This window comes from Harpegnathos saltator, unplaced genomic scaffold (genome assembly GCF_003227715.2).
Source record: "Harpegnathos saltator strain DR-91 unplaced genomic scaffold, Hsal_v8.6 scaffold41, whole genome shotgun sequence".
NCBI lineage: Eukaryota > Metazoa > Arthropoda > Insecta > Hymenoptera > Formicidae > Harpegnathos > Harpegnathos saltator.
This window is the reverse complement of record NW_020230217.1, coordinates 447,595-735,952: the sequence shown is the minus strand read 5'-3', so window position 1 is coordinate 735,952 and position 288,358 is coordinate 447,595. Positions and strand designations below refer to the sequence as shown.

The 288,358-nt window shown below is 45.4% G+C and overlaps 14 protein-coding genes across 22 annotated transcripts in view; 12 read left to right on the top strand and 2 right to left on the bottom strand.

Annotated features, from left to right (window-relative positions):
- Positions 1-31,759, top strand: part of zfh2 (Zn finger homeodomain 2) — a 413,801-nt gene extending 382,042 nt beyond the window's left edge. For 3 of the 4 annotated variants that reach the window (XM_025301293.1, XM_025301292.1, XM_025301294.1), the window contains one exon: positions 30,600-31,759. In XM_025301293.1, the coding sequence (XP_025157078.1) occupies positions 30,600-31,342 (743 nt within the window). In that variant the 3' untranslated portion in view covers positions 31,343-31,759. The remainder of the gene's footprint in view (positions 1-30,599) is intronic. The other variant, XM_025301295.1, reaches the window with a different exon arrangement.
- A 50,495-nt stretch (positions 31,760-82,254) lies between these two features.
- Positions 82,255-131,463, top strand: LOC105190018 (methyltransferase-like protein 9). The gene is made up of 4 exons (XM_011152487.3): positions 82,255-82,657; positions 99,682-99,893; positions 123,997-124,209; positions 128,663-131,463. The coding sequence occupies exons 1-4, from the start codon at positions 82,454-82,456 to the stop codon at positions 129,108-129,110; spliced, it is 1,077 nt and encodes a 358-aa protein (XP_011150789.1). The 5' UTR covers positions 82,255-82,453; the 3' UTR covers positions 129,111-131,463.
- Positions 131,464-133,718: 2,255 nt separating this feature from the next.
- On the bottom strand, positions 133,719-137,314 carry LOC105190020 (uncharacterized). 4 transcript variants are annotated; one of them, XM_011152489.3, is made up of 7 exons: positions 137,036-137,314; positions 136,204-136,446; positions 135,734-136,118; positions 135,050-135,440; positions 134,835-134,957; positions 134,481-134,613; positions 133,719-133,922 (listed from the first exon to the last, which is right to left on the bottom strand). In XM_011152489.3, the coding sequence occupies exons 2-7, from the start codon at positions 136,443-136,445 to the stop codon at positions 133,874-133,876; spliced, it is 1,323 nt and encodes a 440-aa protein (XP_011150791.1). In that variant the 5' UTR covers position 136,446; positions 137,036-137,314; the 3' UTR covers positions 133,719-133,873. The 4 variants fall into 4 exon arrangements, with proteins under 4 accessions (XP_011150791.1, XP_011150795.3, XP_011150792.1 ...); XM_011152493.3 differs by having other exon boundaries at positions 133,719-134,431; positions 134,503-134,613; XM_011152490.3 differs by having other exon boundaries at positions 137,042-137,314.
- A 1,456-nt stretch (positions 137,315-138,770) lies between these two features.
- LOC105190017 (putative protein tag-52) lies at positions 138,771-141,334 on the bottom strand. The gene is made up of 9 exons (XM_011152486.3): positions 141,197-141,334; positions 140,949-141,116; positions 140,750-140,880; positions 140,456-140,677; positions 140,160-140,346; positions 139,617-140,029; positions 139,399-139,536; positions 139,032-139,286; positions 138,771-138,948 (listed from the first exon to the last, which is right to left on the bottom strand). Exons 2-9 carry the CDS (start codon positions 141,043-141,045, stop codon positions 138,799-138,801), a joined length of 1,593 nt encoding a protein of 530 aa, XP_011150788.1. The 5' UTR covers positions 141,046-141,116; positions 141,197-141,334; the 3' UTR covers positions 138,771-138,798.
- Positions 141,335-141,610: 276 nt separating this feature from the next.
- LOC105190030 (membralin) lies at positions 141,611-282,017 on the top strand. Of its 2 annotated transcripts, none has more exons than XM_025301314.1 (13): positions 141,611-141,719; positions 142,299-142,754; positions 142,969-143,204; positions 143,307-143,532; positions 143,724-143,859; positions 144,176-144,410; positions 144,687-144,777; positions 149,730-149,787; positions 189,958-190,041; positions 207,949-208,081; positions 268,279-268,378; positions 276,430-276,847; positions 279,847-282,017. In XM_025301314.1, exons 2-13 carry the CDS (start codon positions 142,491-142,493, stop codon positions 280,020-280,022), a joined length of 2,157 nt encoding a protein of 718 aa, XP_025157099.1. In that variant the 5' UTR covers positions 141,611-141,719; positions 142,299-142,490; the 3' UTR covers positions 280,023-282,017. The 2 variants fall into 2 exon arrangements, with proteins under 2 accessions (XP_025157099.1, XP_025157100.1); XM_025301315.1 differs by lacking the exon at positions 141,611-141,719 and adding an exon at positions 141,766-141,856.
- Positions 152,493-154,596, top strand: LOC109504494 (cytochrome P450 9e2-like). The gene has a single exon (XM_019844580.2). It carries the CDS (start codon positions 152,508-152,510, stop codon positions 154,116-154,118), a length of 1,611 nt encoding a protein of 536 aa, XP_019700139.2. The 5' UTR covers positions 152,493-152,507; the 3' UTR covers positions 154,119-154,596.
- Positions 155,902-157,733, top strand: LOC105190029 (cytochrome P450 9e2-like). The gene has a single exon (XM_019844579.2). It carries the CDS (start codon positions 156,040-156,042, stop codon positions 157,672-157,674), a length of 1,635 nt encoding a protein of 544 aa, XP_019700138.1. The 5' UTR covers positions 155,902-156,039; the 3' UTR covers positions 157,675-157,733.
- LOC105190009 (cytochrome P450 9e2-like) lies at positions 162,246-164,141 on the top strand. Its single transcript, XM_011152478.3, has one exon. The coding sequence runs from the start codon at positions 162,294-162,296 to the stop codon at positions 163,854-163,856; it is 1,563 nt and encodes a 520-aa protein (XP_011150780.2). The 5' UTR covers positions 162,246-162,293; the 3' UTR covers positions 163,857-164,141.
- On the top strand, positions 165,397-175,794 carry LOC105190012 (cytochrome P450 9e2-like). Of its 2 annotated transcripts, XM_025301317.1 has the most exons (2): positions 165,397-166,499; positions 174,550-175,794. In XM_025301317.1, exons 1-2 carry the CDS (start codon positions 165,783-165,785, stop codon positions 175,477-175,479), a joined length of 1,647 nt encoding a protein of 548 aa, XP_025157102.1. In that variant the 5' UTR covers positions 165,397-165,782; the 3' UTR covers positions 175,480-175,794. The 2 variants fall into 2 exon arrangements, with proteins under 2 accessions (XP_025157102.1, XP_011150784.3); XM_011152482.3 differs by lacking the exon at positions 165,397-166,499 and having other exon boundaries at positions 173,747-175,792.
- LOC105190028 (cytochrome P450 9e2-like) lies at positions 168,231-170,413 on the top strand. The gene is made up of 2 exons (XM_019844582.2): positions 168,231-168,918; positions 168,991-170,413. Exons 1-2 carry the CDS (start codon positions 168,429-168,431, stop codon positions 170,088-170,090), a joined length of 1,590 nt encoding a protein of 529 aa, XP_019700141.2. The 5' UTR covers positions 168,231-168,428; the 3' UTR covers positions 170,091-170,413.
- On the top strand, positions 171,195-173,125 carry LOC105190011 (cytochrome P450 9e2-like). Its single transcript, XM_011152481.3, has one exon. The coding sequence runs from the start codon at positions 171,254-171,256 to the stop codon at positions 172,811-172,813; it is 1,560 nt and encodes a 519-aa protein (XP_011150783.2). The 5' UTR covers positions 171,195-171,253; the 3' UTR covers positions 172,814-173,125.
- On the top strand, positions 176,696-178,328 carry LOC105190013 (cytochrome P450 9e2-like). Its single transcript, XM_011152483.3, has one exon. It carries the CDS (start codon positions 176,724-176,726, stop codon positions 178,278-178,280), a length of 1,557 nt encoding a protein of 518 aa, XP_011150785.1. The 5' UTR covers positions 176,696-176,723; the 3' UTR covers positions 178,281-178,328.
- Positions 179,603-181,609, top strand: LOC112589147 (cytochrome P450 9e2-like). Its single transcript, XM_025301319.1, has one exon. It carries the CDS (start codon positions 179,618-179,620, stop codon positions 181,244-181,246), a length of 1,629 nt encoding a protein of 542 aa, XP_025157104.1. The 5' UTR covers positions 179,603-179,617; the 3' UTR covers positions 181,247-181,609.
- On the top strand, positions 182,605-185,613 carry LOC105190015 (cytochrome P450 9e2-like). The gene has a single exon (XM_011152485.3). It carries the CDS (start codon positions 182,647-182,649, stop codon positions 184,207-184,209), a length of 1,563 nt encoding a protein of 520 aa, XP_011150787.1. The 5' UTR covers positions 182,605-182,646; the 3' UTR covers positions 184,210-185,613.
- Positions 282,018-288,358: the final 6,341 nt, after the last annotated feature.

Below are 288,358 nucleotides of genomic sequence, written 5' to 3'. Positions count from 1 at the left end.
AAACCGCACCCGCCGTGCGACCGCAAGCTCCGGCGGATCTGAAACAGAAAGAAAGTTTCCCGTTTAGTTGTGCGAATAGATGTCCAAGCATCGAGAATATTAAGACTCGAGGCTGGCCATTTCTCTTCTGAACTGATCGAGATGCAAAGTGGTAGTTACCCTTAAGACCACAGGCCACTGCCGCTGCAAAATGATCGTAGCACTGTGATTGCACACGCGAATATAACGCGCCACGCGTGATGCGATAATTCTCTCGCGCACTTTGAACGAACCGGAAAAATCGGGAGTCGCGCGCGACGCGTCCCGATTCGTTTACCTTGGCGTCGAAGGGCACTATGATCGCTCGGCAATTATGTACACGCATATACGTATGTTGTTGTCCCCAAGGCCACGTGACCTTCCGCCGACGGGACGCGCTCAAAAGTCACGTGATCTACTCGTCAATTTCGCCTTCTCGGTATCGTGCTATTAATATTACGCGTTATTTTATAGTTCTTGACACCTCTTTGACGTTCAAGTCGTCAAACTACACAACTTGCGTGATGTCGCTGGCGATAACCGGCCAAGTAATCAAATTCGTCGAGGCTGAAATAGTCAATCTTGGTGTCACGAAAAGCACACGACGATGTTGAGACGAGGGGCCTTTTTTTAAGAGAAAGATTAACCAATTTATTGTAATTTATATCGTGATTTTCTCGATTTTATTACGCGTTATTTTATGTTATTTGATCAACGCCCAGGATATATACGAGCTGTCAGCGAAGTAGACGAATACTCGCGTCGAGCTCGAAATAGCTGATCGGTACCGCGGAGAAAGGCCCGCAACAATGAGATGACGCGTCTTTGACGAGAAGAAAGATTAATTTAATTTTCCCCGCATCGCGCGATACCGACATATTGCACATCCTTCTATAATATTTAATCAACCCCGGAATACACACACACACACACACACACACACACACATGAACCGTCAAAATGTTCACAACTCGCGCGATGACAATCGCTCGCGGTAACCGTACGAGTAAGCGAGCGAGCAACGACTGGCACCGAGGTAGAAATAGCGTTCGCGAGAAGCGCGTGCAACAATGAGATAACATGTCCGTTTGGAGAAAAAGGATCCCATTTGATACGTGACCGCGCGGATGCGGTCGCAGATCTAATAAACTCGCCGCTCTCGTCGCATAATCGTCGCGCCTTTCGCCCGTTAGCGCCACGAAAATTCCGTAACGGTATTCCTACGACTTATGGCTGTACACGCTATCCGAGAGAGAGAGAGAGAGAGAGAGAGAGAGAGAGAGAGAGAGAGAGAGAGAGAGAGAGAGAGAGAGAGAGAGAGAGAGAGAGGCGGCTGTTCGCGCTCGCGGCTTCGCGCGATGTTTCAAATAACTCTCGCGCGCCCTTGACAGGCATCCAATTATACGGGCGTCGTCATTATCGCCCGGTCACGGTATCCCATCGTGTGGGAGTCGGGTTCTTCGGCAAACCGGCGGGAACAGGGTGGAAAAGGGGTGACGGTCGGGCCGGGGATGGTGTCAAGGAGAAGGGAAGTCCGATAATGAGACGTCCTCGCTTTGAAGTCCGTGCCGATCGCTCGCTGCGAATCGAAGAACCGCCGATGCCGGGGGGTGAGATGCTCGACGGCAGTCGCGGATGGCGGCTGATGAGCAGAAGGAGCAGGAGGAGGGCGGGAAAGACGCAGTCACACTTTCCGGGGAATCACGGATCCCGCCGTTCGTTTCTTCGTTCGTTCGTTCGTTCGTTCGTTCGTTCGTTCGTTCGTTCGTTTTGTCGTTCGGCTACACGGCGATTCGAACGAGTGACGTATCGACTAAACAATGTGCCACGTTCGAGAAGACACGGCGCCGAGCGTGAAAACGACATCCGATCGAAACGACCCGCCCGCCGTCATGCCTCGTCCTTCGTCCACCTCCTCCTCGCGACCGGGTCCTCCTCGCCGCTCTTCCGTGACTATCGCGACCGTTCTGTCCCGGCAGCTCGACGTGTACCGAAATGTCACGGCGAGGCACGCCGGCCCCGAGAGTTCGTCGGCCGTTCTTGGATTAAATCGTCCCGAATAAACGTCTCGGACGAGGAACATTGTTAACACGCTCAACACGCGCAGCCGAGCCGGGAAAGGGAACTGGGCCGCCGAGAGGAATAAACTGCCGTATTTTTTACTTATATTTCCGCGCGTCGCCCTCTGCCTCGAGCCCAGGAGAATGTCTCAAGCTGGGAATTAGAAATCTCTCCTTCGGACTCACAAGTCGATAAAGAGTCCACTCGAAATCGACGATCCGTTCGACTTGACTCGAACGCGACACCGATTAGACACCGACTAGATCGTCATCTTCAATCGACATCTTCCAGTTATTAAGGGGGAATTACATGCGGATCAGGCCGTTTCCAAGGCTATTTTTACGAATTTTTTTAACGGAAACAGTAAGATCAATGGACTTGAAGTTTTCACAGTGTATTCATTAATGTTCAAAGTATAAAATAAATTTGTTGCTATCTATATGGAAAGCACACATACAACTTTAAACGCGTTTATCTGGAAACATCATTTTCTTAAACTGTCAACACAACTTTACGCAAAAACTACGGAACCGAATAACTTGAAATTTTTACACAATATACGGTAGATATGTAGTTTTCGTCCCTACCTCGTCGAACACAATTATATTTTATTCTATTCATTTTTTTAAACATGATTACAAATTGAAAAAGTTTCATTTTGATACCTTTTTTTTTATACAGTCATTTTTCCAAATTTGGCTTCACTGCTTTTATTTCAATACGGGCTATAATGGCAACCGTATATTTAAAAAATCTTTCTCAGTTTTTGGTTTCAGAGTAGAGAGAGAGAGAGAGAGAGAGAGAGAAGCCCGGAATTATGTCGACAGCAAATATAGAGTTTGCAAACTGCATTTTTATCTGTACAATCGACAATCGACATATTACAAATTGGATCGGTTCTTGTGATTCAATAAAATTTATTTTATACTTTAAACATTAATGAATACAACGTGAAAATTTCAAGTCCATTGATCTTACCGTTTCTGTTAAAAAAAATTCGTAAAAATAACCTTAAAAACGGCCTTCCGCATGTAATTCCCCCCTCCCCCCCTTAAGCGGATACTCAGATGTCGATACGATGGCGACCAAGCGCTATATGGAATTAATTGAATAAATATTTCTTTGCCAAATCATAAATAAATATATTCGAGCAACACTGATTTCTGAGAATCGCGATTGAATCAAGTAAATATCTATCTTGCTGCACTATATTGCAAAAGAAAGTTACATCATATGGCCCATCATTCGCAAATTCGCAAAGGGGGTTATTTTCCCGCGAATAAAATGCACAATAATAATAACAAAGAATCGAATCGTCCTCGAGTCGAACGATCCGAAGAAGCAGCTGCATTGTCGACCCGACCATCGCCAGCTCGTGAAACTGAGACGCGTCTCTCGCATCGTCGCGGTTCGAGCGAGCGGCGCGAAGGAAGCCGCGATTTTTCCGCCGACGATCGCGAGCGTGTGTTAACAACGGCGGATCCTTGTAGACGCCTCGGACAAAAACGCGTAACGAACAGCTCCGGCCGTCGTCCCACGCGTCGTCCTCCGCGCGAGAAGGAATAGCTTCCTCTCCGGCGCGATATACGCGAGAGGGGATTCCCTTCTCCTGCCCCCTACGGCTTTCGACGACGGTGCTGCGCGATTCTTTTATTCGCGTGATACGCGATTCGATATACCGAGGTTCGCCTGCACACACGACCATCGCACCGTGCGCAAGGTCATGGGTCATCCCTGACCCTGCCACTTTTCGACCCCTCTGGAAAAAAAAAGTCTGTAATGATCCCTCGTGACATAAAGCAATTTTTTTCGTCGCCTCCCACTTGCGCCCGGCCTGCACCCGCAAATGACATGCCCCCGCAACGCGAAGAGGAATAAAGGGGCATATAATCGAAGCGCGTACATAGAACCCCACGACGACGACTCGACAAGGACGCCGGCCAGGGGGTGAGAGAGGAAGCGGACGACGGGAACTCGCCTCCCCCGCGAGCCATTTCTTCGCTATATGTTGCGTCGATAATAAGAATTCCTCGAATAAACGCACGCGGACGGCGAGCCGTCCGCTGCAGTGGCGCACAATGTCTGCAAGCGCACAAGCGACAGATTGGCGAGGTTCTTCTAATTGGGAGAAACACCCCCTCGAGGAAATCGCCGCCACACACGTGCTGCTTCCCGCTGCCGCGGCCTCTCGCAGTACGCAGCAACGATGTCGTGTGAGAAGAGCGATTATTCTAAGCGCACGGCGAAGCCGATAATCGGCAATGGCAGCAACGACCCGATCGACGACGCTCGAAGGGGGTGCGAAATAATTGAGGCGGTGAGGTCGGGAGCTTCGCTCGGCTTCGCGGCCGAGCGAGGAAACGACCGCAAAGTCCCGCGACGAAAAACAATCAGAAAGTGCCGCTGAAATATTAACATTTATTATCCGCCGGCCGAGCAACGCTGCTGGCCCGAGGGGGCCGCGGGGGAGGGGGGGCGGGAATAACGAGCGGTCAGCTCGTGGAAGCCGGCGGCGGAAAAGTTTCGCTCGCTCGGCCGCGAACAGCGGAATGATCGAGCCGCGCTCGCGCTACGTGGTCATTTTGCAAAATGACAGTCGTCCGCGGCTGCGGGAGCGGATAAGAGAGCGAAATAAAGAAATAACGCGAAAAGTTTCCGCGCGCGCGCCCCCTCTTGCGAGATGCGCGACCTGTCATCGACTCGCCGTCGCGCCAACCTTTAGTTTCACCTCGTCATTATGTATAACGGAGTCACACAAGTTTATCCGTGCGCTTGCTCGCTCGCTCGAGGGGGGACTCGCGCCATGAGAAATGATAGATTTACTCGATACCTACGCGGGGAGGCGGCGGGGAGGAGCGGCGAGGGAACCTGCTTTCGCCGAAAATGCTCGCTCAGATGAGCGTCTTGAAGCAATTCGCCGCAAGCGATAATGAGAAATTTTGTTGTCCACGTGTTGATTGATGTCCGTCGATGACTCGTCGCTCGATTTGGCGAACTCGATCTCGCGTTTCGCCATTAGCCTCGTGAATACCTGACGATTTGGACAGCAGAGGGTGCATCCGCCCTTTTTGTCTTTTCAACCAAGGACAGTCGCGATTTTTTAACGAGGATGGATATCGAATCGCTCGACAGAGTCGAGTTCGTTCATACGTATGTATCATTGTATTCGGTCTGAAGAAGAAGGGTAACGAGATGTAGGTGAGATATTTCTCGGATCTCGAAATTGTATAAAACAACGAGATAATAAGAGCCAGTTGCAGCTCTTATTTTTGCATATATTTACGATAAATTACACATAAAGATAACTATCGGTTAAGTTTTAAACGGCTTAAATCACTCAGAGACTAACTAATGGGTACCTTCCTGTAGAATTTACTGTAAATATATGCAAACAAGACCTGCAATTGGCTCTCATTATCCTCCCGTCGTCTTATGTAATTTCGATTTTAATCAAAGAGCCCTGTAAATCACTTCATTCGACTCGCCAGATCGCTCAATGACGCAAACGCGGCGGATCCACGGCGAGAAAATGCGCGCACGAAATTCCCGGCGACAACACAACAACACGCACAGCGCGCGCACCGCGTGTGAGAAGCAGCCCGCGACCGGAGAAGCATGTCCGCTTTCCACCCCACGTGAAACCGTCGCCCTCGTCCACCCCGACTCTTCTCGCTCTCCGCTCTCGCCTATCACGCATGGTTATTAACGTAAAAAAAGGGCGAGCATTAACGCCACCCTCCCGGCCTGCTGCCCCTCCTCGACGCCATAAATATAAAAAAAACCCTCGCCCCTGAGAGATACCCTCTATCATCCGTGTCTGAATGCGGCGCGTGAAAAACACGATTCGAAACCGACATATGGAGTCCCGCCGGCCCGACGGCACTGACGAATGTTCGTTAGAGGAAAAAGAAAGAAAAGCGTATTGATTTTGGCGCGGTGTATTTAATGTTGCATAACGCTGCCCTGCGCGAGCGCTGCAGAAATTGCCGTCGGTGGTCCAGATGCGAGCGACGCTGTTATGAAAAGCACGCCCTGTCCCGGATAAGGGTCGCCTTCCGAGCCGCGGTCATTAGAAATTTTTTATAATACATATTGTAATGAAGAAAATTCCGTTACAACTCGAATGAATTTTCCTCGGTAATGTTACTTTCATCCTAACTTTTGAAAATAGCTCGAATTGGATTCACGGTAGATTCATGAAGAGCGCGCGCCTTGGACAAGAGTCTCAAGCCAGTCATTGAAAATTTTTTATCCCGTATAAAGTCCCGTAGAAAGTCGAAAGTCTCTCTACGAAGCGAGCCATTGCCCTAACTCGATCGCGACGGCGAAAGGAAGAAACGACCGCGAATAATAAAGCTCGAACCGGCGTCCGCAGAAATTCGACGCGGACGCGCGACACGTCGACTTATTGGCGATATACATGTGCTGCCGCGATCGCATCAGTAATAAAACAATGAACGTTTCGCAGCAAGCAAACGCGAAGTAACGGCGGCGGATATCCACGTAGTAGCTTCACTCTGGCAGCGCGACGCGCAGGAGAGACTCGGACGGATGGACGGACGGACGGACGGACGGACGGACGGACGGATGGATGGATGGATGGATGGAAGGATGGATGGAAAAATCGCCCTTTCCACGTACTTGTACGTGTGTTGCCAGGGGCGGTAATAAAAAATAAGCAAGATATACAGCGGCGTAGCCGGTCGTGCCTTCGGGGGCATAACTCCGCTAATGTACCCCACTGAAACCTATTCTCGGCTCCGCTCTTTTCGTCCCCACCCCGCCGCCCGTCGCCCTCCCCACGGTTGCCGTCACGACCCTTAGACCATCTCGCTGTTAACGCGGCGGAGAGGGCGGCCCTTCGCATTAAGATCTACGCGCCACGAGACGCGATATCCGTAAACTTCCTGCCGCGAGTGAGATCGCGCGCCGAGCTATCTCACATGAGCTCGCTCGCTCGCTTGCGAAACGCCCACGACCTACGCGCCGATAGATAGATTCGTATTACGGTCGATCGCGTCCGTGCTCGATAAGGCGAACACGTATTCGTGCTCGCGCGAAATCCTTCGAGAGAGTCGTCGGCTGATAATTAACGGGCTCGCCAACAGCATCGCAAACAGTCATTGAAAATTTTTTATCATGTATAAGGTGAACGTTCCAATGGCCGGATACGTGCCGCTTATCCGACCGCTTTGAAAAAACATATTTACTATTTATTTTAACAATAATGAATGAAAGTAATAATTAATGTAAAAAGAACTTCAATACTTGACGATTAGTTGGAGAAAGATATACCCAATTTGATACTTTTGTATTAAAATAAAAATTAATTAAATAGGTATGCATCTATGGTTTGGCAAAATAATGGTCAATCGTTAATAAATTCATTAAGAGATAGCGTCTATATTTATATTATTTCTCGTTAGCACATACTAATTTTCTAATTGCGGTCAGACACTGGGACAAATTATATCCGAATATTGGGCCATAACCTATTTCAACTGTTCGGTCACTGGTACGTTAATGCACTTCATTACTTGTATAAATATTTCATTAATAATATATATATATATATATATATATTAGTTTAAATAATTTTTTCTACTTAGGGGGATCTTAAGTTTCCGAATAAATGCAAATATTTACATCAAAGCTATTCTTAATATTATATATTGTATTTTTTGTGACGACCTACGCTTAAACGTCCGGTTAATGAGACATTTACCTTAATGTAATGTCGACAGTCTCGCTACGAATCGAGCCATTTCCATAATCCGATCGCGACGGTAAGAGAAAGAAACGATCGCACGAGCGCGAATGATAAAGCTCAAACTGGCCTCTGCAGAAATTCGACGCGTACGCACGAAAAATTGATGAAAATGATTGATGAAAAATTTTCAATGACAGTTTGAGTGATTATTTTTCTCCCTGCATCTCCGCGGACACAAACAAATTAAGTCTGAAAATAAATAATTAGAGACTCGAGTATCTGATTAAGCCTAGAATGTGGGGGGACTGATGAGAGCCAAGCCGTTGATATCGCGCGAACATCAATTGTCAACGTGAATCTGTTGGTCACTTTGAAATTATTTTCAGTCTGCTTCGAATTAAGTCCTCTGTCTCACGTTATAACGCAAAAGAATCATGGGTTAAAAATATGACGCCAAATACGTAGACAGCTGATTCCGCTGATATCTCCGCTAAATATCTCAAACTCAGGTTTAAGTCACCGAGAGAAAAAGGACACGAGACGAGTAAACGCAATTCGTGATGCGAATGTTGGTCAGCTCGGCTCTCCGCGTGGGTTACATATTTCACTCGTTGCACGCTGTTGGTTACAATTTACGCGTTAAAATTAATGAGACGTTGTATCACTGGCGGTCGCTGGCGACCACAGCGTGGCAATGAAGGCGTTACGTGTTCTCGATCGGATTCGCCTCGCGGACGCTTCCTACGACGCGGATGCGAATTCGGAGCGCAGTGACTCTTGATTCGCGCGGCGCCCGAACTCTGGAGCCCTTTTTCCCCGAGCGACGGCGAGGCATTAATTGCGGGAGTGTGTAACGCGCGCGGTGCAGGGGGAAGAACGGCGACGGCGTCGTTGGCGGTGCCGCGCGCGAGGGCTGCGGAAAGAAGCGGCCGCCGCGGAGTCATAAACGTGAGTTATGTCAGCAGTTAGATAGTTGAATCTCAGTATTCCGTGGCGCGCTTTCGGTCCGTTAATATCTTCATTACTAAATCATCCTTCCGCCCCCTCCGCCCCCTGGCCCCGTGCTTTCTTCTCTACTCGCGCGTACGTACACGCACACACGCGCGCGAGCGCCTACGTAGAACGCGTGTAAGTAGACCGAACGGCAATTTCTGGATACGGTCCTAAGTACCGCCATTTTCATCCGCGGCACATCTCTCTTTTATACTATCGCCCGATAAGGTCAATGGCAGTGCGCGAACTGCCGCGGCTTGAGATCTCCCCCCGCGAGATTCCACGGCGAGCTGCCGTCGTGAGCTCGCGTGCACACGGGGGAGAAAGGGGGGAGAGACTTTTTATCGATTGGAATTATTTCTCGCGATTGCAAATTCGCTTCTCCGACGGAAGTTCAAACGAAAGAAAGAAACGCCAGGCGTTTTCTCGGTTCACGTTCGTTGTCCCGTTAAGGGGGGCTTCTCATTCGCGGGTTCAAAAAATGATCAATTTTTGTGAATTTTTGTTTAGAAAACTATTATATATAGAAAGATACGGGTGTTTGTATATATTTATACAACTATTGTACTGTAGAAATATAGTTTTTATTAAAAAAAGAATATACGTATTTATTATAAAAAATGGCACCCAAAATTAGATCCACCAAAAAAACATGCTCTTGCTACGGAAGTAATGCAGCTCCTAAATATTATTTGAAATTAAAAGAACAACCAATTTTCATTATCTAGATGAGTCTCGCTAAGGAGTAGACTAGAACGAAGTTGATTGAATAAAATTTGCGATTGAATAAAAATGGCGTCAATTCCAAAAAGCAATTCGTTTTTTCGGAATAATTTTCTGTATATTTTTACTTATAAACAATCGAATTTTTGTTACGAAAGCTTTATTCTAGTCTATTCCTAACGCAAAAGTATTAGGAATAAGTGAAACAAAAAAAAGTGGCTATCTTTATTAGTTTTTCAGTTATCAGTTCCGTAAGGTCGAAAAACATAGTTTCGAAAAAAACGCGTTTGAAAGTTTAGATATATTTAAACAACGGCCGTGCGTGCTAACGTATTTCAGCTCATAGCTCCGTTAAAACTATGAATTTCAGAAAATCCTTTTACAGGGGTATTCTACACACAAGTAGGAACACAAATAAGAAATTAAAAAAATTGATTTTTTTGAACCCGCCAATGAGAAATCTCCCTTAATTCAACCGATCTTTTTTTCTAGATACGTATGTGTGTGTGCGCATGCGCGCGCACGTGTCCGTGTGGCGTCGGTAATAATAACGTGCGATTAATTTTCTTCCGCGACGCGCTGACGCGAGGCTTACGTGGCTCGACTGCATCGCGTGATAAACCCGGGTCGCGTCGCCTGAGACGATCTGATTAAGCGCCGAGTGTATGTGTGACACGCGTTTTTACGTCGCCGTTAAGACAAACCGCGCACGTAGCGCTTGAGAATTTTGGCGATCCAGCGTGACTCACTCGTGCGAGCCTCTCTCTCTCTCTCTCTCTCTCTCTCTCTCTCTCTCTCTCTCTCTCCCTCTCTCTCTCTTGCGCGAACGATACAAGCGAAAAGCCATGACGAACGGACGTGCCACGGCAAGGCGAATGACAAGAGAGGAGCGGCGCATTTGAATCGAAAGGACTCTTCTTTTCCACCTCTCTCTCTCTCTCTCTCTCTCTCTCTCTCTCTCTCTCTTTCTTCCCGTCTGTCTCTCTACTTTACTCTCCTTTCCTGCCTCCGTCAATGCGCTTTCCCCGTTCCCTCTCGTTTTCTCCAGCAGCTACTGTTGCAAATGCGCTTTCTACCAGGAATTAAACCGACGACCTTAAATTAAACCGTTCGTACGAGCGGGTCGTAGGGTCTGACACTCACGATAATTCACGTCGACCCACGTTGACGGTTGAGCCGTGTCGCATACAAATGGCGAAAATTCGTATGGTCGTTACCTCCGTGTAAAACGAGCGAAAAAAAGAACGCCGCGGCATCACGGACTCGCCAACGAAAATAAAGAGATAGCGGCGTGGCGGCGGCGGCGGCGGCGGCGGCGGCGGCGGCGCGGCGGTGGCGAGCGGGCGGGGATGTCGTGTGCAATGAATACGGTGCACGCCTGAGAACGAGCGAACGATGAAGAAACGTGGTGGACGGCGGCGATGCGCCCGGCCGTAACCGGCCGGTTTGCTCTCTCGCCGCGAGAGCTTCTCAATCTTTGTTTCGCGCAAGCGCGGTTAATTATTGCGGAACATCACGAGATCGCGGGCCGGCCATGCGGAAGGATAATCATCACATCGGGGCGCAGTTGACTTATCATCATCGATTCATTCTCGTTACCGATTCGGCGGACGACTCGACTTCGTCGAAGCTGCCGGAGACAGCTCGCGTATTCGCCTGACTGAAAAGCGTCGAGACTTGCTCGACTGTCGTTGTTTCCACTCGCGAGACGTTTGAAGACGAGATGTAAAGGACAGAGCTTTCTTTTCCTTCCACCTTTGTGCGACTTTCTTCGACAGAAGCGAAATCGAACGAGGCAGCCTTCGCGGCACCCAGCGGAGCGTTCAGTCTACACGCGCAAGTCTGTGGCTTTCGTGGTTGAAAATTAATAACGCGAGGCCCATGTTACGCTTACTTTATATCGCGCGATTTGCAAGCCCACCGCGAAGACGATGTTGACAGCGAGAAATCAAGTTAAATTGGACAACGAACTGAGCCGGCGATGGGGACGGTCGGTCGGAGATGACTTGCAGACTTCTGTGAAGGGGCAACGACGAGCTGGGGAGAAGCGACGACGCTCGAGAACGAGCTATTGTGACGAAATCACACCTGCATTTTACAACAAAGTCTCCTTCTCGTTCCCTCTAACCCGTAAATCCTGCGATAACTACTCGATAATCGCGAGCGTAAAGAGGAGTTACGTCGCGTTTAAAGTCCGAGGCGAGACGCACGCGCGGAGCTCACCGAAGTGTCGCCGGAGGAGGGAGGCGGAGGGCGAGGACGAGGAGGCGCGATTAAATTACTAACGGCAGTAAAACGAGAGAGAACGAGGCAAGTTTCAATTAAAACCGAGCCGAGTTCAGGCGGAGACTAAGCCGCACGTCGGCCGGTGTAACGTACAACGCACCGACCGAGGCGCGCGCGCGCGCTTTGAGTTGCAAATGGGAGGAACATCGCGCGCAGGCGAACGGCAGGACGACGAGCGCAAATTGAAAGCCACGGCGAGTCCTTTAAAAGTTATCGCGAAGGGGACCGCCGGGATCTCTCTCCCGTCGGCGTCGGTCGAAGGAGCAGAAAAGATCGCGTTAACGACGTGCTCGACAATTAACCCCGGCCGGAAGAGGGGAAGTGGAGGACTTTCCGGCGCGGTACGGCACAAGCAAGCTGGGACAATTAATTAATGCCGGCTCGCTCGCTTAATTCGGGGCGCAAACGAGTTGGATCCTCGGCTTACCGAGCGCACGGCTCCTGGCGCAACCTGTTGCTGTGGCACGACAGAGAGGAGGCGAGAGGAGAGAGAGAGAGAGAGAGGACGGAGCGGTCTCGGGGTGGCAGAGGATGCCTCCTCGGTGGCGTTCGACTCGACCGGGGGCGGTGGTGATGCTGCGAGCTGGCAATTAAGCCATCAACCCTTAATGAATGAACTCGCTCGAGCCGAGCCACCGACCCTGCCAACCCCATTAGCTAACTAACCCCGAGTTATTTGCATGTCTGACGGCGAGGGTGAGCGCCGAGATTCGCCGGGACAATTACGAGTGACTTTATGGTCAGGTGCTTAAAGGCTTAAAGCTGACGGGCTCTTAAGCGACGTTTGCCGCGCAAATGCTGCGAGGGAGATCCGTCGCGACGGCGCGACGGGAGGAAAAGCACCACGGCGAGATTACGTCGCACGCGTCGCCCGATTATTACGCGAGAGCGGGAGGGGGGGGGGGAGGGGACGATCTCTCGGCTCGCTCTCGTATCCTCTTGGTATCTTCCGAAGAATACGTTGATTATTGCGCTTTATTGTTACGCTCTCCGTCCGGGCGAAATCCCCGATTCCACAGATTCGCGTGAGATAAATTCAAGTCGCGCGAGATCTCGCTCGACGCACGCGAGGAATGACGCGCGCCGGTTATACGAGGATGATCATTAACGGAAGCGAGGGCAGCAGGAGGAGGGGACGACGGGCTCTTCCGGGCGAAGTTAAGGAGCGTTTAATTAGAGCAAGTTGCAGCACCCGTCCTCTCTCGTTCCGGCCAATTTCACATGGGCGGACGCACCCCTCGTGCGCGCGCGCGGTCACGACGACGAACGATTTGGCGTCTCTCAAGGCGTGAAAAGCGATGAGATAGTCAAGCTCCTTGACCACGTGTGGGTTGTCTTATCGGCGAAATGGATCTCAGGACACACGCCGAACAAATTCCACCTTCGGTGGTTGCACGACGGCGGGGCGGTGCGGGACGGCGCGGGGCGGTGCGCGATGCGATGCGATGCGATGCGATGCGATGCGATGCGATGCGATGCGATGCGATGCGTGCACACACCTGCGAACAATCGAGAATGCGCATCGCGAAATTTATGCCCCGGGGGAACCGAAATAAACGTAAGCAACGCTGCCATTTTATGTTAACGTTCGCGCGTCCGAGCATCGCTGTAAACAAGCTTTAAGAGCATCGAATATGCAACGGCGGTTTCGACGAGTTTTATAACCGGCAGACGTGAAGCTGCTTTACAGCGCGCACGCACACACTCACACAGGTGCAAGCACAGACGTGTGTGTGTGCGCGCGATTCTCTTTAAATTAGTTAAAAAGTCGACAGCGTACTCGACGGCGTGAATATCACGACCAATTCGATATATCGGTGTTACTCAGGTTGTTTCCTCCGCGATGATGTACAGGGCGGTCCACGTAAAACTCAACAATTGGACTGTCGAAGAATTCGAAGGAATATTGTGGTAAAAATTGTGTCGAGGTTACATTTTGCTTCTGCGATATCATCAAACTGGATCATACCGATATGAATTATTATGAAAATAATGGGCAACGGAGAAACAATATCAAATACAGCGACAAAATATTCGTGCAACTACAAAGTTGTGTAGTGAAAAATCAAGCGTCGCATTTTTAAACAAATATACAGTAATTTCGATCATATTTCTCTATCGTGCAAGATTGTAAAAATTTTGTTGTAATATTTACTGCAATAATTTCCCCGTGTACAACGTGATATCTTTGACACGAGTGAATGCCTAAAAAAATGACGCGAGTCATCGTGACTACTAAAGTTTACCCTTTTGAAACTGCAAAGTTACACCTGTTCTACGCCTTTCGAGGGGAATGAATGAGAGGAAGTTAGCGAACATTAAGTACAGGAATCGAATCAGTAAAAGGCGTGTTTCATCGAAAATCAGTGTCTACAAAGAAGTAAGTCTTTTTTTTTACATAGATTTAGAAATCCTTGACGAGTTCTACAAAATTCAACTAAAACGATAAAACTTGATCGCGTAATTCTCGGAATATAAAGTATCGCCAAGAGCGCCAAGAGATGTGGGTCATCCGATATGCACAGAATATTTTGACATAAATGTTTACTTTCGACGAAAATATTTATTCCCGCTCGGGACGAAATCCTAGGGACGAACGCGCGAATTTCGAAAAACCGACGCCGCGATTGTCGTGCGAACGGCTCGGCAGCCCGCGAATTCCGGATGGGTTTGATCGAAAGGCGAATCTCTCTTCCTCTCCCTCTCTCTCTCTCTCTCTCTCTCTCTCTCTCTCTTTCTCTGTTTCTCTCTACCTATCTCTCTCCGGAGAGGGGCAGAGCGAGTGTGTTTTGTACCTGCGCGATACGGTGGGATCGCGTGTCGAGACGCACTTTGTCCTCCTAACTCCTTATGCCTTATCCAGTCCTTAGCGCGGAAACGCTAATTCGTTGATTATCCTAATGACTGTCAGGGAGTCAGCGGGAAAGAAGCAAAACCACGCGCGCCGTGGAGAACCTCGCTCTTGATTTATTCCGCGCGGAGTCTTTGAAGTCCGCGCGGCGCCGCGCGGACTTCTCGTTACGCGTCGCGTTTAGCCGGCCGATCGTCATTGTTCCATCGATAAAACCACCGTCGCCGCCCTCTCATCCTCTCTTCCCTCCTACTCCTCTTGGCGCGACCTTCGATTAATTCACATAGAACGCGTAACCGCCGCGCCGTCGCGCGACATGTAACTAATGCGATTTGCGGGCGAGCCGCTTCGCGAGATTAATTGGCCAGCGAGGTGTATTTTCGAAGACGCGCGCACCGCGAAGGTGTCTAATTAACGCCAAGGTCTCGTTTCGCCGTGTGCATGTGTCTCGTTGACCGTGCCAATTTGGATCGTTAGGCGGCCGCAGATGAGGCGCGCTACGTAATTCTCGTGTGATATTGGCCGGTCCTATTAACCGTAAGAAATTACGCCCGGGGATATTTTCGCCCGGCGTACTCTCGCGCTCGCTTGTTTTTCAGTCACTTCTGATGACACCGCTAATTACTCGGCTTGTTGCGCAACAACTGCGCGACGCACGACAGTGTCGTGTCGTGCCGATCGATGTGTCGCGCGTGTACTAGTGAGACGTACAACTGCGCGACCCGCCGCCCGGACTGGATGGAGATCGAGGTGAATCCTTACGTCTCGGCCGATGTAAAGTAAGATGAATCTTTTTCGAAGATTAATCCTCCGCTCGCCTCCGGCTCCGGGCGCCTCCAACGCGAGCTCCGACGATTCTGACGAACAAGATTGCGCGCGCGTTTCGCCGTAAGGTTTCTTAATCCGACCTGACGGGTCTAATGACCCAGTTTTTAGCCTCATCATCCGCGCTACCAATGCAAGTGACAAATTTACTTGAGATTATTAAACATGTCGTTCTGTACCGCACAAGTCACTTATCAATCAATGTATATATATATTTATGAGCGTTCGCACGTTCCTTTGCCAATTTTTCGTACAATTCGTACAATTCGATACAATTTTCCGTATTGATCAAAAGTCGATCGATATGCGAGAATTTATACACTCTCTTAGAAGTTTCTTGACACAATAACGTCATTGTTGTTGTTACTTTCGTCACTCGAGGCAAACGTCAATATGCAAACTACAGTGAAATAAATAATCCGGTGTTATATAAACGCAAAATTAAGTCAATAATCATTGTCGTTAACGTACGGGCTTAATTTATCTATTGAAACATTGATAAAACATTTCACCCGCAATGAGAGAAAGAAAGAGGGGAGGGGGGGGGAGATTGTGCTCTAATGACTCCGCCAAATATTAATGAAATGTCACGCACAGAGCGCACCATCAATTTCGTTCGTGCGACGCGCTTGCGATTAATTTAAGATCGCTCGGCCGATGAACAGACCCGACGTGGAATCTAAATTATTCTCGTTCGGCGGTCGACCGCGATAGGGTTTCTTAATCGTCCGCGAGTACAGTACTAATGTCCTACTTTCGCACCCTCCGCGCTCGCGCTCGTAATTACTTTCACCCCGTGCCGTACCCGTTGCCGTCGTAACACGCGACGATTAATGCGACGTAAACAACGTAAAAAGATCGCCGGGTCAAAGAGGACAAACTCGTCCGAAAATTTTTGCATCGCTCACGGACAAACATTAGATCGCGGCCAAGGAGAAAGACGGAGAATAGCGAGAGAAGGAGAGGGACAGAGAGAGAGAGAGAGAGAGAGAGAGAGAGAGAGAGAGAGAGAGAGAGAGAGAGAGAGAGAGTGAAAAAAAGGAGGGAGAGAGAAAGAGAGATGTCGATACGCACGCCTCGTTATATTTTCTTTTGCGACGATAATAAGGGACGATAATAAACGCCGAGGTCTTGGATATTAAAATCTCTCTCCTCAGAAGTCCTCGAGTGCCTCTACTCGGGAACGGGTGGAAGTGGTGCTTCTGGTATTGTTTGCAGGGCCGGCTTGAATCCTCCTAATTAGAAAATTCTCGTCGCAACCCCGCCGTCGCGTGCGCCTTCTTTCTCCGGTGAACCTTTTTATTATACGAGGGCGTAACAAGGGCCGAGGGTGCCTCAGTAATTATTATTCAAATATTTTCCTTTGCCCGAGCCCGCCGCATTAATATTTACAATGCCTCCCCGTCGGCCATCCCTCCGGCTAAGGGTGCCGATCGAGGAAAGAGTTCGCGGTTCGAGCAGACGTTTCTCGTCCATTTCCTACCGTCGAATCTCGAAAGGGGCGATTCGGGAAAAATTATGCCGATTCGAATGACCTTTCGGCGAATTCGTAAGCAAGTATGAAAAGTCGTAGCGGTACTCGAAATGCCCTATTCGCTCTGAAATCATCGCGCAGCCTGAAAAGGAGATTCAGAAGCGACCATGAAATTCTCTCTCTCTCTCTCTCTCTCTCTCTCTCTCTCTCTCTCTCTCTCTCTCTCTCTCTCTCTCTCTCTCTCTCTCTCTCGGAGGCTTGGAGAGAACTTGCGACATTTTTACTCCAACGCGCCACGCCAACGCGTTTATTTACATTTGTATATATTCACGCAAATTTCGACTCAGCCGACTCAAGCGGTATTTCTGCGAAATTGTCAAAGAAGAATCAGAGATCTTAGCGTGAAGGATCCTCGTAGAAATTGATAGAAGCGAGACTCAGCGATGAGATTCTGTGCGAGGCCAATGATGCGATGTTCAATTCGTCGTGACGCTCCGCGCCAGCCGCGATGCGTTTATTTGCGCGAATCGATATCGGCCCTGAAGATCGCGGAGATAACAGGGGGGCCGCGGTAGGTTACCCTCGACTGAATTATTTCTGCGGGACTGACGTAAAATCAATTAAGACGTCGTACCTTGTCATTTCGATGCCTGGGAAACGCTTCACTCAAGGTCAATCTCCTTGCGCGACGGAAAGAGAATCGCCGAGCGGCTTTCCCGATGCGGAGTACATACCCGGGGCGAGTGCATTAAAGTTGTATCACGTTGCGACGTCCGCGCGTATAAGTTAGGTTCGCGAGGTGCGCGCATGCATAAGTGAAGCGGCGTATACGCCGCCGAGGAGGTATGATTCCGGCCGCGTCTGACGCGCGTAACAAGCCGCGCGAGCTGCTATACTTTACCGTTAGACGAACCTAACCCCGTCCGCAATTTTCTCCTCTCTCTCTCTCTCTCTCTCTCTCTCTCTCTCTCTCTCTCTCTCTCTCTCTCTCTCTCTCTCTCTCTTTCTCTCTCTCTCTCTCGCTCTCTCGCTCACTCGGGTGGAGGAGAAACGAACCCCCTCGTGCTTCCTAACGATGTGCCAACAAAACGCGGATAAAGAGGCGAAGGAACGGCGCGCGGAACGTAGGTAAGCAGATTGAGGAAAAGCCGGGCGAGAGCGTTACATGCGAAGACGGAATAAAAAGGGGTCGGCTGGGAAGAGCAAATACGCGGAGCTTTGACGAGGTGAGGTGAGGTGAGGTGAGGTGAGACGAGACGAGACGAGACGAGAGGAGAGGAGACGCGACGAGCGCGGGCTGAAAATCGCCGGCCGTAGCGTCGCGTGAGGATGTTTCCTTGCCGGTGAACCGAAATAGAGAGAGAGACAGAGAGAGAGGGGGAAGGGGGGAAGGGGTTTCATCCCTCCTTAATTATCCGGCTGACAATTATTTTTAACGACTTGGCGATATCTTAACGAGACCTAATCCGCCGACGTGGCGTCTGTTAAGGAGGCAGAGGCGCGGAAGGAGAGGGAGGGCGCGCTATAAGAGGGGTGTCTGCTTACCTCTCCTTTTTAATCCCTCGCTGAAATCTCTCTTATTACTGCCGTGCCGTAACGCTCTCTCTCGCCGACCGGGGTTACCCTTCTCCGGAAACAGAAGGACCTGTTCTTTTTCCTGACTCGACTGCGTAACGGCGACACGGATCCGCGCGGCGCAATTAGAGAGAGGGCGAATAATAATAATCTTCGATCCGCTCCCGGTCTTACGTACGAACGCTTCAGCGGACTTGTTTCTTTCCTCGTCCTTTTTCTTGGCCCCTACGGCCCGACTGTGCAAAGTCGAGCATGACCCTGCGGGAGAGCAAATGTTTGCGGAATCGCGCTGCCGAATAAACACTACGCAGGATCGTTCCGGGACGAACACGCTGATTTTTAGTTTTTGCGTTTCTCAGAAATATTGTCGAAGAAATCGCCTTGATCGACGGCGCCTTGTTTACACGGCGAGGATCTTGCGGCGAAAGTTACCGCACGTTTTTCGAACCGGCGGCTTCGCGGCATCTTTGCTGAAAAATCTGGAACACCTTGTGCTTTCCCAAAATGCTCAATGAAATATTAGGTCGGTGCAAAAATGATTACGGTTTTTACGTATCGTAAGACACATATACGCATAAAGACACATGTATCAATTAAGAATTATATTTATTAATCAAAATAACGACTGTTGGCCTGCACACATTTCTCCCAACAGGAAACAAGTTTGTTTATTCCTACAAAATAGAATTCTGGGAAAGATAACAGAAGAGAAATGGAGAAGATAATGGACGGATAATGAACGGTAATTAGAAAAATCGGCGTCAAGCTTAAAATGATAAAAAGCGCAATTATTTTTGCACCAACCTAATAATTACATCCGTAAGAACGAAAAGAAGCACGGTATCCTCGGTTTATGATGTGCCGTCTACATCTTGGGAAATTGTAAAAACATCAATCTAAAGATAAAAAAGACCTACTAAGAATACATCGGAATGTACCATTTAAAGCTGCATAGAATTTACACGAAGACAAGCTATATATGTACGTAGAATCTTCTCCGTGTAGCAGTCTGATTGATCGCTTCGCCTCCCATTCCTCCAAAGATCGTACGGATCCCGCGATCGCGTCGAATGTCCTTTTACCCGCTTCTTGATAAATATCAAACTGCACTTTCTCTTCTCATGAGCAACACCGATTGAAATAATCGAGAACGCACGCGAGTTTCGAGCCCGGTGCAGACGACAGGAGAAGTCTATTAGAGTTGACGAGGCCGCGATCACGTGAGAGCGCGTCCACTCCCATTTTCGATCCCCATTACCGTACGGTAATCGTCTAATAATTGAAGTGAGGTAATTACCGCGCGATAGACCACTTCCCACGTCCGGCGCGCCTGGCTCATTAAGTCGTCGCTTAATGATAGTCGCGATCGGTCAGCCCGTGCCCGCTATGGTCACGGCAAGATGCGCAGTCATAACACTCGCGGTGTATTAGCGTTGCGATCCTGTTTCATCATTTATCCGCCGAAGGACCCGGTGGATTCGCGCGTCCTTCCGCCGTCAAGCGTAGCCCGACCACGCGCCGCCGCGCCGCGCGTTCGTCGTCTCGCATTCGCTCGCTTCCCGTACACCACGAGAACAGCACCGATGCCGGGCCGCACTTTTGTGACTCCGGACGTTTTTGGTTATCGGATGGTTCGATAAGTTCGTGGAAAATTTTACGAAAAATTCCCGATAGCCGATACCCCGCAGCTAGGCATGACACTTTATTTACCTCTCTCCACTTTCTTATGACCTCTTCACTGAAAAAAGCGGTCGAGATACATTTATTGGATAAAGTTACGCCCGACTTGATAAAAGCACCGATTTTAGCACTTAACTTTTCGCAAAAATAAGAATATATTACAAGTTTGTTTCTGACGGGGATTTTGGTTTCTGTGCTAGAATGCTCGCGCACGATAATACGCGTTTATAGCTTCATCAAAGCATCGATCTTGCCTCGTGTGCGTCGTCAGCCTGACTTAAATGTAAAATATATATATATATGTATTTTTTATAGACTCCTGTGTTTCTTACAATCTGTTCTCTAGAACACTGAATAATTCGTTGAACAAAAGAATTCGTTGGTTCCAAAGATTTGTGGAAAAAGATGGATCCAACTTCTCTCGGTAAGACTCTCACAGTTTGAAGATTTCGGGGAATTTCAATGCCCCCACTTGGATTCCATAATACAAAATACACACGGAGAAAACTGTTTGGTTGAACGAGTCCACGTTCCGATGAAATACGAACGATTCGGAAATTCCGACTGGGAATATCGGAATTCTGTTTGAGCTGACGAGAAACCTTGGCGATTTAGACCGGATTCCCATAACTTCGGCCAGATAATTCCTCCGTACCTCGTTCATATTTCACACCAGAAAATGGCTTCATTCGACCTCACTCATTTTCTGCCGTGCACGCACACACGCTCCACGTTGGGAATTTAAAAACGTCCGAGTTCGAAGGCCAAAGCAACGAGAATGCCGAGAGCTGCGCAACACGCGGCATTGGTGCTCCCGCCTTACGCTCACGGGAGAGACGGCGCGACGGCGGGATTTCTTTCTCGCTTCTCGTCCTTCTCCTTCCGCCGGCTCATCCATCCGCCGGAGTGACGAAATCCTAACGAGATCCCCGCTCTCGTCGCTGCGGGCCACGGAATAAATCCTGCCCGCGCTCGCGCGTTATTACGCCAGGGTCAACGATGGCCACAACGCCGCCGATGCGTATTTATAGAGATAAATACCAAAGTGCTACCGGATACACCGCTGCCTCGAGCCCACTTGTCACACTAAGGATTACTCGTGTTCCCACTGTGAGCCTAGCCTGCGACGCTTTGGGCAGGGGCGGATTAGAGGGAACAAACTCGGACTTGGACGGCGAGAGCGGATTCTCTCTCACGACGCGCCGTCCGAGCGTCTTCGAGCGCGAGCTGGCGCGCAAAGACGGCCCTCAGGCTTCGCCCGAGACTAACGTGGATCTTCGAAGAGATCGTCGCGCGTAATTAACAACAATAACCTGCCGAAAAGACAGCACCGGCGCGGTAGTATCGCGCGGCAGTCACGCGACAACAGAACCCTCAGAGCTCGCGAGACAGCGCGACATCGATAGCCGAACGACAGACGTGGTAACGTCTTCCCCGGATGAGCGATGATCGATCGATCGATCGATCGAGATCGATCGATTGGAAATCAGCGCGCATCTCTCCGTGCGCGACGTAGTGTGTACGCGCGCGCCTCGCATCTCCGCAAATCCGCCCCTGTCTCTTTGGGGGGCACCGGTACCCTTCATGCCGGCTCTCCCCGCCGCGGCTCTCTGCATTTAAATAATTAAAGATCCGCCGGGACGGATGGACGCACGGACTCGTCGTGTATTAATGGGATAATCGAGCGTTCAACGTCGACCGAGAAGCACCGGCTACGTGGCGAAGGGGCAGAGCGGCGGGACGAGAGGGAGAGAGATCGGTGCTGGTGGAGGTGGTGGACGGGTGATAATGATTTTATAGTCAGCTGAACTGTCCGGGGGAGGGGGGTGAGAGACAATTGACTCGATAATACGGGTCTTCCTGCCTGGCACCCGTTGATACCGACGGCGAATCAAGTGCGAACACCCGACCGAGAGAGTGAGAGAGTGAGAGAGAGAGAGAGAGAGAGAGAGAGAGAGAGAGAGAGAGAGAGAGAGAGAGAGAGAGAGAGAGAGAGAGCGCGCGCGAAAGAGAAAGGACAAGGATAAATGTTCCGTTCGCTAATGACCCTGGTGCCTCTTTAGGGACGGCTCCTCGACTTAGGCTACCGGTCGAAGACCTCTCCACCTCTCCGTCAGACACCGAGAAATCAAGTACCTGACAGCGGACTCCACCTTCTGGCTTCCGATGCATCCTCGTCGCGTTTAGAGGCTCGATATTGCGAGTGACTCGTCACCTGCGCGGGCGTTCCAGGCCCTCGAAGGGCCCCGTTGGAACGCCCGCCGATCTGGATACCACAGACGAGAGCAAAGACTCGCGTATGCTTGGCAGGAAAGGAGAACGCGCAGGGAGCGGGGGTGGGGGGGACGACCGTGACGGTAGAAATCACGAAACCGAGCCCGGGCGAACGAGGACGGGATTGCCGTTGGCGGCGGAAGGATACGGCGGGGGGAAGTTTGCAAAAACGGGCGCTACGTCCACGAATCGAAAGAGCTTACGCTTCCTGAGTAAATTGTTCTTCAATTATCCTTCGCCTCATCTCTCTGTCGTCTCGCGCAGTCGATCTGTCCGGCCGCGACGACTGACGGCGTCGTGAAATTCTCCGCGGAGTGGCGATTAGGCGAATTAACAGCCGTCGTTTAAAACAGCCAAAGTCCTTTGCGAAATCCCCCTCGCATTTTTCCGCGCTCTGAATGACAGACACGAGTATGTCGCGCGCGAAAACGCAGCTGCCTCTTCATTCATGGATCAAGGATCTCTCATCTCATGCGTGCGTCTCCCAGATGAACCTCGTCTGTCCAGCTCGGGGAGCGATACGCGATCGATTGCAACGTTATATACGCCTTCTCCAGCCGGCGCTTTAATTACTCATCGGCGCGGAACGCGCGCGTGTCCTCCGTACAAGGCTCGTCGAGCGGACGTCGTTCCGTCGCACGGGAGAGCCGAATTTGCCGCGGCGAAGGCAAAAATCGACTCTCGGCCATCCCGTGGCGGCGAGGAAGAGATTTGCAGCAAAAAGGAGGACAGAGAGCCGGCGGCGGCGGAGCGGCGCGGGGAGGCGTCCGCTTTCGCGTGCGGAGGGCCCAGGCGCAAAAATAGCCCCGAGACACGTCAATAATTAATTAGCGAAATTTATCGATACGCCGGCGCCGTTATCTTGTCCGATACGCGTACCAAGCGATTCCGTGGCCGAGCCGCGAGATAAGCCGTCGTCAATTCACTCGGGCGCTGCCTCGTTCGCGTGGAAATTACGACTTCCTCGTGATCCCCGACATCCAACATTTTCTGCCGGCGCGGGCGGGAGGGAGGGAGGGAGGGAAGGGGGATACTTACATATCGGACATCGTCCAGGTATTAAAGTGTGCCGGACGGGGCAGGTGACTCGGCACGGCCGAGTCGATATTTAGTGTCGCGAGGGCCTGGGAGGGCCGCGACGCGCCGCTTTGTCTACGCTCTCTCGCTCACGTTATTCGTCCAGCGCCCCCAAGTGCGCCACGCTCCGCTGAGCCAAGTGCGTTATTTTTACTCGCGCACGCGTGTAATTGGCCGGGGCTTCCTTCGCGCTGTTCTCCCTCCCTCCTCCCTCCCCCGATCGCCTGGTACGATCGCGCCATTTGGTACGTTAAGCGTACGTTTAGCGCGTTCAGAGAATGCTTCGGCAATTTACGCGCCCGCGCATGCAAAAATAACACGCGCGTTATCCCGAAATTATCCCCTCCGCGCGTTCCTCGCCGTGTTTCGAGTGCACGTCGGTTGACGTGCCGTGTTTGAGCGCACTTCGAAGTCGAAGCTGCGTCAAAGGAGTCTGGATCGATCATGTCGCTTTCGGCCGGCCGACGCGTGCGAAAAATGACGAGGCGGGATTGGAGTCGCGCGAACGTGTGAATCCTGCGGATCCATCGGGATGAACTTCCGGCCGGCCGAACGGCACAGGAGAGAGGCTCTCTCTCTCTCTCTCTCTCTCTCTCTCTCTCTCTCTCTCGCGAGGAGGGAGCGCGACGACACCTTGCCGAACAACGGCGCGATCTAATCGCGTAAGCGCGGAACGTATATAGCGTAGCTCGCGCCGCGCTAAATGAGTTAAACAAATACTGCGGAGTGAGGTATTGGCATTGCGCACGCCACTTCTCGGAAACACACCTCCTCTCGTCGCTTAATTACAAGAGCGGCTATCGCGCGCGCTTCTCCGAATATGGCCACAGCGGCGGCGGGGCAGCACGACGCGGCCGTAGCTTACCCGCTCGAGGCCGTCACTTTAATCGGGATTGACCCGTTTTTAACGAAGCCCCCATTCGAACCCCGCGCTCGACCGAGCAACAGCCATTGATCCTGCGCTGCATCCCGGGACACGATTTCAGTCCGTGTCCAAGCAGGTCCCGTATTCGGGGTCCGACACCGGGCCTTGACGTCTTAAGCGGGGTGGGGCACGGCCATCGGGCGAGATAACGAAATTAGCCCGGTCGCTAATTTATTTCCTAATTCCCGCGCGAGCGGAGGTGTGAAACAGTCGTTCCGGGCCATGGTATCCACGATAACGGGTCTGGATGAGGAATAAAAAGAGGAGAAGATTCCTCCTCGTACGTGGTCGCTCGACGGTGGGCGCGCGAGCGAGCGAGCAAGAGAGACACCGAGGGAAGAGAGGAGACCGTGAGAGGCAGAGGGCGGGACGGGTGCACGCGGAGAAAGCACGAAAGAGTTGGAGAAACGGAGAAAGAGCGAGAGCGAGAGAGAGAGAGAGCGAAGAGAGAGAGAGAGAGAGAGAGAGAGAGAGAGAGAGAGAGCGAAGAGAGGAGATAATGCGAAGGCAGGAATGCACGCCCACGTTCACGACATGTTTTCCTATGTACGTGTGCGGTGGTCACCACGTGAGAACGCGCTAGCAGGCACACGTGGAATGCACCGTTGTGCATACTTCGCGTAACGGGCAGTTATGGACTCCACTGATACTCTCCGTGGCACTGACTTCCCCGGAGATCGCACTCCGCGCGGTCATGAATTCGCCCGGACTGGCCGCGCGCGGCACTGATGGATCGACCGCGAGCATACACCGGCTCTCTCTTTCTCTCTCTCTCTCTCTCTCTCTCTCTCTCTCTCTCTCTCTCTCTCTCTCACGCGAGAGAGAGAGCCGGAGCCATTTAAAATTCCACGTTAATCTGGATCATCGTTTAATCGGCGATTAAGCGTGCCGAGCGAATTCCGACGCAAAGTGGCGAGCGTCGCGCGATTTGTATATTCGCTGTACGGCACGTATGGGAAAAGCGATCGTCTTTATTACTTTAAGCGACATGAAATATCGCGCGTTCCGCCGCGGTGATATCGTATCGGCCTCCGGGATGCATTCCGAAGCTTGATCGCGGTTTTAGCGAGACCTGTCTCTCTCTCTCTCTCTCTCTCTCTCCCTCCCTCTCTCTCTCTCTCTCTCTCTCTCTCTCTCTCTCTCTCTTTCTCTCGCTCCTGCGCGTCACGACGCGTCAGCTCCTCTTAGCGCGAATGAGATAATGATAAGAGGACACTCGCTCGACGACACCGACATATTTGCCATTCATTACCCGCGTAAGCAGATCTAAATGAGCGAGGGCGACTCGCGGGACTCGCCAGCCCTCCGACAAGTGCATGTCGATAAATCAAAGGTATACTTTCGCGAGCAGGAATTTCTTCCTTGCCTCTTCTGTGTAATCGAAATGTCTCTGAATACCTAAACTTCATTCGAATATGTTGGAAATATGTTTGGACGAAAATGTTTGAAAATATCCGGAAATATCCGGCGCGGCGCCTTTCGCGCGACAGCTTTCGTCGCGTCATAATTTCGTCGGTTCGGTTGAACGATCTCCGCGCCGAGACCGCCGAGAGAGCCTCGCGACGAGCTCGCGAAACGGTTCCGGCATAGTCGATTCTCCCCACGATCGCGAAGTGACCGTCATTCGACGGCGACGTGCTACTTCGAACGGCCACGGCGACGCGTATGACGAATTGCGTTTTTCCGCGCGCGCCTCCCGAACAGCCGTTAAAATTCCTGAACGCGCTAACTAACGACGTTCTCTCGATTATTCTGCTCGCCGGTCCTCGACTGCGAGTTTACGGCCGGCGGGATATATACAGAGCTATACCTACTTACCAACGACGACCACGGTATTGGGTCTGACACGGAAACTCGCTCGTAAATTCCCGCCGAACAAATTTCCAGCATGTGTCGCGGCAATCTCGGTATCAGCGGTTCTCACACCTGGAGCATCCCTCTCGGCGAGAGACTTCTCGGAGACCTGCAACGAGCGAGTGAGACGATCGATTTAGCGCGAGGCGCATCCAAATGGCCCATTATCGGTATGACAGACACAACAATTTGCCAGACAATAATTCTAGAGCCAATAATAATAGACGCGCGTGCTCGTCGGCGCATGAATCGCCCGATCGTTCGACCGAACTGATCGCGCGCGCGCGCGCGCGAACTATCTCAGCTATAAAGACACGAGGGAAATTAATATATCGCAGCGCAAACTGCTATATGCGCATTATTATACTCGCCCGCGAGCACGCGCTCGCTCTCCACTGATGACCACGGCCGGGGCAATTCCGAGCGCTAAGGATTAAAGTGTAACCGCGGCGTAACCGAAATGAAGTAATGAGAGGCCGAGTCGCGCGCGAGCGCGATGACGATCACTGCGGACTTGGGAGCGGCCGGCAATCAGAATCCCGCGCACTCGTACGCGGTCACACATTTGAACGAAAACACACATTGGGACGGCACCGAAGCACTACTATCTCAATCCGTACGCAAATGAGCCTCTCCGTGAGAGGACGAGACAAAAGTGATGATGCGCTCGCGCGCGTGTAGCGGCACGCGATTTCTCCACGGACTTCGACGCGCGGCTTCGATCGCGCTAGTCCTCCGTCCCGGACGGGACGGTTTTTCGTTTTCCGTCGGGACTCAAAACACAGCCAACGGGAGAATTTCCCGCACGGGGTAGCATAAGTTAGTGGAATCGACGTGACAAGTCAAAATTTGCTCAGAGTCCGCTCTGAGAAGCAGAAAAATTCCGTCTCCTTTCAGCGAAACGCCTTCGATTCATGCATCATCACGTCGATTCGACCGATCTGTTTTTTCCTCAGGTAACTAAGGCTTTCCGGAAAGGTCCTCCATCCCGAGAGAAAGAGAGAGAGAGAGAGAGAGAGGGGGAGGGGGAAGAGGGAGAAAGAATCCGACGATTTTATTGCGCATACGCATGTGCGAAGCACACACAACGCAGCTCTCTTGGCTCTGTCGAGGATGTCGGAGGTACCGGAGGACGGAAGGGAGGGCAAATCAAAGCCACTCAAAGAAATAACCAGTGCTCATTAAGAGTAATAATCCCTCTCCTCAACCGTTTCGATTGTTTCAAGGGTGTCACACGGATCGTCCGGCTGCGACGCTGCGCGTTGCTTAACGATCTTCTTTATTATATTATATCTTCGCTCGGACTCTCTCTCTCTCTCTCTCTCTCTCTCACGCGCGCGGCGGAGGGCCGACGGCGACCTTGGAAGGAAGAAGTCTATCGGCTAAAGAGATCATATCGTTGAGCAAGTCCCGTTTCTTCCGACCGAGTTATACCGCACAAAGTTACGCTTCACGCGACGATAGAGCGATGATAAAAAAGCATAACAATGCTCAATGAACTTGCTCGAACTCGAAACGTGACCTTGTGTTCCGGGACGCACACTTTTCGAACCGTGCAAACTTTCGATGCGCGAACGATCGGCAATCGAAGATATCCGATTTATACGAGAAACCGGCGAATTACCACGGCGAATGTCCACATTTCGATTCTCGACAGAAAATCCATATCTGAAGTAAGAATGGGCCTGGAGAAATCGTGGGGGAAGGAAATTCTAACGAGATGTCGCGGAAACGTTGACGGGTGCGCAAAAATGCGCGTGTAACCGACGACGTTGCGATGAACGGCGACCAAGTCACTTTGCGCAAAGTTAGTCCGGCGGAGTTTCACGAGGAGGAGACAGTTTGCGCAGCGCTGAGACCGCGGGATAAATAAAAAATGGTGGCACCACGCTCGTCCGCGTGGATTAAGTTAAACTTGAGCAATGGGCCGTCATTTTTGCCCTTCGCTCAAACCGTCGCGCGCGATATTCTAATTCCACAATAATGCCCGTCCGCGTCGGCACGGAGCGGCGCGGGGCGTTATTTGCGACGCGGGCGCGCGGCGATCATTATTCAGCCGATTATATCAGACAAGAAGAGCGGACGCGCTGCCTGCGCGCCGATACCGCGAAGCGGACGCGAGCGTGCTCGAGACGCGGGCACCGTCGTCGTAATGAATTTGCCGCATTCCCGCGAACGCGCCACGGAGGCCGTAAGGGGAGCAGAAGAGCGACCAGAACTATACACCGTGGCCAATGTTGTTGCGCTAATCCCCCATTTATCCGTAACACTTTTCTCCCTTCTTTACTACACGACCGTGCCTCCTCGTTCCGAGAAGGGCCCTTTCGATGGCGGAACATAAAAACGCGGATTATTTGCTCGCCCGATCGAGGTAAACCATAATCCACGCGAGCGCGAAATACGCGAGAGAGCGAAGGAGTGCGAGGAAACGGCGGAGCTGTGAGGAAGAGACAGAGAGGTGAAAGAGAGAGAGAGAGAGAGAGAGAGAGAGAGCGGGGGGGGGGGGGCGAGAAGAGAAAGAGAGAGAAAGAGAAGTGTTAGTCAAACAGTGGATTGCCGTGCGTGTCAGGGGTTCTCATTAGACGACAAAGAGGGAACGCAGTCGTTGCCGCGAACCGGGCCCCGCGCTCTCCCCCCGACCCCGCTGTCTAATAACTATCAATTCCACGCCGACGTCGAGAGGACGAGCCGCAAGAACGAGGGAGAAAGAGATAGAGAGAGAGGGCGGGAGAGGAAGAGAGAGAAAGAGAGAGAGAGAGAGAGAGAACAACAGCCGAGCTGCGCTCTCCTCACCGAGGCTTCCTCGCGCCCCACCAGCTCTGATAATTACAGCCGAGCGTCCAGTGAATGAGCAGGGGTATCATTAACACTTCCTGCCTCGTAACGACTCCTCATCTGATACACGATACGCGCGATATAGTCGTGCGCGTCACTGCGTAAACCTGTCAACCCACCTAATCGACGGCGAAACGACCGCCTGCGCTCGCTCGCTCGCGCGCGCGCGCGCGAGCGCGCGTCCTCTTCCCCGGTCCACCTAGCGGCCGTCGATTGCATCACGGATCCCGATTAGACGCCGCGCCGCGCCGCGCTGGTCAGACTAGTCCATTCGATTTTCCATCGACCGCCTACCTGGTAGGCGATTTTTTCATCGATTGAAAAAAGAAGGCAGAGCGAGCGAGCGAGCGAGCGGCTTCTCCTCCCCCCCCTCCCCTCCCTCCTGTGCCGCGCCTCTCCAGCGTGGCGCGTGATCCTGAAATTAGAATTAATCATTCGCCGAGGCGTCAGGAGGAGCCTCACGATACACGGACTTTGGTATCGAGTCCTGCGGCTTCTCCCTCCTCCCCATCTCCCCCCCCCTCTCTCTCTCTCTCTCTCTCTCTCTCTCTCTCTCTCTCTGTCTTTCTCTCTCTTTCTCGAGAGACGGCCGCAGGAATTATCCCGTCAATGCGCATCGGCCCGCAGGCCAGCTCTAATAACTACCAATTTACCTGTCTCGCTCGGGCAAAAACAGGTTCCGCATAAATTCTCCCCCGGTTACGTCGGGGGTGCTATTATGACAACTAAGTTGGCACAAATCAATTACGCACGAATGTGCCATCTAGCCGCGCCATCTCGCCCCCGCCGGAGTCGGGTGAATTTGGAATGTGTGTGGATGTTAAATTGTACATCGTATCGCGGTGCTCATCGTCAATTCGTAAACCAGTTCGAGAGCAGACCACTGCCGTGGTTGCGAACGGCTGTTCCGTGCTAACTCGCGCTTGTTCTCGACCAGTGACTATAAATCTAGTTGAACAGCAATGCAAACAAACCCAAATTTTCGATGCGATAGAATCGCCGAAGCAAATGGCGCTCTGTCGATATCGAAACGAAAGCGACGTAAGGACTTTACGGCGCGACTCGCGCGATGCCAACTGGACCCTTCGAGTGGGTCCTGAGGAGCTCGACGATTCCGCTCCTTACGAGGCAAGCGACAGCGCTTCTCAGACAGACCTTGAGTATAAAAATGCACTCCTAGGCGCGTTCCTTTCAGCCGAACTAGGTGGCACCTTTTGCCGTTAGAACGAAACAAGTGTCGAAAACAGTCGAGCTGGAAAGAGCGAGCCGCTAAAATAAGCTTCAGCGCGGCGAGATAGTGTTGAACTTTCGGCCGCTCTCGTTCTTGCATCTCTCGCAGAGTAACAGTAATGAAACTGCGCGATATGTCGTCCGAACGGCTCTGCCTCCCGAGAGCCATGACGAATTCTAACTCGAATCCACGACGCTTTGCTTTCAGTAGCGGCTGCGGGCTTGAGCGCTGGCCTACTCGGAAGCGGTCTGATGCCGCTGCACGTGGAGGGTGGCTCGCAGGTGCAAGTGCCGCGGTCCCTGATGCAGGCGTTCCTACAGCAAGACCCGAACCACCCCGGCCTGGAGACGGTCCGTCTGCCGAGCCCGGCGCAGTGCGGCGCCGACGAGAGCGGGCCGCAGCAGCACTGCCGCGAGGTGGAAACCGAGCTGTGCCTGGTGTGCCGCCGTTGCAGCAGGGCGTACCCGCAGGAGTCGTCGCTGCTGGCGCACCAGCGCTCCTGCTACCTGGGCAATCAGCAACGTCGCGGCGCCCTGCGCCTCGTGCAGGCCCGCTACGCCTGCTCGCTGTGCGAGCCCGGCGTGCCGACGCGCACCTACGCCAGCGTGAGCGAGTGGCGTCGCCACGCCGAGACGCTGCAGCATCGCGCGCGTCTCGAGGCCGTCCAAGAGCGCCAGCAGCAGCAGCAGCAGCAGCAACAACAGCAATTCGCCAGCATGGACGGCGGCGCGCAATCCGGCGAGGAGACGAACCCGCTGACCGACGAGATGGAGGACGTCGTCAATCAGATCACCCTGCTGGCGGCGCGCGCCGCCGCCGAGAGCACCACCGGCCATCAGCCTCAGGCCGGCGGCGGCGGCGAGAAGACCAGCCAAGACAACAACAACAGTCCCGACGTCAAGCGGCAGAAGCTGGTGCAGGAAGTCGCCGCCCTCGCAGGGGCGCGTTAGGCACAGCCCGAGGATCGCCGAGTGCTCAGGGCTTGGTCGGTGTGTTCTGTCGTCTTACTCGGGCGAGACAAGGGCCGAGACGGCACAGGCGAGCGGGTGCTGGAGCAGGAGCCGCTGACGAAGCAGAGGACGAAGCGGAACGAGCGTGGAAGATACAGGGAGAAGGTGGAAGAGGGAGGCTGCACGACGACGGAGAGACCAGCGGCCGACGAATGTCGCTTGGAGGAGATCGGACTCGAGGACCTCGCAATGGACGAGCAATGTTCCTAACCGGCGATGAACGGGGGAGCACGGGTGTACACCTCGGTGGAGGGAGATCGTCGGGTGCACACGTCGGGTTCTCCACCGCGGACTTTTCGGGGCCAGCACACCCCGTCGCCGGGTTTGTGCATTTACCCCGCGGCGGTGGAGAGGGGACGGGGGAGAGGTGGGGGTGGTGGAGCAGGTGGAGGAAGAGGAGGAGAAGGAGGGGGAGGAAAAGAAGGAGAAGAAGGAGGAGGAGGAAGAGGAGGAGGAGGAGGAGGAGGAGGAGAAGGAAGGCGCGAATTGCGCGAACGGTGGACCACGATCGCGAGAGACCACAATCAGAGAATGCGCGTTTTGATCACATCGTCCATCCTCTCTTTCTCTCTCTCTCTCTCTCTCTCTCTCTCTCTCTCTCTCTCTCTCTCTCTTTCTTTCTTCCTTTCTTTCTCACTCTCCCTCGGTCCCTCACACTCTCGCTCTCACTCGCTGTCAAATGTCGTCGTTTGCGCACCGCCACTGCCGCGTTACCAGTTAAACGAACCACCCCCCTTCCCCGTCGCCGCCTCTTCCCAGCCCTTCCGGGCCCCCGCCCCCGATTCGCCTATTATTTTTGTAACGCGAATCCCGCGCACGGCGCGCGCCGTGAAGAGAGTTGCGCGCTCTCCAAAGTTCCTCTCGTAGCACGAAAGAAAGAAGGGAAGGAGGCAGGCGAAGGGAGAAAGAGAAGAAGGGGTAATAAATAAATAATAAAGGGTGAGGTGAGGGAGAGAGGCGAAAAAAGACAGTGAGACTCGATGAAGACGAGCGTAGGGACAAGTGATGGAATCGTCCCGGGAGGGGGGAGCTCGAACGAGCGCGCGTTCGGAAAATCCTCCTTTCCCAGCCAGCCGAAGAAGAACAACCGGTTGTCGCTCGGTCGGTCGGTCGGGCCGATCATTTGGCATAGTGCATGTCTGGGAGCGATGCGCGCGGTACGTTGACAGGGGAGGGAGGGAAAGACGGCGAGTTCCGGAGGGAAAGTGCGTCGACGACGCGGAACGACGAGCGCGTCGAGGTGGGCTAACTTAAACGTTCCTATGTAAAGTAATAATAAAGATTTAAAACAGAGTTACTACAAAGGCGGAGGAGACGCAAACAGAAGGGAGAGAGAGAGAGAAAGAAAAAAAAAAAGAAAAACGGATACGCAAGGTGGAAGCAAGCGGACACACGCTGACTAGGCGCGGCGCAGTAGGGTAGTTGTGATGCGCGGCGCGCGAAACTGAAAACGCCGCCATCGTTACGAATACGTACGTACATATTCATATATATATATATATACATACATACATACATCTATATATATATATACATATATATAGATATCTGACTGTCTCTCTCTATCACTCTCTTTCTCGTTTTGACGCGCGTGTGCACGTGGCTCTCCACGTGGATCTGTGTGTATGCGTGCGCGTACGTGCGTGTGTGTCTCTGTTTTGTGCGCGTGCATGTGCGTGTGCGTTGTGTGTGTGTGTGTATACTGCGTGGTGTGCGCGCGTGTATGTGTGTGTGTACTGGGTGTGTGTGGGTATGTGTGTGCGCGCGCGCGCGCGTGTGTCGAAAGGGCGGATCGTTCAGCGACTTTGACGGCGATCGTGGAGTAAAAGAGACAGAAGCGAAGAGGGACATTATCTTTGTATTTGTCACAAACGAGATGAAGATGTCCGCGACTTGCGCGGAAACGACGAGCAGTGACGGAAAATTTAAGAACCGTATACACACACACACACACACATACACACACACACACACACACACGTACGCACGCACGCACGCACGCACGCACGCACGCACACGCACACATTCCATACACACACATGCACGCAACACACATACAATTTCTCTGTCACTTTTTCACTCACACGCACACATACATCGTACACGTATACACGCTTATGTACCGGGCACAAGACTCCGCAGCCGGGAGATGTTGGAGACGTGCGTTTTCTTTCATGTTTCTTCTTCTTCGTTTTTTGTTCTCGTTGTAAGAGCGCGTCCTTCATTTCCCGCGATTCGACCGAAGAAGAAGAAGGAGAAGAAGAGAATGACAACGTAATGAGACTAAGCGGACTAAGAAGGGAGATACGCGCGACGCGCGGTGCATGGAAGCGGCGATTAACCCCCGTCGGCCGTCGGCGACACGACTCGCGTGCGCGAACGAGCAAGCAAGACCCAGAAACACATGGTTCCTATATTTAATAAATTATATTTAATAACGCTAAACAAATGACCTAGTAATAATATTAATGATAATAATAATATTAATATTAATAATAATGATGATATAGAGTAATAATACTACTAAAGTAAGGTAATGGAGGTAATAATAATGTAACGATAGTAATAACGATAGGCATTTAGAGAGCTGTCGGTAGCTGTAACGTGATTATCGCTAGCAATGCTCGACGAGTTCGAAACGCAACCGATCGGCAACACATCGACACTCGAGCGTAGAAGGGGGCAAGGGGGAAAGGGGCGACCCGGTACTATCAAAGGGACAGTATCCGACCTCCGTGTTCTCCGACCTTTCTCTTCTCCGTCTCGCCGCGGGAGAGAACGCGGACATGAAAGAAGCGCGCGGAGGGCGAAATTTTTGGACTCGCGATTAGAGCCGGAGAGATCCGCGAGAGAAAGATCCGCCAGAGAAAAGAAAGAAACACACGAACGTTCAGCCGATCGCTCGGCTCGCGCCGCGTCCCGGAGAAGGAGGTTTTCGAGACACGACGACGATTCTTTTCTTACATCGACTCGGGCCGCAGGTTGCTGAAGGTAGGCGAAAGAAAGATCCGACCTCTCGATCGGCGACAGCAAGGGGAAAATCGCGTGTAAAATCGAGAACGACAAAGAATTCACTATTAGGTAAGTTACAAATAAATAACGACTAAACCGTAGAGTATAAGGGGGAAAGGGGGAGGACATGCGTGTCGCCGGGGACGATGCGTAGGCACACGAAGGCACACACACATTTTTCTCACACGCATAGGGATATATATATATATATATATATATACACATGTGAAAAGAAGTATATATATATAAATAAATGAATAAAAGGTGAATAAATAAGAGGAATATATATATATATATATTTAAATAGATAAATATATATATACATATACATATACATATATACATATATATATATGTATGTATATATATGATATGACGTACTAGAATCCTCACGAATACTACGAATCCGGAACGGTGACGTGTCTACACGCGTACGTACGTCGTGTTCCTCGCTCTGGTAGCGCTCTGGGTAGCGCGCACGAAGAGACGAAAGTTCGCGCATGTAGTAAGACGGGGCGTATGCGGAAAATGAGGGATGCCGGAAGTGCCACCGGAAGTTGCGAAATAGAGGAACGATGAAGGACAAGCGAAACGGAAAACCGAAGACGCGCGGCGTTTTACGCGCCACGTTTCGTCGAGTTTTGCGCGAATCTCATTAGGCTAAACGAAACAAAAGAAAAAAGGGACGAGGAAAAAATATCTGGGTATACCGAGAAACGAAGGAGAATGATAAGGAGCGGAGTTGATGGGAGAAAGAGCACCGATGAATAGGCGCGTTTGTCTCCGGGATTTCACGGGAGCTCGAGAGGGCGGGGAGGGTGCGCGGGGGGAGGGGTCTGAGACTCGGGGGTGTTTAACACGTGGTCGTTGAGATCAAACGAACGAAGTAATAACTATTTCTAAGGTACTAAGTAACTCGAGGTTCCTGTCTGCAAAAGATGCTTTTTCTAACGTAACGTTGGTAACGACGATTATTAATATTATATTTGAATTATTATTATTATTATGATTATAGATTACGATATTATATTTACATGTATGTGGTCATGTATTGATTATTATCTATATAAACGTTACAGCGTTGAACTAGCGTACATTTAACACACGTACACGTTTCAACAAACACGCGAGTACACGCACACACAAACGCAAGTAAATAAATCAACACACATACACATACACCCAGCCACACACTAGGAGAAACACAGTTAACCGAATTGCTAATATCGAAATTTTCAGCCGATCGTCTTTCCGACCGGCACGATCCTCTTTTACAGGACATGTGCCGGGCAAACAAACAAAAAAAAAAAGAAAGAAAAAAAGGAAAACGAAACGAAATCTCTTTTCGTGTAAAAAACCAATACCTCGCAGAATAAGACAATTAAAAAACGGGTGCGACCGATCTCGTGCGATTTAATTAAGGCGATCGTCGCGGACTCGCACGCGTTCGACGGCTGCAAATCCGTGCCGATCTTCGGGATCACCGCAAACAATACAAAACCCCATCACTACCACGAGTACGATGTTCCGAAAGTCGAAGGAAAAAGAAAAGGAGATGAAAGCGCGACGACCCAAGCCGGGGGTCTCTAAGATTGCGAGAGGAAGAGAGAGAAAAGTGAAATTCGCATTTTTCTTCACCGCGATTTTCTACACGCGTGTACCGTGTCTTCAACGCACAAGAGGTCGCGATCTTAGTTTTTCGAATCCGCTCGCGAGAAAGAAAAAGAGATAGAGAGAGAGAGGGGGGGGGGAGAGAGAGAGAGAGAGAGAGAGAGAGAGAAGGGGAAGGAGAGAGAGGGAGAGAGAGATGAGAAAAAGGCGATCCGTTGTCGTCAATAAGGATCGTACAATATGCGTTGACACGAATCATCAAGCACATGCAATTCGACACACACACACACACACACAGACACATACATGCAAAGCACACACACAGCACACAACATGCGCGCGCGCGCGCGACTCTAAAATCGAATTTTATGTATGAACTCGGAGAGTTACACGTCGCATACGAGCGTGACTCTCAAAACGCGGCTACGTACGTGCGCGTGTACGCAAAACCGGCGCGTCGGTTTTGGCGTTTTGAGTTTCGAGTACGGGAGATTGCGTGATAGAGTAACCGAACCTCGCTACTAGCTGTTCCTAAAAAAAAAAAAACAAGAATGAATGAGTGATAAGCGTGCGCGGATTATGTAACGGAGTGAGATGAGCTAACGATTATGAGAACGAGATGAGGAAACGATTGCTACTATACATATATTACTGCGTTGCGGAGAATTAAAAAGAAAAAAAGAAACAGAGCGAGAGAGAGAGAGAAAGAAGAGGAGGAAGAAGAGAAAGAGGAAGAAGAAGAAGAAGGAGAAGAAGAAGAAGAAGAAGAAGAAGAAGGAGAAGAAGAAAGAGAAGAAGACGAAAAGAAGATGAAGAAGCACGACCGACGCCGCCGACGCCGCTTTCCGTCGATACGCGCGAACGCGCCGCCCTAGGCATGAAATAAGCAGAGACGACGCGCGCGATCGATGCTATTACAATCGTCTCTTTCTCTCTCTTTTTTCTTTCTTTTTTTCTCTTTCTCTCTTTCTCTCTCTCTCTCTCTCTCTCTCTCTTTCTCTCTCTCTCTCTCTCTCCCTCTTTCCCCGCGGGAGCTTGACACGAAACTCGCGCTCGATGATCAACATCGGAAAGCAAGAGTTCGGACGCGGTTTTTCGCACCATGTGAGGAGCGGGAGAACAGAGAGACAGAGAGAGAGAGAGAGAGAGAGAGAGAGAGAGAGAGAGAGAGAGAGAGAGAGAGAGAAAGAGAGAGAGGAGGGGGAGAGAGAGGGAGAGAGAGGGAGGGAGATCGGTCGGGACCGTTTCGCGAGCTTACTACTGCTGCACTCCGCACATCCCCGATGACGTTCGCGATGGAGGAGAGTAGTCATACGGTCGACGTGTGTTGCAAACCGGCGACGGAACGAATAACCGTATCGCGTGAAGGGAGCCGTACAACGACGGAAAAGGCCACGGCGACGTCCGAGTTTTTCATTTTTGTAATGTCGTTGAGTTTCTACGAGAAAGAAATATGCGTTGAACGTGTCTATTTATTATTAACTCTATTTGATCAATCTATATTGCTATTGTGGCTCTATTATTGCGATTATTGCGATTATCATTATTATCAATTATTATTATTGCTATTATTATTATTATTATTATCATCGTCATTATTATTATTATCATTATCATTATTATTATTATTATTATTATCGCAATATTACGTTATTCTCGTCCTTATTATTGTCATTATTATTACGTCGATTATTGCCGAATGACTTGCGAATCTGTTCGAGCGACACTTGATTGACTATTAATTAATAATGGATACTAATTGATAACGATAGCGACTAATTCTTGTGAGAGATTGCCACGTGTATATCTATATGTACTCACTATGGGGGCACCGTGAGCCTCGCGTGGGCCCGCACACCCACCGACGGCGCGGGGCACCCGAAACGCCGGCCCGGGCAACCCCGATGATGTTGGCGCCGCGCATCGGCTCGGCACGCGATCTAACGCGAGAGAGAGAAAGAGAGAGGTCGACCGGAAGCGCCTCACAGAGAGGCTCAGGTCGCGTGAGCGGGATGGTGGTTGAGCTATATAAATACGACACGTACGGATCGAGAGCGCCTCTCTTTTCGCGCCTCTCGCCGGGCCCTTTTTATAAAACGCGGAGGCGCGAAGAGAGATCGGCGACGCGCGAGCGCGACGTCTCGCGGAGAGCATCCGAAACGCGCACCAACAACATGAGTTTCGGCGCGATGACACGGCGGAGAGACAGCGAACGTAACGTGTGCGTTCTACCGGCCTGCCTGCCTGCCTGCCTACCTACCTGCCTACTTGCCTGCCTACTTGTTTATCTACCTATGAAACGCGAAAGGAAAGAAATAGAGTTTCACGTCGAGCGAGAAGAGAAATAAAGTTTCATCGCGGCGGACACGCATACATATACACACACACTCACACACACACCTACACGCGTATACACTTTTATCCCCCCCCCTCCACCCTCTCCCATTGCGTTTCATTGTACACCGCAAGTACTTAAGTACTCGGTGTCTCGCACCTTTGATTCCTGAGTCACAGTCGGCAGGGTTCACGCGGACTTGTTTCATTGAACCGCTCCGTTTCACGTGCTACGCGAGTTTGCCGCGCAGCAAAGGGTAACGATCTAGCACGATCGATGATCGCGAGCTGGCCGGCAGGAGGGTGGGAGGGTGAGAGGGTGCCGCAACAACAGGACGGAGCCGCCACGAGTTCGCGTTCTCTCGCCCGCGGTCACCGCTCTCCGTCATTTGCGCGCGCGCCTGCGTACAGACTTATTATATATCCGTTCACGGTGCCATACACACTGTATAACACGCGTAACACGCGCCTTGTTCGCACGCGCGTCTAGATTTTGTAAAGGCGAGCGGCGGCAGGGGAGGTGGTGGAGGCGAGGGAGGAGAACCGCTGACGTGCATGCGCGTGAAATACGTATTTTATCGGTGGCATACGCGTGTGTGCATACACACACACACACACACATATGGCACACGCACGTAACACACACGCGTACACACATACACACACATACATGCGACACGATTACAACGATAAGAACACAACTGTACCTGTATACGCACGAGGAAGGGGGATATACAGTGACACGCGTGACGTACACTCGTATACACGCGTAGTGCGTTTGCGAAGTCTCGGCAGGACGAGCAGAAATGGAAAGAAGAGAAGGAGGAGGAGGAGGAGGAGAGACGAGAAGGCGGCGGCGAAGTCGCAATCGGAGGCGCCAACATCGTGCGGAAAAAACGGGCACGGTGCAATCATGTTCCTATTAGGTTTCATATCTAAGCGAGTAATTAATTATACCAGTAAATATAATGATGATGATGAAGGATACAATGATATTATATGTTATTAGATATACATAGGCGTATGTGTGCACACATACACATACGCATGTGTATACATATACACGCGCAACACCCGACTCTGTAGACGTAGTTTCTGCGTTACCGCAGACTCACCCGAACCCTCTCCACCACCAACAACCAGAGACAAAGTAGCATCGTGATTCTGCGTAATGACTGTTACACAGTTATTGTAATAATTGCACGCGCGTAAGAGCGCGGTTTCACGAATACGAGCTCACCGATCTTCTTTATCTCATCCTCCCCCTCCTTACCTTTCTATCCACCCGCCTATCTAACCATCAGTCTCTCTCGGCCGTTGACATTGGCCCGGTTTAATTGCGAGGGGGAGGACTCGCTCGCGTTTGAATGAGGCGGAAACCCTCTTGGAGCCTTTAAAGTCTGCAGTTTCCGCGCAGACTGCGAGCAGTCTGATCGATACGTCGGAGATAGCAGCGTCGTCGAAAGCACATTACCTTCACGTCAAGGAGAGTCGTTTAGGGGCCGAGCTGGGATGGCGAATGACGGGTCGACGAGGGAAGAGAGCCGAAGAAGATCACGGAGGAAATAATACTTACTTGGCTCGTAACGCCTTGTCCAGGACCAACAACACGCCTTCCAGCTTAGGTTCATGTTCGCTTCAGCGGGTTTTGCTCGGAGGGTTCATCACCTGCAACATATCCAGAAACTTCGTTAGATTAGGTTAGGTTTTCTCGCGGCCCGCTCTCGGTTGGACGTGTTACTTTTGCCACATGAGATTCGCCGAGGGGTCCTCCACGCAGAGGACTCTGAAGCACGTTGCTGAAGCAACGCGAGTAAGTGTACGCGATGCCTTCCAGTTGGTTAATATTCAAAAAGCCACTGTGACTGGGTGAGTGTGAGAAACTAGTGTGGACTAGACAGGTGCGAGTCAGCGCGGAGAGGCAAGAGAGATGGGACGGGCGAGTTGTTTGGCAAAAATGCGCGAGGCGCGAGGTCGCAGTCGACAATTTGATCAGCACTCGGCCGCAAACATTGTCGCGCGACCTGTCAATCGCCGCATTGCCATTCCATCACGCTGGATTTCATTTTATTTCCGGCTCGCGAGGCACCCCATTTCCGGACGGTGAGTATTAGTTCGGCCGCAATTTGCATAGAGACGCGAAACACGCTCGCTTGAGAAGCCAATGTCGCGTGATAAACTCGCTTATCGGCAGCACCGACGACGGCGACTTGGCCGTCGTATTTTCAATCACCGTTGCTCGCGCCGTAAATTACCCGGCCGATTATCCCTGCCTGTCCTATATCGCGCACCAGCACGGAGGATTATAATAGCAATAATAATAACATTAATAATAAAAAGGAAAGACGACATTAACAACAACGACCGCGACAATAGCAACGATGATATTGGTTATACACCACTGAGTATAATATTTTAAAAGTATTATATAACAATGTTTAAATCACGATAACGAATAATGATAATGAAAGAGATGACGAGACAATGAAATAAAAGTTTAATTATTGCGAGTGATAATAATCATGATAAGAACGTCAGGCGACTGTGAAAATCAGCCGTTCGTTGTACCGCGATCGAATGACGTATATGTATAATTTGAGTTATTACCGATCTGCCGTATCTCCGAATGTATCCTTATCACCTGCCGCCGTGCCTCCCCCCCCTCCCTGTACTATCAAGCCGACGAGCTCATTTGATTTTTCGACAGCTCCCAACGACGAGAACTCAACTCGACTAAATCTCTCAATCTCGACATAGGTCATTAAACGCTAATTTGTCAGAAGATCGGTACTCCCGTGTATGTGCGAATATATTTACGCATTATTGTTTCCTTGAGCTGTTCGAGGACGAGGCAACGTTGGTTACGTACGAGTTGCGTCGAGTTCGTCCGCTCATTGCGGGGAAACTGACTCGGTGGTCCCGTCGTTGTGCTTTTCTCGGCGAGCTGGAAAGATTCTCTCGTCCCGACGGGATATGATTACTGTAATTACGGTAAGTATGAACTTCTCGGCGAACTTAACAAACTTCTCTCTATATCCTTTACATGCCGCATACGGGCAATATATTTTAAGGACGACACGCTCTGTCCGGGGAGAGTCCCATCGCGATCAGACGCGCAGGTACGTACATACATGATAGCTGTAGAAAAAATTAGCACGACAGAAATCACGACTACTGTGTATGAAAAAGTCGCTTATCGGAGGGAGGAGGAATAAATATGGGTCGAGTCGGTCAGTCGGAAGTCAAAGATAATACAGCTCCGCGACCCAGCGAGAAATTCGAGCCAATTCAAAGAGCACGCCCAGCGATACACACGTGCTTGCCTGTGCGTGTGACGTAACAGGACGGCGGTGTTCGCGGATACCCCGTGTCACGGGAAGATTACGACGGAAGTAGAAGGAAGGAGGGAAATAGAGGAGAGAGAGAGAGAGAGGGAGAGAGAGAGAGAGAGGGAGGGAGGAAGGGAGGGAAAGAGAGAGAGAGAGAGAGAGAGAGAGAGAGAGAGAGAGAGAGAGAGAGAGAGAGAGAGAGAGAGAGAGAGAGAGAGAGAGAGAGCCGCCCGGCTCTCGCCCGTCTCTCGCGTTCGAGGAGTGTTTGCTCGTGAGATGGAACGCAAATTAGGTTTGGACGGGGATCGAAGCCCTCCGTCGTATCGAAATAAAGGCGGCACGTAAAATATACGCCACCCCCCCCCCGCCGGAGCCCCACCCGTAACCTTTCGGCGAACGAGGGATGAGGGCTATACCGACACTCGCCTCTCTAAGCTCGTAGACTCTGTCAAGTTCTCCTTCGCCGTGGAAGAACGGCGGAAAAGAGCACGCCTTCCCTCGCGGTGTCATTTCGTATGCTAACCCTGATCTGCGTCTGTCTTACCTCGAAATTGCCGCGGAGCATCGTCGATCTCGCGCACGATGGATGCGGTAAGGGACTCAGGAGGTGCGAGGGAAAAAGGCCGTTCGTGGAACGACTCGTTAATTAAATAGCGATGATACGCGCAATATCGGCAGTGTCGCACACCGAGGGAAAGATTGGTGAACGTGTAAAAGATTTATAAACGAGCTAGCCGCGTTTCGATTGAAGGCAACGGGACTTTTAGTTCTTAAGAATCCGGTTCTTGATTGGAGGAAGCCAGATTTTCTACTATTTTCTTTAATTGAAAAGGAACATTCATCGTCGCGTTATTTTAATTTTTTTTTCTCCGTGTGGCATAATAGAAAAATAAAATGTCTTAACATCGATTATTCGTGGTATCTTAATTGTTTAATTAATAATGGAAGAAGAGAGAGAGCTAAGATTTGAAAAGTTCTGCTAACTAGACGCAATATTCACAAAATAACTAAATTCGATTCTAAGAATCAGAAATTCTGTTTTTGCAGCCAAGACGCGCCCGGCTTCATCACATTCAACTAATTTTTTTCCTCGCGTAACACAACAGACAAATAAAATGCCTCAACATCGGGGATCGGGGAAATTCATGAGTGGTATTTTAATTTTTTAATTTAATATTTTAATCATGAGGAGAGAGAGAGAGAGAGAGAGATTCTTCTTTCTCTTCAAGATTTGAAAGAATCAACTTTATAGACATGATATTCACAATGTAACTAAACTCGACTTTAAGAACCAAAAATTCCATTTCTTTCAACCAAAACACGTTCGGTTCGTCCATTGTCATGATCATTCAACTAATCTTTTTTTTCCGTACAATGTCGCAATATGGGCTCCATTCTGCGTCTAGTACAGATGTGTGTATGTGTGCGTGTGTGTGTTGTGTGCGCATTATATTTATTATATATGAAGAATACGTTACACCCGTATAATAACGAAGAAATAATAGATACTCAATAATATATCGGTTTCCTAAGTGTGTAGTTAGTAATAACTTATTCATGAGAGGCTCCGTGCGTAAGGGTCGTGTGCGTAAGCAGCAGGGCACGAAGAGAGGAACAGGGAGAGAGGGAAGGGGCAGGGAAGAGAAAACGAGCGCGTTATGTTAATTCTGAAAACCTCAGGGTATTAACGTCGTTTCGACGCGGCGCTCTTTCCGTCATAACTCGTTGCACAATTGCATCGCGTTTAACTCAAGTGATCCGTCGCGATGGCGACGTGCCGGGGAGGGGGGACGACTAGGCTATCTCTATAATAAATTTAACGACACGCCGCGCGCGTATAAAAACATTTCTCCATTATACGGTACACGAGCTCTACGAGGTAGCAGGTGTTAACGTTATTGCCCATTACAAAGTATTGCCCGCCTCGCCCCTCCGTGGTCTCTCTCTCTCTCTCTCTCTCTCTCTCTCGCGCGCGCGCGAGCGCGTTCGAAAAGATTTGCATAAGACGCCTAGACGACTCATTCCGCGCGCGTTATCGCGCTATTGTCGCATTATGCATTCTAGAGGATACAGCTCGCGGAACCTGCATAATTTGCGCGCGTAAGGAGACATCCTCCGCGATATCTCACTTAGAGCCGCACCTGGTCGAGGAAACGGTGTCCACGGTGAACGAAGCGAATCCGTCGTCTCTCGTAATTGAAGCGTTGCGTGGAATCCAGCGATACGCGCGATACTGGCTTGTCGAGCGGATCGAACGGGAAGTTCGCGGAAAAGCTAGTCCAGCGCGAATCCAACTGCTTCACCGGCGTACAAAACATTTCTTCGAGGCTTTGTGAACGAGGAATATCCAAAAGTGCGCGTCACCGCGGGACAATTCAACGACACGGTCCGTGCGCGTTGATGGGACGAGAATCGAACGTCCGGAAGAGAGAGAGAGAGAGAGGACGCGCGTTGCTTTTCGACAGCACGGCGCCGGAATTACGCCGGCGAGGATCCCGAGGAGAAAAGCCGCGGAAAGGCAGTCCGCTTGACGGACGGAAATGCAGAAATAAATTCGCCCGTACAGTTCCGCCGCCATCCTATCCATTTTCACGGAATCGCATCGAATACACATCCGCCATTACGTGCCGCGCGCTATCTGGTTACTCGCGCAGCAGTCTGCATGTATGAAACAATTTGTGTAGAACTCGATACAGCTCCGGCTCGTGTATGTGTGTGTGTGTGTGTGTGTGTGTATGTATGATCCTCTTAAAAACCTAGCGGGAGGATGCTGGGTCGCGGGACGAGAAGGATATAAGAAGGAAGCGGTGATATCGAAGCGAATCTTCGTTGTCATATTAATAATCGGACTGGTATCGTCCTCGAGTACTCACAGAGACGCTTGTTCTCACGCTCGGGAAATATTCGCCGATTCATTGCGCTTTTATCTGCGCCGCCACCGCCGCGACCGCTCGTTCTATTACGCTCGCTATATTACATCGGCATTGTCGTAAATCGATAGATAGTTCTAAGCTTGTTAACGCTGCTAGTCCTGGTAGAGCACGTCACGTATTTAAAGCTTATGCCGCGGCGCGATATTAAGACGCGCTGGCCGGAATCATTATGGCGCGTAATTTTGTCAGGCTTATCTTTTCCGTGGCGACATGGCGAGAGACGCGACCGTAGTCGCGCACGGTATTATATAGCTTCAACTCGTGTCTTTGTTTTCTCAACTTACGTGGGAGTTGTTGTTTTCATCTCGTATGAAAAATACCGAAAATACCGAGGACTCGCGTGCCAACTTTATTGCAAATTACACGGAAAAGATTTACGCGTCTTGAAACAGAATAAATACAAAATCACACACAAGAGGCGGAAATCGAGCATTCGATTTCAATGAGAGATTAATGCGTAAACTCGACGCGTCATTCGGAATTATTCCTTGATCTTGTGCGATTTATCCTCCCCGCAAAAAGGGCACGACGACAAGCTTTGTTTCACGCGTCTTTGCTTCTCCAACCCACTTCCTTTTTTTCCGCGTTGTATCGAAAATACCGAAGAATTATGGACCCACCGCAACGGCACATCTCGAATAGCCAATTGTGTGAAAAATTGCGAAAATAAATATAAAAATTATACGACACAGGGGATTCAATTTCAACGATACACCAAAGCTGAAAGTGCTTGCACCAAAATCGCGTCAGATATTAGCGCTCTCTGCTGAACCGGTTCACGCGCGGGCATAGTCCGTACCGCGTCTCTTTCGAGTCGCGCCACCCGGTACATGAGAAACGTACATCTTCACGCGCCGCGGCACATGAGATGGCTATACCTATATACACGCTTACCAGGAGGCCGTATCTTCTCGTTAGCCGCGCGATGAAGCTACCCGCTCGGTAGAGTCACGTTTTTAATTTCTACCGGGCCGGCCTTAGTTCATTTTCACACCCCCACAGCGAGAGGCAACGGCTTGGCCGGCCAGCCGTCTAATAAGTAAATAATAACTCGTTCCGCCACATAACTCCTGTTAGCGGGGTAGTCGCCGGCTGGGGCTTCTCTCTCTCTCTCTCTCTCTCTCTCTCTCTCCCTCTCTCTCCCTCTCTCTCCCTCTCTCTCCCTCTCTCTCTCTCTCTCTCTCCCTCTCTCTCCCTCTCTCTCTCTCATGTGTCCGGGCGTGTTACTCGTTTCGTACGTAATTAATACGGATTCCCGCGCGACACCGCGCGACGAGCTTGATTCACGACGGCGCTGCTTGCGCCGGCCCGGCGAAATGGAATGAAACGGCCTTATGACGACATGTCAGGGCCGAAATCGCGCGGCACACGCAAGGAGACTCGCGAAGGTGAAGGAAACAAGGTCGAGCAGAGATTGGTTGCGAACGCGAGATCCTTTTCCGAGCAGCTTGCTCGTCGCGGTACCTAATATCTCGGCGATATGAACGTTTATCGTGTTATCCGCCGATTAATAATTCCAAAATAGATTCCCGCCAGGATAATAGCGAGCGCAGCTCGATCTAACGTACATACGCGCGCGTGTACACTTTAGATAACGGGGCGGATGTATCTGCAGGAGGAAATAAAACATAGAAGGACGAGGCTTGGCAAAAGTATCTTCTCTCGTGCGCGAATATATAGACCTGTGCCGCGAGGTGGAAAGAGAGAGAGAGAGGGAGAGAGAGAGAGAGAGGGAGGGGGGTGAAAGCGCGAGACGGTGGGGGCACGAGGGAGGGTGGATGGGCCAACCTCCTTAGGATGCATGTGTTTGCCTTTAATACATTTTTCGACGATGTTGACCGAGGCGTATCTCCAACCCGTCCACGTGTGCGCGCATATGTATATGGAGCCGACGACCTACAGGGTGCTGTTAAAATATTCACCTTGTCAGAGGTGGTCCGCAAAATGTGGCTGGCAATTTCCGCGGTGCCAAATTCAAAGTGCCCGGAAATGAGAATGAGAGGGAGGGACGAGTCTCCCGGCGGACCGCGCCGGCTCGCTCAACCCCGTAAGAGGCATCTTTGCTCTAATATGCATTGCGACCGGCAATCCAGGCGGGCTGAAGAACGTCTCCGCCTTGTTTCCGAGTCTCGTCCTCGATTTCTTCGATTGCGAGTCCCGAGCAATAAAAACTCAAACTCGGCGATCGGATATAGACCGTAGCTCCGCTTCTCCCAATAAGCGCGAAGAGGCGAAGAGAAGACGCGTTACGATACAACGGACATAAAATAAACATAAACGCTCGATATTCGCTTCCTCTCTTCTCCCTTTCCTCACTTCTTCCAGCCCAGGATTTATTAATGCGCGAATCAAGCTGCATCAAATCTGCTGTTTGAAGAAGCGTCCCGCGCGATAAATACACAGCGGCGATAACACGAGAATACGTCGGATAATGCGACGTGTTTTCTCACCTCTATCGCTACAATGGCCGAGCAATCTCCGGTGTGATTTCACGTGACGCGCATTCCGCCACGCGGAGCCTCGCGGTTCGCACCTCCAAAAGAGTTGGATTCAAAGAGCCTCGCCTCGCCGGTGCTATTTCCGCGAAAATCATTCGTGAGGGATCTCCTTATCTCACTATGCAAGAAGAAAAGAGAGGAAGGGGATAGAAATTGACAATTCCTCTGGTCTCAACCTGCGCGAGAGCGCCTCCTCTCCCCTCTCGCGCCCTTCTCACCCTCCCTCGGGGTTCGTAAAGGTCTGAAAAGATGAGAAGCACGAGAAAGCAGTGAAGAGGCGAGGGAGGCGCGACGAGTGTCCTAGCGTAGATAGAAGAGGAGCGAAAGCTCGCGAAAGCTACACCGGAGAGTAAAGGAGGAACGCCGCGGCGACGGCGGCGGCGGCGGGGGGGGGACGGGGGAAGGAGGAGGCAGAGAGGACGAGGAGTGAAACCTAGAAGGGAGAAGAAGCAAAAGCAGAGAGAAGAAGAAGAAGAAGAAGAAGAAGAAGAAGAAGAAGAGGGCGAAGGCGAAGGCGAAGGCGAAGACGACGAAGAAGCGCCCGCGTACAGTGTTTGTCCAGGAGGAACCGAAAGAGTAGCGAGTGTGTTCGTAGGAAACGAAGGCAAGGGCGAACGCGAAAGGGTGGCCACCCCTCTCACCGCCACCCACGTAGGTGGTGACTGTGTTGCAGAAGAGCCCGGGAGGTGGGATGGCTCCGAGGCAGTCCTCTCTTAGAGCATTTCAATATATGGCGAGGGCCTTTGAGGTTGCGGGGTTCCGAAGGGGCAGCGGGGCGAACGGAGGCATCCACCTCCGCGGGGGCCGGGGGTGGGGTGGGGTGAGAGGCGCTATTGATTCTTCTTTTAATCTCGTCGCGACCCATCCCTCGCGCCGACGTTAGGGGGAAGCGAGCGAAGGCGAAAGAAGGACCTAAGGGGCGGCAGGGGGCCCACCGCCCTCGCTCGCGGAGGACGAAGGGCCGCCGGGGGTGAACCTTACTTATTTGAATGTGTCGTCGCACGAGACAAAAACGACGGCGAATCCTCGGAATCGATGTGGCGTGGCACCACCACTAACTCCACGCCGACGCCGTCATCGACACTTGGCGGAATCGCGGAAACTCCGGCCCGGAAACTTCATCGACGTGCTTATGTATGTGTGTGTGTGTGTGACGCGCGAAGAGATGCGCAAGTGTATGAAGCGTGTGTGCGTGTATGTGTGCGTGTGCATGTGTCTATTTGGAGAGAAAGAGAGAGAAAGAGAGAGGGAGGGTAGTAGGAGGGAGACGGCGAGAGAACGGGCTCGCCTCTGAGATGATATTTATGTGTCTATTGATTGAGTGCCGGCGCACACCGAACACTGCCCGCAGCCATTCCGAATCTCGCGGAGGCGAGGTGAAGCTTGTCAAAACGCATCAAACGTGTATTAGCCAGGGTACTGATAAACGCTCGCCGCGTATTGACTGGACGCGAATCACTCGAGACGACGAGCGAACTTTTCAGCACTTCGTCCTCGAATGCGTTCCTCGCGATGGCTCTGCGTCTTCGCCGCTCCTCTGCCGCGATCGGTCGCTTTCCGGTATCGCCGTTATCAAGAGGTTACGGCGGCACGCTGAGGAACAAGATCGCGATAGCCGTCCGGATTTTCACGAGCGTGACGGCACGCCGCTGCTAGCAACAGATCCTTAAAGGGTGGGCGTGTCGCACGTGCCAACGGCGCATTAAAAGTCCATAAGTATGGGCCGCATGCAGCGTATAAAAATTCAGGAAACGCAATAAGCGCAACGAAATAAAGTCGCGCAGTTTCTTCCGTTATCCGTTATACGTCACCTCCCCGCCGTCTCACCCCCGCATTCCGCCCACCCCCCTGTTGCGGCACTCCCAACACTGCGAGCGCACCCACCCTTCTGCACTTCCCCCCCACCCCACCCCACCCCTCCTCCTCCCTAGCGATAGTGTGCCAGGAAGATTTTGCACCCTTAATAGAAACAGAGAGGAGAGCGAGCGAGCGAGACGGCGAGTGAAAGAGAGAGAGAGAGAGAGAGAGAGGGAGACAGAGAGAGAGAGAGAGAGAGGGGGGGAGGGGGAGAAAACGCGACAGCGACAAGACCGGGCGATGCGAGGCGGGAAGGAGGAACAGGGCGGGGGGATGGAAACGGAGGATGGAAAAATCAGCCCCGCGAGCGGAGCAGTCAGGGAGCAACGACTGAAACGACTACGGCGGAAGACGTCGGGGGTAGTCACCCTATTTTTTTAGCCTGCTTGGGGTAAGATATTGATTTTTTTATTTTATAATTAGGGGCTCGCACCCCTTGGCTGCCAGAAAAACACGTCACCCTGCGAGGCGGCTACGAGCTACGAAGGCGCCCCTCCTCGACGGCACCCTCGCGCCCGAGCGAATGCGCGAATACGCACGTCGTCGTCGTCGTCGAGATGCTCACGCACACCAGGGCACGATCGAAAGCCGATTCCACGCGGTCGCAGTTCACGCGACGACCTCTCTCGAAAACAACGTGCTTCCACATGGGCACGCTCGCGTGTCCGTGTGTCTCTCATCAGCATCGCTCGCTCGCCCCGCGCGATCCCACACGTTTCGCGGTCGTTCGGATGGATCCGTCCTCCCGATGTCTCGAGCCGACCGAACGCGGGGAATAATCGCGGCAGGACGCGCGAAATATAACGCCACGTCACGGACGCTCTCGCGCTACGCCGATGACCTCGCGGGAAGATACGGCACGTATCGAGCTAAATTGAAATCGCGGCCCGCGCCGGCTCCCCGGCGCGGCGGCACACGCGGCGTCGCCCGCGACTCCTCCGAGGAACTACAAACGGGCCTGAGAGACGCGGTAACATTGATGAAACATCGATGACTACTCGACGACTGGAAACACACGCCGCGTACGAGTCGTCGTGTGTCTCGGATTTCATCAGCGTCTCGGTGTCTCGCGACGTGAGAATTAAACGAAACGCAAGGTGCTCCGATCGGAGAAGCGACTGTCCTCGGTGGAATGAAGAGAGCGAGGGCGAGAATATACCGGCTGAAATCCGACGAGCGAGCACGGCAGTATGAGAATGCGCGAGCGGACATTTCGCGGGGCGCGAATGTAACAGCATCGATTGAGCGCCGGCCTCGGCCGCACTCACGGCGTTTCAGATTGAAATCACGTTTGGGGGCATCCTGAGACACACGCGCACCCCATCCGCCCGTGTAACCGTCACTTCCGATTCCCTTCAAAAAATCAAAGGCACCCCGTAAGCGCCGCGCGGCGCTCCAGAAAGGGAGGAATGAGGGGTGGAGGGAAAGCAGGGGGAAAAGAAAGAAGGAGAGTTCGCTAGAAATCACAGCGCGCGGCAGGCCTCTTTCCGGCTCCTTCTTTCTCTCTATCCTTCTCTCTCTCACTCTCACTCTCTCTCTCTCTCTCTCTCTCTCTCTCTCTCTCTCTTTCTCCCTCTCCATCTCTCTTCCTCCCGCAGGCTCGTTCGTTTCTCCATACGAGATTCCAGGATTCGTAGAATTTCCAGCGAGAGGGTGGCATAGGTCGCCGGGTAGGTGGCAGGGCTCGTCGGCGATGGCGATGGGGTGAGCTCACTCGCGAGGCTGGAGGCCGCCGACGAGGTATGGGAGATTGCAGCAACCCTGCAAAGTACAAAGAGGCGGCATAGGCGGCCCCTCGCCCCCGCCGTCCCCGTCCTGCGCCCCTTTCGCTCCTCCGGCCACCGCCGAGAGTCTCCTCGCTCGCGCGCCCTCCGTTTCTTCCTCTCGCTCCCACTTTTTACATCGACCCCGCCGAGTTCTCCCCGCCGCTCTCCTCGTCATTCCTCGTCGGCGCGGAGGTGACAATTCCTCATCTGCCTCCGCTCACACCTCCGGCTTGATTCCTTTGCAACCTTCCCGCACCCCGCTCCATGCAAACGCCCACGCGCACTCGCGCGTTCACGTACACACACACACACACACACACACACACACGCATATACATGCGAACCGACACACACGCGGGCATGCGGCGCGCGGGGGTGGGTAACCCCACACCTACACGAGCATACATAACGAGTCGGCTTGTCACACACAGAGTATAATATGCAAAGACCCGCCCCCAGGTTGCTATGGAAACTCGGGAGCTGGTGCGAGAGGTGCCCGGCGCAGGGAGGAGAGGTCGGAGCGCGGCGAACGTGGAGTAGGATGAGGAGGATGAGAGGAGCGCAGAGGGGCCTGGAGGGAACGGAGGGTGGAAGCAGACACTCTTGGAAATTTGTATAACTACCCCCAGGGGCGGCCAGAGGCGGCGGGCGGCGGGGCGGCGAGGGGCCGGGAGGCAGAGGGTGGCTGAGTGTAGAGCAGGCGGGGGCACACACATCGATCCGGGGAACCACCCCGCGCTCCCAGGGCTCCTTCGTCATCTCTCAGAGCTACTGCCACCCGTCCACCACCTTGCGCTCGCTCGCTCCAACCTCCTTCTCCTCCTCCTCTTAGCTTCCTCCCGCCACCCCCGTCGCGCCCCCCCTCCCGCCACCCTCTCTTTCACGGGCAACTTTCTGCGTGCCTGCAATGCTCCGGTGCCGAGTGTTTATGTCGTCATCGTCGGGCGTTAAAACCGCCGGCTCGCGCGTCAAGTTCGATGTACCCCCCCCCCGCCGCCGCGGATGAAGGTGGGTGGATGGGCAGCGCATTATCCTCGATCTTGTTCCTCGGATGCAAATTAGACGAACCGGTCGCGGCTTTTCGCCGCGGAGGTCATTCGTTCGGTCGCGCCCGCAGGCTCCTCGGACTCCTCGGGGTCGTCCTTGCGACGAGATCGTGCGATAATGAGGCTCTCTCGGTAACGTTACTTCGTATTTTGCCGTCGTTTTCACGTGACATTCGCTACTGCGTGTGTGCGGTGATAAAAACTCACCGTACGTACACCTGTGCGCCTCCGCACTGTGCGATGGATATTAATGTGAAAATCGCCGCGCGGCGCGGCGCGCGCGTTTAAAGCGAGACTCGCCTGATTTCGCATTGTGCCGAAAGAAAGCCATTTGTTAAGAGGCGGCGGTATCGAACGGAGGAGATGAGACCGTATTCTTAACGGGAATATCTCGATATCGTAGGAGTTTATTTGCCGGGTGTGATAAATCCACATGGTGTATGAGCTCGTAATAACTCTGCCACAGAGATAGATCGCCGCCATATCTCAGCAATTGTAACGGAGCCATGCATTATTTAACGCAAACATTATGCAACAGGATTCTAGTTACAATCGGTAATTGTAGTCCAAGCGAGATAGTCTTCGATCATGCGAGCCCGGGGCAGCCCCGGGGCAAGAAATTCTTCTTTATTGAATTGCTTTTGCTGCTCTCGCGAAAATAGGCGTATAAATCACGCCATATGAGAGCGTGAAAACGATCCGCGGGTGCTTCCATTTCGTCTCGCGGGCGTCACTCGCGTACGATGTCTCTCGATGGCGAGACGATCCTTTAAACATCGGAAAAAGCTGTTGTTGTTGTTGTTGTTGTTATTGTTGTAGGCAAAAATGCCGCAAACTCGCCCGCGATTTAGTAACACGCACGCTTCTTCTCTCCCCTGTCCCCCCGTCCCCCCCCCCCTCCGTCGAGAGATAACGGCGAAAAATTCTCACTGGAGGAGACCCGGCCGAGTGGCCGCAAAACAGCGAGGGATCCACCGGCAGAAGGAATCCCCATCGATCGTACTGAAATTAATTTGCCTGACCTAGAAATCTCGCGCACGCGGCGCGGCGCGGCCACGAAACAGAACTATCAAACGGACCCATCGGCTCCAGGAAGTCCGACAGTGCCTAACACGACTTCGAGGAACAGGGGTACCGCCGCGATCCCGACCTCTCTCATAATCCGCACGCCGAGCGGATACTCTGCGCCCGCGCGTTATCCGCGACGGAGCGGATCGCTCGCGGCGAATCCTGACCGCGAATATATACGCCAGGGCGATTCTAATCGAATTAACTGAACTTTCACCCGACGACTCCCCCGCTCCCCGGTCCGACGACCGGTCCCCGGCAATTACGACGGTGGCCGTGTATTTCCCGTCCGCGCTTCACCCGCTCGCGAGTGCAGTTTTTCAGGGTCGCACGCCTCCGTCCATCTCCGGCCGTCCCGCGTTTTTCGCGCGTGGACGAATATAACGCGCCCGCTCGTTTGCTCACTCGCTCGAATTTTTCCGTACGAGCGCACGGAATTCCGCATTTACCGTCGCGTTCATCTCCAGCGGTTATTTCGACGCTCAACTCGAGTTCGAGTCTCGCGCCGAATATGTGCCGAATTAAACCATTAATGCCGGCTGGGACAAAATTTTCGCGTTGATTTCAATGTTATGAATTTTTATGAAAATGCTCGGAAATTGTAATCCAAAGTACGTAATCCAAAGTACGGTATTAGAGGTTTTCGAGATCGTTCTTTCCGAATCCGCTGCGAGAATCATAAAAAATGAGTGTTTGTATTGATTTGTAACGGTTTTTTTCCAAAAAATGCAATTTTTTCTCGTAAATTTTTTTTTAAATCATGGATTTCATCTTGATAAAAATGTTAAATATTACTGAAAAGTACTCCAATCGTGTCCTCGAGACCTGTAATTTCAAAAATACATATCTGGACGTAAAATTTTCTGTACTTTTCAAATCTGTAATAAAAAATATGTTTTGCACTAAAAAATCAACGTTAGGCGCCGTTAGACTCCAAAAATACATCCCAAATTTGGGGCCTACCACGTGAAAGAACGCGATCAATAGGACAAATTTTATTTTGGATAATTTTTCATAAAAATGCGCTCATAACGAGTTATTCGACCGAGTTCCCAAGGATCCGGCGATATCTATGATGATACATGCATATGGTCGCTATATTAAAATTACTAAATTGCAAAAAATTTCAGAACTACATATATTTTAAGTACAAGTCTCGAGGACACGATTGGAGTACTTTTCAGTAATATTTAACATCTTTATCAAGATGAAATCCATGATTTAAAAAAAAATTGACGAGAAAAAATCACATTTTTTTGGAAAAAAAACGTTACATATCAATACAATCTCATTTTTTTATGATTCTTGCAATGGATTCGGAAAGAGCGACCTCGAAAACTGCTAGTAATGTACTTTGGATTAAAATTTCCGAGCATTTTCATAAAAATTCATAACATTGAAATCAACGCGAAATTTCTGTCCCAGCCGGCATTAATGGGTTAATGCAATTTCGCGCGTCGCGTATATCGGTTCTTTGCGTCGGTTATGCGTCTCATTTGTCACCTGACGCGGGTGATTTCTTATGACAATTATTCACATTTGCATAACGATGCACTTTACCTTATCGATAGATAGTATTTGAATAAAACCGAAGGAAATGAGGAAACGTTTTTTTTACCTTAAGAGGCAAAGTAGAGGTGGTCGTCGTGTTAATCGTTTAAAGGTGAAGTGTAATAAATCAAGCGATAGCATTCTACAGTAGAGAAGTTTAACTTTGATGATATTGTTTGAACGGTTAGACTCCTCGGTTTTGGGAAATTTCAAGTAACAACGTGTCATTTGATTTCTCTTACACTACCAAATCTGTGAAGTGTAGCCCGCTTTCACAGGTCTTTTATATTCTCATTCGATTCGCTGCGAGTAGTCTGTTTTAATTGCGCAAGTATCGCCTAAATCATACATCTATGCACCGATATATGAGAGCGGAGGTGAGAGACGCGCGGAGTGCAAACACGCGGCTCTTACTAGCCTTCCGCCTCAACGCTTGATAAATGCACTTGTTGCGTGTTTGACGCGATGGAAGAACATTGGGCGCGCAGCGCGGCCAAGTCAACGAGGCTAATCTCGATCGCGGCAAATTCTAAACAATTAAGTCCCCAAGTGGCGAAGAGCAGATGGAGGAGAGGATATCGGGAGAAGAATGAGGCAGGAGGCAAAAAATAAGGGAGAGAGAGACGGAGAAAAAGACGCAGCGGAGGAGATCGCGTTGCCGCGCAGCGCGCAAGTATCGCAACGGCCATGGCCGAGCGCGGTTATAATCATCATAACGATAATTACGTAGGTAAATGCGGGTACGGGCGAGGGGGCGGCAGGGAAGGAGGCAAGAGGAGGCAGAGAGAGAGAGAGAGAGAGAGAGAGAGAGACGAGGACGGGATCCGATTCGGCCGTCGCCGCCGACCAGATGCCTCATTCGATCCTTCGCTAATTATCGTCGTAAGCATCGAGTTAATTGCTACACTCGCGCTCGCCTCTCTTCTCCCCTCGGTCCGGCGGTTGTTCGATCGGCCCGGTTTTTTCATCCCTCTGCTCGTCCTCTCTTGCTCGCTCTCCTTGCTCTCCCGCGCGTATGGATGCTCCGCCGATGACCTTTCTCCTTTTCTCTTTTTCGAAGCGAGCCGCACACCGTGAAAGTGTAACGTGGGACATCATGTATCTCAGCTTCCAGAAGTAGGGGCTCTGATCGCGCGAAAGAGGAATGCTTTCTTCTGGAGGAAAACGCGGGAGAGAGAGAGAGAGAGAGAGAGAGAGAGAGAGAGAGAGAAAGAGAGAGAGAGAGAAAGACTTGATCGTTCTCAGACTGTTTCCCGCACAATTCTCTATGATCGCGAGATTCTCCACAAAGTTTGCAAGACTATCGATGCCGTTTGCAACGAAGGAATGATCAGAATGACGTTTAAGATAATGTGCATTGAGAAAAGAGATATATCTAAAAGATGAAAAATATTTATTATTTGATGAGTGCTAATAACACATATTTACTTAAATTCAAATTATTTTGTCTACATGGAATAAACGATAGCTCTCATGAGGAGCTATTCTTTGAGAAGATGTGTATCTTCTTATTCGAAAGCAATTTACTCTTGACGTAAAAATATGTATATTAGCACAAATTAATACGTCATTAGCATCCTCTGTGAATAAATGTTTCTCGTCCCTATTTCTCATTTTTCTTTTTTGCAGTGTAAGTAGGTGTTTTCCAGATTATACTCCGTCGACATAAGCAGCAGTTAATAAATGTTGCGATGGACATTTAAATTCATATATTCTTTTGTGTACTTCAACGATATTAAATAAGATTTCGTTCGTTTCGGTTCATCGCTTCTTGATCGGTTGAGACGTTTCAATTTCCTTCACCGATCGATTCACGACAGCCCAAAGTATTCCGTCGTTTCATCCTAAAGAGCCCCGCGCTCAAAGGGTTAATCGTCGTAATCGACGACTCGGAGGATCGTTCGTACGATTCGTGCGAAGACCGACGATTTTACAGACCGAGGTCGACGCGTGCGACGAGATTGTCGCTGAAAAAACTAGAGTGTGACGCGATCTGCGTGCCCTCCGTGCACAGCTCCCAAAACATTCCGGAATTTCTCCAATTTCTCGTGTTGGCATGCGGCTGCGCGTTTTTAAGGAACAAATTGAATTCTGGCCCGATGCCAACGTAATTCCTGCGCATATCATGTTTACGAAATTCAGAAACGCAGACGGCGAACGTATTTTCTCTGAAAGCTCCTCGTCCTTGGATACGCGCCGGGTACGATATCAAAGCCGTTGCTCCGACACGCCGCGCACGAGCGAAATCAAGTGACGGCGGAGGCCGCGATACGCTGTGCGTATCTCGCTTCGCGCGTCCGACGGATCTCCGCGTAAATAGATTATAAACATGACGACGACGACGACGTTAGCGTCGTGCGAGCAATCATCCGTTCCGTGCAATCATCCGTTCGAGGAGCCGCGACGGAGCTCTCGCGCTCTCGTGGTCGCCTCGTGAGTAACGAGCGCGAGCTGCAATTCCAGAGCGACTCGGGACGACCCAAATCCCCGAGACATCCATCCGGATGACGGCGTACCTGCGTGATCTCTAATTCGAGGTCGCGCGGGGCGCGAATCCAAATGGGCCGAAACGAGCGGAGCGCGCGCGGTGGCGCGCAAAAATGCACGGCGCGGGGGAAGATTACAATGTTACCGTACGGTAGAACGTGGAATTGCAGAATCGCGGGACTGGAAGGAGAGAAGCTCGAGGAGGCAGAGGCGCGCGCTCGGGCAGCAGGGGAGAGCGCGGAATGGGGAAGACGGAGACGAAGACGAGCTCGTAGAGGTGCGAGATGGAGGGAACGGGAGAGACGGAGACAGAGACAGAGGCAGAGAGAGAGAGAAAGAGAGAGAGAGAGATAGCGAGGGGGCGAAGAGGGGGCAGAAAGAGAGTACAAGAGCGTACGTGGTGTGTGCGTGGCGTGGGTGGAGACTGCCCCACGAAGCCCTACGGGCAGAATTATCATACCCACACATACGCTCGCGCGCACACGTACACACTCACGCAGCAGCAGCAGCAGCAGCAGCAGCAGCACACACACACACACACACACGTGCAGAGCGGAGCGCGCGGGGCCTGATCTAATCACACTCCCATATACATAAAATAACCGCTCTACAGGGCCCTATGGGGCACACACTGTGGCCGGACACGGCCGGGGTGGTGAGGGCACACAAGCGAGACTGGGATAGCGAGAGACGGAGAGCGAGAGAGGCGGATTGTTTTCAGCTGAGACTCGAGTATAAATTGGCCAATTATTCGGAAATAAGGTAATTATATAAGAAGGGAGTGATCTCTCCGATCGCGCGCGGACTCTCGAGAGGAGAGAAGGAGATGAGGGTTGGCGCGGCGCGGCGAGAAGAGAAGGCTCTTCGGGGATGGGAGCAGGGGGAGACTGCAGGCAGGGTAAGGTGGGTGGGTGGGTGGGAGGGAGGGAGGGAGGAGGGAGGAATCGAAGAGAGAAATCAAAGGCGATTATCTGCCTATGAGGTAGGAATCGTCGGGGCTGGCGTCGGTTCGCTCGCCTGCTCGCTCGCTCTAAGAATTGTTCGCCGTTGGGCCCGACGTCGTTGCCGGCGGTGCAAAAGCGCTCGTCCCGGGCAGATGTTTTTTCTAAATGGAGACGAATTAGCCGATAAATAACGATCGATCGATCGTGCCTGCGACGCCGTGCCATGCCGCGCCGCGCGCGCGCGGCAGAGAGAGGAGAGCGCGCGCGGGAGAGGGCCGGCCTACCGAAAAAGCGCGCGGGGCCGAGCGAGGCTTTCGAGCCGACAGGTGTCGGATGATCCCTCGTGGATGGACCCGGCCTTTCGCGAGCTGAATTTGCGCAGGACTTCGTGTGGCGAACGCTGTGGATCCGTACCGTTCGAAGGACATGTGGCGAGAGGTCAACGGCTTTGCGACTGGGACGCGCTCGATCATTATTACAGAATTTAATATCTCCGGCCTCCTGAAGGAAGAGCTCTCCCCGCGATTCTTCCTTTTACTTGATCACTCGATAAGTCGCTGCGAGTTGTGATGGATGATTATAAGAACGGCCGGGAAAGCACTACGTGTGACGCGCGCGTCGGAGAGGATGTTGCGACGACGAATTGCGTAACAGTTGTACAAAACGAAGTGCAAATAACGCAAATATATAGATAGAAAAAAATATGCAACACATGTCCCGAGAAGGTTGAGTAAATTAGCTTTTAACGCTGTGACAAGCGGACGGAATCTGATGCAGTTTCATATTTAGAATTTCTAACATTTTTAATAATGTTTACGGTGAGACTAAGTCCGAAAATATTTTCTTTCATTACAAATCTATACGTGGTAACATCACGCGTGTATTAAACGTTCAGACGTGAACATTTTGTAATTACATACACGAGAAATATTGGCGCCAAAAATTTGCGCTTATTAGAGGGCTGATAACAGTAACAAAAAAGAGCGGCTACAAGCGGCTAAAATCAACGAAAAATGCACTGTCTCGAATATGTCAAGCGTACAGCTTTATCATTGGCGAATTCGCTAAATGATAATAAAAACGGCGCGTACAGCGCGAACACGAGCGATCGCAGAAAAAGAGAGAAAGGAGTGAGGTGGAGAGTTGCGAGGGAACGAAAAAGGAGGGAAGAGAGAGAGAGAGAGAGAGAGAGAGAGAGAGAGAGAGAACACATTATCCCAATTACACGTACGAGCGCTAATCGCCGTCGTGAGCCCATATAGGGGCGCCCCCGCCGGGACATTAACATTCCGAAAAACCGGTGATTCTCGCCGACGGTACCGTCGACTCCGAGAGGAGAGGCCTCTATAACTACGAGATACACTCCAACTCCCCTCTCACTCTCTCTCTCTCTCTCTCTCTCTCTCTCTCTCTCTCTCTCTCTCTCTGTCTCTCTCTCTCTGTCTCTCTCTCACTCTGTATATACGAGCGCTAGTTGCCGGCATAAGAGCTGCTCAGCTGGCTATTAAGGGCTGCGTGGTGGCCCGAGGCCGGAATTAGCATACCCTCGAACCGAACTCCACCTCCGCACCGATATCTCGGCTGCACGAGGAGGAATATAACTTAAGTTCAAGCGGATATTATGCCACCATTCTTCCCTCCCCGTAATCTGGCCCCCTTAACCATATAGGTAGATGCATCGGCTGGACCGTAAGAGTCGATAGAGGGGGCGGTGGGGGCGACGGGAGTGAGATGGGAGAAGGGAGAGCCCGGGGAGAACTGGGAGAGAATCGAAGGGAACCTGCGGGAAGGTGTACCGCGGAGGTCGTCTTCGTTATCGGCAGCGATCTCTTTTAATTGTAATTATATGCAGTCCAGTGCGCGCGCGCCCGCGCGATAAGTATCGAAGGCAGGAATAAGACCCCAATGGGTCCCGGGTATCAGTCCCACCCAAGCGCGTGCCGTTGACGCCCAGGAACCAGCGCGGACCGTCGCGGTTAAGCAGCGCGCCGCGGCGAACGCGAAATCCGCTCGCCACCGACGCGACCGACGCTCTGTACAGGGCGTGCGTTATTCCGAGGAAGAAAAATTACGGCGAACTTTAGAAACAGAAGCCGAAGAGTCATGGTGCCGAGACAGCGACATGTCAAAATGCAGTTTTGCCGAAATATCGGGAGCATGCCCGAAGACTCATAACACCGAAACGCAAAGGTGAATCCAGAATTATTAGATTGGTGCAAAAGTAATTGCGGTTTTACCGTGTCGAGTATAAAAACGCATACATTAAATAAAATTATATTTCTTAATTAAAATAAAGATCGTTGCCTGCACATATTTCTCCCAATAGGAAACAAGTTTGTTTATTCCTACAAGGTAGAATTATGGAAAAGATAACTTTCTAGAAAAAACGGCGCCAAAGTAAAATGATGAAAAACCGCAATTGTTTCTGGACCAACTTAATATTTACAAGATATGCAATATTTCCGAAAAGCCATTACATGGAAATATTTGTGGGACGGGATGTCGGGAAATATAGCTGTATGTACCCTTAAAAAAATATTGAACGTATAGTTTGATCGCGTTTGAAAATGTATCTAAGATAAATAAATCGCAGATTTCACATAACAGTTATCGTGTTTTGTACACCACGATAATTTCATATATCTTTAACTATAATTGTATAAATACGTTTAATTTCGCCTTCCGTCTTTGTCTTTCATTTTTATTTTAATCTTTTTCTCAATAATACATGAGCCAATGATATAAAGTTTCCCACAGGCGAGTTGTCATTCAACCTATCCCACACGTTCACCAGTGCATGACATTTTATTATCCATTTGTAGCGCATTCGCGTTAAGGGCTCTCCATAATTCGGAAAGATTGCATTTCGAGATATCGTCTCGGTATTGAAATTTCGGTATTATAACTTTCCGGGAAATTATCGCAGTTTCCGAATTTCGAGATTTTGAATTGTCGGGACAATGCATGTCCCACCGCTGTGTGACTTGCGTTTTCGAACGGGACGGATATTGATCTCGCGATCGAATTTGATTTCAGCGTTGTTTTAGTTATGTTTGATTTACAGAGACACTTGGAGGGACAGAGATACACGCGGCACACGCGAGAGAGTAGTATTTTGGTGGAATTCTCGTTAAAAAAAGGAGAAAAAACAAACATGCATCAAGCGGAGAGTTCACGAAAGAACCTCTTTGGTGTTATTCGAGAGTAACCCTGTATTTATCGCGGCCTGTATTCATTGAATTTGAAGAATTAAGAAGGAGTAAGCTCTCTCGGCAAAACTCGCAATTTCTGGCAGATGCGACAGGATAACATTGATTTTCATTTCTGGGAATTATACGAGAGAGAGAGAGAGAGAGAGAGAGAGAGAGAGAGAGAGAGAGAGAGAGAGAGAGAGAGAGAGAGAAACCGCCGACGCGAGGATAACAATTTAGCGACGCTAGCGCTGTATAAGGTCGATTTTTAGCGAGTAGGCGATTCGATTCCGCGCCGCGGGCGACGAATTTCCGGCGCATCTAATCTCGGGAATATTAAATTATAGCCGTTTTAAGGCGCCATTGTACAGGCTGGCGTTCATTTTTATAACTCCGTTTCCAGGATCGGTACACAGTCCATCTGCAATCTGCTCTGCGATCTTCGCACAAGTTCGCGACCCGTCATTAAACAGGCGAATCCGAAAGGCGGCACTTTTAATAGCAAACCTCCCTTGAAAAAGAAACCTTGCTCTCGCGCGTCGAGACGCAAATTGATAGATTCGCGACTTCCCGGAATACGATTTGGGCGAAAACCATAGCTTTCAATTGCCAGAGTTTATCATCGCCGATTAGAGAAATATCTTCCTGCCCTTCCTCCCGCCCCCCCCCCTCCCCCTCTTACATGTGCTCGCGATCGGAGAGGTTTAACGGCGGAATTCCGTTCTTCCCGTTCTGCTTCCCTCACGACGTTGCTCGATCGCACGTCAAGATAATTGCACCGTGCGGCCGCGTAAGAATCGATAAACATTGCAGGGCGCAAAACGCGGCGCGTTCTGCTTTGACATTTTACTGCCGCGCCCTCAGGTATTTCCTGCTCGCCCAGAAAATTCTTTTACGGCACCTTTTCCGCGAGGTAGGAAACCGGATACGATTAATCCGGGCCCAGCGGGCCCCGATGATATTATGGCTGATAATTGGTCGTTCAGGGATCTCTCGAGAGCTGGGCAGAAGGGAGCAGGGTGGTGGATGTGGAGGAGGAGGAGAAGGTGGAGAAAGAGAAGGAGGAGGTGGAGGAAGGGAGAGAAAAAGGAGGGAGGCAACTAGCGAGATAACAGCGGCGCAACTTCGCTCGGCCAACCCATAACTAAGCTGCGCCTTATTTAAGGCATTATAAGGGCTCTAATTAATACAATGTGGGGGTAGGCGAGATTTTTTTACGAGGCCGCGGGGTTTTATCGCCAATTAAGTGTGCCACGGATAGAGAGAAAGAGAGAAAGGGGGAGAAGGGGGAAGGCGAGAGAGGAACGCGCGCAAGCCGGTCAGGAACTATATCGCAAAATGAGAGTGAAAAAACGGAAGTATAAAAGCAACGTCCGAGAGGGAGAGAGACGGACGACGCGAATACAAAGGCCCAGAGCCTAGCACGCTCTTGGCATTCCAGGTGACTTGAGCCGCGCGCGCGTCAGACGCCGGCTTTCGTCGGCTCTTATCCCAGCCGCGCGTTTAACCCCAAATGAGGCGATCTAATTACAAGTCTGCGTACGGCTTTCGAGCCATTACGAGATATTGTCGTTATCGAAGGAACTCGTGATTACGCGGTCTTCAGTTGCTTCGAACGTTAAATACACGATACGATAACGAGGGCCATCGTTTCTATATCATTGTTTCCACCGCGAGGACGACGAGGAAGAAAGGAGAATCCCTCCCATTCAACAAATCGCTCCGTGCGTTGCGAAATTAAAAGTGGCTTCAACGCGGCAAAGTGCAGTGGCGGAAGCTGAGAGAGAGAGAGAGAGAGAGAGAGAGAGAGAGAGAGAGAGAGAGAGAGACAGGGGCGGGGGAGAGGGAGAGAGAGAGCGTCGCGGTCCGCTCGGCTGTGCTTTCCACGCGTAAAGGATAAAACGATCTCTCGCCAGGCGGATTTTCAGTAATGGAGTTACCGATATTACATTTTCGATTAAAACGGAGGCATAAAATGCGAAGCGCGAGCACACGGAAGTGTATCGGGGAATATACGAGGCACCGCGCGCGGCTCCATTACAGCGTGCTACGCGGTAATATTACATGAATTCAATGGGTACGCCTGCAGAGAGATATCGACGTCGGGGGCGCGCAGCGGTTTTATTTTACATGCCATTTCGCGACGCGATCGCGACCTGCCTGCCTGCCTGCTCTCTCCCCCCCCCTCCCGCCCCCAACCCGTCCGTTCGTCTGCCTGTCCGTCCTAGAACGCGCGCGCGCGCGCGTCCCGCGCGACTGAAATAAATAAACGGTGCCGCGAAAGAGCCGTTTCAAAGGCGAGCCATATCGATTCCGCGTCGCGTCCAAAAAGAAACACATCCGGCGGAATTTAATCCACTTTCCGTCGCTGCGCCTCCCTCCCTCCCTCCTTGCCGCTCTATCCAGCCCGCTCCGCCGCGACCGGCGTTGCATCGCTACGCTTCTCTAATCGAAGCCTCGCCGATTCCATCGTGGAATTGATTTCCTTCTCATCTGAATATCATTTTCCCCGGGACGACCGCGCGCGCGTGCGCGCTGCGGATAATCACGGAGTTATGCCGTAACACCTCGGAGGCATCTCTCGCTGCTCCACACGCTGTACAGCACGTGCATTGTGCGCGCGCGGCCACGGAGGGAACATTCAACCTGCCTGCAACGCGAATTAGCGTGCGGCTTATACTACACACGTGCAACACGCGCGCCTCCGTCGCCGTCTGCCGCGCTTGCAGACGCGTTCGCTGCTGCGATCGCGGCCCAAAAACCTTGCAACCGCTCACTCCAACGCTACATGTACGAATGTACATCCGTGATGGGTAGAATGCGAATTGTATGAAAAAGAAAGGTGCCCGAGCCGCGGTGCGATACCGGGTGTACGATCGTGAAATTAACGCGGATAACGATGTTTCGGGACGTCCGCGTGACAAATAATTTCGTGAAATCAACGCGAATACAATCGCGAAATTGATACGATTAATAGCATGTCGAGAGAAGTCAGAGAGTGTTTGTACGACAGAGATGACCTCGCGATGATCGACGCGGACGTGACAGCAGAGTCGCGAGATTGACGCGAAGAACAATATGTCGAGATTGGGGATTGGAGCAGATTCGACGGAATTTGCAGGATTAATGTGGCGGCAAAATTTCCACTCGGCGGTGTGCATGTCGACACGCTTACAAGTGCAACAGCGATCCGTGGCCGAGTGGCGAGAGGGCGAGGGAAAGAACGAAGAGCAGGCGAAGGGAAGAGTGGCTGAGGGGGAGAGAACTTGCCGATCATTTCAATAGTTACCGGTCGAAGTACATTCTCGTCGAGACACGAGAAACCTTTCTCCCCAACCCTCGCTGCCCGGCATCGCGAATTTATTCACGTTACGGGGATACGTATAAGAAGGTAAGAAGAGAAAAAATGCGTTGGAAAATATAATATCCCGCCGCTCCGGCGGCGGCCACTCGCGAGCGTCCACGAGAGATATTCCCAAATAAAGTCGGCGAGTACTCGTTGAAAAGGAGCCAAAGGACAAACAGATTATCGCGAGACGATCGTCGTGGCGAGGAGAATTCCGAGGAAATACCGGACTCGCGCTCTAACGTCGACAAACGGCACGATAGCTTCCGGTATACTCGCGAGCCACGCTGAAAGAGTGAGACCAAAAATCGCCTGTTTCTTCACCCTTGAAATCCGACTTGAATTTGGTGCTAAACGATAGTTATATATAAGACATTGATCCCCTGAAAATTTCAGATTGAGCCCACTCTTTATCTTCAAGATATGAGGGGCTAAAGTTCGCATTGTGCATCAACGTTCTTATCAACTGTTCTGACCCATTTCAGATGGTACTTGATTAGCGTGAGTCTCTGTATCTCTCACGATTTGGGGTGCTTGATCAGCGTGAGTCCCCCCCATGCCTCTCATGATTCGGTGACTTCGGTAACCGACTGCCGCATGATAACTTCGCAAGGAATCGTTCACAGTAGGCATTGAGAAGAACTAGCACGCGATCAATCTTGCAAGAACCAAGACGCCATCATGTTCAACTGATGATCAATTTTACAATAAATTATTTAAGCAATTATACTGAAAGAAATTGTTTTCACACTCTTTTCTTCACCAATAATCATTACTCTTGATCAAATCTTACATCCAGTAGTCGGTTTTGAGCCATTGTAGTTTGCTTAGGCATGGTCAGAGCCGGGATAAAACTTTGGGCTGTTCATTGATTGTTTTTTTGTTGCTTTTTTAATAACACTTGCAATCTCAGGCCTGTATGGAACATTATTAAAGTGTGATTTTCTCTGTTGAATGAGATGGCACCATTACTTCCTGCCGAAAATCATTTTTGCAATAAATTGTTTGAGCAATTCAGTTATGGACAAATTATTTTGACAATATTTTCTCGTCAATAATTATTATTCTCGGTTACATCGTATAGTCACTTTCATGCAATCCACTTTAGGTTACCTATGGGAATTAACGGATTAAGAGAATATGACCCATATACGCGCACGCACGCACACACACACACACACACACACACACACACACACACACACACACACACACACACACACACACACACACATGTACGTATGTACATTTATATGTAAGATTTTATTCTTCATGATCATATATCGCGTTCTTATTTTCTGCATATAAATCTTATTGAAGCAGTGGATAAGGCACTTGATGCGAACTTTGACCCATCATATCTTGGAGATAAAGAATGGGCTCAATCTGAAACTTTCGGAGGATTAATGTTTTGAATATAACTGTCGTTTAGCACCAAATTCAAATCGGATTTGAAGGCTGAGGAAACAGGCGATTTTTGGCCTGTATTTGATCTCACTCTTTGCGCTGCACTTTGATTCCGCTCCGAAGGCGACGCAAACCGATCGCAAGTTCCGAGCGAGGTGTACTTGAAAAGCGTAATTGCATCGGGCCGTCCTTTCGATAAATTAAGGGGAACTCGTTTGCAACATGATTCTCACACATCTTTCGCTCTGGAATGGTCACATTTGTGTGATAATCAGTTGTGACTGCAACTGATGTGACGAGTCACGGTGTAAACATGAGCCCTTCATTACACTCTTATCTGATGACGAGAAAATAATAAGGACAGTTATATTTTTCTCAAATCCTCCATTCAAAATTTCACGTCCACCGCCTCACGTATTGTCATTTCGACTCTTCCCGTAAGTCGATTATCGCGCAAACTCTTGACCAGTGACTCGCAATTGTGACCACTTGATGCGCTCCCAAGCAGCTCGGAGAAATATGTGCGAGGACCATTTCGCGAACGAGTATTGCAGACACATCATGTGAGTACGCAAACAGACCGACTCAACGATTCCAAGACGAAGCGCACGAGCGAGTTTAACTGACAGCCCGTTCGCGGGATCTCGCTTGCGCATCTTCGAGGGGTACACGAGGCAACGAGCGCGGAGTGCCGCACCGGCTGAACTCGCGGGGCTGCCACCCGAAGGCGGTGCATCGAGGGAGAACGACATTGTCCTTCGAAAATATATCCCCGACGGCATTTTTAAGACGACCGTAAAACATCGTCGTAGTTACGGCCATCTAACCGCACATATTGTCCGCCGGGCGCGGGCGCGCTTAAGGCACTCCGGCGGGCCTTATCCATCCACGACGGCCGATGGAGGAGAGTGCATAAATAACCGGGCAATCGTGGGTGACGAGTTTTCGCGTCGCGTACGACGATCTTAAATCTCTCCGCGCTCCGGAGTGACGCCTCGTAATACCGGGGTTGCTCGTCCGTACGTCCCGTACGTGTGGTACGTCGCGCTCAGGCCCGCCTCGGCGGGCCCCGTTCGAACGACGCGAAACGGCGAGCACATCGGCGTTACGGTCCCGCATTGGCAGGCGTTTGAAATACACTCGACTGAATTATGAACCGTAAAAACACGGCGGCGGCGGCGGCGGCGGCGGCGGCGGCGGCGGCGACGGTGGTGGCGGTGGCGGCGATGAACGCAGCGCTGTGCCCAAGACGATGGGACTCAACCGGGGCTTTAACCCAGGACGGACCTCGCTAACCGTATTCACCCTCGCGAAGGGTTATTACCAGTGCGCGCGCGCGAGGCTGTCCGGTGTGGTCTGCGGTTCGGAACGGACCGCGAGCGGGATGGCTGCCTGCCTGCCTGCCTGCCTGCCTGCTTGCCTGCCTGCCTGCCTGCCTGCCTACGAAGCGAAATCCGCGCGAAGGAACGAGAGAACGAGAAGGGACGAGGAGGGTCGGTGATACACGACGGGGCCTCCTTTGCTCTCGCGCGGATCTGAGCGAAGGTGGCCGCAGGTCTCGTTAATGCCCCGTCTCGTTTCGAAAATCAACGCCGTCGTTCTCGCGAGACGCGCCGATCACGCGCTCGAGTCGGAGCCTCGCGCGCATTCTACGACACGTTGACTCGTGAGAGCCTCTCAGATGGCGGAAGATGTGCTTTTGCAATCGATAGGCCGATGGTTGGGGAAGAGTTGGTGAGAATTTTTCCGTGTGGGAGGTATTTACGTTTGTTGTTACGCCGAGAAAGTACGATACGTGGGTAGAGAGGTCACTCGTAATTTCTTGCGTGAGTTTTAGAAATCATCCGTCTTCCGATGGGAGAATTCTTCCATTGGACCGGACGGATGCGCTCTGAAACTCGCACGAGAGATTACGGGGAAACTTCCTGTCCACGAGTGTGTTATTCCAGCTTGACCGGCGAGGATATACGTCGTGTCATTCGAAATGCTTGAAGACAGCGAATATATAGGAAACTGTTTCACTTATTTATTACTGTTACAAAAAAATATCTCAATTTTATGAGAGTGACAAATTTTTATGTCTCAAAAATACTCGAAAGAGTTATTAATTAATCGATGTATAAATTGGGATTTTCCTTACAAAAATTTATTACTGGTTGTAATAAATTAACCAGTTATAATAAGTAATTTTATCATTCGTGTGTGTGTGTGTGTGCGAGTTTGTTACTCATTATCAGTGAACGCAAAATTATTTATTATCACTGGCCGATTTATTACAGCCAGTAATAAATTTCTGTTAGGGTTTGGTGTGAATATATCCTAGTATCATGAATTATTCCAGACAAATGTTGTCCGTGCAAAAAAACAATTACAGTTACAGGATTCCGGAAAATTGCGTAAAAATAATCACACTAGTAATTTCACCAGTAATTTCGATTCATGCGAGCTTACATGCTAAACGTCGCAAAGAATAAGTATCTGATGAGTCGAGTATCGTGATGCAATTACGTCCCTTAGTGACATCGAAAAGTTACTTTTCACCCCGAGGAGGACACAATCAAAGTTCTTCGCAACGAGTCACACGTCCACGACACGAAAACGATATTCTGCCGCGGTAGGTCCTGCTGCCAATTTCTTAGAGCAGAACTCGCAAGATGTCCCTCTCCTCGCGTCCCGATCGAAAAACAGTAACGCGTCCGTCCGCGCATAGTCTTCAATTAGTGTGCGACAATAGTCAGTAATATTCATCGATGTTGAAGCAGCGAGCCGGCCGCGCGCTGCCACGAGCATTGTTTCGCGCGGCTTCAAAGGGCGACCCGTCTACGCGCCTCTCTGCCGCTGTTTCCGGCAGAGAGGTCCACCTGTCTTCGAGCCAGGAAAGGACACCTGCCGTTTCTCAGACAACCCCCGCGGACACTCTCTCTCTCTCTCTCTCTCTCTCTCTCTCTCTCTCCCTCTCCCTCTCTCTCTCTCTTGCCAGGGCGGAACGAGCGAGCGCGTCTATGCGCGCAACGTCTGTGCCGCCCGTCGAACCCTTCGTGCGACGATGACGACGGCGATAAAAATTTCATCGCGTCCTCCCTCGCGTTTTCCTCGCCATCGCCGCGATGCACTACGGCGGTGGGAGAAAAAAAAATCGCGTGCCGCTAATCAGCTCGGCTGTCGCGAGTTCATTAATTAAGTGCCGTTGCGTTTCGCTAACCGCCGGGCGAATTTATGGGGCGAATAGTCGTTCGATAACTGCAGCGGCCGCGGCGCTTCGACGATGCGTTTCAGTTCGATCGGAGACAGCTAATATCGAGAAACGCAGGAAGAAGGGTGGATGGGCCGAAGAACGAACCTCGCGAGTGTTTAGCAGAAATATGCTGAGTTGAATACGTAAATAAGTACACGACCTACACTTTCGATATGACGATATCTAAGCGTAAAAATTCGTGCTTCTTTTAAAATAAGCACATAAAGTACGTTGTTGCCTCTTTTCCGCAGTGCTAATTGGTTACTTCGAAATCTTGATTCCGATACAAGTCATTGCTTACTTTGATTTGCGGTTATCGCGAGCGGCTGTCATCCGGAGCAGAGGTTACGCATTTTGACAGTTTCAGAGAACATTAACATTCTTTCGCGTGAGACAACATTGTCGTGTCGCTCTAGTAAAGTGTTGTTCTAGTAAAATGAAAAATATGTGAAAATTAGTCGAGCTGTATTTAAATCAACAACAGCGTGAGCGCTGGAGTTTCTCGAGCCCCATGACATCGTTATTGGCGCACACGCCCATCAGGATTTCAATCACAAAGGGCGACTGCCCGAAAGAAAATTCACCGTGCAGAATGTAGATAACAGTAAAAACACTCGCAATCAGGCAGCCAGCGTAAAAAAGGAGATCACGTCCCGAAGGTTAAGTAGCAATCAGGACGACCTCCTCGGCTTCCCCGAAGACTGGAATCACGGAGTGCGCTACTCGCTGTGGCGCGTCGGAAAGCGAACCGTGTCAAGTACGTATACTTCGTAGCAAAGGTGTGGTGACCAGAAGAAGGAACAAAAGAAGAAGGAGCCGAGAAGAGGAGGTGGAAGAAGAAGAAGAAGAAGAAGAAGAAGAAGAAGAAGAAGGAGAAGAAGCAGAAAGAACAGGAGAGAGAGAAGGAGAGCAGAGGGAGCAGAGGAGGAAACGAGCGGCAAAACCGAGGAGACGACGCGACTCGACACGGTGCGGTGCGACGCGGTGCGACGCGCGGACACGCGGTGCGGGGGGGACGGAGAGGAAGAAAAGGAGATGGACATTAGCGTAATGACGTCCAGAGAGTGAGGCGTAATGACACCAGGGTCATCGGGCGATACTGCAGCGGATCATTCGCCGAGGTCGTGATGACGAGGTCGTTCCCTCCACCCGAGCCACCTCCACCGTCGCCTCACCTCCTTCTCTCCCGGCCATTTCTTCTCCTACCGCCTCCCCCGCCCCGATCGCGCCCTCAGCGCATCCCCCCTTTCTCTCTCCTTCTCACCACCCTCGTTCTCTCTCTCTCTCTCTCTCTCACCCTCTCTCTCTCTCTCTCTCTCTCTCTCTCTCTCTCTCTCTCTCACTCTCTCTCTCTCTCTCTCTCTGTTTGTCTCCCCCCCCTCTCTCTCTCTCTCTCTCTCTGTCTGTCTCCATCTCTTCCTCTCTCGCTCCTGCTTTCTCTCCTCCTCGGTCTCTCTCCCTCCCGCCCCTCTCCTCCGACTCCTCTTTTCCTCTTCGTATTCGCAAATACGATCCCGCGGAATGAGCCGGCTCGGGCCCGAGTTGCCCGCCAATAATAATTCTTACCGGATTCAATTTGAATAATGCCGCGTGCGGTTTCCATCGGCATGCCCGAGCACGCCTTATTATCTCACGTACCAACTCGCCTACTCGATATCCATCGATGGTACACCAACCGACTCACCCCACCTCGCCGGTCACCATTATATTTTTCCCTCCCTGCTCCGTTCGTCCTCCTTCCCACCCTTCGGCCCCCGCCACCCCGTGACCGAAGATCTCCGCTTCGATTTTCTTCGCGTTTCTCACAGAGCGCTGCTACTCGGCTAGTTCGCGCCCGAACCGGTCGTTACGATTTCAGAATTCATCCCGATGCTTTTATTTATTACTACTACGCTTTCGCGTCGTCATTATCGTTGTTTTCCCCATTGTCGTCGGCCGATCGCGCCTTCGTCCCTGCGACTCGTGGGAAATCACCTCGCGTTACCCTCGTCTAATAACGCTTAACAAGAGTCTGTCTTGCTTATTAATTGCAACGCGCGCGACTGGCACGCAAAATTCGCGAAACCAGAAACTTTCCGTCCGTTGTTCACTGCGATTTCATCATATCGTGCACGCAAATCATCGTTGTCGCACGGCACCAGCAACTAGCATGTATTTCCAGACTCGGCGTCCTCTCGCGCGCGTTATATCTAGTAAGATATGCGCCTCGTCATGGTCCGTGCCGAGGACTCGGTCTTCTTCGGGCTCGCATAAGGGGCGCGAAATGCCGGCCAGCTGACGACAGATCGGCGAGAAAAAGTCGATCCATCGATTGAACGCGTCAAGAAGGCAACATAAATTATTGCTCGCCTTCTTGCCCCGGCTTCGGATTCCGCAAAGCGACCGTGAACGCGGAAAAACGTTAAGTACAACAATAAGCGTCGCCGATGTACGCAAACACGCGACTGTTATTTATCGACTCACTCTCCATTCGTTACGGGCTACCCCCCTGCCCCCCGGCGTAAAATTCGAATAATCGCGAGGTAACAAAATGTGTGTCGCGCGAGTAATAATTATTCGCCCGTCACGCATTTTTTTGCCGCCATTCTCGTTCGCAAATTGCTTTCGCGTTGGAATTTCGGTCCCGTTCATTTTTCACCCGGAAATAAGATCGCCCGAGTCGCATCGCGCGACTGCGAATAACGAAAGATAAATGAATAGCCCGGGATAGCAGATATGCGCTCCGCGGTCTATGTAAACGATACCACTCTTTGCCGAATCGTGTGTCTTTTAAGAGCACCGTTCGCCGAGTAATAACGCAAACGTAATTCCCCTTCATTTTACAAGATGCCTAATGGCGCACTCGTAGCGCGACCTGAAACATTAAAAGCGTAAAACCTCTCGTCCTCGTCGCAGCGGCAACGGTTTCGTACCAGTGACTTCAGTAAAATGTCAACCTCGACTTTCCCCCGCACATCAGTATAATGTCCTTTCAACCCCTTTTAAAACCCCTAAGAACTAACAGTTACCGGGTAAGAGGCGGTTTTCTTCTCCGGCCTCATCGGCCCCGATACTCTCGTGAGAAAGAGGACCGCACGTGACGGGCATATGAAGAAAAAAAGCGGCCGTGTCGAAGCGTCTTTCATCTTGTGCCATTAATTGAACTCGAGACATTCGCGAAAAACACGCGGTGGAACGTCATTCTCATTTTCTCGATCGATGATGAACTCTGTCAATCCAGCACCTTCAAACCACGCGACTTAATGAAGTTGTGTGCAACAGACAAACGCAGCGGTTCGCTAGCCCCCGCCTGCCTCCGTATTTTTTCATCGTATGTCTGAGGAATATTAATTTGATATAGTTAATGAGGCTCATTCATCCCATCGATTAAAGCCGCAGCTGCCAAGTGCGATAACGCTGCTTCTGCGCCGATGGAGCGGATAATGATATCTACAAATCGTGCCTGACGCGATAAACAAATCAGACTCGACGTCGACTTAACGTTATACCAGATGCTTCCACTCAAACGGAGAATCCCGCACGCCATCCACTCGGTTATTGATTACCTGTCGCAGGAATCAAACGAGGGATCGACCGGACTGGCGGTTTGAAAGGAAGATCATTGTAGCACATGCGTCCCACTGGGGTGCTTTTTATTGAACCCATTACAAAGGTTTCCCAAAAGTTTTCACTGCCGCGCCCCTGTCCTCCCCCTCCCTCCCCTCCTCCCTACAGCCTGCTTCGCCCACAAAGCGCGTCGTGCGCTTGTCGAGCAATCTCCGACGCAATCGTAGCAATGACGACGGGCCAAAAGTTAATCTAACGTCGGAGGACTCGAATTATTAGAGAAAAAAAGGAGACGCGTTTATGGCGATTAATTGAAAGAAAGCAGAGGAGAATTAAAAATCTGAAAAAGAATATATAATAAAGCGAAGGAAGATGGTGTACATATGGTATAACGGATATAAAGATGTAGAAAAGATGATAGATAAATAAGATATAATTAAGGAATTCATTTAAAACGCAAAAATTGGGTACACAAAAATTAGATAGGAAAACAGTAAAATAAGATGATTTAAGAAGATAAAAGAAATAATAGCGTACTGAAATATTAATTTAAAATTTTTTAAATTATACCATATATGGTATATGTAAAACATATGTAGAAGAGGATAATGTAAAGGAAATGAGTGTGAGGAAAGAATAGATGGATGAATGAGGATAAGGCCATATTGTAAACCAAGTCCCTTCTTAACTGCGTATTAGCTGAAGAATACAAATATATACATATATTAAAAAGAAACGCGTTTAGTAAATAAACGATGAAGGAATTTTCAATGATCCTCGATGATTCATTCGGTAAACGTACTTCTCTCATCGTTCGAATTTTTCGACATCACTGAATTTCCTCTGCGAAATAAATTGTCGAGAAAGTCCTTGACGATTTGCTAAGCAAACGCATTCAGCTGGTAATTCGAGGCTGCCGACGTCACCGAATTTCGTTTCACTAGCTAAATGACCGCGAGAAATTCGGTATTGCGCGATAATCTACTCGGCACTTTTCGCTTTGACCTGCGGGAGAACCGGCAGAATGTCGTTTTCGCAACTGCAAGGCGCGCTTAAACAATACTTAATGTCGCGACGAGGACTCGGTGTTAGGACGCGCGAGATATCGCTCGCGCGCTCTCTGACAAATGAATCCAGCCGAACTTTTCCGCTCCTCAAAGCACACCTTACGCCGTTCCGCCGAAGGCCCCGGGTGGTAATTTACAAAGTTAAAAGCCCTGGCGAGTTGGCGCTCGCGCGAACACGCGATAAACCTCGACTATTTCGCAATCACGAGGCGTGAGTTGTAAAAAAATGCAATCCGCACACGTTCTTCCACGTTCCTCGCGGCAGCCCTCCCCCTTCCCCCCCCCGCCCCGTTTGCCCCGGTCGTTTGCGATTCAATACAACACAAAAGTCGGCCCTGAGAGAGTCGCCGAAACGAAAAGGACAAAACGACCTGAGCGCACGTAGCGCAGCCCTCCTCTCTTACCCGGGAGGGAGCCGCAACGCGGTAAATCGAGAAGCCGCGCCTGTGGAAGTTAGTCCCGGGCGCGGACGAGCGGAGAGGACTCATGATTCAGTTAGGAGTTTGAGGTTTGAGGTCTGGCCGTCATTATGTCGCCTGCCGCCGTAGTCGGCGGCCGCCCGACGAAGAAGAGGCGAGAGACCGGCGGTGGTGCAGCCCCACCGAGCGGGAGGACGAGGTGGAGAGACAAGGGGGCGAAGGTGGAGGTAGAAAGAGCCTCCAGGACGAGAAGGAGGTGGTGATGGCGGCGGCGGCGGCGGCGGCGGTGGAGACGGTGGCGGAACGAGAGGGCAGTTGGAGAAGGTGGAGAACGCGAAGAGAAGAGAAGAAGTAGGAGAAGGACGAGGAGACGACGACGACGACGACGACGACGACGACGATGACGAGGAGGAGGGCAAAAGCGAGGAAGGAGGAGGACAAAAACGAGGCATTAGCGCTGCCCGTGCTACCGTGTGTTCTACGGTCCGCCCGACCGCCCGCTGATGCCCATTTCTACTTACCAAATTAGCATTATTACCGCGGCACGGACGCGCAAAAATGCAATCAATGTGTATATCCTTCGCGTTCCGTGCCGAGGGGGTACGTGTGTATGCATGCACATAATCCAAAAAGGAAGATGCCGACCCCTCCCCTCCGCCGCCCACCCGCTGGCCGATCCGCGTCGGCGCAGCGCGGCGCACCCGCCGAGCGCGCGCGGACCGGTGTTAACGACCCTGATTTCTGCGCTTCGCCGAAGACGTACGAGTTGTTGCGCCGCACCGCGCGCTACTCTCTTTAGCGGTGCGACGCTACGCGACGCGCGATTTCTCGCTGCGTACCATTCGGCAGATTCGTAACGAGTATCGAGATTATCGCGGAGAACATCGCGGGATCATCAAACGGCGCTGCTGCCCTTTGGAGCCCGAGCAGCGACGATGCGTCGACGATGTCTGCTCGAATCTACGGAGGTGCGAATTGAGGCGAATTGCATGTCGATACCGGGACGCGTGGATCTGTGGATCGACGACTTGCGCCTTCCCGGACCTGGTCTTGATCCGGAGGCAAGTCGCCGCAAGACGTCTAGTCTCTTTTCATTGGATGAATATTCACGCAGAGATGGTAGATCAGATTATCAGTAGAATATCATCAAGCAGAATTTCATCAACCGGAATAACACGAGTGATGGTCGACGTCACATGTACTTGCTTCATCGATTTCTTGTTTATAATTTGTAATCCTTGATCTTTAATATTGTGCTATTGTTAATTGTGCTTGATACGGCCTTTAACGCAATAATGCTTTTCGATAAAACAGTCTTCTTAGATCTTTTCAGACTTTTTACCTTTAGACATTTTCTATTATTAGGGGTACCGGAAAGTGTCTTTTCGTTTTCATTGTAAAACTTTGCATGAAAATAAGTTCGATCTTAATGAAAGTTGATATACACAATAAAGAAACGTTGTTAACTAACTTGGAATTTAAATTAATTTTGAGTTAAAATTAAGAACCCGTACTATAACCACGGAAACTGAAGGCTTTGGAGTACGAAAAGATTTTCCGGTACCCCTAATAGATCAAACAAATTACGAATTGTCTATAGGTGTATTCAACTATGGACATTCTTAGTCTCTCGGTCTTAGGGTATAAATATCCGAACTTTCAATATGGAATTTTCGGTCGTGTCAACAGAGATATCATTCCTTCACCGAGTTTTCACCTGGACTCATTCGATGAATTGCTTTTTTCTGTTAATTACTACGTAAATATAACACGACCTATTCATGCAAACTTCATGTCACTTATTTCCATTTCTCTAAGGGAATCGGAAGGCGAAGAATCAGCGACTCCGACGCAATCTCATTAACGGCCCTATCAATAATGTACCAATTACAGCTGCGAACGGCTAATGTCCCTCGCTTCCATCGACCAACAAAGACACTCATGCCCGAGGAAAAAGGAATTGATAGAACGATGCTGCCCGATAATGAACGCAGAACGTTCAGATCGCAGACGACCGAACCTCTGGACTCTCACAAACCAAATTCGGCTCCGCGAAGCAGAGATTCGGTTTCCTCCGAGCGAAACGCGTTCGGTCCGTTGATTGTCGCGCTGACCTAGCCAACCTGTCCGCTTCGCGCGGGATGACCTCTCACCCTAACGATTAACACCACGAGATTCCTTCGCACCAAGGAGACCATCAAGACTGCCCCCTCGCCTGCACAAGCTCTCCGCGAATGAACATTAGCATAAAGGAATACGCGTACTACAAGCGGCGAGGATGAACCACTTGCATGCCGCTGGGGTCGCATGTTCCGCACATGCCGGACAGTTGTCCCCGCCGGTTAGCCCCGCCGAACTACCTGGCGGGCTCGTTAACGTCCAGCTCCACATTGGCGGACGACGTCGGCGGACACGCGGCGACACGCGTGTACACACGCGTCCCGCGGCGTAATTAACGCGCGTCCTCCGAAGTGGCCGCCGTTCATGGCGGGGTGGCATGTACCGCGCGTTACACGCGTTACAACGCGGTCGTCAAGGAGGCTGTAGAGGAGGACGGCTGACTCGGAACACGGCCGTGGACGCTCCTTCCTTCGCGTGTCCCCGCTCGCGCGCATGTGCGTGTTACATGCCGTGTGTGCATACACACGCGGCCGCGTGTGTGACAGGCACGGACAGGGGGCGAGGGCTCGACTTTGGGAGCCTCCAGGCATGTAAGACGTATAGGCTACCCGTCTTACGCATCCCGCCGCACACGGAGCATACATCACTCTGCACGCGTGAACTCCACGCGCGTCTCCGCCGAGCCGCCAAGCCGTGGCCGGGCCGCTTAGAAGGCGCCTCTCGCCGCCAAGGCGTTGCTTTCTTTCCCTTCTCTCTCTCTCTCTCTCTCTCTCTCTTTCTTTCTCCCCCCTCCCCTCTCTCTTCCTCTTCGTTGCTCGCGTGCACGCGTGCGTCGGTAATTATCATCACGAGGGATAAGAAGAACGAGTCTCTCTCTCTCTCTCTCTCTCTCTCTCTCTCTCTCTCTCTCTCTCTCTCTCGCGGCCGCTACGGAGAGAGAAACAGCGGGAATCGGTGTGTGGATCTCTTTTCGGTGCCTCTTCCCCTGTAATCAGCAGCGGAGCCTGGACGACCAGTGGATGGAAGGGCGCGAGATGCGAATCGCGAAACGAGAAACAAAGAGGCTGCGCTTTTCGGATGAACCGATGCTCCCGATCGGAGAGACGCTTGTGCGAGTATCTTTGATTGATTTCGAAAGGCGGTTCGTCTATTTTGTTCACCCTACCTTAGTCTGTCCAGCTAACAGTGAGCACAAGTCACCGCGTTCAAGTTATTCCGAGAAGCATTAACGTTACAAACAAATGTTAACGTTAAAAGTAAATTTATTCTAAGAGGCGGCTCGTCTGTCTTTCTTACTCCCTATCTTGATTCGCCTTTCTTTTTTGTGGAAAATAGCGAAAACAAGTAACGAGTATCTGCGTTGCTCCGAAAAAACATTTGTGTTACAAAGAAATATCAGCGTTAAAAATAAATTGATACCAAGAGGCGACTTGCGTCAAACTTTCTTATCCTATCTCCGTCTGTCTCGGTCTCGCTTTCGATCATAAGTGAAAGTATTAATTAGTTAAAGAAACCCTTCTCGTTTATCCCATTCCCTCGCGTTTATCGCGTGCTCGTGATGCAAGCGCGCGAAGTGTGAGCGCGAAATAGTTTCAGATGATAGTGAAAATATCTGAGGTCCCTTCATGGATCACTTGACTCGAAGTGCGCCGTATCATTACGGAGTGATGTAATACTCTCCGCGTGCGCGTTAGGGTAATAATCGCTCCTTAATTGCTATATCGTGCAGCAATTTCCCGTATATTCAGGCACAAGTTATTCTATTCCCGATGCATTAGCGTCTGAAACTTTTTTCTTTCTACGTGAGATCTCGGAGCTCGCGGTGTTACAACGCGGCGTGTGATCGCGCGCGGATTGCATTAGAGATAATAAGTGTGAGCTCACGCTTAATAATTTACAATAATTAAGAAATATCACGATACTAAATAGCAGTCTCAAGCACACAGAGAGGAACCACACTGGAGGTGTTATCGTGAGGGACGTGGGATCGTGAGAGAGAGAGAGAGAGAGAGAGAGAGAGAGAGAGGGGGGGAGAGAGAGAGGAAACGAGATTCGTTGATTTATGTGCGCATCTCACGACAAGCATGACGTGTAAGACCGCGCGCACCTCTCGATCATCCTGCGATTGTTACCACGAATTAACGCAACCGAACGTCAAACTCCACCTCTCAAGGGTGCGAGATAAGGTCGCGATCCCATCGAGACAGAGAGAGAGAGAGAGAGAGAGAGAGAGAGAGAGAGAGAGAGAGAGTGAGAGTGAGAGAGAGAGAGAGAGAGAGAAAGAGAGAGAGAGAGAGAGAGAGAGAGAGAGAGAGAGAGAGAGAGAGAGAGAGAGAGAGAGAGAGAGAGAGAGATAGCCGAGAACACTCTCAGGGCCGGGAGTGCGCACGAGTCGTCCGAGAGCCTGCTTTTAACCGTCAAATTATCGTCGCGTCACTCCGCTATCGTTACCGGCGCATAATTAAATTATTTCCTGATGCCCACCTGGAATTCAAGCCGTTTTACCGCTTTCGGAGTACCGTGCCCCACGACGTCGTCGTCGGCTCCGTGTTTACGCACCGCGTACGTGAGCGCACACGAGCGAGACGCGAGTCCGAACCGCGTAATTACGGCCCACGATAAGTCATCGAGCGCGTACGAGCGCACTTACTCACACGTACGCGCTCGCTTTAATGACGGCTTGCACCTCTACGTCCGGGTCTAATTAGCGTTTTCCACACGCGTATCGTTAATTATGCGCGCGGCCCGCTTTTGAAAATGGAAAAGATATCCTCATTATCTTAAATATCGGCTCTTTTTCTTCCCCTTCCTTCCGCTCTTTCTCTCTCTCTCTCTCTCTCTCTCTCTCTCTCTCTCTCTCTCGCTTTCTGCGACAAAATCTGGATTTGCCCGGATAAATGGAACAAAACGCCCGTGCCCATACCTCCTCGACACTCACTTCCCTTTTACCCCTCACCCCTGCCGCTCCTTCCTCTCCCTCTCTCACCACCCCCTCTCACCGCCCCGCTATTTTTCTGCTCACCGGCGCTTGTAGAACGATAAATTTTCAACGCTGAAGGAAGACTTTAGACGCCTGAGGGGCACGTTTTGCGCCGCTTTGTCCTTTCGGCTCCTCTTTGCCTCCCTCATCGTGTTCCTTCCCCTAGCACACCCCGTCCTCCCGCCGCTCTTCCTTATTCCTTCTTTCTCTCTCACTCTCTCTCGGCATCTTTCTCTTTTGCTATCTTACGTGACGTACCTGTCGCCTTGTCTCAGTTGCTCCTTTTCAAATGCTCCAGCTTTCTCCTTTTCTCTCTCTCTCTCTCTCTCTTTCTCTCTCTTTCTTTCTCGGTGCATCTTCCTCTTCTGTCTCGCTTTTGGCCTCGTCCGCTCTTACTTCTGCGCTTCTCCGTTTCTTCCCTGCAAATTTACAATGCCCTCGCTTGTAATAAGCGGTTGCGCGCTTCGTTCATGATTATGAGCTCACTTCAGGTACCGAGGGGACTTATCGAGTTAGGGCCCTTCCGAAGGAAGCAGGACGTAGGTAAGAATGTCCGCGAGATGCCTCGAGATGAGACTTCGCGGAAGTGTGACTTTGATTCGCCGCTTACTAATGCGATTTCTATTTTACGCGCGCGCGCGTACACGGAAATTTCTAATATGCGGGCGGAATCGTCGCGAGCAGTGACAACGGCCTTTCGAAACTTCGAGAAAACAACTTAATAGCCCGGTCTGTTAACGTGATACTCCAATTCCCGATTGTCTAGCGCGCACTGGAATCTCCAGTGTCACCTCGATCGGAAAATCGTGACGTAGAGATGCGCTACAAAGCGACGAGATTGCGGTGTTTTCTCTCGCGACTACATGCGCCGCACACTTAGACACTCGAAATCGCTAGCCACGTCCGAATGAGTCCTCTAGCTTTGGTATCCTCGGCAAGGTCAGAAGACGAATAAATAAATACATCCCTCGAATCGGACGTACACACGCGTGCAGTTTCATCGTATTGTGCGTGGCCAGGCATTCGTGCACGCACAGTTTTCTTAAATTCGCGACAATATCATCTCAGACGTTCTCCGGAAACGATCATTGTTAATTGTCACCCAAGACATCAACCATGACAATTCACGGTGAGCCGGTTGATCCGACGTGAAAAATATATCCTGCCAGAGATGAACGTTAAGCGCATATCTTTATTCTTTAATTTTTTACGCTTGTTACGGAACACATGCGTCTGTTCGCGGAATAAAGGAAGAGAGAGAGAGAGAGAGAGAGAGAGAGAGAGAGAGAGAGAGAGAGCACCTCCCCCGCGCGACGTATCATTGTCAAATTTAAGAAAGCCATTATGTACCTCTCCCCGCACTCCTCTGCGCGCTTTCTCTCGCCCGGTACGCGTTACGAGGTACCAAGGAGAACCGGGAGCGGGTGGTAGGGTGTCAGCGGCGGTGAAAAATTCGCCAATTAAAAAAATCTCATTTCTCCCGGTAACGAGGGGTGGCGCGCAATTAATGTCAGACGCGAAAATGATTTATGGCGTGTGGAGGGGGAGGACGTGGCCCGTGGGCGGCAGCCGAGCTTATCATAAATTAATGAATTATCAGGGCGCGCGTGAGTACGAAGGAGAGCGGGAGGAAAAAGAAAGAAGGAGAGAGAGAGAGAGAGAGAGAGAGAGAGAGAGAGAGAGAGAGAGAGAGAGGGAGAGAGAGAAGGTAAGAACGAGAGAGCAAATCGCGCGCGATGCGTCAATGTGGCATCTAAAATATTCATCCGGTGCGCACCGGTGCGCCGAGAACTCTCCCTGCGCCATATTTATCCCGCCTAAAAGTTTTATGCCCATCCACGTAACTTCCTCCGGGGGAGGACGTTGGCCGATAAAAAATATTGAAAATATGTAAGCCGCACTTGTGCGATAGTTTTGGAGTGAGGTGTGCGTCTCTGTGTATGTGTGTGTGTGTGTATATTTTGTTAAAATATCTTGCCTTGACCAATTAATATTTTATCGCGTTTCGTGGTGGATAAAGTATCTCGATGCAGAAGAGAATCGAGTTGGCGCAACAAAGGATTATGTTGGCCATGCCCTTTGTTGCAAATTGTATCGTAAAATTATATTATAAAACATTTAGTTTAGGACATCGTCACTTTTCCTCCGAGTTTTATTAAGATCGGAAAAATATCGCAGTTAAAAAATAAAAAAAATTGATTCAAGAGAAGCCAAATAACTCGAGTGTCTCGAAATTTTTTGTTAATATTTAAATAACGTTTCGTTGGAGTAATGTTTTTTGTAGCTGTGTAATATATTGTTGTGCGTTGCAAAAATAATTTTTTGTTAATGAAATAATTAAAATCAAAGATATATCGTTGGGCAAGGTAACATCGCAGATGTATTGTATAATATATATATATATATATATACGAATCAATATGCTAATTGTAAAAAGTCAATGGAAAATTTGTTATTAAATGATGGTCAAGAGATCGGCTTGCGCATCGAGCGTCGAACATGGATTATCAAACGCATAAAGAAAGCATTAGAATCGTCCATCGTACGAGTGTGTTGGACCATCATACACCAATGGCCGCTTTCTACACTCATGCACGTTCACACGACCTGATATCTTACGGCAACTTAGCCTAATTCTTGACATCATGCATCCGTTACCGTAAACGAGCATAGCGCTCAATCACAGAATCATGACCTGCATTCGCGTAATTATCGGCGTAATAATTCGATGCTTGTAAGAGCAAACAAGAGATACGTGACGACTTGTCCTGCCCCTCCCCCGCACCGCGACTCTCGTCGTAACGATCGAGGTTGAACACGCTGATGACGATGTTCGACGCCACCCCGAATCGCTCGCTTCCTTTCATTCACGCATACGCTTGTACTCGACAATGTACTCATAAAGATACTCACATTGAAGCATCATAATACCGGCAAATTGAGGCAGCGACAGCCGTTTGACCGCCAACGGCCACCATATTGCGATTCGAAAGATCGTGAAGTGAGCTGCAAGCGTGCTTCAATAATCGCGGGACACTCGTCGGTAACACTTACCGACACCGCCGGCGAGCTTGAGTCGCCGCGGCGCGGCGTCAGTATCGCAATATGGCCACGTGTTGAGTGAAGTGTTTACGCGGACGAGGCGTACGGTGTTCGGCCGTGTAGCAGCGAACGGCGACGCGATCGCGATCGGCCGACTCACCCGTCGTGATTCATGCGACGGGAAAGCACGCCACGTGTTCAACGATGCGCGCCTAGTGCCGACCGAGCGTTCGTTCGTTGGGCGCGCTATTCGCGGCAAGCATGGCGGGTGCGGCGGACGAGCCCATCACCAGGTGCACCTACGGCTGTCAAGACACCTGCAATGTCACCAACAATGTCGGGGACCGTCGCGACGGCGCCGGGAATCCTTCCGTGCAGAGCTACCGGCCGCACGGCAGCCTCGCCAGGGTGTTGTACGACAAGCGAAAGGCTGACGAGTGGCTGGCGGCCTACGACAAGCGCAGGGTGAGTGGGATGTTCGACAGGTCGTTTTCATGCACGCTGGAGTCGTCAGGGAATGCGGTGTATGCGTGTGTGTGTGTGCGCGTGCGTGCGTGCGTGCGTCGTGTATGAGTGTGTGGGAGAGAGAGAGAGAGAGAGAGAAAGAGAGCTGTCGAACGCGCGGCACCGGCTAAATTGTGTGATAAATCGTCGCAGAGCACGCGGTGCATCCACGTCCGGCGGCTCTACGTGGGTCACGTTGGCGTCACGACAAGTGCGTCGATACCATTGTCCATGCGGTCCGCTCTGCTGCAATAGCTCGCGGACTATGCTTATCTCCCGCCGTGCGCATGACGTCGCTTTCCGTGCCGCCGCTTGGGGTCACGTCAGTGGCCTCAGGGCCGTAGCGTGACGTAATGTTACATTGTAATTTTCGAAATGTTTCAATATGTTTGTTTTGTGACCGGGTTGGTACCGTGTCCATTGTGTCCATTTTTTTCTCGACGTCTTATAAACATTCCAGTCTTCACTTCTTCGGGCAGGCGGACAAGCTGAAAGATTTAGCCCAAACTGTTGAAACATGTTTAATCAGTCAGAGCCTCGTTCGATTTAATTGCTGATACAAATTTCACCTGCAATCACGGTGCGTCAAAAATACGTAAATACGTTTAAAATTATAGATGTCTTTTGATGTTATAATTGTCGGTGTTACTTAATTACACGAATAATCAAAATAATTATACGCTGTTATATTGTTCTTTATTTTTTTTTATGTTTGTGAAGGACAATTTTGATGTCTTCGATCGAAGGATATTTCCGTCGGATTAATTTGAAGTTAAGGAATTTCGTCTCAAAGGCTGTCGATGAAATTCACAGTAAATCACTACGCGGTTTTTTGTACTCCGAGACGGCCTCGGCTCGTTACGCTCCTCGAAATCTGTCGTGCCACCGAGAATAATTCAACTCACGACTACACACCGGTTCTCGGCTTGCACTTGTGCATGCCTAGTTCCCTGCCGATTATCCTTAATTTATGCGGCCGTAAATTAATTACGATTTCCCAGAAACCTCCCACCGTCAATTTTACGACAGCCCACGGGTGTTCTCTCTCTCTCTCTCTCTCTCTCTCTCTCTCTCTCTCTCTCTCTCTCTCTCTCTCTCTCTCTCTCTCTCTCTCTCTCTCTCTTCTCGGGCGCTAACAAAGATTTTTTCCGAGAAACGAGGTTCTGAAATCTCCGCGAGTCCGGGTTCTCCTCTCGCGGGCCACCAGGGGTAATTGGGCAACCAAGGGGAGGAAACTGACGGTGCACGGGGAGAGAGGGCGAGGGCAAGAGGGGAGAAGGGCAGTAATAATTAGTACAATTACCGCACAAGGCCAACCACTGACTACCCCCACTCCCGAGCGCCAAGACGTAGCTGCTCAAGAGTCAAGACCGCGCTCGGTAATTACGGGGATAATTACGTCCTCGATATTCCTGAAACATCCTCGGGACCGCTTCGGGCACTGTCCACGTCCTCCCTCTCTCTCTCTCTTTCTCTCTCTCTCTCTCTCTCTCTCTCTCTCTCTCTCTCTCTCTCTCTCTCCTGCCGCGCTTTGCCAGCCTATTTATAATTGCGACGGAGAAGTCGCCACGCCAATTTAACTCGCGGCGGTCACGATCATCGCGCGGCGCTTCACGACGATCGAGGCGAAGAGAAAAATACGCGCGACTCGCAATCTACGTCGATCTACGATGTGAGTATAATGGCAGACATGTATACAGGAAACAGGCCGACTGGTGAATTGCCTGCATGTTCCTCTCCCCCCCCCCCCCGCGGGAAACCTCTATAACGCGGGGAGAGATCAATTTCGAGGCTCGTTAAGAACGGCAGGAATGCACCGGACAGGAATCGAGGATCGAACGTGTGACTTTTTCTGAAGGTAAACATCGGCGAGTTTATTCCCGAGAGCTGCCGAGCTGTCGTTCTTCTCTCCAACAGCTACTCTCTGAATATTTTATTCTCTGAGAACACAACTTTCGAGAGAAAGAGAGGGAGAGTTTTATTCTCTCGTAATAATTTTCTAGAATTTCTTCTCTCTCTGTCTCTCTCTCTCTCTCTGCGCGCGCCGTTCTCCGGAGTCTCTCCCCCGCGTCCTCTCTCTCCTCCTCTCTTTCTCCAAAGTGTTTTGCACTATGCGCGAAACCTCATACCTGCGTCACTCTGCCGACGAATTCAACACGCAGAACCATTTCCATTCGAAATCTAACGCTTTGTCGTAACTTAACAGTCGAGTATATCGCGTACGTTAGATGAGATCAGTCTGTAAACTAATTATATTTATTAATAATATTAGCAGCTGTTATCATTTTTACATGCAGGTTATCATTTTTCGCGACGTGTAAAATTTTGCGGAACATCTAGGAGAGCTTGAATCTATCTCCCAAAGGTCTTCTCGAAAATATTGTTATTCTCCGGAGCGTGCAACGGGTTAGCCTGAAATTAACAAAACAACTTTAGCATCCCGAAATCCTGTTTTGAAAAGATTACCGATTGAATCTCGATAAATTCTACGATAAATTCTCCGAGACCTCGAGCCGTCTTCGGAGGAAACGCGCACGGATCACCTCGCGACATAACCGATAATCTTCGGAATGAAATTCGGACGTCAGAGTTGCCTCGTTAATTTCGTTCTAACTCGCTCACTCTCGGAGAAATTTCCGGGAAATTGCTTCCGAGAGAAAGAGCGGGGTTGAAACTCCGACGTCATACATGTCGAAACTTCGCGCGATTCACCCGTTGCGTGTGAGCCCACATTCGAAATGGCGTTCCCCGATCAGGCTGATCCTCCGCAAATCAATCTGGGCAAGCCAGTCGCGTCTCAGCCGCCGGGCGATAAGGGAAAAGAAACAACAACGGCTTTTATCTCCGCAAGAGCACCGCCGTGCCCTGCGCACCCCTCCCACCCTCGAGAGACGTGGAGCGAATCGATCTCGACTCCGACTGCGGCGCGTATACTCGGGCAGGTGTTCACGGGAGGAGGGAAGAATCCCATTCGGTCGCGTGAAACGAGAAATTTGAATTTCGAGCGGCGGCGGCGGCAGCGGCGGACGGATAGGTAAGAGCGGTCGAGGGGTAGCGGCGACGACGGGGGTTGTATGCCCCGCGAGGTTTCTCCCCACGAAAACGACGCGAGACATCACTCGGTCCTCCCCTTTCACACCGCCGCCGTCATGTTAGGAGCGACTCCGCGCTCTCTAATGTCCCTTAGCAAAGTCTAAAAACTTTACTCCGAGCCCTGAGTGGTGTTGATGGCGGCGGCGGTGGCGGCGGAGGCGGAGGCGGAGACGGTGGGTCCGCTGGTGTTTCAAGCTTTTAAAAAGGACGACACGGCCTCCCGACGTCCGCATGTTGGCGGATCAGGAGCGGCCGGGGCAACGGAGGTGGATGTTGCGCGGCGCGCTGCTTTGAAATATTAAGTGACTGATGGATGAGGCTCCTGAGGAGGGAGGAGGGAGGCGAGGGATCAGGAAGAAGGACGCGGGCGATGAGTATATCTCGTCCTTGCTCCCTCGTAGTTCCCCCTCGCTTGTTCCGCCCCACCCTCCGGCCGATCCTTGCTTGGCTCCTTTCCTTCTTTTTTCCCCTCTCTGTCCCTCACGACTTTTTAGCCGCGCTCGCGTGCCCCGTTTCTCGGGAATTTTAAGTATGTCGTACAGCGCGATCACACAGCGCGCCGATCAATGCCGTTTTCTGAGTCACCATGAGCCGCGCGCGCGCGTGTTCTCTCGCGGAGCGCAATTATAACGGTATACCGGGTCCGGCGCGTAGCGCGACGCGCTCGTGAGAAACAAAAAGGGGAAGAGAACAGGCAGAAACGATCGCTCGCGCGGAGGCAACGAAATCGATCGACGTTCCCTCGCCGCGCCGCGCGCGATACCGATCGTCACGCGGCGCGTCGTCGCGGGCGACACTGTGATCTCGCCACGTTCATCGGCACCGCCGATCAATGTTATTATTACATTATTGTTGCCTGCGCCGATTCTCACGCGCGCAAATCAGTGTATTTTCGGCGTCGTTATATTTCGCTTAACATTGTCTGCCTCCCCCCCCCCTCCCTACCTCTTCCTCTCAACTAATCCCGGCGGCGCATGTTAATCCGTCGCGCTCGGATCCGCGCGAGTCCGGCCTTCCGGCATCGAGATCGATCGATCGATACGGCGCGGCCGATCTCTCGCGATTCCGTAACAATCAATCCCCGTCGCGGGGCTAACGTCGGCTCGCTAACACCAGTAATTCCAAACACTCGTCGCGATCGGGATCCGCACGCACCCTCGGGCGGATTTATGACACACGTGCTTACGCCGCGCGCACTTGCGGGGCAACGTGCCGATGAGGAGGAGGAGGAGGAGGAGGAGGAGGAGGAAGAGGAGGAGGAGGACTAGCCGAGCGCGGAAGTGGTCTCGCGAGCGCGAGCGCGAAACAATCTGTTACATGATTACAATTCGTATAACAGTTAACGTACACGACGTTGCCCGTGCCGGCGCGATGCACACGAGGCTATCGATCTCGGCCGCGATGTAAATACTGACGTTAAACTGTCCTATCGATCGCGCGATCGCGCACGCATCGTCGCCGCTAAACGGCCGTGCGAATTACACCCCCGACGCTCAGCCCTATGATATTCATTACGCGGCATTTTCGCGCAGAAGGAGTCGCGGCTAGATGCGCTATCGCGGCCGAGATGGCGGCGCGGGATTGTTTGGGGAACCGCCTCGTGCGCATTTATGACCGCCGTGAAAACCTCGAGTCTTTGCATCCCTCTCTCTCTCTTTCTCTCATACACACACACACACACACATACACACATTCTCTCTCCTTCTCTCTCTTTCTGTCTCTTTCTGTCTCGCTTTCTCTTTTTCCGCTCTTTCTTTTCTCCTCTCGCAGGTCTTCCTCCTTCCCCGCCCTGCCCGATCCGGCAGATCACGAAGGTGGATCTCGTCGTCGTCGGCGTCGTCGTCGTCGTCGTCGTCGTCGTCGTCGTCGCGATAAGTCCGGATGGCCGGCGGATCTCCGCTTATCGCGCCGCATAATCGCGCGTGGCTTACGCGCGCGGACCGGTTACGTCAGGAAACTGATTTCTCCGGCGGTGGTGTGCGCTCTCGAGCCTAATCCCGTCATCGCGGGGTGACTGGAAGTCGCCTCTCCCGCGGTCGAGCCGCGCGAGCGCGTCTCGTCGTTAGTGGGATCGATCTCGTGCGTCGTCAATGGCGGGCGACACGTCGCGGAGCAATGCTGGAGAACGCGACCGGTGCTACTTTTCGTCACATCTTGCGAATTTCGCGCTTGAAGCGTGACGTTCGATAGATCGTTTTATTCTGCTGGAATCCTCGTGTTTTCCTGACCGATTCTCCCCCAGTAGTTTTTCGGGCGACTCTTGCAGTCTTTGAGTTAGAATTTTCTCGTGCACGTCGAAGGGTAGGTTAATACGTAAAAAATGTGAGACCCACGTCGCGTTATTTGTAGCGGCTTCCCGGATAGTGAGAGTTAATTGAGAACGCCGCGATATCTAGATGGAAGAGTTCCGAAAATCTAGACTCTGCAATTTGCACACGGCGAATTGCGGTTGCCATATTTTTTCCTTTTTCCTTCTACGTGTTCGCAGAACACACACACACACATACACACAAAATAAGCAGCACCGGTTACGGCGTGGAAATAATAGTCGCACGCGGCATAAAATGCGTGAGCGCGAGATACGCTTTGTGCGCCGCGCCGAAAGTTCATGCGAAGAGTAGCCGGCCGGATTCTAAAAGCGTCGACTTTTAAAATCGCGTGGGATGGGCCTTCAAAAGTGGAACGAAGGGAAGTGAGAAAGAGAAGGAGAAGAGATCTCGTTAGCCCCGTTTCCTCGAACTTTTTATTTCGTCCTATTTTTTTATGAGGGCATTTTTTTATAGTTACTCACGCAGTCGTATCCCGAAACGACACGGTGGTGGTGGAGGGTGAGGCGAGCGAGAAAGATAACGTGGCACGAGGGGGCACACGGCGCTATTTAAACGTGTCGTTGGTAAATATTCAAGAGAGAATGTACACGTCGTCGTCCGCGGTTTTATTCGTCATCGAGAGACGCGAGTACGTGACGGAAGTGCGAAAAACGAGTCGTCTCGTCGTCGCTGAAATCGGGAAAGGAGAGGGAGGCTGGGACGTCGGGGGACGACGATAGCCGAGCATTATAATTTGCAAGTTATTTCGCGCGCGGCTATAATACGGATCGGATAACGAAGTTGCGAAAGACAGAGAGAGAGAGAGAGAGAGAGAGAGAGAGAGAGAGAGAGAGAGAGGGAGAGAAAGGAAAGGAGAGAGAGAGATCGTTATCGGCTCGTTCTCGAAATGCTCCTTAGGGGCACGACACGACACGACGCGACACCACGCGCGTCCAGGGTCGTATTCGCGACGAGGAGCGCCCTCGTGATGAAACTCCGAGGAGTTTCACGCATGATGGAACTCTCGGCGCGAAAGCCACGAAAAAAATGACAATCTGACGGATCTCATTATCCGCTCGTAAGTGCTCGCACTAGTGCGTGCGATCTGATGGCGATTCAGCGATTTAATCGAGTCGCATATTCCTGTACACATCGTATAACTGTTCTCTTCGTATCTCGAACGATGCGAAAAAATTCTCATTAGAGACTCATAGTTGATTAATCGCACACGGGAGAAAAAATAACGGGACGAAAAAAGAACCAAGCGAAAAGTCGCTGGTGGAAAATGATGCATTTCCGTTATCGCGGTCGAGTGAATTCGTCTGAACTGTCGACATCGGCATAACGACACGACTTTTTCGTGCGGTATTAATGATCGAGGCATGCGGAGGAATTAAGGTAAATGTCTCAGTAACGGGACGTAAACGTAGGTTGTCACAAAAAATACAATATATAATATTAAGAATAGTTGCATTTATTCGAAAATTTAAGATTCTTTTAAGCTTTAAGATTTCTTTAAGAGAAGAATGATTTAAACCAATATATATATATATATTATTAATGCAATATTTATACAAATAATGAAGCGCATTAATGTACCAATGACCGGACAGTTGAAATAGGTTATGGCCCAATGTAGGGATATATTTGTCCCAGTATCTGACCGCATTAGATTTAGAATTAGAAAATTAGTATATGTTAACGGAAAATAATATAAATATAGATACTATCTCTTAATGAGTTTATTAACGATTATTTTGTCCATTATTTTGTCAAACCATAGGTGCATACTTATTTAATTAATTTTTATTTTAACACAAAAGTATCAAATTGGGTAGATTTTTTTCCAACTATCGTCAAATATTGAAGTTGTCTTTTACAATAATTATTACTTTCATTCATTATTAAAATAAATAATAAATATTTTTTTCAAAGTGGTCGAATACTGGGATGTGTCCGACCATTGAGACGTTTATCTTACTTCTCGCCGGATCCGTACGCTCATTGCGTCTGCAGGATCCCGCGTCTCATTTGTCGGAAAATTAAATGAGGAAATGCGCGGGAAAAACGAGGCGACAATTCCGCGCGCGCTGACAATCCGATTTAATCCGATTAAAATTTCATATTACACCCGCACGCTTCGCCGCCCTCGCCGGCGGTGAACGCGGAGATGCACCCGCCGTTGATTATCCGCCGCGATCATCCCCCGTCTTCATCCCGCGGGCGCTTCACGGGACTCTCTCTCTCTTTCCCTCTCTCTCTTTTTGGCGCAAACGAACTGATATTCTAGGCGCGGCCGGCCTCGTTAGTCGATCGTCGATCTCGATGGAAACTCCTCACGGTTAGTTACACCCCGCCGTTGCTTTCCCAATCGAGACACTCGCGGCGCTCCCTTCGTGTGATCTCTGCGAAAGGGGTACGGAAAATCCGGCTGGAAGACACTCTCTCTTTCTCTCTGCCTTTCTATCTTTTCCTCTCTCGGAGATGTTGCGCGTCGCCGCTCTCCCACGGCGCCGATATAACGCCGCCTGTCGACTTGCCGCCGCCGCCCTGGCAGCAATAACATAATGGCGCGGCAAGAGAATGCGTTTGACTCGCGATCCAACACGCCTGAGGAATCCGGGGAGCTCGGCGCAGCCGAGCGGCCAAACATCTCCAGTATTTCTCGCGGAAAGCATAAACCGCTCGACGGCGTTGTTTATCGTTTGCAGTTTGCGCCGGGTTTACGCGTGCTTCGCACCGCTGCGGCCCTCTCTCTCTCTCTCCCTTTCTCTCTTTCTTTCTCGATCGTCCTCCGGACGCGGGATAGGGATTTCGAGAAAAAGAAAGGGAACGCGAACGCCGTTGGACTACTGGCAATTCTCCATATCGTCGGACACGGTAGCGCGTTTAGATGCAGCTGCACAGAGCGCGACTGGCCGCGCGCTGATTCCACCCCTCAGCGCAAATGCTTTTCGGCTATTATTCCAAGTGCGCGTTCCGTGTTGTTTGTTTCTTCTCCCTTTTTGCGCCAGCGAGCTCTCACTCAGCATTCGTGTGTACCAATGCGTTTATGCGAGGATAATGTACTTTTGCCTGAGCGGCGGTAGGGATGACCCCCTTATGAAATTAACGCGTCAACACGGCGATCGTCTCGCCGATCTCCGCCGATTATTTTAATGCTCCACTAGAGTTACGTGAGGGATGCGTATTGGGGAAAACTGGTAAATGACCGGATATTTATGAATCTTTTATTCTTATCAGCGTCTATTTGAGCTGTATGTAAAGAGTATTTTTGTAGCGTGTTATTTAAGTGGATAGGGCGCTTAACTTGTTACATCATTCATATGATAAATATCCAAATATTTATCGAATTTTTATTCTCATCACGGTTTCTATTTGAACTGTGTAAACACAGTATCTTCTTTTAATGTATCATTTGATAGATCGATAATCATAGTTATCATATATTGTATATAATATATACTCAAAGTTATCATATATTATTGCTTAAAATACAAAAGCTTCGTCCCTAAAGTCCTTCAAATGTGTTTCGCGTTTAAATGTTCGATCATTTATGACTGTGCTTGATATTTAATTCGTTGCACGTGCATCCGATCTGTTTCATGTGTGTCATGCGTAAATAAAACGTGTGACGCGGGTGTAGACAACGTGTTAACATTTTGAATCATTTTTCAGTAATGTATCACGGCTATCGAAGCAAACGAAAGATAAATCGCGAGAAAGCGTTTACGTAAGCAAACGCGTTGCAATTTCACGTCCGCCGAGTGAGCCGCTAAAAATTAAGGGCCAGCCGGGGGGTTGGGGGTTTGTCGGCGCATTATATCGCGCGACCGAAGTTGCGACGCACCAAGGCAATCCGGTAAACACACATCGATCCGGTAAACACATGTCGCGAAGCATGGTCCGGCCATCCGGACGATGGCTTGGCGTTACAGTCCGTACTTCCACGTTTACGTTTCGCCAAGTTTTCCCATGCATCGTTCCGCGCCGGCATAAAGCGACGCATAACTATCGCGGACGGAGTGCGCCGAACGTAACTCCGCGATGATCAACAAACTCCGCGCCGATCTCAAATCATAGAGCGAGACTTCCTTCTCGCCATTGTTACAGGGCGAACGATATAATCGCGTAACAGAAACACGCTACCCTGTTATTTTGTATTTGAAACTGCGCGAAATCGCGCTCGCTCTCGCATTCCTGACGGACGCGTTTCACGGTGCAATGTTCTTCCATACCGCATCGAGATTTGTTGCCCATCGCAGGGAGAGGACTTTTGAAACCTCCAATAGCGATTCTTTCGTTAATTCGGTCAATTATTTGTCTCTGTTGAACTCGAGACTGAAATACTCACACGTGTTAATGAGCAAAAAATTCTTTACAGACAGCATAAGTCACTTCATTCCGCAATGAAAAATAGTAGGGGAGAAGGTGGTATTATGATCCTCGTAGGTATTATGTCTGTTCTCAATATCTCCGTTATTAGGTAGCGAATTCCAGTTATTACTTATGGAATCATTTGTTTAGCAGTTTGCCGTTAGCGCAGTGACGTTAATTTATCAATACACAATAGCTAGAATTTTTTTTTACAATGCATTTTTGCTTTCGAGCATTTCGAAATGTTTTTCAGGGTACATTTTAGCATTTAATTAGACATGTATCCTCATTATTTTTAAACTTGAGCGTATTATCACACGAATATATGTACAATTAAATATTTTGTTTGTTACTTGACATTTTATTGCTGTACATTTTTCAAGTTATGCAAAATTGAATGAAATAGCATGACATTTTGTTAATGTGGCTCCATAAGAATACTGATAAATATTCTCTCCCTTTTTCCAGGTTTCTATATCAAAATAATTATTTGATAAGTCGATTCTAATTTATAGTCTACTGTTGCATGTCATGTTTGCACTACACCGCTCTCTTTCTGGCAGATTGTATTTCCTAGCAAGTGAGTCAACATCCACATTAAAAATTCACAGTTAAGTTCATTATTATTCTCTTTCTAAGAGTTTAATTTGAATGAATAACAATTTTGTAACTAAACATTTTGTATTATTTTAAACAAAATTAATTTTTTGTATCGGTTTCAGTGGGAGGGCCATATTACCACCCCATTTTTTCGCCGACCCATTATATTATGTTGCCACATTTTTATAAATAACATCCTAAATAATAAACATTACATAAATTTGAGTTTATAATCGATTAAACAACATTGTGACAAATAATTATTCAATAATCATTCAGTTCTCACTTTAAAATATTGATTATTGACGAAGTTATTGTACAAAATGTGAATGGAGGGCCATAATACCACCTTCTCCTTTACATATATAAATAATAAACACTCAAAAAAATATTTCGCTCGTCCAGCTAGAATTTCAAACGTTACAGTTAAAATTTTTCGCTGATTTATATATCTGCTAGGAAATTGTCTGCGGTACACAGAATTTACAATAACATTCTAGCAATATCTGCAGGAAAATTTAGGTCCCGTAGCTAAATATGAATCATTGCGTTAAATGAAAATAATAATAATAATTATTATTATTATTATTATAATTATTTAACTGGGTGTCACAAAGAGATTTTCTTACTTTGACAGTCGGTCATAAATTTTGTCTCTGTCATTTATATTGGTTAGATACAAAACATACGCAATATCGTAGTGCTTGCTCATTTAGCCATTTCAGCTAATTTCTCATACCTAGATAATTTTCGCTATGACTACAAGATCGTTTTTCTCAGTGAATGCTCTACACAAAATCCAGCTGCGAGAAGCATCGCTTCTCGCAGCTGGATTTTGTGTAGAGAATGCTGCGGTTATCATCGCGGCTGTCGCGCGGCCAGCCGAAAATCGTCCTTCGCCCCGAGCGACCCCGGTGATCTGTGAACGCGCCGATGCGTATCTCTGCGAGGATTCCGAGAGGTCGAGGGCGTCAGAGCTCTCGGCGTTATTTCGCCGTTCGTCGCGGTGTACGCGCGACGTTGATTTAGATGGCTGCGATTTCCGAGTCGGCTACTTGTTGTCGGTGCCGAGAGGCGATTGCTGCTGCGTGCTGCACAGCTACACGGAAGGCGCACGGGGAGTCGATTGTCTCTCCTTCTGTCTGCGTTTCTCCCTAGCCTTCTGGATCCTTCCTTCCTTCCTAACCTCCCTTTCCCTTCTCTACCTTCTTGCCCTTGCCTCCCCTGCGCCCCAGCGCGCCGCGCAGAAAGTCGCCACTAATGACACGAAGAGGAATGCTGTCCGGCAGCAGCAGCAGCGCGCGCGCGCGCGCGCGCGACCACGTCAGTAGCCATTTGTAATGGCCCGGGGAAAAAGTCGGAATCAAAGTGTGATGACGTGGGGTGAGCGCGTCGTCAGCTACCTGCAATTAGCGACACACGCTGGCAGCCATAATTAAAATTGCACGAGCGCGCGAGCGGTCGCTTTACACCGAGCGCGCCACTCGCCTATTACCACGGAGAGAACGGCGCTCCCCTTCTTCGCACCTCCACGCATCGCCGAGCTTCTTCTTTGTTTCGGGCATTACCTACGCGAGATGATGGCACTTTTTGCGCGCCGAGAGGCGAGCGGAATTGAAGCAGAAAGAGTTTAACTCTCGTCGTGACCGCGCGCCGGCCAGATGTATCTTCCCGCGCAGTGCCGTTACGCGTTAATCGGAAATCAAATTTCGCGAACGACAACCGCAAAGTCGCGAGTTTAATCGCGCCTCGTTCGTTTTCTCCACTGGTCGATCTCCACGAGACGTGAAACGAACGGAGTCTTTATCGGAAACACAATTACGGCCGTCGATCGCGACATCGACGTAGGAAAATCTGGCATCTGAAAACGGAGCATTCCGCGAGAGGAAACTCTAATTAGCGGTAAAGGAAAGGTTTTACGGTTTTTACCTCGGATTTTTCCTCATCGCGTCTTCTTCGGATATATTCGGCTTTATATCAGCTTGAAATTAATCTCGAAAGGATTTGCTACGTCCATTTATCGTTAGTTGTCAATGTATTATAAGTGTTGTTCACAAAGTAAGTACGTTCGAATCGAGGCGAGTCCCGAGTCAAAATACCGTAACTTTCGTTTTACCGCAAATTAATACACCCCGAATTACACCTTTCTTCCACCAAATATTTTTAACGCGAATGCTCCAATTAGCAGCAAGTAACTTTATCGTAAAAACAAATTAAATAATATAGTTTTTGAGCTAAGTACACAAATTGATTTCGTTGGAAAGATTGTATATTTGGCGTTTTAATTACGCCGTATTTTTATAATTTATGAAAAAACTTTAATACACTTTTAATATTTTCTCAGAAATGGCTAAAGTGGCCGTCTAATAATGGCATGAAAGTTTATTTTTATATATTTTCCTTAGCAGAGTTTCCTTTTAAAAAGAAGTTGAAGAACAGCTGCACAAGCCAGACAATCAGACTTTTGCTTACAATGTTGCAGCATTTACTGTAATTCTCGATTTTGTTCGAGCCTTGTAAGCGACATCAAAAAACGATAATTTCAGAACAAGTGAAATCATCTAAATTTTAGAGGATTTTACTCTTATATGTGGTCTCAAGAGGATCCCTCCAAAATTAAGAGGAATATTTTAAATATTATAAATACATTATTCTTAAAGTTAGAGGAATTATATGTTATATATATAATGCAAATCTTATTGATTTTAATATAAATTTCCTCTTATACACAGATTATTTAATCTTTTTTTAAGAAGATTATTATTTATTCTTACTTTAATTTTATGCAAATAATATGCAATATGCATAAATACTCTAAGTGGCATTTAATGTAGTGCAACGCAATATGATAAATGTATATACTTACGCTGAAATGGGCCAGTATGTCTTTAAGTTGATTTTCTTCAAAAGTTCTTGAACTTTGTTTATGATGAAACAACCGGGAGAAACAACATAAACTGAATAACGATCTCTTCTTTTTTCCTCTGCTCTAGACGTCGTCGACAAGATAAATGTGGCGACGATCGTCATATGCACAGAGTGAATGTCTCTATGCGAGTAGATGGAGGAGAAAAAACGTCGACAAGCGTTTCTCTTGATATAAGAGGAAAATTAATTGGTATCAGAGGAAATCTCTTGAAATAAAAGGAAAACAGAATAATATCTAATAAATTTTAGATGAATGGTTCCCTTTAATCTCACTTTATCGAAAGAGGAATCCTTTTTCTATAAAAGAGACTATGGGAAAAATCACTTTACAAGTAGAATACTTTTTTTGGATGTATTAGCCGATCTATTAAGGAAATCGGTTGCAACTGTCAGAAATCGGGACACTGTCGCTAATTGGGACGTTCACCTCGTGGATCGCGAGTGATGCGTCCGTAGCGCGAGAGGCTGCGAGTGTCACATCGCTGGCTTCATCGACGCGTCGCACTGTGCGAATCGTCCGCAGACCCTCCAACAAGAAAGAACTCGATAATCCGTCGCGCCTCCGCCCGGCAGGACGATGACAAAGTCGATCGACGTAACTTCGCCAGGCTCTCTCCCCTTTCGCGAGCCTGCCGGCGGCGGAGTTAATGCATCGCGCGGTGAGAAGAGCGGACTGTTTTAATTAGAGAATCTAATTGATGGCCGGCTACGTGGCCGCGGCAGCCGAGCAATCCATAAACGACTTCTTAGGGCCGCGCACCTGGGCACCACGGTGTTAATTACTCTCCTTCTGTGGCGAGGTCCTTCCATCTCCCGGCTTTTTTTCCCGCCGGCTCCTTCTTCCTTTTTCATGCCACCTCCTCACCCCCTGCCTACTTTCGACTACCGGAGCCGCTGCGAGAAAGAGAGAGAGAGAGAGAGAGAGAGAGAGAGAAATTTACGACGAGGAGAGATCGAGAGAAGGAAGAAAAATCGGACGGGAGAACGAAAGAGAGAAAGAGAAAACGATTTACGATCGCGAGACGGAGACGAGGGCGGAAGAGCAGGACGGAGGAAAGAGGGAAAAGGCGAAATGAGGGAAAAAGGGACGGAGACAGAGGCTTCGCGTGAGAAGGAAACACGAGGGAGCGGGACGGGAGCGGAGCGGAGCGAGCAACAAGTGTCCCCCGTCGCGAAGTGCAAAAGCATTCCTAATTACGCCCCTGCCCCGCTCGGAGCGAAACGAGACAAAAAGCGCCTTGATTACATTTTCGTATAATTTCATCGGCCGGCTCTCTCGCCATTAAGAGTAGCCGTTCCGCGCCACGCCGCGCCGCGCCGCGCCGCGCCGCGCCATGCCGCGCCGCGTCGAGCTGAGCGGAGCCGAGCCGAACCGCCGAGCGCGCGCGCAAATTAGATCGATTCCTTAATGCCCCGGGGCCGCGTAATTGGTTCTCATTCTCGGAAGCTGACGGTGAAATCGGATATCTGTCGTGTAGCGCGGAGCCCGGTGGACCGACCGACCGGTCAACGTAATTGCTTTTCGGACTGTGTGGCGTTTCGCGGTTCTCCGAGGACGACAAGAACGCGCGGAGAGCGTCGGGGACGGGGGGGAGAGAGAGAGAGAGAGAGAATATCGTTAATGTCGCGATACGCGCCTTCGATAATGAAGCGAAAGATGTTGTGCCGACGCGACGCTCCGACAGCGCGCACGGCACCTTAATGAAATATAAGATTTCACGGCTGTTCCTGCCTCTTTTCCCTTCGTTTTTGTCTTTTTCACCGGCGAGTATTAGCGAGTGTGTCGAAACTCGTCGAAACGAACTGACGACGACGACGACGATGACGAGATATCCACTCGTCGATGATCACGCGCTTGTGTGATTTGCAAAAACGGTAACGCGTAGCTGTGCAAACGCTCGGAATATTGTGCGGTTCCGAGGGGAAAATTGATCCGCGACCGAAGGATATACGTGTCGTTAATACCGTAATACGCGGCCGTAATGAAGCGAGAAATACATTTTCGGCGGGCCACCCGGTGGGACGTTAATGGAACGCACCGGAGCTTCGCGAATTTTATACCCGCAGATTGATGTACTTCGCACAGCGCGCGCGCGATGACTTTAGCGGTCGAGTAATTCCGCCCGTAAGTTCCGCGCGATCATTCGTGCGAAATCGATTCTCGCTAATATCTTGTTTGAAAATGCCGTGCTGTTTATCTCTAACGGCGCATAAATTTCGAGCGAAAAGTCTAGCTCGTCACCTGCATAATTCGATCAATTTCACTTATCGTTCGGCGATGCCAAGATAAAACTAAAAAATCATTCGGTGGTGTTTATCACGCGATCGCGCAAAAATCTCGATAAGGCCAATTTGCATTAGCTTCATTTGACGTTTAACCTCTTTAGACATAAATTGTCTTACTGACATCAGAAGAGAGATGATTCAATTTCAAAGTGATACAAATGAGACACGTAACAAGATTTTCTTTCCTTCATAGGATTTTTTGTTTTTGGCGAATGTTTCTTTGCAATGTCGTTAATATTTCGACGATAATATTGAAAAAAAGAAACAAATCAATATGAAGAAAACAATTAAACTTATTTAACATACTTATGCGTGTCAGTATCTTTGAAATAGCACCACGAACAGGTGAAGCAACGAAAGTAAAAATAGCGTAAACGTGTTTCTATTAAGGGAGGAATTATATGCGGAAAGCCGTTTTCAAGGTTATTTTTACAAATTTTTTTAACAGAAACGGCAAGATCAATGGACTTGAAATTTTCACTGTATATCATTAATATTTAAAGTATAAAATAAATTTTATTGAATCACAAGAACCGATCCAATTTGTAATTATAGATAAAAATGCAGTCATCCATTTGCGAACTCTATGTTTGTCTATCGACATAATTCCGGACCTCTCATTACTCTGAAATCAAGAAATGAGGAAGATTTTAAAAATATATGGTTGCCATTATAGCCCGTACCAAAATGAAAGCAGTGAAGCCAAGTTTGGAAAAATAATGACTGTACAAAAAAAATATCGAAAATGAAACTTTTTTCAACTTGTAATCATGTTTAAAAAAATGAATAAAATAAAATATAACCTGTGTTCGAGGTAGGGGCGAAAATTACATGTCTACTGTATATTGTGTAAAAATTTCAAGTTCAATAATTTTTAATAATATTAGGTTCAGTAATTTTCTCGTAATCGTGCCGACAGTTTAAGAAAATTGTGTTTCCAGATAAACGCGTTTAAAGTTTTATATGTACTTTCCATATAGATAGTAACACATTTATTTTATACTTTAAACATTAATGAATACACTGTGAAAATTTCAAGTCCATCGATCCTTTCTGTTTCTGTTAAAGAAATTCGTAAAAATAGCCTTAGAAACGGCCTGTTGCGGAAACGGCATGTGTAATTTTCCCCCCTTTAAGTGAGAAGAAAAGGATTCGACTTCAAATTCCCATAAACATGACGTCCGTCAAGGATTTCTTTTCGTCCCCTAGGATTTTGTGTTTTGAACATTTATTCCCACTACTATTCGTTATAATCTTCTCGACAATGTTTGAACGAAGAAAGAACGATTGAACGTACTTGCGTGTAAATCTCCTTGCAGATCCCTAATAAGACGACGAGGAAGCACAACTGTGATAATAAAACTGACGCAATCGTCCTTCATATGTTCGCAGTGGTACAAAGTGGACAAGAAAAAGATCAGAGAGGACTTGCTCGACCTGTGGATCCCGCTCGGCGGTGGCCCCAACGCCGACCAGCCCGACAAAGCCGCCGAAATTTTCCTCGTGAGATCCGCCGAGAGATCCGACTCGTTGCCGCTGCAGGCATGGCACTCGTTAGCCAGGTCGGCGTTATCCTGGTTCATCAGTCGAACATCCATAAACGGGTAAGTGCCCATTACGCCGTATCTCGTATTGATATTTTGCAGCGGGGTGTACGCCGCGTCGCGCGCGGAATCTCGCTGAGTCTTATTTCGCTCCGTCGTGCGCGCTCCGTATCGGGAACGGCGATCGCATTTGTCGAAATTGCGCTGACGCATCGGCTGCTTAAAATTAGACGCGTAAATCTCGCGTCTCTCTGTTCTCCGCGCGAGAACAAGCGACACCGCCGCACTGCATCCTGCCTTGTAATCTTCCCGATGGTAAGATATAACGTCCTGCTTCATCTTAAGCCGAGATTCTGTATCGCTCGTGTGTCGCGACGTGGAGTGATAAAATGTCACACCGAGTGCATTATAAGGGATCAAGTTCGCGTATGGACGACGATATTGCACGATTGCATCTCTCTCTCTCTCTCTCTCTCTCTCTCTCTCTCTCTCTCTCTCTCTCTCTCTCTCTCTCTCTCTCTCTCTCTCTCTCTCTCTCTCTCTCTCTCTCTCTCTCTCTCTCTCTCTCTCTCTCTCTCGCTCCCATACTCGTGGAATCTTCGTGTCACTATAACTAGTAGCAAAAATGAAATGAACTCGGTTTGTGATTGATTTTCTGCTGTTTGGTGAGCGAGACGAAAGCTCGGTTGTAGAAACAGAGAGAGAGACTCCTGTAGAAGATTCCGTGAGAGGCGCAGTCAGTAGCTCAGAAGAGTAATAACATTTAGAAAGATCGATAAAAGACGTATATAAAGATTGATTTAAATGATTAATAATCGATGATTGTGTGGGCTCCATGCAAGCGATAACCCATTTCACTGACGCATATGAAATGTCCTTTTTCTTGACACTTCTTTTTCTGACACTTTTCCTCCGGAGGATCAATATTTCGTGAGAAACAATGCAGTCAGAAACAATGCGGTTGGCCGGGAACTTTGAGCAACTTCCGATCTACCGTTGGCAAAATCTCGCAGTCGCAGTGGGACTGGGTTTATCCAAACTCGCACGCGACAACGGCAAACAATTGACTGATTAGCCACTCGCGCGGAGAAATCTTTCTTACAGTTCCTTACAGCGGAATTTTCCAGTTGGCGACGGACGTTTCAATCACACCGATGGGAGATTTCGCCTAAGACAGTCCATTTTCGACAGTCCCCCTCCCCCCCCCATCCCCCCCACGCACGTACTCGAACTCGTAACGCCTATCTATCGCCGTGGCCGCACTCGCGATGATCACAGTAGTACACGAAGAGAAAGAGAGAAGTCCCCGCTGCAGCTGTACGCCGTCTATACACGCTAGGGCAAGGCCGAGGGCCCTCTCGCTGAAGGCGAGATCGTTTGCGAGGTGATGAAAGGGGGCCTTCCCTTCTCGCCGGTTAATTAATAACCACGGAGATACGATCTCCGCCTATCTCGCTGTCCGCTGCGCGAGGCTGCGCTCGACAAGCTGGTGGCAAAGGCCCTGGCATGGCCGCGGGTCGGTCGGCGAGGTGGGCCGTGGGGCCCCCGTTGAGAGCGAAGGAGACCGAGCGAGAGAGCGAGAGAGGGAGGCTGCGCCGTGGTTATTGATGGCCAGCTTTGTTTGCCCCCCGAACCGTTTATTAAAATCCAGCGTGGGTGATTAACCTCTCTCCCCGGCCGCGTCGTCCTGCCAGCTACCAGGCGGCGGGCAACACACCTCTACACGTCGCGTTGCGTACGCGCGCGCGTATGTGTGTATGTGCGGACCTCCGCGGCCGCCGCCGCCGCCGCCGCCGCCATCGTCATTGCCGCACCGGGAGGAGGAACCGTTGATTAAAATTTCTGCCGACGCAACTATTCGCGGCTACTAGGCGTGACACACAACCGCCGTGCAACCGTTGTGCTTTCGTGAGTCGGCCCGCCGCGCGCGAGAACGCAGTCACGCCTGAGGTGCGTGCTGTCGACTCTCGCAGGGTACACGGTTCCCGCACAGACAGAACATACGCGGATTCGAGGATGAATTAACGTTCCGGTGGCGTATGGGCTGCTGACACGCGGAGAGACGATAGGCGGAACCGGCAATCTCAAGAGGATACTCTTGAGTCCTCTTGTCGGACAATGTCAGAATGTGATTGGTCAGTGCGCGAGTTTTAAGGAAGTTAGTAAAAATTACAAGAACATTTATTTCTAACATTGAACCGTACGGAAATATGGCCGGAATTATACGTTTGTTGAAAAATGTCACGCGCGCTTGACTTCTCGCTATACTACATTGTAACGAAAGGTCCTGTTTTCTGTCATTTGTTATTTCTGTAGCGATTTATACACCGCAACGTCGAGGAGGCACCTCAATCGCACAAAAATATTACTACAAGCAGGAATATAACTTTAGCCGCAATTTTTATCGCAACATTTTCTCCGCGTGTAGCCCGGAAATGGTCATCTTAGACGCAAATTAGAGGCAATCGTTAAGAACAAACGAAGAACAAATGAGGAAGCACTCGATTGGCCTAGAGAACATACATGGCTGCAAAACATACGGCGCGACCGCTCTTAATTGAACAAAAGGGGTAGTCATAGTCGCCTGAGAGAGAGAGAGAGAGAGAGAGAGAGAGAGAGAGAGAGAGAAAGATCCTCTTATTGCGCTATCGACGCCATTTTCGGCGCGAGATGATCCTCCGGAGTCACCGATGCAACTCAATCGCTCGCCCAGGTGGTGACTGGCGTCGTTCCCGCGTCATGACGGCACGTCGGGGGACTTTAGTCACGGTGGGACCAGCTGATCGAAAACCCGACGAGTTTACTACCGGCAATCGCACTTAGGTATTTGTCTTCGTCATCGCCGAGACGCGCGTAATTAAAGCCTTTCGCCACGCAACCGCCGGCTCTCGCGCTCCTCCTCCGAGCGCGAATCAATTGGTGTAATAATCACCGATACACCGTATTATGAGTCGACGATACTAGTCACGCGCGTATTCCGTCAAAGTGCGTATTCATCGTCAATTTCGAGATAATTATGGACAAAACGAGCGCAACTGAGAAGCCGCACATGTCTCCCCGCGTTAACGCGTGTAACGCGACGCCGAGAGAGTTTCCGTATTTCGCGCAGAGATATTCGAGTTTCGCTAGCTTTACAGAGAACTCTGTAAATTGCCAGCTATGAAGAAAAGGACTTGACGGTCCTCTCTGGAAAGACTCGCTTTGAGCTTTTAATCAGCAGATGCTCGCGCATGCGCGCGTCCCTTGAAGTTATTCCTGGTAATTACTTTGTTTATGGAGCGGAGCATAATCTCGCGAAATTGCCGATTGTAACTCGCAAGAAAAATCACCCTGTCAGAAGTTTATAAATGGCTTTTCAATCGCGACGGGCAACGGAGGGCGGGAGGGGGAGCGACGATCGACCTCGGATTACTGAATAATTGCCAATAATTACTCACAATTACGCTCGGCTCGCAATTATGGTCACACGCGATTTGAAAAATGAGGAAAGCCCATCGCGGCCCGGCGTGACGTCAGCACAATTTTATTCGTATTAAACAGTAATTAACAATAATCGCTGGCAGTTATTATCGAGCGTGCAATTACGGCACGTATCGCGGGGTCGCGAGAAAGCGAAATATAAAATCGCGAGGACGACGTTCGCCGTCCCGACTTTGCGACGTACATGTGTTGATTTTTTTTTCCACTCAAGATTAACATTCTCATTCTTGCGTTATTTTCTTATACTCGTATTTTATACCTTTTATTTTTTCGAACAGAGATTAATCGAGCTTCTATTAATCTGCGCGGCGCTGCGGAAACGCGAAAAGCAACGAAGATGATATCGACTTGCTCGATCCGAGGGAAATTATTTAGAAAATTGCGAGAGCCGGAGATCTCCACGGGGAGGATTCGAAGGATCTGTTTAGGAATCGAATGCTCCGCGAGGGATTTGCATGCCGAACGGCTCTCGCGCATCCGCTTGTAATCATACGAGAGCGCGCGCGCGCCCGTCGAATACGCGCGCGCTAAAAAAGCGAGATCGTTGTCGCGAATAACCAACGCGAGATTACATCGTACGTCTATTAAGCCATTCGGAGATGAAGCGATTTCCGTCAAATGCGTTGCACCGCGCTCGAGTGTACAAACCGTCGTTTACACGAGCATGCTTACTACGCTGGCGCGCAAATGAAACCTACGATGGGATCGTTTGGAGATCTTTGCCGCGCATTTGCATCGGGATAACGTCGCAATTTCGCTGGGCTCTCTCTCTCTCTCTCTCCCCCTCCCTCTCTTTTCTCTCTCCTTGCTTCATCTCTCCATAGCTTTATGATTATCTCCTGATTCGATGGCTGACCGATTCGATTAGTACCTGCGTACCTACACTTTTTCTACCGTATATCGTATACGTTTTGATAAATTTTTCTTTATAATAAATTTATCTATCAACTTAAAATTTGAAAATCGAGTTTTTCGATACCTAACGTCAGCGTGTACCGTGTAACTATTCTATTAGTTACGCTTGACGAGATTGTTTTTCTTTTAACCCTTTAACTGCTACGGTCGAGATAACTCGAGTGTGGAAAAAAATGGCGGCCTTGCTACGATCGAGTTTACTCGATTTGGACTTTCAGTGCGTGTGGTATTTTTTTAAAAAATTAAAAAATGTGAATTTGTGAAAATCTGGATCATCAGCAAATTATAAAATATTTTATAATGGTAAAAATAACTCAGCAAAGAGGGTTATACTGGTCATTTAATATCTCAGCAGTTAAAGGGTTAATTAATGCTTCCATTTGTATTCCTTCTTCCTGCGCCGGGGAGAGAGATATTCTCCCAGAACGTGTAATAAATCCACCTCCATCCAGTCTCACCCATCCATCTATCCACCTCCGAAGATCGCGGTTGTCCATCGCGAGCTCGAGGGAATCCGCGAAACAAAGGACTCCCCGGCTCCTCCGGAGCGCGCTGGAATACGCGCGATTTCCTCGCGTCGAACGGCGGAACGCTCCTTCGGTGACCTCGCGCTTTCGCGCGCTCGCGCCTAATAACGCGCGTCTCTTTGATGCGCGCGCGCGCGCACACACACACACACACACACACACATGCGCGAGATAACCAGTCGTGAATAATCATCGCGCAATTATATCGAACGCGTAATTACGACGCGTACCTACGTGCGTACGCGCAGGCCGAAAGGGGCTCCGAACCGCGGACTCGGAACGGGGAAATCGCCGACGGAGTCACCTGGGTGACGTTCACGTGACGTTGCAACGCAGTCCCGCTGAGAATATTAATTACGTCCTCCCTCCCCCGTGCCCCCCCGCGCGTCTTGTGATCCCCTGCGCCACCGGTAGCTCTCTCGGGTTCTCGAGGTCCTCGCTCACTCACTCGTCTCACAAATTAATCATAATTAGCGGCGAGATGTCCTCCATCAAAGCGCTGGTCGTCTCGTCCCGAGACGAGATACCGCGAGAGGAGGACGGGAAATCACGGTTGGGGATATGGGCGGCTCGGGGGGAGATGGCAGGGCGGCGGAGATCGGGGGAAGGGGCAACGAAGAGAAGGAAGAAAATTAGCCACTCGAAGCGTGCATCCGCCCTTGCGAGAGAACGGCGTGCGGGCCTTCTTCTGCTTCTTCTTCTTCTGCTTCTTCCTCTCCTTCTTCTTCTGCTTCTTCCTCTTCTTCTTCTTCTGCTTCTTCCTCTTCTTCTTCTTCTGCTTCTTCGTCGTTGTCTTCGTCTTCGTTTTCGTCTTCGAAACGTCTCTGCTCGCGCGCGCGGAGGCCTTTTCGAATCCGCCGTTGTGTGTCCGCGCGCGAACATTTTGATTTTATTTTCGCGCAAATTGCGCGCAATTTTCGCCAGGTCTGACGAGCGAGCGAACGGACAGACAGACAGACAGACGGACAGACGGACGCAGGTGTGTCCGCGCGAATAGAATCCCGGGGCTTTCGTTTCTTCTCGCGGGCCGCGTCCCGATGTCAATTAACATTGATTGGCGCGCGGAATGGGTTATTACTGCTAATTGCCGGTCCCGGAAATCTCCGGTGGCTCGGACCGGCCGGAGGCGCATCAGGGCGCAGCGCACTCACGCGCGCCAAGAGCGGCGAGGGAGAGGGAGAGGGAGAGGGAAAGGGAGAGGAGAGGATTTCTCCCCGTTTCTCCGATTGTATCTCGATGCAAATTCGGTTGTTACGCGCCGGGCTTGCCTCTCCCGCGGGACCATGCGCGTAATTACCGGCCGCGGCGGTCCCCGCTCTCGTTCTAATATCATCATTCCGCTAGCGTGCGCGCACGCAGAAACGCGCATGCATTCCGGATTTGAGCTTTCCGATCGCCTAATGAGACAGACGGCTTCGCGGCCGACGTGTAATTTTGCGCCCGCCGTTGTCCCTCGCACGGCCGCCGTCTCTCTCTCTCTCTCTCTCTCTCTCTCTCTCTCTCTCTCTTGTCTTGACCCTCTCTCGTCTGGACCAGCGCTCACGGGTCGACCTGGTTGCCGACTGAAAGGTGCTGACGCTCGAGCGTAGCCGAAGACAGCAGGTGCATTCTCTCTTCGAGAAATCGAATTTTCTTCTCCTCTCGCTCTCTTTTCCCTACTCTTCTTTTCGCGCCTCGCTCGACGACAACGACGGGCGAGGCGGAGGTGAGGCGCGCTAAGGAAGTCTCATTAGCGAGCGCGGTAAAGAACGCCGACTAATTGCCGATCCGAAGGGCAGCAGCTCGCTGACCGCCAGCCAATCGTGATTACGCCGCATCGGCGCAATAACGCACTTGCTCGTTCGCGCGCTGTGTATTTCTGCGCGTTACGGGTCATCACGCGCGATTATAAAATGATCAGAAATAGTGCTACCGGCCGCGCGTAATTGAACCGTTGGGCAATGGGGCATTGTGCCGTATCAACCCCGCGCCCCGAGAGGAAATCGTAAAATCGCTGGAACGGACGGGTTGATAGCGCGAGCGCCAGTCAAAGGGTTAATCATTCAGTAGCCGACTCATGAGCGGAGAATGAAGAGGAGAAAATGACGTGCTGAGATTCTAGCACGTATAGTCGGCCTGCCCGGCGAGAGGGAAAGGGAGGGAGAGAGAGAGAGAGGATCATCGGGCTGTCGGCCGGCGCGGTCAGACGGAACCCAGTAGCTAGTTTTTGTCTTATAGCCTCTGCCTTCTACCAAGCTGTGTATGCATGTGTACATGTGTATGTGTGCGCGCGCGCGCGCGCGCGTGTGTGTGTGTGTATGTGTGGGGACCGACGGTGGGCCCGCGCGCCCTTGGTGGGGCGCAACCGATGGAAGGGGGTGTTTAGTTCCGCGCGCCACCTGTTACCTCCCTGTCTTCTCTTCGACCTCCCCGCTATCCAGAGTCGACTCGTGAAGGGTGAACGGAACCAGGCTTCTTTCCTGTACGCGCGTACGTATGAACGAATGATCCTCGCGACGATGGCAGCGATGGCTTCGAGAGACGTCTGCGACCTGAAGTCAGAATTCCCTCCTCCTCGCGACTGCACGCGCCTCTCCTGTTCCCCCCGCGCGCATTCGTGCCGTCGACACAAGAATACTATAAATTTCTACATGCGAGCTTGATGTGTCTCCTGCTGAGGAAAATTTGAAGACAGAGTACGAAAAGGACAGCTGTGTCCGCTTCTGTTGCGTACAGACATGTCACCTTCTCTCTCTCTCTCTCTCTCTCTCTCCCTCCCTCCTTCTTGCGTCTAGCTTCCTAGGAAGAAAAAACGAAACTGGACAAAGATCGAGTGCTTGTGGCGCAGGCTGTGGAAAAGTCTGCGATCAGCACGGAGCATTCCTCGAAGGCAAGGTCTAATGAGTGGTAAGGGCAAGGTTACGGTCTACTCGGGGGTTGTTTCCTCGGCTTCATGCCAGCTCGCGTTGGAACCGCGACGTCGAAACTACTGGAACAACTGGAGTAGCGTCTTCGAGAGAGAAAGGGTTTGCCACGTCAATATATATCGTAATACTGCCGGTGAGCTAGCAGAGTTATATGCTGCAAGTACTATGCTTTCCCCTCAGCGCGACTTTACACAACCCTCTTGCCTGAATTAACCGTACACTTCGCTCCGTTCAGATATTCCGATGTCGATGTTATTCGCGCGTGCATTGTCCACCAGCGCGAGCGTCCCGTCGTAGTTGTGTCGTGTCTCCGCCGTAGCGTCTCTCGCCCCCTTCTGTCTTCCTCTCGCCGCGCCGCGCCGCGCCGGCCGAATGCGAGACAAACGAGCGGACACGTACGACGCGTTCGAGCGCCACGAGGTAAATTTGATTTTAATGAGCGAAAAGAAGCCACGTGGGATAATAACGCGCGCGGGGACCCGGCCAGACTTCCTCCTCTCCTACTTTTTTTTTCTCTCTCCCTCCCTCCTTCTCTTCCTCTCTTCTTTCTCTGGCGACCGAGCCGGTAATTTTCCGGAAACGAGCGACCGCGCACCTGTAACACGTGTTACCAGGAAGAAATTACCCGGGGGCAGGGAGGAGGCGACAGTAAGAGAGCGAAGCGCGACGTTGCATTCCGCTTCGCCACTTATCGGACGGCGCGCGGGGCGGTAACATGCGCGCAATATGCGCTTTTCCGGATGCATCGACCTCGTCGGCCGTAAAATTCGCGTACCACCGGCCGGCCGTTAAGAGGGAAGCGCTGTTGAGGCACGGCGGAAGTGCGGTTCCGCGCGAGGTTCCACCTTTGTCTTCCACTCGTACGAATCGTTCGCGAAGAGGAAGGAGGAAGAAAAGAGGACGCGGACGGCGGAAAGTCGCCCGCGGCACACAATGCGCGGTGTCTTCGATCGTGTCAACGATCTGCCGGGACACGATGTCGCTGCTCCTTCGTGAAGTCGTCCTCTACGTCGTCAGCGATTCTCTGCGCGCTCCTTTTCCGCGACTGTGACTTTCGCACGTCCTCCCCGGCGAAGTTGGCGACGCGTCGAGCGTTGGCAGTTGCGAGTCACTGCTCTCCCGGGTCATCGCGCGGTCATCGATTGCGGCAGCAGCCGAAGTGTGACAATTTACGGGATATTTTTTCTTTTTGTTTTCTTTTTTTGTACGGCGCGACTTCTCTCAGCGAACCATTCGAGAAATATATACCTAATTATCTTGGTCATATTTATTTTTTTATCCATCTGAGCGCTTCTCCGGGGCTTTATCGTGGAAAATGTGCGAGAAGCGTCGTTGCGCAGACGAGTTTTGTGCGGCGACTTTTAAAACGCTTCCCGCATTTTATTTTCGGACACTCCTCAGGATGTCCAATGAGAGAACCTAATCCCTTCTCAGAAACAAGTTTTCTCGCTGGACTGGAAACAGCTCAGCCGCGTTTCAAAACGCATCTCGGAAAGGTGTTGAAACCGTCTAGAAAGTGTGCTCGAAACAGCCGTCCTCGTGATCGACCACCCTGCAGGCTACCCCAACCTCTCCCAACCCCGTCGCCTCTTACCTCCCGCTCTCGCTCAGCTCTTGTGTTTCTCTTTCGCTTTTCCTCGCTTCCGGCGGCAGCATCTCGCGCGATTGGTCCGGCGCGACGCGGTCCAATTGGTCAGTAATTATCATTAGCGCGTTTGCGCGAGGGGTGGCTTTTCCTCCGATTGGCAACCCTCTCCAGCGTAATTAACGACGGGGCGCAGGCGCGAGTTCTCGCGTCGAGAGCGGAAAAGCCGTATCGGCGCCGCCTGCCCTCGTCCACCTTCTTGGGAAACCGACCCGCGCCGGGAGGATCTCGCTCTGTCTCTCCGTTATGACCAGTAATTACGTCGGCGAAGGGGCGGCGCCCGAGGGATTATTCCAGGACCGAGGCGACGAAGCGCCGCGCCGGCGCGCGTTTGCGCTCTCTTAATTGCTCATTAACCCTTTCCGCGTGCGCGTCGACGAGGGGCGGACTCGCGGCCTCTCGCGAAAGGGGTGTTTCCCGCTGCTAACTTCATTCTCCACGACGCGCAATTAGCGAGTCGCTCTGATTGAACGAACCCGGTTGCTTTGATCACTCTGACGCCCACGACGAAGTCGGATGACTTCCGTTACGAATTTTTGCGGTTTTGGCAACTCTCCCATTCTCTCTTTCACCCAAAAAAAAGTATTCTATTTGCAAAGTGATTTTTCCCATAGTCTTATATTCTAAGCGCAGCCTTTTACAAGGAAAGGATTCCTCTTTCGATAAAGCGATTAAAGTGAACTATCTATCTAAAATTTATTAGATATTATTCTAACTGTTTCCCTCTTATTTCAAGAGGATTTCCTCTTATATCAATTAATTTTCCTATATCAAGAAGAACGCTTGTCGGCGTTTTTTTCCTCTATTTACACAGAGACTCGTCTAGAGTAAAAGAGGAAAGAAGAGAAATCGTTATTCAGTTTATGTTGTTTTCCCGGTTGTTTTATCATGAACGAAATTCAAGAACTTTTGGAGGAAATTAACTTAAAGATGTACCGGTCCATATTTCAGCGTAATTACATACATATATTCATTTATCATATCGCGTTGCACACCACATTAAATGCCATTCAGAGTATTCAAAATTATAAATTTACGCTTCTTCCTATTTTTCAGCAGAAAGTAAAAAAAATTTAACTAGGATTTTTCCCAGACAGTTTTATAATAATTTTCTTTCCTTTCTCTATAAAGGAACGTATAACCAGTAAGAATTAATAATAATCCTCTTAAAAAAAGATTAAATAATCTTTTTGTATGATAATTATGAAAATATTAAATGCTATTCATGAAAATATCATCCTTTGAAAAAATACTGGACAAACCTTATGCAGATGTATTGCATTCATCGTTCTCTCTAATTACCCGATTCTCAAGGCTTTTTGATTCTCAGACACCAAAGACGTCGATTCGCATCTCCAGGCTGAATAGAATGCGTTGATTCGCTCTTCGTCTGAAAAGAGGGAGTCGTTTGTTTAATTCCCAGAGTTTCGCCCCGAATGACGATTATGAGGCACGGAATGCAAAGTGGATTATTACGGAGTATCATATCGTATTCGGCCCGGCTAATTGCAGACCTCCGTGTAATTGGCCGGAGAGATTGCGGAGTATTTTTATTTTAGAACGACGGTGTGTGTGGAGCGCGCAAAATGTTGCCCGCTACCGGTCGGCCGCTATTGAAAGTAGCACGCTCAGCAGTCGTGCGATATCGATTCGCCTCAACATTGTCTTCGCGGAAACGTATGATTGCAACGGCATATAAACGCGCGTACAAATGCGGGGTTGCTGTGCGCCATGCAACTCAATTAACATCGATTATTGGAGGCACTTTATTGTTGTTTGCATATAACAGAGCGATGCGGAGCGCAGCTGCGCCCTTTCGCATAATCGCCGGAAGATTACGGAGCGAACCGCGAAGCGAGATTGTGTACTTTCGCGTTTCGGATCCTCGAGGAATGACAATAACAATTAACGTCGCTCGAGTGCACACAGGAACTTGTGTGTCATCTTGTGTCTCGTCGATCGAAGATTACCTCTCCTATTACTCGTTGCCGAAAAACGGAGACGCTCCTTTCATTATCGCCAAAAGCGTTTTGCGTGATAAAGTTACGAGAAAGGGCGAGAGGGAGAAGGAGAGAGAGAGAGAGAGAGAGAGAGAGAGAGAGAGAGAGAGAGAAAGAGAGAGAGAGAGAGAGAGATAGAGAGAGAGAGAGAGCGTCTTGATATTTTTGCGTAAATTTCCGGAGAATATTTGAAAGCACAGTTCTTCGTATCGTGCACATCGGATGGCACGCGCGTGTGCAATATTTTAAAAGGGAAATTGCATGATATTTTCTTCAGTGCAGAGAGCGCAGAGAGCGAAAAAGAGAAAAAGAGATAGAGCAAGTGGAGGGGGGAGGGGGGAGAGTACCTGCGCGTACGCATGAGGACGTTCGAAAAGTAGCATGTTTTTTCGTGCAACAATAACAAGCCTCGTTACTTACGTATTAATCCATTCCTTCCAGGAAATGCCGGGAAACGGCGGGCAAACGCGATGAAAAAGCAGCGCGCAGTTGTTGCAAGTTGCTCTCCCAAGAAAGAGCCCTTTTAAAATGCACCCTTTACCTCCGCAATACACGCGATGCGCGTAATAATACAGCATTGTTGCTCCGCTCTATCTCTTATTTCTTCTTCCCTTCTTCTCCATTCCTTTTCTCTTCTTGTCTACGCGATTTAGCCAACTATCAATCATGCGTTGCCTTAACGCAAATTCGCCTCGCTTGTAATTTTTCGCACACGCATTGCGTGCGAGCGGGTAACGCGATACTACAAGGGGTTGACACCGCGGGAGGGGGCGGCCGCGAGGTTTGCAGGTGTAGAACCGATGCGAGGCATCATCGGCGTCGGTATCATAGCAGCGCAACACTGTTGTCATCCCTACAATGTTAATTCTCGACGTTGTCGAGAAAGCGAAACTTTGACGCGCAACCGAGATCTAAGTCTCTCTCACTTCTCTCCCTCTCTTTCCCTTTCAAATGTCGCGTCTCGATCGTATTCGTACGGGGACTCTCAACAAACTCTGATTACTCTACTACTAATCGCCGATTTTTCAAAAGAATGATCATCCTTCGGCATGCTTGTGTTTTCTTGCCTTTACCGTTATGAAAAAAAATATAAAATCATAACATTCCACTTATAAAAAAATAAAAGCGACCTTCAAAGTTACTTCTGAAAAAAATCGTTATCGCCATAAAACGACTGCTTTTGTAGCATGTAATCTCTATAAAATATATAAAAGGTTATACTTAATCAGAGACTTAAATTAAGTTGGGTTAAATTAGAATTTTCCCCTACTGATTAATATTGTCGGTGATTTTTCGAAAAAATTATTGACATCCCTTTTAATTCCTCTTGATATCAAAACAAATATAAGAACCTAACACCTATTTGAAAAAAAAAAAAACAGAGATAACCCTCAGACTTTCGAGGCTACTCCGGCAGGAAAAAGAAAGCCAGGAAATTAGATTAAATGCTGTTTTCCTATTTCAAAGATACTCAAGATGTAATAATCATTGCCTCGTCTTGAAGACAGAAACAAGAACAGTTTACATTTATCGCAGCACGACAAATTGCACAGCTGAACATTGATGTGGATAGTTTCGCCGGTGATCCATCGATTAGTTTAATCGGCTGTTCGACGAAAATCCATCCTCAGTTTCCGCGTGGCTGACGAACACACGCGCGCGGGCTTGCTCAGGAACACCCCGTTACGGGGGTGAAAAAGTCGGCTCGGTACATACATGCGAGCGCGCACGAAAACGCGCCGACCTCGGCTCCGCTGTGTCTCTGGTGGTGCATAATGCACAGGCCGCTGCATCTCCGAGTCGGCCGGTCGCGTGTACATACGTGCCGCCGTTCGCGTTCGCGCTCGCTCGCTCGCGGGTTGAAACGAGCGCGGCGTCCGCGCCGGCGGGAAGAATATGTCCCTGTCCGCTACGTGAGCCGCTAAATATGTCCGCTTGAATAATAAATCGCTTGATTCACATGGCCGCGCCGCCATAGAGCGCCGTCTGTCCGGGTCGCCGTGGCTGGAGGATACTTTTCCGGGAACGATTAAATTTCGCCACCTGCCGCGTGCGCCCGCTTAATTGCACGACGCGCAGGACGGTAGTTCTGGAATCGTCGTCGAGTGCGATTGAAACGATCTGCCTGTCTCTCGCACTCTCTCGGCGCTTTTCCGAACGACCTTCTCGAAGGAGGGAAGGAGAGCGCGCGATTTTCTCGAGAGAAGATCAACGTCTCGGTAGTCTCTCTCTCTCTCTCTCTCCCTCTCTCTCTCTCTCTCTCTCTCTCTCTCTCTCTCTCTCTCTCGCTCGCTCGCTCGCATACTCCTTTTTCTTGTGCTTTTACGACGCGCGGCAGTTCTCGGCGCTCGTACGCGAATCACGATGTTTAAGGCGTCTAAAATTCAGAAATGTCCCCGTCAAGAGAGGGATTTGCCGTAGCCGGTGCCGGGTATAGGAACGAGTTATAAAAGTGTATATTTCCCTGGCGAATAGTGCGCGCGCGCTTCGTCCTCTTCGACTCCTGGTCCGTTTGAAAAGTCCGACGGCGTCGTGCGGCCCCGCCGCCGAAATTAACGACCGCCCGCGTTGTCGCGTTGTTACAAGAATAAAGCGATCTGATATTTCCTCGGCAGTTACGAGTCGCATTTCGAGGAGCGGAAAACCGAGATCCGACTCGTTGGCAAGATCGACGATGATGAATTTCGGAACGAAATTCGGGGGAAGGCCCATTGTTATCTCCGTAATTGGGGAACTTGAGACGAAAAAACGTGAAATGTTAAGTAATCGGTATTTTTTTATTTTTCGTGAATTCGATCGCAGCTGAGAATGAAAGCAAGTATCAGCGAGACGATTTCCAGACTCGTAATTGCACAGCGAATTGCGTTATGATTCACCACGATCTCCTCGTCGTTCGGGAATATTAGCGAATGAAAGTACGTGAGAAGAAAGATAGATGGCAGATGAGAAATATGAAAAAACCTCTGGAGACTCCTCGGGAAAATTGACAAAATTAACGAGGGAACGAGGCGAGGCGAGGCGAGGCGAAGTGAGGTTAGGGGAATTCCTTCGTTCGCGTCCGTCTTATAAGGTCACGAGCGGCAGACCGAAAGGGGTTGCGTCCGCTCTCGAGCCTCGATATGTGACATATGATCTGCGGGGAGCTACACAAACACATACACACACACACACACACATGCACCCCCGTATGAAAGTGTAGGCTTTCTTCCAACACGAATTCATAGTATACACGCGCGTCCACTGTACGCGGCGGTGGGGTGCGCCCAAGGGGTGAAACGAGCGGCCGAGTATATAAGAGCGAGAGTGGGGAAAGAGGAAGAAATAGGAGGAATAGGCGAGAGGCAGGAGAAAGAGGAGAACGAAGCAATCGTGGAGAGAGCATTGGAGAAGGAAGAGAGCACGGGAAAGACTCGCATAACGATCCCGTTTAAGAATCTCTCCCCTCCTGTCTCACCTCTCACCCTCCTCCCCCGCCTCCTCCTCCTCCTCTTCATTCTCCTCCCCCTCCTCCTTCACCTCCCCCTCCTCCCTCTGTAACCGGGCGAGATAGCGGCCAGCCGTTCCCGGCACCCACTTCGTTCACCGACCTCCCACCCCACGCCGCTAACTCCCCGTCGAAGGACAGCATTTGCAAAACTCCGGCGTGTATAATAATTATTATTGTCCACGGCGCCCCTCTCGCACCCCTCTCTCAGCCGCTAGCGCCCCTCGCCCGCTTGTCCCCCCTTGACATCCGCGGTGGCGTGGTCTCCCCTCCAACCTCTGTGGACAGGGTGGTCCATGGTCCACGCCTACAGCTCCAGCATCCCCATCTTCGAGTGACGTTCGTTCGCCTCCCCCTCTGCAGCCCCCTACCTGCGCCTCATCCACCCCCTCGCGGCTTTCGCGGACTCGCGTCTTCGAGTCCAATGTGTTCCGTCAACGGAGAAGGACCGACAGAGAGAGATAGAGAGAGAGAGAGAGAGAGAGAGAGAGAGAGAGAGAGAGAGAGAGAGTGTGTGTGTGTGTGTGTGTGTGTGTGTGTGTGTGTGTGCAAGAGGGAGAGAAAAAGAGAGAGGGAAGACAGCTAACGAGACGCCGTGCTGGTATGGGAAATGCTAAATACACGTCGGTCCTCTCTCCCTCCCTCCTCTCTCACTACCCTGCACCCCCCGTGGTCCCTCACCTCTCGATCCTCCGATCGGTCTGTGTGTCCCGCCGTGTTTCCCTCTCTTTCCCTCACACCGCGACATCCCCACCCCCGCTGCACCGGACCATGCCGCGCGCGAGGGGTCCCCGCGAAATAAATTCGTTCCCCTTCTGGCCCCTGCTTCCACCCCCTCTTGCCCTTCGAACCGAGCCGACCGACCGGCGGAGGCGGCCGACGTTCGCCGAAGATTCCACTTACATTGTCACTACGAGCACACACGTCGCGCGAAAGCATGTCGTTCTTGTTACGCTGCTTGCATATGTGTGTATGTGGATATACGTGAGTATCTGCATGCGTGTATGTGTGTGTGTGTGTATATGTTGCGACACGTCGGCTGTCTCTATGTACGCGTGATGCGTGGCGGGGGTGCGTGTGGTGCATCTATGCGCGCGCGTATATGTGTGTGCGTGTGTGTGTGCGTACGCGCGCTGGACGCTACGTCGATTGTATAATCGCGACGAGAGAAATAGAGAGAGAGAGGGGGGAGGGAGACAGAGACAGAGAGAGAGAGAGAGAGAGGGGGGGCGGAGGGGGAGGAAGAGAGAAAAAGCCGCGGGGGGAAGATGAGGCGCAATGATATCAGAGCGAAGGAAAGATCCTCTCCGCTCCTTTCCCGTGCGCTTTCTTTCGCGAGCGAACGAGCGAGCTCCCCTTTGCGTCGTCCTTTCACCTAGCCGTATTTTTGCCCGCGAATACCGCATCGCCGGCCAACTGCCGCGAGCGCCCGGCCCGGTACGTTGCCCTTTCGCCTTTTGCACCGGTTCGGCTATGCTATTTAGTGCCGAGCGTCGAAGATGAATCAACGCGCGTCTCTGTCGCGGGGATCCCATCCTGCGCTTTCAATTAAAGCGTTCCGCGCGCCTCGGCGAGGCGTGACGAATCTCGGCGGGAGTTCGCAGACTCATTTGCGCACGACTCGCCGATGAAATTTTCCGAATGTTCCCATGTCGCCTCCTTCCGATTCGAAATACATTTTCCACGCTGGCGGACGTTGATTGAGCGCGCCTAAGGATAGTAATATCGCCAGACTCTGCTCGCTTCACGCCGAGCGATTCTCTCTCTCTCTCTCTCTCTCTTTCTCGTCGATTTCTTTATCCCGTTGCCGAATTCGCGCGATTATCCAGTCGCCCAAAAGATTAACGTCGTCGATAAAAATTAAAATGGGGGAGAGAGAGAATAATCACACAGAAATTTTGCTTGGTTGCTGTGAAACCGCTGGAAACAAGGATAACGCGAGTGTATTAACGGTCTCGAGAGAAGCAATCCTGTCCGATAAAGTGGGAGGAATCTGAAAGTATCGCAGAAACGGCGGGTGAATTGACGTGGTAAAAAAAAAGGAGGGAAAGGAGAGAAAGGTCAAGACGCGGCTCGTTGTTCGTTCGATACGACGACGACGACGATGACGACGACGACGACGACGACGACGACGACGACGACGACGACGACGACGACGGCGACGACGATGACGACGACGACGACGACGACGACGACGACGGCGACGACGATGACGACGACGACGACGACGACGACGACGACGATGACGATGACGACGACGACGAGGACGACGAAGACGACGACAAACGAAGGCAAAGATGACTGGTCGGATTCCTTAAGTGTTGCCCCAATCAGATCCCATGTCACTCGGTTCATTAATCCATTCAGGGCGAACTCTGAAAAGTCCCGCGCCGTATTACAGAATTACATTCGTTCGCGCTTAATGACGTGAATACGTAATGGTCACTCGAACCGCCGCGGACTCTTCGAGCGTGACGAGATCCAATCGAGTTATCATCGTGCACTATATACCCTCCCCTCGGTAACCCTTTACGGCGCACAATCCTTAACGCGCTGTGTCCTTAACGTGCGATCCTTCGACATGATTTCCAACGCATTCAGAATACGCACAATAATCGCGCACTCGCACACAAGCCCTCGCGATCGCACAAGGAAGGCGCGCGATTCATAAACGCTGTGCATGGGATGTCTTTCTCCTTCTTTTTCCCCAATTATATCAATAATAACGAAGCGGCTGGTACTTTTGACATCCTCTCGTCAATTACGTCGCGCTCGTGTGCATCGTCGCGCGTCCGCGCGGTCGATATCGCGCTCACGCGCGTAAGAAGAAAATCGCGTCGAACGAAGCAGCAGGAGAAGAAGATGATGATGACGAAGAAGAAGAAGAAGAAGAAGAAGAAGAAGAAGAAGAAGAAGAAGAAAAAGAAAAGACGAGAAGAAGAAGAAGAAGAAGAAGAAAAGACGAGAAGAAGAAGAAGAAGAAGAAGAAGAAGAAGGAGAAGAAGAAGAAGAAGAAGAAGAAAAGGCAACCCTGGCCGCGCGATCTCGGCGGATCGCTCGCTCGCTCGGCCTGGGATTTGCAAACAATGGTGCCGTAGCGCGCGGCGCGTTCTTTCGATGGCGGCTCGATACGCATCGCATTTACATATTATTGCTATTATTAGGTAAACGGTCCTCCGCCGCGCGCCTCTTTAACACTACTCGCTCGCTCTCTCGCTCGCCCCTCCGGGCTATTTTACGACCGCGAGGAACCCGCGTCGCCGCTCTCCGATAAAAGCCGAGCTTTAAGCTCTCTCCGACTGCGCCGGCCGACCAACCGACCGACCGACCGACCGACCGACCGACCGATCGACCGGTCGTCCGTCGCGGCGACAAAAATTGAAGCACACCGCCCGGGCCGAGAGTGGGTGGCTGGAATTGTAAATAATCGTCCTGCGAGGAGATCGTTATCGGTGTACACGGCGCTATCCTATCCTCGCCGCCGGCAAGCGGACTATCAATGTCCGTGGCGTCTTTCCCCCTAAACCGATTTCGCCGACGAACCGGCACCTAAGCGCACAGAAAGGACTCGCGCGCGCGCGCGCGAGCGGGATTATTAACCCTCTCGACGTCGTCCACACCCGAGTCCTTCGAGGCGACGCGTCGCGTATCGTGTGATAGTGAACGACACGTTGACGGGATTTCGCACGGAGGAAATGAAGATCGGTCGGCGACTTTTGCTCTTTCCATCGTTCCTCCGGAAACTGCTCGCTGACACTTTCAGTACCTCTCATTTTCGCATGAAAAATAGCGAGAGTCGAAGGGACTCCGCCTGATCATTCCCCCGTTTTGGCCGAAAAGCGTGTTAACTTCCGGCTCGTACGAGTGAAATTCGGCCGCGCGAGTTAGAAATTTCGCCTTCGAATAGAATTTTCTTCCATTCTTCGTCATATTAATTCCAGCGGAGCTTCCCCCTCCCTTAGGCGCGTCTACCTTTTCGGGAAATCCTCACGTCACAGTCACGACCTACCGTGCGTGTGACGTGCGAGCAGACTCGTCAGCCATGATAATCCGTGTCGCCTTTTTGCGCGACTCCGTCGCGTTCCCGATTCTAATAATAATTCTAACGATCGGCGCGATAAACGCCGACCACCCTGCGCCCGCGGACGAAATTGCCCCGTTATTACGTGGATGCACGCTGCGCATTTCTCGGCGCGCCTTTTCAAGAGCCGCGACGGCGTGCGCGGCCGCGTCGCTAGACCGCATGACGCCGGGCCCGAATTAAAGCCGCGCTTTTACGGCTGCAGCCTCGGACAGCTCCGAAGCGAGGCGAAAAGGGACCGTGGCGGCCCGATAAAGCAGAACACGCCCGGGATCCTGGAAGTAGGGGAGACCGAGAAAGAAAACACGAGGCGCGGGAGGAAATCCAGAATCACGTTGAACGGAGAGGGGTAGGGGGGCTGCGCATACGAGCGGCTACGCGTACACAATACAGCCTCGGGGCTGGGGCGAGGGGGGCAGGAGCGCTGAGGGCAAAAGCGGCGAATTAATTGTCGCTTGCGCCGCCGACGAAGCCGCTACGATCTGCGGGCCTGATTTGTGGACCGCGCGTATATATCACCGCGGCCACACGCGCGCGTGATGCGCGCGTAGGTCTCTCTTCTCTCCCTTCTACCCTCCCTCTCTTTCTCTCTCTCTCTCTCTCTCTCTCTCTCTCTCTCTCTCTCTCTCTCTCGCTCTTTCCCTCTTGACGGGCCACGACGAAGGCTGCGACGACGATGCGACCGTATTGAGATGGTAGTAGTGGTGCTGATGGTAGTGATGGTGGTGGTGGTAGTGGTGGTGGCTGACAATGGAAACAAGCCCAGAAAAGGAGAGGATACGCACGGGCGCGCGCGCGAAGGAGGAGGATGGAAAGACTCGGAGAGAAAGGGCGAGAGGGTGAGGTCAGGTAGGTGAGAGAAAGAACGAGAGAGAGAGAGAGAGAGAGAGAGAGAGAGAGAGAGAGAGAGAGAGAGAGAGAGAGAGAGAGAGAGAGAGGAGAGAGAGAGAAGAATGAGGAGGAGTGAAAACGGGAATAAGGGGTGAGAGCGAGAGGAGGAGGATGCGCGACACGAAGGTGAGTGGCGAGCAGCTGGAGCGAGAAAGACGGAGGAAACACGCTCGTGGACGCTCAGAGCGAGCGAGCGGGCGGGGAAAGGGGTGACTTAAGGATCCGCAGAAAGAAGAAGGAACAAGGTAGAGAGAAGCCGGACGATACTACGAACAATGCTCCAACCGGGTCCGCGGCTTCCCTCCCGCTTCCCTCCCTTCTATGCCGCTCCGCTACCCCCGGGCCCCGTCCTCCGCGTCCGCTTCGTCTCCGTTGCTCGCCACGCTCTCGTCCTTCTTCCGTCTCCTTCTTATTTTCGTTTATTATTCAATGGAGACCGGGAGGTGCTCGTTAATTGATGGCACCGGCCATGGCCGAGCGGCGGCAGCGCGGAAGAAGGAAAGGAAGAAGGAGAAAAGGGGTAAGCGAGCGGAGAGAGAGAGAAAAGAGCGGCAAGGAGGCGGGGGGGAGGGAAAGGGGGCATGTTAGGAGGAGGAATCGGAACGGACGACGTGCGGAGCGGGCAGAGAGGAGGAGGAGGAGGAGGAGGAGCAGGAGGGCAGCCGCTGCTGGACCACCATCGCCTTATTTATAACGCCGGAGGTAGCCGAATTCACGATCAAAATCCCGCGTTCCGCGGCATTGATGGATCGCCGGGCGCGCAACGCGCGCCGACGACTCTGGTATTTTCAAATGAACCCGCCCCTTTTTCCTCCTCGCGATGTGCCTCCGCCGCGGTGTGCAGAGAGCTTGAGGAATGGGGGCGGAAGCCAGCCGTCCTCCCCCTCCCCCTCGGTCTCCCTCTCTCTCTCTCTCTCTCTCTCTCTTTCCAACTCTCTTTCTCGCGCGCTCACCCACCCCCCAGATGACATCGACGGATTCTGCGGGGCAACCTGCTGCCGCGGGGGGATGTGCCTCGGGGATTCGATTTCTATATGCAGGCGCGCTTCTCTTCACTCGTTCATTCGGTCGATCGATATAGCGAAGAGAGAGAGATAGATAGAGACAGAGAGAGAGAGAGAGAGAGAGAGAGAGAGAGAGAGAGAGAGAGAGAGAGAGAGAGAGAGAGAGAGAGAGAGAGAGAGAGAGAGAGAGAGAAAGAGGCGAGATTGGGACTTGCATATAGCGCTCTGTGCATAAAGAGCGGTAGGACGTAAGTTATTTTTTCGGAAGGGCATCGGCGAGCGCTCTGAGAATCGTTTATAGATTCGCTCTCTTAAAGATGTAGTTGAGATACGTGCGGATGAATCCGCGATCGAAATCTGCGGTTATACACCGCTGGATTAAGCCATACACTGGCTTAGCCGTTGGAGTGAAATGTTCAATTTTTCGGCGTGTATACGGTGACCCATAATTCGCGTTCCTTACGCTACGCTCTTTCTCACGAATTGTTTTACAAATTTTTCATTAACGAAAGTATCGAGTTATTGTTCACGACGATATCTGCGAAGCTAGACCTCAGATTAAAATTGTTGCGATAAAGCCTCAAATTGATACCAGTTGATGGAGGAAAGTAATTTTGTTATCCATTCGATCGCTCGGAGCTCAGTTCGCGAAAGCTTCACTGTTCGAGTCGAGTCTCGAAAAATATCGATGGAGAAAGATGAGAAATTGAAAAGAAATGACTCTTTGTAAATAGAGGGCACGGATTACCAGACGGCCTGCGCACACGAATATAAGTCGAGACGCTTGATGAGTTTAGCGCTGCTTATCAGTCTTCCGTTTAAAGCTTGCAGCATATTGCACAAGTCGCACAGGGAGCTTTCGACACGCGGCTGTTCGTTTTGTATTCAATCAATGTTCACTCAGGGAAACACAACTCGCGCGGAGCGCGCGCGGGCGAGACGTTAACGTTCCGTGCGCTAACGTCTGAGGAAAATCGCCGCGCAATCGTAGTTTACGGGATACTCGTTTTGCCGATCATCAGCGATTCCAAGCCGTCGCGTCGTGTCGAGCCGGATAATTTCGGACTCGCTGCAGTCCGCGACGTTCCTCGACGGGTTATACGGGAGAAAGAATGTAAGCGGGGACACGCGGATGCGCGGCGATTATGCGCCTCGTAACGGACCTAATTAAGCTGGGCCGGGCTCGTAAAGTTTCATGGCGAAATGAAGATGCATTATCGACCGGTAATATGCAGTAAAAGCGGTTAATGATAACGTCAGTAGCGCGGCCATCATCCGAGCGCGCGGGCCTATATCGCATTACGTTGTTACGCGATTTGCCTTGCGCCTTAGCCCTCTCGTAAGTTTCAGCTTAAAGTATCACGGCCAGGCACAGTGCACGAGGGTCTGCATAATCCTGCCTCCCGCCTTCGTTAATCCTTGTTATCCCGTCACGTCCGTCCCCATCCCGCCGATCCTTACCGGTCGGTCTTTACCGATCTTTATCTCGCTGCGAATTTTTCGAGTCTCAGCGAGCACTCGACGATGCCATCGGCTGATGATCCGGAAGGAATTAGATGCGACGGCAGGATATTAGACGCTGTGAGAGATACTTCCGTCAGGAGACCGACGTCCTGTGTGTGTGTGTCGAGGAAAAATGTTCTTAATATCCTCTTGTGACTAAACATGGAAAAGAAAGCTGGAAGGCTCAATGAAGAGCTCTCTCTTGTACCGCGGCCGAAAAGTTGAACGCTCAGCTATATCGAAACTCGAAAGTTGAGATGATGAGGAACAATTGACTCATCGGGAATCTCCGACGGCACCTCTGTTCGGTGACTTTTAATGAGAATGCTGTTATCGTTACGCATTTTTTCCGTCACATGTTGTACGCAGTGGTAACGTAGCGATAACTCGACACCGTCTTCAAGAATCACAGAATATATCAGGTTGGTGCAAAAATAATTACGGTTTTTATCATTTCAAGTTTGACGCCGATATTTCTAGTTACTACGTATTATCTTTTCCAGAATTCTATCTTGTAGGAATAAACAAACTTGTTTCCCGTTGGGAGAAATGTGCGCAGGCCAATGGTCTTTATTTTGATTAATAAATATAAATTTTTGAGTGATATATGCGCGTTTCTGTACCCGATATGTAAAAATCGCAATTATTTTTGTATCAACCTAATATATAATATAGGAATCTTACTGTTCCCGTAATCGAATTTCTTATTTAGTCCCAGATGACGAAAAGTTTCGTTGCAATTGTTTCTTCCGTGTGATCGAAGAATTACGGCCGACCGGAGAACCGTTTTTGCAGCAACCACTATATAGGGTGCTAAATTTCAAATGTAACAGGTAAAAAATTTCGAAAACTATGAAAGATATTAAAAAAAGCTGAAACACGTGTTCCATGATTTCAAAGGGGAAAGAGAATGGCATTATCAGATTTTTATTTGGAGGGCATTTTCAAGGTCAGTTGAAGGTCAATTTAATTTTTTAAAATAGAAAGCCCAATATTTTATCATATCTTCTTTTTCTACCAATTAATTTTAACAACTTTTGTCTGAAACATTTTTTGCCTAATATTTTTTTAAATATTTCAGGAAAACTTGGTAATTTTTTCAACATTTAACTTACGATATCTCGCTAACTATTCGTCGAAAGGAAAAATAGTATCAGACTTTTTTACTTTATTTACTATCAAAAATATATTACTATAATAGTGCCCTAACTTTTGTTAACTTATCGACCTTTGGAAATTTTAAAATTATTAAATTAAATGTTGAAAAAGTTACCAAGTTTTCCTTAAATATTTCAAAAAATATTAGACAAATAAAAAAATGTTTCAGACAAAAGTTGTTAAAATTAATTAGTAGAAAAAGAAGATATAATAAAAAATTGGGCTTTCTATTTTAAAAATTAAGTTGAGCTTCAACTGACCTTGAAAATGTCCTCCAAATACAAAACTGATAATGCCATTCTCTTTCCCCTTCGAAATCATGGAACACACGTTTCAGCTTCTTTTAATATCTTTCATAGTTTTCGAGATTTTTTACCTGTTACGTTTGAAACTTAGCACCCTGTATAATACAATACACTTTCGTAGTTACTGCCCTTTTGTTAAGGAGAACAAAAAGATATAGTTGACGTGGGAAATAATTATGATTTTTTATGAGATTAACTGTTTGTTTCTTCCATGTGTATGTAACACGGGATGTCGCGTCTGAAGTTATTCCCGCATTTTTACAGGCTGCTGGGCCGCGGCTCCATGCACGTGTTCTCCAGCGAGCAATTCCAAAAGCTAATGGACGCGAGCGGCTTCACGGGCCCTTGGCATTCCTTGGTGGACCTCGGGGCAGGCGACGGTGCAACCACCGCCCACGTGGCGCATCTCTTCGAGAAGGTATACGCCACGGATATCTCACCCCCCATGAGATGGGTTCTAGCGAGGAGGAAGTTTACGTACGTAAATTTTGTCTCTAACCCTTGCCGAGAAGAGGTTTCCACCTTAAGATAATAATAATAATGACAGCAATGAAACTGACAGCGGTTCGTCTCGATACACTGAGAAAAAAGGCATTAATTTCGTTAAAATTATAACTTCGAGAGTGTCGATATAATTCATCCAAAAAAGAGTAATTTCAGGACAAGCGGAATCATCGAAATTTTAGAGAGAATTTTCTTATATATATGGCCTCCTTATATAGAGGATTTCTCTAAGATTAAGAGGAAAATATTATAAACACATTATTTTTAAAGCGAGGGGGATTATATGTTATATGTATAATGCAAATTTTATTGATTTTTATTAATTGATTAATATAAATTTCCTCTTATATACAGATTATTTAATCTTTTTTTAAGAGGATTATTATTTATTCTTACTGGTTATATTAGTTAATTTGAAAATTTATTATAATGTATAGCGAAAAGTAATATATATATATATATATACTCGTATATATATAAATGTACTTCTGGCTCCAGTTCTAATAAGTAGACACGAATGAAATAAGATTATCATAACAAATAAATTTTCAGTCATTTGTTATAGACTTCATAGTTACAAAGATTCATCATAACCAATTGTGTGAAACGTAGTTAAGAAAGAGGATATATTATTTAACTTCTTGCGATAGATTGATAGAAATTGTATTTGACCAAATATGAGTAAATTATCTTCGTTATACAGTATCGTTATTCGTTGTACAGCAACAAATATCTTTCTTAAAGAGCGTTCCAAATATTTTGACCCATGAACATATAATTATTTTTTTGTTCATGTCTGGAAATAGAGCACGACTGAATAAAAGAAGCCGATATTCAAATCAACATATTCCTCTTCATGTAAGAGGAAAATTAATTGATATAAAAGGAAATTCTATTGAAATAAGAGGAAAACAGAATAATATCTAATAAACTTTAGACGAATGGTTCATTTTAATTGCTTTATGGAATTTTTTTTCTATGAAAGGCTTCGCTTAGAATATGAGATCATGGGAAAAATCACTTTACAAATGGAATACTTGTTTTTAGGTGAATAAAAAAGTAGTAATGGCGATATGCATATAAAATGATTACTATCAACACTGCATAGCGACACTGATTACAAAAATGATTCCGACTGTGAAATTTTCCGAGTATATATTTCTAATTACGCGACTGAGTCACGAATACGAAAAAACTTGTTCTCAGTCCAGAGACGGCGATCTTAGATGGAGAAAATCGCTTTTACGCAGAACTCGATTTTGAAGGAAGGTCGCCACGTGAAATCTTGCGAGTGATTTCCTTATCTCTTTGTCCGCGCGCATAAATCTTGACAGGTACGGTAGATACGAGGACGCGATCCGGCGCGTTTTGACAATCACACACACGACGAGAATAGTTCACGGGGCAGCGACTATTATTGCAATCATCGTGCGTGGACGCGCATGCAAAGGCTATTCGATCTGAACGTCCCGAGAAACCCCGCCGACTGGGCGGGGGGATTTTTCAGTTACAAAGCGCTCTCGCGGGCGTGGAGTCACATATGCGAGAACGCGAAACAGATTACATTCTTCGAATCGAATACGAGCGGCCAAAGGTGGGCGGTGGAATCTTCTCCGCTCCTTGAATGCTCCTATATTTGCATTTTCTCGTAACGGCGCGACACGCACACCGCCGCGTGTCCCGTACGGCGCGGATTCGCGCGCGCGCGCGCGCGCGTTCGAGCGACGCGCGTATTTTATCCTCGTCAGTTTTAAAGCGCCGTTTCCCCTTCGTTCGGTTCTGCCCGATTCCCTCGTTCGCTTGTAATTCGAAAACTATTCGCTCGCCTCGGCAGCGCCGAGTTCCTCGGTGTCGGAAACACCTCCTCGCCGAGAGTACCGAGTGTGATCGTGAATCGCGGCGGCCCGATAAATCTCTCGCGCCGGCTCGCGCGCGCGCGCGCGCGCGAGCCAAACGTGTGCGATCGCACACGTCGACAGCGAGCGGAAGAATGCGTCGAATTTATGCAAATGAGCGCGATGCCGACGCGAATCGGCGTTCCGATGAGAGAGATCAATACGGCCGTTCGCGGCTCACCCGATACGGATCCCTCGATAATGCACAAGCCGCGCGCAATTATGCCGCGCGCCCCGGACGAATCGAGGGGCCGCCCCATCTCAGCCCGCTCGCCGCGTATCGTTATTATAGTTATCTTAAAAACGTGGGGTTCATTATAAAGTGAGATAAGATAATTGATCGGAAGGGGGGCCGTTTCGCGCCGTAACCCGTAGCCGGTGACGTGTGCACGCACGCACGCACATACACGTCGTAAGCGGCGCTCGTCGACGCTCGTGTCGATACGTAATATCCTACACGGTGCGCCACTAACAAGTTTATTGCGCCGAATTGATTGGAGTAGAAGTTTACGGTGGTTTTACACCCGGAGCGGACACCAGCCCTCAGCACCACCGCGCGCGCGCGCGTACCTGTGTGTGTGTGTGTGTGTGGATTTGTGTGTATCTGTATGTGCGGGGAAAAATATCATTCTGCTATTGAGGAAGGTTTCTCGATTACTCGGTTTCCTTTCGAGCAATGCCTGTTTCCAGCAAGGGACATTTTCTTGATAATGATCTTGAAATATTTGTTCATCGCGAATTTTGGAAAGCTCATTATCGTGTACTCGAAGTAAGGATTTATTCTTTTTAGAAGATTATTGTAAAACTTGTGCTTTATATGAAAAAAAAACAAATAAGCCAAATTTTTGTCTTAATTTGATACTCTCTTTTTAATTTACGATGTTTTTGTTTATTAAAGTATTCAACTTGCAAGTAGGATTTTACATTGACAAAAATGACATCAATACCGGTGTTACGGTAGCGAGTCAATATCGATATTCGATAAATATCGATTTCAGAACATCGGCATTTTGTCGATATTGATGTTTTTGTTAAAAATTAAGTTCTTATGTTATACACATATTTATACACGTATGGTAAAAGTATGTAATTTTAGAATCAATTTTATTAAAAAATGTCCCTTGAATTACGTTTCATATTAAATTTATTATGCAAATATAAATTTTTTATAGGTCCCATAAATTTATATTTATATGGATTGTAAAAAAAATATTTGAAATAAAATTTTTGGTTTCGGTAATCCTGTTGTTAAGTTAAGATCAATCGCGTCTTAATAATATAAATAGTCTTGTTGATGTTGCAAAAGTTACTACTGCTTATACAGGGTGTCCGAGATCTTTTGGAAACGAAAAATTGTGAAGATTAATCCGATCAAAGAGAAGGAAAGTTCTTTATCATTTTGCAAATAAGTACGCAAATTTTCAAGTTATCAATTACATCAAAAAGCCTCTAGATGTGGTTATTTTCAATCATTAATAACTTAATATTTACTAATTTAAGATATTTAATCACTAATAACTTAATAACTATAACTTAACTTATAACTATAACTTAATAATTATTGCAATTTTTGCAAAATGATACATGATTTTTTTCTCAGTTTGATCTGATTAATCTTCACAATTTTTCGTTTCCAAAAGATTCCGGACACTTTGTATACAAGTTTTGTGCCATCATTTTATACAAAGTCAAATATGATTCTTTGAATATTACTTGATTACAAAAAATTATGACAAAATTGGCTTTAGCGGATTATATGTAAGGAGAAAAATATCGAAGACGAAAAGGAAACATCGATAAAATATCGATGAAGAAACATTGATGTTTTTCGCGAAATTCTAAGCCTAGCATTTAAAATGTGTTTCGAGTAAATTTTATATCTATGACTCGCGATAGATTTATGAAATTTACGAAATATTTGAAATGAGTAACATTTACCTGCATGCAGTATGTATATTGCGTTGTCGAAGAGAGAGGGAGGGGGAGGGGGGAGGGAGGGAGGGAGGGAGGGAGGGAGGGAGGGAGGGAGAGAGAGAGAGAGAGAGAGAGAGAGAGAGAGAGAGAGAGAGAGAGAGAGAGAGAGAGAGAGAGAGAGAGAGAGAGAGAGAGAGAGAGAAGCAGTGAGAGACTGTCTCGGCGCGAGTCACCGATCGAATTTTAAATGAGCGCGAGTGACCGACCGACCTCCGGCGCGCGATCCGCAGGGTGCGACGCACTCGTAACGGACGTTTCACAGAACCCGAACGACCTCCGTCGAGAGAGCGGCACCCTCCGGCTGCTCTCCGTGTAAAATTAACCGACGTACAAGGCTCCGCTTTCGATTTGCATCGCTGAGGCCGCGCGATCCGCTGAAATCTCGGACTCGGGCGCGACTGTGCGAATAGTAGCTTTCGCGCATCCCCTCGTAATAGCGGAAACGAAAAGAGACGCGAGACGAAAGAAAAGTATCACCTTTGTCGGGGTCTACCTTTCGATCCGGAGGAGATCCCACCCGAGATGCGCTCTGCTCACGCTTTCGTGCGATTGTTCAGGGTGCTGGACGTAGAGAGGTGGCACCAGGAAGCCGGTCCCTTCAACGTCATCCTCTGCTTGAACCTTCTCGACCGCTGCGACCGGCCGAACACCTTGCTGAGTCTGCTGAGGACCTCGTTGGCGCCCGGTGGTAGACTGGTGGTCGCCTTGGTGTTGCCGTTCAGCCCGTACGTCGAAGTCGGCGAGAGGGGCAACCACAAGCCCTCGGAGTACCTACCGGTGCGGGGGAGCGGTCTCGAGGCGCAGATAGTCGGACTGATCGACCGGGTCTTCACTCCCGTGGGTCTGCGGTGCCTCGCCTGGAGCAAACTGCCGTACCTCTGCGAGGGTGATCTGGGCCAGGCGTATTACTTCCTGGACGACGTAATATTCGTGCTGGAGGCGCAGCCGGTCACCTACGAATTCGTCACGGTGGACGACGGAGTTTCGTTGAGGAGAGACTTTTAAGGGCATAAAGGGAGCGAGGAATTGATACGAGAAAACGCTTAAGACTGCCGTTTCTCCTCGCCGCGGTGACCTTGAGTTATGACGTCAAAAGCGAAATGTACTTTGGAGATTCTTACGGGTTTCGTTAAAATAAAAAAAAGCGTTCGCGGAATGACACTCGATATCGGTCGAGCGGATCTGTAAAACAGTCCGAGCGCTTTCCTTTCGCCCCAACAATCGATTAAAATTAACGTGACAGAATTATGAGGGAACATAGATTGCATGTCACTTCAATCGTTTCACGTAAAAAAGAAGAAGAAAGAATAGAGGGAAAGAAACGCAAACGCTACTGCCGTTTGTTTCTCGTTGTCGTTGTATGACCGACGACAATCGATTGTTGGAGCGAAAGAAAGTCTTCGGGCAATGGTAAATAAGAAGGTACCCATCAAATGCCACTTGCGATCGATCAAGAAGATCTATAAGATATATACAAAAATGATCTATTAGAAATATGTAAAAATTATCTATGAGATATTACGGATCTCTTCTTGACCCGTTGGCAAGTCACATTTTGTGGACGTCGAAAGCGTACGTCGAAAGAACTTTTAACGAATTTTCTGCAAGAATTAGAAACTACTTTCTAACACCTTTCTGACGTCATCATTCACAAGTCCCGCGGCGAAGGCGAGGGTCTCAACCCTTAGACTGCGGGCCGCTTGGACGCAAGATCGCTGTTTGTGATGCAAAACTAACGCAGTCGTCGCGAGACGCCTCACTTCCGCGCATTGCAATGTTTGTTTTCCATTGTTGAACTGGCTGCACCATCTTGGTTCTCTGCTGCCTCTTTCTTCCGGCAAGTCCCACTTGCATATCTGTCTCTTCTTGACCTCCGTAAGTGCGCGCTGGTTCAGCAATAGAAGAGAAAAGCTTAATATTAATGAAGCGCGAGGACGCCTTTAGGCACCGTTGGTGTCGCACTCTGAGGGTTAAGAGGGAGAGAGCGAGAAAAGTGACACGGGTCTCTCACACTTGTAAAAACTTTAATAATTGCTGTCATGAGTTAGAATTATGCGAGAATACAGAAGAGCAATACTGACAAGCGACGACGAGCTTAAAATGTGCAGACACAGCGGTTAGCGTTTGGTGTACGAATATCATTAAGCGATCCGTGTTAAAAAAGAAACCGGATCGACGACGGTGCGCATTTTACATCGTTTATCATTCTTACTGTCGAATTCGGTGCGGAAACGTGTACACGGTCTATGGTATAGATATGGCGCGAGAGTAACGAGATCCGGAAACGAAATCCGTAGTTATTTCCCTTCCATGCCTTTCGTTCGCGCGTCCGACTGCGTTCGAGAACATCCACCTACGGCCAGATCTCTTTCCGCCGATTGTTTCAATTAATTAATAATTCGTTAATTAATACCGATGCAGGAGGCGGATGTAGCACAAACTGTGATGTGTTCGAAGGAAAAGTGTCAGAGTGAGGCACAATGTAACAATGTTACGTTAGTCGCAGCAACTGCTAATCCTGCCGAAGTAGAGTCGGGCTTTAGAGCTGAGGAGAACGAGTCCTTTTGGGCTTTCCGAGCGCTTAATCCAGTATCTATCCTGCGGTCTATCCGTGATCGCGGGTCACGTACAACGTAAAGCTACGGCTGTGATGAAATGCGTCGTGCGTCGAAATGCGTAGTAGTAGAACGAAGATTAAAGAGCAGCCGAGTATCCGTGGTGCTGCGACTTTCGCCCTTGAGGAAACCAGCGCACAGACTCTCTGCCTGCCGTCGGGTTGCTCCGGCCAATCGCACAAGAAACGTTCTCGTCGCTGAGCGGGGAATTAGCTCAACCTTGTGATCTCGAACGCAGCCATTCAAGTTTTTCACGCGACTCGGCGAGATTCTTTACTTTGTACGTCGGACCAATCCTCCCCTCTCGCAATCAGTCAGATTCTGTTTCCGCGCTCCCCTTTTTCCCCATTTGGCATAATTGCGGTGACTTAGTCATGGATATGCTTAGTTGTGCCGCCGGTCACACGCGACCGGCGACGAGAGACAAACGGCGGTACGTTTCTTCTCTCCTTTCTTTCTTTTCTTCTTTTTTTACATAATAACTACTATAAGAAATAAGTCCATCTAGTTATTGGAAATACACTTTGGTGTGCAACAAGTTATCGTCGAATTACGAACCATATTGCAGCAGCGCAGCAGCAGCCTCTTTGTCAATGTATATGTATATGTCAACGGAAAGAAAAACGCAGTCTTGTAGAAGCCGGATCTGCGTGCGTTTATGGGGAGGGGAAAAAAAAAAAAAAAACGAGAGACCACTATCCACTCGTAAGGGACGAAAATAAAGAACCACTGTCGACAATGAATTATTCTGGACTTGCGAATTGCCATTGCGACCCCGATCATACTTCCCGTTTCTCCAGTTACAACGAATACAACATAAAGAAAGAGGTAGACCGAGAGAAAGAGAAAGAGGTGGGAATAAGAGATTCGTAATCGACGCGCGCGAGGAAAAGAGAGATAACGATAATAATTGCATAATTTCTCAGACCACGGATCCGACTCCTAGTTTGGTGATCGATCGGCACATACGTTCTCGCTGCATACGTAATAAATAAATATATAGTATAACAGATACATATGTATAGAAAGACATATTCTTCATCAACATACGCTCTCGCATTCATATAAAATTTCGCTATTTGATAGCCAAAACTCTGCATTCTCACCGATCAGAGACACACGCATCACGAAACACAGCCCCACACGCACTCTCGAGTGCCGCGCGCTTATTTTGCACGTTGCTTGCTTGCTTGCTTGCTTGCTTGCTTGCTTGCTTGCTTGCTTGCTTGCTTGCTTGCTTGCTTGCTTGCTTGCTTGCTTGCTTGCTTGCTTGCTTGCTTGCTTGCTTGCTTGCTTGCTTGCTTGCTTGCTTGCTTGCGCGGTACACGCGTTTATGTTGCTTACATTCAAAGACGAATGCCGGTAACTTTACATTATTGAGAAAGAAGGAAACATTTTACCATCGCTTACAATGCATATTATAACAATCGTGTGGGAAACAGTTTCTACCCCTGCGACGATATGCCGTTTGCTTATTTACTTATTTATTTATTTATGCTTTTGTTTTATGCCACCCGATTATCTCGAGCGCGATCGATGTATATGTACTGTAAATCACAAAAACGCATAGATCCCCCAAATCTCCCTACCCCGCTCTGATCCCGCATTTTTCTCCCTCGCGAGGGTAAAAACGTTTCTACGTAATAATAATACTTAGTGCACGGTGAAAAGTCTTTGAGCGTCAGTGCGAATCACACCGCTTTAAGAATCCCGCTAATGATGCAACGATTTCGTTCTCTCCTTCTTCTTCTCTTCTTTTTTTTCCCCTTCGCTATATGTATATATATATTAAGAAATAATTTCCTCCTTAAAAAATACCTATGAATTGACCAATGACTTCTTTTTTCCCCCTTTTTTCTCTTTTTTACGTGCACACCGCACATACACTGCCCATGGAGCTTAACGGAGTATTGCAAACCCTTCAACATTCGTACGCGTGCTCACGCGACTAGCGAACAGTACTAGAGGTAACAACGCGATATACACGCTCATCTTATCCTTAAAAATAAATAATAACGCATGTCATATACCTTTTTTCCTTTTGGAGAAAATATATATACACAAATTGAACACAGCAATCTCCTTCGTCAGTCGAATAACTCCGCCCCTACATTTTTAATTTAAAGCTACTTTAAAAGGAGATATATTATATATGTAACAAACAGTTAAAAACATACAAAAACGAAATAACGCGAGATATCTTCGATGGTCTTCAGGAGGGGAAACATCGTTCCTTTGCCCGCCCTCCGCCGCGCGACCAGTCCCAAATAATGTCCGCGAACTTGTTAAATATCGTTTAGTAGCAAAAGAGCCCCCTTCGTGCGTTTTCTCCCGTTTCTTTCGCACCAGGCCCCCCGCCCCGTAATTTAGTCTTCGCTCCCATCTCAACTCGACTAGGCTTTATACGCTCATTCAACAATTTTATACATAGTATGTATATAAAAAAGCTCTACGATATATCATTAATCAGGTAATCATGGGAACACAAGCGGCAAATCGTTAAATCGACACAGTAAAATATAAATGCTGTTCTCATACGTCCCTCTTCTCCTCTCTCATACCGCTGCGCATATATATATCATTTATACGCAGCCTCGATCGGCCTTCGGCACTTGGTAACGTTGAATTTTCCCGATTAGTTCGCATTACTTTCGCCTTGTAACGAAGCACTATGATAGATAAGCCCCATAGGCAGATACGCGATACGCAAAATCAAGTTACAACGATAAAATAACGCTAGTAAGAATCCCCTCGGACAGACCTGTCCAAGTTCGTGCTGCGGGGGGTAGTTCCGGAGCCGCTCGCGCCGCGTTGTTATCGACGGTGAGGGCGGAACGTTTCGCTCACGAGACATTTTACCAAAAGGTAAAGCTTGGACGGGCCTGTCGTAAAAATGACGCGGTGTGTGAGTTTAGAGTCCTATATATAAATCTTCTTTTTTTTTTCTCGCTACCCACGTTTATCACAGTCCACGCATGACCCATTTTGTCTCTTAGTATTTGAAGTCCTAAACGCCAACAACTTTTGAGCAATCCATCGGGTTGTTTAGATACGAAACACCCAACTAATCGATAAACATCTTGTGACTAGAACATCATAGAGCGCGAAAGACGAGACGACCACGGTCTGTCGCGAATGAAGCGAGGACGACGCTTAGTCTAACTTGCGCTGCTCGCACAGTTCTTCAATCGGACCGGCTTTTCTGTCGAAAAGAGAAGGCGAAAAGTGTACATGTTGCTTGCCGTTGAATTGTCTCGTTATCTGATTAGCTCGATGCCAAAGTTTTGTCATCTTTTTTATTAAATTCTCGTAGAGAGTTATTTTGGATTTTAAAAGAAAAATAGAAAGTCCTTGTTGCATGTCTAAAGATGTGTCGAGTCAGTGTTGTCTACTCGCAAAAATTACTGATCCTTCGAAGCTGGATGATTCCGCTATCTACTTTAATTGACAAACCTTTCGCACCAACATCTTACTAACCCCTTTAAGGACAGGAGTCGCGCAAGTGAGCAATCTAAATTTGCACTTAGACGAGAATAGCTTAGAGTTAACAATAAGACATTTTTACGAGTTCTGTGAATCGCACATGTACAACTAATTCGTCAAATGTCACTTGTAACCATCTTACACTGAAAAACTGTCGACGTGCCTTTCTTGCGCTGTTTCGTCTGATCTTTCTTCATGCAGATTGGCTTGCTTAAGCCGACTTCCGTCCTTGAAAGGTTAAACGATAGAGTATGACGATAAAAATAAAGATACTCACAACGTTGACATATAAGGAGTACCGGTATGATCTAATCGGTGTTTATCGTCGTTTTTCCAGCTCGAGACTGGAATATGCGGGGGCGGCAAGAAGCTTCTCAACGATTGCACAAGCTGTATCGTGTCGACCAATGCTGCAATCGAGTAACGAGCAATATGAGAACCCTTGCCGACTACTCCGTCGAAGTACAAGTATTGTATTTCGAAAAAAAAAGAAAAAGTATCAAACTTCGACGAGAAAGGGGAAGTATTAAGTTCCGAGTACTTTGACGAAACACACAGAAAAATATGAAACTTGAGCTACTTCTCGACGAAAAAGAAAAAGATCGCTGCAAAGTTTGACTATTTTTATTACTTTTTTGCAGAGCCTCGGACTGCTTGCCGTATGGCTTGCACATTGCTGGCCGCACACAAGCTTTCATTCTCGCCATGTTCTTCATCACCTCTGCGAAAGCGCGCACAATCTTCTCCTGACCACCTGAGACAGCAAGAGAGAATGCATGCGTATATTAATCGCGTATATTAATGTTCGAAACCGACGGAGAAACGCCTGCGAAGAGCTATGATCACCTTCCGAATTTGTTGACGACGACCGAGATCCTTTCTCATTTTCCAAAGGCCATGCACCGTTATGCAGTGCCAACAGATCCTTATTAGCGTTCCCCAGTCCTTGCAAGTTCCCTAACCCGAGCCCGCTAAGATTGTCCAGGTTGTCCAGATTGGTGCGTAAAAAGTCTGTCAGCTTGTGGTCGGAAATCGGTATATTAGACAATAGAGACTCGTAATGCTGTTTGCCAGACGGCACTTTCTTCTCTTGCGATACAGGCCGATGCGGAATATTTAATGACGGACGGCTTGGAGGACGTTGAAGATTCATTTGATTGCCAGCACCCCTCATCTCCGGTAAATCCGCCGCGGATCCTCCTCCCATGTGCGTGTTCGGATTGGAACTGCTCAGCGTCTGCGGTGAAGAAGAGGATTTGCGCAAATGAAATCTACACGTCCAGATGGAACACGTTCATTTATAATAAATGCATCTTCACGAGAATCATATGTGCACAAGCAATTCGTAAGATGTAAGACCATTTTACGCTGAAAAACAATCTATACGCGAGCGAAAATGGATGCATTTTCGTCAATACCCTGTTTGCATTAATACTTCACACAATATTTCACTAGGAAATGTTGCATATATGAACAAAATGTGCGAACATGTGCGTGTGTTTTTTATCGTAGAGTACAATACACACTTACTGCTTGAAAGTCCGTACTGTGCGGGAAACCAGTACGTAGAAGAGACGCGGTCGCTTCGTTCTCCTGGATGTAAGTGGGCGCCATGTGGCCCATCTTCTGAGTGAGTTCCAGCTGATTCTTGTAGTAACGGCAAGCCGGGTTGGGGCAATTCTGCACGACTTCTATTATAAACTCCTTCTCCATACCGAAGCACTCCCTACCGATGGTGTAAGATTCCATTACCGCTCTGACTGTACCCTCCAAGCCCAGATGTAAGCCGTGTGGGCCGTTCATGTGTTTCAACATCACAGCATTGGCAAAGTGTTCATAGGGGAGTATTATTTTTCCATTCTCACGGAGAACTAGTCTCCCTTGTGAGTCCAATGCAACCCTGGATGCCATCATTCTGTCAAACAAACAGTCCAGCAGTTTGTATCAATGTAAACAACATAAGTAAAACCGAACCAACACTGCAGAGAATATCTTCTTACTGTAAATAAGCTGCGCTCGGCATCATGGATGCGTCCTTGAACTCGGTGAAACACTGCAGCAACTCGATACCAGGATTCCATCCTTTGTTTTGCAAGTACGCTTGTAACAACATGTATATCTTCTCCGTGACGTAGCCAGCACTGCTCGGTGTAGCAGGATAGCCTGATCCTCCACCTGGAGGACCCATTTCTGTTTGCATACCCTTGGCTACAATGTTCTTCATAGTTTCCGCCAGATCCATTCTGTGTGTAGAGAAGTAATTTAATAAGAACATCACGCAGACCATATGGGAGAACATGTACAAGTAACTTGATTCAATAAAAAGAACAAATATCTACTAAATCAGGTCCGACTCACACGCGGGCATGTGGAAACGTACACAGGAGAGCATCTCATAATAATAACATTATTCTACACACACACACCTCAATAATCTCAATCAACCGTCATCTCGCGATAAGTCGGTTCAGATTCGCTGAGATATCATCCCGGCGAGCGCCTCGTCGCAGAGTCATTCGTCCCGGTCGACAGCGACTCCACGACGAGAGCGAGAGCGAGAGAGAGAGAGAGAGGAGGCGAGTGGCCGCCTGGGTCGCTCATCGTCGTCGGCGCGAGCGTTTGAGCGACAGCGGCAAGCATCACGACGACGACGACGATGACATCGGGCACGCTCACGAACTCTCTCTCCCGCGCGACGCACACAGCCATCGTTCTCACGAGCCGGTGGGGTCGAGAAAAAAGTGGCCGGCCACGGGCGAGCCGAGCCACCGCCCCCCTTTCGAAACGCGCGGGGGGGAAGAACACGCGGAACATATTCTCGGATGTACGTACACTCACCCCGTGCCGCGGCCGTCGCTGACACTCCGTTCCAGTGCACTCACGGCGAAGCCGGCTAGCCCCAGGAGCCTGTCCGTCACCTTTAATCGCCGCTACTCGGCATCGCCTCTAATTAATTAAGCTCCCGGATCACATTTGCACAAATAACATAAATCGCGATAATTATTTTCGCGAGGGTCGCTTGCACGGTCCGCCGCCAGGGGCGCACCGCGTTCTACGTGCTGCTTTTCGGCCGTGTGCATACGCTGCAGTGTGTAGCGAATGTGTGTGCGTGCATGCGTGTGTGCATGTGTGTGCGGCTCGGTGCGTGGGTGTCGCGTGGGTGTGCAATGCGTGCGCGTGTCGGTGAGCGCGGCCGGGGAGTCGTGCGTACGTGGGTGTGCTTATACACGGGCGACCCGGCTGCGCTTACGCGACGCCACTTTGCGCATTTATCAATATTACTTTTTGCAATTGATATATTACGCCCCGTTGCCGCGCCACGCCACGCTGCACCGCAACACGACGCAACACGATGCGACGCGACGCACCGGCACGCCGCCGCGCGACGAATTAGACCGGTGCCGAGCGCCGCGCCGCAACTCCGAAAATTGCGCGCGGCCGTTGAACCCGCGCGAGCGACTAACCTCTGAAGGAGCGAGCTTTCGGAGTGGCATGGTGTGCTGTTGTGAGCGTTGATTCTCTTCTTGGTCCCGGATTAAGATATTGATTGTTGTTCATCCTGTTGTCTTTCTCTTCTCTATTCGTGTTTTTTCTTTTACTTTTGCTCATGATGATCGATTTGACTAATTGGGTAAATAATTAATCAGCCTTTTAATTCGATAGTGTATAATTTGTCTCTCTCTCTCTCTCTCTCTCTCTCTTTCTCTCTCTCTCTCTCTCTCTCTCTCTCTCTCTCTCTCTCTCTCAATATTCTCGGATCAGTAGGATTCTCGTTTTATAATTTTACTTTTTAATGATGAATAAAAGAAGGAACGTTCTTTCGTGAAGAGGGATAAAAGCAACACTGATATCGCGGCAATTAACGTCGCAATTTCTGTGTAACGCGAATAAAATGATTAGCGATATATTTTATTATGCATTCTAAGCAGTTATTGTTATTTTCAGTGGAGGGAAAAATTCAAAGGTTGCGTTATTTTACATAATACAACGAATATTATTGATCGCAATTTGAAAGTTCACAAAAAACATCTCGTTTAATTTCGGTTAAATTTTATAGAGGATGGTTTGTGTCTTGGCTAAAAAGCAAGCCGGAATTTATCAGCCTTCAGAAAATGTACCCGAGATTTGAACCGAAACTTATCGGCTTTTATATTTTAATAAATCGTTAATACGAATTTATTTTTGGAAATTTGGAAAAAGAATGCGCACATGAAATGTTTCCTTAATTGGTAACTTTTTTAATTGATATTTCTCACCCACTGAATAGAGATATAAATGTTTTGATGAATGAGTAATTGCTTGACATTGCTACGTGTCAAAAGGCAGGCTATTAGCTGCAATCTAAATTTAAGTTTAACATTAAAATTATTGATTATAGTTAATTATGTTTACTATTAATTTATTAAGTTACAAGTATTGATATATATATATATATATCAATACATACATATACATACACAAACATACTATATATACACACTCACACATATATATACACACACACACACACACACATATAAAATTATATAATTTTATATAATTATAATATATATAAATTATTTCTTCCTTATTTATTTATCATGCTGTGTGATGTTTTATTTCAATGTGAAAAAGTCTTTTATAGATGTTCTGATATGCGTAAAAAATCCAGAAATCATTCCAAGTGGTGATGATGTTTGGTGTTCTCCAACACTCGATGTGATTGATTGCCTACTCGTTCTATGTTTGTTTATTGATTCTAAAGCCTAAATGAGAAACATTTAACGTTACAGAATGCAATGTGACTTGATTTGTATTAATTTTTTTTTCCAGGAAAAATTCCATTTACCTCATTAGAATCACTGCTATTGCTTGTTTTTTCCAAATGTCTATATGCAGATATACTTTGTTTGTATTTATTTTTATATAATTTTAATTTTGCACTTTTTGTCTGAGTTTCAACATCATCGGTATCAGAGTCTTCAATTCGTTTAAATTTCTTAGATTTACTACAAAAAGGTAGACACATATTTTCTTGTTGAATATCATCTTCATCTGTCTTATCTTTCTTAAAGTATATAATATTGGAAGAATCTAGAGGAACCTGTGAAAGATATAGCAATTAATTTCCTATTATTATATTTAAAAGCATAGTAATTTTTATGCGAAGCGATAAAAATACATAAACAATTTGTTTAAAACACAATAATTATCACCTGTTTATCTTCTATAGATCTTTTCCTCTTTCTAGATCTTTTTGGTATATCATCCGACGGAAATTCATTGATATTATTATGCCTAAGTGGCTTTCTCGAGCTGCTTTCCTTTCTCAAAGTTTGTCTACATTCAATATACTGAAAATAAAATAGTGCATCAGTATGTTTTATATACACTTGCTAAAAGAACCATGTTCTTTATAATAATATAGAGATACCTTTTTGATAGCATTTTGTATAGACTGGATCCATTCATTGCTGTCACCCTGTTCCGAATATAACAGGAATGTTTCATGTAAGCATGTTATACGGAACAACTTTTTGCTTAGAACACAAGTTAAGCTGCATTTGTTTAGGGGTAAAACACAAGACACGTTCAATGACGTTTCTGGTTCGCCTTTACAATATAGTAAAGTGTCATTTAAGAGGACAAAGTATCGCTTATAAGCGGTATTGCCTCGTCTCGAGACACGCATCAAGGATCCTTGTTTGATTAATATTCTGCCAGGTTTAACCAGATTAATCGACGTGGTAATGCACTGTTGGAGGTTTAATAACTTTTGTGTCTCTTCATTCTGTGCGACTAAGCTGTTGATGTGCTTTGCAGACTTCTCTATTTCGACCAAACATGCTGCAATACAAATTAAGTTGAGATTATATTACAAATGTATATGTTAATATAAATTATGTACAGTATGTTATTTGATATATAAAAAAATTTATATTATAGTTATTAATTAACTTTTATTAACACAAATTACCCTGCAGAGGCCTATATTCTTTATGATTGTAAGGAGTATGTCGCAATACTTCCTTAACGAGTAATTGATATCGTGGTACCCTTTGAACTAGTGTAATTAACAATGATGGCAATTTTCTATCTACTTCTGGTCTTATTTCTTGGTCACATATAAACTTTTTAAAGGCAGGATTGGTCTCCTGATTAATCTGGAAAGATATACCAATAGTTTTTTTATATGTTATAAGACTATTAATCTTGAAGAAATCCAGCATTGTAGTTAAAAATTAACATGTTTTTGTGATATTTAATAATTACCTGTAACAAATTTAGCACTTGTGTATAATCATAAGCATAAACTGAATATAATTTGAAAAAGGGTGCAAGCTTATGAAATATTTCAGCTATATCGTCAGGATTATGTTTTAATCCTGTTACCAATTCCCCGCTCACATTATATAAAGTTTTTATGTTCTCCAATAAAGTAACAAGTATAGGATGATTCAGTAAATTTTGTTCCAGAATAGGCTGTATAAAGAACTAAAACAAAAAATATTCACATTAATAATTAAATTGTAAGTATCTTGCAATTAAAAATATATTGAAGTTTACTTCTGCTAAAATTTCTAATTGTCGTAAGTAGGTGACTTCTGTAGTTAATATTTCTTGAATGGCTTGTGACCTCAAAGCCTTCTCCCTTATTTCTGCATATTTCTCATTATCCTCATTCAAGGCATGTAAGACTAGAAATAAACATCACAATATAATACTACATAATATTGTACTAACAAGTGATGTAAGATGTAAATACCTTTCATACGGCTTCGTGTGCTTAACATATTCCTTTCATTTATAATTTTTCTCAATTCTGAGCTCAGACTAGTTTGTGGCGATAATGGTGAATACATGATTGTATTATATATTAACACATGTAAATATATACACACTCACATTGATTTTAGAAATTATTTTTGTGTACCTGAATAAATGAATACATACAGTAGTTCTTAAGAGAGTTCTATTTTATCTTATATAAAATATAACAATAATAAGCGTTACCTTGATGTATTGTTTTAAGATCTTCACGTGTACAACTCACTATGGTGTCGTAGCGACAACAAAAATTTAAATGGACTTAGGCTTGGAGTGGTTACTACAGACACCTGTTAATGGAGAATTCACACCGTTTTTTCACGCACGTAGATTCGCGCCGTTCAGACATCCAATAGCAGGACCAGCTCTTTAGGAACTTTAATTCGCATCTCTCATTTCTTTTCACGAAAAGCAAGTTTTCCTATTGGATGTTAATCGTCGAACGTTCCGTGCGATGTGAATCTGCCATAAATTCCATCAAATCTCACCTTGCACACCGATTGGCATACCTGCGCTCGTATACGTAGTTGGATTAGTGAACTCGATTTATGTTATATCAAAATATATGACGAAGTGACAGTTTCATGACTATTTACGAAGGAAGTATATGCGACGTTCTCACGACAGCTTGAATAATAATATTAACGAGAGGCAAGACGGCACCGCCGTAATTATTGCGTTGGTACTTCTATCGTGATCCCGTCACGAGGTATGACGTGCCATATTATTCCTGAAAACACTACCAAAAACATATCTTATATCGTTACATGTGTTTGGAGCACGTATTTATTACACGTCGTAAAAAAAAGGATAATACAATTAACGTTTAATCTGGGTCATCGATGAGTATGTTGTCTTTTTTTCGATTGGAAAATTACGTAACCAGATAGTGTATATTGTCACTATTTTGCATACAAATATTTATGCGCGACACTTTGTGATAGTCAGACGTATTTAATGTAAATGAAGAAAAATTGTAAGCAGTGAAATTCCTAAAGTGATGACTGTAGTATTTTTTTTTATTCCGTTTTCCCGAAAAAATTTAAACGTAGTTGTGTAGCAAATAGGTTATGAACTGTGTACTATTTGAATCATATTAACTATTGTATTAGCAAAAATATTTTTATTCAAGAGTATTCTATGCTGGAAGTCGCAAGGATCATGTTATAAAGTTTAAGTCTAATTTATGAGAGAGTCTGTGTGTTTAGAATTTTTGCTATGATTCTTAAATTTTTCAACATCTATTTGAATTAATTTATGCTGACAAACAATTTATTGTTTGTTTCAGAATGCTTGCCTCAACAATTATAAGTAGCAAATGACATATATGTGAATATTTGTTATAACATATGGTACATGTGTACAACAAGTGTATAAATAATTATTAACCAGAGCCTTCTAAAATTATTATTTTCTTGTTAATATATATATTTTACCCGTGAAGTTTATTTTGTGGGAACAATTTATGTAGTACTTCAAAATGCCACAAGGAGATGGTATTGTGGTTGCAGTGCCTAATAATCCAAACGGTGCTGTGGCACATATTCATAGTTTGGCTGGTGTGATAGGACCAGTTTTAAATAACAATAACATGAATATAGCTAGAAATAACAATAATCAAAATCCGCTGATTAATGTGCGGGATAGATTATTTCATGCGTTATTTATCAAAGTGGCGCTAGTCTACGCACGAACATTTCCAAGGCCTGTCAGGAGATTTATAGAATTTATTGTCCTTTTGAAGGTATGTATGATTGTGTGCATATAGGTTAACATATTTTTCTTTGATATGCTTTAGACTGCATTTAATATCTAATAAGAAAACATTTTATGAGAATTTCTCAAAAACAAACTTTTCAATTGATTCTTGGCAATATTTTGAAGAAAATATGTTAACCTGAAAAATATACAAAACTAATAGATATTGATAAACCATTTTGTGTAATTTCTTTTTACAGGCAATAGTGGCATTTTTTGTATTGGCTTATATTCACATAGTATTTTCACGAGCACCAACTAATTGTTTAGAGCATATAAGAGATGAGTGGCCACGGGATGGCATATTGAGAGTTGAGATTCTTAGGAATGGTGGTGAGGACTACAGTATAGAGAAAAGTTATGCCAAAGAGGAAAAACTGAGACAAGAGAAAGTTGATGATTTAACGGGTACCTTGGGAATATTAACCAGAGATGGGTAAGTTGTATAATATAACATAAATATAAGTATCGATTTATACAAGTATATTAGTATGCATCTTTGAACTTATAGTTAATTTATATTTGTCTGCCACAACAGGTTTATAAACATTGAACCTTCAGCTGTAGATGAAGAACGGGAAACTGCGAATGTTCCTGATGAGGAAAATCGTGGAAATATAACATTACCTGAGCAAGATATGATTATAAGTAGTCCCACAATTCCTGGAGAGGTAGAAAATCCTAATTTAAGTACAACAAATACAACGATAAACCCACCATTATCCACTATGTTTTGGGATGGTTTAAATATAGCAGAGAAAACAGTACGTATATCTCCTGATCTGAATGTTGATTACTTAATAAAATAATCTAACATTTCGAAGTCATATATTTTTCATATTTTATCTATTTACGTTAAGGAACAATTAAGAAATAGTTAAGGAACAATTTGCATACTTTTGGTTTACAAACGTTTAGAGAATATTTAAATCAGTGATAAAACAATATATTTTAGTCACCTAATGAAGAGTTACCTTTTACAAAAACGGAGGGTAATTCCACGGAAGTACCTGATGTTAATCGCTCAAATGAAGACAGTGTTATACAACCACTGAAAGATCGTTTGGATGCTGATAAAACAGCTAGGATAGGTGAATATCTTGAATGGAATATATTGTGCATATTTTCGGATAGTTTGAACATAATAATATATATATTTCGTAATATTTTTTGTCTTAAATATTTCATGGAAAGATTTTTGTAATATTTTATTTTGTAGTTTGTAATAATGAAACAATTTACATACAGTTACTCTTTGGGATTATTAAGTTAGTTTATGCAAAAATTACATGACTGCGAATTTTGTCTGTGAATATTTGGATGTAAATATCTGTATTTACATAAACTACGTTAAAATTTTAATCTAACTGTTTTCTGTAACGTAATGTATTTTTTCTATATTTTCAGAAGATGGATACATTGTGGAATATTCGTTGGAGTACGGTTTTTTGCGGTTATCACCGGCAGCTCGACAAAGATTAAACATCCCAGTGAAGATCGTCACATTGGATCCATCAAATGACAAATGCTTCGGTGATGCTTTCTCAAGATTGATCTTAGATGAATTTCTGGGTTATGACGATTTGTTAATGGCAAGCATCAAAACATTAGCAGAACACGAAGACAACAAAGGTTTCCTACGGTGAATATTTTTCCTTTAAATATAAAACAACATAAATATAAAACAATATAATAGAACCGCTTTGAAACATATTAATTTTTTCTCTATTACAACAGCTATAGTCGCTTGTTGCAAAACAATTTCTAAGTACTAAAAATTACAATATCCGACCGACAAAAAATAATCATTTTTTATACCGTATAATCGTTTTTTGGCCAGTCGTTGTAATAATGAAAAGCTTAAGAGATGGTAGACATTGATGAATGATGGATTAATTTTTTAATTTCTCGCTCATAGGAATGTGGTAACCGGAGAACACTACCGATTCGTCAGCATGTGGATGGCACGAACTTCATATCTCGCTGCATTCTTCGTCATGCTTGTATTTGTAAGTATTTTATGAATGTGTTTTCTTATATATCTTATATATTCTCATATATCTTAGTTGGAACTTTAAGTTAAGATATGTATTCATTCTCGTTTATAATATAATTCAATCATGTATACACACACATACACACGCACACGCACACACACACACACAACACACACAACATTTTTTACTTAACTTATATTAATTTGCAATAGCAACGTGATTTACGTGCAAATGGTTCTACCTGTCAAGAGAAATTTACAAATGAAATACGAGATGCACAAAATTGTGTAACTTATATTGGAAAAGTGTTTAGGATTACAACTATATTTTGTTCCAGGGATACTGTTCTCCTGCCTGTTTTTAGACTAATAAGTTTTCATTAGATCAGTTATCATTACATTACGAGATATTTGATCTCAGAACGTATCGGTTCATGAATAACAGTTGCCGCGGGTTTATGTTTATCAACGGATCTGGGTTGTTTTTCTTCATTTGGTAATTATGACTGTCCATCGGAGTGTACATCGGGTGTATCGAGCGCGATACGCTGACTTGAATACACGAGTTGGTTCGTACGTCCTTTTTCGGCGATAATAAATCCCTCGCCATCAGAGGAATGATTTCATGCGCACCTATACGATAGTCTTACACGTGTAAAACGATACGGCAATCAATTCAAGCTAACCACCCGCTGAAGTAACCAGCGCGCATAGCCTTTCTATCCCCCCGTGTGCTCATCCTCGTGCGATCCCTTTGGAGTTGAACCGTCGGCTATAAATCAACGTTATTAGAGGCATCGTATTCGTCGTAGTGGCCCCCAAGTCGGTAATTTTGTATCAAATTGTGATGAAATAGATTGCAGCGCACCGCGGGCAAGAGAGATCATCGTCACCTCGCGAGATCTCTCATTAAGAGGCGATACTCTTAATAAGCATGTTTAACGCGTGTGTCGTGTATCGGTACTCGTAGTCTTTCCCGATTAACAATACGCGACGATAAACTGTACACGGAGAGATATTGCTAGCGAAAATTACTGTGGAATCCTGTAACCGAGGAACACATCGGCATTCTGCTTTAATACATTCGCTATCACGGTTCATCTGGGGAACTTTATGTTTGTTTTCTTTTTTACGCTATTGTATAAGATTTAAAGGAGCAGATTGCAAAACAAGTAATATATAGCAACGTCAAATAAATTGTACAAAAGAGAACTTGCTTTTTCTTTGTATGTGCGCGTGAAAAGAGAAATATTATCGCGGTCGCACGTGTGCAACACGGATTTCTGGGGAGAGACTGAGCGTATTAAAATTTTGCAATTAAGAAACATGTCTCGACATTCTATCTTAGTTTAGGCATTTCCATTTATACATTGCGCTACGTATACTTCATTATCTTCGATATCTTATTCGTTACCTTTAATATATTTTATTGGTTCTTATTTATTATTTTTTATATATTTCATATATCCTGTATATATATGTTATCGTGTTATCTATACTTTAAAAGCCAAATCTACTATTAAAAAAATTACCATGGGCCGGTTTTTCAATAATGATTTAAACTTAGATCGAAGTTTAAACTCTGTTCAAAAGCATTAGACTGTTTTTCAATGGATAGATCAGAATAAAACGTAGTTTAAGTATGGTTTAACTAAACTATGAATGATGACCGTTTAAACATTTAATACAGTGTCTCTATTATTATATTGAAAATCATTTTAAAATTTGGGAAAAAGAATTTCTTCAAAGATTTTGCTTATCCAAAATTACAGTTCATATGTTAATAGAAAAAATTCAAGACACTGTTCAATCACCAACTGAAAGATATTGATATATGTCTATTGTATAAATTAAATGAAATATATAGAATATTTTTCAATTATATTAGTTTTAACTAATTAACTAGTTGCAAAATATGTTTACTAATAATGAATATTATATGAATAATATCAAATTTATTTATATTGTATTTTTTTATTTTTTTCCAGAAATCTTTTAATATTTGAAATGATATTATTAACATTAAGATTTTATGTTAGTGGATCTTTTTTGATAAGCGTAGGTGATTTTGTTGGTATTCATAAAAGTACAGCAAGTAAAGTAATTAATAAAGTTTCAAAGGCAATTGCTCAACTTAGACTTTCGCATGTAAAATTTCTGAATATAGAAGAAAATATTCAAAGACTTCATGAAAAGTTTTACAATATTGCAAGATTTCTACATAGTGTGAGTGCTCTAAACTACACTCATATTAGAATTAAATCTCCACGTGTCTAAAAGTAACTCGCACAGCGATGACTCTTCGTTGCCAACTTAAGAATAACAAAAGTTTGTCTAAACTGTCTTTAGCGTATGCTTGAAAAACACGCAAGACGTAAAACTAGGTTTATAGATCAAGGAAGGATCATATAGATAATCTTTAGTTTAAACCACGATTGAAAATCCGGTCCTATGTATCTTAGTCGGAAAAATTCTAGTGACGATCTATTCCTACGTAGCAAAATTCTTTTCAATTTTGCTAAGGGAAAAAAGTAAAAGCTATAATATTCTCTCCGTGTACGAAAAGAGAAAGAGAGAGAGAGAGAGAGAGAGAGAGACCTGTACATCCTCATTACGACAGCAAACACGCGATTGCGCGTGTAATTTAGTTACACCCGGAACGCGTCAATCACTTTGTTTTTTTCTCTTCCTCTCTCTTGTTGAAATCGCGCTAACGATCGAAATCATCCCATTTCCGCGGGACGATTGCATCGCGGTAGCTTCTTGCGACTGCGTCGTCATCATCGTCGTCATCGTTGTCGACGTTTGCGAATTCGCTGTACACGGCACACGCCTCGTGACTGCTATTATCGCTCGGCGGTGAGACATTTTGTTCTTCAGACTGGACAATGCGGTTCGCTTTGCAGCGCGGAGCGTTCGGCCGATCGGAGTTTATCGGGTAGTAAAAGGGGTCGCCGGGGGGGTGGCGGAGGCGCGGGGCAGAAGGGAGTTGGACGGGGGCGAGCATTGCGCATCGCTCGTGCCGCGACACGTGAATTCGAGCCCCAACTGCCTGGAGGGTTTACCCCCGTCAGCCACCCCCGCTGGCCCGCCGTCGGAGTCACGTGCACGCGACTGTCGTCGTGCACGTATCACCGTCTATCTCCTCTGTCATGTGCATGCGACGTCCGGCGCTCCGTTACAATGTGATCCGGTATATGAAATACTATTCCCTCTTCCTTTATCTTTCCTCCTTATTTGTCTCTGTGTGTTTGCGCGTTTGTCGCTTGCATCCGCTTCCACCCTCTCCGGAGGCCTCGCCTGCGTCTCTCTTATGCCGAGTTCGATTGGCCGTCCGTCCGTCATACATTCGCCGGATTTATCATAAGAGATGTCTATTAGCCGCGACACGCTCCGTCGGGGAAGTGGTTGGGGCAGCGGGTGGGAGGAGAGAGGGCTCGAAAGGGGAGTCTGAAATTGCGAGAAATTGCGGGGAATATTGGTTTAACGCGGGCATCCGCGAGAACAGACAACATGTGATATCGAGCTCATCGCGGGAGAACCGCATGAGCTCGACGAAGATAGAACGGAATCGGGACGGATGTTTATTTCATGGCGGATTTTCGTTCTCGATTTTACAACCGTGATAGATGCCCCGTGCGTCCGGCTTTTCGCATTCACAACGATATTTCTGCTGCAGTGTCGTGTTGACAAAGGAGTAAACAATTTCGCGAATTGTCTCATTCGGTGAATGAACGATTGTTAACATGTCGCGGACCGAAAACGTGAGTTGACGAAGAATCGCTTTTAATGTTCCGAAGCCTGACAGAGAAAGAGCGAGAGAGAGAGAGAGAGAGAGAGAGAGAGAGAGAGAGAGAGAATCGGAAACATCGATTCACCTCTTTCACAGGATGATGAAACGCAATAAATTCGTAAATCCGGTTTCGTAAGGGATAATATCTTAATGAATTTCGCATTGAAAATATTATCGGAATAGCGATTGATCGCGCTGATTCGCATAAATAATTAAGAGCTCTGAGTTTAAAATCGAAATACGAGAACGCAAGAACGATAAGAGCCAAACTGATTAGTCGTTCCTGAGGAATCTAGTTGATTAACCTGTCTGAAGAGTCCATCGAGGGCAACAACATTATTGAATTATTCAGTGAAATTATTTGCGCGTTCGCACTCGTTGCGAAACACGGCTCTACATTCACACACACTTGTTTCTCGACATTAGTTTTTATAAAGCTCCCGTTTTAATTACATCGCGATTAAAATCACCATATATTCCGATCCGAAACGTTCTGTAATTTAATTTTATTTGTTTATATATTGTCAAAGACTTCTTTTTCACATTTAACATCTCCAATTTGACTGTATTTATACTTTCGTATTTCGATATTAATCGTATATGTTTGATTCGGAATAAAACGTTACAACTACACATCTGGTCCACGATATGTCACGTTAACGAGTCGATATTATCCTTCAGGAGAAGCCGACAATAAGTAGCTCCCTTTTCTTCGATTTTATTTACTTCGTTTCTCCCGTCCTTTCTCTCTCCTCTCGTCTTTTCTCCTCCTACTTTTTTTAATAATATCCGCGCATTCGTATAAGATAGGATCGAACGACCCTCCCCCATTACTGCAAGGCTGGCTGTTGCAAATAGTGGATTATCTTCGAGGGTGTCAGGTGCTGGTTCAATCTGAACCGATCGCAATTCAATTTCAACATTCGCTCAACCCGCTAACCGACTACGCGAGCGACCAGTTCGCAATTTACGTAACTTTGTCAAAGGTACTCGCGTAAAATTTCAGAATATCCGTAACCCATAATGCGGATCGACGTTTTTAATCAACGTCAATCGCGTCCCCGCGCTAATTGCAACGTACGCGTCGCCCAATATCTCCGTATTGCGCGATTTCAATCAGGACGAGCATGCGAATTTGACAATCATGGGCTTTTCGCTCTTCGCTGTTTCAGACGGTGTCGATCTCGATGTTGCTGCGGTACTCGCACCACCAGATATTCGTCTTCATCGGTGAGTGTTTAAATCTCGTATTCTTTAGATGCCTCGGTTTATTTGCGTGCAAAACACACCGTCCGATCGCGCTCGGCGATAGCGATTAATTAGCACGGAATTATCGCTATGGCACACGACCGATGATTAAGACAATTAACTCGCGACCGTATCAATCATCGGAAAGTTTAATCACACGATATAGAAGAAAAATCGAGTAACTGTGAGGAGAAATATGCAATATCTTTTTCTCTCTTATCATATTTTGTATCTTACGTTATAAAATCCATTATATAATATTTTTTCATTGAACTAAAATTAAAAATATTGTACTGTCGACGCAATACAAGGAGACAGGTGTTAAGAACGATGACTTTAATTCCAAACACATCAATGTTCGAATGATTTCTCTAATTATGTGACCTACAGGGTGTCCGGGATCTTTTGGAAACAAAAAATTGTGAAGATTGAATTGTGAAGAAAATTGTGAAATTGTGAATTAATCAGATCAAACTGAAAAGAAAAGTCGCAATAGTTATTAAATTATTAATGATTGAAAATGACCACATTTAAAGGTTCTTTTAATTGATAATTTGAAAATTTGCGTACTTATTTGCAAATTGCGTGCTTCTTTGTAGAGGATTTTTTGTTCAAAATAACCTAACTTACAATTATATGACGGCTATTACGATAGATATGAATATATTAAACTTTGAACCCTGAATCTTGAAACTGTTGCTAGGCTCAATAGCCATCATATAATTGTAGATTAGGTCATTTTGAACAAGAAAGGTCTTTTATCATTTTGCAAATAAGTACGCAAATTTTCAAATTATCAATTAACCCTTTCACTGTTAGTGAGAAGTATATTTCCCACCTTTTCTTAACTCAATTTTGCGTCGTAAATTACATAATTTTGAAGACCTAATCGGGGATTTAAGTTTTCCAGATAACTGAATAGTTGTTCAACATACTCCAACAGGTTTTATACCCAATTATTAATTTGTGATTATTTATAACAAATCAAAGTTGAAAAAATGCTTTTTTTAGGGGAAAATCGATTTCTCGGAGAGTATTGAATGTAGAGGTTTGAAATTTTCACCAAATATTTTTCTGATGTTGTACAAAAACATAATTTTTTTCAGTATTTTTTTGCAGGTTAGATTTTTTTTTTATAAACAAATATTTCTACAAAAACGGCCGGAATTTGATTTTTTGCACTTTTTAGCTCTATTTTCCTAGTTTTCTCATTCTGTATCTCCATCTTATCCATACTATCAATATTATTTTACTCAAAAATGAATATTTAATCTCTAGTAAGCATAAATATGCAGTATTGAACATTTTCCATTCGGTAAATCTGACTTCAGATTCGTAATCCAAAGATTCGAAAAACCGATATATCATTAATACTAATCGGGATTTTTATCAATTTCGTACATTATGGTCGCCATATTGAATCCGCTATTTTGAATTTTGCAAATTTGACTTCAGATTCGTAATCAGCGATTCGAAAAACCCATATATCATCAATAATAATCGAACTTTTTATCAATTTCGTACATTATTGTTGCCATATTGAACTCGCCATTTTGAATTTTGCAAATCTGACTTTAGATTCGTAATCAGCGATCCAAAAAACGTAGGACTACCAAATATTTTAATAATTTTCTCAAGGGAAGTTAATTCAGCAGTGAAAGGGTTAAAAGAGCCTGTAGATGTAGTCATCTTTAATCATTAATAACTTAATAACTATTGCAACTTTTGCAAAATGGTATTGACTTATCTTCTCAATTTTATCTGATTAATCTTCACAGTTTTTCGTTTCCAAAAGATCCCGAACACCCTATATATTTGAATTGATGATATGTAATCTGAATTTTTCAGCATTTTCATCATTAAGATATTTTACGAGACAATTATTTTAAGATTCAAATTCCATCGATAATTTTCACGATAATTCTTCGGTAGACATTTTGTCTCCTAGTTTACTATCTTATTCTATCAAACGGTGTTCCTCTCCCATTTATTTTGTTCCAACGAGTCCAACCGCTTAAAATCCAGATGATTCTGCGAACTTGAGATTATTACGGGAACTCGTTACGTTTATAAAGATATTACTTGTACAAAAACACTCGGATCTTATCGCGATCCTTTTCGCGTGAATTCGAGGGCAGAGATGAGAGTTTAAAGTCGATAGATCGGTGGCAACACTTAAATGAAGATTTTCATGCAAGAATGATGTAAGATTCGCAGATATTATACATGTCATCGTTACAAAGCAAAAATGATTAAGGCGACGATTACTCTTTATCTATGAGGCTGATCGTTGATATCTAGATTTGAACCACTCGACTTAAGAACCCCATTACAAAACTTTACAACTTTTAACAGTCAGCAAAAAGAAAGAAGAATAAGTGATAATACGAAATGCATCTTCACGCCTTATAACCATTTACCTCTCGGCGTTTAATTCTCATTGAGCATCTTTTATGCTTAAAACGAGAGATAAGACTGCTTACACATTTGTAATCCTCTGTAATTTGGTCCTCGTAACCGAATAATTCACTTCTGCCGAAAAATTGTGTGCGCTTGAAATGACACGTTTAAAAAGATCATTGCATACGACTGTTTACTACTACATAATTCGCACAAGTTGTGGATGCAACGTCATGTAATACTTGGGAGTGGCGTTTCTCTCGTGCCCCCTCTACGCGCGCGCCCATATCTCTATTTATAACATGCTATGTCACGAATGGCGCAGTCATTCGTTCTCGGACGTGCTGATCACGATGGAGTCGTCGTCCTTTCTGTCGTCGTTATTCTCGTCGCCCTTTGCGATTTTGTTGACCACTTTGGTCACAATCGGTGTGCTGAAGGCCATTTCTTATCTGTACTATCAGAATACGTACTGGAAGAAACGGGGTGCCCCTTACATACGTATGATTCAGGGCATGGAAATGTCCTGGAAAGTGTTTCTGCGACGCATAAGCATCGTCGAGTTCAGCCAGTTTATCTACAACTATATGCCGGACGCCAAGTACATCGGCTCCATGGACATGGCCACTTCTATCGTCATCCTGCGCGACCCTGAACTGATTAGAGATGTAATGGTGAAAGACTTCGAGCACTTCACGGACCACCGCACCTTTGCGAGTGAAGAAGTAGACCCGTTGTTCAGTAAGAACGTCTTCTCCTTGCGCGGTAACCGCTGGAAAGAGATGAGAAACACGCTGAGTCCTTCCTTCACCGCTAGTAAGATGAAGGCCATGTTTGAGCTAGTGTCCAAGTGTTCCTGCGAGTTCGTCGAATATCTGGTAGATCATCCAGAGCTGTGTTCCTCCATCGACACGAAAGAGGCTTTCAGGCGGTATACCACAGACGTGATCGCCACATCGGCCTTCGGCATTAGTGTCAACTCTATGAAAGACCGGGAAAACGAATTTTTCATCAGGGGACTCGAGGCTTCCCAGTTCGGTAACTTCAAGTCCATGCTAAAGTTCACATTTCTTCGTGCCTTTCCGCGATTGGGAAGGAAGTTGGGCATAAGCATTTTCCCGTTGGCCACGTCGCAGTTCTTTAAGAAGATCGTAGCAGAGACCATCAGAGTCAGAAAAGAACAAGGTATCGTCCGGCCAGACATGATTCATTTGCTAATGCAAGCTCAAGACAAGGAAGGTCCCAGTGTGCATGAGATGACGCTAGACGACATCGTCGCGCAGGCCTTCATCTTCTTCTTTGCCGGCTTCGAGACGTCGTCGACCCTCTTGTGCTTCATCGCCCATGAGCTCGCGGTGCATCAGGACATCCAAGACCGCCTATGGAAGGAGGTGGAGGAGCACTTCGCCGAGGGTAACGGCGAGATCACCTACGATGCAATGTCGAAGATGGTTTACATGGACATGGTAGTGTCGGAGGCTCTGCGGAAGTATCCGCCGATGTTGTTCATCGACAGGCTCTGTGTCAAGAAATACGAGCTTCCGCCGGCGAAGGCCGGTTATAAGAGCATCGTCGTCGAGCCTGACTGCGTGGTGATGGCATTTGCTTATTCACTACACCATGACCCTAAATACTTCCCGAACCCCTCCATGTTCGACCCCGAGAGGTTCAGCGACGAGAACAAGGACAACATCGTGCCGTACACGTATGTGCCGTTCGGCCTCGGGCCCAGGAAGTGCATCGGCAATCGCTTCGCCCTCATGGAGACGAAGCTGTTGGTAGCTCATCTTCTTCAGAAATTCGTCTTCAAGACTACAGAGAAGACTGTCGAGCCGGTCGTCTTCAGCAAGAAGCAGTTCTTCTTGCAGCCTGATGGTGGATTTTGGCTTGCCTTGGAGAAGAGGCAGAAATGAAACCGAATATCGTAGGAGGGAAGGATAGTGTCTTGTATAGATTTAGTCATTCTATAATTAAGACATTCAATGTGCGTGTATTAATAAGACAGCTGTTAGGAGTAATCGGAATCCGCGAGGCTTGTTTTATTACGACATGAAGGTCAAGCATTTTCTCATGTGTGATAGCGATAAACACTCCTCATATTCCCTTGCTACCGACTTGTACTTATATGAAATTAACAATTGAATGCCATTGTTACTGTTTTATGTTTTTTGTAATATTAATTTTGTATCGTATATATATTTTTTGTATGTTTAATATATGTTTTATATTGTATATAATAATTAATTATTGCAGTATATGAAATATATTGTCGCCAACGAATAATCGTGTGATAACAATAAAACATTCACTATGCCACCAACATCTGTTTTTCTGAAAAGGTTATAAATTTTGGAGGTAATCAACAAACAATAAACTTTGTGCGTTTATTTATTTTTTGTGGAAATTAATTTAATTAGGCGGGCTTTTGGGAGCAAGTTTAGACGTTTTGGTTTTAACCGTGACTTTAATCTCTCTCTTTTTCTTTCTGTCTCTGTCTGTCTGTCTCTGTCTCTCTTTCTCTCTCTCTCTCTCTCTCTCTCTCTCTCTCTCTCTCTTTTTCTTTCTGTCTCTGTCTGTCTGTCTCTGTCTCTCTTTCTCTCTCTCTCTCTCTCTCTCTCTCTCTCTCTCTCTCTCTCTCTCTCTCTCTCTCTCCTCGTTTCGGTATATCGGCAAAACGGCGCGTGGCATCTGATGATTCTTCACACTTCCATGAGAAATTATCTTAAAAAAAGAAATCAGTAATTGAAAGTTTAAAAGAGAGCAACATAGGAGGTTTCGCAGTGTTAACTCTTTACGCTATGATTTAAATTCTGACAGCGCGTGCCACACTCAGCAGGTGTCAAAGTCGTCCACGTGTCAGCACTTCGAGCAGTATGGCCATGAACTCGAACTTGTACCAATCGCGTAGATATCAACGGTACGGAGCTTATTAGTATAAAACTCATAAAATTACGATTAATTTTTACGAATACATTTTTTGACATACATTAACATTACAATATAGTTACATGAATCATAATACAAACTAATCTCACACATCTTTCTTACTTTGGCCAGTAAAACATAACACGGGCGTGACTCATACTTCTTATGTTTGGCTCGCCATACGTACTATGAACTTGAGTAGTAGTTTTTATATTTGGCCCATAATGCATATCACAAGTTTCGCACGATGTTGTAACGCAAGACGTTAATCATTTAAGATATATATTTGCATAAGAAAACAACATGAAAGGCATGTTTTCTCTATTCACCTGCGAGATAACTAAATATTAATATTATTGTCGAACTTATCTATTTCAAATACCTTGACATATATTATGAAGGACGCAGCTCTGACTTGCAAAAAGATTTCGCGTCGTTTATTGTGCATTAAAAAAGCAATTAACAAAAGAAATGTAATAAATAAAGCTTATTTTCACGACGTTGTATACATTAAAAAATGTGAAACAGTATGTATGAACGTAACATCTTCGAGTAAAATCCAACCTAATCTAATACAAACCAACTTATACATTTTTTCGTATATGGTCGAGCATGCGTGTTTTAAGGAAACTTTTTCAACAATCGTGCGGAAATTCGATTGGTTAAGCGAGATATTATCTCATAGAAAGTGCCGACGTCTCGGCGCGGAACGTACCTCTGTAGGATTTGTCATAATTTGCTTTTGCCGAGAAATTGCGTGCGTTTAGAATGACAAGTTTAAAATGATCGTTGAATACGACTGTTTGCTGCTATGTAACTCGTAGAAGTTGTAGATGCAACGGCCTGTAATGCCTGAGAGTGGTATTTCTCTTGTGCCCCTTCTACGCGTGCACGATAAGATTCGCGCTGATGAGCGTCTATATCTCTATTTATAACATGCTATGTCACCAATCGCGCAGTCGTTCGTTCTCGGACATGCTGATCACGATGGAGTCGTCGTTCTTTCTGTCGTCGTTATTCTCGTCGCCCTTTGCGATTTTGTTGACCACTTTGGTCACAATCGGCGTGTTGAGGGCCATCTCCTATCTGTATTATAAAAACACGTATTGGAAGAAACGAGGTGTCCCTTATATACGCATGATTCCTGCTATGGAAATGTCCTGGAAGATGTTTCTGCGACGCATAACCGTCATTGAGTTCAGCCAATTTATCCACAACTATATGCCGGACGCCAAGTACATCGGCCACATGGACATGGGCACTCCTACCGTCTTCCTGCACGATCCTGAGCTGATCAGGGACGTGATGGTGAAGGACTTTGACTACTTCCCGGATCATCGCATCGGGAGCGAAGAGATAGATCCGTTGTTCAGTAAAAACGTCTTCGCCTTGCGCGGTAACCGCTGGAAAAAGATGAGGAACACGCTGAGCCCTTCCTTCACCGCTAGTAAGATGAAGGCCATGTTCGAACTAATATCCAAATGTTCCCGCGAGTTCGTTGAATACTTGGCCGATCATCCAGAGCTGTGTTCTTCCATCGACACGAAAGAAGCCTTCAGGCGATATACCACCGACGTGATCGCCACATCGGCCTTCGGCATCAGCGTTAACTCTATGAAGGACAGGGACAATGAGTTTTTCATCAAGGGAATCGAGGCCACCCAGTTTGGTAACTTCAAGTCCATGCTAAAGTTCATGCTTTTCCGTGCGTTTCCGCGACTGGGAAAAATGCTAGGTATAAGCCTCTTCCGGCCGGCCATGTCGCAGTTCTTCAAGAATATCGTAGCGGAGACCATCAGAGTCCGGAAAGAACAAGGTATCGTCCGGCCAGACATGATTCACTTGTTGATGCAAGCTCAAGATAAGGAGAATCCCAGTGTGCATGAGATGACGCTGGACGACATTGTTGCACAAGCCTTTATCTTCTTCTTCGCCGGTTTCGAGACGTCGTCGACTCTCATGTGCTTCATCGCCCATGAGCTCGCGGTGCATCAGGACATCCAAGAACGCCTGTGGGAGGAGGTGGAGAAGCACTTCGTCGAGGATAACGGCGAGATCACCTACGAGACATTGTCGAAGATGGCTTACATGGACATGGTAGTGTCGGAGGCTCTGCGGAAGTATCCGCCGATGACGTTCATTGACAGGCTTTGCGTTAAGAAATACGAGCTTCCGCCGGCGAAGGCCGGTTACAAGAGCGTCGTCGTCGAACCCGACTGCGCGATGATGGTATCTGCTTACTCATTGCACCATGATCCAAAATATTTCCCGAACCCCTCCAAGTTTGACCCCGAGAGGTTCAGCGACGAGAACAAGGACAACATCGTGCCGTACACGTATGTGCCGTTCGGCCTCGGGCCCAGGAAGTGCATCGGCAATCGCTTCGCCCTCATGGAGACGAAGCTGTTGGTAGCTCACCTTCTTCAGAAATTCGTTTTTAAAACTACGGAGAAGACTGTCGAGCCCGTCGTGTTTGATAAGGAGCAGTTTTTCTTGCAGCCTGATGGTGGATTTTGGCTCGCCTTAGAGAAGAGGCAGAAATGAAACCGAATATCGTAGGAGGGAAGGATAGTGTTTTGTATAGATTTAGTCATTCTATAATTGAGATATTCAATGTGCGTGTATTAACCCTTTGCACTCCGTTGTCCCCTCTCAGGGGATATCGTCAGCATATCACTCGGATGTCCCCTCTGAGGAGACATTAAAGTTCATTAGTGATTCCGGGGAATCAACTTATCCCAGCGCAACTTCTTGAGAAATGAATGTTTCTCTGAAGTTTTCTGTTGAAATGGCACAAGATATCAAATCAATGAAATGGTGGAGGAAATTATTTTTTTGGGGACTGGAAATGTGTGTCATTAACTCCTATATAATTTATCGCACTTCAGAAGAAAAAAAATAATCAAACACCAATGACACACTACAAGTTTGTCAAAATTCTTATAGACCAGTTGAGAGGTGATTTTCGGGAACCGAGAATACGTCCATCCATATCTTCAGCGGACAACAGACTGAACAATAAACTACATATTCCCTATGTGGGAGAAAGAAAACGGGACTGTATTGTTCGTTCTGATAGAAAAACGCCAAGTGGAAGACGTCAAACGACCTATTATTGTGAAACGTGCACAAATCAGCCTGCAATGCATATTGGTTTCAAAATGTGTCATACTGTACAAAATTATAAGAAGTAAAATGTTGATTTTTTTGCAAATATATATTTTTCGATATGTCTACAAATTCATATAAATCAAACATCATTATAATACCTTACTTGGTTCCAAAGCTATACTATATAATATCAGGGTTCGTAAGTGCGCGTCTTTGCAACAAAGTGGCGCCGAGTAGCTGGTAGCCAACGTCCAAGATGGTGCGGAATGCAAAGGGTTAATAAGACAGCTGTTAGGAGTAATCGGAATCCGCGAGGCTTGTTTTATTACGACATGAAGGTCAAGCATTTTCTCATGCGTGATAGCGATAAGCATTCCTCATATTTCCTTACTGCCGACTTGAACTTATATGAAAGCAATAACAATCGAATGTCATGTTTTATATTTTTTGTTATATTAATTTTGTTTTATATTTTTTGTTATATTAATCTTCTGTCATATATATATTTTTTATATGTTTAATAAACGTAGTATATTGTATATAATAATTAATTATTGCAATATATGAAACATTTAGTCATCAACGAATAATCATATGGTAATAATAAAACGTTCACCAACGTCACCAACGTTTTTTTTCCTGGAAAAGTTATAAATTTTGAAGATAATCTACAAATAATACACTTTGTGTGTTTATTTATCTTTCGTGGAAATTAATTTAATTAGACAGGCTTTCGGGAGCAAATTTCGATGTTGATTTTAATCGCAGGCCTCTTTTTCTCTCTCTTTCCCTTTCTCTCTCTTTCTTTCTTTCTCTTTTTCTTCCTTTTTAGTTTTGTTATATCGGTAAAACCGTACGAGGCATTTGGTTGATCTGATATCTTCGCGTTTCCATGAGAAATAAGCTTAAAAAGAGAAACCAGAAATTGAAAGTTTAAAAGAGAGCAACATGGGAGATTATTTTCGCAGGGTTAAGTTCTTGCACTGTGATTTAAATCATGACGGCGTACGCTATACTCGGCGGGTGTCAAAGTGGTTCATGCGTCAGTATTTCAAGCAGTGTGGCCATGAACTCGAATTTGTACCAATCGCATAGATTCGTCAACATAGAAGCGTTAACGGTACGGCGCTTATTAGTATAAAACCTAATTTTTATAACCTAAAATTTTATAACCTAAAATTATTAGTATAAAATCGCGATTAATTTTTATGAATACATTCCGACATGCATTAACATTACATTATAATCACATGAATCATAATACAAAACAAGTCTCGTATGCCTTTCTTATTTTGGTCTGTAAAACATAACACGGGCGTAACTCATTATTCTTACGTTTTACCCGACATACTCACTATGAGCCTGATTAGTAGTTTTTATATTTGGTCCACAAAGCATAACACGAGTTTTGCATGATCTAATGCAAGAAGTAAATCGTTTGAGGTACATATTTGCATAGGAAAACAGCATGAAAGGCGGCATATTTTCTCCATTCGCGAGATAACTAAATATTAATATTATTGTCGAACTTATCTATTTCAATGACCTTGACATATATTATGAAGGGCGCAGCTCTAACTTGCAAACAACTTTCGCGTCGGTTATTGTTCATTAAAAAAGCAATTAATAAAAGAAGTTTAATAAATAGAACTTATTTTTGCGACGCTGAATATATTAAAAATATTATACAGTACATATGAGCGCCCCATCTTTGAGTAAAATTCAACCTAACCCAAACTAACTTATATATTTTTTCATATATCGTTGGACATTTTAAGGAAATTTTTTCAACAATCGGAAATTCGATGAAGTAAGGGCGATATTATCTCTCAGAAAGAACCGAAATATCGTCTCGGAGCGGGAAGTTCCTCTTTGTGCTCTTTGCTACATTTCGCTTTTGTCGGAAAATTGCATGCGTTTGAAGTGACATGTTTAAAAGGATCGTTGCATACGACTGTTTACTGTTACATAACTCGCACAAGTTACAGATGTAACGGCCTGTAACAGTATCTCTCGTGTCCCCTCTACTCGTACATAATACGATTTGCGCTGATGAACGTATATGTATGTACTTATAATGCTGCGTCGCGGGCGACGTAGCCATTCGTTCTTGAACGTGTTGATCATGATGGAACCGACGTCATCATCTTCATCGTCGGTATTCTCATTGATCTTCGCGTTTTTGTTGACCACTTCGGTCACTATCGGCGTGCTAAAGATTATCTCCTTTGTACACAAGCAGTACACATACTGGAAAAAACGGTGTATTTCTCATACATGTATATGTACGACCTTGGGCTTATCCTGGAAATTCTGACTGCAACGCATAAGCTTAACCGACTACAGCCAATTTGCATATAACTATGTGCCGAATGCAAATGGCATTATGTTCGTGACCTTGAGCATGTATAATCATTGTATTCGTCTCGAGGTAAGCTTCAATCGTAGGTATTCGAAAATGCATGGTCTCATTTAAAAAAATGGAGATGACCTTCAAATCTCCTAAGCACCTCCATCTAGGAAAAAATGTTTACCTCCACAAGATGTCCCCTTCGATACCATACAATTTTATTTCAAGCATTTTTTCCTATCTCGAAAACTGTGGGAGTTATTCATGTGGCCTGTTTTAGATGCCCCAACTTGTATATTACAAATATTAAATGGTACATATACGAGAAGGAGAGGCTTCGCCTCTCATCATCTCTCCGAATTTAAAATTTATCCGAAAATTTAGCCTCATCTAATTTAACCTAAACATAAACCAACTGTGCATGCATCTTTGCATATAGTCGACGTTGTAAGATTTTCAACAATCGTGCGGAAATTTGATATATTAAGGGAAACGTTATCCTTAAGAAAATGCTAAAATGTCTTTTTGGAGCGGAACGTTCCTCTCTATGGGATTCGCCATAATTCGATTTTGCAGAGAAGTTCATCCAAAAAAAGTTTCAGAACAAGCGGAGTCATCTAAATTTTAGGGGATTTTGCTCTTATATATATAGGGTAGGCAAGAGGATTCCTCTAAAATTAAGAGAAAAATATTATAAACATATTATTTTTAAAGTTAGAAGGATTATATGTTATATGTATGATGCAAATCTTATTGATTTTAATATAAATTTTCTCTTATATACAGATTATTTAATCTTTTTTTAAGAGGATTATTATCTATTCTTACTGTATTTTACTGCTACTAGTTATACGTTTCTTTATAGAGAAAGGAGAGAAAATTATGAAACTGTTCAGAAAAAATTCTAGTTAAATTTTTTTTTTTACTTTCTGCTGAGAAAGTAGGAAATAATATAAATTTGTAACTTTTAATATTCTAAATGGCACTTAATGTAATGTACAACGCGATACGATAAATGAATATATGTACGTATTTACGCTGAAATATAGGCAAGTATGTTTTTAAGTTGATTTTCTCTCGAAATCCTTGCACTTCGTTCATGACGAAACAACATACACTGAATACCGATTTTTCTTCTTTCCTCCTTTGCTCTACGTTTCTCGACGTTGTCCATAAAACAAAAGGCAACGGCGATGATCGTCATATGCACAGAGAGTCTCTGTATGAGTAGATGGAAGAGGAAAAACGCCGACAAAAGTTCCTCCTGATGTAAGAGGAAAATTAATTGATACAAGAGGAAATCCCCTTGAAATAAGAGAAAAATAGAATAATATCTAATAAATTTGAGATGAAAGGTTTATTTTAATCTCTTCATCGAAAGGGGAATTCTCTTGTTGTAAGAGGCTTCGCTCAGAATATGAGACTATGGGAAAAATCACTTTACAAATAGAATACTTTTTTTTTTGGGTGTTGCGTACTTCTGAATGACACGTTTAGGTGGATTGTTCTATATGACTATTCACTACTACATAGCTCGCATAAATTGCTGACGCAACGGCCCATGGCAATAGTTCTGAGAGGCGTTTCGTGCCCCCTTTACTAGTGCATGATAATATTCGCGTTGGTGAACATACATGTCTGCATTTATAACATGTTATGCTGCGAGTAGCGTAGTCATTCGTTGTCGGACGCGCTGATCACGATGGAACCACCGTCGTCGTCGTCATCGTCGTCGTCATGGTTATTCTCGTCGCCTTTTGCGTTTTTGCTGACCACTTTGGTCGCAATCGGCGTGCTCAAAGTTACCGGCTTTGTGTATCGTCGGTTTACGTACTGGATGAAACACGGTGTCCCTTATAAACCCAGCCTGGGAATATCCTGGAATTTGATTCTGCAACGTATGCATTTCGCCGACTACTGCCAGTATATCTACAACTATGTGCCAGACGCCAAGTACATCGGCCTTATGGATATGTCCACACCTGTTGTCCTTCTGCGCGATCCTGAACTGATTAAGGACGTAATGGTGAAAGACTTCGAGCACTTCCCGGATCATAAGACCTTCTCGAACGAAGAGGTAGACCCGTTGTTCGGTAAGAATGTCTTCTCCTTGCGTGGCAATCGCTGGAAAGAAATGAGGAACACGCTGAGCCCTTCCTTTACCGCCAGCAAGATGAAGGTTATGTTCGAGCTAGTGTCCAAGTGTGCCCGCGAGTTCGCCGAATACCTGGCCGATCATCCAGAGCTGTGCTCCTCCATCGACACGAAGGAGGCTTTCAGACGATATACTACCGACGTGATCGCCACGTCAGCCTTCGGCATCAGCGTTAACTCCATGAAGGATCAGAACAACGAGTTTTTCATCAGGGGACTCGAGATTTCCAAGATCAATAGCTTCAAGGCTATGCTAAAATTCATGTTTCTTCAAGCTGCTCCGCGATTAGGGAAGTTGCTAGGCATTACCATTTTCTCTCCGGCCTCGTCGCAGTTCTTCAAGAGAATCGTAGCGGAGACGATCAGAGTCCGAAAAGAACAAGGTATCGTTCGGCCAGACATGATTCACTTGCTGATGCAAGCTCAGGACAAGGAGGGCCCCAGTGTGCATGAGTTTACGTTGGACGACATTGTCGCCCAGGCTCTAATCTTCTTTCTCGCCGGTTTTGACACGACGGCGACGCTCATGTGCTTCGTCGCCCATGAACTCGCAGTGCATCGAGACATCCAAGACCGCCTGTGGGAGGAGGTGGAGAAGCATTTTGCCGAGGGAAATGGTGAGATCACGTATGAGGCAATGTCGAAGATGGCTTACATGGATATGGTATTGTCGGAAGCCTTACGGAAATATCCACCGGTGGTCCTCACTGATAGGCTCTGCGTTAAGAGATATGAGTTTCCGCCGGCAAAGCCTGGCTTCAAGAACGTCGTCTTCGAGGCCGACTATACAACATGGGCGCCCGTTTACGCGCTGCATCATGATCCTAAGTATTTCCCGAATCCTTCCAAGTTTGACCCCGAGAGGTTCAGCGACGAGAACAGGAACAACATTGTGCCATACACTTATATGCCCTTCGGTCTAGGGCCTAGAAAATGTATCGGCAATCGCTTTGCTCTCATGGAAACGAAGCTCTTGGTGGCTCACCTTCTTCGCATATTCGTCTTCAAGACTACGGAGAAGACTGTCGAACCTATCGTGTTTGATAAGAAGCAGTTCGCAATGCAGCCTATTGGCGGATTCTGGATTGCTTTGGAAAAGAGGCAGAAGTGAAACTGGATATCGTAGGAGAGAGGAATAGTGCATTCTACATCTTCTATGATGTTTAGTCATTCTATAATTAAGACATTCAGTATGCGTATGTTGATAAGATAGCTGTCGGGAGTAGTCGGAATCCGCGAGGCTTGTTTTATTATGACACGAAGGTCAAGCGTTTTTTCATGTGTGATAGCAATAAGCTCCTCATATTTGGTGCCGACTTTTGCCATGCAAAATAACAATCGAATGCCATTGTTGCTGTTTTATATTTTTATCACGTTAATCTTTTATCATATACATGTATATATATATTTAATATATTTAATATATATATTATATCGTACATAATATAGTATATGAAATATATTGTCACTGACGAATAATCATGTGGTAATAATAAAACATTAACTATATCACTAATACCTGTTTTCCTGGAAAAGTTATAAATTTTAGAGGTAATCAATAAATAATATATTTTGTACGTTTATTTATCTTTCGTGAAAATTAATTTAATTAGACAATCATTCGGGAGCGACATTGATCTCAATCACGGGCCTTCTCTTCTCTCTCTCTCTCTCTCTCTCTCTCTCTCTCTCTCTCTCTCTCTCTCTCTCTTCTCTCTCTCTCTCTCTTCTCTCTCTTCTCTCTCTCTCTCTCTCTCTCTCTCTCTCTCTCTCTCTCTTTCCTTCTCTCTCTGTTTCTTTCTTTCTCTTTCTCTCTCGTTTCGCAAGATTGAAAAATCGGCGCGATGTGTTTGGCGATTTTTCCACGTTTTCATCAAAAGTTAGCTTAAAAAGAAAATGAAAATGTGAAAAGAATATATAAAAGAGTACCACGAAGGAGTTTATTTTCATAGGTTAATTGTTTTTAATATACAGGGTGTAGCAAAGTACTTGGACAAACTTTTGAGGCGGATTCCTCACACCAAAACAAGAAAAAATGTCATGTAAATATATGTTCGGAAATGCTTCGCTTTTGAGTTATTATTGATAAAGTTTATGTTCAACGCGTTTCAAATCCAACAATTTAAGTTTGTTACAAATAATTCATTTTGTCAGATAATCGAGTGATGTTATTGATACAAGTCATACATGATCCGACAAGTTCATGCGTGTGTAGAAGCAAAAGGAGGACATTTTGAACACTTCCTATGAGCTGACAATTTCAAACAGATGTGTTATTGTAAAATGTTCTTTCAATAATAATTCAAAAACGAAGCATTTCCGGACATATGTTTACATGACATTTTTTCCTTGTTTTGGTGTGAGGAACTCGCCCCCAAAGTTTGTTCAAGTATTTTTGATACGCCCTGTATATTTATATAGAATACTAGCGCGAGGAGTGGCATATTTCTTTCATCCTCCTACAAGGATAAATATTAATTTTAATGGCGACCTATCTGATTTCAATGACTTTGATATATGTGGTCAAGGACATAGCTCTGACTAACTTGCAAAAAGATTTTGTCATCGTTCATTGGTTATTAAAAGTTATTGTTTATTAAAAAAGCTTTATAAGTAAAATCTATTTTTCTGACATAATGTATATTTTTTAAAAATATTGGGTAGTATATATAAAAGCAGGAAAGACGCCTCCATCTCTCCAAATAGAACTTAACTAACTTAACTTAACCTAAATCAACTTTGCATTTTTGCATTTAGCTCCACGTTGTGAGTTTTTCAACAATCATGCGGAAATTCGATGTATTAAGGGAAATATTATCTCTAAAAAAGTGCTAAAATGTCTTCTCGGACCGAAACGGGATTCTCTCTCTGAGAAATTCGCTATAATTCGATTTTGCAAAAAAGTTGTGTACTTCTGAATGACATGTTTAAACTGATTGTTATATGCGACTATTCGCTACTAGCTCGCATAAATTGCTGATACAACGGCCTATAATAGTTCCGACAAGCGTTTCTTTTGTGTCCCCTCTACTAGTGCATGATAAGATTTGCGCTGATGATACGTATCTGTACTTATAACATATTGTGCCGCGAAAGACGTAGCCATTCGTTCTCGGCCATATTGATCACAATGGAGTCGTCGTCTTCGTCATCATTATTCTCGTTGCCCTTCGTGTTTTTGTTGATCACATTGGTCATAATCAGTGTAATGAAAGTTATCGCTTTTGTGTACCGTCAGTTTACGTATTGGATGAAACGAGGTGTTCCTCACATACTCAGCTTCGGAATGTTCTGGACTATGTTTTTGCGACGCCTGAATTTCGCCGAATACTGCCAGTACCTCTATAATTATATGCCAGACGCCAAGTACATTGGCCTGATGAGCATGGGTACACCTCTCGTCCTCCTGCGCGACCCTGAGCTGATTAAGAATGTAATGGTAAAAGACTTCGAGCACTTCCCGGATCACAAAACCTTCTTGAACGAAGAGGTAGATCCGTTGTTCTGTAAGAACATCTTTTCCTTGCGCGGCAACCGCTGGAAAGAAATGAGGAGTACGCTGAGCCCTTCCTTCACCGCCAGCAAGATGAAGGTTATGTTCGAGCTAGTGTCCAAGTGTTCATGCGAGTTTACCAAATACCTATCCGATCATCCTGAGCGGTGCTCCTCCATTGACGCAAAAGAGGCTTTCAGACGATACACTACCGACGTGATTGCTACGTCGGCCTTTGGCATCAGCGTCAACTCCATGAAGGACCGGAACAACGAGTTTTTCATCAAGGGACTCGATATTTCCAAGACCAATAACTTCAAGACTATGTTAAAATTCACGGTTCTTCAATCTAGTCCGCGATTAGGGAAATTGTTGGGCATTAGCATTTTCTCGCTGGCCACGTCGCAGTTCTTCAAGAGAATCGTAGCGGAGACGATCAGAGTCCGAAAAGAACAAGGTATCGTTCGGCCAGACATGATTCACTTGCTGATGCAAGCTCAGGACAAGGAGGGCCCCAGTGTGCATGAGTTTACGTTGAACGACATTGTCGCCCAGGCTCTAATCTTCTTTCTCGCTGGTTTTGACACGACGGCGACGCTCATGTGCTTTGTCGCTCATGAGCTCGCGGTGCATCGAGACATCCAAGACCGCCTGTGGGAGGAGGTGGAGAAGCATTTTGCCGAGGGAAATGGCGAGATCACATATGAGGCGATATCGAAGATGGTTTACTTGGACATGGTACTATCGGAAGCCTTGCGGAAATATCCACCGGTGAATTTCATCGAGAGACTGTGCGTCAGGAGATACGAGCTTCCTCCGGCGAAGCCTGGCTGCAAGAATTTCGTCGTCGAGCAGGACTCCATGGCGTGGGCGCCTGTTTATGCACTGCATCATGACCCTAGATACTTCCCGAATCCCTCTAAGTTCGACCCTGAAAGGTTCAGCGACGAAAACAAGGACAACATCGTGCCGTACACTTACATGCCCTTCGGCCTAGGGCCTAGGAAATGCATCGGCGACCGCTTCGCCCTTATGGAGACGAAGCTCATAGTGGCTCACCTTCTTCACAGATTCGTCTTCAAGGCTACGGAGAAAACTGTCGAGCCTATCGTATTCGATAAAAAGCAGTTCACGTTGCAGCCTGATGGCGGATTCTGGATCGCCTTGGAAAAGAGGCAGAAGTGAAACGGAATATTGTAGGATAGTTTATTCTATATCTCCCACAAATGTTTTATCGTTCTATAATTAGGATATTTAGCATGCGTGTTTGGATCGTCCCCGAGATCGCTTTTAGGAGTCAGCTCTCGCAGTTAAAGCCTATGAGACTTATTTTCTTGCAGGCCGAAGATCAAGTGTTTCTTTATCTATGATAGCGATAAATACTCCTCGTATTTGCTTGTGGCAGACTTGTATCATACGGAGTTATTAGCGGTCGAATGTCATTGTTATTGTTTTATATTTTTATTTTGTTAAACTTTGGTGGTGTGTATATTTTTATATTGTTAATATATATTTTACATTCAGTGTAATAATTATTTATTACAGTATATGAAATATATTGTCAGCAATAAATAATCTTGTTACAACAATAAAATATTCCCCATGTCACTAACGCTCGTTTTTTGGGAAAATTATGAATTTTTGAGGTAATTCAGAAATAATGCCGGTTGCATTTATTTATGGATCTCTTTAATGGAACTTAATGTAATCAGACAATTACTTTGGGTCAAGTTTTGATCTTGTTCTTAATCGCAGATCATTCTCTTTTTCTTTTTTGATCCGCAAAATTGATAAAATCGCATGGTGCGCTTTCCAATTTCTCCAAGCTTATATAAAAAATTATTTTACAAAGAAAAAGTGGAAATAAAAAGTATAAACGAGAGTAACAAGCGAAATTATTTTCGCATGTTAATTGTTTGAAGTCGTCGGAATATTATTCCCACGGAATTTCGATGGAGTAATCGTGATATTATCTTTCAGAAAATGGCGAAATGTTATCTGGAAGTGGAATATTCCTCTCTGTGTGATTTGCTGTAATTTGCTTAAGCGAATTGTTACGTGCGCATGGAATAACAAATTTATAAAGATCGTTGCATACGACTTTTCATTACTATGTAGCTCGCACATGTTTGCTGATGCAATGGCCTTTAACAATTCTGAGAGGCGTTTTCTTAGTCTCCCCCTCTGTTTATGCGTGATAAGATTTGTGCTGATGAACGTACATGTCTGTACTTATATAACATGCTATGTCGCGAACAACGTAACCATACGTTCTCAGATAGTCTGATCACGATGGAGTCGTCATCGTTTTCGTCGTCGTTATTTTCGTCGCCCTTCGCGATTTTGTTGACCACTTTGGTCACTATCGGTGTGCTGAAGGTTATCGCTTATCTGTATCATCAGCATAGATATTGGAAGAAACGAGATGTTCCTCAAATACGCGCGATTCCGAGCATGAAAATGGGCTGGAAAATGTTACTACGACATATAAGCTTTACGGAGTTCAACCTATTTATCTACAACCATGTCTCGGACGCTAAGTACATCGGCCTTTGGGATATGGCTACACCTCTTGTCCTCTTGCGCGACCCTGAGTTGATCAAGGACGTGATGGTGAAGGACTTCGAGCACTTTCCGGACCACAAAGGCTTCGCAAGTGAAGAGGTAGACCCATTGTTTGGTAAGAACGTATTTTCTTTGCGTGGCAACCGCTGGAAAGAAATGAGGACTACGTTGAGTCCTTCCTTCACAGCCAGCAAGATGAAGGTTATGTTCGAGTTAGTGTCCAAGTGTTCCTACGAATTCGCCGAATACCTGGCTGATCATCCAGAGCTGTGCTCCTCCATCGACACGAAGGAGTCTTTCAGACGATATACTACCGACGTGATCGCCACGTCGGCCTTCGGCATCAGCGTTAACTCCATGAAAGATAGGGACAACGAATTTTTCATCAGAGGACTTGAAATTTCCAAGTTCAGTGGCTTCAAGGCCACTCTAAAATTCATATTTCTCCGCGCGTGTCCGCGATTAGCGAAGGTGTTAGGCCTGAGTTTTTTCTCACCAGCAACGTCGCAGTTCTTCAAGAAAATCGTTGCGGAGACAATCAGAGTCCGGGAAGAACAAAGTATCGTCCGGCCGGACATGATTCACTTGCTGATGCGAGCTCGCGACAAGGAAGGTCCCAGTATGCATGAGATGACGCTAGACGACATTGTTGCACAGGCCCTAATTTTCTTCCTCGCCGGCTTTGACACGTCGGCGACGCTCATGTGTTTCGTCGTCCATGAGCTCGCGGTGCATCGGGACATCCAAGACCGCTTGTGGGAGGAGATAGAGGCGCATTTTGCTGACGGAAATGGCGAGATCACGTATGAGGCGATGTCGAAAATGGTTTACATGGACATGGTAGTGTCGGAGGCTTTGCGGAAGTATCCGCCGGTGGTGTTTATCGATAGGCTCTGTGCTAAGAAATATGAGCTGCCGCCGGCAAAGCCTGGCTACAAGAGCGTCGTCGTTGAACGTGACTGCATGACATGGACGCCTGTTTATGCGCTGCATCATGATCCCAAATATTTTCCGAATCCTTCCAAGTTCAACCCCGAGAGGTTCAGCAATGAAAACAAGGACAAGATCGTACCGTATACTTACTTGCCCTTCGGCCTAGGGCCTAGGAAGTGTATCGGCAATCGCTTTGCTCTCATGGAGACGAAGCTGTTGCTGGCTTATCTTCTTCACAGATTTATTTTTAAGACTACGGAGAAGACTGTCGACCCTATCGTATTTGATAAGAAGCAGTTCACGTTGCAGCCTGATGGCGGATTCTGGATCGCTTTGGAAAAGAGACAGAAGTGAAACGGCATATCGTAGAGGCGGGTTGGGGTCGGGGGATAGTTTATTCTACATCTTCCACTGATGTTTCATTTGTAGAATTCTATAATTAATTTTTTATAATTAGGATATTCCGCATGTATATACGGATAAGATTATTTTCGGGAGTCAGCTCTCGCTCAGCAGTCAATACTTGTGAAGCTTTATTGCGTGTTATTGCGAGCCGAAGATCAAGTGTTTCTGTGATAGCGATAAACATTTTTCATATTTGCTTGTTGCCGATTTGTACCATACGGATTTAATAGCGATCGAATGTCGTTGTTGTTTTACATTTTTATTTCGTTAAACATTGGTGGTATATATGCATATGTATTTTTATATTGTGAATATATATTTTATATTCCTTGAAATAATTATTTATTACAGTATATGGAATATATTGTCAATAAGTAATTTTGTGACAACAATAAAACATTCACCGTGTCACCAACGCTTCTTCATTTTTGGAAAAGTTATGAATTTTGGAAATAATCGACAAATAATACCGTTTATGCATTTATTTATTTTTAGTCGAACTTAATGTAATCAGATCATTCTTTTGATTCAAGTTTAGACTTCGGTGTTAATCCATCTTAATCATGATTCACTCCCTCTCTCTTTTGATTCGCAAGAACGATAAATTGGCATGGAGAGTTTCCCAATTTTTTTAAGCTTATGTTAAAAATTAGCTTACGAAGAGAAAGTGGAAATAGAAAGTTTAAGTGAGGTTAACATGTTATTTTTACAGGTTAATTGTTTGAAGTCGTCGGAAGATTATTCTTGCGGAATTTCGGTGGACTAAGTGTGATATTATCTTTTAGAAAATGCCGAAATGTTGTCTCGGAGCGGAATATTCCTCTCTACTTGATATGCTATAATTCGCTTTTGCTATAATTGCGAAAATTTGCGTGCGCATGAGATCACAAATTTTAAAAGATCGTTGCATACGGTTGACGATTCGCTACTGTGTAGTTCGCACATGTTGCTGATGTAATGGTCTATATCAAGTCCCAAGTGGGTGTCCCCCCGTCTCCCCTCTGATGCTGATGCGTGATAAGATTTGCTGATGAACGTACATGTCTGTACTTATAACGTGTTATACCGCGAACGACGTAGCCATTCATTCTCGGACGCGTTCTCTGATCACGATGGAGTCGTCGTTGTCTTCGTCGTCGTTATTTTCGTCGCCCTTCGCGATTTTGTTGACCACTTTGATCATTATCGGTGTGCTAAAGATTATCGCCTATCTGTATCATCAGCATATATACTGGAAGAAACGAGGTGTTCCTCAAATACGCGGGATTCCGGGAATGAAAGTAGGCTGGAAATTGTTACTGCAACGTATAAACTTCACGGAATACAGTCAATTTATCTACAACGATGTGCCGGACGCCAAGTACATCGGTCATATGGACATGGCCACACCTGTTGTCTTCCTACGTGACCCTGAGCTGATTAAGGACGTGATGGTGAAAGATTTCGAACATTTCCCGGACCACAGGAGTTTCGCGAGCGAAGAAGTAGACCCATTATTTGATAAAAACGTTTTCGCTTTGCGCGGCAATCGCTGGAAAGAGATGAGAAACACGCTGAGCCCTTCTTTTACCGCTAGCAAGATGAAGATCATGTTCGAGTTAGTGTCCAAGTGTTCCTGCGAATTCGCCGAATATTTGGCCGATCATCCAGAGCAGTGCGCCTCTATCGACACAAAAGAGGCTTTCAGACGATACACTACCGATGTGATTGCGACATCGGCCTTCGGCATCAACGTTAACTCCATGAAAGATAGGGACAACGAATTTTTCATCAGAGGACTTGAGACTTCCAACTTGAGTGGTTTCAAGGCCATGATAAAGTTCATATTTTTCCGCGTGTGTCCGCGATTAACGAAGATGTTAGGTCTGAGCTTCTTCTCGCCGGCCACTTCGCAGTTCTTCAGAAAAATCGTGGCAGAGACAATCAAAGTCCGGGAAGAACAAGGTATCGTCCGGCCAGACATGATTCACTTGCTGATGCGAGCTCGGGACAAGGAAGGCCCCAGTGTGCATGAGATGACGTTGGACGATATTGTCGCGCAGGCCCTAATTTTTTTCCTCGCCGGTTTCGACACGTCGGCGACGCTCATGTGTTTCGTCGCCCATGAACTCGCGGTGCATCGAGATATCCAAGATCGTCTGTGGGAGGAGGTGGAGAAGCACTTTGTCGAGGGAGAGGGCAAAATCACGTATGAGGCGATGTCGAAGATGGTTTACATGGACATGGTAGTGTCGGAGGCTCTGCGGAAGTATCCGCCAGTGGTGTTCCTTGACAGGCTTTGCGCCAAGAAGTATGAGCTTCCTCCGGCAAAGCCTGGCTATAAGAACGTCATCGTGGAGCCTGACTCTATGACGTGGACGCCTGTTTATGCGCTGCATCATGACCCCAAGTACTTCTCGAACCCCTCCAAGTTCGACCCCGAGAGGTTCAGCGACGAGAATAAGGACAACATCATACCGTATACTTACTTGCCCTTCGGTTTAGGGCCCAGGAAGTGTATTGGTAATCGCTTTGCTCTCATGGAGACGAAGTTGTTGGTGGCTCACCTTCTTCACAGATTTATTTTCAAGACTACGGAAAAGACTGTCGAGCCCATCGTATTCGACAAGAAGCAGTTCAATCTGCAACCTGATGGCGGATTCTGGATCGCTTTGGAAAAGAGGCAGAAGTGAAACGAGATAGCGTAGAAAAGAATAGTTTATTTGACATCTTCTACAAATGTTTTATTGTTTTATAATTAAGATATTTAACACGTGTATGGATAAGATCGTTCTCGAGAGTTAACTCTCGCTAGCAATTAAAACGTATTAGGCATGTTTTATTGCCGGCCGAAGATCAAGCGTTTCTTTATCTGTGATAGCGGATAAACACTTTTCATATTTTCTTGTTGCCGGTTTGCACCATACATATTTGATAGCGGTCGAGTGTCCTGGTTGTTGTTTTACATTTTTATTTCGTTGAACTTTTGTGATATATATGTGTATATTTTTATATGTCTGATGTATATATTACAATATATTCCGTGTAGTAATTAATTATTACAGTGTATGAAATATATTGTCATCAATAAATAATCTTGTGACAGCAATAAAACATTTACGGTGTCACCACTGCTTGTTTGAAACAATGTGTTTTGGAGGTAATCGACAAATAATGCCGGTTATACGTTTACTTATATTTAATGGAATTTAATGTAATCAGATCGTTCTTCTGCTTCGAGTTTGGACATCGGTCTTAATCGCGGACACTTTCTCTCTCTTTCGATTCACAAGATCGATAAATTGGTATGGAGCGTTTCCCCATTTTTTCAATCTTCTACTAAAAATTAACTTACAAAGAGAAAGTGAAAATAGAAAGTTTAAACGGAAATAATATTGGAAGTTATTTTCACAAGTTTATCGTTTGAAGTAATCGGAAAATTACTCTAGCGAAGTTTCGATAGACGTTATATTATCTTTCAGACAGTGCCGAAATATTGTCACGGAGCAAAATATTCCTTTCTACGTTATTTGTTGTGATTCGCTTAAGTCGAAAAGTTGCGTGCGTTTGAAGTGGTGATATTTAAAAAGATCGTTGCATACGGCTATTCGCTACTATGTAGCTCGCATATGTTGCTGATGCAATGGTCTTTAACAGTTCCGAGAGGCGTTTCTCTCGTCCCCCCTTCTATTTATGCGCGATAAGATTCACGCTGATGAACGCACACGTCTGTATTTATAACACTCTATGCCGCAAGCGTCATAGCTATTCATTCTCTGGCAGTCTGATCACGATGGAATCGTCGTCGTTTTCGTTGTCGTTATTCTCGTCGCCCTTCGCGCTTTTGTTGACCACTTTGGTCACTATCGGTGTGCTGAAGGTTATCGCCTATCTATATCATCAGCATATGTACTGGAAGAAACGAGGCGTTCCACAAATACGCACAATAGTGGGTCTGGAAATATTTTGGAAACTATTACTGCGACGTATAAGCTTTACGGAACACAATCAATTTATATACAACTATGTGCCGGACGCCAAGTACATCGGTCTTATGAGCATGGCCACACCTCTTGTCCTCCTGCGTGACCCTGAACTGATCAAGGACGTAATGGTGAAAGACTTCGAACATTTCCCGGATCACAAGAGCATCGCAAGCGAAGAAGCAGACCCGTTGTTTGGTAAGAACGTCTTCTCCTTGCGCGGCAACCGCTGGAAAAAAATGAGGAACACGCTGAGCCCTTCCTTTACCGCCAGCAAGATGAAGGTTATGTTCGAGCTAGTGTCCAAATGTGCCCGCGAGTTCGCCGAATACCTGGCCGATCATCCAGAGCTGTGCTCCTCCATCGACACGAAGGAGGCTTTCAGACGATATACTACCGACGTGATCGCTACATCGGCCTTCGGCATCAGCGTCAACTCCATGAAGGATCGGAACAACGAGTTTTTTCTCCGAGGAACTGAAGCCAGCATGTTCGGTACTTTTAAGTTCACGTTCATACTAAAGATGATATTTCATCGCATATGTCCGCGATTGGCGAGGATACTAGGCATGAGTTTCATCTCGCCGGCCACGTCGCAGTTCTTCAAGAGGATCGTGGCGGAAAGTATAAATGTCCGGAAAAAGCAGGGTATCGTACGGCCAGACATGATTCACTTGTTGATGCAAGCTAGGGACAAGGAAGACCCCAATATGCATGAGATGACGTTAGACGACATTGTCGCGCAGGCCCTAATCTTTTTCCTCGCCGGTTTCGACACATCGGCGACGCTCATGTGTTTCGTCGTCCATGAGCTCGCGGTGCATCGAGACATCCAAGACCGCCTGTGGGAAGAGGTGGAGAAGCACTTTGCCGAGAGAAATGGCGAGATCACATATGAGACGATATCGAAGATGGTTTACATGGACATGGTATTGTCGGAAGTCTTACGGAAATACCCACCGGTGATTTTCATTGATAGGCTCTGCGTCAGGAGATATGAGCTTCCGCCGGCGAAGCTTGGCTGCATGAACGTCATTGTCGAGCCTGATTCAATGACGATGACGCCTGTTTACGCGCTGCATCATGACCCGAAATATTTCCCGAACCCATCCAAGTTCGACCCCGAGAGGTTCAGCGACGAGTGCAAGGAGAACATCGTGCCGTACACTTACTTGCCCTTCGGCTTAGGGCCTAGGAAGTGTATCGGCAATCGCTTTGCTCTCATGGAGACGAAGGTGTTGGTGGCTCACCTTCTTCACAGGTTTATATTCAAGACTACGGAAAAGACTGTTGAACCTATCGTTTTCGATAAAAAGCAGTTCACGTTGCAACCTGATGGCGGATTCTGGATCACCTTGGAAAAGAGGCAGAAGTAACACGGATTGTAGGGAATATCGTAGGGAAGGATAGTTTGTTTTACATCTTCTACAGATGTTTTATCGTTTTATAAGTGGGATATTCAACATATGTGTGTGCATGTGAATAAGACCGTTCTCGGAAGTTAGCTCTCACCGGCAGTTAAAATTTATAAAGTTTGTTTTCTTGCGAGCCGAAGATCAAGCGTTTCTTTGATAGCGTCTATGATAGCGATAACAATTATTATATTTCCTTATTGCTGAGTTGTATCATATGGTTTTAATAGCAGTCGCATGTCATTGTTGTTGTTTTACATTTTTATTTCGTTAAACTTTGGTGGTATATATACATATGTGTATATTTTTGTGGTATATATACATATGTATATATTTTTATATTATTAATATATATGTTTTATATTCTGTGCAATATTTAATTATTGCAGTGTATGAAATATATTATCACTAATAAATAATCTTGTGACAGCAATGATATATTCATCATGTTACCAACGCTCGTGTTTTTGGAAAAATTATGAATTTTGGAATTAGTCAGCAAAAAATATCCATTGTGCGTTTATTTATCTTTAATGGAACTTAATGTAATTAGACCATCCTTCTGGGGCAAGCTTTAACCTTGATTTTAATTGTAGATCTCTCTCTCTCTCTCTCTCTCTCTCTCTCTCTCTCTCTCTCTCTCTCTCTCTCTCTCTCTCTCTCTCTCTCTCTCTCTCTCTCTCTCTCTCTTTCTCTCTCTCTCTCTCTCTCTCTCTCTCTCTTTCTCGGTCTTTCTTTTGTTTCGCACGATCGACAAAACTGCGCACAGCGTCATTTCTTCAATCTTCTATTGAAAATTAGCTTTCAAAAAGAAAGTGGAAATAAAAAGTTCAAATACGAACGAAAAGGGGAGTTTTTTTCGAAAGTTAATCTTTTGAATTCGACGGAAGATTTATCCTGTAGAAATTCGATGGACTAAGCATGATATTATCTTTTACAAAGTACCGAAATGTCTCGGATTTTTCCGAAAAGTAGCGTGCGCTTGAAATGACAAATTTAAAAGGATCGTTGTATATTACAGTTCGCTACTATGTAGCCCGTACAAGTTATAGATGAAACTGCCTCTAGTAGATTCCAGTGTCGTGTTTCTCGTGCCCCCTCTTCTTGTGCATGATAAGATTCGCGCTGATGAACGTACATCTGTCTGTACTTATAACGTGCTATGCCACGAATGACGTAGCCATTCGCTTTCAGACAGTCTGATCACGATGGAGTCGTTATTTTTGTCGTCGTCATTCTTATCGCCCCTCGCGATCCTGTTGACCACTTTAGTCATTATCATTGTGCTGAAGGTTATCGCGTTTGTGTATCATCAGCAGACATACTGGAAGAAACGGAATGTCCCCTACATACATACGATCCCGAGTATGAAAATATCCTTGAGAGCGTTACTGCGACACATCGATTTTACTGAATACAACCAATTTATCTACAACTATGTGTCGGACGCCAAGTATATCGGTCTGATGAGCTTGAACACCCCTCTTGTCCTTTTGCGCGACCCTGAACTGATCAAGGACGTGATGGTGAAGGACTTCGAGCATTTTCCGGACCATAAGAGTATACTGAGCGAAGAAGTAGAGCCGTTGTTTAGCAGAAATGTTGTAGCTTTGCGTGGCAACCGTTGGAAAGAGATGAGAAACACGCTGAGCCCTTCCTTTACCGCCAGCAAGATGAAGATCATGTTTGAGCTAGTGTCCAAGTGTTCCTGCGAGTTCGCCGAATATCTAGCCGATCATCCGGAGTTGTGTTCTTCCATCGACACGAAAGAAGCCTTCAGGCGGTATACCACCGATGTGATCGCCACGTCGGCCTTCGGTATCAGTGTCAATTCCATGAAGGATCGGGACAACGAGTTTTTTATTAGAGGAATCGAGGCCACCACGTTCAGCGGATTCAAGATGATGCTAAAGTTCATATTTATCCGCGTGTGTCCGCGTTTGACGAAGATGTTGGGTATAAGCGTCTTCTCTTCAGTAACGTCGCAATTCTTCAAAAGAATCGTGGCGGAGGCTATCAGAGTTCGGGATGAGCAGGGTATCGTTCGGCCGGACATGATTCACTTGTTGATGCAAGCTCGGGACAAAAAGGGCCCCAATGTGCACGAAGTCACGCTGGACGACATTGTCGCTCAGGCTTTCATCTTCTTCCTCGCCGGTTTCGACACATCTGCGACGCTCATGTGCTTCCTCGCTCATGAGCTCGCGGTCCATCGGGACATTCAGGACCGTCTGTGGGAGGAAGTAGAGAAGCACTTCGCTGAGGGTAACGGCGAGATCACCTACGAGGCGATGTCGAAGATGGTTTATATGGACATGGTAGTGTCGGAGGCTCTGCGGAAGTATCCGCCGGCGGCGTTCATTGACAGGCTTTGCGTTAAGAAATATGAGCTTCCGCCGGCGAAGGCCGGTTACAAGAATGTCGTCATCGAGCCCGACTTTATGATGTTGATGCCTGTTTACGCCTTGCACCATGACTCCAAGTACTTCTCGAACCCCTCCAAGTTCGACCCTGAGAGGTTCAGCGACGAGAACAAGGATAACATTGTACCATACACTTATATGCCCTTCGGCCACGGACCCAGGAAGTGCATTGGCAATCGCTTCGCCCTCATGGAAACGAAGCTCTTGGTGGCTTACCTTCTTCGTAGGTTCATATTCAAGACCACGGAGAAGACCGTCGAGCCCATCGTATTCGACAAAAAACAGTTCTCGTTGCAGCCCGAGGGCGGATTCTGGATCGGCTTGGAAAAAAGGCAGAAGTGAAACGGAATATTGTATGAGAGGGGGGGGGATAGTTTATTCTACATCTGCTACAGATGTTTAGTTGTTTTGAAATCAATATATTGAACATGTATATGTAAATAAGCTCGCTTCGAGAGCAGTTGAAATTCACGAGAGTTGTATTATGAAACGAAGTTCAAGTGGTTTCTTTATCTATGATAGCGATAAACTTCATATTTTTTTCGTTTCTTTCGATTCGATGTCTATTCGGCTCTTATTTCTTCCTGGGGTTTATTCCACAACAGCGTACGGTCTGTTTCTTCTAAAAAACACAAAATTGTTAAAAATTTGATTTGGATCTATTAATAAATTCAATAAACTAAAATGCATTTATTTAGTAAGTTGTCCAATCTCCTTTGTTATCGAGTTCCAGGATTCTTCTCAAATATCTTGATCATAGCTTTGCCGTCCTTTTTCGTGGTTGAGCACTGGATGCCACGTTCCGGCAGGTCATCAACAGTTTTTGTTTCGTTATAACGCTTCACCCACTTCCTAACGAACTCCTCTGACTTTTTCATGTAGCGGCCAGCAGCATACGATATTTTCGATCCTTTCGGGTGTATGCAAAGAAGCACTGCTTCAAAATGACTTGCATACGCAGCACTCATTGTGTTTATTCTGTTGTGTTACAGACAAAACAAGTACACACTACTCATATTACCTCAAAGCATTCTTCCGAACTGTCCAGAGAATCAGAAAAACCGAACTTAACATCTGTGTGCCATCTATTAATAAAATGCGAAGCCGTACGCTCTTGTGCGATAGAAACAGCTCCTACGCTTTTGTGGAACAGACTATATTTATCTTTGGTGAAACTTAATGTAATCAGATCATTCCTCTGGTTCGAGTTTGCACTTCGATCTTAATTGCGAATAACTTTCTCTTGCGATTTGCAAGATCGATAAAATAGCATGAAGCGTTTTCTCATTTCTTCAAGCTTCCGTTAAAAATTAGATTACAAAGAGAAAGTGGAAATAGAAAATTTAAACAAGAGTAACAAGGGACATTATTTTTGCAGTTTAACTGTTTGAAGCCATCGGAAGGTCGGATACTCTTGCGGAATTTCAATGGAGTAAGCGTGGTATTATCTTTCAGAGAGTGTCGAAATATTGTCTCGGAGCGGAATATTCCTCTCTACTTGATTTGCTGTAATTTGCTTAAGCCAAAAAGTTGCGTGCGCTTGAAATGACAAATTTAAAAAGATTGTTGCATACGGCTATTCTACTATGTAGCTTATATGTTGCTGATGCAATGGTGTCAGTTCTGAGAGGCGTACCTTTCGTTCCCCCCTCTGCTTATGCGTGATAAGATTCGCTCTGATGACTGTATATGTCTGTACTTATAACGTGCTATGCCGCAGACGTAGCCATTCGTTCTCCGATCGTCTGATCACGATGGAGTCGTCGTTGTTTCCGTCGTTGTTATTCTCGTCGCCTTTTGCGATTTTATTGACCACTTTAGTTACCATCGGTATGCTGAAGGTTATCGCCTATCTGCATCATCAGCATATATACTGGAAGAAACGAGATGTTCCTCAAATACGCGCGATTCCGGGCATGAAAATGGGCTGGAAAATGTTTCTGCAACGTATAAGCTTTATGGAGTACATCCTATTTCTTTACAATCATGTGCCAGATGCAAAGTACATCGGCCTTATGGATATGGCCACTCCTCTTGTCTTCCTGCGCGACCCTGAGTTGATCAAAGACGTAATGGTGAAAGACTTCGAGCACTTCCCGGATCATAAGACCTTCTCGAACGAAGAGGTAGACCCGTTGTTTGGTAAGAACGTCTTCTCCTTGCGTGGCAATCGCTGGAAAGAAATGAGGAACACACTCAGCCCTTCCTTCACCGCTAGCAAGATGAAGGTCATGTTCGAACTAGTGTCCAAGTGTTCCCGCGAGTTCGTCGAATACCTGGCCGATCATCCAGAACTGTGCTCCTCCATGGATACGAAGGAGGCTTTCAGACGATACACTACCGACGTGATCGCCACGTCGGCTTTCGGCATCAGTGTCAACTCCATGAGAGATCGGGACAACGAATTTTTCATCAGGGGTCTTGAGACTTCCAAGTTCAGTGGTTTCAAGTTCATACTAAAATCCATATTTCTTCGCGCGTGTCCACGATTAGCGAAAATGCTGGGATTCAGCTTTTTCTCGCCGGCCGCGTCGCAGTTCTTCAGGAGAACCGTGGCGGAGACAATCAAAGTCCGGGAAGAACAAGGTATCATCCGGCCAGACATGATTCATTTACTGATGCAAGCTCGGGACAAGGAAGGTGCGCATGAGATGACACTAGATGACATTGTCGCGCAGGCCCTACTTTTCTTCCTCGCCGGTTTCGACACATCGGCGACGCTCATGTGTTTCATCGCCCATGAGCTCGCGGTGCATCGAGACATTCAAGACCGCCTTTGGGAAGAGGTGGAGAAGCATTTTACCGAAGGAAATGGCGAGATCACCTATGAGGCGATGTCGAAGATGGTTTACATGGACATGGTGGTGTCGGAGGCGCTGCGGAAATACCCGCTGAATATAATTATCGACAGGCTCTGCGCCAAGAAATACGAACTTCCGCCGACAAAGCCTGGCTACAGAAGCGTCGTCATTGAGCCTGGCTCCACAACGTGGACGCCTGTTTATGCGCTGCATCATGACCCCAAATATTTCCCGAATCCCTCCAAGTTCGACCCCGAGAGGTTCAGCGACGAAAACAAGGACAACATCGTGCCGTACACTTACTTGCCCTTCGGCTTAGGGCCTAGGAAATGTATCGGCAATCGCTTTGCTCTCATGGAGACGAAGCTCTTGGTGGCTCACCTTCTTCACAGATTCATGTTCAAGACTACGGGGAAAACTGTCGAGCCTATCGTATTTGATAAGAAGCATTTCACGTTGGTGCCTGATGGCGGTTTCTGGATCGCCTTAGAGAAGAGGCAAAAGTGAATTGGGATACAGTAGGAGGGAGGGATAGTTTATTATGCATCTTCAACAGATATGACTAGTCCTTTTATAATTAGGATATTCAACATATGAATGTAGATAAGATCGCTCTTGAGAGCGGTGGAAATTCATGAGACTTTTAACGCGATACGAAGGTCAAGTGTTTTTCATTAGTGATAGCGATAAATTACTCGTCATTTTCCTTGTTACTGATTTGTACTATATGTATTTAATAGCAATCGAATGTCATTGTTGCTTTATATTTTTATTACGTTAAGCTTTTGTGATATACACATATATACGTGTGAAATATATTGTCATCAATAAATGATCTTGTGACAACAATAAAACGTTTTGGAAAAATTATGAACTTCGGAGATAATCGATAAATAATACTCTTTATGCGTTTATTTATCTTTGCGGGACTTAATTTAATTAGACGAACTTTCGGGAGCGTCTTATTCGCCTGCTTCTCTCTTTCTCTCTTTTTTCTCTCCTTTTCTCTCTCTTTCTCTCTCTCTCTCTCTTCCTTTTTGTAAGATCGACAAGACAATGCGCGTTTGTAATATTGCCTTATGCTTTCATTAGAAATTGGCTTAGAAAATGGAAATGAAAGTAGAAGTTTTAAACGGGAGCAACGAAGCAAGTTATTTTCGCAGATTATTCGTTTGAAATATATATTCTTATGAGGACACAACACGAAGAGAGGTATGTTTCGTCCACCCATCTGGATAAATATTAATATTAGTGGTGATTTCATTTATTTCAATCACTTGGCAGTTTGACATATGTTGTCAAGGACATAGCTCTGACCAACGTGCAAAAAGTTTGAACTTTCGCTTATTTTTTTATTATAAGCTATTAACAATAGAAGTTTCATAATTAGAGCCTATTTAACCGACACAGTGTACATTAAAAGATGCTTGACAGTACATATGAGCGGAAGAAGGATTCTGCCCCTCCACCTGCATTCCCTCTCCGAATAAAACCCGGACTGACCTAATCTAACTTGATCCAACTTATACATTTTTGCATATGATTCAGCGTTATGGCTTTTAAATGACCTTTTTAATAACCCATTAATAATATAATCACATGTCGTCTCGGAGCGAAACATTTCTCTCTGTGGGATTTGCTATAATTTGATTTTGCCGAAAAGTTGTACTTCTTGTACTTCTGAATGACACGTTTAAATGGATTGTTGCATATGACTGTTCATTACCACGTAGCTCGCACATGTTGCTGACGCAATGGCCTGCAATAATTCCGAGAGGCGTTTCTCTCGTGCCCCCTCTGCTCGTGCGTGATAAGATTCGCGCTGGTGAACATACATACATGTCTGTATTTATAACGTGCTATGCTGCGAGCAGCGTAGCCATTCGTTCGTGGACGTGCTGATCACGATGGAACCGTCGTCGTCATCATCGTCATGGTTATTTTCATCACCTTTCGCGTTTTTGCTCACCACTTTGGTCAGCATCGGCGTGTTGAAGGCCATCGCTGTTGTATACCATCAGTGCATGTACTGGAAGAAACGGGGTATCCCGTACATAGGCACGGTTCCAGGCCTTGGATCGTCCTGGAAAGTGTTTCTGCGACGCATGAGCTTCGTTGAGTACAGCGATTTAACCTACAAACATGAACCAGACGCAAAGTACATCGGCCTCATGGACATGGCCACTCCTCTCGTCCTCTTGCGCGACCCTGATTTGATCAGGGACGTGATGGTGAAAGATTTCGAGCACTTCCCAGACCATAAGAGCTTCGCAAGCGAAGAGGTAGATCCGTTGTTCGGTAAGAACGTCTTCTCCTTGCGTGGCAATCGCTGGAAAGAGATGAGGAACACGTTGAGCCCTTCCTTTACCGCCAGCAAGATGAAGGCCATGTTTGAGCTAGTGTCCAAGTGTTCCTGTCAGTTCGCCGAGTATTTGGCTGATCATCCGGAGTTGTGCACTTCCATCGACACGAAGGAAGTCTTCAGGCGGTATACCACAGACGTGATCGCCACGTCGGCCTTCGGCATCAGTGTCAACTCCATGAAGGACCGGAACAACGAATTCTTCATCAGGGGACTCGAGGCTACCGACTTTGGTAGCTTCAAGTCCTTGCTAAAGTTCATATTTCTCCGCGCTTCTCCGCGATTGGGGAAGATGCTGGGCATGAGCTTCTTCCCGCCGGCTACGTCGCAGTTCTTCAAAAGGATCGTGGCGGAGACTATCAAAGTCCGCGAAGAGCAGGGTATCGTTCGACCGGACATGATTCACTTGCTGATGCAAGCTCGGGACAAGGAAGGCCCCAATGTGCATGAGATGACCTTGGACGACATTGTAGCGCAAGCCTTCATCTTCTTCTTCGCCGGCTTCGAGACGTCCGCGACACTCATGTGCTTCGTCGCCCATGAGCTCGCAGTTCATCAGGACATCCAAGATCGCTTGTGGGAGGAGGTGGAGAGGCACTTCGCCGAGGGTAATGGTGAGATCACGTATGAGGCAATGTCGAAGATGGTTTACATGGACATGGTAGTGTCGGAGGCTTTGCGAAAGTATCCGCCGGTGATCTTCATCGACAGGCTCTGCGCCAAGAGATACGAGCTTCCGCCGGCGAAGCCCGGCTGCAAGAGCGTCATCATCGAGCCCGATTCCATGACTTGGACACCTGTTTACGCGCTGCACCATGACCCCAAGTACTTTCCGAACCCCTCCAAGTTCGACCCTGAGAGGTTCAGTGAAGAGAACAAGGACAATATCGTACCATATACTTATGTGCCCTTCGGCCACGGACCCAGAAAGTGCATCGGCAATCGCTTCGCTCTCATGGAGACGAAGCTGTTGATAGCTCACCTTATTCACAGGTTCGTCTTCAAGACCACGGAGAAGACCTCCGAGCCCATCGTGTTCGACAAAAAGCAGTTTGCGTTGTTGCCCGAGAAGGGATTCTGGATCGCCTTGGAGAAGAGGCAGAAGTGAAATCGTTTATTGTAGTAGGTGAGGGGGGGGGAATAGTTTATTCTACACCGTAGTTGTTTAGTCGTTCTATAATTAGGATATTCGACATGCGTATGTAAACAAGACTGCTCTCGAATGCGATCGAAATCTACGAACTGGTTTAATTGCGACGCGAAGGTCTAGCGTAAATGTGTATTTTCTTCCGCTTGCGTGTTACATATTTGTTTCTTGCTAATGAGAATTATATGTATGTGTTTTCTATTCTGCCAGTGAGGAAGGTCAAGGGAAGACTAGGTATCATGTTGAACACAGTGGCAAAATGCGTAGATTGTCGAGTTTGCGTCACTCGTTAGCTTGAAATGACTATTACGTAACCCGTGTTTATGGACTAATGGAATATTAAAGTGTCAAAGTAAAGTCTTATTGCTGTGAGACGTTCCATTCGGGCCCATGAAAGAGGATGTCGTTATTACCGCGATATATATCCGTTGCTGCGACATATATTCTCATTTCGTTTTTAACATGAGGAAAAGGGAAACATTAAAATTGAATTTATCCGATATTATTTTTGACACGGAACATTTCTAAAGTACGGCAGAAGCGAGCAGCCGTTGTTTCGGTTCGTTCATTGTTGCTCCCATGTCGCTTACGTAATCCACGTAATACGAATAATTCGATGACAGTGCAGCTCGATGTTTTCCTTAACAGTCCAAAGCTCGATCTTGCCACGTATCAGTCGTGAGAGAGGACGTTTCACATCAGTGATCGTCGCTCGTTAGACATGACTCATCCTCTGGAATTAGATAGCAAGTTTATGAGCACAGAAAAACAGTAGGTCGAGTAATTGAGAGACATCTTGACTATTCCATTGCAAAAATAACAATTACAGGTTAACTGGCTTAATATTTTTATATCTCATCGATAAAAAAATGTATATTTCATTCTTATCATCTCTTATCAAGATATCTCTTATTAATGTATATAGAACAGTGCAGATTACAGAACACGAAAGAAGTATTTGCAAAGGTATTCGAAAGCAAATTTAATTAATGATTATGAAAATATACATATTAAATTTTAAAAATATTGTTTCTTTCTCAATTTTCACTCGTCAACTCATGAGAAAAGTGCAGATAGAAATCTTCGAGAAATAATTCCTTCAGAGAGATTTCGACAAGAATCGTGATTTTCGCAAAAATGCTGTCGGAAATTACAACTGGATTGAATTTGTAATATGCAATACAGAGTGTTGAGAATATAGGAATATCATTTTTATGATGCTATTAATTCGTGAAAGAGCGCTGAAATTTTCCACACGTCGAGATAATGCATTCTGAACTGCTTGTGCTCTGTGAATATTTGTATCGTCATCTATGATCGATTAACTATCATTGACACTTCCGAGAAATATATATTTACACACTTCTCAGTGCTGTTTTTTCTAACTTGGAGAAGATACAGTGTATCGTATCGCTAACGATGTTTTGCTGTATTATCGTTATCGTAGTAGTGACATTGCAATTGATAAAGTGACAAATAGTCTTGAAAATTTCGCGAACTAATCTAAAATCAAGATTTATCATCTGTAATAGCGATTAGCATTCCTGGTATTCTCTTATTGCTGATTCATTCCATGCGTAACAATCGAATGTCATTGTTATTACGTTAAATTTTTATGCTATATATATATATGTGTGTGTATATTTTTATATGTTTAATGTATATATTATATTCCATGTAATAATTAATTATTACAATGTGTATAAAATATATTGTCACCAGAGACTAATCTTGAAATAACAATAAAACCTTCATCTTGTAACCAACATTTGTTTTTCTGGAGAAATTATGAATTTTCGAGGTAATCGATAAATAGTATTCTTTGTGCGTTTGTTTATCTTTGAAACTTAACTTAAACTTAATTAATTTAATTAAACAAACTTTTAGGGGCGAGGTTTGATTTTGGTCTTAATCGCCCCCCCCCTCTCTCTCTCTCTCTCTCTCTCTCTCTCTCTGTCTGTCTGTCTGTCTGTCTCTCTCTCTCTCTCTCTCTCTCTCTCTCTCTCTCTCTCTCTCTCTCTCTCTCTCTCTCTCTCTCTCTCTCTCTCTCTCTCTCTCTCTCTCTTTCTCTCTCTCTCTCTCTCTCTCTGTCTTCCGTTTTGCAACATTGACAAAACGGCGCGAGGTGTTTGGTGATTTTTTTCACGCTTCCATCGAAAATTAGCTTAAAAAAAGAAAGAGGAAATTGAAAGTTTAAACGGGAGCAACGAGGGAAGTTATTTTCGCAGGTTAATCGTTTGAAATACAAATTTGCATAGAAAAACAGCACGAAGGGCGGCATATTTCCTCCATCCATCTGCGAGTTTTGGGTGTTTCGCGTCAGACGGTTTATGGCCGACCAAGTTTTCGCTCATCCCACCCGTTTCCCGCTCATGTTTATGATATTTCCGCTAGTCTGCTTTTGTTACAGTGACTCTTAGACTTCCCTCATCTTTCTTCTCTTTTGCCAGTTTTCTCGTTACACTGTGCCTCTGGAGAGAAGCATAAGAGAGAAATCGATTTTGAAAATTACACAAGACTTTTGATTACATTAAACTTTCACGTTGTCACGTTACATTCTGAAAATTTATTCCGTGAGATTTATTCGCAATAAAAATATATCCGAATTTTCCGTGAATATTCAGAAAGTATTAAAAAAAAAAAAAAAATATATAAAAGATTATAGATTCCAAATTTTTTTGTTTTGAATATATATTAGAAAGAACGGAGTTTTTAGTAGCTTTTACAATTACAATTATTTTGCGATTTTACGTTGAATTATATCGAGAGCGAGATATTCTTCGTTATTCTCACTCCTCAAACACACGTGTGTTATTCTTCTGTGTTTACATTTTTATTTACACGCGCGCTTATCAATTTCTCCGAATACATTGCACGGACCGCCTATCAAAGATATTCAAATTTATCGCCTTGTTAAATTGAAGAATTGAGAATCTATCTCACTGAACCAACAGATCTTGAAAAGATTAATAAGGATTCTACACGCATGATGTTTGAGCTTAAGCAACTTAACATTAAAATCTTTATAAATTAAAAACTTCTTTATAAATTTTCTTACATATCTAAACTCAAATCTCGCGTAGATGCTTTCGCCATAATTTCTTTAGGATCTGTTATTTTAGTATACGATACACTCGGCATGGCGAAAGAGAAATATTCGAAGAGTATTTCTACAGAAACTAGGCCATGTAAACATGAGAGAGATATAAAGCATGGACAACAATACGAATGATGACAGCGATGAAGAATGATGTAACGAAGGATAAAACTACTGTACAATACAAGTGATATATTCCGGAAACTATTTGCATTTAGAGTACAGGTGACTCAGAGAATTTCGCTTTTCATAATATATAAATTATAAATTACATATAATTCAAATAAAAGAAATCCGAGATGTATGAGCTTTTCTATATAATTATCGGATAGGCTATTCGATTTTATTGTCACCGGGGTGAACCGAGATTTAACGTAACTCACGGGCGCTTAGAATGAATTTTCGAGCATATATTTAGTGACACATATAACGGATCTAATTAGAACGGAAGCGGAACGAATAGTAGAAAAGGAAAAGAGGAGAGAGAAAGAGAGAGAGAGAGAGAGAGAGAGAGAGAGAGAGAGAGAGAGAGAGAGAGAGAAAGTAGAACGAAAGAAAAGAGAGAATAAATATAAGATACACGTGGCGCTGGTTAGAGAGGAGATTATGCGGGATAGGACGAAGGACCGCGGCGCAAGTTTTAATAACCGGAGGGCGGAGAGTTAGTGGATGATAAGTTAAAATCTAAAATTCATTAAATTGAACCGCCAGAGGAGTGTCGCGCACAAATTTGCAAAGTACGATACCGCGTGCCCCATAAAGAAGGCGCGGCTCGCTCGCCGGCGCGCCGCGGCGGCCGTCCAGCACGAGAGTGACGGTATTAACTTTTTAATTGCTTTGTTGCACCCATGGCGCCCGGCCGCACGGACGACGGGCGCGATTATGAATTTTTAATCTAGCCTTGAATCTCGGCTCTCTCCTTACGACGCTTGCAGCAGCCCGACGTAGCTGATTATCCGAAAGAGTCGTAAACACAAAGCTGTCACTCCGCGCCTTTAAATCAAACGGACAACAACGACGATGACGACGGTGGCGGCGATGTGTAACCATGAGGAAGAAAATGGATGAAGAGGGGGAGGAGCTACCTTCCCCTCTCCCGCCCCCGCCCCCCTTCTCTCTCTCTCTCTCTCTTTCTATCTCGTTCTTTCGACAGCGAGCGAGATCACTCGCTCGCGTACATCCTCTCCGCGTTTGGGGCATATTTATACGTGGCGGGAAGACGCGCGCGTGAGAAATAAATCAATACACAACCTGCTGCACGGAGGCGCGGTCGCTTAAAGCGGTCGCGATAGAAAGTTTCGTGGAATTTAAATCAAGATTGACGAAGTTTCGAAATTAATTCGTATCGAGCTTTGAGTCGTCTCGTCGAACGCGACACGATTCCTTCACGGTGTTGCTGAACTTATGTAATAACCTTCCGCGCTCTCGCACCGAGTCGTCTCACCGCTACGATGTGCCTGATAAATATTAAATTCGAGTTCTTCCTCCACTGGAGTAACCATTTCCATAGAGCGTCCTATCTATGCGATGAATTTAAGTGACTACACACCCACCTATCCGCACACATAACATATGTACGTGCACGCGCAAGAGTACTCTTATGTGTGTTTGTGTATCACAGTTTTGTAGGTGTTATAAACATATGATATTTTTGAAGAGATTTTGAGGCGTTTTTGAAGAAATTACAATAAAATACGAACCGTTGCAGCACTTTTTGGTCACTGCTGAAGGTATAACGTCATGTCAGATACCTTGTATTCATGTTATGTATTTAATGTGTCTAATGAAATAACACACACACACACATATGTATATGTATATATACATACATATACAGGATGAGGCACCTAAAACAGGCCACTTGGATAACTTTTAAAATATGCAAGATAGAAAAAGAATGTTAAATACAAAAGGATTATAGGGTTTTAAGTAACGCGTGAGATATGATGATTTTGAAATTTCCAAAAGTCATTACATTAACAAAAGTTAGGGCACTGTTGTAACAGCATATTCTTAAAATCAAATGAAGTAAGAAAAGTCTAGTACCATTTTTTCTTCCGACAAATAGTTACCAAGATATCGTAAGCTAAATATTATTAAAAAGTTACCAAGTTTTCCTTAAATATCTCAAAAAATATTAGGCAAATAAAAAAATGTTTCAGACAAAAGTTGTCCAATTGATTGATGGAAAAAGATGATGTAATAAAAAATTGGGGTTTCCATTTAAGAAAAGTAATGATCAGTGAATATCTCGAAAGTGGCGCCATCTAAACAAAATGATATAATTTTTTCATGTCTCCCTTGAAACCATACAACTTTTGTTTGAAACATTTCTTTCTAAAGTGCTTAGTTTTCCAGATATTTCGTCGTCCCGGTATTTTTTATATATACCCTGTATAATAGCATTCTATATGCATAATTTATATATAATCTAAAAAATAATTTTGAAGTAGAAATATATATACAATATATGCGAATATTCGATGTATAATTTATTATACATATTATTATTAATATTATTAATACGAGGTAGTATCAATATACGAAGAATTAGAGCACGTGCGCACAGGAAAAGGATATTAAAACACGCTCTGTCGTTCCTTCTGTTTCAGTTGATCTCATACAAATGCTGGAGTTCAATCTGACCGTGTCGTTGCCAGCCGCCTCCCTGCTGACAGTAATTTTGGCACTAGTGGGTAAGTGTTTCGTGGTCCACTTTCCAGAGGCCCATCGGAATATTCCCGTGACACTCTAATTACTTTATCACTCTTTCTCGCCGTGTTTTCCCTCGGACACGGAACGTAATCTCGTTTGTTTTAAGGAAGGGTCGCGGATGTTGGAAAAATTAGCTTTATATTGCGCGTGTAACGTTTCCTCTCTTTTTCGTCTTCCCCTTCTCGTTTAATGAAAATAAATCGCGGGGAACGCGACTTTCCCGCGCGGAAATCAGATTTATCTAACATCCAGATAGTCGAGTGTACGTGGCCTTCGCCTTGTTCTCTCAAACTTCAGCGTCTCTTGAACCTTCGTGCGTTTGCAGTCGTCGTTCGCGTATGTCGAACGCTACTCGAAAATAGCTCGATGGAAAAAGTGATTCGGCCACGAGTGAACAATCGATGAGGGGTCTTCCTCCCCTTCTGTCTCACCCCTTTTTCGTTCTCGAGCAGCGAGCACCGAAGCTATGTCGGAGCTCGGTCGCGACGTAAGCCGCATACGTGTGAAATATTAAATACCTTTTTACTAAATCAGGGTTGCCCTCGCTCTCGTTCTCTCGTCGGTACGACGTTAGCTCGGTTACAAAGCTGATTGGCCGGGACGGTTAACCCGGGATTCTGCATAAATTTCTGATGAAGGCGCAACAGTTGGGTAACCCGCTCCGGGGCCCATTTAGCAGCAGTGGCGTCGGCGGCGTCCCCGCCGCCGCCGCCGCCGCCGCCGCCACCGCGCGACGCCCATTTCCATTTCGACCCGAATCTCGTCCTTTTCACGCTTCGCATGTCCGCTGCCACCAATGGTTCAATTGACCTGCATAAAGTACGACATCGCTAATCCTCTCGTCCAGCCCGACGGTTCCGAAAACATTGATAAAACTGGATTTACGGTCTTCGTCCCCGGCCGTTGCATCGCGACGCTATCGCTCGCTGATATCGGACGCTCACATCGAGGAGGGTGTCTCTTTCAGCCGATAACGAGTTTTCGGTGGTCGGACGCGCGATTACAAGCGCGGATATTCTCGATACGCGTGATTATCCCTCGCTGGCCGAGTTGGAAAACGTTCATGAGAAACGACGGAAGTTCGAACAACGACAGCTGATGACACCATCGTGATCGACGAACTCATATTTTTTCTTTCTCTTTCGATGCGAAAAAACATTGAGGAAAAAGTGCACGGCACTTGTAAGCGTAATCGCACGGCAAAAGAATGATATAGTGAGCCAGGAGAACCATTTTTACAATTAATATCGGCGATAATAATGTTATATGCATATTACTATTATCATTTTTTTTTGTTAGAACCACAATACCTCGCGGTCGACTGAAAATAATTATAATCAGAGTAAGTTATTAAGACGAATGTCCCAATTGCTAACCGAGTAACTTTAACGTGAAAATAAATTAATCAGTTGATAATATATGTCTCAGTAAACGAAGTACTGATTTTGTCGGAAAGCTTAAACATTTAGAGTCTCAATTGTGTCATATTTTTCTAACTTATAGAGAAATTCTAATATTTGACACCCAAAAAAAAAGTATTATATTTGTAAAGTGATTTTTCCCATAGTCTCATATTTTAAGCGAAGCCTTTTACAGAAAAAGAATTCCTCTTTCGATAAAGCAATTAAAATGAACTATTCATCTAAAATTTATTAGATATCATTCTAACTGTTTTCCTCTTATTTCAAGAGGATTTTCTCTTGTATCAATTTTCTTCTTATATAAAGAGGAATATGTTGATTTGAATGTCGGCTTCTTTTGTTCAGTCATACTCTACCTCCAAACATGAACGAAAAAATAACCATATGCTCATGGGTCCAAATATTTGGAATGCTTTTTAAAAAAGGTATGTGTGTTGCTATAACATATAACAAAGATAATTTACCTATATTTGATCAAATATATAGTTTATAATCTATTGTGAGAAGTTGAATAAAATATTTTTTCTTTTAACTATGTTTCATACAATTAGTTATGATGAACATCTTTGTAGTTATGAAATCCATAACAAAACTGATTGGAAATTTATTTGTTATGGTGATCTTATTTCATTCGTGTCTATTTAATGTAGAACTGGAGCCAGAAGTACATTTATATATACAGAGTGTCCCATTTTAAAGGATCTACTAAAATATCTCAGAAACATTGTGTTAAATCGAAAAATGTTTCAGACAAAAGTTGTATGGTTTCAAGGGATACACAAAACAAATATACCAGTTTGTTCACAGATGGCACCACTTTCGAGATATTCACTGATCATTACTTTTCTTAAATGGAAACCCCAATTTTTTATTATATCTTTTTCTACTAGTTAATTTTAACAACTTTTATCTAGAAGATCTTTTTATTTGCCTAATATTTTTTGAGATATTTAAGAGAAACTTGGTAATTTTTTCAGTATTTAACCTATGATATTTCGCTATTTGTCGGGAGAAAAAACAGTGCTAGACTTTTTTACTTTATTTGGTCTCAAGAACATATTGTTACAATAGTATCCTAACTTTTATTAACTTATTGATCTTTGGAAATTTCAAAATCATCAAATTAACACAAGTCAGGGCGCTATTGTAACAATATATTCTTATACCAATTCTTAGACTAAATGGAGTGAAAATGTCTAGCACTGTTTTTTCTTCGGACAAATAGTGAAATATTGTAGGTTAAATATTGCAAAAGTTACCAAGTTTCTTTTAAATATCTCAAAAAATATTAGGCAAATAGAAAGATCTTCTAGATAAAAGTTGTTAAAATTAACTAGTAGAAAAAGATATAATAAAAAATTGGGGTTTCCATTTAAGAAAAGTAATGATCAATGAATATCTCGAAAGTGGTGCCATCTATAAACAAACTGATATAGTTGTTTTATGTACCCCTTGAAACCATACAACTTTTGTCTGAAACATTTTTCGATTTAACGCAGTGTTTCCGAGATATTTGAGTGGATCCTTTAAAATGGGACACCATATGTATATATATTGCTTTTCGTTATACATTATAATAATTATTTCAAATTAACTAGTATAACCAGTAAGAATAAATAATGATCCTTTAAAAAAAAAGATTAAATAATCTGCATAAGAGGAAATTTATATTAAAATCAGTAAGATTTGCATTATACGTATAACACATAATTTCTCTAACTTTAAGAATAATGTGTTTATAATATTTTCCTCTTAATCTTAGAGGATTCTTCTTGAGGCTATATATAAGAATAAAATCCTCTAAAATTTAGATGATTTTACTTGTTTTGAAATTATTTTTTTTTCGGGTGTTACAATTTAAAGCAAGAACACACACGTTTAAGATTAATACGCGCCAGTATGAGCCGACTCATCAAGCGCAAGCGGTGCGACCGTCACAAATTATAATGCTGTCATTAATTGGGACCGCCGTAATCCTTTTTTCTCAGTAGAGCGTCGTTAGTTGCGGATTAATGGTTGGCGGATAGATATCGGAGTCGCGCGACTATATTCAACAGATTTCGATAAAGATAGCCGGCGCTCTCCACTCGTTCATACGTATACCACCAGTTGCGCGGTCAGCGGCAGGCGGCCGCCGAGGAAAATGGCAACAGAAGTGGTAAATTTCCGGGTTCCGCACCCTCTCCTTCGCCGGCCGAGCTTGCCAAGGATTGCCGAGGATCGTATGTACAAAAATCGAAACGTATATACAGACGTACATACATACAGACATACATACGGCAGGTCAATGTAGCCGAAGGTAGGAAAGGGAAGCCTTAGGGAAGTTGTTATCTGGAGTAATAGGTTCCGGTTCTTCCTGTGTCGCTTCCTGCTCTCTCCATCCGTCATCCCGCGACTCTCCCTGCCCTCTCCTCCCATCGCCCTTCCTTCCTCCGTCTCACCCTCGCCTCGCTTCCGCGCCGCATGTTGCCTCTGGTCAAAGAGGATATATCCTCCTCGCTTGTTTCCTGTTCTTTATTCGGGCTTTTCAATTTTTTCCCTCAGATTTCTCTGCGATAATAAACATAAAAGACGAAGCGTTATCCGACCGGTAGCCGCGGAATCGCCTTGCCATTCTAGAATGCTCTTGGACTTTCTTTTCGGGTGTTCCTCTTGCGCGAGAAACGGTATTTTCGCAGACTGACGAGCGTTTATCTCGAGCGATTCTTTCCTCGATGTTTTGTTTCGTCCGCTCGAAAATTTGCCGAAGAGGCCGTTCAAGCCGATTTTTAGCCGACGATGATATTACGTACGTCTAGCGTATGTGTTGATGCCACAATTTTGCTACACTCAATGCAGATACCGTCGTACTATTTTCTTCTGCGATGCTTCGATTTAAATTTCCTTTATCACACGCATTGAAATTTCTGCACTTGACGGGACGCGTTCCAAAATGCTAAATAAATAATTTATTCTCTCTCTCTCTCTCTCTCTCTCTCTCTCTCTTTCCCTCTTTCAATTAGACGCTAGAAGAATGTTTCGACGTACGATCGTGCTGCAAGTGACACCTTGTATATTCCTTTGACGCTTTCTTCGTCGACGTTCGATCTGGCCGGTCGCGGCCGTTCATCCTTTTTCAATTTTCGTCGCGGCGCGTTCGTCGTTGATGGGCAGTATTTTGTCTGGCGGTTGGCTTCGGCATCATCAGCGTGAATTCACGTCAAATCGTCCACGCGTCGTTCGGCATTCGGCGTCGGCGTCGGCGTCGGCGGTACGACGCGGAAGACGATTTTGCATAATGGAACGTCAAAGAATGAAGGCACCGCGGCGCCTCTGTGCATCAGTGACGCATGATCGACCGCCTAACACGCTGTAAACACATTTTCAGAGACGGTCAGAACACGCTTGCGCCCGTGCCATTCCGTTTATCTGCGTACAACGTTGGCGGGGCCGCCCCGTGTATACCGTGTATTAGCATATTTTCCACGCGCGCGTGAACGCCGCCGCCGCCGTCGCGAAACGCGGCCGTTTCTACGCGGATTAAAGCGGATGCTCTTTAATAATTGCGACAGGCGGAGTCGGCGCTTGCTTCGCGACTCTCCCAGCTCTAGAGATCAGTCTTCACCGGCAGAGATCGATCAGCCGGCGTGATCAGCCGATTCTATTAACGCGCGTCGTTACGCGGCTGCTAATTGACGCGCACGGCGAATCGCATCGTGCGGCGCATTAGCGCTGTTTTCATTGTGCGGAGAACTTCGCGACTTGAAACTCGATTCTTCGCGGATCTTGTGCTTTCAAAACTTAACGCACCGAGCAACAAGCGAATTTCTATACGGGGTATCGCAGAGCTCTCGCGATTTAAATTTTGATACTGTGACGAAGCGAAGGAGACAGTTTTCGGTGATAACAAAATATAATTGTAATATTATTGCGGCTATATAAAGCGAGACAGGTGGATTTGTATATCAGGAGAAAGTCTGTCTTTTTAGGTACGTCTAAGTGAATTTTCGTAAACTACTTTTTGTGATAGTGGACAATTTTTCCGAAATAATCGCGGTCGCCAGAATGTTAAGAGGAGTTTTCTGAACTATTTGGAATTGATTTTTCCTCGACGAAAATATCACGATATTGATAATATCCGAGGCAACAAGCCGTCGAAGAACTGAAGCGTTTTGCTAAACTTTGGACGATCAAATAGATAATGAAGATATTTTCTTATGTCGATTCAAAGTGGTTTTTAATAAAATTTTACTTGAGGACATGCTATGTTGTTTCTTACATGGAAGGAGGAATGTTTGGTTGAATGAGTGAATTTTCTGGTAAAATGAACGAGTCAGAAATTTCGATTGAAGATGCTAGACTGTTCGATAACTTAGACTGTGTTTTAACAATTGCAACCGGAATTTGTTGTTCATATTTTATTAGAAAACCGTTTTTTTTCAAACATTTCTTTTCACAGCTACTTTTGTATTAGGGGTGTGACTTAGTGTTCAGGGTTTTGCAAGAGATGGCATTAATATCAGATTTGTCGAAAACAAAATTCCAATCACAACTATTATTTTTTAATGCCTTAATATCAATCCATGATATTTAGTCGTTTACTAACAATAGACGCAGTAAAAGTCGTGTTAAATAACATCTTAAAAATGGAACTTTCTAAAGAGCATCTTCGACATGCGTTGCTCTTGTTTTTTAATCAGAAGAAAATGGCGAGTAAAGGTCGTAGAATTCTGATAGAAATTTATGGGGATGTTGTTCCATCAACTAAGTCATGTGAATTATCGTAATAATTCGCCATTAAAGCTTGAATTTCGTCCGAAATGTGCAGATCGTCTTCAGCTCTGCTCTAGAGGATACACACTTTCGTAGCTTCGAACAAGTGAGAAAATTTGTTGAGAATTATATCAACTCCGAAGAAGAATCTTTTTATCATCGTGGAATTCATCCCTTGCTAAAAAGATGGGAAAAGGTTGTAAAAAACGAAGGAAAATATTTTGATTAAGGTATCCGTTATCTTATTTAAGTAAATCAGTTTTGGAAAAAAAAATCCTCAGAACCAAGTCACACTCCTAATATATTTTGCATGGCGCTGCCATACGGAGAAGAAAGATCGCTTGAATCAACGTGATAATGAGCGGACGTGAGAATGACTATGGCAGAGAGCGGCAGAATTTTCGCTTCTTATGAAATTCGCTTTTCCGAGAGCGCCGGCAATTTTGCCCCTTTGGGCTAAATCGCGTTCGGCTCGTTTCTTACCAATCATTATTATTGTTAATTAATCTCGAACGGTCTCTCTTTTCTCTGTGCCTCTCTATAAACGATTAGCGCCACTGACCGCCGATATATTCTACGCATAATTGCATATTCTTCTACCTTGACGCACGAGATACAGCTCGCTCCTCTCTCGACGCGTAAGGCTGGCGTAATTTGCGATCGCGCCGCCACGTACATGCCAGGTGCTAGTCGACGTACGCCATGGAATGGCTAGATCATGGCTTTCGCGCTAGACCAGATTAAACTATAGCCCGTAGCCTACGTACGCCAGGCTCTAAAGCCTCTTCTGCCTCCGCCGGAGCACAATGCAGTACTGGCAGCGGCGGCGGCGGCGGCGGCGGCGAAGATCCTGGTATAGCGGCGGATAATTTGATCGGGATTCGCTGCTCTACGATGGCGCCCTGCTCCTGACGTACGATGGTTAATGCGAACGCTGATTGGTCCTTGACTAAATCTTCCAGGATCGCTTTGACGAGTACGATTTCGCTACTAATTATCTCGTCAACGGCCGCTCGCACGGAAGGAGCAGAGGGAGATCCGCGAGTTTATACAGCGGAGCGCGAACGTGTTCGTCTATCCGCGAAACGGAGATAGAAAAGGAGCGAGGAAGGGGCGGGTGGGGCGCGGGAGGGGGTGACGGAGAGAGAAAGGACATTTTATAATTAACGTCAGCGTTTGAATCGAAATTCCGCGGAGCGCGTCGCGGGGATACGAGCGTCTCCGGGAATTTCGTCGACGGACAAGTCCCGTAAGGATATTTCTTCTTTCTCTCTCTCTTTCTCGCCCTCCCCCTGTCTCTCTTTCTTTCGCCGGCATTTATTTTCGCGCGCGCGATCAAAGCCAAATACGTCCAATCTCGCGTCCGATCGCGCTCGAAACGCGTTCTCGCGGTGGTCGGCCGGCGGGAAATATTATGTCCATTAGACACCGCGAGTTCCGCCGGGCTGCGGCGCAATATCGGCGCCGAGCGAGCTCTACTCGATGCTGATGACACGTGAGCGATGGCCATACACAGTTGACCATTGATTAACCACATTATTAGCTGCCGTCTCTTCAGAAAGCACGCGCGCCGCGTGTTTCGCTATTATTCCCCACGCGTGTTGCGTCACGCACGAATTTATACGGCGGTACGCGAGTGCGGCTTTTCTTCACGTCTGTCGTAAACGACGTAAACCGACGTCGAAGGTGACATTCATCGTCGTGCCTTCGAAAATGCGCTGGACCTGCGCGCTTGTTTATAAAAATGTTAAAAAGCTGAAAACGCGCGGCAACGCCGCGCTCTTTTACCGACATCGGCCGCGAGTGCGTGCGTGTTATCCTGCGAAGCGCGGCGGCGCGCGTTAAATTCGCGATCGTTGATATTTGCAAGCTCGTAGTTTACGCTCGATCGGCCGACGCTGGCCCGTGTCGTCGGGCCGGAAGCCGAAGCACTACGTGAACCGTGTAACACGCGGCCAATTACACGAGTGTCGAGCCAACCGTGCGTGTCACGTGTGTCACGACCGCGAATTAGTTATGACTCGCGAGTCCGCTGTTGGCTGGGGTCGCATTTGCGACGTGGGTCATAGGACGATGTAAAAAGTATCGGGCTTGCTTGGGAAAAGAGAGAGAGAGAGAGAGAGAGAGAGAGAGTGTTTCTCTGAGCATTTCCTTGAGAGGAGAGCAAAACACGTTCCGATCGTGATCAAAGGTGTGCTTATCGGTGACCGAGTAATCTCGTCGTGGAAATGAATTAGAGCCGGTTTGTCAATCGTGGTTTAAATTAAAGATTATCTGATCCTACCTTGATCTATAAACTTAGATTATTTACATCTTGCGTGTTTTTCAAGCATATGCTAAAGATAATTTAGATAAACCTTTGTTATTCTTCAGTTGGCAACGAAGAGTCATCGTTGTGCAGGTTACTTTTAGACGCGTGGAGATTTAATTCTAATATAAGTGCAGTCTAGGGCACACACATAACGTAAAAATCTTGTAATATTGTAAAACTTTTCATAAAGTCTTTGAATATCTTCTTCTGTTCGGAAGTTTTACATATCAGGTCTAAGTTGAACAATTGCCTCTGAAACTTTATTAATTACTTTACTTACTATACTTTTATGAACACCAACAAAATCACCTAAGCTTATCAGAAAAAATCCACTAGCATAAAATCTTAATGTTAGTAATATCATTCCAGATACTGAAAAAGTCTGATTTCTGGAAGAAAATAAAAAAATACAATATAAATAAATTTTATACTATTCGTATAATATTCATTATTAGTAAACACCATATTTTGCAACTAGTTAATCAGATAAAGTCAATATAATTGAAAAATATTCTACATATATCATTTAATTTATATGACATATATTAATATCTTTCAGTTGGCGATTAAACAGTCTTGAATGTTTTTTATTAATATATAAACTATAGCTTCGGATAAGCGAAATCTTTGAAGAAAATTATTTTTATTCCAAATTTCAAAATGATTTGGTCTTCGTCTTACAAGACGATTTTCTTTCATGTTGATATATTTTATATATCCTAAAATATTCTCATCTTCACTACTCTCTTCATAATATTTTTCATCAAACATTGTAACAAATATTTTATATTTTTATAAATATTTAACAATATAATTTTAAATATAATAATAGAGACACTATATTGTGTGTGTGTGTATGTAACAACGTTTATTAATCTATTAAACGACATTTAAACGGTCATCATTCACAGTTTAGTTAAACTATACTTTAAACTACGTTTTATTCTGATCTATCCATTAAAAAACAATTTAATGCTTTTGAACAGAGTTTAAACTTTGATCTAAGTTTAAACCATTATTGAAAAACCGGCCTTTAGTGAATTAACAATGTGCGAGTCAAGGTAAGTGCACACAGAGTTGGTTCTGTTGAAAAGCTTGAACACTTCGGGTTTTAATGGTGTTATATTTTTTTCAATTATGGAAAGATCTTGATTTATTTTATTGATTTATTTGTAATATTTATGGAAACTGAAGTGCCACTTGAGGACATGAGAGGTTTTATTCTTCTGTTAACAATTTAGTTTTGAGGAAGTTCAATAATATTTAATTGACTAATTGATATTAACTATTAGTTTCTAAGGTGTCGACCAGCTGTGAGGAGAGTTGCAGCAGGGAGAGAGAAAATAAAACAGATATTTGACGACTACCAATGTCGTATTCGCTTAAATCTAAATCCTTTTATTTCAGTTCTTATGTTCACAGTTTCTTTCACGAAAAGTGGTTTTAACAGGAAGATGTATAGCTTCTCACTTCGAAACTCTTTACCTCAGTATAAAAATGTTAATGTTAATACAAGGAAATACGTTTGATTTCCAGGGAATAAATATTTCTCATTTTCCAGGGAATAGATATTTTTTTCTTTTGGCGAGGGTGATTCAAGAAGAATCGAGCCTGCTGCGAGAGCTCTCCGAGTCCCCTAAAAAAAGAAAGAAAGAAACGGTCGATCGAGGTTTTTCAATACTGTCTTAATCGGCCTCTATATAATCGCACTGCTCCGTCAATCTCGATCACGCCGGTGTTTCGCACGATCATTCATCGCGAACGTCCGAGCCCGTACGATCTGAACGCCTGGTGGTTTTCGTTTTAACCTTCTTCTAAATCTGAGCCAGATGCCGGGGCGAATAAAAGTTTCTCGAATCGCGCTTTCTTTCGTCGTGAAACAACTCACCCGAGTGCTAATTAATTCTCGCTGACCAGTTGCAGCCCTCTCTCTTTGTTTCTCTCTCTCTCTCTCTCTCTCTCTCTCTCTCTCTCTCTCTCTCTCTCTCTTCCCCCCCTCTCCCCTTTTCCCTCTTATACGACAATTTCACGTGGGGGTGTTTTTATACTATCCTGTGAGCTCGGGTTTCGTCTTATTTCGTCTCACTTTCCTCTTTTCCTTCTCACGACGTTGGAACCACTCGAGTCACTCAATGCGCGCAGGATTGTCATAGTCGTTTGTCGCATCGAAATTTTGAAAAATTTATTTACGACCAAGGCTATGAGCATCGCTGTCAGTCGCTACCTGATGAATTTATTAGTGCTATTCATATCTTCCCTCACGTGAGCTTATGCAATATCTCCTTGTTCCAGAAATGGCGTGCGACTGTTACGAGCTAATCCATACTGAGTCTTTTGACCTTTCCCATACAAAAGTCCGCGATTTAATTTTCTTTGTCGCCATTTCGCTCCTTAATCTCTTTGTAATGTAGGTTTTAGTCGTCCATTTTTATTTCCTTGTTATGCTTTTTCATGTTTCCTGTTTCTTTTTATCAACAGCTCTTCGTACTGCTCTTCATCATCCCTCTATTTGCAGTTGCAACGCACGTTCCAAATAATCTACTCATGTCATCAACGCTCGAGTTATGCACATTTTCTGATACTTGGCTGTACACTTCCAGGGATCATTAACCCCAGAGTGAAACAATCAACTTTACACTCTCCAGAGTGCGCCCGCTGATATTGCGAAGAGAGTTACACAGCACTGAGAGAAAAAATGTCTAAAAAATAAAAAAAAATTTATTCGGCGAGCATTAATGACACTTTCACACAAACCTGCATATTTTTTCATTTCTATAGAATAAACAGTACATTTCCTCTCCGACTAACAACAACAAGCGGCATCGACATATCGTTTAACAGTAACGACGATATCCACGTCATTCCGGCCCGAGGGAGGGACAGAGAAGAGAAGGGCGATGATACAAATCGCCGCGTTAGTCGTGCAATTTCAACGCCGTGCGAGATTATCGAGCGGTCGTGGCCGTTGTCGGAATTTTAATGTCTTTATAAAAATTGAGAGGACGGGTAAGATCTAAAGGGCTAAGAGTTAGACGATTCGCCGTACGTTCGGCTCCGGGATACCGCCGCGCTGCTGGAGGCTTAAGCTACACGGTGAGGTAATGCCCGACTAGTATGCATTTAAACGAGTGCATTATCCGCGCATTATCCGACGTTAACGATCCTTTCGGCGCAGGCCGAACGTACGTAACTGATTCATGTGCGTGCAGGGTTGTTAGCGAAATCGCGGTACCGCATGATTGGACTTTGCCGACGGCGCGTTACTCCGACATGGAGAAGTAGTGATTCTCTCTCTTTCTTCTCTTCTCCTTCTCTAGTATTTTTCAACTTTATTGCAATGCGCAATCGATCAATCATTTTACTCCCACTAATCTCGTACTTTAAACTCGACGTTCAATTATTAATGTCCTTATATCTTTAGTGGCCCAAACGTATACTTTTCTGTATGATGTATTGTCAATCTTTCTCTCTCTCTCTCTCTCTCTCTCCTGTTTTCCTTTAAATTTCTTTTAATTTCTAAATTTTTTTTACGTTTTTCTTTTAATTCCAAAGTTACCCTTAATTCTTTAAATGTGCAATTCTTTTATTCTTTCTTTTACTCTACTTATTCTTTCTTTCCGATATCGAATTAATATATACTAGTACAATGTACTAGTATATATTAATTAGACACTGTTTTTATAGTAATTTTGTTAACTGTCATACTCATGATTCTGAATTATCTAGTATATTTCAACATTCTACAAATTTCTTACATAAGGTGTCCGGGATCTTTTGGAAACAAAAAATTGTGAAAATTAATCAGATCAAACTGAGAAGAAAAGTCATATATCATTTTGCACAAATCGCAATAATTATTAAATTATTAATAATTGAAAATGACCACATCTAGAGGCTCTCATAATTGATAACTTGAAAAGTTGCGTACTTATTGGCAAAATAGTAAAGGATTTTTCTGTGCAGATTAACTTAATCTACAATTATATAACGGCTATTATGCGATAGCGATAGATATGAGTATATTGAACTTTGAGCTCTGAATCTTGAATCCGTCGCACAATAGCCGTCATATAATTGTAGATTAGGTCATTCTGAACAAAACAAATCCTTTTGTAAATAAGTGCGCAAATTTTCAAGTAAAATAGCTTCTAAATATGGTCATTTTCAATCATTAATAATTTAATAACTATTGCAATTTTTGCAAAATGGTACTTGACTTTTTTTCTAAGTTTGATCGGATTAATCTTCACAAGTTTTTGTTTCCAAAAGACCCCGCACGCCCTGTATAAATATCTAATTTAATTCTTTGTCGTAATTAAACTCGAGACTTCACACATATACTTAACTGTCGTCTTTGCGAGGTCTTGCAGGTCCTTACGTTTCTCTCTCTCTCTCTTTCTTCCTCGTGAAATTTTTCCCTTCGCGACACATTTGACGTGTGACGCAAGCTCGATGGGGGAGAGAGAGAGAGAGAGAGAGAGAGAGAGAGAGAGAGAGAGAAAGCGAGAAAGAAAAAGAGCAGCCGATTCTAAATTTAATTACGGGACTCGAGGAATCTCCGGCCGCGGGTAAACATGATAATTCGATATAGACAGCCGCGCGACGCATCCACAGCGTAATTCCCGATGTGAGATGCGTTATATACGTCTGGTCGTGTCGTCATACAATGGCGGCATAAGTGATTTTCTTTTCTTCGCCGAGACAATCGGCCGCCCTCGCTCCCTTAAGAAGCAATTTCTCACGTTGTCGAGGCAGCGCCGTGAGCGGTGTCGAGCCACGTCTCCCGGTCGATTTGTACCTTTGTATCTTGACGGTGTCGCGTATATTCAGCGGATACGAAGCGGACGCGGGCGCCCGCTCATTAGCATTCCCGCGGTGTTGTTTTCTTTCCTCGTGTTCTCCCGGAGCGCGCGTTGCGTCCGATCGAGAAACTAATTATCTAACGTCGCACCCTTAGTCTCCGGACCATCCATCCTCGCTCGGTTCGGTCGCGCCCGCGCCCGCCCGCGTCTCGCGCGGCTCACCTTCATCTAGCACTGCCACGATTCGCTAGCGTTCGCATAATACACACGCTCGCCCCGCGTCTACCCTCCTTTGACTTACGCGCGCGTCTTTTCGCGAAAGCGAAAGATCGCGGTGCCGCGGCAGCTTGCGACCCCCTGCGCGCGGATATCTCGAGTACACGGCGGCATCGGCTCGCGCGCGCCAACGCAAACAAAGGGTGGCGAGAGATCGTCCGCTTTTCCTTCGCCGCGTCCCCGTGGCCGTGTTTGCTCTGCCCGTCTCGTGCGACCTTCGACCCGAGTCTCCGGTGAATCATTCGCTCGGTCATTACCTCGGAATAACTCGCGTCGTTGTTATTCGCCTGTGTTTTTCTGTCTCTTTAACACGTTCGCTATCAGGAATCAGTCGGAAAGCCCTCCCTATAGGCTACGTTTTGTAATTCTTTTTCGTTTTTCCCCATCAAGGGGTGCCAAAGTGGACGACGAACTTTAAAAATATTGATTACGTGGGAGGATGACGATCGTCGAGACTTCATGTCAAGTCATCACCCTGCTCTGGATGTGCTACTTTGTTTTACCATATTTAGTGGGAAACATAAGCATGTACAGGGTGTTGTAACATCAACATACAGTATGTCAGTATGACGGATTGCTAGCCCCTATTTGGACAATAATATAGAGGCTGCCGAAAAAGTCACTCGTTGACTTTGTTGATAATGATATTTGGACAGTGCTCCCAGTTATGACAAGTGCAACTAACTTTGTACCATGATAGTTATGACAGTTTATCGATCGGAGTCGAGCTTCATTGAATTAAAGAAGATATTTAAAAAAGTGAAACTGAGAAATAAATATTACGGAATTAAGCAGAATAAATGAAAGTGATAGTTAAAGAGATAAATATTGGTCATAAATGGGAGCACTCACTACAAATATCATTATCAACAAAGTCAACGAGTGACTTTTTCGGTAACCTCTATATTATTATTATCCGAATAGGGGTCAGCAACCCGTCATACTGACCTGATATGTTGATGTTACACCCTGTACATGTAGAAATCCTTTTGCAAGCTTTCCGTATCTATATTTTCGGGCTTGTAAGTTCATTTGGAAACATATAGAAAAATACAAAAATGTTCTCTGAAATTTTCCTGTACGGAGCAAATATACGTTCGGTATGTGGAACAAATTGCAGAATTTTTATATGAGGCAAATATTTATGCTGACAACTCGAGATGTCAATTTTGAGATGTTTTATCGTTTTCGTCGCGTACTGAGCAATGCTCCAGCTTATTTTTGCACTACATGGAAAAAATATCATTTTGCTGTTGAAACTATAGCAATATCAGTTTATTTTCTTTCTTTCTTTTAAGTAATTATCGCCGAGAATATTTTCTTGACAATAGTCTCAAAATATACTCATCAGAAATTTGAGAAAAACTTATCGCCTCATTTATTCAGAAGGATTTATTCTCTTTTCAAGAATCTTATAAAATTTTTATTCTGTGTAAGCAAACCGAATTTTTCCTCCCAATATCTTTTTGATTGAAGATGCCAAACTTATTAGGGTTCAGGATATATTTAAGTTCATTTACGATTAATTTGTGATAAATTTGCAGGTATATAAACTGCTTGTGTAGAAACTTGTGTAGAATTTGTATTTCTGCGCGAGCAATTTTGTCTCGGCAAAGTTTTCAAGTATGGCGTCCCTTAATCGTGCAAAGCAGTCCTCGTTCGTTTGTGCAAATATGGAAAAAAAATTATCGCTGTCGCTATATGTAATATTGGTTTCTCCTGGGAGACCGACGCCTCACATACGTGCGATGCTGATAGCGAACGTGTAAAATTACGTCCGCGTATTCTTCTCGTTGTCGAAAGAGGATGCAGAGAGTTCGCCTGTCCGATTGCATTCGCGAGGTCTGGGCGGGACAAAATTTCGCCAAATAATATCGGAGACATGAGCCTCCCCGTCTTGATACTAATTTCGCAGAGGGCGGGAAGGGAAGGAGAGAAAGAGGGAAGTTTCAGCGTCGTCATTAATCAAGCCTCGAGCTGACGTACTTAAACTCGGTCACTTCGCACTTTCGTGACCTGGCCAAGGCACACCCTGCAATACTTTTGTTATTTCCGCATGGCCTCCCATGGGTGCTCGTATCGTCACAATTCATTAGGAAACACGCTAGCAAATACACTTAGAAAGGAGGAGAGAGTGAGAGAAAATAACTCGTTCCTCCTCCTCGTTCTTTCTGAACAAAAAATTGTTAAGACCATCCTTATAAGGCTGAAAGTAGGATGCCCTAAAAAGAGATGCCTCATTATTACCACATCACTGAGATCGATCTTTTAGGGATATCTTAGATTTTACAAAATTAGGCTTTGATAAGGGAAACTGATAAGGACTTTAGAAGAATCTCTTAGGGGTGCCTTAGATTTTACGAAATAAGGCTTTGATAGGAAAAGCTGAGAAGAGCCTTAGAAGGATTTTTTAAGGATGTTTTATATTTAATAAATAAGATTTTCATAGGGAAAGCTGAAGAGGGCCTTAGAAGGATTTGTTAGAGATGCTTTAGATTTTACGAAATAACGCTTTAACATAGAAAACTGATGTGGGCTTTAGAAGGATCTTTTAAGGACACTTTAGATATACAAAATCAAGTTTTGTTATAGAAAATTAATAAGATCTAAAGCGTGTAATAAAATTGTCAGTTTGGTATTGTTTTAGTAGATACGCTCTATCCGGTTTTTTTAAAGATTTTTTAATTATACTGCAATTAAAAATAAATTTTATTGGTTTCATTAGTTGCCATACTCATTGGTCTCTTCCAAGGATTTTCCTAACATTATCTTTGTTTTAAAATGCAGCAAACTTTAATAAAAACTTTAATAAAGAATGCTATATTTTATTGTAAAATATGCTATATTTTTAAAATAAAAAATTCTTGTTGTATACTAACAAGGTTATAAAGAAATAAAGAAATTATAGCCTACATCTCTTCGAATGAAAGGAACGAATATTTTTATTCAAGCAATAATAAAAATATTTCCTTATAAGATCCTATTAATATTGCCTTATAAGGGCTCATTAAACCATTTATTACACATCCCATTGTGTAAGGCCCTTGTCTTTCTATCCGAACTAGAGTTCAATTAATGTTAGAGAAAAATAATCAGGCCCTTGCCAGAGCCCTATTAATTTTTCTATTCGCATCATTGTCCGGAGAGACAGAAGGCGAGAAGCGGAGAATCGTACTTTGGAATCGGATTACGAGACGAGCCCGGTTAATCGTGTTCGACGAATTTTGATCGAGAACAGGAGCAGCAGACAGGATATCACGCACGTTTCACGTGAGATATATACATAAAATCCCCCCCCCTCCACCTCCGTCCCGTTTGCGTTCTACTGCTCGACTCTCTTAGTATGACCGACGCGATCGTTTTAACAATGTAACGGTCGGTGTTGAATTTATCGAACAAATTTCGCACGACACGCTCCCCTGCTCCACTTCCTCTTTCGGACTTTTAATTGCGCGGAAACTATTCGATTAGTGGGGCACGCTCGCCGTTTGATGGCGTCTGATTACCCTCGTCGGTGTCGATTACCTGTCCGACGTTTTCGAATTTCGAATTATATTGTGCGCGACTATTGTTTCAAACGTTTCGCACGTCGCACGCTCGAAAGCGACTGTTCCGATGACGCCTGGAAGATTACGGAGGATTTCGGGGATCAGTGAGTTCTGTAGTTTACCGGATTCAGCCGCCAAGAGATATCGAATTGTGGCAAAATGTTGGGTTCGCTCGTTTTTAGCTAAGCTTCCTTCGCGCTTGATTCTTCGCCTTTCCTCACTCGAACTGGCTCGTGTGAGGCTCAACAGTTTAATATTCCGAGACCTATCCGCGATCAATTTTAATCGTTCTGCTCCCGAATTTTATAAATCCCGAGGGTCTTTAAATCTGTGTCAAGACTCACCCTCATTCATCCCCCTTGAAGAACCCTGAAGAGCGGGGTAAGTTTGAATGAAATTTCAAATGAGTAAACTTTAGTAGACACGATGACGTCGCTATCGCTCCCGCTGACTTCCCCCGCGTCACCTTTTCGGATTAGGACACGTACGCACTCGACGATTCAGGGAACTCGGTCGAATAAAAAATATCGCCGCGTATCACAGACAAGAGCGGAATTCTCTCGACACTCTTCCGGTGGTTCAGTTATTAAGTTTTACACGATCCGTCCCGTATACATCTGTGTCTTTTCAAACGCTGAAAGTGTCATCGACAAAGACAGGATGGCACGATTCAATTCGTCCGTCTCCTTGAAAGCTCGCTTCGGTGTATTACAGAGCTGCCGCCTCGCACCGATCGATTACGACTAATCGGGCGCTTTCTCGCGCCTTTCTTTTTCAGGAATGGAGGCGCTCATGTCCGAGTTCTTCAACGACACGACTACTGCGTTTTACATAATCCTGATAGTGTGGGTGGCCGATCAATACGACGCCATCTGCTGTCACACACCTCTCACCAAGCGGCATTGGCTAAGGTATGTGAGAGCGCGATTAACTTGCGAAAAAATTAATAACACCGGACCCCTTCGTCCTTTACGCCCGGCTTTCGTGTGCGCGCGCGCGCGCGCGCGCTGCTTGTCGCGGACAATGGTGGGTTTATTTGTGAGAGGATTGCAGGGGGGGGAGAGGGCGGTGTTTCCGGTAGGGAAGAGGATGATCGGAAGAACATTTAATTAAAAAGGATTAAGTTGCACTAAGTAGCGAGCCTTGCGTGTCAGATGTGTCAGCCGACCTGCTTCCGCACAGGCTTAATCCGGCTGCCTTGGCTGGAACTGCTGCGAGCGGAACCATCCGCATCGCCGAGCCTGCCGATATGTTTCGGAGGCTTGCGAATTTATAGCGTTCGTAGCCACAGGGGAAGATAAATCTCAGCTCGCGCAATCGTATAGCGGGTCAGACGAGAGGTATTTCGGCAACGGGAGATGTTTCCGTTTCATTGTGGTGGAAAAAATTTGTCTGAATATTCAGCTGTATTAAAAGCACCGACTCGTGTGCATAGACTGAGACTTTGCGAAAGGCCGCGAAGACTGCATCTGAAAAGGCTGTTCTTTATATCTCGTCTTCAAGCCAGTCGCAAGAAGGTGCAGTTCATGCACGCGAGTCTGTGATTAAAACTCGATGGAGGCAATTTATTCTTCCTGGGCAATAGAAAGTTCAATTATACTAACGAAATTACTTTTCCCGTGTGTGCACGGACGACATTTAACATAATTTAGATCACATGAAGAATCAAGTTGAGAAGTCTCGCTGCTTTAAGTGGGGACTTACATGCGGAAGGCCGTTTTTAAGGCTATTTTTACGAATTTTTTTAACAGAAACGGTAAGATCAATGGACTTGAAATGTTCATAGTGTGTTCATTAATGTTCAAAGTATAAAATAAATTTTATTGAATTACAAGAACCGATCAATCTAATTTATAATTATAGATAAAAATGCAGTCATCCGTTTGCGAGCTCTATGTTTGCTGTCGATATAATTCCGGACCTCTCACTATTCTGAAACCAAAAAATCAGAAAGATTTTTCAAATATACGGTTGCCATTATAGCCCGTATCAAAATGAACGCAGTGAAGCTAAATTTGGAAAAATAACGATTGTACAAAAAAGGTATAGAAAATGAAATTTTTTCTAACTTGTAATCATGTTTAAAAAAAAAATGAATAAGATAAAATATAACTATGTTCGAGGTAGGGGCGAAAATTACATATCTACTATATATTGTGTAAAAATTTCAAGTTCAATAATTTTTCTTGTTCAATAATTTTTGCGTAATCGTGTCGACAGTTTAAGAAAACAGTGTTTCCAGATAAACATGTTTAAAGGTTTAGGTATTTTCCATATAGATAGTAACAAATTTATTTTATACTTGAACATTAACGAATATAGTGTGAAAATTTCAATTCCGTTGATCCTACAGTTTCTGTTAAAAAAATTCGTAAAAACAGCCTTGAAAACGGATTGCTCCACACGTAATTCCCCGCTTAAAGCAAAATATCTCGGGAGACCGAAAGGACGAATTATTCAGAAATGAGCAGGTATAGCGAAGTGTTTTAAAAAATATAAGAAAAATATCAAAAAATATCAAGATACAAAAAGAACATGTACGTCGAGGTACGCCAAGATCTACGTTACTCGTGCTGCGAGAGTCACCTAAAGATTCGCGCCGGTAGACCTTGAAGGTGGGCTTTTAACTTTCTCCGTTGCGAATTGCTCTCGTAAAAAAACTCGGACATCTCGCACAATAGAAGATCCGAAACGCGAGGCAATCTCCTCCCGGGTAACTCATGCACTCTTTGTTATCTCACGACAGCCGTTTCGCGACATTCGGGGTCCGCGGAGGTGTTCGGCTTATAATCTCCTCATTGGCTCCCCTAGCCCTTTGCTCGATCCTTGAAGCATCCCTTGAACGGCTGTAATTAACGACGTTTATATTAATAATCCGCTGAATACACAGCGATGCATACACTCGCGGCGATCATCGACGTATTGTAGCGGTACGATTAGCGTTGAGCTCGATCAATCGGATTTCAGCGTCCTTTCTATACCGGCCGCTGCCCTCCCTGCCCCGTCCCGTCTGTTGATCCGCGGCTATAAACGCACGACGATCGATGTACATTCCGCAAACATCGAACAGCAATTCGCTGATTCAACAATCGAGTTGATCCTCACACAGACGTCAAAGCGAGTCTGAGCTGAGAACTTTGCAATAGAGAGAGAGAGAGAGAGAGAGAGAGAGAGCGAGAGAGCGAGAGAGAGAGAGAGAGAGAGAGAGAGAGAGAGAGAGAGAGAGAGAGAGAGAGAGAGAGAGAGAGAGAGAGAGAGAGAGAGCTTTACGCTCGGAAGCTGTAAGCTTAGATCTCCGGCAAGGACTATGCTGCAACTTCCCTTGGACGAACGAAGGGTTAAAACGGAACATTAGAGCCATTAGGTGACGATTAAACAAAGCTGTCGCTGACGACGGACTCGCGAACTGGTCCAGGAGTTGCGTGGTGATTCCGAGTCGGATGTAGAGACGGCCGACGCCGACGTCGAGCGTCGCCAAGGCAAACGCGGATTACGTTATTATCGCTCCGTTCCTTTATGAGCTGCCCTGAGTCTTAAGCGGACCGTTTTGGAAAGATTCGAAGTGGGGTCGCGCGTTAACGCGAGCGATACGGTCGATACTTTCCCTCACGACGTGTGAGAAAGATGCGGAAGTGCAGTGAATTCGCACGAAAGTTAGGCTGGATGTCCGAATTTGAGACACGATCGCACTTCTTTTTCTTAATAAATCAGCTTTCTTAATAAATCAGCAACAAGGAACATCCGTGAAGTGTGTGTCTCCGATTTCGACGAAATTCGGCATATTTGTAGAGTAGCCAAAAATAGATTCATATTTTTTTTTATCGGCAATGACTCAGGTTTAAGGGGTGGAACTACCTCTCAAAGTTCCATTCCCTTTATGCTATTTCGATAATTATTGCACATAGGAAAAAACTTTTTAAACAAAAATTGCATGGTTTTTATGCCGTACAATTAAATCTTAAACCTAAATTTTATCGTCAATGTTTATATAAATTTTATGTGTTTCCTTCTTACACTGACGGTCATAACAAGCTCCGAATAAAATTAGGAAATTGAATGTTAAATGCTGGAACGTCATAATTATTACTGCTAAGGACGGCAGTTCGAACAGTTACTCCGTTTTTAGAAATTGATGGTTAATTTCGGATGTTTATTTATTAGATCTATAATTATATATTCTTTGATTCTTCTAAAACTGTTATTCGAGAAAAATGTTGGCTTCTATGAGACAGAGATTAATTTACACCGATCATGTTGGATATTTTCGCTTTTTAGAGGGTAGTTTTCCTCGCGCCGATAAATCTTTAACGCTTCGCGAGATTCTACTTGGCGGAACGAGGAATTTGCACGCTTGATATGTCCCCGATTTGTATCGAGCTCTGCGAGGATCGGCGACGACGGTACACCCGGCCGAGTCTGCAGTCGGATTGGAGATTGGAAACGGATCATTAGAACTGGCATTAGCAACAATTAAATAGATCTGACGCCGGTAATGGTATTCGAGTCCCCCGAGCAGCCGAAGTACACGTCGCGCGTCGCACCGTATCGCAGTCTTCTGATACGGGATTTACACTGAGGCGTAATTAGGATCAATTCTAATCTATCGCGTGAGCGAGACGGCGTCCCGGGTAGGAGGAGTAATCGAGATCGTTATCGAGAACGCCGCGTGTCTGCAAGACAAATCGAATTGTTTCGCGAAACACGTGACACCCTCTCGCGCAATGAAACGGATCGTGACGTTGCGCACAAGCATCCTCCGCGCCTTCCATCGAACAGATTTCGATGAGCACAAAACAGCCGGGGCTCGGTCGCGAACGATCACGTAGGAAAATATAAGCAGTGAAACTGCGACTCGACCGCGCTCACACCGCGGAGAAATTTTCGCGGACATGCATCGTCTCGAAAAGTCAAAGTCTACAGGAGACCTCTCTGCTTTTCTTTTTACTAAATATTTTTTTTTATTATCTACCAGCAAATTCATAATCTGTCTAATGATATTAAGTAAATCAAATAATCAGTAAGTAGGTAAATTCCTTGTAGAATTTACCCTATATGTAAATACAATTTTACTTGAATTGTTTTCTAACTACTGAAGTTACTAAATATTAGTAAAATATTTATTTGTTCTAATGTATATTATATGCATATTATATACATATCTCTTTATTCCCTAAAATTACCCCTCCCTTATTTACTAAATTTTTTTTTCAAATAAAGAAATATTTATATTTCTTTAAAATTTCACGGAGGAGCAGTTGTATGTTACATTTATAAATAAAAGAATTCATATTTCAAATATGTTACAATATTAATATCGATTGATCAAGCGCTTATTATTTCTTAAATATGTTTTCTCGCAAAATTTGAGTTCATTTTTGCATGAACATCTTGGCGGTTGTCGAAAATCGACTTTTTTTATTCTTCGTATATTTTTCTGCGTGTCATTGACTTGCTCGAGCGTAAGATAACATTGTCACGGGACAAAGTCACGGGCGAGACGCTGATAAGATATCGCTGCTTTTCGAGAATTCGTCGAGAAAAGTGCCGAGCGTGCCGCATTTCATTCGGGATATGACGATGTCGCGAGCGGCTTTCAGCTTTTCTCGCAGTTTGCCTTCGCACTCGATTAATCTCTCCTCGTGTGTCTCGAACGCTGTCGCGTAATTGCATATCGGAATTTCCGTATATGGGGCATTCTGCGTTAAGCGTGTTTCTCGTGGATTAAGTGCGGGTTACGCTCGGTGCGCATCGCGACGCCGGTGAACACTATCCGTCGACTATTTTCACGGGTCATCCGGTTTTAATTAGAAATCCGACTTCCGTTTACACGCGGTTTGTCCGATACTCCGTATTTAGCTCCTGCTACGATTCCTCCGCCGTCGCCCGTAAACCAAAACCTCCACGCGGACGACCGAGGAGGAGAGAAGCGTTGCGTTCGACGCTGACACTGCGGCCGATCTTCGTCAATCCGCACCTCGAATTGTCTCGATTGTCGCCGATTGTTCACCTCGACCGGAGGACCGGACTCGCTGAAATTTTCCTTGCTGGACGATCAGCGTGCCGAGAAAAAATATATCGGCGTGTAAAAAGATATTCAAGAGGGTGCAGTGGGATGCAATTTTGCCGAAACGCGATAATAACGAAGTCCAAATGGTCTCTGGAATGGTCTCTCAAAATATCGGAAATTTTGCCGAAATGTTGGAATCGTTGTGCAGTTGAAAATACATTTAACATCTGCTCATTTAAATACATCAGACTCCATTTATGCAATTCCATTCATTAAGCATAGTGACATCGAACATTTCCAATCAGGCGCATAATTGACGTGTCTGAATGCGCATGTCTGAATATTCGCGCATCATGACTTTGATTATTCGGTCAATCTGCGACGATGCTCCAAAGCAGCTGACCTGTCATCATCTGTCGGTTTGACAGCTTTACGTTTAACCTGTACGACGCACGCAATATTGATACGATTACTTGCGAGCGTCCCTCTAGCCATTTCGTGCAAGGAGAATAAGTAACGATCTCATGGACGACCTCATGCGATCTCTCTCGTACGTCCAAAAATCACCACGATAAGGGGAAATGCGCTGTAGGCAAGCGGCGTCACTTACTGAGTGCTTAGCTCTTAATTCTGTTTTACTTGCGTTAAATTTCCTCTCATCGCGATGGACTTTTTGGACTTCGAAGAGATCGTCCGTAACGATACTTCTTTTTTTTAGACGTGGCTAATGGATATTCCAAGTAATCGCGTTAACGTGCGTTATATTTCGCGTAACACAAGTTAAACGCGGAGCTGCCAAGCCGACAGATGGTGGCAGGTCGGCAATTTTGGCACATCGTCGCCGCTTGATATCGAATAATCAACAGTCATGATGTGCGAATATCCAGACATGATGCGGCTGATTGGAATTGGACTGCGCTAATGGAGTTTGGTGTACAGCATGTAGCGTGGCAAATGGAGATACAAACATGCAATACAATACAATGCGATATGATGCAATATGCAAAATATGCAGTAGATGTAATTATACTTGCAAGTATGTTGGCAAGAATATTAGAATATTATCAGGAGTGTGATTTAATTTTGAAAGTTTTTTTCTCAAAAACTGATTTACTTAAACAGCACAATGAACGAATACCTTAATCAAAATATTTTCCTTCGTTTTCTACAACCTTTTCCTATCTTTCTAGCAAGAGATGAATTCCGCGACGATAGAAAGATTCTTTGGAGTTGATCCAATTCCCAACAAATTTTCACACTTGTTCGAAATTATATGTAAAAGTGTGCATCTTTCGGAGCATGTTGCATCGACCGAAACAAGTGACAACCGAATGGAGTAATGTCTCGAGAATACTCGGGGTGCGGCAATTGATGATCGTTTTCAGTCCAATGCTAGCTTCAATTTGTATAATTGTTGTCGATAACGATCAGCAGTGACAGTTTCATTAGGATTTAGCAGTTTACAGTACACAACATTTTCTTGATTTCACCAAATATCTTTAAACAGTGTCACGTCGTGATTCGAGAATTTTGAGTTATGTTATGTTGTCCTTTTCGGGTCAATGGATTTAACCAATTTATCCTGGGATAGACAAGTTTGACAAGTGTGAAAATAGTTGATGAATGTATATTTAAATGTGGGAATATTATTGGAGATATTAACACAATTTTTACCGTGTCTATTGTTAGTAGTTGTAGTAAAGGACTAAATATCATGGATTAATATTATAGCATTAAGAAACAATAGCTATGATTGAAATGTCTTCGACAAAACTGACATTAGTACCATCTCTCGTAAAATCCTCAAAACTAAATCATACTCCCAATAGTTGTCCCCAGTTTCCGAGTCGCGGGATTCTAAATTTTCAGAGACAGCGCGTGGGAATTTTTTCGCGTGCAACCCCATCGCGCATAATTGCTCGATTTTTCATTGTAATCGCAACTTCCCATTCAGTCGCGGGGCATGACCTCGCGATACGGCTCGCGTTGCCGCACGTGTATCGCGGACTCTCGCGCGACTTCGATCACTCCGTCCGTCGGCGGCGCCATTCTCTCGCTTAAAATAAAACTCCCGAAGTACAATCGGAATAGCGAGCGGCAAGGAAAATCGTATACGACGCGGGGGATAGACATTGCTAGGGGCGAGCGCAGCGAGAAAGTTCAACGATTGCCCCGCCTGATATCTCGCCTCGATATATTCGCGTTCTCGCGTTTGATCCGGCCGCTACAGCGTGTTGCAAGTAACGACGTCGTGATTTAATCGTAGTTTCACGAAGCTCCGTTCGTTCATCGCGAGAGAGTCGAGCGTCTGTTCGGCGCTCCATCGGCGTCGACGGGGCGATCGCGTCAATAAGTCTTTTCTCGTGTTGCGGGGGATAGTGGCGCGGCTGCTAATTGTCCGCCGGACGTTTGCGAATTGCGTCTTCGTGGTGTCCAATCGCGCAATTGCTTCCATACGACCGGCGTGGAGAGCTCAAACCCCCGCGGTGCTAGAGTCTCATCCATTTGTTCGACGATTTAAGAGGCTCGCGCGTTATCCACACGCTGTACGCGCGCACGCGCGCGCGCGTGTGTGTGTGTGTGTGTGCGTGCATGAGTACGTGTCCGTTCTCGAAAACAATTAGAAAAGTGCTTTGTTGAAACGCCTCGTCGAGCGCGCTGGATAATCGCGCATCGATCGTCACCTTCCTCAAGTAATGTCAGTGGCCGCTTTCGCGAAGATTGCCACAGCCGACGCTTTGGTCGCCAGACGGAGGACAGAGTGATGATAAGTAAACGGTTTCGTTGTCGTGCAAATTGGTGTGGCGTTCGGCTCGACATATTGCGATCATCGCTTATTATCGCGACGTTATCGCGATGCTTCGATATATTTCGCGGTCGTTATCTGTCCGCTGCTGTCAGGGAGTGATCATAATTCATGGCGATAAAGGCGATATTCATGGAGATAAGTCTGATAAAGAGATGTTTGTCTAAGTTGAAAGTTCTACGACTGGCACGGGGAACTTGATTTTTGCATCGTGAGGAATCGACAACTCAGTCGCGTCAAGTGCAACAATGTAGCGCATGTATGCATTTTTTAAATATCGCTGTTGCATTTAACCGAGTGCCAAACCTGATACTCAGATGATAACCTGAAAAAGTATTGATAATAAATTATATGTACAACGATAACGTGTTATTTTCCTTTTCTATATTTCTGGTATATATGAAACACGCAAAAGAGCGCGTTGCTTTTTTTGTTTCGCCATATTTATCGGAAAATATAACCATACGCATACACAAAAATCTTTCCACGACCTTTTCGTACATTTTTAAGTTTCTAAATTCAGTTCAAAAGGTGCAGCAATGTCCCTGGGAATTTTCCTCGGCGTAGCAACGTTCGGCACGTACAAACCGCGGAACTTTTGTATCAGACAAATATTTACGTCAACCGACAGCTCGATTTCGACATATTTATGCAAGCAGCACGACGGAACTTTGCAAAAGAAAACGAGTCGATCAGGTTTTTTCAAGTTTTATGTTTGCTGAATGTCGGCGGCTTGCTAATTCTTCTCGAAAGCAACAGTCATGGCACAAAGATATTAGGAGTGTGATTTAGTATTGAAGTCCTTACAAGAGATAATACTAATATCAGTTTTGTCGAAGACATTTCAATCACAGCTATTGTTTTTTAACGCTTTAATATTAATCCATGATATTTAGTCAATTACTAACAGCGAACGCAGTAAAAATCATCATGTTAATATCATCTTAAAAATGGAGCTTCCTAAAGAACATTTTCGACATGCGTTGCTTTTGTTTTTTTAATCAGAAGAAAATGGCGGCTGAAGATCATAGAATTCTGATAGAAACTTATGGTGATGTTGCTCCATCAATTGAGACAGGCGAATATTGGTTTAGACGATTCGAAAATGCTGATTTCAATGTTAAGAACAAAGATTGCTCAGGACAAGCAAAAAAGCTTGAAAATACAGATTTGCAAGTATTATAGCACGAACATCCAGCACCATTTCAGAATTTGCCAGAGCATTCAATGTTGATCGTAAAACAGTTACTAAACATTTACATTATATGGGAAAAATTCACAAAGAAAGAAAATGTGTTCCACGTGAATTATCGGAAAATGCCATTGTGAACCGGTTGAACATTTAAATTTTATTGATCGCCAGACAGAAAATGAAAAGTTTTTTGTTACTGAGTATTGTTACTGGGGATGGAAAATGGATCTATTTCGATAATTCTAAACAAAAAATCATGATTTAATCTCAGGCCAACCAATAACATCCACTTCGAGGCGCAATATTCACGGTTCAAAGCTATTGGTATTGCTGCAAAGGTATTTGATGGGATCAGGAAGGTGTTATGTACTATGAATTGTTAAATCCGAATGAAACTGTCACCGCTGATTGTTATCGACAACAATTATACAATTTGAAGCGAGCATTGGACCGAAAACGATCACCAATTGCGAGTAAACGACACAAAGTGATCCTTCTTCACAACAATGCTCGACCTTATATCATATTATCAGTGAAGCAAACGTTATTACAGCTGGAATATGAATATTTAGAAACATTTATTTTTGTGGAAATGGTAAACACTTGAAAAAAAATTTCATGTTTTGACCTAAAAATTTCGTGCTAAAGTGTTAATTGCAAAAAAAATTTTTAATATTCCACAAAATCCTTATGTGCTTCTTCAGTTTCTGGTATCTAGATAATAGAAATTTTTTCGTTTTTGTTTTACGTCCAATGCTGTAGCCGTGAGATCGAATATCGCTGAGAACGATCGCTGAGTCGGTCAAAAAGTTCTCAGCTTCAGTGCCGCTATTTTGTTTAAAATATTTACAAACAAATACTTTTTCTCTCTTAAAGAGTTGCTTAATAAATACTTTATCTTCATTTTTGCATTTGTTTTGTTATATCCTCAGAAAAAATTCTCGGAAATGTGATTTTCTCGGACAGTAATTTTGACCCGTCCAAGATGGCCTAATCCCTTAAGATATTTATTTATTATCTTGTTTAAGTAAATCAATTTTTGAGAAAAAAGACCCTCAAAACTAAATTACACTCCTAATTGCGTTGACAACGGTGCATCCCGGCAGAAATACCCGAACCGGAAGTGGAGAAACGATTATTGGAGTTTTCCGGCAGCTACGATGACACCTAGGCGATAACGGAACACGAGATTCATTGAGGTGTAATTTCCTGCGAATGCATGGGCGACGACGGTCTGCCGGGAATTTATAAGCGGCCACCGCGATGTCTAGGGACGATCTTAGACACTCCTTTGAAAAGAATGTATTTTTAATTTCATTCAAGCAGAGCGCTCCTCATCTCTCAGCGATCTGTCTGCTCGTCCGTTTTTTCCCTGCCGTATTATCTTTAGTCAGAGCAAGCCTCGCCGCCCCCTCCTCTCCTCGTTCTCAAATTGTTTTTGCGCAGAAACGAGCGTTCGCGTTTTGCACTCGCGATTAACGAAATCGAGCTGCGAAATTCTGCGCGAACATACCGCTATTGCAATGGCCGATTGTTTGACTACATTGTAGTGGTCGCGACACGGGATATGTTCGGATTTAGGCGTCCGAGCGCTCGCGTGCAGGTAGACTCGTCAAACTGACGCGAAAAATCCCCCATCATTGTTGCAAACTGTCACGATAATTATATTAACGAGAGAAAGTTGATTCATCTGAGTTTATTGGCCATCTCTTGGTAACTTTTGGCAATGGGAGCTTCGAGAGTAAATTTGTCGCCGCGTGTCAATTCAAGAAAGGAATTTACATCATCGTAAGTTTCCAAATTATTTCAACGCACGTTCATCCTTCAATGAAACTGCCTCAAAAACGTCAATTCATTTCTATGGAATACACAATATGTCACAAACGTTATTTGAAAAAAAAAAAAGATTCTGCACATGTAGTAAAGAAACTTGTAAATTTCGTAAATCATCGATCGTGTTTCACGTCTGGTGATCTTCGTGAATTCCTCGCGGAATCGACCGAGACGAGAGAGACTGCGGATTCGCGTCAGCGGAGATTTTTCTGCGGTTAAACGCAGACACAAGGAATACGACGACGTTCGTCATCAAGCGTGACGTCGCGATGCGTTTGCAAGCGCGAATTCAGCGGCGTATCTCTCCGATGATACAACTAAAGCAGCCGCGTGTACACTTTGCCTTATCGTTCGTTGCTCGCGTAAAACGAAACGTAAAACGGCCTTACGGAACATCCGTCTCGAGGAAAATTAGCTCGATTAGCTCTCTCTCTCTCTCTCTCTCTCTCTCTCTCTCTCTCTCTCTCTCTCTCTCAGCGCGCCAGGCGCATTTTGTCGCAATATTCTTTCTCTCTCTCTCTCTCTCTCTCTCTCTCTCTCTCCCTCCCTCTCTTTCTCTCTCTCCCCCTCTTCCTCTCCCTCCCTTTTTCTTTCTTCACATATTCGACGACACTCGGCTCCTCCCTCTCGTTCTCGCTCGCTGCTCCTCGACACTCGCGATTATTTCACCCTCTTGATGGAATTAGGATGTATCCACTTCGCGGAGATGGCGACAGTGCGGTCAGAGATAGAGAAAAGGAAGGACCGTTTCGCGATACGCACGCGGGGGTTGTCGAGAGGAACGTGCACTTTACTTTAGATCCGTAACCCGTGGCGCCCGGAACCCCCGCAGCTTCGCAGATAGCGCACGTTCGGTTCCATTTGAACTAGCCGCTAAGGGAGAGAGTATCGCCTCTCGCATTTCGCCCCGGTGACGTGTCTGCGACATATGCGGGGAGGAGAGAGTGTTGTCTAGAATTGCGCATAGATTCGCTCATCCTTTGTCGAAAAGGCGAACGATGATTCGGCTCGAATCATTCGCATGCGAGAATATCTGGACGCAGCGTTTTATTATTCGCTTCAGAGTGTTGCCAATTTGCGGCGAGGGGAAGTTACGATGCTTTGGGTTTTTCAGCTCACACGCGCTCACTTTGCACAACGGTTTTCGTGCGTTTTTCTCTGATGAAGTTAGAAGCGCATTAAATGACCTTAAAAGCGAGCCACTGCTCACGAACTTGCATGAATTTACCCCCAAACGGAGGAAACACTATCGGTCGTGGTAAAAACATTTTGTAGTAGGAATTCTGCAGTATGTACAGTAAAGAAATATCGTAATAAAAGCTGTATTAAAATTATATTCCTTTTCATCATATTTTTTTTTGCAAAAAACTGGGCTTATACCGATATTGCAGTATGGACAGAGAGAATTGCTGTGTAAATAGTAACTACCGAAAAGCAAACCAACAGAACGTTCAAGCAGTCTCGATATTGTGCAGCAAAAACAGTCAAATGTCCATAATACTTTTGAACAAATACGTATCAATTTCCCTCATATTTCCGCACGGATCCAAGGAATCACACGAACGTTGCTGCAATTTTTACTACAGTATTTTCCTCGCACACATTTGTCGTTCGACGTACATGACATTCGATGTCCAATAGGAAAATTCGTCTTCCGGAGACACAAATGTCTGGCTGGCTAAGAACGACCCTGAGGAATGAAATCTATTGAACATCGGCTCGTCTTGCGTCGGATATCGGATGCGGGGCGAGCGTCCTTCATTGGATCGTAGCGGCGGGGGCGGGGGCGGGGGCTGCACGACGGGATGTCGTCGAGACGCGCTCGATGAACGTTTGTTTCGCAAGAGTCCCGCGATAATAGCGCGACGACGAGGAGGGTAATTCTTGCCGAAGGTAGCTCCCGTCCTTGCGCTTGATCGCTGTCGGCGTCGACGACGATGACGACGACGACGCCACGCGACCGTCGTCGGCTAGCGCGAGCGTGCGGATGGACGGACGGACGGCCGAGCGAGCGAGCGGAACGCCCGCGGAGCGAGTCGAGTGTTTACAATCAGCTGGGCTTGTCCGCAAATAACACCGGAGGATGATTATGATTGAATAAGGACCGTAATTGAGGCTATTGAGCAATTATATAAATAACACACGAGTCGGTATACGGTCCGCGCGCGCGCGAACGCGCGTTCAGATGTAGGCACTCATAAACACATACCACGAGTGGCGCGGCGGCTGCGTGGGGTGTTATTTCAGCGTTATGGGTGAAGGGTGGATGGTCGGGTGGCTCCGCCGTCGACCGGGAGCGCCGACGAGTTGGGTGGAAAATTACAGTGCAAACATAACGTATACCTATATATCGCGGGGCCATGGTACATCGCGCGTCGGTGTACCGCGTTAGGCGGGGCTGATGATCTCGAATTGCTCGCGCTTGGAAAATCCTGGGCATCGCGAAATTATATATCGTCATATATACATTTATGTATACAAGGTGTCCCATTTTAATTGTGCGTCCCGATTAACATCGCAGAAAGTGGCCGAATGAAAACATATTCTAGAGCTTAAAAGCTGTTTGGTTTCAGGGGAGACATAAGACAGAGCGATATCATTTTATTTCCAGATGGCGCCACTTTTGAGATACTCACTGATCATTACTTTTCTCAAATGGAAACCTCAACTTTTTATTACATCATCTTTTTCTATTCATTTGGACAACTCTTCGATTCGCTTGGACAACTTTGTCTGAGACATTTTTTTATTTGCCTAATTTTCTTGAGCCTAATTTTTTTATTTGCCTATTTTTTTGAGATATTTTAGAAACACTGGGTAACTTTTTTAAGACTTAGCTTACGATAGCTTAACTATTTGTTGGAAGAAAGAGAGAAGGGTACTAGACTGTTTTGCTCTACTTGATCTCAAGAATATATTGTTACAATAGCGCCCTGACTTTTGTTAACTTGATGATTTTCAAATTTCCAAAGGTCAACAAGTTAACAAAAGTTAAGGCACTATTATAATATACTATTATATACTATTATAATAGTATATATTCTTGAGACTAAATAAAATAGAAAAGTCTAGTATTACTTTTACTTTCGACAAATAGTTACCGAGATATCGTAAGCTGAATTTTGAAAAAGTTAGCAAGTTTCCCTTAAATAGTTCCTTAAATAGTCTCCCAAAAAGTATTAGACAAATAAAATGTTTCAGACAAATGTGTCCAAAATAATCGGTAGGAAAAGGTGATATAATAGAAAATTGGAGTTTTCGTTGAAAAGAAGTGATGATCAGTGAATATCTTGAAAGTGGTGCCATCTGTAAACAAAATGACATCGCCGTCTTATGTCCCCCTTTAAATCAAACAACTTTTGTCTGAAACATTTTTTTATCCGACCAGTTTCTGCCAGCGATGTTAATCGGGGTGCACGATTAAAATGGGACATCCTGTATACAATGTATGTAGTATCCATCCAATGGTAAATCGATTCAAAAATAGCGCGCGTACCCGGTTGAGCATTTATTTATCGCGTTCGTTACGTGAAATCGATTTAACAAGTTTACTCGAGCGCGAGGCTCGTCGATTCTTCCGCTCTCTCGCGTGTAATTAGGACAATTGGTGCGTATAAACCAAATTTTCTTAGGAATCGATTTAAATTTCAACAGTATATTCCGTGGAAATGTTATCTACGTTATTCGCTTTTATCTACATTCGCTTGTGCATCGATCGGTTATGACATGAGCCAAAATGACAATGTGTGAGACATTCGACATCGTAACATCAATGGAGAATACAAGAAGAAGAATACAATCATCTTATAATTATATTATTATGTTCTTATCTACTAGATAATAAATAGCCAATATTTTATTTATTTCTTGCACTGTGAATTGTCACATTGGTTTCTGTTATGACCGATTGTCACGTAAACCCGAAGACTCGCAATTGCGATCGTTTAAGTTCTTTTAACTTTATCGGGGAGAAATGTGCGAGACCATCTCACGAACGGATGTATAATTAAAAAAGAAATTACCCGTGCCGTGACGAAACTGAGACGATTGAAGTCAAAGTCATTTGTATCGCATGTACGAAACGGACATCGATACCGCGTTTTCGATTCCAGCGATCAAGTTACTCCCGCGTTTCTAATGAAAAACAAGAGGATGATAAAAGAGAGACTTGTGGAAATATTAGAACAAATATTACATCGTTGACCGTTTGGTTTTCTGTTTGGCAATTTCCTGTTATTTCCCTAGCAGCGTCCATTAGTGCACGTCTATCGGCGTATACGGTATTTTCGTACGTGTGAACGTGCAACGCAGATAGTCCCGTTTAACCCTTTGAAACATAGTGGTAAGTATACTTACCACCTATTTATTCTCACATTTTCATGAAATATTTCATATTTGAGGGATTCTTGTCGGGTTTTTTGTGTTTTCTAACTTTTTATATGATATGGGAACATATATGAAAGGTTGAAAAGTGTTTTGCATAAGTTGTCCATTTATTATAAATAAATAAAGTGTGAAAAGTATACATTTTTACAGAAAAAGTCATTTCCCACGAACTGTGAGTGAATTTTTTGCTCGAAATCGAGATTTCGGGGTTTTTTGGGTTGCTGATTACGAATTTGAGGTCCAAGTTCCAAAATTAATTTGCCAAGATGGCAGATCATAAAATTTTTATTAAATTAGCTAAAGTTGTACTCTGGTTAGTTTTTGAGGTCGCTGATTACGAATCTGAGGTCCACATTCTAAAATTCACTTTTCAAGATGGCGGATCATACAATTTTTATATGATTAGCTGAAATTGTACTTTGATTAGCTTTCAAGGTCGCTGATTACGAATCACCGATGTCACCAAGATTTCCGCGATTTTTCATTTTTGCGTCCGCCATCTTGGATCCGTCGTCTTGAATTTCGAAAATCTGATAACGGATTCATCAGCGATTCCAGAAGCCCCCGTATATAAATTTTCATGTGATTCGGATTTTCTGAAAAATACGTGTCTCAAAGGGTTAAAAGTATTACTTGTTAAAGCGCGAGAAAAATGATTAGTCTTCTCAACTTTTTTTCAGACATTTTGTAAGTTTGACGGACATACTCTCGCGACTTGCTTCGGAACTCAGAGTTGTACATACATCATGAATCATATTTATCGACATTTAACGCGTGGGTTCGTCAGGCTTCTTCGCGTTAATCGTTAACCTCTCGACAGTGTCGTCGTGCGGACCAACTGGCTTAATTGTATGAGAGAGAAGCCTCTCTCTCTCTCTCTCTCTCTCTCTCTCTCTCTCTCTCTCTCTCTCTCTCTCTCTCTCGCGTTACGGAGAAATTCTTGGCTGTTCGTGCGGGTCTCTCGGCGAAAAGCACCTGCCAAGGAGCAGTTTCGCTTCAGCGGGAGAATGCACAAGATATAATTCTTTTAATAACGTTATAATTCCGCTGCAATCGCGACGAGAGCATGCGCGCGAGCGCGCTGCTACGCTAGAAGCGAGACGAGCGTGAAAAAATATTTTCCCGGAACGCCCGCAATCGGTCTTTGTCTCGGGCTTCTTTTATATTCCACCTTTAATCCCGCGAGTGATCTTAGGCCGCTCCTCTATTTTACGAGTACACCCTCCCGCGATTTCAATAGCGAGTGAAACCTTAAGCTACGTCTTTTTATTCGACCGCGGGAACGTCGCCGTTCTGAGAAAACTATAATTAGTTTCTCCGTTCCGCACCGATATTTACTTTCCGAAGGTGGACACCGCGGCGGAGGTGAGAAAGGAAGACAGGGAAGCAAGGGAGACAGAGATAGAGATAGAGAGAGAAAGAGAGAGATAAGAGAGAGAGAGTGAGAGAGAGAGAGAGAGAGAGAGAGAGAGAGGAAAGGAGGGAGAGAGGAAAAGAGGAGAAAACTAGCTCGAAGCCGGAGCTCGATATCCTGGGAGTTGGCGTTTTAATCAGGGTGTCCCGTTCGTCTCTTCTCGGATATCTCGGACAGAGGATGGGCAGAAGGGCGAGAGGAGGTGGAAAGGGGGCGTCAGACAGGCGCCAGGCGAGCGGTACAGGCGGCTGGCTCCCTGACGGCCGCTTGATGGAACGGAGAGCTGACTTCATTTTCCGCGGATCGTCCTCGCGCGCGCATTCGTTCGTTCTCCTCTCTTTCCTTTTCCCCTCTCACCCTCTCTCTCTCTCTCTCTCTCTCTCTCTCTCTCTCTCTCTCTCTCTCTCTCTCTCTCAATCTCTCTATCGCTTGCTCTCTCCTCGCATGAGCGCCCGCCGCTTTTGTCCTCGCGACAGGGTGCCGAAACACGGCAAGATGTCCTCCACGGGGGTTCCCTCCACGTGCCAGCTGCGAATCTATGGATTTTCGCATCTTACTTACTCGCGCGAGGGCAGGATCGCTCGCTCTCGCTCGCTCGCTCGCTCTCGGTATTTCCGGTAAACAAGAGCGAATCGCGGTTGATACCTCGCAATCATCAAATCGGAATCGTCAAATCATCGCTCGCGAAATTATTCGCGACAATTCGCGGGCGGGGGTCTCCCGCTGACTTCGAGTGAGACGAGATCCTCGCGCGCGAAATGGCGTCATCGCCATTGCGATCGCGGACAAGCGGAAATTTGCCGGGGCGTTTGCGCGGTTTATTCGGTTTATTTCAGTCGCAAATTTCCCGCGAATCAAATATCGCTCCGATCGAAAAGCTCGTCCTTTGTCATACCGCGCATATTTGCCGGCTATGTATTTTGGAAATGTATCCCTTCTCCCCTTCTGTCTCTCTCTCTCTCCCTCTCTCTCTCTCTCTCTCTCCCTCTCTCTCTCTCTCTCTCTCTCTCTCTCTCTCTTCATCTCTCATTCGACACACGGAAAGAAGTGTGTTGCGCGACTCGTGATTAATATCGTTTAACGGCGCCGTACACGTTCCACGGTATCCCGCGCAAAACGAAAAGTCGGGGGTGGTATTTGCCACGGTGACAAGCTGCATGATTAATCGCAAACAGAGGATAGAAAATTAGTCCTCGCGAGATAATTAACCAGCATAATTAATCGTCTTGACTCCCGGACCACAAGCTTTGGAATACTAAACAGACTGTCAGCCGTGTCCAGAAAAATGCGTCTCCTCCGGCTAGAGACCGAGAGGGATTATTTCTGCGTCGGCGTTAGCGCCCTCAAACTAATATATTTTCAAAGTACACACCGCACCGTATACCTTTATGTATCCATTTATCCACTATATATCCTGTATGTATCCTTTATAGCCGGGACTATTTCTTTTTTCTTTTTTCTCTTCTCTCTCTCTCTCTCTCTCTCTCTCTCTCATAAAACACAAAAGCGCGCGACGATTCCGCAGATATCCGTCGGGTCGCCTTAAAATTCGCGATCGGCCGTCAATGACTCGAGCGCGACCTGATGGAGACGTTCTCAGCCTCGGCAGTCCTTTTCGTCGTTCCTCATGACGCGTCGTCATGCCGATACACGCGCCGCGAGATCCTTCCTTTGATGCTGAACATTCTTCCTCAGCGGAGACTTCTTTCTTCTTTTCCCAGAATTTCTCTCTTCGCGGCTGAAGCGGGAAAAGCTCCAATTACGAAACGTCAGGCTCTTTGAGGCTTTACCACCCACGCTTCTCTTCTTTTACCGAAACAGATTGATCGATAACGCGCGAATACTCGAGGCGAATGCTCGAAGAGGCCGAGGTGGACGAGTACTTCTCCCCGTCGTTGAAGCGGGCTAATCGTATTTTGATACGGCGATGGGGTTAACCGATGGGGTGATTCGACGGTAGGCGACTGGGTAGTGGTGGCGGTGCTGCTGCTACCGCCGCCGCTGGCTGTTGCTCTTACGCGCGTTTCAGTCTTCCGTTGGAATTACAAAGCGAAGAAACATCAATCTTGAGCGGAAACGTGCTCACTAGGTCGTAATAAATCGGCTATCTCGCGGCTGGCCGCTCGCGCGTACGATACGTTTCTTCGACTTAATTAGGAATACCCGGGGAAAGCATCGCGTCGCGTTCTCCTCGACGGCAGCAACCGGGACGGGGGGGGTGGGGGTTGGGGAGAGGCGTGGCACGTGCCGAAGGAGGTGGCGGAGGTTCGGTTGGTCGGCAGAAAATAAAGGTTGCAATTTCGTACTCCAAGTGCGGCGGCTTGTATGCGCGGAATGCCGGGCGCGCCGGACGCGACTTATAAAATTAAGAGGTAATGAGAATTAACGACGATGACAGCAATCTGCGCGTCCGCTTCCTCCTTGTTCTCCTCCTCCTCTTCGTCCGCGTGATCGGCCAAACGACCGCCACCTCGCCGGCGCGGCGCGGCGCGGCGAAGCTAAAATGAATACAAATCTGCATCGCTTTAACTCCCACTAAAGATTACTAATGGCAGCGCCGTGTGCGTTTATCGCGGCTGAGAAGTTCCTTCCGCGAGCAACGGATCTTCTCTCCTTCGTTCGCGCCCAGCCATCTCGCTGCGCGTTTTCGCCCTTAAAAACGATCATCGCCGCGGCGAGGGTGCTCTTCGTTCGGGGCTGGCCGGCGGCCGAGCCGCGTCTTGTGCCAAATTATCGGAAGTAGATTTATACTTCGAGAATGCTTCCTTGTCCGTGACGTTTCCATCCACAATGGTCGCTCGTCCAAGTTTCCGCGAATTTTGCATTCCACGTCTCGACTGTTCTTCAGCGTAAAAGCGTCGCATTCGACGAATTAGTTGAGCACATAAATACAATTGCCGAAGCTCGTGAAAATGTTTTATCGTCAATAGACGATTTCCCTGCGGACGTGCAGATTTCGATTGCTCATTTCTCAATGCCGAGTCATACGTAGTTCCTCCTCCCTCTCCTTCTCTTCCTCTCTCTCTCTCTCTCTCTCATTCCGTTTTCTTCCTTTTGAGCACGCAGAATTCTTCGCACGAGGCCGTTCAGCTCGCCGGTAATCTTATCACTCTCGAAACTTCGGCGAAACTCTCCTGACCGACCGACCGCGTGGAAGTACTTCTCGACACCTTCTCGTGCACTTTTAAGCATCCTTTTCGCCACTTAGCGTCGAATCTTTGACAGTCCTTGATCGTCCACTTCTGAGTAGTTTCTGAGCGCGAGGGACTAAGTTGCAACGCCAATTATTAACACAGCTCGTTTGAAGAGAAACACGTCAGCACGGGCCACCCTATGTGTTTCGTTTTTTATGTAATTGTGTAAAATATCCAGGCCAATAAGGGCCACGCAGGATGACGGTCGCGAACAATTACTTTTGCGGGAGGACGATAATGTCGAGGCGATTAAACAGGGTGTCTGGATTAAAGCTGGATTTAAGTCAGTTTGGGCGCTCCTCCGTGTGCAGATAAAACTCGTTAAACTGAATGGAAGAGTCCTTTGTCATTCGGTAAACTTTCGAAATACTGATGAAAGCAAATTAGTGAATTGCCATAATTAGCGAAAATTACACCCCAAAAAAGTATTCTATTTATATAAAGTGATTTTTCCCATAGTCTCATATTTTAAGCGAAGCCTTTTTCAGGAAAGGATTCCTCTTTCGATAAAGCGATTAAAGTGAGTCATTTATCTAAAATTTATTAGATATTTTTCTAACTGTTTTCCTCTTATTTCAAGAGGATTTCCTCTTATATCAATTAATTTTCCTCTTATATAAAGAGGAATATGTTGATTTGAATATCGGCTTTTTTGTTCAGTCATCTTCTATCTCTAGACATGAACGAAAAAATAACCATATGTTCATGGGTCAGAATATTTGGAACGTCCTTTAAAAAAAAGGTATGTGCGTTGCTGTAACATATAACGAAGATAATTAACCCATATTTAGTCAACTACAGTTTATAATCTATTGCAAGAATTGAATAATATATTCTTTCTTTTAACTACGTTTTATACAGTTAGTTATGACGAACATCTTTGTAGCTTTGAAGTCCATAACAAAACTGATTGGAAATTTATTTGTTATGATGATCTTATTTCATTCGTGGCTATTTATTATAGAACTGGAGCCAGAAATACATCTATATATTCGTATATATTATTTTTCGCTATACATAATAATTTTTTCAAATTAACCAGTATAACTAGCAAGAATAAAAGAACAGTAAGAATAAATAATTTTTCTCTTAAAAAAGATTAAATAATCTATATAAAGAAATTTATATTAAAATCAATAAAATTTGCATTATATTGCAATATATAACATATAATTTCTCTAACTTTAGGATTGTGTTTATAATATTTTTCTCTTAATCTTAGATGAATCCTCTTGAGGCCATATATAAGAATAAAATTCTCTAAAGTTTAGGTGGTAGGATGATTTCTCCAAACTAAACTATTCGTTATGAAACAAAACTAAATCGTACGTCACGAAACGACATTTCAGTCATTTTTGCGAAGATGTCATGAATGAACCAAATCCTTTTCTTATAAATCAGAAAGATAAAACGCAATATATTGAGAACCCAGAAGTTCAAGTTTCCGAATAAAATCGGCTTTGTGTATTTAGCTCTTGAGAAGACGTACGTTGTTAATCGATTAACTTATTTTCACGATGAGATTACTTGGCTACTAATTGGAACATTCATCTTGGTGATGTCGGTAATGTATCTCGACGATCGACACGCGCAATAAACTCGCTCCGATCTCGTACGATCGATTTGCATGATAATTGTCGTAATGGAATCTGCTCGTTATCGGAGTGATTAACGTAACACGCGTTTTAGGATCGAAGTGCGAATGTTTCGTCTGCCGTTTTATCCAAGGCTCGCTCGATTTGCTCCTTGACGCGCGTAACAATTGTCCCTTACGCGTATTAATAAAAGCAATACGCGGTAAGTACAACGGTTTCGTATATGAAATTTAACATGCATACGAATTTTTGTGGCGACAAACCAGCAGGAGGGAGGAGAGAAGAAAGGAAGGAGGCAAGGGAAGGGAGAGAAGGAAGGAAGTAAGGAAGGAAGGAAGGCGGGCGGGCGGGCGGGATGCGTCATGCGCATATTAATTCAGCGTGTCATTAAAACCGGCCACTAGCGTGTGTTTGCCTAAGGTTGGTTTTATGACGTTGTCAAAATGAAATTTCCATTCGACGTATGTAATTCAAAACGACTTTTTGAGCGGGACGTAAACGGCCGTCGCTGCGCATATTTCGTCAACATACCGCGCGGCGCGCGGACTATTTCGGGGGGAAAAAGAGCGGGGTAATATCTTCCGTTTAATATCATAGAGCCATACGGAGATACGGTGTTGAATTTACACGAGAATTATGCGACGAGAAACGTCGCGTGTACGATCGCGCGGAAGTCCGGTAAGACTCTCGAGAATGCGCCGCACGCACACGCGCACGCGAGCCGTACACGAGCGGGCGACTTCAAGCGCGAAATAACACGTACGTGCGTTTTGACGTAAAATTACGAAGTTGTTTACACACACGCGCACACACACACACAGAAAGATCTCTTCCAGATCTGAGGACGGCCTCGTCGTTACGTCACGACGACGCCTCGCGCCAGCCAATCTGCCGACGGAAAAATTTTCGGCCTGTAAATAAAGTGCTCACGGCCCACCGGGACGGGAATATAATGCAAACGTAAATACACGATAAATCTACCGAGATACATTCCCCCTGCGATATTTGTTTCACCGTTCGTGATTTGCTCCGCCTGCCCGCCCAGCCGTTCCATTTGTATTTTTATCACACATCTATTTGCACCTCGTCTGTTCCGCGTAGCCGTCGATGCGCGCTCGCCCACTTCCATCGTGAACGCATACGCGCATATAGTTAGCCATTTATGTATCTCAAATTCTAGCAAATCCTCGCGAATCTGCCGCTGAACGCAAATGGCACGTATGGACAGTTTCACATGAGATCGTACGTTTTGAGATTATAAGTTTAATTGGTATTTGCGTATGTGCGTGTTTGCCTATCTACTGCGGAACTCATTTGTAATGAATAATGCAACGAATTTGTTTAATCCACTTTTTAGAGACAGAGAGAGAGAGAGAGAGAGAGAGAGAGAGAGAGAGAGAGAGAGAGAGAGAGAGAGAGAAAGAGATGTCCAAACGCGACGACCTTAGAGAGCGCTAAATAAATTATTCGCTCTATTCGTCTTTTGTTCACCAAATGCATGGACGTGCAAAAAATTATGAAGCAACTTTCCATGTGTTGAAGAATATCCTTTTTTTTTTACAAGATATGAAATATGGTTGCAAAACGCACGTGGCGGCGTGACAATCTTCTCGATCTTTTTTCCATGTCAATGTTGATTTAGCTTGGAATATTTAACCCTCCCCTTTTTCATTTATTGAATGCATGAGCACGCCAAGTTATGAATAAACTTTTTACATATCGGAGACTATTGTTTTTTTATAAGAAATATAATATGAATGGGGGGAGGGAGTGCGCGGCAACGCGTGGCGATTTCCTCGATTGTCCTCCATTCGTTCTGCGCCCCACGTTAATCCATTTTCGAGTAATTAAGCCTCCGTCACATTCTTTACTCTCGAGTTTCTCAAGATATGTTATACGCGTGGAAAATGCGCGGCATCGCATGAGAGACGATCTCTCCTCGATCGCGACCACTTCGTGGCGTACAGCAACGTTAATCCAATTCGGAGCGATCGGCCGGGCGATTGCCGTTCTAAAAAAAACTAGCAGATCCGACACATATTTATCATATCGAGCCGAGAGCTCGGACGTCGCTCGGACGCTCGGGAATTTTAACGCGCTTAATATCGCATCGGATTATCATTACATTTACGTCGGCCTAGCGCGTGTGACCTGTGCGCGTTCATATCGCGCGTTTCCATTGTGAGTTTACAAGCGTGCACACCTGCTCATTTGTGTACCTGAAATTCCAACAAATCCTCGCGAATCTGGCTCGGCGCGCAAAAGGCACGCAATGACATATTCGCTCGATCGCGGAGGTCCGGTTGCGTCGCGCCGCGCCGCGCCGCGTCGCTTCGTGTCACGTCGCTCCGTGTCGCGTCGCGTCGTATCGCGTCCCGTTGGCTCGCGCATGGACAATTTCATTACTCGTATTGGGAGGTTGCTGATGGTAGCGGTAGCGGTAGCGGTGGTGGTGGTGGTGATGATGGTGGTGGTGGTGGTGCTGCTGCTGCTGCTGCTGCTGTTGCCGTTGCTGCTGCTGGCGATGGCAATAGCGATGGTGGTGGAGCTGATGGTGGTGGAGGTGGAAGTGGTGGAGGTGGCGGCGGCGGCGGCGGCGGCGGCGGCGGCGGTGGAGGTGGTGGTGGTGGTGGTGGTGGTGGAGAGCACAGTGGCGTGTGCAGGCGAAACTACGCTATTAAATGGTGTCCTGACGGGCGCCAGTTAGGTGCACCGTGGTATAGCCCATTCTCGTCGTGTCACTCCGAATCTATTTGCATAGTAATGGCGCCGCGCCGCGCGTCGCTCCTCTCTCTCTCTCTCTTTCTCTCCCTCTCTCTAGCGCTTCCCTTTACGTATAAATACCGTTGTAGACTGTCATAGGAAGCGCCGTCCGTCCGAAGGGAAACCTTCTTTATTCCCTTAGCCGTGAAGGATCTCCGGAGTCCGCCTACCGCGAGCCCACCCCGTGGAAAAATTCAGCGCGAGAGAGCGGTGCTCTCTACTTGTTGCGCGAATTCGAGCACTGTTGGCGGCGGCGGTGACGGCGGCGGCGGCGCCGGTGTGCTTTCCGTAGATTAAATCCCGTTGCGAGTTTCGGCGACGACTCGATCTGTAATGCCCGTCCGCCCACTGTATAACGCCAATTAAATCTTAACCCGAGTTCAAGCTTTAGTCGGACAAAGACTTAGATCCGGGTTCAAGTTTCGTCGGCGTTGATAACGAGAAACGGACGTAAGTCGCGATTCGAGGCTCAGCGATCGCACGCATTTCGATGTGTCGAGCTCCTTGGCTTTATCAGATTTGTTATTCGCCTGATGTATTAGAGAGATGTGCAAAAATTCCCTCCCAAGGCAATGTTTTTTATTTACAGTATTATAAATGACATAGTATCTTTAATCAAAATATTTTCCGACAGTATCTACTACTTTTCGCCATCTTCCAGGCAAGAGATGAATACCACGATAAAAGAAATCTTTGTTCTTAGAATGAATGAAGCTATAGATGAATTGTTGCACTTCTTCAACATCGCGAAATTGTGTAACAGAAAGACTATGCTACATAGAACGAAATGAGTAAAAATCCGATGGGGCAATGTCTGGATAATATGCCAGGTGTGGTAAGACTTTCCATTGTAATTCTATTAAAGTTTCCCGGGTCATCGATGCAACATGGAGCTTGGCATTGTCGTACAGAAGAATCACTTTGTTTTGCTTTGTCGCAAAATATGGCCGTCTTTCGATCAATTGCTCATTCAACTGTCGACTGTATAATTCCGCGGAGATAGTCTGAGATAGTTTTAACAACTCATAACACTCCTTGCATGCCCCATCAGATACGCAGAAGGACCATGGGTATTTCGTTTTGGCTGTGACGTAGAGAATTCTCTGGGATTTACGATCTTTTGCGATTGGGATTGTCATAATAAATTCATTTTTCGTCTCCGGTCTCAATTTGATACAAAACAGACTTGTGTTTGTGTCTGTTTAGCAGCGAAAGGCAAATGGTGACTCGGCCGGCAATAGCGTTCTCGGATAATTCATGGGGGATCCATTTTCCTTCCTTCAGAATTTTCTCCATCTTATGCAAGCGTCGAATTACACTGCTCTGATTAACATGTAATCTTTTCGCAAGTTCTATACTCGATTGTGTCGAATCTTTTTGCAATAACGCCCAGCACACTCCTTATCTTTCAAGTAAAAATCACCGCTTTTAAAGCGTCGAAACCACTCATGACATAAACTTTCAGCTATCATTCCCTCACTGTAAGTTTCGCAAATGATTCTGGTTACTTCTGCTGGTTAGCTGTTTTGCGCTGATGAAATAAAAAAAACATACATAATGACGAAGATGGAAACCTTATCTTCCATCTTTATACGAATTAAAAATGGTTATGTCAATAAACATGACTTATTATTATGCATCAGTTTCTTTACATCTATTTATTTTTCTTTACGAAAGAAGGTCGCGTTATCTCACTTTATGTCACTGCGTTAGTTTTGTTCTCGTGATCGGCGAATTTGCATGCTTAGGCAATATTCTCTCGATAATTTGCGGTTAGGTTGGCGGTAAAAAATAACTAAATATTACCAACGTCAAGCGGTTAACTAGTAATGCGGGCCGTTCGCGGAAATGTTTCCGACAGAGAATATGCGCGCGAATGTGGATAAGTAAACGGCATCCGACCGTTGCTAATTGACCGCCGACATCTCGATATAATTTCCCGATGTTAGTTTCTCGATATGACTGGCTTATCGGCGATAATTGCTGCCGACGCTGAACTGTGTATCTCGAGACGTCAGTTCGTTACGAGAACCAACGTTCTTGAGAAATCGTTTCAGCAGTAATTAACGACAATTCCTGGAATATTGTCAATTCCGTTTTACCGAACGGATGCTTTGATCGTGAGTCTTCGGCGATCAATTCGGCGGCGGTACTGCTAATAATATAACGTCATTATGCAATACTGTACTGCGTCATTGCACGACTAACTGCTTGCGTAACGACCCGGATGGATAGGTTGTACATAAATATGGCAGCAAATATGGCAGCTGGTCGATTTTGTAAAAATTGTGTTCCTTGTGATTTATAGGAAAACGAGACAGAAATACGAGAGGAACACGAAAAATATATCAAAAATGAGATGAAGAATTTGTTTGAAATATCGTGTGATATAAAAATCTGAGAGTAAGATGAACGTTTCGATTAGTGAGAGTGTTCTAATTTAGGACAATAACTTGCTCGTAACCTCAACTTGTTTAAAACTAAACCGTCAATGAAGAAACAAAACTAAACTCGTGCCATTAGAGATAACATTCAATAATTTCTGAGAAAATATCCTAAGCAAAGATCTTACCATAAATTAGAGAAAGATGACACAATTAAAGAAATGAATGTTTAAGTTTCCCAAACAGATGAATTGCAATTTATTTACCTTTACATATATTTTATCAATCAATTCTTTTTTCACGATGAGGTTATTCAGTCACAAATTAGGACAATCGACTTGACTTTTAGAGTAAATTCATTGCGCGCTATGAATTTAATGACCGATTTAATCGCTTTATAAATGTAATTGAAAGAAAATTAAAAGTTCCATCGTGGATTGTCTGGAAAGCGAGAGAACAAACGGTAGGTTCTTATCGTGTTGTAACGACATATTGTCACGCTGTACACACACGAGATGCATTTTTCACTCCGGAGAAAGGCCGGCAGATTGAAATCGAGCGTCGCTATCGCGTCGCGAAAATAAGCACGCCGTTGTATTCGAAACAGCCGTGAATGGAAATCAGCAGTCTCGCGAGATTGTCTCACAAGATGCGCTTCGGTTTTAGTTCCGGGAAGCTCGAGTTTAGGACCGAGTTGAGTCAAGTTATACAAACCTGACGGGGGTGGCGCGATTCGACGCTACGCGACGCTGCTCGGCGCGACGTCGCGCGCGAAGCGGCGCGAGGCGCGGCGAGGCGACGCGGAATGTTTGCGATAATTAGAATCTTATTGAAAACGCCGACGGTTTTCCTCGAGAGCGAGACAAACGAGACGTCGGGACTTGATGCTCGCTGGAGCGACTAGGCGCGATTCCCAATTATTCGTCATAATCCTAATTATCTCTCACTTTTGGTTCTCGTCGCGAAAATCCGCGACGCGACGTCTCTCAGCTCTTCGCGCGCCGGAGTATATATCTTTGGACGAAGTTCCTGAGCAATAATTAGGGAACTCGCGAGCTCGCCTCGAGATGGGAAACGCGGCAAAACGACTGGCGACGCTAACGATGTGCTCGCTATTTTTTGTTGATAACAATAATAAACTATGACCGATAGCACGCGAGCCTTTAGTGCTGCCGCTGGAGACCGATGGTTTCCTCTCGTTGGTCAACCATGAGAGAGAGAGAGAGAGAGAGAGGGGGGGGAGAGAAAGAAAGGGTGAAAAAGAAGGGGCAACAGAAAACAGCTATAATGGAGGTTAATTACGAAAGGGTGATTGCGGAGGGGAAGATCGGCGGAAGTGGAGAAAGTATCGGAGATTCTCTGCTTCCCTCTCCCTCTCCCTCTCTCTCTCTCTCTCTCTCCCTCCCTCTCTCTCTCTCTTTAATTCTCTCGCTCTCTCTTTCGCGCCGTGTCATCCTTTTTCATCTACTTCGTCCTCCTCGGTTGCCAAGCTACCGTCACACCCAGAGGGATCGAAGCTTCCTCCAATTATAAGAACTCGGTCGAGCCGTGTCCTCTAATTCCGCCGACAGCCACGTCGCGTTTCGCGTTCATTCAGTATCGAATCGGCCAATGACACACGACAGTTGGTTAAAATCGCGCGATTTTTGCGTTGCATCAGCGTGACCTTTCCTCCTGCTCTCTCCTCACATTGACAATGGCGAGAGCGCCGTTTTAATCGTTTCACACTTCTGTTCTGCCGCGGGTTGTCGGAGCTGAGGAGCCAAGAGTGCCCTCGAGCCGAACGCAACATAATTGCCGCCTAATGGCGTGCGCGAGATTGAAAACTGCGCGTGTTTATAGGCGATCATCTCATTCGTGAGTAGCATCGTCGAGAAATTGCGACTCGCGTCCCGGACGGAATCAGAGCCGGCGGCTCCGCTGGTGATGCAAGTTTCTCGAAATATGGAATTACATCGTCCGCTTGTCTGCAGTCGGCACTTCGCCGCCGTACGACTAACATATTTCTCGAGGCGACAGGAGAGAGAGAGAGAGAGAGGGGGGAGGGACAGGGAGTCAAGAGTTACGAATTTCTCACTCCTTGACAGGGCTCGAACTTTAAAGGACTTCATTTACTCAATTCGAAAAGTCTTGCTTTTCGTCTCTCGTCTTCGTTTTCTCAGGGTTGTCCTGCCGGCTTCTTGTGATCTACCTATATTTGTCCCGCCGATGATTCCCAAGCCGACAACTACACAGACACCAACAGCTTCGGGAATCGTGTAGTTTTTCGTCGGATTAATTTGCCTTATGTTGATTATCGTTCGTTGAGAAAAAACGAAAAGCGAAAATCGCGTATTTCTCAGATATCCGCCGAATAGCTCGATCGCATCGACAGAGATGTTTTCCGAATGTCGCATTTAGGAGATTTAAAACAGAAAGTAAAAAGACATGTTTCACACAGGAAGAGAGAAGAGAGGAATAATTTAGGTTACTCGACACTATATACACGGTGAACACTTTTCAATAAAAATTAATATAAAGTTCTGCAGCTGGGGAACGTATCGACATTTTGTCTGTACTTATCCTTCCCGTTTTCGATTTATACAATATTTTCAGAAACTAAAATTACTAAAGTTTATTATTTCAAACAAAAATGTATTCATCCCAAAGAAAAGTAATTTCAGAACAAGCGAAATCATCTAAATTTTAAAAGATTTTATTTCTTTTATTTTATTCTTCTGGTTATACTAGTCAATTTGAAAAAATTATAATGTATAGCGAAAAGTAATATATATATATATATATATATATTTAGATGTGCTTCTGGCTCGAATTCTATAATAAGTAGGCACGAATGAAATAAGATCATCATAACAAGTAAATTTCTAATCAGTTTTGTTATGGACTTCATAGCTACAAAGATGTTCATCATAACCAATTGTATGAAACATAGTTAAAAGAAAGAATATATAATTCAACTGCTTGCAATAGATTACAAACTATATTTGACCACATGTGGGTAAATTATCTTCGTTATATATTATAGCAACACACATACCTTTTTCAAAAAGCGTTCCAAATATTCTGACCCATGGGCATATAGTTATTTTTCCGTTCATGTCTAGAGATAGAGGGTGACTGAACAAAAGAAGCTGACATTCAAATCAACATATTCCTCTTCATATAAGAGAAAAATTAATTGATATAAGAAAAAATCGTCTTGAAATAAGAAGAAAATATCTAAGAGGAATAATATCTAATAAATTTTAGATGAATGGTTCACTTTAATCACTGTAATCACTCTAATCACATTAATCACTTTATCGAAACAGGAATCCTTTTTCTGTAAAAGGCTTCGCTTGGAATATGAGACTATGAGAAAAATCACTTTACAAATAGAATATTTCTTTTTGAGTGTTGTATTGTTTTTCCCGACGAAAAATTTAAATTTAAAACAGTCTTGATAAGAGCCAAGTGCTAAAAGTAGACTTCAAATCGACGTTAAAAAAGACAAAAATTTCTTACAAATTTCGAGCGAAAATTTATCGTTTCTCAGCAAAATACATTTTACTTACACTCCTGCATCAGTAGAGAACATGAACAATTGAAAGGAATTTCTATGAAAAAAAGAAAAAAGAACTATAGTACTCTTTCCTCACAGCTTCTGCACCCGGAACCTGTATTTAATGATAATTACATACACAATAAAATCAAACTTTAGCGGATCATAGTATAACGTTTCCGAACTCGGCGTTGCTTCTTTGCTCTCCCCCTGTCCCTCGTGTTTCTCGCGTCGCTCGCTTCCAGACCCTTAACAAGATGTAGCGCGAAAGCGCATGGCGCGATTTCACAAGCTGAAATCGATCAGGCGTGATTCCTCATAATTGGTAACGTTCGGCCCGCTACTGCCGTCGCCGTCGCCGCGGCGCGACGCTTTATCCCACTTTTCCTCTCCTTTGCAGTGACTCGAAACGCCTCGAGCCACGAGGAGGCATACGAGGACTCCTATCAGGTGGCGTTACCATGGGACCAGAGTCTGCCACCGCCGCCGCCGCTGTATCGCCGAGACCTCGTTACTTTCCCGATTTCTTACGTAATCGAGACGCCTCGCTGATTCGTCATTTCGCGGGGCGAGGTTGTCCGTATTCGATACTTCTTAACGAGTGCTTCCTCTGGCTCGTGTAACGAAGGGAACGGGCGACGGACGAAAATAAAGGGCGCGGAAGAGGTGCGCGAGCGAGCTCCCAAGCGAGAGAATTCGCAGTACTCGCCTGGCCGATTTAACGCTTATGTTCGCGTGAGAGCGGCTCGTCAAGGGGAAAAAATCCCGTCGTTATGAGACGTCGTCGTCGTGACGATTCGTCTCAATGATTCTTCCTTTGTCGGTCGACGACACAGCAAGCGGCATCCGGGAAAGCGGAAGCTCCACGACGTACGAACGGTGTTGTCGTGACAGAGGCGTGAGATTCGCGATCGCACGCGTGCGCGCGCGACTCTTGATCTTGTTTGTCGGGGATCCGAGTCGGGGCGGATTTCGTGAACGCGGACTACGCGTCGAATTCGGGACGTTTCCGAGGCGGAAAGCTAATTTGCGACCCGGACGTTTACGAGTCCCGACGATTGAAAAATCGCTGCCGCCGTGGGAGAGCAACTTTTTTCCTCCTCTGTTCGCCCCGCCTCGTTCTCTCCTCCCCTCCTTCCCTCCCTCGCTCCCTCTTCCCTCTCCCTCTCGCTCTTTCTTCCTCCTTTTTTCTCCTCATCCCAGCATTTGAATTTCCGTCGACGGATGCGGATTCGTGGAACCGAGGAGGTGAGAACGGATGATCTCTACAAGTTAATTTGTAACTTGAGCATTCCGTCCAGGAGATCGGGGTGGTTTCCAGAGGTGGCTGAAGGGAAACTGCGCGGCGGGGGCGGTAACGGGGGCAAGCTCAGAAGCAGGGTACATGGTACCTCGAGGTTGTTTGTTGCGCTAATGCCTAATTAGTGGAGTGGTATCGCGTCGCGACGAAAGCTGTAGCCGTCGCCGTCGACGTCGCCATCGCCGACGCCGTCGCCGTCTCCCTACCGTTTCTATCGTGAAAATATCTCGCAAGGTGGGAATTAGCGGAGGAGATCGCGCGCGATTTTCTCTCTCTCTCTCTCTCTCTCTCTCTCTCTCTCTCTCTCTCTCTCTTACTCTTTCTCTTTTCCAATTTTTGCGCCCGTCGATGCCAATTCCTCTCATTTCCACGCGTTCATATTATTTCTCGGCTGACGGACGACATTATCGTCCGTCGGCCAAGCCAGGAATTAGCCTCGGTCGGCGATAATTATGTCGTTATGGAGTTATTGAAACGTCCTTAGCTGATCGATTTAATTCAATGTATTCATGTCGCGGCATGTGTCTGTTTACTCTGTTAAAATAAATCAGTAAAAACGTTACCGGTTGGTTCAGTGGGAGAAATTTGATATAAAAGAAGGCTCTCGCAAAAAATGCAATCAGCAACAAATAACAAGGCAAGTAAGGATCAACGTCGATGTTCGAGCGACATTCTAGTAACGCGAGAAAGCAGCGTTTTGCACGTAATTTTTGCACGTTATATAATTTTACACATGATTTACGTTTATAATTATTCACGAACGTTCCACACATAATTATTCACGAATGTACGCTTCGGTCCCATCGGACCATCTTCGGGATTGCGAAAAGCAAGATAAACGATAACTGAATATGTAACCATATTGAACGTGCAAATGTGTAAACAAATGTATAACGTATATAATAAAAAAATAACAAAATAACAGAATAGCAGAAACTGAATATAGCAGGTGCCGGTGCCAAACGTATCAAACAAGTGGAAATCAAGGAAGTATCGAATAATATCTCTTCCATGATGCAAATTTACTAAAAGTTACTCTCAGATTTTCACGTTGCATTCCACACGACATGCTGCGCTTTGTGCAAATCGAGCAATTTGAGCACGGTAAATGTGAACGTGATCAGGTCTGAAAGTATAAAACTGTGAAAAAAAACACACTTCACCGATATAATCAGCAAATATTCACTGATTTTCAATCAATTTTCACAGCATTTCCATTTCATCGTTCCTCTTATATCCCGTGAATTTGGCCCAGCAATAAGACCGCGCTGCAAAATATGTAGTGCACAAATTCATCATCACGCTCTGCTGGCTCTATCTTCCCACGTTTCCGCCGACGGAATTAGCGGCTTCCACGCGCATCGGCGCGCGATCTCACTGTTTACGTTCGCAAACTGCATCGATAATGAGAACAGACGCTATTATTAACCGATCCTTTCCGCTGGATTTTGCTGCTCGCAATGCTGCACTTGTAATCGAACCACCACGGTTATGGGTATAGCATTACGCTGATTGTACTTTGGGGAGCGCGACACGCGCCGTTACGTAAGCCGGCGGATCGCGGTAATTATACGCCAGCGTGAACATCGAACTTCTCTCGTTCGTGTGCGGTGTGAGTGTTTTAAGCACGGGCTGGGAGGTAAGACGCCTTCTTTTGCCCACCTCGATGGACAGCATATCGATTTCGCGCAATGGGAGTCCTTGGAAAAGGGACTTCCGAGGGTGCGAGGTAATGCACCATCCGTGTCAGACCATCGGCCACCCGTCGATCGACTCTTTTCGTTTCAATCTGGATACAAGCGCGCGCGATCGACGCCTATCTGCGGGTAATAACGTAGCGGCTTTACTGCGTAAGAAGGTGTTACGTGTTTCTCTAACGTCGCTGAAATGTCGTCGAGCCAGCGCAATTTCTCCCCCGCCTGCGGTCAGCCTCGCGGACTTTCACGAGCGAGCGAAACACGTGAGAATAACGAGAACGTACCCTGATGCGCTTTCATGATCTTCACTTTACGGTGTTTTCAACTGCTCACTTGTGGGGAGGACATATCGTGTTGGATTAATCGTGAGATTTGCATCATACAACGATGTGAACTTTCCGTCGCATCGATGAGGGCTATAAATTACATTTGAAGCTGCGAGACGTTATATATTTGAGTAGCGAAACCTCAGAGTGTGAATATTCGAACATTCGAATGTCGAAACGATGCTAATCGCAAAGAATGTCTGTTGCCAAGTTTACAAAGAAACATAGAGGACTCGGAAATTCAAAAAATTATGAAACTTTGCGTGGGAGTAAAGTAGTTCATCCGTAATGCAAAACTATTTTTTGTTCGTGCGGAATTCCAGTCTGGAGTGGTGAAACCACTCTTCGAAAAAAATAACCATTTTTATTTTTGGTATATATTTTTTAAAATACGATGCAAACATGGTTTATATGAAAGTTGTAGTGTATTTCATATTCTTTGCAACTGTATATTCAGATTTTGCAAAATTGGAGGAGGACGGAGGAGGTTTCAAAAGTTTTTCAATTTTGCAAAATCTGAATACACAGTTGCAAAGAGTATGAAATATACTATAACTTTTATATAAACCATTTTTTGCACATGCCTCATATTTTAAAAGATATTTTAAACGATATACACTAAGAATGAAAACGATTTTTTTTCTTCGAAGGATGGTTTCATCCCTTCAGACTGGAATTCCGCATGAACAAAAAATAGTTTTGCATTACAGATAAACTACTTTACTTCCACACAAAGTTTCATAATTTTTTGAATTTCCGACTTCCCTATGTTTCCTTGTTAGTTCTTTTAAAATGATGTTATACCTCATATATTGAATGTGCCGAAAATATATCGAAGCTTCAAATATAATAATACTGCCAATAGGATACAGCGACAAGTTTGCTAAAAGTTCCTCCCAAATTTTCATATTACGTTTTACACGACATATTGTATATATATATTAGATTGCTGCAAAAATAATTACGGTTTTTATCATTTTATATTTGGCGCCGATTTCTATAGTTGCCGTTATCTTTTCCAGAATTCTATCTTATAGAAATAAACAAACTTGTTTTCCATTGGGAGAAATGTGTGCAGGCCAATAGCCTTTATTTTAATTAATAAATATAATTTTTAACTGGTATGTGTGCATCTTTACACTCGATACATAAAAATCGCAATTATTTTTGCATCAACCTAATATTTCGAGCGTTTCTTCCGTACTCCTGTCTCATTATTCCACGTGATGAATCCGAGTGCCATGTAAACCGTTCATAAGGAATGCAGCTTTTATACATCGACTCGTAAAGTTGCACGGGAAAAACTATTTCGTTGCTGTAACTCAATTTCCCGTTGCCTGAGAAGAACAGAGGAAGCAGATGAAGAGAACCGGCTTGTAAGAACAGAAAGATTCCTGTAAAGGAGATTTCTAATCAGTCAATTGTTTTCAATTGGCTCGACCGAGTTTCAACGCAGCTGAATGTTCAAACGAATTTTCGGTCGCGGAATTCTCGTCTAGTTTCTGTTTAAGTGCAGTTGGCCCGTAAATTCATTTTCTTAGAAATCTCTTCAAATTTTAACGGTGTACCAAAATGGAAACGTCATTTGCGCATATGTGCAATTGGATGCCGATATCACGTTTTTAGCTTCAGTGAAGCCAAATTATTTTTATGCTTTTAAAAAATTACAAGATGGCAGGCTGTCTAGTTTTTGAGAAATATACACGGAAAGTGCACAATTTTCGACAGCCATTAATAAATATGATATTTTTACACAAATGCGAAAGCAGTTGTGAACGAAAGCATTTTAAAGCGCAAAAAACGATCATTTCTTAATAGATTTTTACATATTCTCCAAGTTTCATTAATATTCCTCTGCGATAACGTTAGAGTTGCACGTCATAAATTATATTTATATACATTTAACATTCAGCTTTGTCAAAATAAAATTATTATTGTATTAATTATTAAATTTGTATTCGTATTGTCACAGATCAATCACCTCGACTCACAATCAGATCTTTTTTCCATGTGCCATCAATATCTCACAAATTGGTCGCATGAAAAAATGTTTTACACAAAAGTTGTTTGATTTAAAGGGGGATATAAGACGACGATATTATTTTGTCTACAGATGACACCACTTTCAAGGTATTCGCTGATCATTACTTTTTAAAATGAAAACCCCAATTTTTTATTATATCAACTTTTTCTACCAATTCATTTGGATAACTTTTGTCTAAAACATATTTTTACTTGCCTAATATTTTTTGAGATATTTAAGGAAAACTTGGCAACTTTTTCAAGATTTAGCTTGCGATATCTCGGTAACTATTTGTTGGAAATAGTACTAGACTTTCTTATTCTGTTTGGTCTCACAAGAATATTCTGTTACAATAGTAACTTTTGTTAACTTATTGACCTCTGAAAATTTAAAAATCATCAAGTTGACAAAAGTTAGAGCACTATTGTAACAGTATATTCTTAAGGGGACCAGAGGATTAGATTGCTGAAAAATCTTGCTTATTTTTAACAATATTTTGCGATGAACTGAATAAATGTGCAAAAATGAAAATTTTAGGTATATTTATACAACATGCGAAGAGTAGAAAAATTTTGTTTATTAACAAATACTCATATAAATATACGATATATATAGCTGAAATAATCTCTCCTTTTTTTTTAAGTTGTCGTTTTTGCAGTAATATCTCGGCTCTCGGTGATCCGATCAGAGCGAATTTTAGCTAGAAATCTTAAGGAGGCTTATCATTATCTGATAAAGCACTATAAAAAAATCGAACAAAATTAACAAAATGACAGCTATTATTAGGAAAAAATTCAAACTTTTCAGTTCTTTTACAATAAAAAAATTAATCTCGATAATATCTCGAAATTAAATATTTTGACGGAGTTGTCCATGGTTCACCTGAGAGCTAGATGAACAAATATTATTGCTTTAAAATTTCAAATCGATACGAAGCTCAGTTTCGGAGAAATCACTGCAAAAAGTTGAACAATAAATTTTCGAGAAATTGCGTTTAAAATTTAAGTGGACGTATATTTATATGAATATTTGTTAATAAACAAAATTTGTCTACTTTTTATACGTTATATAAATATATCAAAAATTTTCATTCTTGCACATTTATTCAATTCGTCACAAAATGTTATCAAAAACAAGCACGATTTTTCAGTAATCTGATCTTCCAGTCCCCTTAAGACAGAAAAAAGTAAAAAAGTCTAGTAGTACCACTTTTTTTCTGACAAATAGTTACCATAAGCTAGATATCGTAAGCTGAATCTTGAAAAAGTTACCAAATTTTCCTTAAAAATCTCAAAAAAATATTAACCCTCTAACTGCTACGGTCGAGATGTGGAACTCGAATGTAAAAAAAAATGGCGGCCTTGCTACGATCGAGTTTACTCGATTTGGACTTTCAATGTGTTTGGTATTGCGTGTGGTATCTTTTTTTAATTTAAAAATGTGAATTTGTGAAAATCTGGATCATCAGCAAATTATAAAATATTTTATAATTGTAAAAATAACTCAGCAAAGAGGATCATACTGGTCATTTAATATCTCAGCAGTTAAAGGGTTAAGTAAATAAAAAAATGTTTCAGACAAAAGTTGTCTTATGTTAATGTTGTCTTAAAATTAATTTGGTAGAAAAAAGTGATATGACATAAAATTGAGGTTTCTATTTAAGAAAAGTAATGGGCAGTAATCAGCTCGAAAGCGTCATCCGTAAACAAAATGATATCGCTGTCTTATGATGCCTTTCAAACCAAACAACTTTCGTCTAAAATATTATTTCATCCGACCACTTTCGGCAATGTTAATCGGAATGCACAATTAAAATGGGACACTCTGTACACACCTGCTTTATCTGGATGGGCTACATCGTACATGTCGTCATAATTTTTAAAGTCATACCCTACAGCGATATTCGCACCGATCGAAAGGAACGCACCGACGTTCGTTCGTTCGTTCGTTCCTCGGACACACGAGACCGTTCGTTGCTTGCACGAGCTGCCTGCCAATAGCCGGCGATCTCTTAAACTCTAATTCAGCCACACCCGAGACCGCCGCAAAGTGGCCACTATGGCCACCTACAAAGACTCGTTTTATCGTTCCACCGCTACTGTGGAGGGAAAATAAGCAATTCCCCCTTTATTCGGTCGCGACGCAGTCGATCCGAGCGAGACGCAAGGTCGATTCGCAGTCAAGGTTTGACATTAATACTCATTCCCTCGCGGACGGAGCGGTTGTTGCGTATCTTTTATCGCTGACTCCAACAGCCCTTCCGCGACGAACTCGGGACTGGAGGAAATTATGTAAAATAGCCGGCCTGTGCAATATCGTATGTTCCAACATCTTGCAGCTGTGAAATCGCGCGTCGATAATCCCCCGTTTGGGAGAACGCCGCTCAAATTTCAAGACCTTTTAACCCTTCCGATCTCGAACTGGGTTATATGTACGTGTCCCTGGGTAAACTGAAAAGTTTATTTTGTGTTAGCATTGTTTAACTTGCTTTTAATACGCGCATTTGAGATCCCTTGGGAGAAAAGTGGGCCCGAGACGTTCAAACAACGCGGTATTCGCGTATTCGAAAGATTATAATTATTATAATCGTAATTAATCATCATTCAATTATCGGTAGTTGTGCAATTCTCGCAATTAATAGAATTAATCTGTTCTATAATAAATCGGAGTAAAGAGTAATATGATAAAAATAACTATACATTGGCAAAAAGGAATCGAAACGTTTGTTAATTATACTTTGTATCTCTCTGTTAATTATACTTCTGTTGATCTGTTAATTATATTTTGTTATATAATATAAGAAATTATGTCCTCTTCTCTATATTACAAGTGCATAACTTTCCGGCGCTCGACTTTTATAATTTCTCTTTCTCTCGGAAATATTCAGCTTGCCTCGGTCGATGTAGACAGATTAGCACGACAAAGAATAATAATACTTAAATTAAATATATAATGAATTAAATTAAATATATAAAAAATTAAATATAACAAATTAAAATACTAGGACCGCGTTTGAACGCTCGCACGCGCGATTATACGATCGAGCGTAACACGTGGAGAAAATCCCGGCCGCGGGATTTTCCTCGGTTTTCAAAGCTCAAGCGCAAAGGACCGGTCACTACCGGTGTCCTCGTTTCCATTTCTCATTACGTGAAATGAGCTGCGCTAACGGCAGTTGCTAACATATCGCAAGAGAAAACTCGTGACACGTCGTCTCTCGCGTTTACACTTTGAAACGTGAGAGACCAATCTTCGGCCGCTCTTTTGTGCGTTAACACACCGTTGAGAGGCCGGCTGTTCTCAACATTGTTCAGTCCCCGTTTGCAGTCTCGTCTTGACCGTTGCCGACGGCCGCGATAACTCGCGAAACGGCGGACAACGTTCGCCCGGCAAATCACGAATCTCCTCGTGAACGGTCAGCATCGTGAACGGTGTCGCGGCAAATCGCCGACGACGAAGACAATTCTCTGCGGTAGGAACTCGCGCGTTTCGCTCGGCGATTCTATATTTCAGACGATCCCCGAAACACACCGACGGCTTCGTAAACGGAACCGCACTCCCCCCTATCCCCTTCCGACGGGCAGTCAGGCGAACGCAAGCGTAACTCCACGTAACTCGCCGGTTAATACGTAGTAGTTAATACGTACTCGTAGTTTAATCGGCGAGCATTTCCGGAAGGAAGGCCGACAAGGCGGTCGTTTTCGCGTTAGGTAGGACGTAGATTTCTCCGGGTGCTCACGTGGCAGCTAAAGCTGCCGGTTACGAGCCACGTGTCCACGTGTCACTGGAAAGCACGGAAACGGCATATCGCCGGCTATGGACGCGCGCGTCGGTGCTTCCGGCAAGTTTCTCGTCGGCGTAAGATGAAATATTAAACACCCAGCGCGGTTATACATATATATGTTTATATATATATATATATGTGTGTGTGTGTATATATATGTATCGAATCGGCGCCGCTCGGCGGACGGCACCGACCTTTCGCGGACCTTCCGAAATTTGCTTTCAGCAAGCGGCGCAAGTTCGCGAACACGCGGCGGGACGTTACGCGTCCGCGCGCATCAGCGTGTAATCAGCGCGGGCTCCGCTGAGGACGGTCCATTACGAATCGCGAATAATTTCCCGAAAGTTTTGAATTTCGTAACTTGAATTTCGTAACTGGCTGTCTCCGATGACCGCGCCGAGACGACACGCCCATATTCGATACCGCAGCGCGTGCGTTCGCCGATTCGGGCTATACGCCGGTAATCAGGTACAATCTATTGCGTGAAATCTCTTTATTAATCACGCGGCTCGGTAGCTTCGCGAAGAAGCTCGTGGGAAGAATTGCCGTTGGGCTCTCCCCTTCTCTAGGGACAAGTTGATTGACGTCGAAAGGAAACTTGTTTCACTCCTAACCTTCTTTGCTGGCACAGTTATATATTTTTTCTGATGTGCCCGTGTTTAAATATTATATTTACACAGATATTATTTTACCTAGTTTGTGTAAACATTATAGTTTTGTACGGACAAAGAGATAAATTTGGAGGATTTGTCATGATCGTCAACGCCATTTTCTTAAAACGGATAATTTAAGGAACTTGTAAGAGAAGACAACGCATCTTGATTCTAAACAGAAAAAAACGAGATAGAATTCTAAACAATTTATATACAATCATTGAAAATCCGACATCTATAGGATCTTACAGTTCCTGTTTCGGTTAATTTCGTCCACGAGTGCTAGACAGATGAATGTAGTTCGACCGGTTCGAATGGTACGAAGATTTTCATTTCACCACATAGACGACGAAGTTCTTGCCGTAAAACGACATTCAGAGGCAAAACTTGATGACAATTGAAAAGAAAAGTCGCACGGCCCCCGGGCTGAGAAAAAATCATAGCAAGAAGCAATGCGTTAATCTAAAACAGAAACTTTCTTCCCCCTTTTTCTCTCTCTCATTCTTTTTCTTTCTTTCTTTCTTTCTTTCTTTTTCTCTCTTACCGGCTTTTCACGACACCACTCGGTCTCGATATTTACGTCATAGCGAGCTGTTGCGGAAGCGACTCATGCTCTTCCTTTCTCTCTCTCTCTCTCTCTCTCTCTCTCTCTCTCTCTCTCTCTCTCTCTCTCTCTCTCTCCCCCTCTCTCTCCTCAACAATCGCTGATTGAATTCTTCGAGCGAGTGCTTCTTCCGCACGAGAGTCGCGCGAGAATACTCGTGGTCTTCGAAATCCGCTTGCAAGCGTGATAAAATGATCCCTTCCGAGTGCGCCGGTCGAGTAAGGCGCCGTCGAGGATCATTAATCATGCGATTCCACCTGCGGACGAAAAAGAAGAACGAGAGTGGCATTGAGAGAGAGAAGGTCTCCAAAGCCCGCGCGCGTTATTGTACGCCTGGCAGGTTTATCCGGCCTTTAATGCGACCCGCGCCGCGCGTTACGCCACTCTGCTTATATACACACGCGCCGTCTCTCCGTGCCGCAATAATATAGAATAGGACTCGAAAATCGTTGCTTATTCCGCGAAGTGGTGCGGGATTATGCTGTGGTACGCGCGACGTCGCGCGGGGGTTGATACGAGCTGCGAGGGAGAATACCGCGACAATGCTGACGGGACAATGTATGCCTGAGCTCGCGGGAGCGCACGTCGCTTTCTGTGCTCTCCGTGTCGTTAAAAGGGACGCGTAACTTTCTTCAGCATTTCAGGATCTCGTTTCAGGACATTCGCATCTGACCGCGCCCGCCCGAAGGTCCGCTGCTAACTCTCGCTCGTGATTTTCGACCCTGCGACGAATGCGCGACGATCCTCCGTTTGACGACGAAGGTCGGACGAAGGAAGCGGGTCATGTCTGCTTCTTCTTCTCCTTCTTCTTCCGGTTTTATCGCGTGCTTGGGAATTACCTGTGATCTCTTTGCTACATTGGAAGGCTCGCTTAAGTGGGGGATAAGAGAGAAGGAGAAATATAATCAATCTGTCCTTTTCTGTTTGACGTGAAAAATCGGCCGCGTTCAGCGACTTCACTCTGTCAAGGTGAATCGGCAAATATGCTTCCGATTGAATTCTAAGCATTTCAGCGATAATCACCGAGTGTTCATTGCTTTTTAGTCGAAGCACGCCTACTTTATATCTCCATCTTGTAACTCATTGATTTCGACACTCAAACATTTAGACAGTAAAGTATCTCTTATGTTGTATGGTGGTGGAAATATAAAATTGCGCTGCAAAATCTGTAACACTTGCAAATTCGTTGTTTCGCTGTACGAAATCCAACTTTTCGCACTTGTGGCGACGGAATTGACGACTTGCACGAATCTACGTGCACTGGCTATTAACAGGTTTTTTCAGCGACACTTGATTGCAGCGCTATGCCGACGATTGAACCGTCAGTTACAAACGTAGCATATTTCAGTCGAAAATGTGAGATGAGAGGAAAAAGATTATATAGTAAAGCTCTGTGCTTATAATGAAGTCTATCGCTGTCAGTAGAGCTGAGATTTGCATTCTCCCAGCGCGAGACGGTGCTGTTTACAAAATTGTCCAGTTTCAAGCACGGCGCTTCTATAACAAGAATTTCATCCAAAAAAAGATATTCTATTTGTAAGGTGATTTTTCCCATAGTCTTATATTTTAAGCGAAGCCTTTTGCGGAAAAACGATTCCTCTTTCGATGAAACGATTAAAGTGAACCATTCATCTAAAATTTATTAGATATTCTAACCATTTTCCTCTTATTTCAAGAGGATTTCCTCTTGTATCGATTAATTTTCTTCTTATATAAAGAGGAATATGTTGATTTGAATGTCGGCTTTTTTTGTTCAGTCACCCTCTACCTCTAGACATGAACGAAAAAATAACTATATGCCCATGGGTCAGAATATTTGGAACGCTTTTTGAAAAAGGTATGTGTGTTGCTATAATATATAACGAAGATAATTTACCCACATGTGGTCAAATATAGTTTGTAATCTATTGCAAGCAGTTGAATTATATATTCTTTCTTTTAACTATGTTTCATACAATTGGTTATGATGAACATCTTTGTAGCTATGAAGTCCATAACAAAACTGATTAGAAATTTACTTGTTATGATGATCTCATTTCATTCGTGCCTACTTATTGTAGAACTGAAGCCAGAAGTACATCTATTACTATATAAGTACATTTTTTCATCCTTCAGGTGTGAGGAATATCTTCTTAAATTTTTGACATATCTTTTTAGAACACCCTGTATATATGTATATTATTTTTCGCTATACATTATAATAACTTTTTCAAATTAACTAGTATAACCAGTAAGAATAAATAATAATCCTTTTAAAAAAAGATTAAATAATCTATGTATAAGAGGAAATTTATATTAAAATCAATAAGATTTGCATCATATATATAACATATAATCCCTCTAACTTTAAGAATAATGTGTTTATAATATTTTCCTCTTAATCTTAGAAGAATCCTCTTGAGGCCATATATAAGAATAAAATTCTCTAAAATTTATATGATTCTGTTTATTCTGAAATTACTGTTTTTGAGTGTCTTATAACAAGCAGAATATCCGGACACAAATGTGTGACAGCAAGCTCTATACTCGCAACGGAGCCTGCTGATGTTCGTAAAGCTGAGCTTCGCGATGTGGATCACAGAGAACAGTCGATCAATCAAAGAACACTAAACGGAGCGAGAGACATGGCGGCCAAGCTACCCTGTTCTCTTCATGCTCCGACACGCTAAGACCCGCCGTGAGAGAGTTGCGGCGAGCTTTCCGGTACGGTACAAAGTTCACTTAGGTATTACACGCTTACGTACGAGGCGATGGCGAGGGGCAAGGGGACCGGCAACGTTCGCGAAGAATTGGCCGGGCGGGAAGCGACGCGCTGCTTTGACGGATCCCTTTCCGGCCGGGCAGGTCCACGAGCGTGGGATCCTGTAAATACATTATCCAGATTTGCGATCGACAATCTGCGCTCCTCGCAAGGAAGAGGAACGCAAGCCGGCCGCTCGCCACATGCTCGTGTCTCACGACGTTTCCTCCCTTCCGTGTCTTCTTCGCCTCGCCTTCCGACTCGCCCGGCCTCTTTCCCTCCTTGTGCGCGCGCGTGTATGTGTATTATAGTTGTAAATTCTCTTACCTATTTACGTACGGCCTCTTTGGCCTCCGCCCGCTACGAGATCCCGTGTGTTTACGCTGATATTATTTCATTTTCCGCCAGTCCTGCCGTCCCGGGACACGACGGAGCCGGCGCGGCACCGGCGGTCTCCCATCGGGCCGCAATGGGGGCATAACCTTATTTACCGGCGCACGACCACCCCCGTCGTCGTCTTGACCAAGATAAAGGCTACGTTCATTTACCGCTGTTTTACTCTCGGTGTACTCGAGGATCGATAAGGTGTAAACTCGCTTACAACGCCGAGGCCGCGGTTTTCTCCTCGCAGGCAGCGCGCGTGATGTCCTTTCGACGTTATTCTTGGACGGTTAGGACGCCGCGTCGCCGCCATTTGCGGCTGATCGTGACGCGGCCAATGTGCACGGCGATTTTGTCTCATGAGGCACTCTTCTTGCGTCTACCTGGCACGCCGCGCTCTTCCGGAACATCCCTCGGACAGTCTATCAATCCGATCGCGCGACAGCAACGGTCTCGTCCTCCTCGTCGCCGTCATCGTCGCCATCGTCGTCGTCGTCGTCGTCGTCGTCGTCGTCGTCGTCGTCGTCGTCGTCGTCGTCGTCGTCGTCGTCGTCGTCGTCGTCGTCGTCGTTTCTCGTGGCGGTCAGACCGATATATTTTCTCAGCACTCTCGGGGCTTTCCTGTGAACAGAACACCGCGCCACCTCGAGAATGCTAGGACCCTCCAGCAGCTTCTTCGGATATATCCTACCATCGGCCATATCCATCCGGTCACGCCGGGTTGACCGCACACATACGCGTATACATGAACTCGCTTGCACTCACGCGGCTTGTACATTTTGTACAGGGCCGTCCAGAACTCCTCTATTATATCGCCTGGTGCGAAATGTCCACTCTGTCTTTCTCTCTCGGCGAATGATCGTTTGAGTCGTCGTTAACTCTTCGTCGTTCTTCATCGTCTGCCACTTGGCCATGACAATTCACGAACGCAGAGCGTTTTGTATCCGCAGCCAAGGGGCCTGCAACTTCTGAAACATCCTGTACACATATATACAAGCAAGTACTGATGCTGCCTGGGAGTTTCGTTTCATCCTACTTGTTGGATAGGGTCCTTCGAGTGGCCAGAGGAAAGGACTTCTTCCTTCCTTCCTTCCTTCTTGCCTGCCTTTCTCCTCTCCCTTTTTCTTCCTTCCTTCCTTACTTCCCTCCTTTCTTCCTTCCTTTCTTCCTTCCTTCCTCTTGTCGTTCTCTCTCTCTCTCTCTCTCTCTCTCTCTCTCTCTCTCTCTCTCTCTCTCTCTCTCTCTCTCTCTCTCTCTCTCTCTTTCTCTCCTCCTCTTTGAAACGCGCGGGGGACTGTTTGCACTCACCTCTCTTCCATCGCTTCACCTTCCTGAATCCCTCGGTTCCGTCTACGCCCCGCGGGATCCCGCCACCCCGTCGTCCGAAGCTCAGATTGCTTTTATACCATGGATTGATTGACAATATACTTACGTTAGCCGAGTGGACCGTACAGTTATGGAGACGGCTACACCCTCTTCGTCTTCCTTTTTCCACCCCGTGCCACCGCCGTTAAAGCGCGACCCTTTTCCCCTACGTCGGAACATCACCGCGGGATCCCTCCCCCTCTCTCTGTGTCTCTCTCTCTCTCTCTCTTTTCTTTCTTGCGTCGTTTCTCTCGCTCTCTCGCTTATGCGAAAAAGTAAGCGATTTTCGAGAGACGTCGCTCTTCGCGGAGAGAAACATAAGCAAATCTCCCCCGGAAGAGCGTGCGCTTTCCGCGTCTCGACGATCATACGCGATAAACGACAATCGGATGTTCGGTAGCAAAAAGTGAAGAAGAAGTCGCGCGGAAATCGTCCGAGTCCGAGATAACGATCGCGGGTTATCGCGCTCGCAGTATTATCGATCCTCCATTCTTACCATTGCGTATAAAGACTCCTGAAATGTAGAGGACGAGGCGTTTGTGTGATTCATCGGAATATTCTTTTAGCTGAAGCATAGTTGAATTAACGCAACTAAAGTGTTCAGCTTTCAGGACGAGATTTGATTCTCGGCGACTCCTGGAAATTCCCTCGGAGCGGGACGCGTTTGGCAGAAGGCGACGGAATTTCAAGTTCTCGGAACCGCGAATTTAGCTCGTAAGAGCCGCGCGCTCAATTCTTCGGGTCTCTTTCATTTGGTCTCCATGAGAATCGGATTACCTCCTTGTTTCTCCTTCAACCCCAAAACGCGTTTTAATTGCGCCACTGTGCCGCGCTAATTCAACCGATCCTCCCTCCTCCGTGTAGAAGCGCACTTCAATCAAAGACAGTAATCAGCGTTCGCTCACTGAGCGCTTCGTTTCGCTGAACGCGGCCAATTGTAAAAATGCCGCGCGTACGTCGGCGTATGAAAATCGCTGCAATTTCCGCGAGGGTAATTCAGTGTCGCTCGTATTATATCTACTTGTTCATATTACGATATTTACGATTAATGCGGCTATCGCGCAACGTTGCGCGTCAATTTTACGAACATTAATCAGCAACGATACAACGCACGATGCGTCCCGGTCAGCCGTTGATTTCCATTCGAGCAAAAGTGCCTTCTTTTCGGGCGACTCGCGCTATTTTATTTGCTTCAGATCTTTCTCTCTCTCTCTCTCTCTCTCTCTCTCTCTCTCTCTCTCTCTTTCTCTCTCTATCTCTATCTCTCTCTCCTCTCTCTCGTCTCGGCTCGTCTCGTCTTCTCGAACGTTATCTATCGCGACGTCGCGCTCTAAATCTGTCGCGCATATGCCGAAACTGATTGTTACGAACTGCGGCGGCGCCGAAAGGCGAGAATACAAGATGAAGCACGCCCTGGTGAGAACCTCTCTGTCTTTCTGTCTCTCTCTTTCTCTCTCTCTCTCTCTCTCTCTCTCTCTCTCTCTCTCTGTCTCTCCGCGACGCACGGAGTTATGTCCCGCGAATTTACGACCGTTCGAAGCAGTGACGCCGCGGATTTTCGGAGATAAGCGCCACGTTACCTCTCGCCCGCCTGATGAATTATTCTCGGGAGAGAGCGTCTCTCTCTCTCTCTCTCTCTCTCTCTCTCTCTCTCTCTCTCTCTCTCTCTCTCTCTCTCTCTCTCTCTCTCTCTCTTTCTCTCTCTCTCTCTGATATCGCACGTCCGAGAGTGCACAGCTCGCACCCGCGCGGTATCTGTTTTCTTCCGCCGACTTTCCGCGGCTGCGAGGATCCTGTTTCAGCCGTAGCGCGTTGGCACGTCCTTGTCAAATCAGCGACTGGCCACTGACATGACACATCGAGTTACAGTCACGCATAATCACCGCTCTCATTCGCGATTTTCTTTCATCGACGCCATCTTCTCGTCATTGATCGAACCTCCCATCTGAATATTATATTAGGAGTGCGATTTAGTTTTAAGAGTTTTGCAAGAGATTTGGCACTAATGTTAGTTTTGTCGGAGACATTTCAATCACAGCTATTGTTTCTTTAATATTAACCCATAATTTAGTCCTTTAGTCATTTATTAACAATAGACGCAGTAAAAATTGTGTTAATACCGTCTTAAAAATGGAGCTTCCTAAAGAACATTTTCGACATGCGTTACTTTTATTTTTTAATCAGAAGAAAATGGCGGCTGAAGGTAGAATTTTGATAGAAACTTATGGTGATGTTGCATCCTTAATTAAAACAGGTGAATATTGCTTTAGACGATTCAAAAGTGGTGATTCCAATGTTAACGATGAAGATCGCTCGGGACAACCGAAAAACCTTGAAAATGCAGATTCACAAACATTATTGAACGAAAATCCAGCACAATCCATTTCAAAGAAGGAAAAATGGGTTTTACATGAAATATTGGAAAATACCATTGCGAACCGGTTGAACATTTGCATTTCGTTGATCGCCAGACAAAAATGCCGAATTTTTCGTACGAATTATTACTGGGGTTGAGAAATGGATTTATTTTGATGATCTCAAAAGAAAAATCAGCAACATCCACTATGAGGCGCAATATTCACGATTCAAAGGTATTGCTGCAAAGATATTTGGTGGTATCAAGAAGATGTTGCGTACTGTGAACTGTTAAATCCGAATGAAATTGTCACCGCTCATCATTATTGACAACAATTATACAAATTGAAACAAACATTGAACCGAAAACGATCACTAATTGCGAGTAAATGACGCAAAGTGATCCTTCTTCACGACAATGCTCGACTTTATGTTACCTTATCAGTGAAGCAAACGCTATTAGAGCTGGAATGGGTCTTACCGCATTCCGCATATTCTCCAGACATTGCTCCATCCAATTATCACTTGTTCCGGTCGATGCAACATGCTCTAGAGGATACACACTTTCATAACTTCGAACAAGTACGAAAATTTGTTGAAAATTGGATCAACTCCAAGGAAGAATCTTTTTATCGTCGCGAAATCCATCTCTCGCCAGAAAGATCGGAAAAAGTTGTAGAAAACGAAGAAAAATATTTTGATCAAGGTATTCGTTTATTATCTTGTTTAAGTAAATCAGTTTTTGAGAAAAAGAACTCTAGAGACTAAATCGCACTCCTAATACATATGTACTAGGAAAAATGTATTGTTGCGTGAACCAAAATTTTGTTGTAACAACAAAATAATTTGGTTAAAATATGCCCCACAAAACTGTCTAGTTCCTGTAAACAAATATCTTATTTGATTACGGTTTGTTCGTATAATGTAATATTTTTGTTATAGCAAAAAGCTTTAACTATATGAATTTTGTTAAAAATACTATTGATTTCTTCTTGATATATAAAATCTAAATTTTAATGCACAGAAAGACAAAATAGTATCCATTGGGCATTATCTTAATTTATGTAAAATAATATTCCGTTATTATGTAATTTTTATGGATAAAATAACTAAAATGTTTAATTTTTATATATGAAGTCTAAGAACAAAATCATTTGGTCCAGAGAACAAAGCAGAAAAATATATTTAGTTGAAACAACTAAATATTTTGTTATATAAAACGAGATATTTGGTTGCTATTAAAAAATGCCTCAACTAAACAGTTTTGTTAGAGATACTAAATTTTTTTTCCTAGTGTATACTTGCCAAAGTGTGACATGAAAAATGAGAGAGAGAGAGAGAGAGAAAGAGAGAGAGAGAGAGAGAGAGAGAGAGAGACCGGGATAAAGGGTAAGAATATCGTGTGCATCGGGCTCTCTCCCACCCTTCTCCCACCTTTCTCTCTCTCTCTCTCTCTCTCTCTCTCTCTCTCTCGAAGTCCGCTCGAAGTCCGAAAGTAACTCCCGCCATTCTGCGGTGGGGTAACACTATTCAATGAATTCAGAATGCGTTTGGAGACTCTCCAGCTCTCCTCTTTGCCCTCCCCCTTTCCCGGGAAAGACGTATGAATCGTCGTCGGATGGTTGCGGTTGCCTGAGCGTGGGACACTTTAGAGCTTATGTCCCTGGAATACGTAACGCGGGATTTCGGTGGCGCATTCTTTCTCATCCCTCTCGCTCGTGCCGCCTTTTATTTTTATCGCGATTCTCTCGTGCATTTACGTCAAAATCAAGTCTGTCTCTCTCTCTCTCTCTTTCTCTCTCTCTCTCTCTCTCTCTCTCCCTCCTTCTCTCTCTCTGTGTCGGGTTCTATCGCGGCGATGTGCCGGATAATTTCGCGCGAATTACGAGCGCCGCGCGGCGCGAAACGATCGCGACGAGGTCTCGGCGTTGACCGTTCGCGACCGAGCGCGGCATTTCGCCCGGGTTCGCCCGCGGGTCGTGTCGTCGCGGACGAAAACGGGATGCATCGGCCCGCTTAAGCCGCGTTTTACGACTGACAGTGTCGTAAAGCGTAATGCAAAAGCGTTTACGAACCGACGCTCGCCCCGTACATAAATTTACGCATCGTAAGATTTCGGACGGCCGAGTGCACTCGCAAGTGTTTCATTTGCGCGCGAATGGCCGTAGCCGTAACTTAAGAACCGGAGGATCCGCAATCTCTCGCCGAGTGTGCACGCTGCCGAGCGGAAGTGTAACTAGTCGAGCTGATTCGCGAATGCCGCTGTATCCAACCAGAGCGCGGGCTGCATTAAATTTTCTGGCTCGTTATAGTGGCTCGGTTTACTGGCCGATTATTCGCCGCTTCATGGATTCGCACAGTTTTGTGATTTGATTAGCCGCTGTCCAACGATTACGTATCGAATATGATGAAGTGAATGTCGCCACCATCTTTTCCAAAGTATACAAACCAGCTACTATAAACCGCCAATAGCGTTTGAAGTGGAATAGAAAGCCAAGTGTCCAGATTACGTTGTTTCGTATAAGAATTTCGTATAAGAAAAAAGTGAAAATAAGCATTTCGAGTTGCCGAGTGACAGTTATGATTTTTCATCTGAACACTGCGTGTAGTTTCTTTGGTCCAACTGTCAGGTGACTTATTTATCTAGCTGTCTAGAAGCGCCCGAATAGAAAAATTAATAGGGCTCTGGTAAGGGCCTGATTATTTTTCCCTTTAACATTAATCGAGCTCTTGTAGGGATAGAAAGAGAGGGGCCAAGATATGACAAATGGTTTAACGGATTCTTATAAGGCAATAAAGGTCTTATAAGACAATATCTTTATTATTGCTTGAGTAAAAATATTCCTTTTCATTCCAAGAAATTTAGATTGTAATTTCTTTATTTCTTTATAACCTTGTTAGTATACAATAAGAATTTTTTTATTTTAAAAATATAGCATACTTTACAATAAAACGTAGCATTCTTTATACATAAAAATCCTATTACTGTTTTTTTATTTTAAGTTTGTTGCATTTCAAAACGAAGACAATACTAGAAAAATTTTCGGAAGAGACCAATGAATATGGCAACTAATAAAACTAATAAAATTTGTTTTTCGGTATAATTCGGTATAATTAAAAAATCTTTAAGAGAACCAGATAAAACGTATCTACTAAAACAATATTAAATTATGACAATTTTATTACAGGCTTCAGATGTTATTAATTTTCTATAACAAAACTTGATTTTGTATATCTAAAGCATCCTTAAAAGATCCTTCTAAGGCCCACGTCAGTTTTCCGTGTTAAAACGTTATTTCGTAAAATCTAAGGCATCCCTAGAAATCTTTTTAAGGCCCTTCTCAGCTTTTCCTTATTTTCAAAGCTTTATTTCATAAAATCTAAAAGATCCGTTAGATCCGATCTAAAGTATCCGTAAAAGATCCATCTCGAGGCCTGATGTAGCAATCATGAGGCATTCCTTTTTAAGGCATCCTATTTTCAACCTTATCGGGGCCTTATGTTTCATGAGGATGGCCCTTACAATTTTTTGCTCGGGCGAACGTTACATTATTAGTTCAGTGGCGATGTTAGCAAACTTATCACCTTGTGAATGGGCAAATTAAATTTTCGAGCTCGTTAATAGCCGATTATTCAGCGACATGCAGAATCAATTTTCTGGTCTAGCCGTTTTCTAATCGTCTTCCAGACAGAATAAATCGCGTGTGGTGAATTCTAAAATATGTAACCCGGCTACCACGTACCGTCATTCGCATTTTGCAGTCGAGTGCAAGCTCATAATCGGCGTTACATTGTTTCATAGAAATTTTAAGAGCGAAGCGTTGCATTGCCGATTGGCACCCAGTTGTCTTTTCACTTTGAAGTCCAATTTGACTCGGTCGATATAAAAATTCATCGGGATGAGAGATCGCTTAACCGGAGGGGTGCACACGGCGAGAGATGAGCAATTATTTCCGGCGTGTTGTACACATATCGCGTATACGATTGATTGAGAGAGACGCCGAAGTTCCGTCATATACTCTAGGAAATTAGTCGTCGTAGTCGTCGAGGGGATATACAAACCCCGACTTCTTTTCTATCATCCTCCACCACACCCCTGCTGATCGCTTTTCTTTCTTCGGTTAAGGGTAGTGGCGTTGCTTTAACCCCGCCCTGATCCGTAAATATTGGCGACCCCGTAACAGCTCCTCGTAAAAATCACTTGATTACAACCCCTCCCTCATCACCCAAACGCCGTTCATCAGCGTGCAGACCGCGATGAAAAATAGACGGCACGTCCTCGCGCGTCTCCTTACAATTATCCGGAATACGACGGGAAAACGAGCACGTGTCTCGTTTTATCACGCGAACTTGGTCGCGACAAATTCGGAACACTCTCTTTTCTTCTTTTTATTCATCGTAGATCGAAGGTGACTTTTAATAATCGAGCGAGCGCAACTTGACCAGCACACGGTCGAAGATTTGTAAAGCAACGTCGGCAACACGCACGGAAATTATGTCCGGGACTTCGAGCCCGAAAGACGCGGCAAGAGAACACGAAATAGCGTAACGGGTAATTCGATTAGGCGAGAGATTAAGAGATAACGTGTTTCTGCGTTTTATTTATCATAAAACCGAGGCGGATTAATCTGCGACGCGATGAGACAGAAAGAAAGAGTGAGAGGGAGAGAGAAAGAGAGAAAGAGAGAGAGAGAGAGAGAGAGAGAGAGAGAGAGAGAGAGAGAGAGAGATAGCGAGAAGTTTTACGCTCTTTAGAGATATGAGATCGGAAAGTTCGCGGACTTAAAAATCTTTTTATCACATTATGCCGGTGACGGCTCAGCAATAATAGCCCGACTAACTAGAAACAACTTTTGCGGAAAAAAGTTGGGACATCACGCCGCGCGCTTTAAGCACAGATTCTTTGAACAATATCCTGTTGATTGTTCTTTAAAAAAAAGAAGCTGTAGACGGCGATTTACTCTAACAAAAAAGAGAAAAAGGAAAAGGGCAGGTAATAGGCATAGAGAGGGAGAATGAGAAGAAGAGAGAGGGAGAGAGAGAAAGAAAGGGAGAAAGAAAGAGATAGATAGATAGATAGGTAGATAGAGAGAGAGAGAGAGAGAGAGAGAGAGAGAGAGAGAGAGAGAGAGAGAGAGAGAGAGAGAGAGAGAGAGAGAGAGAGAGAGAGAGAAATTCGCGCGCGCGTTCGCGCGTCAGTCGGCGAATTGTTTGCAGTATCCGATACTTTTTTGTAAAAGTCGCGTCGCTCTAGCTCGATAACGCATATTGCGTTACCTACGATATTTTTTTCGGTCGTAATAACGACGCATAGCCGTTAGCCGCGCAACGCGTCACCCTCGATATTTCAATAGGCTGAAACTTGATACGATCTGATCGATACTTCGTCCATATTGTTGCCACGGGGTGGGAACGTGCCGTGTATATCGTTACGTTATGTAACCTGTTAAGTGGCTTCATGTTGTTACGGATTTTCGAGATTATCGTATACACACCCCGACGCACGGAGAAGTTTCGCTGCATTCTGCCCTTTTACGCGTATAATACGAGGGCAGTCTGAAAAGTTCTCGGCCTGACACGTAGATGGCATTAGAAACCGTCAAACTATAATTGTATTGGAAAGTGGCATCCCTGATATAAACCCATGTAAAATTTTATTTCGATCTGTCAAGTCATTCGAGTAGTAGCACCAGTTTAATATTGACGTGTCATTGTCTTTTTTTAAAATGGAAAAAATTGAATATCGTGCAGTGATTAAATTCTTTGTTTTGGATGGTTTAACACCAACAGAAATTTATCCGAAATTGTCAAAAGTGTATAAGGATGCATCATCTTCACTTTCCATTGTGAAAAAATGGGCTGCTCTTTTTAAATCTGGTCGTACAAGCCTCGAAGATGATCCACGCGAAGGTTGTCCAAAAACTGCTACAACACCACAAAACATTCAACAAGTCCATGACATGGTGTTAGATGATCGGCGAGTGAAAATGCGTGAAATAGCTGAGGCCATAGGCATCTCAAAAGAACGAATTGGAAATATTTTGCATGAAGAATTACATATGAAAAAGCTTTGTGCAAGATGAGTGCCGCATTTGCTAACAATTGACTAAAAACGCATTCGAATGCGTATTTCTCAAGCGTGTTTGGATCGTTTTAAGCAAAATAAAATGGATTTCAAGCGTCGTTTCATAACTGTTAATGAAACTTGGATCCACCACTATACACCAGAGCGAAAAGAATAGTCGAAACAATGGCTGGTGAACGTGCACCAAAGAAAGTAAAGACGGTTCCGTCAGCAGGGAAGGTTATGGCAATAGTTTTTTGGGATTACAAAGGTGCTTTGTTGATCGATTATCTTCAGAAAGATAAAACGATTAACTCTGAATATTATTGTAACCTTTTGGATCTATTGGATGTAAAAATTCGTGAGAAAAGACCTGCTTTAAAGAAGAAAAGAATCATTTTCCATCAAGACAATGCACGTGTTCACACAAGTGTTTTGACAATGGCGAAATTCAACGAATTAAAGTACGAATTGCTTGAACATCCAGCGTATTCACCAGATTTGGCTCCCTCTGACTATTATCAGTTTCCAAACCTGAAAAAATTCGTGGCTGGAAAGCGTTTTACATCAAATGACGAAGCTACTGCAGCCGTCGATGGATATTTTGCAAACCATCCGAAATCACACTTTAATAATAGTATTGAATTATTGGAAAAACGTTGGAATAAATGTATTGAAGTTTCAGGAGATTATATTGAACAATAAAACATATTTCACGGCAAAAAAAATTTTCTTTCATTAAGCCGAGAACTTTTCAGACTGCCTACGTATATTCGAAGCATCGCGCATTCTTTCGAGCACTTCAATTTCGAGCGGCGCGATTAGCGCCATTTTATTGTCTTGATCGCGGAAGATGTTGCTCTAACTTTGATAATCGAGCAGTACGTAGTAATGGCTCCATGATATTCTTACAACTAGTGGTCGTATAATGTACTTTTTATTGGGATACCATCTAGCCTGGTTAATCAAACGCGCCTTCGCGGAAAGAAATGAACATGGTGAAAATTACCCGACGTAAACAACGAGCACGGGATCGCGCCTGCCGAGATGTAAATATCGCCGAGGCCACATTGACGAGGAACGCGGTCGCTATCGTATTCGAGCTCGTATTTTTACGAGCTCGAAGCCGAAGCACGAGCATGAGAAAAAATATGTCGGTGTATATCGAGGAAGAGACTGCCGTAGCAGTGATTCGTTAAATTTTTTTAAATTGACACTGCGCATAAATATTATGCACAAAATATCAGATTAATATTCGTATAAAGTGTTGCAAAAGAAAGTCAGCTTCAGTTCAATCAGTATGGTTTTTCATTCGTCAAATAAATATCTTATCGATTATTACTCTCAAGGTTCCGCATATAATTTTTCGCAGAATAAATATTTCCGCAATGATTAGAGAGGAAGCAAACAGTGCTTCTCGCAATTCATATTTTTATTAAACTAGATATGAAATCATATTACGCGCACTATTTTTTATTATCTCTGGGCGAAAACCAATGCGATTTATATATGAGCATGCATTATAAAACATGACGCTTTCTGCGCGTTTGATCTGCACACTCACCGACTTTCGTTGATTCCTGTGACTCTGCATCCGTCCAACGTCCAGTCTCCTCAGCATTCAGGACAAGTTTCTTTTTTCACAATATTTTATCGCTTTTTCTTTCTCTTTGTTTATCTTTTCTCTTTCATTAATTTCGACGGGATTTAAGAAAAAGAAATGGCGAGATAAAGAAGCGCATATACGCGTTCAAGAGATGAGATTTTTATCCCAAAAAGAAGTAAACACGATAAATTACAACGTTCCGAAAATGTATACGTGAGACGCGATTCGCGTAGAATCAATCGTGAATGAAAATTACGACGTTTAGACAAGAAAGAAGAAACGAAAATGTTTTGTTTCGCGAACGGTAATTCGAAAGAAACGCACGTCTTGTTTCGTAAGGACTAAGTTGTAATGTAAATAAACGCACGTACCGAATTTATCGGTAATTTCAAATGAAATATTATCGCTTCTGACACGCGGGAAAAATGTAGAAAATTGATAAACTCGACAGACATAAAATTTATCAAGCCAAATAAGATAAATAATAGTGAATTTCACGTACGATGGTGCAATTCTGGTCAAATTTTAACATTATACACTACTCGAAGCAGGAGTTATATTGATTGAATCGCAGTAAATAATTCCATATCTTGATTTCAATATAATAACAAACTAAAGCATTTATATCTGTATCTTCTAATGATTCAGAGTAAATATAAAGGAGAGAAATATATATCATATCTTAAAGATTCTGTGTTGTGTAATACGGTCATTGAAAGACACGATCTCCTGATTATTTCGAGCAACGTGTGAAAAAAGTATAATTAAATCGCATTGATTTTCTCGAGATATTGCAAACACCCATCACCGTAAAAATGTCTTTTCTTCTCTGACTCACCGATACACAGTAGACAGAGTCAGCCGTGTTCTGCTGCGGATCTGTAACAAAAAATATAGCTTCGTTAGTTAAACCGTTAGGTTAAAAGTTAGATTAGGTTGAGTTTAATTCGCGGAAGCGCTCGCGCAAATACAAACGTTGACCCTTTGCCATTGTAATTCAACGGCTTTTGTTCCAATCGTTCGGTTTTCGATCGCAATAAATCAAGAAGAAATGTAGAAACGATCGATGAACCTCACCTTCAAGCCGACTCTGCTCGGCCCGAACCGGATCCTCCGGTGCGGCATCGTCGTCCGTCGAAACTGCGTCCCGATAACCGCAGCTATCGCGTGGCTGCAAATTCCAGCAAATCTGTAACAAAAAACGAGTTTCCTCATTAGTATTACAGCGACAAATGCACCCCGCATTAAGAGTATGAAGACTCGAGACTACAAATTAGCTTCTTTAACTTAACCAAGTTAACCAATATAAGTTTACCTTTAAAGACCATAAAACACTGCTATTGCTCAAGATGCTCCGGATCGTCACGCATACACACACACACACACACACGCACGCACACACACGCACAAATATTACACGTTACACGCGCGCATACACTATGATCGAGCGTGAAAATTCGGAAATTATTACGCGCGGCGATCCGCCGATCCGTCCGCCGCCGCGGCGTAAACAATAATAGAAACGGTCGCGGCAATTGCGTACTTATGAACATGTTGTTTTCAAAGTCGCACGACCTTGTCCTGCCGGGACGTGTCTCAGAGAGTCCGTAACGTTCTACAACACTTACCTTTTTAAACAAAAAGATAAAAAGAGGCGCCAAGTACACGCGCAACATTGTGTTATTTTTAGAAATTTCAAATTATTTTTTTTCAGTATGTATTTTTTTTATATATGTAACAAAATTTCACAAGTAAAATTTATAACTATAATAAAACTTTACAACACTATTTTACAAAAGAAATGATATAAACGGCAATCTTTACGCTTTTAGTGTGCATCGTACCGCACCTGAGCGTGTATCTTTGGACAATATAATTTATTATTTTCGTTATACAAGTAATAAGTTTGTACAAGTAAAACTTATACCTCTAACAATAAATTCTTCTATTGAATACTATAAATAAAACTCTACAAAACTGTTCTACAAAAAAATGATATAACAAAACAATAGCATCAACTGAAAAACTCTACTCAACATCAACTCTGCCAATGAGAGCGATTTGCAATCTTAAGATAAATGTATCGAAAACTCCCAATGATACACAGTCCGGTACTTCAAAAACAATTCTGCATTATTTACTAGAACACTGAGTTTTATGGTTATTTTACTTTTTATTATAATAAATTAGTTATTATAACAATGCAATACAAATATTTAATGCAAAAAGTTTTGGCTTCTCTCTCTCTCTCTCTCTCTTTCTCTCTCTCTCTCTCGTTCTCTCTCACTCTCTTTCTCTTTCTGGCACATTTCTACTCCTGTATTCTAGCAATATTCTTCTCTCTCTTACTCTCTATCGCTTGCTCACTCGCACTCGCTGCTTCTTCAGCGCATTTGTAACGCCTCTGGTGTCGGAAAAGTGAGATGCACAAATCTCCTCTCTTCTGCGGTCTAGCGTTTCTTACTTTCTTACTGAATCGAAATTTTCCGTGATTTGGACTTTATTTTAAAATATCTATATTTAGAGACAACGTACACAAAAAACACAAGGACACTTTTCTTTCTATTTTTTAAGGCCGAATCGATTGGGACTAAAAAAACCTCGATCGGTTTAGCCACTGCTGAGAGATGAATATCTCACCTCGTTTCAACTCACAGTTTTGCGTAATATAGGCACGGTATGCCTCGCGTCGTTCGGGCGCAATTTCGTTGCGCTTGAACTAGGCGCGACGCATTACCGTGCCTCTTGATCGCTTAAATGCACTGCTTATTATTAAGTCGACGCGACCGCACGCGCTCGTGATAACAATGACACGGCGATCGATTCCGGAGGGATCTCTCGAGATTTATATTTCCCGGACGAATTTATGTTTCCTTAACCTTTCGAGCGCCGTTTTGCTTTTGGGTGATACTGTGAAACATGCCGGAGAAATTTCTGTAAAAATTGCTCAGCGGACACGCGTCGTTCCGAGAGAAAGAAATGCATCGAAATTGAAAAAGCGACAATCTTCTGAAAAATTGCAATATCGAATCTCTTGAAATACACATTTTGTTAAAATACTAGATCTGTGTACGTGTCTTGCTGCATAGCTGGATTAACATTAAAATCCGGTCATGAAGCACAAGAAGGATTGATAAATATGCATTGCCTCGACGAAAATTTATCGAAATTAAAGAAATAAGACAATTCCTTGAAGAGTCATAACATCGAAATCCAAAAACCAAGAAAATTCTTCGAAGTACATTTTTACCAAAATATTATTATCTAGTTAGTGTTGAGGGATTTTTTGCAAAAGAAACGCGTTTATTTTTTAGAGACATTAAATTATATTTTATTAAAAATATTTTCCATCGTTAGACATAACTTTTTCCTACTTTTTGGGCAACAAATGAATTCCGCGATAAAAGATGTCCGTTCTTCGAAGCAATTCTTTCGAACCATTTTTGTATTTTTTCATATGATTTGAAGTGCTGGTCAGTAAGGCTGTGCTGCATAGATTAAAATAAGTGGTAATCGGAAGAAGCACAGTCTGATGAATACGCGGCGTGTGGTAGGATCTCCCATTGGAATGCCGATAATGTATCCTTAACTATCTTGCAACGTACGACGGTCGAACATTGTCGTGTGACAAAATCACTTTGCGTTTTCTTAGAGCTATTACTGGACGTTTTTGGTTTAAAGCATGATTCAAATCGATTAATTGTTTTTGATAACGTACAACAGTGACTGTTTGATTCGGATGTAGCAACTCATCAAATACGACGTCTTTTATGTCCCACTAAATGCACAATAAAACCTTACTTCCGTGGATGTCGCATTTTGGAGTCGATGATTTTTCATCTCCAGTTATAATTTGATACAAGAACTGCTTCGTTTTGTGACGAGAAAGCAATGGAGTGCAAATGGTAACGATTTTGAATAGCCAATTTAGACAATGCATGTGGAACCTATTTGTCTTCTTTTTTAATCTTCCCCATTGCGTGTAAACGATCTGAAACGATTGATTTATCAACATGTAATGTTTCAGCTAGTTGTTGAAGCGTTTGAGCTGAGTTTTCACCCAATAATGCCTGCAATTCGGCATCTTCAAACCTTTTTGGTTGACCTGAACGTTCTTTGTCTTTCAAATCGAAATCACCACGTCGAAATCGCCGATATCAATACTCGCATATTTTAACCGATGGAAAAAAATCAGAATAAGTTTCTGAGATGAATTGATGGGCTTCAGCAGAGAGAGAGAGAGAGAGAGAGAGAGAGAGAGAGAGAGAGAGAGAGAGCCGTTTTCTTCGAATCGAAACAATAAAACAGTAAATGTCGAAAATGCTTTTTACCACGCTCCATTTTCAATCGCACAAAAAATGTGCTTATGTTCACGGATACACACGCCATGTGTCAAATTATGTATAGAAATGTCCAAGCCTTAAAATGGCGTGCCAATTTTCAAAATATCTCTAGTAGATATTGTAGCTATAGCCATCTATATTAAGTCCTCAAAATTAACCGGAACACCTAATAGATTCGGATCAGACGATTTATTCGGGTAAAGCAAAAGGATGGTGGACATGCATTGTCCCGAAAGAAAGTACAGTTTAAAGGTGCTAAAGCTGAGTCTCCTGAAGAGCTGTTCACCAATGGTTTCGGATGGAAGGAAGGACAAAAGTATAATTTAATAGCCGCACTGTTATTCTTTTCGATGATGAGCATGTAACACTTGTTTTCCGAGAGTCGTTCGACAATCGCTCGATGCTCAAAGGGTGAAACCCTTTGCGGTCTCGAGCAGCTTTATAGATCGCCTGCCGACAGTCTGATAAGAAGCAGCGAATGTGACGTTCTTACAGTTCTCGTTGCACACTGCAATGAGAAAGACAATATTTCCAGACACGTATCTGCAATTATCATCTCATTCGCGTATTCGCGTTACTATCGCCGTTTTGACAAATGGTCGATGACAGATTTACTATTTTAATATTATTTATACGTATTTTATTACCAAGTTATACACCTCGAACTGCAGTAAAACAGCTTCGCCGCGAATTTTCCGGCTCGACGGCTGCAGACGGCGATTTACTAACAAGACGCGCCGTTTCTGTTTCAGATTCTTCTACTTGTATCACTTCTCCTTTTACGCGTACCATTACCGATTCAACGGACAGTACAGCAGCCTGGCGCTCATCACGTCTTGGCTCTTCATACAGGTGAGTCGCCACGGTCGTAAAAAGCCGAATATTCCGCCGTCGTGCAACGCAGCTACGCAGCTGACACCTGGGCGCTAAGCGCGTGCGAGCGGATGGGCTGATATATTATTCATCGGCGTTACATCGTCGAAGCTCGCGCGGCTCGCGCGGGACGTCCGCGGACACGCGCGCCTCTCGCAACACGAGCGCAATCGATGAGAGTGCACGAAGAATGCAGTCGGGGGATAAATTTCCGCGCGTACGCCGGCGGAGCGCGAACGAGTGAGCGAGCGGGCGAGTGAGCGAGCGCGCGCGAGTATTTATGCGGCGTATTTTGGGATTAAAGTGGCGCGCGCGCCGTCGCGGGATCGCGGAAATAATCGTCTTCCTCACGATAAAAACTCCCACGGGAATAGAAAAGTTTCGCCGAGAAAAAAAATTGCTCTTTCGCATTGAAGCCGGGCTTCATTGATCACGAATATTCCGTGACCTACTTTGCGAGCACTTTAGCGCACCGGCAGGACAAATATGTCCGGCCTGTGAGGCGGAGAGCGGAGATAGCGCTTCTCAAATAGTTGAGCCTCGTGACTTCGAGATCGCGGCTGCAAGTGGACTCTGCTTTTTTTCTGTCTTGCCAAGGAAAATCTCGGTTCGTGTGAGTGACGAAAATTCGGCCGAGAAATGGTGTCTCTGATAAGGCGGAGAGATGTGCTGATTTGTGACAATTGCATGCCCTCTCCGTAATAAATTCATGGGGTCTGTGTTTGCTTTAAACGTCTATTGTTGCTATAAATTTTATATACTACCAGTTGTAGCGAATTTTTGAGAAAAACATTAAAAGGGTTACGGTAAACGCCGGGACATCATATTTTTTACGAGTCTGTCGCTGACTTTTTCGAAATTAAGTTGTCAATGATATTATGATATGATTAAGTTGTCAAATAAAACAAATTTAAATTTTTGTGTTATTAAACGGTATTTGGTTATTTTTGAGAAAATGTGTGTGAATTAAAATCTTTCCATAAATTAAAAAAGTATTATAACGCAATTAAAACTCGAGATGTTCAAGCTTCCCAACAAAATGAACTTTGTGTATTTAGCTTAAGAGAGAGCGTTTTATTAATTTGTTAATTTGTTTTCGCGGTGAGGTTATTCGATCACTAATTGTAACATTCACCTCAGTATGACTGAAAGCATTCGCCTGCATTCAAATCCCATCAGGATAACTGGAAATAATTGACTAAAATAATTAAAAGCTTCCTACAGGTATCTTTCTGTTTATATAACTGAATTTTCTACCTGATTTCTTACCTGATTTCTTACCTGATAACGGAAAATTCAGTTACACTATATAACGAAATTGTTTCTCTCCTGTAAGTATCGTGAATTTCTTCAGGTACACATGGAAAAATCAAGATCTCGCATTTGTATAATTGAAAGGGTACCAGACGAAATCTCAGCAACGAGAGACGATGTCTTTGTCGCGACCGAATAGTTCGTTTAGATATTCGGCCGCATTAACCGCTTACATTGGCATTTGATTGACGTTCTCGAGCTTAGCGATTTTGGCTCGTAAATTGTAGGACGTCTGGGAGACGCGATTCCAATTCAAAGTTAAAACTCGGCTGAGATAATTGAGAACAATTGACTGAGTAGAAGAGACGCTCTACAGGAATCTTTCTATTTCTACAACCGAGTTTTCGTTCAGTTCCCAGGCAATAGAAAATTCAATTAGACGGAATTTCTCCTCGTGATATATTTGTAATATAATCGGTACGTTTGTCAAACTGCTTGATAAGCCGTCATCTTTTACAACACTATTAGGAGAAATATCTTGAAATATTTATTCGACGAATATTAACAACACATTTGCTTAAATTTAGATTTTTTATTTAAATGAAACAAATAATCGTTCTTTTTTCATAAAAATGGAAACTACGATTATACGAAAATATATTTTCTCGTTTGGGCAAAATTTTTCTCTGTGCAGTAACATGTATATTGACGCATGCAAATATGTCATTAGTACCCGCCAAACAAACGTTTCATCTTCATCTTTTTCACTTTTTCTCGCAGTTCGCATTTATCCGTACTGAATGATAAATATCCGCGCAAAAACGAGAGTGAGACTCATCCGCCCGCCGACCAAGAGGAATCGAATTTTACAATGTTGTCCCTGCCTTTTTTTCACGTTACGATAATAAATTCGAATCCGTCGGCGCGTTTGAAGGGAGAATAGCGGAGATTTAGATTACAATTACCGTGCGGCGCGGGTTCGGTAGATCAAACACGTCGGCAGCATCAATCCCGTCGTTGTTCTCGCATTGGATTAATTAATATCCATATTACACAAAGCTTTGGTGAATTAACTTAGCGCGGGATACGCGTACCAGGGAAACGGGAAAATAACTGAAAAGCGCCGCGGCAAGAAGTATTCGCGGTTTGCGTTCGAAAAGCTTTGCGTTACATCGCCCCAAAGCGCCGATACACACCACACGCACTAGCCGATGTGATTGCGTTTGCCAGCTTTATAAAATAAAACGACATCGATCGTGCGCTACGCACGAGATATGATCGTTTCTCCCTTCCTTTCTTTCTTTCTTTCTCTGTTTCTCTCCCTCTTATCTATCTCACATAATCTAATTTTCTATCTCATGGAAGTATCTAGTCTACCTCTTTGTTGCAATAATTCATGATTTCGTATATTTATGCAAATTCTCGTCGTTGATTTGACGATTTTTGAAATTTCCAAAGGTCGATAAGTTGACAAAAATCAGAGCGCTATTGTAACAATATTTTTCAGATCAAATGGAGTAAAAAGGTTTAGTACTATTTTTTTTTTCGACAAACAGCTAACGAGATATCGCAAGCTAAATATTGTTAACAAATTATCGAATTTTTTTGAAATATCTCAAAAGATATTAGGCAAATGAAAACATGTTTCAGACAAAAGTTGTCCAAATTAATTGGTAGAAAAAGATGATGTAATAAGAAAAATTGGGGTTTCTTTTTAAGAAAAGTAATGATTAATGAATATCTCGAAAGTAGTATAGAAACTATACAACTTTTGTCTGAAACATTTTTTTCTAAAATACTTAGTTTTCGAGAATTTCGCCGTCCCGGCATTTTTTATACATTTTATATAAGTATAAGCATTTTATATAAATAAAATATACATTTTATATAAGTTTTATATAAGTTTGTCGTTAAGATATCAAATTGACACAAAATACGTTCTTAATTCTTGATAAGTTTGATATTTTGATCAGGAATATTAAATTAAAACAATTCGGCAAACAATTCGGTTTGCTTTCTGCACAGAATTAATAAGTTCCTTGATACCCTTGAAACGAAAATACATTCTTTGTGTACGCAGTAATGATTTTTTTGTACAATTTTTATGATGATCATATCTTAACGCATTTATCAAAAAATATTCTTTGTTGAGGGTAACCATTGCTTGAAAAAAGCGAAGCAAACTGGGTAATCGTTTGAACAGTGGAATGATATTTTTTTTATATTGAGCTGTAAAAAATATCTTCCTCCCTCTCTTTCTCTCTCGCGATCGAACCGCAAAGCAAATCCATGTAAGAAACGGACGCGCGTCACAGACTCGCGGTAACGCTCGCGCCCTGTACTTCCGTCTTTGTAGAAATAGCGTCGAGATAGATGAGGGGAAAATGGGAGCGCAATATTTTGCATGCGATCCCATTGGCCACTGTCGGGTGCGCTCTGTTATTGACAGCAACGGTAGAGCGGGACGAAGAACGAGCCGTGCCACGGCCGTGGTCGCTCTGGCTGGATAGCCTAGAGCCGCCATCGCTCAAACTTAAGTTACGTAAACGCAAACGGGACAATGCTCCTGACAGCTCGATCGATGGAAATAATTTAATGCGGCTTCTTGCCTTCCCGTATATAAATGGCGCATAAGAATACTTTAATGCGGGAATCTCGTTCGCGTTCGTGGCAGGCCGCGCCTCGTCGTTCTTTCCATTAAGAACATAGGCAGCCAGCCGCTTTCCTCCCTCTGCACCTCCCCCTACCCACCCAGGTTATGTATCCGTGACATATTGTCATTTCCCGTCGGATGTGTTCCATTAGGAACACACCGTTCGCCGACGCCGACGTCGACGTCGACGCCGCCGCCGCCGTCACCGTCGCCGTCGTCGTCGTCGTTGTCGTGATGATCTCGACCTTAAATTTTGCATGTCGCCTTGTAAATTTGCGAAAACTTCCGTTTAACATGTCTGCGTTCTCATCGTCGTCGTCTGCAAGATACGAAGAGGTAAATTAACGTCCTCGTCTTATAATTAATTAACTCGTCGTATCGCGTCGCTCGCTCGCTCGTTCGCGCGAATGCGACGGATTTATTTACCGAGAACATTTTAATATTTGCGTTTTTCGCGTGTGAGACAGACAGGCGGGAGCAGCACCTTCAATCGCGATGTCGTGAATGCCGTCATCGCCTTTCGAGTAATCGACTCGAACGACCGAGACATCAATCGGTTTTTTTCGCAAAACTATCGCGGGACGATCGCGCGTGTATAATAGAACATAAGCCGGCCGGAATTTCAGAAACAAATTTACTGCTATGCCAGTAATACCGGCCGGGTAATCTGATTGGAGGGCGTACTTTGATAACGCAATAACTTCTCATTAGATGATCGCGATGGCCGGTATTAACAGGTATTATTATAATGGCGTTACAATAGGTAGCCGCTGCCGTTAATAACTACGTTCGATATGTACTGTGTATATCTCACGTGTAAAAACTGAATACCATTAGAGTTTAATGGAGCGGTTAATTCACTCGATAAAAGGTGTAAATGCATCACGTCGCTGCACGTCGTTATATACGCTGGAGAGAAAAGATTACGCCATTATGTTGTCCCCGCGATTGCACGGCGCAAGTTTTGTATCGCGGCGCTGTCGATTGTCTATCGGCCGAATCGCGCGAATCGGCCGAAATCGCGAAGAAGATCCGCGCGACGAAGCGTAGCCGGCCGAATTTTTCGTCGTGGGATGTCTTCGTGCCGGCGAATCAACGAAAAACCTGCAGACCGCATTCTCCTCCGATTCCTCTCGGATCGCGCTTCTTAAACTCGCGTTAATGGTCGTGATACTTGAAACTTGTCTCATACTCAGATGTGAATTTAGAGGTATGGAGTTTCTCCATGAGATGAGACGCGATTCAATTAAAAAGGAACACATCTGATGCATTCAAGCAAGACATACCAAGTAATTTATTCAGATAACTTATTTGAATCCATATTTAAAATCTAAATTTGAGCTTTTCAATGGAATCACGATTACAATTCACCCAAAAAAAGTTTTCTATTTGTAAAGTGATCTTTCCCATAATCTCCTATTCCAAGCGAAGCCTTTTACAAAAAAAGGATTCCTCTTTTGATAAAACGATTAAAGTAAACCATTCATCTAAAATTTATTAGATATTATTCTGTTTTTCTCTTATTGCAAGAGGATTTCCTCTTATCTCGCTTGTTCTGAAATTACTTTTTTTCTGGGTGAAATATAAGGACACAAATATCGCATGACTCGACCGAAGAACTTCGATCTGCTTCTAAATTAAAATCCGAGTGCATCGCACTTGAAACGAGTCTCCAGTAACGGCTATCAATGCGACACTTAGGCTCGTGTCAACAGCTGTTGCTTGAGACTCGTCTGGTGTGCATATTCAAGCAATGACTAATTAGCCTTAGAAAGTTGAATTCGACGCGGCAGTCGGTCAATCGGCCGATTGCGAGCGAGACGTGATTTCAGGACGCCGAACGGTCGAGATTGCGCGTGTGCGGTCCCGTAAATAAACGGCTTTACTCATCACGTCGCTCTGATGGCAGTCTCCGGCTGACAACCGGGTTACAGGTTCGTTAACACGATCGACCGTTTAACGAGCGACAATTATTTCCCGGCAACGAGTTTACGAATACCGCGCGCGCGGTGGCGGTGGCGATGGCGACGGCGGCAAAATTCGAAAGGCCCGGGGGCACGTCGGCGAGAATCGTTTTGATTCCCGTGGATGGCAAAGCTCATCCTCTCCCCTCCCCCCACCCCTCTCTCTCTCTCTCTCTCTCTCTCTCTCTCTCTCTCTCTCTCGCCGACCGTTGCTGTAGGTCAGAGTCCAACCGATTAGCCTCGCGGCGTGATTATACGCCGATTCGATATCGGTGTCATTGGCGTTGATCATCCGCCAAACGAAAACCCGATATTTCCTCTCTCCCTTTCTTCCTCCTCCACCGCCATTCCGTCCACCTTCACCCTCGCGTCCGCCGCCGTCGCGCTTCCGTCGGTCGTTCTTTCCACCCCCGTGGCGTCCGTCCGTTGCAACCCCCCGCGTCATTCCTCGTCGTCTCCCGACCTCGGGAGATCCGTGCTGCTCCTCGCGAATCTTTCCGCCTCCTCTCCCCCCCCGCTCGTGAGTCACTTCTTTTTCTCAAACGGCGCGGAATCGTTCCGCTCTCGCCGACGAATCACCGGGAATACCATTTCCTTCGCGTTGTCGACAGGTGCCCGGAGACTCTCGAGATATATCTATTTTCCATATCCAGGCTTCCCCTTCTTCCCCACCGCCGCCCTGCGCCGTCGTTTATTCGCGTTGGATTTTTCAATCTTTAAATGTAGATCCTCCTCTCGTTCCCGCGTGCCGCGTTGTGTCCGACGCGGTCGGCGGCTGGTTACAGCGGCCGAGTCCGATTCTCTTCCGAGAGTGCGACTCGCTAAATCGAGGGCCGAGTCGCGCGTGACGAGTCAATCAGGGAAAACGGAAAATCGCGCGCAGCTCCGTCGCTCCGCGGCTCGTGAGGACGCGCGAAAGCCGTGTGTTATTGCGATCGGTGGGCGTCCTGCGCGGTCGATAGGGATCAACTGAGACAGGCGTTCGAAGCGCTTGCGGAGAAAGAGCGCGCGTATAGCTGATATAGAACGAATTTGCCGAATTTCCATATAAATTTGCTAGTCGCGGCAGCTAGAGAGGCGCGCATATGCGCGCGCGAAACGAGCGAGCGCACAGAGGGCCACGGGAGCCACAATGGCGGAAGGGGGTGGGAGGGATGTACCTATTCTCGCCAGGTGAATCCTTGGGCCCGAAAGAGAACACGTTCTTTTTCATGGCCGTCTCTTCAGATATATTCATCGCAAATTTGACAAAAAGCTCGTTGTTACGGAGACTCGAGAGAAAGAGTTTATTCTCTCTTTTGAGAGAAGAGTATTGTAATATTAGCAGTGTGATTTAGTCTTGAGAGTTCTTTTTCTCGAACACTGATTTACTTAAACAAGATAATGAACGAATATCTTGATTAAAATATTTTTCTTCGTTTTCTATAACTTTTTCCCATCTTTCTGGCTGATGGATTCCGCAGCGATGAAAAGATTCTTCTTTGAAATTGATCCAATTTTCAATAATTTTTGCACTTGTTCGAAATTATGAAAGTGTGTATCGTCTAGAGCATGTTACATCGACCGCAACAAGTGATAATCGGATGGAGCAATGTCTGGAGAATATGCGCGGTAACAAAGACTAAATAAAGCAAGAAAGTCTAGAACCACTTTTTCTTCCGACAAATAGTTAGCGAGATATCGTAAGTTAAATATTAAAAAAGTTACCAAGTTTTCCTCAAATATCTCAAAAAATACTAGGTAAATAAAAAAATGTTTTAGAAAAAAGTTGTTCAAATTAATTGGTAGAAGAAAACAGTGTAATAAAAAATAAGAGTTCCGATTTAAAACACGCAAGTTGATCCAAATGACCTTGAAGGTCATGGCTAAAGTCAAATTCAAAGTCACCATCAAGTCCGTTACTCGATTTTCTACAACTTTGGTACTTAAAGTTTTTCATGAAAACTTGACCCTGCAATCCGGGGGTTCCGATATTTTTAAGACACCCTGTATATTATTTAATATTCATTCCACATTTCCCGCTCGAATTGCGCATTTCGCACATTCTTTTTCTTCTCATGTAAGTCGTCCAGCGCTGGTCGTTCGAGCAAGCTCGCGGGATAAACCTGACTCCTCCAGTCGAGAATCTTGTCGACGTGTTTATTCTTCTCTCATTGCAGCACTCGATGCTCTACTTCTTCCATCACTACGAGCTGCCGGTGATTCTGCAGCAAGCGCAGCTGCAGCAGCTACTGTTTCGAAATCACGCTCAGCCGACGGCGCAGCCAGCGACGCCCAGCACGGCTCCGACCACGCCGGGGCCGTCGCCGACCACGACTCCTTCGCCGAGTCCGAATCCTTCGACGCCTACGATGGAGCAGACGCAGCAGAATTACATCACCGAGCTTTCTCAGCTCGATGCGGAGCCCGACAGCCCGCAGGAGCAACGCGCGAATGCCAATGGCGAGCAAATATTCGCGACGACGATGACGACGACGACGACAACGATGACGACGACGACGACGGCGATGACGACGACGACGACGACGACGACAACGACGACGACGACGGTCGATCGTCGAGACGACTCCAACAAAGGTACGTCGGAGGCATACTTGTATTTTCCTGTTAGTCTCATTTAGCGATAAGTCATTTGGTGAAGATCATTTCGCACGCTGGGCTTGAATGTTTCTCACCGTCGTCTTTTCTTTCGTTCGTTATGGCGACGCGCGCGCTCGTTCGTTAAACGCGTAAGGTCACGAGGTGGTCTTAATTAGTTCTCAAGTTAATTAATAATCATGTGACTACATGTCAAGCAGCCATACACTGTCTTCAAATGCGATTGAGTCGAAGTTTGTATATTTGAAAAAATTATATTTTCTCGTAACTTTTATACGTACAGAGAAAAAGAAGGAGAGGGGGAGAGAAAGAGAGAGAAAGAGAAAGAGAGAGCGCAAATAAAGGATATTTCATTTCACGTTTAAAAGATAAAGTACAGATGGTCCTGATTGCTTTTCATTTTAATCAACGAATTTAATTGAAGCTACGGATTGTTTCCTAGTACGATCAAGCGGGAATCCTTTCGACAGATTTATGTTTCCATGTAACTTTCATGTACACAGAAAAAGAAATGGAGAAAGAGAGCACGTGTAAGCGAAATTTTGCTCCACATTTCAAAAATTAAGCACGAATGGGCCACGGGATGATCCCAATTACTTTGCACATTAATCAACTTAAAAGTGTCAATAAAATCTCTATTTGAAGTTATATTTTCATTTAACTTTCATACGTGTACAGAAAGAGTAGGAAGGAAAAAGAGAGAGCACGGAAAAGCGAAAATTTGCGCCACTTTTAAATAGTTAAGCGTGCCGTTGGATATCGGGATATCTGATCCAGCTTCGATATCACGTGTAATTCTTTTTTTTTTTTTGCTGCGACGGTATGCGTAGAAGAGCGAATTAACGGGTTATATTATTGCGATACGGTTTGATTATATACCGCATGGTATATACGCTACACCAATCGTAACTTTCAGCGAATAACGGAGAAATAAACCCTTTTTCTCTTCGCGACATTTGCCTTTACGAGCGAGTTTAATTTTACGAAGTACGTTGGAACTCTCCCCTCTCCCCCCTCTTTCTTTCTATATATATATATATGCAGGGTGTCTGGGATGTTTTTGAAACGAAAAATTGTGAAGGTTAATCAGATTAAACTGAGACGAAAAGTCATCTTACCATAAGTCAATCTTAAGTCAAGTACCATTTTGTAAAAATCGTAGTAGTTATTATTAATGACTGAAAATGACCATATTCAGAGGCTTTTTCAATTAATAAATTTGCGTACTTATTTGCAAAATAGTGTAGATTAGGTCATTCCGAAAAAAAAAGTCCTTTACCATTTTATTTTTTTTACCATAATACACAAATTTTCCAGTTATCAATTAAAAGAACCTCTAATGGTCATCTTCAATCATTAATAACTATTGCGATTTTTGCAAAATGGTACTTGACTTTTCTTCTCAGTTTGATCTGGTTAATCTTCACAATTTTTCGTTTCCAAAAGATCTCGGACACCCTACATACATATACATATGAAAATGACCACATCTAGAAGCTTTTTTAATTGATAACTTGTATATATATATATAAATTTTAATTAACTTTAATTTGTGTGTGTAGATATATATATATATATATACCTATATATACATTGCTCAAAAGAATTATGGCATAGATAATTTATTAGTGAAAATTGGCCAACTCCGACTGGCGATTATTTCGCGAAAAATTATTGTAGACTAATGATTTTTTTTCAAAGCTTAAAGCTTGAAGTCTCTACTTTAAGAATGTATCTCCATTTCTTACATGCGATGCACTCCTACTCCTGTAACCCCTGATATCTGGAGGCATGTTTGATATACTGAAAATTGCAAAGTTTGACGGAATGCACGGACGTGGACAATTTTTTTTCGGAGACACCGTTTGCATCGTCATAAAGTTCAAATCTTCCCCTTCAGTTTGAAAAAAATGGAGTCGCTGCCTCGTTTTCGCAAACAGCCCTTCAAAAAGATCATTGTTTTTAGCCTTCGGGCTAATGTGCATGTGTGTGTATGTCCGTGATAGAAGAGATAAGAACCCCGTGGTTTATCACTTCCACAGTCAATAATTACTATGCAAAAAATGGAGATACATTCTTAAAGTAGAGACTTCAAGCTTCATTTTGAAAAAAAAATCATTAGTCTACAATAATTTTTCGCGAAGTAATCGCCAGTCCAAAGTTGGCCAATTTTCGGCAATAAATTATCTATGTTATAATTCTTTTGAGCAATGTATATATATATATATATATATATATCGCACGAGCGTTATAGAAACAAGAAAGGAAAGAGCGTACATACGCGAACGTTCATCGGGTGCAAGAAAAGGAGGGGAAGAGAGGTTCTCGAGGAATAAGCTCCTCGCCGATTTTTGTCCGCGATCGCGCGCGCCCGCGTTTGTAATCGTCGCTAATTCCATGATTACACGTTCCGCGCGCTGTGTCGGCTCGCGAGGCGCGCGCTCGTTTCACCGGTTTGGAGTTTTGAATGAGCACTTTGTAGATCCTGTGTCACTGACACTCGTCTCGCATCGGAACGCCTACACGGGGGTGGCACGCGATACCGCGCGATATCGTGTTTCAATTCGAGCGATCCAACTAGCACTGATTATTTTTCTGGGCTTTTAATTTCACCTCTCGCTTCGGTCGCTCGTGCGACTCGGATAATCGATAATCGTTTTACGAGGTGCGCGCGCGCATATGGCCGATACATCGGTAGCCAGTTTTGTTTACAGCTGTGGTTTCAGCTCGAGGTTGCACGCACCGCACTCGCGCGTTTTATTCTCGCGTTGCAGCTCCATTTTTTATTTATTGGTTTATTTTCTTTTAATCAAATGCGCACTCACTGTTCTTCTATTCTTTTCTTCTCTCTGTCTCTCTCGTGCGCGCGCGCGCACGCGCGCGACGAGCGTCACAGAACAATCACGATGTCCCGGCGTAGCCGGGAAATTTCCAGTACATTTCATAGTAAAGATCGATATCTTAACATTGAACTGCAGTGTCGGCCACGTCGACTTCCGCCATGAAGACAGCAACGGTCCCATCCGCCTCGGGAGCCACGACCTCGGCCGCTACCGAGACCACCACCTCATCCTCCGAAGCCTTCGAGGTGATCGAGACCGCTGAGGCGATGCGCAAGGATACGTCGTCCGCCGCGGAGGCGAAGGAACATTAAGCGCTTCCTCGCGCGCGGCCGACTCACGGCGGTCTCAGAGAGAGGAGAACATCGTCGTGTCCGCGACGACTGCTTCCAGCGACCTCCCCTCGTTGTCGGAGCGCCTCTCTAATTCGGGGGTCGGGGATTCAGCGGGACGATTACCTCGTCATCACGGATCAAACTGTAATGTATAGCACGACGGTGCAAACGTTGAATGTAAATTAACGCGATCTTCATGTGATGCCTACATCGTGCCCGACGTTCGATCTCCATGGGCAACTCCGTGAGGACAAATTCGCCTCCTCATCCTTGGACGTCGTCGACACGAGAGCCGCGTTTTCCCCGACCTCGTAGCCGACGGACGAGGAGGTGAGGCTTGGTTTCTGCAGGCAGCCTGGCGCGACGCGAGCGGGCGATTTCGCGATAGAACTCTGGAAATTTAACTGAAAAGTCCTGTATATTAGAGTGTATTCTATCGATCCCGTGTGTCGGGATGTGTCGTCGTGTCCTTGCGAACGCGACCACGACGATGCTCGAGATATTATTTAAAAGGTAAAGGAGCACTTGCGTCAACGTGTGATTAACTCTGGACGTTCTTATTGTTTCGGTCTCTAGGTTCGAATATTTAATTAATTTTTAACTTTTTAAATTAATTAATAACATGGAACCTATATACATATATTGAATATATATATACACACGTGCTATGGAAAGAAACGTGTGGTTGAATGAGCGAATTTTCTGGCGAAGTACGGACGATTCGGAAATTCCGATTGGAAGTGGCAGAATACTATTTAAACTAAGCAGAAATCGGACGATTCAGACTGAGAATTCTGGGAACCTCCACCGAGATTTCGGTGTCGCTCATGTTTCTCCAGAAAATCCTTTCATTCAACCAAGTATCTTATCCCCAGTGTGTTAAGAGCTGATACATTCAATTTCGTGAACTTCAATTTGTGAACTTAAAGTAATAACAACATTCAGAGTTGGATATCTCGGCGTTGATACTTTCGTCTTATTTATTAGACAATAATAAATAAAAAGAATAACAGAAGTAATATATCGATCGTCGAAAATCCCGGATTGCGCTCCAGTGCGCGCGAAGGAAAAGAGAAAAATTTAGTTGAATTAACGCGATGAACGAGACGCATTTTCCGCTCGAAGGAGACGGAATTTCCGATTCTTAACTCCACCGAATTCAGTCTTTTAAGAACCAGAAATTTCGTTTCTTCCGGCCGAGCTTGCGCTTGATTCGTTCATTAATTGAACAAAACTCTTTTTCCCATGCAACATCACGTATCTGTGCCGTTGTTGCCAAGAGATTGCCGACAGAATCAGATATCTTGAGACTTCGCTTGAAGAATTTATTCGACCGTATCACGCGCACCTAGTTGTTTACTTGCTTTGACTAGATAGACATTAAATGGCTGTTTGCGAGTTGACGGTTTTTTCACGAGTTTTATGCGCGCGCGCGCGCGCGCTGTGTCACGCAGCCTGTGTACGACGACGCGATGGAGATTATTGGAAATGCAGATTTTCAACGGGGAGTTGAGCGGGATCGGGGATTTAACGGGGATACAGTTGTAAACACGATTCGACCTTAGATTCGTTAGGCGCGAGAAGTGGTAATAATAAAATTAGCTGTTATACAAAAGTAGCTTTCTCGGAAAGGATAAGACACTCACACATGTATACATACACACGAGCACAGACCGTGTTCTCATCTCGTCGTGCTGTTACGCATCTTTTTCTTCTTTCTTTTCCGCGCCCGTATCCGCGTGGTCCAACAAATGTGTCATACTCTCGAACGTAACGGCTCCGTAATGTAGCGACTTGCGTTTTTCACGACTGACGCTCAACCTTGTGATTCGGGAAGTTAGAGACGTTGTATCGTTCATCTCGAGCAGGTTTGTTTACAGAAGGAGAGAGAATTATACATGCAGATGTGTTGAACGTTTTGTCAAGTTGTAATTTATTCGTTCTTGCAAATACAATATCTCTTTTGTCGCGCGATGTGGATGATTCAAGATGTACTTTTGTCAGCGTTTCGTTTTCCGTTTTCCATTCGGCTTTACCATTCAACCTTCGATTTTATGAGTCAGCTCGGGAGTTGCTGAAGAGTCGAGCTTGACTACTCCGGTCGAGCCGCGGCAAGCCGTACGCTAAAGCGGCCAGAAGCACGTAGAAAAATATGAGCAAAGTGCGATTTAAAAACAGCAGGAAAATTGATCGGCTTGCATTGTCCTAAGTCCTAAGAAGAAATACATCGAGATTTACCAAGTATGACGATAATAAATATGAATGTGTATGATATTAATTATTTATAGCAAGTTATGATATTTCTTGAAAAGTCATAATACACCGAGACGATCTCCGAGGTGAAATATGATTTTATCGAGATATATCGTCCAGTTGTCTCGCAGTACAAACGGCACACAAAATTTCGATATTACGGCATTTGGTGAAACTGCCGCGGTTTCTGAATTTCGAGATGTTGATTTTTCGGGACGATGCGTAACCGGAAGATGTCCAGTCACAATCGACTGTTCCCGAGCCGCGAAAATGAACAATCGACTGCGATTGATTTGTTTAGTGTTTCAGTTCCCTCGCTTATTTTTTTTATGTGCTTCCGACCTAAATCGCACGCGATCGCCGAAATTCCTGCCGAGCGAATCCTGTTTCGCGCGGTTTGCCAGTTGGATGTTGAACCGCTGTTCGCTCCGCACTCTTCGTCTCGTGAAAAGTGCTGGGTCAAGCATCTGTCGGCGAGACTGGTAAGACTGCAGTTTCTAAGCGCAACAAGTCGGAGGTGCGGAGTTCCGGCTTCACCGGAATATTTCTCCACCCCTTCTTCTGATCCACATCGCCGAGTAGGAATAAAAATCCTCTTCCCATGAACAAATTCTTTTTGCGAAATAAAGAGCGAGTCGCGCGCGTGTGCGCGCGAGAGAGAGAGAGAGAGAGAGAATGCGTGTACATGTACGTGTGTGCGTGTACGTGCGCACATGCACGCGCGTATGTGTGTGTATGAAAGAGAGAAAGAGAGAGAAAACGGGACGACTTGTTTGAGCTTACGCCGCGACGACCTCGCTAATCATGTCGTAATGATATTAAATGTACGGATACGCATGAACGACACTCATCGACATAATTAGTGAACTTGTATGCGGGATTCGTCATGCGATTAATCGCGGTGTCCCTAAACCTTTCCCTTCTCCTTTTAATTATAGCTGTTTCCTTTTAACACTGTTTCCCTCTTGGTCTGCACGATAAGAAGATTCGTTTATATATTTATATTGAATGTTAATCTTTATTTGTTTAAATCCAATTATCTTTAAACAAACGGATACATATTGCTTCGACGTTTGGATTTATGCTCGAATTTCTATGCCGAACGCGCACTTGTGCGTCATTGACATCTACGCAGGAAGTCATATGTCCAAACGCCTCGATCGGTTGTTATTAGATAGGTGTATTAGTATGCGTGTGTTTATATATGAATGTGTATATGTATATATATACATACATACATACATATATATATATATATATGGTGTACATATATATATATATATATACATGAATGTACATATGTATGAATGTACATATATATATATATATATGTACATTCATACATTTATATATATACATGTATATAAATATATATGTCTGAAAATGGATCTTATATATATGCATACATATATATATATATATATATATATATACTAGGTGCGCAACTAAGTTTCCGGGTCTTTTTATCAATGAGAAATGGAAAATTTCAAGAGAAATACAAAAAATGATTTATTCAAAGTATCGTCCCTCGCTAGCTACACATTTTTGCCATCTCTCTGGCAATACCGCGACGATAAAACGACGCGTCTTTGGACCGAAACCATTCATCCAACCAATTTTGCACTTCTTCGAAATTGGCTAAGTATTGCTCAGTCAAGCCATGCGTCATCGACCGGAACAAGTGATAATCGGAAGGGGCCAAGTCTGGCGAATACGGCGGGTGCGGTAGCAGATCCCATTTCAGCGTTTTGATGGTGTCCTGGACGATGGAAGTGCGATGGCACAGAGCGTTGTCGTGCTGCAATATCACTCGTTCCATTCTGGCCGTTTTTCGAGCAATGCATAGTTCAAATTGATCAGTTGTTGTCGGTAGCGATGCTTATTGACAGTTTCGCTCAGTTTCAGCAGCTCATAGTACACGATTCCTTTCTGGTCCCACCAAATACAGAGTATTGTCTTCTTTCCGAAGCGATTTTGCCGTGCCGTTGATGTTGATGCTTCGCCAGGTGAAAACCACGATTTTTTGCGTTTGGGATTCCCAAAATATATCCACTTCTCATCACCAGTAGCAATTCGATGCAGGAAACTCTTTCTTTCATGCCGCAAAAACAAAATTTCGGAAGTGGCTCTTTGATTTTCTATCTATCTCTCAGTCAACTCATGCGGCACCCATTTTCCTTCCTTTTGAATTTTTCCCTTGGCAAATGGTAAACGTTTAGAAATACCTTGACGAGTCATGTTTAATGCCTCCGCAAGTTGATCTTGTATTTGGGCATCATCTTCATCCAATAACGCTTGCAGATCGGCGTACTCCGGCTTGTTTTTGGTCTTCCGGAACGCTCCTTGTCCTCAGTGTCGAAATCGCCACTTCTGAAGCGTTTAAACCAATCTTCACAGGTAGTTTTCGATGGTGCATGTTCGCCGTAGGCCTCCTCAAGCAAACGACGTGCTTCAGCTGCACTTTTTTTCAAGTTAAAGCAGAAAAGCAAAACTTCCCGCAAGTGCTGTTTATTTGGCACAAAACTCGACATCTTCGTTGTTAGAAAAAATATTTTTGCGTTGCGATATGTGTTGGTATTACGACTGGTTATTGTTAACAGATGTCCAGGCTATAAAAAAAACACAACTTCAGACATGTATGTCGACTACATGTGTCGTTAGCGCCATCCATGAAACCCGGAAACTTAGTTGCGAATCTAGTACATATATGTGTGTTTATACTAGGTGCGCAACTAAGTTTCCGGGTTTCACTGTAGCTTGGACATCTGTTAACAATAACCAGTCGTAACACCAACACAAAATCGCAACGCAAAAATATTTTTTCTAGCAACGAAGATGTCGAGTTTTGTGCCACATAAACAGCATTTGCGGGAGGCTTTGCTTTTCTGCTTTAACTTGAAAAAAGTGCAGCTGAAGCACGTCGTTTACTTGAGGAGGCTTACATGCACCATCGAAAACTACCTGTGAGGATTGGTTTAAACGCTTCAGAAGTGGCGATTTCGACACTGAGGACAAGGAACGCTCCGGAAGACCAAAAACAATTGAGGACGCTGATCTGCAAGCGTTATTGGATGAAGATGATACGCAAACACAAGATCAACTTGCGAAGGCATTAAACATGACTCGTCAAGGTATTTCTAAACGTTAACCATTTGCCATGGGAAAAATTCAAAAGGAAGGAAAATGGGTGCCGCATGAGTTGACTGAGAGACAGATGGAAAATCGAAGAGCCACTTCCGAAATTTTGCTTTTGCGGCATGAAAGAAAGAGTTTCCTGCATCGAATTGTTATTGGCCATGAGAAGTGGATATATTTCGAGAATCCCAAACGCAAAAAATCGTGGCTTTCATCTGGCGAAGCATCAACATCGACGGCACGGCAAAATCGCTTCGGAAAGAAGACAATGCTCTACGTTTGGTGGGACCAGAAAGGAATCGTGTACTATGAGCTGCTGAAACCGGGCGAAACTGTCAATCAGCATCGCTACCGACAACAACTGATCAATTTGAACTATGCATTGCTCGAAAAACGGTCAGAATGGGACACGAGACACGAACGAGTGATATTGCAGCACGACGACGCTTCGTGTCATCGCACTTCCATCGTCCAGGACAGCATCAAAACGCTGAAATGGGATCTGCTACCGCACCCGCCGTATTCGCCAGACTTGGCTCCTTCCGATTATCACTTGTTCCGGTCGATGACGCATGGCTTGGCTGGGCAACACTTAGCCAATTTCGAAGAAGTACAAAATTGGTTGGATGAATGGTTTCGGTCCAAAGACGCGTCGTTTTATCGTCGCGGTATTCATGTATTGCCAGAGAGATGGCAAAAATGTGTAGCTAGTGAGGGACGATACTTTGAATAAACCATTTTTTGTATTTTTCATGAAATTTTTCATTTCTCTTTGATCAAAAAGAGCCGGAAACTTAGTTGCGCACCTAGTATATATGTATATGTGTATATATGTATATAATTACAAATATATATATAGTTTAGAATATTCAAATACATTTATTTAATTATCTACTCTTATTTATAACGCAGGAGACGCTCAATTGCGTACTCGGTCGAATCAGACGATGATCTCGGGTCTTTAACGAATACGAAACTATAATACGATCATAAAGTGACACAAAGATATTCGGCAGGCGTGTGTGTCTGTGTCGGAATTCTTTTCGAACGACTCGCTTGTTCCTCGAGAACTCGCGGTTTTTGGAGCTCGAGTGCGACCATCAAGTGGCATGGCAATGCCGCAACGTCAAATACATAAATATAATGACAGATTGATGACAGGTCAGTGAATCAGTTCAATGCGACTTTCGTCGGTTTAAGGGGATGCCATAGTTGGAAATTTCAGCCACAGAATACTCGACTTCTTTCTGCAAGGTTTATGTTGGATTGGTCGCGCAAAATTACGAGCGCTCTTACACGATAAAAGTACGCGCAACATGGATTCGGGACATTGTTCAATATACGATGAACACGGTGAAAAATATGAAGGTTGACATCTCGAGCTGCAAATCGGAGCAAACATGTACCTGATACAAAAGTTCCACAACTTGTACTTTTGTAATTGAATTTAGAAACTGGGGAAGATACGTATAAGATATGTATAAAAAAGTTTGCAGAAAGATTTCCATGTATGCGTCGTTATACTTTCCAACGTCCGTTGTAAATATAGCAAAACAAAGCAGCTTGCATTTACGCAGGATGTATGTGTCCCAGAATATACAAAAAACTGATCCTGTGTATCGGCTGATCGCTTATCTTGGCATCCCCTTTAGTTGCAGTCGCCAATTACTACCAGATGTGTTGAGAGGATGCGGGGAGACCATGTTGTTATTATTATTATTATTAATATCATTATTAGCGTCAATATTATCAATATTAATATTATTATTGTAATTATTACTATTATTATTGTTATTATTATTATTATCATTATTATTATTATCACTGTAGCAGTAAGAAAGAAACGGTGATGCGAAGCGGTGAAAAGTATACGCGACAAGCGCGACTTTCACGGCGGAGACCCCGCCTCGCGATGGAACGTCGATCCTTCTCCATCCCGACTCCGTTACTTATAGATCATTTTCACGGTAATCGTTGTATTATACACTAGTTGTACGACAAATTAGCCCCGCGATCAGCGTAACGTTAGTCGATCGTGCATCCGCTGCGTGCGATACTGAGGAGATCTTCGCGACAGGTATGATAGTGTTAATCGCGTGAGAAGACGTTGACGCACACAGCTGACCGACGTCATGGGCCACCCCTGCGGCGACGGCGGGAGAAGAGAGGAGAGGGGAGGAGAGAGAAGAGAGGAGAAGAGATATCCGTCGCACGTGTATTGTCGCGCGTCGAATTGCGACCCGCGACAAGTTTCGCGCCGTGAAGCCGCGTCGTGCCTCAGTAATCGTGTCTCGAGACGCCCCGGCGAATGCAACGGCGCAAAAACGGGGGAGGAGAAGCACCGTCGCGTTTGGCGAACGCCACTCGATAACGACAGGTACGCTTGAGAGAGAGAGAGAGAGAGAGAGAGAGAGAGAGAGAGAGAGAGAGAGAGAGAGAGAGAGAGAGAGAGAATTATTTAGAAATATATACCGCCCACGCATAGATCGATCGCCATTTTATTGCTCCCCCCTTTCCCCACCTTGTATTTCCTACCCGATCACTCCCCACTCCCGGCGCCCCCGAAGTCACAGTCATTCGTAGACACCCACCCCCTGTAAAGTACGCTCTTCTCGTTTTCCTCTTTTTCTTTTTTCACCATTTACCGTGTAAGAGTTTCCGTTTGTTAGTTGTACATATATGTACTACCGAGTAACATTGTTGTTGTCGCCCTGTCTCTCTATTGCCGCTACTGTATCGCCGCTACTGCGCATAATATTAGATTATTATATAAATAAATTGCAGAGGTCATACAAAATTCGAAAGCTCGCGCCACGCGTTGCAGTTATTTATTACCCGTCCTCCTCCTCCCTCCTCCCCCTCCCAATGTCACCTACGTTAGTCACGATGTGCGTTAGAGTCAGGCGCGCCGTTCTCGTAAGCCCCGC

Bases quoted from the DNA above. Each gene is read 5' to 3' on its own strand.
- LOC105190015 (XM_011152485.3), top strand. From the start codon at position 182,647: ATGGAACCGTCGTCGTCATCATCGTCATGGTTATTTTCATCACCTTTC.
- LOC105190013 (XM_011152483.3), top strand. From the start codon at position 176,724: ATGGAGTCGTTATTTTTGTCGTCGTCATTCTTATCGCCCCTCGCGATC.
- LOC105190018 (XM_011152487.3), top strand. From the start codon at position 82,454: ATGGCGGGTGCGGCGGACGAGCCCATCACCAGGTGCACCTACGGCTGT. The intron at 82,658-99,681 runs GTGAGTGGGATG...ATATGTTCGCAG, and splicing joins CGGCCTACGACAAGCGCAGG to TGGTACAAAGTGGACAAGAA. The intron at 124,210-128,662 runs GTACGTAAATTT...GCGATTGTTCAG, and splicing joins CTAGCGAGGAGGAAGTTTAC to GGTGCTGGACGTAGAGAGGT.
- LOC105190009 (XM_011152478.3), top strand. From the start codon at position 162,294: ATGGAACCACCGTCGTCGTCGTCATCGTCGTCGTCATGGTTATTCTCG.
- LOC109504494 (XM_019844580.2), top strand. From the start codon at position 152,508: ATGCTATGTCACGAATGGCGCAGTCATTCGTTCTCGGACGTGCTGATC.
- LOC105190020 (XM_011152489.3), bottom strand. From the start codon at position 136,445: ATGGATCTGGCGGAAACTATGAAGAACATTGTAGCCAAGGGTATGCAA. The intron at 136,119-136,203 runs GTAAGAAGATAT...TTTGTTTGACAG, and splicing joins CCGAGCGCAGCTTATTTACA to AATGATGGCATCCAGGGTTG. The intron at 134,614-134,834 runs GTAATAAAAATA...ACTCGATTGCAG, and splicing joins GTCCGAGGCTCTGCAAAAAA to CATTGGTCGACACGATACAG.
- LOC105190011 (XM_011152481.3), top strand. From the start codon at position 171,254: ATGGAGTCGTCGTTGTCTTCGTCGTCGTTATTTTCGTCGCCCTTCGCG.
- LOC105190028 (XM_019844582.2), top strand. From the start codon at position 168,429: ATGCGTGATAAGATTTGTGCTGATGAACGTACATGTCTGTACTTATAT. The intron at 168,919-168,990 runs GTAAGAACGTAT...CTTCCTTCACAG, and splicing joins AGAGGTAGACCCATTGTTTG to CCAGCAAGATGAAGGTTATG.
- LOC105190029 (XM_019844579.2), top strand. From the start codon at position 156,040: ATGAGCGTCTATATCTCTATTTATAACATGCTATGTCACCAATCGCGC.
- LOC105190030 (XM_025301314.1), top strand. From the start codon at position 142,491: ATGCCACAAGGAGATGGTATTGTGGTTGCAGTGCCTAATAATCCAAAC. The intron at 143,533-143,723 runs GTACGTATATCT...AATATATTTTAG, and splicing joins TAAATATAGCAGAGAAAACA to TCACCTAATGAAGAGTTACC. The intron at 268,379-276,429 runs GTGAGTCGCCAC...CTCTCATTGCAG, and splicing joins CGTCTTGGCTCTTCATACAG to CACTCGATGCTCTACTTCTT.
- LOC105190017 (XM_011152486.3), bottom strand. From the start codon at position 141,045: ATGTATTCACCATTATCGCCACAAACTAGTCTGAGCTCAGAATTGAGA. The intron at 140,678-140,749 runs GTAAACTTCAAT...TTTTTGTTTTAG, and splicing joins AATTAGAAATTTTAGCAGAA to TTCTTTATACAGCCTATTCT. The intron at 139,537-139,616 runs GTATCTCTATAT...TTTTATTTTCAG, and splicing joins TACAAAATGCTATCAAAAAG to TATATTGAATGTAGACAAAC.
- LOC105190012 (XM_011152482.3), top strand. From the start codon at position 173,764: ATGGTCTTTAACAGTTCCGAGAGGCGTTTCTCTCGTCCCCCCTTCTAT.
- LOC112589147 (XM_025301319.1), top strand. From the start codon at position 179,618: ATGACTGTATATGTCTGTACTTATAACGTGCTATGCCGCAGACGTAGC.